Source organism: Aquila chrysaetos, chromosome 6 (genome assembly GCF_900496995.4).
Source record: "Aquila chrysaetos chrysaetos chromosome 6, bAquChr1.4, whole genome shotgun sequence".
Classification (NCBI taxonomy): Eukaryota; Metazoa; Chordata; class Aves; order Accipitriformes; family Accipitridae; genus Aquila; species Aquila chrysaetos.
Window position 1 is genome coordinate 4,181,498 of NC_044009.1, and position 281,315 is coordinate 4,462,812.

Below are 281,315 nucleotides of genomic sequence, written 5' to 3' on the forward strand. Positions count from 1 at the left end.
GCAGGTGAGGCAGAGCTAGCTCAAGGTGCTCAACAACTCCATCAGCATCAGAGGCCGTGCAAGAGATGGACCGCAAAGCCAAGGTGACGGCCAGCCGCCGTCCCCTTGTCCGTGCCAGTGCACCAAGGGACGGCTTTACACGCTGCCGGGCTTCCTTCTCATGCTTCAGCTCCACATTTCCAATGATCGCGCCGGCATCTTCTGACGTACTGAACTACCCTAGAAAGTAGAGTTCATGGGGAACTACTGAGGCCACAGGATTTCACAAGAGAATGGATGCGTGTCTTTTGTGTTTCAGAGTCACGAGACGAAAGACTTCCACCCTGACCCTGTGTGGGGCCTCGGACAAGGCTCTTATCCCCTCCGTGCCTTGATTTCTCCCCCTCTAGCGGAAAAATAAAACTGCTCCACTGATCTCTGGGCAATCCTAAACATCGCTGCCTCCCTGGTTTCTTCGTGTTACTGCTTCCCGATATATACAGCACTCTGTCAGAAAGGCTTTGGTCTGTTCTTTCCCTAACCGGGACACAAACCCAACAAAGCTTGAGGCAATTTTCCACCCAGCGACGCTCCTACGTGTTTTAATACAAGCAGAACAAGTCCACCCACCCCAGTGCAGGCACCCCTGACAGGTTGTGCCTGGGAGAAGTTTTCTTTCATTTTACAGGCTCCCAAAAAGGGTTGGAGAGCCCTGCCTAGTACAGTGTAACAAGACCACAACTCAGCAGTCCTTAAAATTAATGGGTCATTTCTACCAGCTCCTTTTTACAGTTTATGTAATTTTTTTGTTTGGGTGACCATTGTATAACTTTCTCTCTAACAGAGGACACCAGAGTACATAGACAGTGGGCCTAGGACACAAATAAGCTTTCTTGGCTCTGTATCGTTACTGGGTTATTCACTTCTGTGTACTTCAATGCTTTAACTGCTACTCCTGGGGGCTTGCGACTGCTGTCATTCAGCAATGACTAAGCCCAAAGAAGCCTCCAGCCAAGCTGCAGACAGGTTGTTATCCCAGGAAAACTTTTATAAAGCAAGATCACTCAGAGAAAAGTTTAAAAAGCTTGTGGAGGCAGGAGTGCTGGCGAGGGACGAGTTGGTAAAGTGACATTGGGTCCTGATGGCACCAGCCTGGCGTTATTGGAGGAGGCAATCTCTCACCTCTCGGCACCGTTGCCCATCCTGTCCGCTTGAGCAGTGCCGTACATCAGCACGCACAGCGCTGTACGCGTGCCTGCTCGGAGTCACTCCCTGGCTTCGGGGTTTATATGGCAACAAGAGGTGGGAGAAGGGGTTTTATTCCATTCCTTCGTTCAAATGTGGTGCACAAAGAGCACATGGCTGGGCAGAAGTGGGAACTGTCACCGTGTGTCCTGAGTATTAACCAGCTGGAGCACAGGACCATCCTTCCTCTGTGCTCCCTACCCAGTCCCTTCCTTGCCTGCAGCCCTGGGCATCACAGTCCAGGTGTTTAGGAGCAGAGAAGCCTCGGAGGGAAAGATACAAATGCTGGGAGGAAAAGCTTCAGTTCTCTGCAACCTCCTTCCACAATGTGGTTCTCCTCTGGGACTGGGTCAGAGCGGGACAAAGAGCAGAGGCAGTCGTGATTCATACACCCTCTGCTCTCTGCTCAAAGCAAACGAAGAGGCACCAACCTGCAATGCGGAAAGCGTGATCCTCCTGCCCAGTGCTCTTCCCGTTCTCAATTTCACACACATTCAGCTCTTTTAAAGGCAGCAGTCCCTGCATAAGAAGAACACACCATTATTTTGGGGGGCAGCCCGCAGGCAGGCTCTGCAATTAATGACCCTTTGCCGTAGGAGACTGGAAGTCAAGACTCGGCACCAGCAGGCTGCTGTGGCTCACAGTGCTAGACTTGAAAATGTTGCTCTGAGGCGAAACATTTGGGACGTCGATCCAGCACGCTTCCCAGAGGAAGCAGGTTCAGCAGTTCCCTGGGCACCGCGGGGCCAGTACTACAGCAATCCTCTGCCAAGCTCGCAAGAACTTTCTTTGTATTCCAAGTCTTTCAGCTTTAAGAGAAACCTCAGCAAAACAGTGCTGATTTAACACAGGAAAGCCAGAAGATGGAAATGACCATAAAGCAAAATTGAGCTGTCCAGTTTCTATACTCCAGTTCTTCAGAGTCCCACCATAACGAAGCACAGGAACAGATGACAAGTTTGTGCTCCCTGTCTTGGGCTTTCTGAACAAGGACTTGAAAAGATGCTAATTGCTGTAATGTCTAGGGACCAGTACTGGCACATTAATTCCTTTTTAATTTCTCTAGAATTAATAAACTAAGGAGCTGTTTATAAAGTAAATGGGAGATTTCGTAATATTGTTTGTATTCTGACATGTGTCTTTTCAGTTGAAGGCTGGCTTGCTGGATGACTCGAGAGATTGTATTGGCATATTGCATTAACCTCAAGTCACCTAGAAGACAATAAATCTTTTCTAAAAGGAACGAATTTTACAAACTTTTACAAAACAGCCATGCTCAGTTTTAGTTCCTCTCTCGTGCGGAGGGAGACCATATTCAGAGCTTCCCGTTTGTTCGGTTGTGATTTTTCGGCTGCATGTGCAAAAACAGCCTATTGTCTGTAATTCACCGGCATCATCAGGTTAAAAAGTTTGATGGTTTGCCGGGATAGCTCCCCAAGGCTTCCCTCAGTTTTTTCCTTCCACCCTCTCCCACGTGCCTCTTTCTCTGCCCTGCAGATGAAGAACTCCCCCTTGGTTCAGAAGCCAGGGCTGAGGCCAGTGGGATTTTGAGCAATAAGGCTGAGGCCAGTGGGATTTTGAGCAACAGGAGCTCTGACCCTTGCCGAGGCGCAGCTCTCTGTGCTTGGCACTCTACACAAAGATAAGTCCAGGTAGCCTAAACACCTCCCATCCCTAGTCCCGCCTGCCAGCCCTGCACAAGCCCCTATCCCACCTCTATGGGGTCCTTTTTCTCTGCCCACAGGCAAGGCCAAGGACCCAGGAGAAACTGAGGTTGTCTGGGTACAGTCCTTAGGAAGAAACGCTCTCTTCCCCCAGGAGCTTGGCATCCACGGGAAGCGACTTGCTGAGATTACCTAGAGGAGGCCAACGGCAGCCCCAGGAGCAGAGCCCCCTCCCTTGTCACATCCCATCTGCCCAGTGCCCCCAGCTTGGCCATACTGCCCAACTCCCCAGTGCTTGCCCCGGCGTGTCCGGCTGATGCCCTACCTGGTAGGTGAGTCCGTTGGAGCCCATAGACTGGAAGTACAGGTAAGACTGGAACAGCTCCAAGAAGCAGTCATTCACCTCCTGCAGAAAAGACACATTTGGGGGTTTATCTCAGGACGCCTTCCTCCTCCCAGCTTCACTCTGCATCTCAGACCGATCTGGGCACGGAGAAGCCAGCGGTCGCTTATCCAAGGGCCACCACCGCATCTCTGCTGGTGGATCTGGTGCCAGCCCAGCAGCTGAGCATGGAAGCACAGCCCAGGTCCCCACTGGGATGGGAGCCGGTGAGTGCCAGCCGGTACCCATGCCCCATGGGGCAGCAGAAGTCCCTGGGCCACGCAGCAGCCCAAGGAAGTCTCCGTGTGTCACATTTCTCAGAATTACACTTTACTTCCCAGTCCTACAGGGTCACTCCGCACCTGGGAAGAGAAACACCCGCAGTCAGGTGCCACAGCTTACCTGGCAGTGCTGGAACTTAAACTTGACCTTGGAGTAATAGATCATTTTGCCCAGATTCCTGACAACCGTTTTCCTTCGTCCCTTCTTGAACAGGCTGGGGAACCTCTGGTCGAAGTTTTCTTTCTGGTTTTCCTGGTTCTGAATATTCTGTACCAAGGATTCAGGAAAAACAAATCAGAGGCGGTGGAAGGTGGGGGCCTGATGTCTGGAAGAGATGTTCACAGAACATCTTCCCAGAACGGCTTCCTCAGAAAGGGCAGGTGCCTGGGCCAGGCTGTTTGTTGGTGGGTCTCCATGCCAGCGTGGAGCTGGGGTTCAATTGCTGCTGGGAGACTGTCCTCCCTAGGCAGGAGGAGATGCTGACCTAAAGGGAGGCTTTGTGGGTTGGGAAAGAGGGGGTGCAGAAGCACATCCTACATTTAGGGTCTCCCAACTCCACGGACCACCTCCTGCCATCCTAATCAAATTCACTGGAACAAGGACCGATCGAGACTAAGCAAACACAGCTTGCCTTCCACTGGGGTTAGTGGAAAGGTTTTCTTTGCTCTAGTACCACCTGGATTCCTCAGCTCTCCCATCTGCTCAGATCCCTCGGTTTCTCTAGGTGCAGTCTGTTGTTTCAGGTGCCCAGACAATTTTGAGGCAGAGTCCCACAGCCATAAAAGCACTGCAAGGCACCGAGTCGTGAAGCCGCTCATCGTCAGTGCAAAAAGCTGAGGGAAGCCAGCAAGCACTGCGGGAGAGCAAGGGCTGATGTGAGAGGGAGATAGCGCTCAGGGCTACGGGCTTCCCATATTTCCTGCATTTGGGTTATATGGAAATTCTTCCTTCTGTGCCGTGGCACAAACCCACATCCCTGTGGCACTCCACTGCTCGCAGCACAGGGCTGCTGCTGCGCTGTCTGGGTACTGCATAAATCCCAGGGGCGAAAAGCTCTCCCTGCAGTTTCTCTGGGAAGAATATTTTTATTTCTGGCGGTTGGTTGATTCCCCTGGGGAGGAGGGAAGGGCTGTATCTCAGCGAGGCCACAGACATCACCGATTCCCCTCAGGTCTACACCCCGCTTGCATATCTGAGCCTTAAATGTCAGCTTTGTTAGACACGTCACGGACTCCGGGTATTGATTCCCAAGCAAAAGAGAAAGGTAGGTGGGAGACGCAAGGTTTGCCCCGCTGCCCGGTCGCCAGGCTGTGAGCCCACCTCGCTGGGACCCCACTCCCAGCACTGGTGGCCGCATTTGCTGGGGACACTTCCAGCGAGGGCACGGCCACGCAGGGGCTGCGAGGCAGGGTATAGCGGTGGCACGTGGCTCCCCGGGGGGGGGCTCATAGGCTTCAGTCCAAACAGCATTTCCAGGAACGAGCAGGGATTGAGTGACAGCCTGTCAACCCGCAGGCAGGGGTTTCCAGCAGCCAGTTTTTCCCCCGCCGCCCAACCTGTCTGGCCCGCGTGTGCCCGCTGCCCGCGCGCCGTCGTGCCAAGGAGACAGCTGCGTAAACCCCGTGATAAATGAAGAGCCAGCAGAGCTAACCAGATCTGTTTTGCTGGGGCCTCCATGACTCACCCCTCCGGCATGAGATTAACCCTTCTCCTAACCCTGCCGGGGGACACCGGGCCGGGGGGGAGCTGGTGAACCAGTAACGGGAACCTAATGCCGTCGGGACCCTTTCACCTGCAAAGCCTGGGGTTCCTTCCAGGGCCTCACTGGATTTAGGTAACTCTTTTTAGGACATAAGTTAACCCCTTCTCTGCTCAAAGTCTCCCTCCTGCTTTTCCAGCCGGCTCCACGCAGTACCCGTGAGCGCACAGCCAGGTCCTCCCCTGGAGGTGGGAACCTGCTGCCTGCCAATTAATGGTCTCACTGAGAGGCAATTAAGCGTAGGAAAAGATTACATTTGTGCTACAAGCCGCTGTCAGAACAAAGAGCAACTGATCACCTGACAGCTGTGACAGCAATAACAAAACACCGCTCGGATAAGGGCAGCAACCAGCAACGGGGAGGGGGGAGAGGATAAAGTAATGAAATTACGGACAGAGCGATAAGCAGCGACGCCAGCTACCAGCTGCCCGGGCGATGCTGCTGCCTGGAACGTGGCAGCCAAATTCCCCAGTAATAAGTAAGGCCCCCAAGAAGCAAAAGCAACCTGGGAGCTGTGAATCCAGCAGCAGTTTTGGCAAAGAGCTCAGCCAACCTGCCAGCTTCCACAGGGATCCTCCCGGGATCAGGAGGGAAAGAGAGCGCTTCTGCTGCCACTGTTCACGTGGCAAGAAACACATTAAACGGAATACCTCCCTCTCCCAAACAAGCAACTAGCAGCCCCAGCTTGCAAGGGTTTGCAGCGAGACTGAGAAGAGAAGAAAGCTAGATTTAGCGGCTAAGTGTGGCGGCATCGCCAAGACCGTGGTCAAAAAGGGATCATGTCACTGAAATGACAGCAGGCGCCGTCCGCCCGTGCCACACCAGTCTTTCAAGTCCCGGCAGTCTTGTTACTCGTGGTCAGGTATTGTGGTTTCGCAGGAAGAATTGGGACTGTTCGGGTCTTTTATGTTGTTTTTTTTTACCAGGCAGGTCTCTCCTGGTTTTTTTCCTAGCAATTTTATGTCCTTCACTGCGGTGCCACTGTTAAACCCCAAACGAATACAACGTATGCGTATGTGCAAGGAGAACTGCCCTCACAGCTTTCCACAGGTTCCTGCCCACACCTGAGGAGAGCAGCAGCAGGGAGCTGGACATCACTAAATCCAACAGCTACCCCAAGTCCTGGGTAAAAGCAAGCACAGCCTGTTTGTGCTGCACCAGGGGCAGCAGTGACACCCACCTCCTACCTGCTGCTTTTCATTCCAATACTGTCCAAGACGGTTACAAAAACAATCCCCCTTTTTCCTGCCGTGGAGCTGAAGCCACAGCTGCCACCTCCAATTCGGTGGTTTTCTCCGCGAGGCCGCTTACGCTGGGTGGCACAGAGGTGGCATCGGAAACCATCCTGCCCTGGCCACAGGGGGAGCCTGGGGGACTGGGCATGAGCTCATCTGTTTTGCCCATCCGCAATTTCTGTGGTTTCTTTGTCCCCCACTTGGAGAAGTAGGCTAACTAGCGCTGGCTCAGGCTTTCTCACTCAGAAAAAAACCCCTTTGTAAGGTTGACGGTGCTTCCCATAAACTCCTGATCATCTGCTTAGGTACAACGGCAATTTCCCAGGATGCGGAGGACTAGCCTAAACGCAAGCTCTGGAAAAAACGGCCCCTGCTGAACCTCAGATGTCTCTGGGCTCAGACCCACGAGTGCATCCCTGCCCTCTCTGAGACAGGTTTATAGCCACCAGCATGGCCTGCATCTGGCCATCCCCCAAAAAGCGGCACTGGGAACCCCACAATGTCCTGTGAGAGTCGGGGACCAGAGCTGTCACAGCCTCCTCCACGAGCATCACTTATCTCCCTGGCCCACGCACCCCCCCCAAAACCGTGGGGATGCCTCAGGGTGCAGCCAAAATGAAAGGGAACTAGCATTTATCATTCCTCTGAAATCCTCCCCGGCCAGCTATTTACTCCCCTGGCTGGGTCGTACCGGTGGCAAGCCCTCTCCTCCGCCAGCCCCATCCTGACCAGCACTGTTTCCGTTAGCTCAGCCATCCCGCTGGGTTCGAGGCAGTGCAGATCATTGGAAACCTGGTTTCTCTCAGGATTTGGTGAAGCAGCGGGTCTCTGGCAGTGCAAGTGCCCTGACATGTTTTCTCGCTCTCTGTCTCGGATGCCTCATCCTACAGGTAGAGCAAGTTAATAATTAACCTGCCTCAGCCCCTGCAGACCCCAGTGACTCCCAGCTGAATCACTAACCCTGGCAGCAGGAAAAGCTCAGCCTTGCAAGGCTGGTGCCCTGGGGCTCCGAAAGCTGCTGTTTAATGATAAAAGAAACAAATGAGAAGCACCGCTCTTCTGGCACATCCTCCCCCCTCACTTTTGTTGAGGCTTCGCAGAAAGCCGTAACTGGGAAGTACTGGAAACGGGGCAGAAGGCTGGTGGGAGCAAAAGGCTCCGGCTTCGTGTGCCAGCCGCCCGTGGCAGGGTCCGGCGGGGGGCTGGTTTTCGGGGATGTCACTTGCCCCAGTCCCAAAGTGCCTGCCGTGGCCAGAGGTTTGGCAACCCCATCTCCTCCGAGATTGCATCGGACGAGTCCCATGCTGACGGCTCCTCTCCAATCTGGCCCCGCAGCAGCTGGTCACCTCCCGCTTTCGGAGGTGTTTCTTCTAAAAAGACGGGAGTGGGAAAGGGACTAAGCCAAGGCTTTCTCCAGGCCACACAAGAAGCTTGTGGCTGAGCAGGGCGTTTGAATCCCATCTGCCCCAAGCGAGGGTAACATCTAAAAGACTGCTCCACCCTCCTTCCTTCCCTGAAGAGATCCCACACTCTCTTGTGCTCCCGAATGAATAATCTCCCGGTGACCTTTGTTCTGTCGGCTTGCAGGATTCATTTTCCAGGATCCACTAACATGACAGCTCTCCCTGCTTCCCCAGGGGAATTATCCAGGATCCATGCGGGACCTGGTCCCGTCAAGTGCTGCCCAACCCTTCTGGATGCCAGCTGAGTCCCACAGGGAACCATGCCCGCGCCTCATGCCCATTACTCTCGCTCACAAATAACAGGCAGGTCCGTGAAACGTTCCCAGTTCTGCTGTGCTTCCCACCTGTACAGTTCAGGACGCATTCCCCACGAGAGAGGACGGCACTCGCCCATGGCCACCTCGCAAGCCAGGAGCAGGATCCCCGTCCTGCACCCTTCTCAGGCTCACATGAGGAAAAGCAAAGATCCTTTGGGTTGGAAAGGGCCAAACTGGGAGCAGCTGAATGGAAAGGGACTGCAGGGTGCCTGCTTGTGGGGAGCAGACATTTGAATCTCTGCAGCAACCCAAAGTACACGAGCAGGTCTGCTCAGAACTGGGTCCTGCAATACACCAAGCCCTTGACAAGCACCTCATCACCAGTGAAATACACCTAGCCAGCAGCTTGAAACTGAAGAGATGATGTCCCGCTGCTGCCCTTCTCTGAAATAACCTCTGTCTAGCTGTGAGTCTCTGCCTCGGTTTCCCCTTCCCCCCCCATATCCCCACAGCCTATTTGCCACGCAGCGGTGGAGACGTATGCACAGTACAGCCCAACCGGCCCTGAAACTCGGTCCACATCCCTGGCCCACCCAACGGGACCGAGCAAACCATACTGGGATTCATCGATTCACCTCTGCTTTCCCCGAGCAGTGCTGGGAAATGGGCCATATGGCCACAAGGCTGGTACATGCCTGGGACAGACATGCCCTTCCTGATTACCTTCCCAAGGCTTATTGCTAATACACTGCCTGCTCCGTCTCATTCCAGCGTGGGAATGAATCATCTTACCTTTGAATGCTCGCTCTAATTTTCCCTTCCTCCACAGGCTACCCAGAAACAAAAGAACCACGAGCAAAGGGGGGGGGGGGGGGGGGTGAGATATTCCCACCACGCTGCCTGCTTTGCTCTCAGCACGACCCTCCCACCCCGTCGCACGTTTTGGCTGATGGCAGGTGCCCTCAACACCTGCATGGGGACCCTGGAGCAGATGTGACCTCCATCTCCTCGAGACAGACCTGCTGCTACCCCCAGATCCAGCCCCATCGTCCCTCTTATGCACGGCGCTGTCCTTGGGGTGGGTGGGAAGAATCTCCGGGAGCGGTGGGGAGGGGGGTTGGATGTGTTTGTACTTGCCTTTCCTGGAATATACTGCAGGATTTTGTCTGTGGTCGTATCTCTCTCCTGCCCTCCTTCTATACCAAAAAAGCTGGGCAGTTTTTTCTTGCCATTTTGTCTACAGAGGGGAGAAAAAAACCAAAACACACATGCAAACACAGTTCTAGGCTGATGCATAGTGAATTCTGCCCAGAAATAAGGAAGCCAGAAAGCTAAGTAAGCAATTTGTCACGGGCTTTCTAATCATCCCAGCCCAGCAAAGGACTGATAAACCGCCTGGGAGAGTTGTAATGGGGTTTGTGCCGCACTTGTTGGCGTTTCTTTGCTTTTTTACATGTCTTTGCATAACCAAACAATCAGCTAGGCTCATCTGTGTCTCCAAATCAGCAGAGGGGCCAGATGTTCCACTGCAAAATACAAAGACCAAATCCAGTCCTGACAACTACTCCAAAGCCCCTGGAGTGGAGATGCATATGTACACATACACCAACATATATCCACGAACAGGTTTTATTTCTATCTCTGTGGTTTTCCTCCCTCTTTCCTTCCACTCCCAGCAAGGCCCCCGGCTTCTCCTTGCATGCACACCATTAACGAGCAGTTACCAATGCCGTTTAAGAAGCACTTTGCTGGGACCTCCCAGCAGTCGCTCTCTCTTTCAACCAGATTGCAGCGTTTAGTTCAGCAGAAACCGGGCTTATCTCCACGGAAAGCCATGAGCGTGGGAAGCCGGGATCAGTGGGGACAGGAGGTGCTCTGGGGCTTGGCTGCTCCACTGCCATGTCAGCTCTCCGGGGTCCAAATTCCCCAGCCGATCCCCTCTCTTTTACCCCACAGTAGCTCCACAGACTGCTACAGGTTTTCTCCCAATTTATAGCAGCACAGGAGACCGAGGGGACGGTTTCAGTGTCTCCTCTTGATTAGAAAACCCTCAGCCTCACGGAGTTTAGGGGTTTTGTCTCGAAGCCCAGAACGTACGCTGAACCCGACGGAGATGGGGCCGGCAGGTTCGTCAGGAATCATCCTGGTTCCCGACAGAGCTCCTTTCCAGCCCAGAGCGCTCAGGACGGGGAGGGCTCTGCTTCACGGGTGCTTAGGTACCAGCACTGTGACTGGGCTGATGGGAGCACGGCAGTGGGAAAGGCAGTGTGCGGGGAATTTTGCCCTGCACTCCCTGGTAGACTTTATTTTGGGACAGCCGTCCATCGTTGTGGTACCTGAACGCTGCCCTGGCCAGCCCAGCACCAAAGTTCCCAGAGGATTTCACAGACATTCGCTGTTGTGTTTTCCTTCAGGATTACAAGCGCAGGTCAAATTGTACGGGCAGAATGTCGGGATTTGGGGCTTTCTCTCTAAAGTAAGAGGAGCGTGAATGTTGTTTTTTCACGCCACAGCACCGCGGCTCTGGGTGTCGTGAATAAAAAAAAATCGCAAGTGAAAAAACAAGGAGTGTCAGGCACTCTGCACCTTGCCCTGCCTGTCTCAGAGAGGGGAGTTTTTAATTTGCAAAGTGAAATGAAATAAACGGCGTTTCTCCTGGGGGCAGTGCCGTTGGGATATTCCGCCGGCAGAGCCCTAGAATTCCTTCCCGGGCACTCGTGGCGAGCCGACCGCGTTTGGCACTGCCCGGCACCCTGCGAAACCACGCAAAAGCCCGATTCTGCCGAGCACGTAAATAACTCCCGGCTTTCCCGAGCGGGACTCAGCCGCTAGCCCAATTCTGCGTGGCGCGTCGCACGGGAGAAAAATCCGCGGGGAAGCCGGCACCGCTTGGAAAAGCGGTCCAAAGTAAAAGCGAGCGTACTTACTCTTTCTTCAGCGAAGGCTTCCTTCGGAAAGACCCTCCGAGCCTTCCAGGTGCCTGAGGAACGCAAGTTACGTTCCCCATACCGGCAGGGACTGGAAGGAAGCGGCGGGGAGGTTTGCGTCTCCGTGCGGGTGTGCGCGTCAGGCAGACGCTCCCCTTCCGCTGGCGGGGACTCGGGTGGGTGTGGGCTGTGGGAGGCTTTCGCCCGGGGTTCCCTGCTCCTGCCCTTCTCCTCCGCCCACGCTTCGGGAAAGTGGGGGGGGCTGGCAGCGCCGGCGCTGGGAGGAGCGAGCCAGGTAAGAGGCAAAAAGCCCCTGCCCACCCCCCACCAGACACACACACCCCCCCCCCCCGCCCCGAGACCCCCTCTCTCTCTGCCGCTTCTGGTGAGAAGCGTTTCGAAGCTTGGGGGGGTTCTCGAAGAACGTAAGCGGTGGCCTCCAGGTGGGTGAATCCAGTCCGGGACCTCATTTTCCCAGAATGAAACAGAATTCAGAACCGCCCCAGCTTAGACGGAGCGAGCGACCGCGGCACGCTAACATTTCTTACCGGCAAACAGGGCGAAGCTAGAGCCCTTAATAAATGTGTCTGGAGCGTTTTTCCGAAAGGAAATCGATCGCTGTTCGCTTCAGCCGGAAGAAAAAAGGGTGCAGAGGCATAATATCGGTGATTATTGTTTAAGCGGTCTCCGAGGTGTTCAAAAGGCTGCACTCAGAACAGTTGTATCAGTTAAAAAGAACCAGCCTGGATTAGAGGTGAAGTGAAACAAACAGTATAAAAATATAACAAATAAACAGGGGAAGGCTAGTGTATATTGAAATCTAGGAATTACAGAAAATTGATAAAGGAAGCAAAGAGCAAAAGGAAATGTGTATGACCAGCAAAACTAAAGGGATATTTATAGAAGAAATGCTTTAAAGGGAGACAAACCAAAGATTCACGGCCACGGTATGAGTCCCTTACTATGTGGAAATAGAACTAATAATAGTGAGTAGTTAATACAAAAGGTACACGCAGAATAAATATTTCTGTTCTATGGATTGAAAAGAAACCAGGCAGTATAGTCACAGGAAATGACAAACCCCTTTTCATTCCGTGGTACTGCAGGTGGCTGTTAAAAAGCAAACACAAAACTTAGAGGCTCTGGATCGGCAGGTCCAGAGAAATCAAATCCAAGAGTTTTACAGGACCCGAACAACAAAGGTCTTGGGTCGCTGCTATTCATTTGCAGTAAGTCTTGCAGGACCATGGAATTTGCAAAGACACTGCGTAAGTTAATGGGGATACCAATATTTCAATGGGTAAAGAAGACCATCCCGGTAATTATGGGTTTGTCAGTTGACACCGGTTCCTAGGAAAATGATGTGACAGCTGTTAGGGAGTTTGATTAACTTTGAGAATTAATGGAGGAGAATATAATTAATACAAATCAATGTGGGGTTATAGAAATTAGATCTCGTCAAAGCAATTTAATTGCTACCGCATTTGAAAAAAAAAACAGATTTAGTTAATATAAATAATAGTGCTGATCTAAGAAATTACTACGAAGCACATGATGTGACACATCTACGCAACTTTCTAGTAAGACTCTGAAACACTGCAAAGACTGCAAGATCCACAAATCTATTATAGACTGGCCAGCCAGGGAGAGTCAATAGCAACTGTGAACAGGGGACGGTTCTCTGGGGAAGAGCGTATCTGCCGGCTGCTCCAGGGAGCAGGTTTTGTCTCCAGACTGTTTCGAGTGACAGTCCAGCAGCTCCATCTTGCTACGGTAGCAGAGAGGCTACGGGGATGCAGCGAGGCTGGAAGCGTCTGCATGGGGAACAGGCCTGCGACAACCAGCTGGCAAGGAAATAACGAGAAGAGACACAGAGAAAGTGAAGCTGGACAAGTTCTACCTAGGAACAAGGCATACATTTTTAACAGGAAAGGTTATTTCTTACCGGAACAACTCCCAGAGGGCTGTGATGGCTTCTTCAACAAGGGATTTTTAAAACCAGGAGAGGATGCTTTCCTAGAAAACCTGTTTGAATCAAACTGGGATTTGCTATGTGAGGTCTTAGGGACATACTGGATGCGTTAGACTCTATTTGCATCTGCCTTGTCTTGGAACTGAAGTCTCCCTGCAGTAACAAAATCAACATATCCCCAAGGAGGTAATTGTACAGGCAGGCAACACTTGCCCAGAGAGAGCTGCTGATAATGGACATGCCACGAAATTTCTCCAAGGCCTCCACATATTTGGCCTTTAAAAACAGCCACTTTATCCCCCTCCCCTTTCCGTCATATAATCCATTAACCCTTCATGGCCGAGCAAAGCAACAGGACACCCCTCCAGAGGGCCCCTATCAGAAACACCATAATTGTTATGGCAGGGTGCTTCTGCAAGCTCTGTTCTCTCTGCACAGCTGCGAAACAGCTATCCAACAGCAAAGCCACGTCCCAGCACCTCCTGGCAGAGACCAAAAATTACAGCGAACAGCAACAACTGTGTTTTATTCAGGAAAAGCACGATTCCTCCTAAGATCCATGGCTAACATGGTCAGCACTGTGACCAGAAATGTGCCGTTCCTCCAACGGGTTTGTTCTAAATAAAAACTTACAGCTCAAAATAGTGGAACAACTGCCTCTGTTATTGCAGGTCCTGCAAACGTGCATCACCTGGCTCACTGGGACACCAGTGACACCGCCGTGGCTGGCAGGGCTGAGTGTGACCGGTGGCTGAGTACAGCTCCGTCTCTTTGCGTGCTCGCAGGGCAAACTGCTCTCCCGGACTCCCATTGCTCTGCTTCCAGGAGAGCCTGAACTGGGTGGGGAAGCAGGGTCCAGACTTTGGAAAGACTATTACAGCACGGTAGTTATTTATAGAAGCCCGAAAGAGAAGCAAGAGCCTAGAGAGCAGCAAGAAAGAGGACACGGCAAGGCTATACCCAAATCTGGGATGCCTACCGTACAGCATCGCGGCTTAACCGCAGGGCTTGTAGTACACACGCGTGGGAAAGTTCCCTTTCAGGCCCCATGGGATGCTGCCATGCAGCTTCTCCTTGCCCTTTTCACCCCCTGCACTCCCACCACCGTGAAATGGGCTTAGCATTTCCCCCACAGGCAGCGGTGACTGGCAGCAGCTAGTGAAGGCAGATCTGATCTGCTCCACAGCCTCCCCGCTGCCGAGCGGGGCCAAGCAGCTACGCCTGCCCCCAGGCAACACCTGCCCCCAGGCAAGATGCATGCGGCAGCTGGAGGTAAAGGAGGATGTTTCTCATCTGGTTTTCATTTCCACGGCAGGGGAAAGCTGTCAACAGCACTGGAGATTGGGAGTCCTAGGGAGACCGAACTAGAATTTCACGGCGGGGAGAGGTGTAAATCAGTCTGCCTCTAAAGCCCCTATGCCTTGGGCTGGGCTTTTCCCAGCGGTGTCCAATACCGTCAGCATCTTCGCGCTGCTCTTTCTTCTGGGGTAGGGTGAAGGCGCGTAGAGCAGCGGACAGCCCCAGCGCAGTACCCTCTCTGGGAATACGAAGCACCTTGTCCGCAGGGCAGCAACCTCCCCGGCCAGGCACCCAGCCGAGCACGGGGCCGGGACCTGGGCTAAGAGCTCACCTGTAGCATCTCAGTTCCTTCAAAGCTGGTTTTGGCTCCTCTGGCCTCCTCTACTAACGTCCACAACGGCAGAGCCAGTCCAAAGTGGCCTCCAGACGGGTACCTGTCCCCGCTCTGTGCAAATATCTCAAAGCCTGGAGCGGCTGCGGCCAGGCAGAGGAGATCTCATCAGCGGCTGCTCAGGCACAGATGCCCAGCAGCCTGCGCAGCAGCCTGCCGTGCGCATCCTCTGCCTGGGGCTCCTTCCCCTCCTCTGCGCAGGGCAATACGGAGAGCAGCTCCCCGTCCCCACAGGAGCGGGGCCAGCGAAGCGAAAAGGAAGGATGCAAGAGGCAGGATCCGGTATTCAAGAAAACGTCTTTATTGTACATGTTGGCTTCTATTGCTTGTATCCCCTCCCCAATCCCGTGTAGTGCAAAAAATTCAGAGAAACAGAGTTCCACATAAATAAGTCAGATAACTTACAGAGAAATCAAAGTGACGACGGTTTGACATGGAGTAGACCGGGTCTGCCTACCAGTAAGGCCAAGCGAACCTCTCCCCCCGTATCGGGGCGAGGGCTCCAGCCTAGCCTTGCTGTCTCACTGCAGACGGACACCGGGGTCCCTGGGCAAAACACATCAACACGCACAGCCTGGAGCCACCCGCTCGGGGATGCTCCTCCGCTGGGAAAAGCTCACATGGGAAAAATCACACGAATAACATTTTGGGTGAGACACCACTAACTAAAACTGGCAGAGAAGCCACACACAGTTGACAGTTCTCCTCCCCTCAGATAGGGTACTACGCACAGACAGACAGACACAGACGCGCATCCCCTCCGAGGCCTCCTCCTCAGCAAGGGATGTGCAGCACCAGAAGCGATTCCACCCTGGGATCTCCCAGGGCAGATGCTGACACCTCGTGTCCACACAGTGTGGGTCGGGGTGCTCCGGACCCCCGCAAGCTGCTGGGGAACTATTTTGCCCTTTCCTTCCTTCTTTCTCTTTTACAGGAAAGCAGTGAGCACCTGCATAGTTAGTACATCAGAGACACAAAAAGCCTCCCTCCTCCCCAGGTTTCTGCAGAACGGGCTCAGCGGTGATATTGCTCAGGACCCAGCCGGTGGGTGACAGGAGTCACGCTGCCCGTTTCCCTGATCCTCAAGAGGCAGGACAGCGCCGCACACCATTTGTAATGTAAATTGCTAGAGATTGCAACTGGGGCCAAGGGCACAGGGCACAAAAATTCTCCTCAGCCTGCTACGCTGCTCGCTCCCCCTCCGGTTTTGCCTGCCCGCAGCCCCCCCTTCAGACTACAGCAGCCACAGTTGGACCAGATGCTGAGCCACTGCCACCACGACTCGTTCCTTGTTTGAAATCAGCCCCGTTTCTCCTTTCAGCAGTTCTTCTCCGGCCCTCCTTGTCGTACAGTACTCCCTTCAGCTCCGCTGTCCTTTTCGCCGTTCCTCACACAGAGGCCTCGGCAGGACCTCGGCACGTTGGGCCAAGCAACGCCCAGCACCGGCACCTTTCACTCCTGACGTGGCCGTGGGGTTTTTAGGCTGATCTTCCCTCAAAGAGGGCCCTAGAGCCGGGGGGACCTTGAATGCGCTGGTCGGTACAACCAGCAGACGACTAAAATCCTGATGTCGCTTATAGGAATGGGATGGAAAGGATTGAGACCTCGCTCATGCATAGGCACACGCACACGCACGCAACAGAGCAGACTTCACCGATTTCGTCATTACTTCCAACAAAGCAGCTTCAGGTGACCTACTTAGGGCAGCCCTTCTGCCACGTTGACCAAGAGGCAACCTGCAGGAGCAGAGCCTGGACATTCGCAGGGTCCTCGGCAATACAGAGGAACGGGAGAGCTGCTGAGCTGTGACAGGCTGGGGCAGAGGCTTGGCAAGCGAGAGGGGAACGAAAAGCAGATTTAGAGTCTGTTCTAAAAGCCAAAAAGGCCGCCTCAGCCTGAGAAGCCCAGACTGTCCCTGGGGAGAGGCTGGGGGGAGAAGCAGCCCAGATTTTCAGAAGCTGCTGGTAATTTCAGGTGTCCAACGTTAGGCACTGTAAGTGGGCTTGTAAAACGTGCAGGCACCTGTCCAGGAGAAATCAGATCGCCGTAAAAATTGTCTTAAGCTGGGGAGTCCCTGCCTCATCTCAAAGTCTCCTTTCACCCCAAAGAAAAGAGAATAGAAGAAATCCCTAGCCACGTTGAAATTTAGGCCAATGAATACCACCACAAGTGAAATCCGAACTCTGTAAATGAGAAACGAGAAGGAACGGGGAAAAAAAGGATAAGGAATTAGTTCAAAACAAACAGTTAGACCGTATTTCCAATGCTACATTTGAACACTATTGAGGTACCAGTGGTTGAGTCATTCCTCTACAACGTGGAGAACACCTGATAATATGTCTCTGTTCAAGGCTCACACACACACCCTACAGCACACCCATTGAGAACACCACCCAAGAGGTTCCATGGCACAGGTGGGTCTAGGACAGGCCTGTGACTTACAGTACTAATTTATTCAACCTTTAGTTAATTAAAGTGGTTGCTTAATTGCCAGGGAGTTGCTAATTGCAAATGGTCCCTTCCACGCTGTTTTCGCTGTACGTACGGTATCTCACACATGCACACACACCCACACATCTATAGAGAACGTCTTCCAGGACACAGTCATCATCTCATCAACAAATGAGAAAAGTAATTGCATCCCTTCTGCTGCCTTAAAAGCAGATGGGATGGGGAATACCAGGATAGTGTAAAAAATAAAGGGATATGAAGTCATTAAAAATTAAAATATCAGCATTCAAATAAAAAAAAGGCAAAAAAATTAACACCCAAAAAGTAACACCAGGCAATCCTCCTCATTTAGAAGGCTGGACTGTTCTTGTTTAAGAACCGATACCTTTCCATAAACCCAGAATCTGCTTTGCAGAGAGGGGAACAGCAAACAGGCCCATCCGTTCCCAGCCAAACCGTGGACCAGGACCACGTGCAGAGAGCAGGCAGCCGCACAGTCACTTGAACCTGGGACGGCGATGGCATGGACGCAAACAAGGTCATTCAACCCATCTGCCTGGCTGGGGACTCCCCAGAGCAATGGTCAGCTGGGATTTTAGTGAATGAGGTGGGGCCAGCTGAGAATGGAAACACCGGAGGGTTCGGGATGCTGCGTCCAGTTGTGTCTCCAAACCTCACCTCCTCCAGGCCCCGTCCCTTAGCTGGGCTTCTTTTGTTTGTGTATTTTAAGGCATCAATTAGACACCATTGAGAACCATACAGCGGCCTCAGAGTCTTTAACAGTGCACAATAGGCTTGGTAAAGAGTTTGGCTACAGTGACATTCAGAGGAGCAGTTGCACATTCAGCCGCGTCCGTCCTTCGAGAGGAGTGCTGTCCACCTCTGCCACCCCACAGGACTCCTGAAAGCCTCCAAGGCTGGCTGTGCTCTTACGCGTGGCACCGGCTGGATCACGTGAATCCAAGAAGCAGCAATGGTTTTAGAGTTTCCCCTCCCCGAAGAAAATATACGCCCTTCGGGTGAGTGGTGAGATGAGTCTGAACGGAGCAGAGAGCACCCCCCTCTCCTCGCGCTCTAGAAGGAGGGTGCTCGCCCGGGAAGCACATTTCTAACTGCCGTGGTCGTGCCGATCCGATGTGTGCACCGAGAGCGGGGATAGCTCCGGGGGTTCACGGGAGCGCTGGGGCCGGAGGCGGCAGCCGGTACCTTCGCTCTCCTCCTACAGCGACCGGCTGCCCCGCGGGGTGGGCCACGCTGGCCTAGGGCTCCGCCAGGCACCCCTGTCCCCTTGAGGTAAGGCAGGTCCTGATTCTTTGTCAAAGGCTCGTCGAAGACACCGACAGCGTGGGCGAGGAGGGGGGCGGGAAGTTGAGGAGTTCCAGCACAGCCACCCCCACGCTGCTCCGGCGCGTGAACATGCACGAGGCTGCCACCCACTTGTTGGTACGGGGGTTGTACTTCTCGATGGAGTTGAGGCTGGAGCTCCCGTCGTTGCCACCCACCGCGTACAGCCACCCATCCATGGCTACCAGGTCGTGGGTGCTCCTGGAACGACCACGCAGAGACCACACGTGAGGCTCGAACACGGCGTATGCGGGGCGTAGGGGAGCTCAGTACCTCAGACGAACCGGCCGGAGCTCTGCCGTCCCACAAAAGGGGGTGCCCAGCCTCACAAATGCCCAGTGAAAACGAACTACTGGGGCTCAAACAGTCAGTGGCGGAGCGCAGCACATCTTCCCTTCACTCCGACACCTTCCTACCACTGAAGAAGTGCCACCTCTAAATAACAGTCCCTAGGAGACTAAAATCCTTGGACTTCCAAGCCTTAAATCCTCCCACAGCCCAGCAACATCTCCTGCGTGGCCTCAGCCAACTATATCACCTGGTTCTTTACGGCCACACAGACTGCTGAGAATAAATCCCTCTGCAGAAAGCGCCTGCTGCAGAACATCCCTGCTCTGCCCTCCTGGCACGCACGCACGCACCGGTCCCTCGCAGCGCAGCGGGGAGCGTGGGCTGCCTTTTGTGCAAGCCAACTGCAGCGTTAGCCAAGCCCCGGGGCACGGTCTGCATTTTACGGTTTGCCGTGCCAAGCAAGGCGAGGCTCTCGGTGAGGTGGGATCCCCATTTCTGACTGCAGCGGCTGAGGCTCCCCCGCAGCTCGGGAGCGCGGCAGGGGCAGAGCTCCTTACCTGCGGATGTTCATGGGTGCCACGCTCTCCCACGTGTTGGTTTTGGGGTTGTAGCGCTCGACAGAGTTAAGGCAGCTGGTCCCGTCATTGCCGCCAGCCACATAGAGCATCCCCTCCAGCACGGCCACTCCTGCACTGCTCCGACGGCTTAGCATATTGGCAATGGGCGTCCAGGTGTTGATCTGGGAAGAGGCAAAGTTTGTTCGCGAGACAGACGTACAAGGCATTTTCCACGTACCCCTGCCAAACCGGTCCTGTGATATTAGTCCTGTTCTAACCACGCGGCTCCTGACATAGCGGTCCTCCCCCAAAAAGACTTTTGGGGGCACCCCACTTCTTTCCTTTCAACTGTCCCGCAGGAAGAGCTGCAGGCCCCAGGAGAGACGTCTGCCGCCGGGCTCAGGAAAGCACAGCCGCAGCTGGCAGGAGTCCTGCCATCCCGGGGGCCTGAGCACAGAGATCTCTGTGCCAGGCCACCAGCCCCGTCACAGCTGAATCCCAGCCCAGTCATGGGGGTTGAGCTGTATCTATTTCGAATCTGTACGAGTCACGACTGTGGCTTTACAGCTCACGAAAAACCTCCAGGACCTTCTCTTTGATCTTTCTGCAGCGATCTAGCCTGCTCTAACAGAGCTGTGAGACCCCAGGGCCAACACATGTCGCCAGCCTGCCGCAATCCCCGCTAACCGCTCTGGTTATGCATGCGGCAAGGACCTCTGGAAGCTGGAAACAGCTCAGGGCACGTACAAGAACCGTTCTTCCTAGAGAACTTGAGCTGGCCTACAGGCAACGGGGATAGAGAGCGTTCTGGTGGTTGAAAATCGCAAAGAGATATCCCGGAGCCTGCATGGATGAGCTTTCGCTCATTTTGCTCTGGATTGCACCCCGGATACTCTGCCCCTGCAGAAGAGCTGGGGAGGGGGCCGATACCCGCTCCATCTCATAATCACGCATGGTGGCTTAAGTCTCCAGGGAGGCAGGGAGGTCTGTGCTGCACGGGCTCACGTGGGCACGCCTTCTGCTCCACTGCTGCTGCAATACTTTGCTAGGAAGCGGTCACATCTCAAGCTACGGCAGCGGTTTGCTAAGACACCACGCGTACCTGATCTCTCACCGTCTGCTAAGTTCTCTAGCAACTTGTGTAGCCCTCAGCTTTCTGCAGGGCCCTTTCAGGCACCCACAAAGAGGGGAGAAGGAAAAGGGTTATCAGGCGTGCTCTCTCTTGTATTTACCTGGGGCTCATACTTTTCTACTGTGGCTAAGTGGGATGAGCTGTCATATCCCCCAACGGCATAGAGGTTGCCTTCTGCAAAGACAGTCACACATGCACAGGAGTTAGCTAAAGAGCGTGGCCCCAGTCCCAGCACAGCCTCCCACAACTCTTGCACAGGGTGCCCATGTAGGTATCAGCTGAGCCACGGTGCCTCCTGCTCCCCAGGCAGCCAAGCTCCTCTCAGCCGGGCTCCCCCAGCTTCCCCTCCCCTTGCAGCACGGAGCATTGTGAAATATTCATCAGGCAATTTCTCTGCCGCGCTGCAAGCTTCCCAAAGAGCTCGTTCGCCTGCCGCTTCTTGACCTCCTCATTACGGGAGCTGCAAGCGCTCCCCGCCAGAGCAACGGGTTATTTTTAGCAGCGGAGGCTGGAGCGGGGGAATGCCAATAAAGGCTGTGGCAGAGAGAGTAGGAGCTGGTGATGGAGCGGGGGGGAACCTCTGAGTCAGCACGGAGAGCTGAAACCAGAGAACAGGGCAGGGGAAAGGCACCATAGGGACACCGGGACACGGCACGGCAGTTCCTGGGACGGTGGGGAGCAGGATGCTACCCCGGCATCCCCAGGGAGGTCCGGCACCTGCTAAGGGTGGAGAGTGGTACTTGCATTGACCCCATAGCTGCACTAAACAACCAAGCGGCCAGTTCTCACACTGCATCCTCCTTGAGGACAGAACTCGTTCAGTGGAGTCGGGAAACACCACAGCATTGCACCTGACGTTGTGACGCCCCTGGTAGAGGCAGTTTTGACCCTGCGCTACTGCTTGGATCATCAGTAAAAGGACTGCCCTGCTTTCATAATGAAGGAGTAATAAGGTTGTCTCTTCCCTTCTAGGGAGAGGTGATCATCCACAGCTAGCCCTCTTGCTCCAAAGTAGAAGGGGCACAAAGGAGCTGAGGAACAAAGTTGTGGGTCCCTTCAGGAGTTGCCTCCAGAATGTGATGAAACCCAATTACTAGCGAGACTTGAGGAGGAGAGGAGAGGCAGGGAGCATGTCAGGACATGGCAGAGGAATGGCTGGGCTACCCGGACTCACAGCTAGGGAATCTAGGAAGAAGGGGCAGGAACCAGAACAGAAGAACATCGAAAGGAAGCACCAGAAATGCAAGAGACAGTCTGCACAGAAGTCAGTCGGGTCCTCATGCCATCACCCACCTAGCGTTGCCACCCGGACGTAGCGTCTCCTGGTGCTCATGGCAGCGATGGATGTCCAGGTGCCTGTCAGAGGGTCGTACCGCTCTGCGCTGCAGCAGGCAGGGACACAGGAACATAAGGTGTGACACTGGCAAAGCCCAGGTCAAAGCTCTTTGACACAGGCCCTCAGGGGCAGCTCCCAAGGAAGCTTGGGAATAGACAGGGAAAATGGAGGGAAGAACTGACAAAGGCTGTGTTCTGTTGTGGCAGAGGGCTACAAAACGTATTTTCCCCTGAAGGAACTTTGCCTGGGCCAAAGACATAGCATGGAAGACATAGCTGGATTGCAAGACATCTACTCTGGGGCCAGTCCTCACGGGCTCCCCAGGCACCCAGCGCCAAGGACAGTGCATGCAAGAGCAGCGGAGGAGCCTGCAGCAAGGCAATCCCCTACCTGTTCAGGCACGAGGCCCCATCGTACCCCCCAGCAGCATAGAGAAGCCCATGAAGTGCTGCTACACCCAGGCAGCTCCTCCTGGTGCCCATGGACACCTCAGGTTGCCAGGAATTGGTGACGGGATCGTAGGACTCCACTGTGGCCAAATCAGAGGTCCCATCGTAGCTGTGAGGGAGAAAAAAAAAAAGAAAAAAAAAAAAGGAAAACGCGTAAGAGCTGGGAAGCCTGGACCGCGGGTGAGGCTGTGGGCTGGTCCTAGAACCAGATAGCCGCCGGCTCTGTCCAGAGGTTGCAGAAAGCATCCCCGCCAGCACCGTGCCCTCCTTACCCGCCCACGGCGTACAGCTTGTTCCCAATGGCAGCGACGCCCACTCTGGCCCTGCGAGTCGACATGGAGGCCACCATGTGCCACCGGTCCGTCCGCGTGTCGTAGGCCTCGCAGTCCCCGTGGATGGCGAACAGGCTCCCCCCACCTGCGCACGGGACGGCAAACAGAGCAAACGACAGCCCAACGGCCCCGCGAAGGGGTTTGCGCGTACGCCGGGCACGTGGCGGGAGCCTGCGAGAGACTGAAAGAGTTAGTGTCTCAAACGTTGTGGTGGGGCAAGTTCTGCTTAAAGACAAACCCTGCGCAGCAAGGAACCCAGGTGAAAAGCCCGTCAGCTCAGACATCAGCAACAGGAGGGGGACGGCGTGCTGGAGGGTGCGCAGCTCCGTGTTCTGATACAAAGATCAAACAACGGCCACGTCTGCAGGGAAGGAGAAGTTACTCCACAAATGACCCCCAAGCCCAAAGGCTCACAAACTGCTCATTAACCTGACGAGTTTGGGTGCCTGCCCGAAGGAGGGGCAAGGATGATAAAAGGACACAAACTGAAGCCCCAGTTGCGCAAACCCACCGGAACTAGACCCCTCGGCTGACTGAACCAACGGTGGACCCAGGACTGGTGAAACTCTTCTCTCTTCCTTTTTCTCTGTCTGTCTTCTTCTCTCTTTCCTTTTCCTTTTCCACAATCCCTACACCTCATCCGTTTCAAGGCATAAACCGTTGACCAAGTCTGGACTAAGAGTGGATCCAGCCGCCCCTAGACCCTTCTCTGAGGAGGAGTCTAGAAAGCAAGGGGGTCTGCTCTGAACCTCGTGACTCAACGGGAGGAATTTCCTTATTCCCTGAATTGATATATATGGTTACACGGTTTACAGAAGTAGTCCTATGCCAATTCCTGTTGTGAGAAACCCTGCCACCTACTACCACGCCTCCCCAGTTCAGTTTGCTTCTGTCATGAATAAGATCTTTAACTGATCGTTTGGTGTCGTTTCACCTTAATTTAGCCCGAGGGAATTTCGAATTAAACACGACTCCCTGGTCTGTCCAGTCTGGGTCGTGACAGAGCCTTACCCACAGCAAAGAGCACGGTGCTGGCCCCCTCGCAGCGCCGCGGCCTCGTCCTGCTGTTGCTGAGGACCCCTCTCTGCTCCGGCATGAGGTGGTACTTGAGGGCTTCGATCAGCAGGTCCTTGCACTCCGAATGATGCCGCACCAGCAGCTCCGTGTCCACGTTGCTCATGAGGAAGTCCCGGCTCAGCAGGGGCAGCCGCACGCACTTCATAAGCTGCGGGGAGAGGAGTCGCACCCCATCGGCACGGTGGGAAGGGTTCGTCCCAGTGTTGCCCCCACGTCTCCCCTACAAGCCCCGGGGACCCTGGCAAGGCTGACTCCACCTGGAGAAGTCACCCCGCTCACTTGGCAGAATAGGCAGCCAGTGACGAAGGGCATCAAAGCACACGCAGCAATTCAGCCTTAACGTCTCTGCCGAGCCAGGAGCCCTCAGCCTGGCCGTGACACGTCCCACAGCCACCCCAGATCCCCACCCTGCCCTCTGCCAGTACCCGCACCCTCTTCCAGCACTTGTGGTACAAGTAACAATCCTCGCTGTGGGGCTGCAGAGCCCGGGCACCACTCCCCTCCGTCCAGCGTGCCCCACGTTGCCTGCATTGCCCACAGGAGGGATGTTTGAGCGCACGCAGCCGGCAAAGGTGGAGACAGAACTTCTCTAGGGTCAAGCCCCGGGGTAGGCAGAAACCCAGGGGAAACCCTCAGACAGAGTCTTCCTCATCCTGCCCCGTCTCAGTCCCAGCCTTGGGGAGGACACCTGGGGATGCTTCCTCCCACTGCTCCCACCCGCTGCCTTGCCTGGAAGCATGCGAGTGGCGAGGTGACGGGACACCAGGGCTGCTGGAGGCGTCCCCGAGAGGGTGCCCACGCTGTGCCAAGCACTGGCAGCCCCGCGGGAAAGGGCTTAACCATGTCTTCTCCAGCCGCACCTTTGGCGGGCAGGAGGCTCGCAGACCCACGCAGATGCAGAGAGACAAAAGCAGGAGCTAAAAGGAGTCCCTGCTCGCATTTGCCTGAGCTTTTTGTTTGAGGATGCACGGGGAAGCTCAGGAAGGCTGCAGGCAGGGCTGACCTCTCCTGCTGCCCGCATCTTCCCCAGAGCTCTGCGTGCCCGAGCTGCCAGGGGTCAGACAGGGCATCCCCCTGAGATTTGTCACTAGTTTGGACTTCACGCTGGGAGCCTGAACCTTCTCAGCAACACCCTCATCTCTGCCTGGACTGGAAGCGGTATGGCAGAGATCTGCTGTCCCTGCCCTCTGGCCACCGTGCAGCTTCCTTCAGCTGTGTATCTACCCAGACCAGGCACTCGGAGCTGGTGGGTAGAACCAGGCCACCTTCCCCAGCAGACTCACCCTGGGAACATGCTGTCTTCTGCTGTCCACGTCATGTTTGACCCAGCTGAGCACAGCCCGGTACACCTCCTCCTCTGATGGCACATTGAGGCTGTCACTAGAAATGAGGTCCAGCACCTGCAGAGCGGGGTGGAAAGAGCAAGTGTTTGGTGGTGTGGTTTGGGAGGAAAGGACACATTCACACGCTCGCGTAACTGGCCCAGCAGAACAGCACTGCCAGAGGCAGAGCCGCTGCCTCCTATAGATGCTGGCAGTTGAGGAGTGTACAGCTAGTCTCTCTCACTGGATGCAGAAGGATCCAAAGAGCAACCGGGTCCCCCAAACCACGCAGGTGCAGCTGTGCCTCTCCTCTCCTTGCGGCACCGGTGTGGAGACAGCTCTGCCCTCCATCACCCTCCTTGGCTCATTTCCCCCCCTTCTGTGTCTGAAGCTGCTGCAATGCCTGACACTTCCAATCAGCATCAGTGAGACCAGGCAGAAGACTGCTTGCACTCGTCCCTTCAATATTGCACGGGATAGAGCCAGGTGCCCTGGCTTTTCCCAACACACTCATTTCACCTGCCAAGGACTATGGAGCTGGAGCAGGTGGAGATACGTACCCTCCCCTCGCTGCCATGCACCCCACTGCCCCGAGAACCGACAAAGGGAGGTGTCTGTATCCTGGTGAGAGACCATAAAGGTTCAGGTGATGCAGAGCAAGGACTGGGAATGCCTCCTGGCCAGGGCACAGGACAGCACCCTGCAGACAGTGATGAGCCAGGGGCCACACCAGCACCACATGAAAAGCAGCAGGAAACATCAGCTGAGCTCTGAATTAAACATCACAGCTACATGACCAGGGCAGCCAGAACTTATTCCTTGGCCTGTGCCCCCAGAGAGAGGGCAGTGTGCTCAGCGCTCATGTGGCAAGCACCAGCGACAGCAATTATCCTCTGTGCTACCCTCCCATCCCTATTTCACGTGGGATTAAGCTCACTGGCAGCACTCTTCCCACATATTATCACTCCATTGAACAGAGAAGACCAAAGCACAGAATCTGGGTACGTTCCCCTGCCAAACCCCATCCCCTCAGTGCAGGTTCCTTGGGCTTTTGACCCGCAGACTGTGCTTTCCAGGACAGAGCACGAAAAGCCTTGCCACGCACATACCTTCACACTCCTATCAGGACCTCACCTGTTTAAGAGGCAGCAACATGAACTCCTCCGTCTTGGACACCTCCACGAAGTGTTGGAGGACATACTTGTGCGCAGACTTGAGGAGGTCGCTGCAGGAGTGCGTGTCAGCAAAACCCCGGATCCCCAGGCAGTTGGATGGGTCGAGCTGGCTGAGTAGGAACTTGCAGCAAGCGTCCCGCACACCATTGAGCTGAAGCAGGCTGGCAGCAGGAAGAAGTGTCTGGCAGTGGAAAAGAATGGGGGAAAAGAGAGTTTCCAGGGCAAGGAAACCGTTTTCACCCTCGTCTCACTGCAAGTCAATAACAGAACAGGCTTACTGAACACCTTCAGGCACACAAGCGCGTAAGGGACAAAGCATTCTTTGTTTCCAACAGGACTAAGCTAAAGAACAGCCGAGAAGGACACCTGTAACTCCCCACAGGGCCAGAAAACGGCAGGAGAATGGCAGATGCTCAGGACTAGACCTGGCCATTGCGTAGTGCTTTGAGGAGCCATTCCCAGCCACAGCAGTCGCAAGACCGGGTGCAGGGGAGCAGACGTGACCACTGCTAGATGCAGGTGCCATCACAGAACAACAGCTGAAAGTGTTGAGCAGAAGAAGGAGAGAAGAGTCCCCAGGAGGCAAGTCTCGTACAGAACGGCTTTGTGGAGAAGAGAGGTTTGGGGGGAAGCTCCTACCTGCACATTCCCCTCGCCCACCACAATCTCAGCCGTGTAAGCGTATTGCACCAGCTGCTCCAGGGCCTGTGGGTCAATGTCGTGCAGCGTCACGTGGGTCTGGCGGCTCTCGCTCATCTCATCTGGGGCAACACAGATACTAGACGTGAACAAAGTCCCAAGGCAGGATTGTTTCCCCGCAGGAAGACTTGACCATGCATGGAACAAGCCACATCCACCTCCACAGCCCAGGAAGGTCTCCTGCCCACCTCTTTGCAAGGAGGAGCAGCAGTATATTCTAGGGAACGGGGTCCACGTCTGCAGGATGGGCATCAAGATACCTGTGCGGGGGGTTACGGGCAAAGGGCTTCACGGAAGGGAGTCAAATGAGGAATATTACTGCACTTGCTCACAGAGATGATATACAGGCACTGTATTTCCATAGGGTAGGGCAGTGAGAACAGGGAGCAGGACAGGAAGGGAAGGGGTTTGCAGAGAGGAGAGGGATTGAAGAGCTGGGAAACCCTGGCCACGGGGAAGAGAGGACACTACTTGCTTGTGAACATGGCGTGGAAGTACGGGCTGCACGACGCCAGCACCACCTTGTGGGCCTTGATCTCCTTGGTGCCCACATGGAGCACAATGTCGCAGAGCAGCCCACGCTGCCGCATGCGGTTCATGCACACGAAGGCGTCGTGATAGTGCCGCTTCGAGTTGTGAGAGATGCTGTGGCCGTCGCGGTTGAGGAGCTGCACACCCCCTTCCATGGCTGCAGGTGGTAGATGGTGGGCTTTCCCTTCTCACCGGCACTGACATGAGGGAAAACCAAAGCATTACCCAGGCAGGAATAGCTCTAGCCCCAGACAATTCCCATGGGCCCCAAGTATGCCCGCCACTGCGCAAAGACCCTGTGCAAGAACAGCTCCCATCTAGCCAGCCCCTGCCAGGGAAACACCATCCTGCTCATAAACCAGCGATGGGGAAGAGACAGTCCCTGGAGGAACACAAGTAGTACAAAGGGATGCTGAGACTCTTCTCTGTTCTGTGACACTCACTGCTTCCCAGCTGCGTTCATCTTTGGATCGATATCCTCCTTGCCTGCCTTCAGAAGGGTACTGCTCTACAACATATGCGCTCACACTGGTTTTCCCTGAAGTTGCACCATCTCCAAATCTGCCTAACGAGGTGCATTTCCATGCAATATCAGCAGAAGCATTGATCTTAGAAGTCTCACCAGGGCATGGCAGTCCTGCGTTGACCAAACACAGCTTAAATAGACCACTAGAGACAGCGAACGTGACAACCCTGATTAGCCTAAACAAAAAATAACCAGGGAATCCCACATCCTAAAAGGCGAGAGCGATGTTATGGACCACAGCTCTTCAAGTGGTGGCTGTTTCCTTCCAGCTTCCAGAAAATGCTACGAGATTTGTAATGAACGTACCCACCTTCAAAAGTTAAGCTCAGAGAGCTGCTGTCTTTCCTGTGCCCACACAATTCAGGAGGATAAGGCAGAGGGCAAAGGCAGTTGCAGCACAGAGCTCTACAGTCCCAGTACACAATCCTGCAGACCAGGCGTTCAACTCCTGCCATTTTATATTTCAGGCCTCTTTTCGGGCAGAGGCTGGCCATTCCCAGGTGGTCAGTTAGGGAAAAGGAAACATGTACTTTAATATCCTGATTTCCACTCCCCTCCAGTGTCCTCTACCCAGGCACGTCCAACCTCACCACAGCCTCAAGGCTGCACCAAACAGTCCTGCTCCAGCACCGCAGACTCCTGCTCTGCGCTAGCCTAGCAGGCAGTTTGGGCAAAGCAGAGCCCCTAGATCTCCCTGGAAGCAGCCCCAGCTGAGACACTGGCTGTCCTTCAAGAGGTAACTTTGAACTTCAGGTAGTTTGGGTTTGACAAGGCTGACAGGAGGGACAGACGGCAAAGACCAGAGATGCTGATCAGGCGGCTGGGACCCAATGCAGAACTCAGTCTGCACGCACACGTACACGCCACTGAGCGTGGAGTGGGACAGTCCTTCCACACAATCTGGGACAGCCCAGGCAGATAGCGGGAGCATAAACTTGATCGGCTCGTAGGAAACAAAAATTGCCTAATCAAGGACTAAGGGCATTTATTTGTGCAAAAACGTTTTCTCTTTCCATGCTGTCTGCATCTAGGCTGCTCACGGTGTTTCAGAAGGCGTTTGACTGTCTCCCTGCCAGCAGCACCCGAAGGAAAGGTGAGGGAGTGAAGAGAGAATGACTGAGCAGCAGGAGCAAGAAGGGGGAGGGAGCAGGAGAAAAAGGCAGCTTGAAGAAAAAAACAGCCCGTGTGCTGCACTCGTGCGCCTGCCCCCGCATCCCTGCGGCGAGAGAATCCCCTCAGCCTCTGTGCTCCTCACGACACCTACACGTCGCCAGCCGTGCTGAGCCTAAAAATAGAAACCCACCATGCTGTGCCTGCTCAGCCACGAATGCAGCCATCTATTCGTTTTTAAATAGCAATTGTATCACGTACTAGAGTCTGGGGGAGGAAAAAAGATGAATAAACATCTTCCCTGAGCAGGAGAGAAGCCTGTGATGCCCTCTTCTATTTGCATCATCCCTCGTGATATGAGATTCCTCATTTCACTGTCAGCGGGGAAAACTCACAGGCACACAACAAAGGCAAAGCCTGTTGTTGCTTTCCAGTAATGAGAGTAGGATGCCATTGTGCCCTTGATAGGAAAGAAAAGCCCCCTGAGTTAACCGGCCTTCTCCTCCCAACAGCCCTCAGCTGAGCTTTTCAGAAAGCTGCAACATCCCTGGGACACCCTCGATGTGTTAATTGACATGCGTGGACACTGCTGGATAAGAGGTGCCCACAGGAAGGCGGTTTGTAATTATTAGCATCTCTACCTGGGCTCAAGAGCTCCTTTCCCAGACCTAGTTTAGTGGCAGAGAGCAGACAATGTTTTCTCGCCTTTATTCCCCTCCCTCCTAGCTGCAAGCCTGAGGGTTTTCCTGATCTGCTTGAGCTGGTTTATCTTTTTAATACACTGCTAAGCATACTTCTCCCCATCAGTATTTAAGTCATGCCCCAGCTCTAATTGAGAGCACTCGCCTCGTCCCTCCTGGGCGCTGGTAGCAAGGGATAGGAGCTCCCGGCTCCGCAGCAGTGGGAGAACCCAGGGGGAACAACGCAGGACAGGACAGAAGAGCAGGGAAAAGATGGGACTGCTTCTCCTTGTGCTCTCGGAGACTTGTGAGGAAAGGTTTGCCGCCCCGGCCAGGCGGCAGGTAGCACGCAACTCGGCTCCAGCCATCAGGGGAGAGACACAGAGGGCACAACAGGCTGAAGGTCGCCGTAGCCGATGCATTGGCATCACAGTAATCAAACGCATTTCCAAAGAGGGTCGGAAGTGCTGGGCTCTCTTCCCAGCCCTGCCACTGAGTCATTGCACAACTCTGGGCTAGTACAAATGCGGAGTGACAAGGGTGACATTATCTTCCCTTGCAACGATTCCCACGGCCAAGAGGTAGAGACCAGCTATCGCTCACTCCCCTCGAGGGCTGGCACGCACCTCGCGGAGCTCTGAAGAGCTCAACTCAACCACCGCCGGTGCCTCCCTCGCCCACGCTGCTGTGCAGCACCCCGAGCTACACCATCGCTGTGTCGCTCGTTCTCTGACGTGACCGAGCAGGGAGCAGGGCCAGAGGGAGATGCCACAACCCAGCCGCTGCACTGCCACCGGGCTCCCGAGAGCATCCTCGCGCCAGGGGGACAGTCCGCAGCCGACGTGACCCGCAGGCAGCCTGAACCAACTCTGCTCGATGGTTTTTCACTACAGCCACGCTACGGCCTCAGCAATCCCTCCCCTGAAAAGCAGCTCACCCACCCGCCAGCCACCTTGGGAAAAAGTCACCCTCCTGAAGCGCAGGGAGCGCTGGCAGGGATCTGGCCTAAGGCTTGCGGTGGGTACAGCCCCTCCAGTCCCACTTCCCGGTGTCCCCTCCGCTCTGCAATTACCTGTTCCCGTCAGAGATCTTCTGCTTTAACCGATCAGAACATAATCAGTGGGGAAAAAGGGAAAGGACACCCCACTGCTGCTTGTGCTGCTCCCTGTACCTGAACTCTCAGCCTCACTGGCAGCACTAAATATTCCTTATTTCCTTGTAAAACTTCATTCCCAGGAAATGAAGGTCTATGAGCGCTGCTAAAATATAATTAATGAGGAACAGTGCCTGGACCACAAGAGACAGTAAAGCAGTGTCCAGAGCTCCAGCGGGGGGAAGTAAATACAAGCCCACTTTTGTGGAGCATGCAGCAGCATGAATGCACGTGTTACGCATCAGCTATAATGGATGCGGTGGCTGACTTGTAATAACTCTTAGGTTATGACAAAAAAAAGAAGGCGTTTGTTTGGCTCCTATGAGACAGAGCGTGGCCATGCATAACAGCTCTGTTAATTAATGCAAATGATCCCTGCCCAAAGGGAGGTCTGTTCTCTTTGCACAAAAAACCATATTTTGCCGAGAGTGAAAAGAAGCGTGCTGAGCAATAAACAGGGAACAGAGTATCCTCCAGGGAAAAGTTCAGAGCCTGCCCTTTCCCCAGGAAGGCCCTGGAGAATGGCTTTTTGTTGACAGCCTGGATGGAGATTTTGTGTCCGCCAGGCTAGCTAGGAGACCGCAAAGACACATCCTGTACAGCTGGTCAGACGTTGGGGACGAGTCTTTGCTGTGGATAAGGTGACATCCCCTACTCTTCAGCATGACATGCCCTAATGCCTGACACACAATCATGCTTAAATCCATCACTTCCACGTGTGCCCTATCCCTGTGTTGATATTCCAGTACCTCTTTTCTGGCAAATCAGTTACAAAGCCCCGCTTTGCGCGCAGCACTGCATCTCCCACAGAAGTGCTGCCGTTAGACCTTCAGGACAAGACGTTAAGTCCTGGCTGGCACTCACCTCTACCCCAGGGTGTCACGGCACAAACAGAGCAGAAGACAGCACAAACTAGGTCAATAAGACGGCACTATGTTGCCGGTTTCCCTTTCAGGGGAGTGGTTCCCCCTCTTCGTTGGTGTTGGGGGGGTCCATCTCCCAGCCATAAAGTCCTTTTTTTGCCTACTGTCCTCCACTGGCTCTGTCCCCAGGCAAGAAGGGGCTGCTAGCAGCGCTACTCAGTTGTGCTCAGCAGCTTCACGTCTCCATTCTGAGCAGCGGAGCCAAAGCAGTGCCCTCTACAACAGCACAGCAAGACTTATCTTGAGGCAATGCAACAGCACGGACCCCTGGGGAAGAAGGAGTCACAGGCATGAATCGTTGCTTCCAAGTGCATCTCCATCTCCCCTAGACCAGAAATCAGAATTCTTATTTTTAACCCCTCTGAGAGGAGTCACAGGCCGATTGCCAGTAAGCAGCCTCCTGCAATTCAGCATTCCCCCAAAGAACCGAAATGCACAATACAGCTCGGGGCAGCCTAAGGGGGCCCGGGCAAGCCCCTGCCCAGCTGCCGGGTTGTGCACACAAGCACAAGTAGCTCTTTTCCTCCTGGGAGCGGGGCTGGGAAGAAGATGTGCTCCTGTGTTCCTGCAGACTCTTCCTTCCCTTCAACACTCAAGGGACACAAACAGCTGAGCCGGCAGTAACAATAGCTGCTGTTGTGCCGTTGCAAAGTAAGATCGCTAATACAGCTCGTACCAGCATCCAGAGATGCAGCCGAGTACAGTGCAGGCCTGCAAATTTTCACCTGCCTTATTGCTTTGTGGAGGCTCTGTTAATTTGGCTGAGCTACCCCTTTTGTTGAATCCTGTCCATGGCTCTGAAGCCCAGGTCTAAAGAGAAGCTTTAAACTACCAGACAACTAGCAGTATTTTTGCATCAGTAATCCTCTCGCAGAAGGCATGTCTAAGACACCAGGGCTGTTTTCGCAAGCTACGGCAGATAGACACTACCCGCCCTTACGCCTCAAACTTGGATATCCCAAATTCTTGCTTCTTTCAGAGGGCCTGGCACTGCCCATTACAAAACATATTGCATTCCTACCTTTCCTGCTCCCTTCCCCACAATAAACACAATCAAAGAGGGCTGGAAATCATCCAGTTGTATATGCCCAGGACTCAGATGCAAAGCAGGCGCTAAATCGAGGCAATTGGCCCCACCAGGTCCTGTACCATTAGCGTCACTGATACAGGCAGAAAACTCTACCCCCTCAATACAATACTTTAGGGTTCAGTCCCTTCTCAGCCGCTGTAACACTTTACCTGCATCCAGAGAATTCAAACAGACACCGACAGTGTGCAGCGGCTCACATTCAGTCTTTTTAATATAAGGTTAATTGTGCGTTCAGCCCAGAAGAGCCAGCAATCGTGAGGAAGCAGAGGGACCTAATAGTTCAGGACCAGCGAGTGAACTAGATGCTCTGAACTGCGGGTCCAGTCATCGCTCCTGTGATGGCAGATTTACAGCTGCACCTATACAGAGGTCAGGACTGCAAATGTTGATGGAAATGTGACTTAAGGTGGCAAGGGGAGCTGTCATTCCTGGCACCAGCTCTGCCTTCAGAGGCGGCACGAGGGACGGTAGAATTAGGAAGCTGGCAGTTTCGGACAGCCAGATTGAGGACTCGGACACCTTGCACCCCTCTGTCAGCTCCTGGCGGACACGGCGGAGGACGCGAGCGAGCCAAGAACACGGGGTGAGCTGCAAGGAGAGGTTAGGAGCACGCGCCTCAGCCCCGAACGCTTCTCCCCACCTCCTCCCCTCTCTCTTCTGCTCCCGCTGCCAGCGGTACCCCGGACCACATGTCTGCCTTCTATTCCCCAAGCCCCCCTGCTACGGATGGGAGGGCGAGGCGCGCGCTGCTCCTGCCGATGGGTGGAATTAATCTGCTCTGAGCTAGCCTCAAGGCAGCACGGGGCACCGCAGACAGCGCTGAGTCTGCAGGACTGAGAATCCCCAGCTCTCAGTAGGGTTTGGGTTTTTTTAATGAATTAGGCATAACTGACACGCACTGAATCCTCCTGTCTAGACATCTGCAGAGAAGTGACAAGCTGCCAGAGAGGATGTGGAGCCTCGGCAAGGGGGTGGGGAGGACGGGGAAAAACTGCACACAGTTGCCAGCTCTACAGCACAGAGACAGCGCTGGCTTCAGGCAAGAAGGGCATTCAGCACATTGACCTAGCCGGTGTCTTTCAGCAGCTCAGTGGGTTGTAATCAATCGGCTCTGCTGCACACAGAAGGCTGGAGGTCTTTTCTAATTAAAGCCTCTCTCCCCATTACTCCTGGGGAGTTCTGTTTGGAAACTCAGCTCAAAGTTGCCCTCAGTCACCCCAGCTCACGCTCAGAAGTGCTTTAGCTGAGAGAGGAGGGAGCGAGAGGCAGATCCTCAATGCCCGCACCGGGACATTCCCGCATCTGAAAGAGATAAAGGGTATCCAGCCTGCTTAGTGCCTATCCGGGTACACAGTCTTCCCCCTCTCTCACGCACACTTCGCACAGGCAGCAACTCTTCCTGCAGACATCTTCAAATTCAGCTTTTGCCTTCAGTAATTTGCACACAGGGGATCACAGCAGCTCCAGGCAGGACTCCATGGTTGGGGGATTTAGAGGCATCTGTGCTAACATTTGGGTCACTTTAAGTAATTGGTTCTAAGGGTCAGGACCCAAATAGGTTTGGGACTGCCGAATTCCCAGGTTCGGGAGAAACAAAAAATGGAAACTAATTCATGCCTTGAGATGCTCAGCAAAATATGCAGGTCTCCAGCTGCACTGGGATTAGACAGCAGTTCCTACAGTCCAGCACAAAGGACACCAAAATCTAAGTGAAAGGAGCCCTTTGTCTCTGCCAAGGACTGGAAATGTGGGTCATGTCCTAATTCCCCCTTCCCAGTGTCCCCCAGCGGACACAGGAGCGGAGCTACCGTCACATCCAGTGCTATTTTATGGCACAAGCAGTGCCAAACCTCTACACGTAGGCATCAAGCAAGTCTGCTCTCCAGGCAGCAGAATGATAGTTAACAGCTTCAGCTGCACTACCCATCACTGTGGTATTCCTGATCTCCCTCTAGCCTCCTCCGTGACAGACATCGCTGTCCCCAACTCATTTTTCAGACAGGTAAACAGCAAGATGAGAGCGCTCAGGCCATTGGAGGCAGCCCGCATCAGAGGATCTCAATATTCCCGGCTCCTAGACTTGCCCAGGAGCTCCCTCCCCGCAACATCCTTGGCCAGCAGCTATTCAAAGAGGGATTGTGCCCTTTACCTGTCCGCTGTGCAAGGTGATGGTGTCTCGAGTAGGTGGCAGTGGGCCAGTTCAGAACGGGTCGTTATCGCTCAGCGACGCCCTGACGTCAGGCAAGAGCGACGAATCTGGTGAGATTCAGCATGAGCTTCTAAAGGGAAAGTTGACCCCACGACATGATGCAGCGTGGCCTAGCAGCTCCAGCAGCGGACTAGGAAAGAAGGAAAAAGCTCTCGGGTCTGCTGGCTGCAAACGGGCGAGCGGATCTTTTCCAGACGGATAAGCCAGGGAACAACGCTGCTGCCGATGCCCTGCGAAGCACCGCTCATGAGTGACTCTCCGAACCAGGAGGTCACCAGCGGAGGTCACCAGCTGCACCCTGGCCTCATCCCTTTCGCAGAGACTGCGTGGCCCACGCCACGTTTATGGACAGCTTACAAACCCTCCTACCGGCTTCAGTCGTAGCGTGGGTTGGCAATGTAGACGTCCCGGACCACGTAAGCAGATCTGCATTTCCTCTTCTGAACAAGCTCAGTGCTTCACGCTGTGGAGCAGTGGGAGCCTGTTTTCAAGCCAGAAAACAATTAAGAGAATTCCCTCACATCTTCTTGCAGGCAACAGCACAGGCCACGTACAAGAAAACTGAGCTATGAAGAGCATGTGACATAATGGCCTTGAGTTCGCTGGTATACTGGGGGCCTGCCAAGGCCAGCGGGTCCCAGACCCCGGGAATTTCAGCTGAAGGAGCTCCAATTCCTGTCCCCGAGGAGTCACACCCTTTAGAGAAGGCAGCGTGGTTTGCAGCCACTTCTAGCAGGCCAGGTGGAAGACTGGAAGACTCAAGACTACCAAGTCTACCAAGACCAGCTTGTCTAAGGGTTTGGAGGCAAGGCTCCAGCACCTGAGAAAATACAGAAGCCAGCACTGAGACTTCAGCATGCCTCTTTGAGTTTTCGAGCTGCTGAGCCTGAAATGCAGCAAAGCCAGACCAGAACCCAGAACAGTGTCCAGTCTTCAGAGCATGCCTGCCTTGATTTTCACGTGCCACTCCATCTACAGAGACCCAGAGTGATGCTGATGAGGGCAAGAGTGGACGGCCACCAGGCGGGCTGGCAGAGCAAAGAGGTTCCATTGCCACCCTCGCCAAGCTGACCTTAGCTGACAGAGAGTGTAAGGGACTATCCTAGCTACCCAAGATGCTAAGGAGTGACTCCATTTGGATCCTAGACTGTCACGTCAAGAGAGCAGGTGACTTACGCCTATTTACGCCTACGACTTAGATGCTATTTGCTGTGATTCATGAATCAGTCAGTTCTCAGGAAGGAAACTCAGATCTTTACACCCAAGATCCCTAAGAGTCTTACTCACTGCCACGCTGGATAAACTATTTCCAGCAGATGCTCATGGGTCAGGAGAGAAACCTGGGGTGCGGAGGGGAGAGATTCCACAGAGATGTTTGCTTGGCTGTAGTGATCGTAACCAAAAGGCTATCGTACATTGAAGCGTTAGCGAGCCACAAAACAGTGAACTTGTAACAAACCGGCACCTCCTGGTGCAAAACGCTAGCACGCAGACATCCCAAATCTGCTGCGGAGGTCTCATCCCTCCTCCCAACCTTAAATGCAGCTCGTGTCTCCGGAACACCCATACTGAAAAGGGGCAGTAGCTCTCCGAGGCTCATTTCAGCTGTGCCCCGTCCTAGGGACGAGAAGTTACCTGCATCAGCCTAGTGCACCTGGAGACCGTCAGGATCAAAAGCGCCCGAATATCCACATGTTGCTGAATCACTCCAGAACTAACCTCCCTCCTTGTGGTCTCCAGCAACGGAGAGCGCCCCAAGATAGCGCCCGTCGGACAGCGGCCATTGAAGTCAAAGGAGAGCAGGCTTCCTTTACAAAGAGGCCCCAATAAAAGCGAGGCCGCCGTTTCTGCAGTTTTCTAGCTTGGCACAAAAGCCTGGTCAGTCGGTGGTCGGGTACTGACGCACAGAGAGCAGGGCCAGCCACCTGACCGCTGCATTTCTTCCTCGCCGTAGAGAAGCCGAGGTCCCGGGGCCGGCATTCCTCGGAGAGGGAGGTATTTGCTCTGCCAGCAGAACCAAACCGGCTGCCAACCTAGGACCACCTCCACGAGCAGAGATGCTGTAGCTGGAGGAGAGCCCTCTGCCCTGACGGTCACTGCAGAGGCCGGAAAAAAGCTGCCTCCCGCTTCCCCCCGCAAGTTGCCAGAAAACCCGAGGCGACGTTTCTCCCCGTGCCCTTCAGCTCCCCCACGGCCAACGATACCAAATAAATAGCCCGTGCGCTTCCACCCAGGGTAAGCCCAACCGCAACCGGCAGAACCTCTCTGCAGCTCTTCCCCCGGCCCCAGCATCTCGCCGGGCTCTAAAGCTGCGGCTTTTTCCTTTACCGAAGCGATCGCTCCACGACTTGCCGGAGGACGGAGGGGAAAGGAGACCGCGTTTTAGCCGGCCTCAGCTACCGAGAGCCGCCGAGGTCCTACGGACAGCAAGCGGGCAGAGGCAGCCGTTCCGCAGCGGCTCCGGTTCGTCGTCTACCCCCCCTCCCCGCGCCAAAACTTGCTCTCCGGGGAGAGCAGGAGCAGCGGCCCCGGCGGTACTCACGGCTCCCGGTGCAGCGAGGCCCCAGCCCGTGGGATGCTGCGGGGTGCCCCGCTACACCCGCACCGCTACCGCCGGCCCCACGCTGCGGGGAGGCGGGGAAGGGGCGGGCAGGTGCGCGGCGGCGGCTGCGGCTCCTCCTCGGCACCGGGACCGGGACCGGGGCGGCCCCGCTGCTGCGGCTTCCTCCCTCACCCGGAATAACCCCACGGCGGAGCCGTGCGAGAGCTGCCCACGGAACGGCACGACTCGCCGCTACACGGCTCCTCCCCCCCGCACCCACTCCCCCCCCCCCGCAGTTAAATCCCGCCACGCACGTGTCACCGGGTTGCGGGGGAAGGGGAGCTCGCCCCGCCCCCGCCCCGCCGCTCCCTTACCGGGCGCGGGGGAGGGGGGGGGGGCGGGGACACGCGTGGCACCGGCCCCGCTGGAGCCCGGGGGAGGGGGCGTGGTCGGAGCTGGGTAGGGGCGGGGCGGAACGGGCCGGCCCCGCCCCGCCGGGCCGCGCGGCACGCTGGGAGCGGAAGCGGTCGGCCGCGGTAAGAGCGAGGCGGGCAGCATGGCAGCCGCCGGCAAGAGGTGAGCGGGCGGCGGCGGCGGCGGCGCTTTGCGGGACGGGGAGGGTGGGTGGACGGACCGGAGAGACCGCGGGTGGCGGTGGGGAGGCCCGCGGGGAGCCCTCGGCCCAGGTGCGGCTCGTCAGCCCCGCGCTGCCGGCCGCAAGGCTGCCGTGAGGGGGTAGGCCCGGCGCTGCCGGCCCGGCTCCCCGCTGAGCTTTCCCCCTCCCTCACTCCCTTCAGGAGCCTGGCGGAGATGAGCCTGGACGAGTTCCTTGCCGCCGGCTCCGAATCGGAGCCTGAGGACGGTTCGGAGGAGGAAGAAGAGGCCGCCCGGCCCGCCAAGGGGGCTGCGGGGCAGCGGCGGGAGAGCGGGAAGGCGAGGCAGCTGCTCCAGGCCCCACCGGCTGCGAGGTAAGGGCGGGCCGGTGGTCGTGCTCGGCCCGGCAGTCGCCTCTCGCCCGGTTTGGGCGAGGTTTGGCACATCTAAGCACGCGTTCAGTGGTTGGTTGGGTTTTTTTTATTTTGCCTGCTTTTATGAGTAACGGCGGGACTTTTCGTGGCAGCATCCATCATGGAATGAGTTAGTTCTGGGACCAGCTGGGCCAGAGGTGTCTAATAGGGCTGTGTTCAACACCCAAGTGTGGTTATGGGGTACAGGGCAGTCAGGTTTTCTGTCGTACCTATGGCAGTTCACTAACTGCAGCAGGAAAAAGCTTGTGTTATGCTTTTCATCTTTTACAGGGTATATTGGAGTCAAGCAAAGCTTGCTTTGTTTTTCCTCAGTTTGTGTGTGTTTACTTTTTGAGTATCTGCAGATAGAAAATGATGAAGTAGTTCTTAGGCACTGCTAATCATTACAAGCTAAAACAATTCTTTAGTACCAGATAAGATTTTACCAAGCTTTCATTATTGGATTTCCCCGGCAGTATAGCTTTCAGTAGTCTTTATAAAAGCTTGTGAGAGTAATTCTGAGAAATTAAGAAACAGATTTTTGTTTGGTTGGTTTGGTTTTGCAAGATGTTTTCATGACCTTTGGTCAGTATCCCAATACAACCTGCTAGCTTGCTATCAAGATTTCTTAATGCTGAATGAAAATAACCTTTTGCAAGTCCTCTAGAGCAGGTGTTAAATGGGACACAGAACTGTGGCCACAGCCCTGATAATCCCATCACCATTCAAATTAGCCCCAGCTGTGTGCTTCAGTGCCCAGAAGTTGCTTGCTTTTCTTAGAGCATCAGCAGAAGTTTGAGCAATGAATAAAGGCATGTTAATTCTTATCTACTAGGAAGAAGGGAAAGGCATCTGAACATAAAGATCAGCTCTCCCGGCTGAAGGACAAAGATCCTGAATTTTATAAGTTTTTGGAGGAAAATGATCGCACACTGCTGAACTTTGATGCTTCGGACAGTTCTGACGAGGAGGAGGAGGGGTTGCACATACCACCTGATACACTGGAGGTACTAGGCCCTATTTTGGAGTGCTGAAATTAATGATTTCAATTATTTACATGTTAAGTATTTGAGTTTTGGTGCAAGGCCTAAGTATATTTGGGCTTATAGTGGCCCAGATGGCTGGGGGGAGGGGCTTCCCCAAAGATCATCTGCAGGTGTACAGGCTTGTAATCCAGAAGTCAGCTGTGGACTTGAACTGAGCAGGAGGAGTTTGTTAAAGTTTGTGAAAACAGAGCCTCAGAGTGTATTTTCTCTGTGGTTTTGGTTTTGTCTCGACTTTCCTGATGAGAGTTTGTTTTGCCCCAAGTGATATGCTTTCTCCTTGGTGTTCTACATTATTGCACATTGTATTTATGTAGCAAAGCTGTATGGCTTAGGTAGCTTTTTTTGGAATTTGGAATACCTCTAATTTCATTACTGCTTTACACAAAGTGCTGATAACAGAACAGCATTAATGAAATTCACTGCTGCCTGCCTTCCTCTTCAGTAGCTACTCAGAAAAAGAGGTGGGGCCAGAAAAGAAGTGTATAAGCCTTTTCTCAGTCTTGGTACTGACTTCTTTAGGAAGCAAGTGATGAGGATGAAGAAGAAGAACATGAAACAGTCAAACGGAAGAGAGTTTCTTTCATCCCTGTGAGCTTGAAAATGGTTGAAGAATGGAAAAAAGCTGCAGAGGTGAGCAGGGAGTTGGAATACAAGACACTTGAATTTCTCATTTAAACATTCTTCCACATGTGTCGCTGCCTCTAAAAGACCAACTTTCAATTGTTTTTTTTTTCTTTCACAAAAATCTACAGAGAAAATGTATATCCTACATACAAGGTCATACTTCTAGAACTCTTGTTACTTCAGCATGACTTGTCTTTGCAATTTTTCTTGTGCTGCAAGATTAGAGTACTTGCATCCTGTCTGAGGGAGAAGCTGGAGAAATGTGTGGTTCAGAAGAGGTCAGAATGGTTAACTTTCGAATTTTCATCCTCTTGCTAAGTGTTGTGCTGTTGGCAGCTCCAAGAATTTTTTTTAGTCACATTTTGAGTAGCAATGAAATGGCTTGCTGCTTCTGACTAAGAGGGGGAGGGAAAGGTCGAATTGGATAGTTGCTTGCAGCTGACTGATTGCTTCTCAACCCCCAACCAATTAAAAGGCCTAGAAGCCCATTTTAGAGCAAGTGAAGGCCACTAGTGTTCGTTAACAGTGTCCTGATGTTTTTCCTTTGTGTTATAGGATGGAGCTATTTTTGCAATCCAACTTAGAATGAATTTCAATACTCCTGTCCTAGTAAAGTGCTTTGGGGTTTCAGAATGTTGCTTGCTTTTTCTCCTGAGCAATCCTTTTTCTTCTTTCCCCAGAGGGGGCTAACACCAAAACTTTTCCATGAAATCACTCAAGCCTTTAAAGCATCTGTAGCAACCACCAAAGGAGATAATGGTGGGACTGATCCCAGCAAGTTTCAAGTCACTGATGCTGCAGGTGAGTTGGTCACCGTACTACTTCTGTGAGAGAAGGGAAGTCATTTGGTAGGGAAGGTTTAGCTATTGGAAGAGAGTGGGGATAAGTGCCAGCAGGAGTTAACTTACCCTTTCATAGGGTTCATTTCACTTAAGTAGCTTATCTTCCTGGTGGCGAGTCTGTGCAGTGGTATCTCTTCTAGTGTCCCAATGTGTAAGTGTACCTCTCAGTCTGCATGCCTGGAGCAGCTGGGCTTGTAGACTGCCGAGGAAAGTACCAGCCTTCATTCACCAGACTTCTTAAAGTGAAGTTGAAGCTGGGTACTGTTTATATGCTTGTAGTGCACGGTTTTATGAACAACTTTTGCTGTGGCTTTTTGCTGTTCCCTCTTAGAAATAATCCTACAAGGCTATTTTAACCAAACAAGACTATTTCTTACCAAATAGCTTTCTATAACCTCACAACAGTTCAGCGTTCAGTTGCACTATCAAGTTCGCATTCCCCTAGACAGGACCTCTCAAAATACTGCATGTCTAGATCTCCTCCTCTACAGGATTATTGTGCCTGTGGAACAAATGAGATGCAACCTTTCTCTCCAGCCTTAGCCCCCTTCTGCATAAGCTCCAGGTTTTGCAGACAGTCCTGTTGTAGACTCGCAACAGCATGGCTGAGTGGGAAACGTCTTTGTTAGTGTCTCAAAGGATGTGACCTGCAGCCTGCCTACTTTTACCACTAAATTAGCATGTACTTTCTCACTGTGTTTTATCAGCTTGTTATTGTGTGCTATCTGGAGCTGGCACTGTGGGGTGGGACTACTTAAACCCACGTGTTCTCCTTAATCCTTTCTTGCCTGGCATAGGGATTTTTATCTCTCTTTCATTGCTTTTGGTAAAATCTCATTCTTTAATGGAAGACATTACATAGAATTCACATGTCCATTTCTGTGACTTTTTTTATTAAAAAGTGCCTTTAATTCTCATTATGGTTTGGGGGAGATTGATGGTAGTATAGACTCCTAGTCATAGGTCAGGCTGCTTTTGTGCTTGGTGCTGTTTACTCAGCAAAGAGATGGCCTCTGTGCCAGAAAGCTGTCAGTTGTAATCTTGCTGTTTAGATAAAAAATTCTAGAGTAAGACAAACTGATGTTTTCCGGAAGCTTGTGGAAACACAATAGTTCTGCTGTGGGAATTACTGGCTTCAGTTCCTTGGGGAGCTCTTTTCAAATTATCTGAGAAACGAGGAATATATGGAAAATCATTTACAAATTCTTTACTGACTTTTTTTAACCAGTGTTCAATGCCCTTGTGTCCTTCTGTGTCCGGGACCTCTTCCGCTGTCTGCAGAAGCTGCTGCTTCTGAAAACCCCGAAGAACAAACTAAAGTAAGTCTGAGGAGTTTTGAGAACTTTGGGTGAGAGAAACCTGGTTGGGGTTTTTCAGAACTGCAGCCTGGCTGTGAAGCTGGAAAAAGATGGCAGCTCTTCCCAAACACTAGCAAAGTTGCCTGATTATATTCACAGTTATCTTAGCCGGGTTCTTCCTTCCTTCCCCAGAAGTGTGTCCTCTGTAATATTAGTCTCCAGCCATTTGCAGAGGACATGTGGCTTCAACAGAAAGAGATCTGGAATTGCATATGCTTGCACTCAGGAGCACTGTTAAGGCATTTTGAGTTGGTTGTTACAGAAAGGGACCAAGCCTTCTGCCTATACATAGGCAGAGTATCGCAAGTATGCAACTAGTTAATCCAGGGCTTCAGGAGCTGTATTATGCCCTAGAGTCTGGTGGTCTGAGGGCTGGATCATCTGAGTTTGAGCTGTTCACTGTTAGAGCATAGATGGAATGGAAACAAGTATGCAACTGGGCAAAGAATGGTATGATTCATTTTTTTCCAAAATGGCAACATCGGTCCAGTACCTCTGTATCGCATTTGCCGATGCAATTTGATTTGACTAGAGAGGAGGAATGACAATTTTGAAGTCTCATCTGCTGCCTGGGAGCTGGGAATTCTCTGGCTATTGTGCGGGTTTGTGCTCAAAGAGTTTCAGAGTCAGTCTGGACCCATAATTGAACGGGTGTTAGCATAGCTTACCCAGGAGCAACTGGAAAAGGTGCTGGAAACTCAGTAAGCACCAGTCTGAACTCTTGCTGGATGAACCAATACCGTAGCTGGGGACTATGAGCCCAGTTTCATAAAACAAGCTGTGAAGTTCCCAGTATGTTTTGCAAGCTGGAGCAGCCTTACTTAGCCTCTGTGCCTGTTTCCTACTAGATGTTCACTAGATGTTTTTACCTCAGTCCTCTCTGGAGTTTCAACTCAACACAGCTTTATTACTTGCTTCATAGTCCGAGTCTTCTGGTTTTGCCATTGTTGGGTAGAGTCAGAATTGAGTGCCTTTCAGAAGTGCTCTCAGTTTCAGGGTAATTTTTGTGGCAGTTATTTTTAATTTCCCTGTCACAGATGAAGGGAGGGGTGAGCTAAACTCTAGATTCCTTGTTGGCAGTGGTGCCTAGTCTGAGAAGTAAATTCCATTTCTTTGTATAAATACCAGCCTCTTTCATCCCCAGGCCTGACTTGTACAGACTGTGTCTGAATTTTGGGATGGCCTGGGGGCACTGCTTCGAGTGCAGTGTCAAAAGTTTAGAAGAGTCTGAGCAAATGTCTCGCAAGTAGTTTGATCCCCAAAATAGACTTTCTTGCTACAAGCCAGCCTGCCCTGTTCTCAGGCAGTGGCTGCAGAATGCCTGACTAGAAGATAGCATCAGTGTGAGAGATTCAGGTCTCCACCAGGCTTTCTGGCTGTTACAGCTCCCTGTATCACACTTCCAGAGATCTGGGTACTCTGCTGGGAGGCTTTTTGAATTGAATTTTCTAATGCTGTGCTTCAGGCAGTTTTCACAGAGTAGAAGTGCTTCCTTTCACCTGTGACAAAATTGTTACTTCTCTTCTTGCTTTGCAAGCAGTTGTTCTTGCTCACTGGCAATATCGAGGAAGTGAACTCACTGTTCTTTGTGCTGCTGAAATCTAATTTATTTGGTGGGGTTTTTTTTAAAGCTAAACCCAACTCTTGCTCATTTCCAGAGTGGTCCTTCCTTCCACCAGCCCACTTTGGAGCAAGTTGCGACTGGACGTAAAAGTGTACCTCGGCTGTACCATACAAGTAAGAAATTTCAGCATGTTTGTGTTACTGGGGTTAGTTTGTGCATCGCTGGGCTTTTGTTCAGCATATTTTGGAATGAGGCAGATGGGCTTTTGCGTCTGTAAACACCACTGCTAAAAGGAGAGCCAAGCAGTCAGGAAGATAATTAACAAAGCAGGTAACAATGTAGCCTCAGGTGCTTTTCCCTTTGAAAAGACAGTTACTCCAGTTTGAGGGTGTCTTTCTGATCATCACAATGCTGAGAACTGGGTATTGGTTTCTATCCCTTCTCCTGTAGTGGAGAATAAGTAAGACTTACTGGCTGAGACTGTAGTGGGCAGAAGCAATCTCACTGAGTCTCGAAACCTTGCGCATCTGAGATTTGTGTGTTTGTCCAGTTACCTGCCTTGTTTTGGAAGTACTTGGTCTTACTAACAATTTGGAGGTCCATAGGATGGTTGTGTCAACATAGGTAGCCTGTAAAGAAGGACTTGATTAACATTCTGGCAGTCCTTTCTGTCTTAATTTGTCTGACAGATTAATATTTAGTGGCTTTAAAGTAGTTTGCAGTGCTGTACTCCTGCATTCTGCATCTTTAATTCAATTTTTGGCACTATGATCTCGCCTCTTCTTGTAGTAAATACTAAGATGATATGTTGATAACTTCACATAGGACATCTCCAGGTATGATTATGCTCCATCCCACTAGGATATCCCATTCATCCAAAGTTGCTGATGTCTGGTGTTTCAGAGACAATTCATGGGTTATTTCTGAAGGAAATTCCTGCCCCCAGTTAATTTCTTTTGAGAATGCTTCATCGTGCATCCACAAATTTGGAATATTAAAACCAAAACAACAACATTGAAATACTCATTCTTTAGAAGCTGAGGGAAGAAGATATGAGGAAAGAAAAAGAAAGTGCTGATGTCTCTTAGCTGTAAGCTGGCAGAATGACTTGGCAGAAAGAGCATTTTATCAGTAGAGCTTTTTTTCTCAAGTCGTGGTGCCTCTCGCCAGCAGCAGAAGATTGCAGTAGAAAAGGAAAAGCTGGCAATGCAGTCCCACTGAAGTGATCCCTGGTCCTGTGCTCAATTCTGAGTGCCCCAGTCCTAGGCTTCACTAGAGTGTTCTTCTGGCATAGTAGTTTCTGAACAATATCTTCTCCTTTCCTTTTGGTGTGTGAAGGACTTTGCAAAAGAGACCCTGCTCAGTCCAAAATCTTTGCAGTGCAAGGAGGAGTATGAGGAGGAAAGTTACAAGTAGGAAAAAATGCCTCTGCTTCCAGCAGCTGGGATTGCAGGCAAGAGGGGGCACTGCATCAGGCAGAACCTCTCTCAAATTGAAGTGACTTTGAGCTTACCGTTGTCTTCAGGTTAGAAACTGCAGACGTGTCTGGGTTTAGCTCCAGGTGAACTGAGCTGAACAACCTGGAAATACAAAGATATTGTTTCTTAATAGTTTTTTTTCTGACCTTTTCCTTGAGTTAGTTAACCTCTTGATACCAAATAGTATTCCAGCGTCCCATTAAAGAAATCCTAGTGAAATCCAGTAAGTTATCAGATAGCTCAGATGGTCTGTTTCCAAGCCTCGTGTAGACCGAGGGTGTCTTCATCGTGCTTTGACAATTTGTAGTGAGACGACAGAGGCATTGGTGTCATGCCATCTGTAATAGGTCTTAAACTGTGTATAGACTTAGCTTTTGCAATATACACAAATGAGGTTTTATGTGATGAACTCAAGTGCCATTAGCCATCCAAGTCCAGTAGCCTGAGCTCACCTTTGCCAGGATGATGTACTTTCAGGGGAGTCATTTAACCCACTGTGTGTCTGCTCCTTTCCTGATACAGCTTTTGGGGAGTTGTTTGAGCTTCTTCCTAGGGAAGGCTGGTCTTTCAGTCCTTTGGTAACAGAAATACTTGGAAACAGCAAAATACAGATGCTTAATGGCAAAGGCAGAGGTGATGAGGATGGTGCTAAATGGGATCATGTTTTGTTTTCCCTCCATAGCTCCTGTCTTGTTTAACAGAAGCCTCAGTTGGTGCAGCAGTCCTTCAGCATGTCAGTTCCATAGTGCCTTATTATTTGTCCTTTCCAAAGCAGTGCCGTGCACTTCTCAAGGTAAGGTGACATGCTATGATATGTCATTTGGATATGAGGTACTTTCTTTACCCCTTCAGATGAGCCTCTCATGGTATTTGGGCTGGATCTCATGACAGTTCAGTCTCTCGTACTCCTCTTCCCTTGCTTTTCTTTTGGTCCTGGAAAGGACTCCTGCTTCTCTTACAGGCCTTCTAGGTGCCATGAAGCGCTGTCACGCTGAGGTGAGTGGGCATGTGGCTCCGCGTGTAGCTACTGCTAATCCCCCTGCAAAGTGACACGGAGGTGTTCTGGGGAAGCTGTCTGCTTCCTCATCGCAGATGGAGTAATTGCTGCCTGTGTGCTGAGTCTGTGCGTACGCCTGTGATTAGTATTTCACTCTCGAGCTGGGGGTGGAATATTTTTGCAGAAACTTAGTCACAACCGCTGAGCGCTTAGGAACAACAAAGAAGGTGTGGAAGAGGGCAACAGGGTGACATTTAAATGAAAAGCTGCAACACAACACTTAAGTGAGGCTGGGAACCCTTTGATGATAAAGGTGACTGGTATACAGTGATCAGAGGCTGGTACTTCTCATATCTGAAGGTGTAGCAGTCTGCTCACTGCTACAGTAGGGATTTTTGAGTAGGCTTTTTCAGCCCTGTAGCTGGAATCTTTCTCATTTCCTGTAGAATTCATCAGTGCAGATAACTAGTTTTTGGAGGCATCAGTCATGATTGTGGTCCTACTGTACCAGATGCTTCCTGACAGGGCCAGCCATGTCCAAGTGAATCTATACTCTGAATAGGCAAATGCAGGCGGGCCTGGGAAGAACAGAATCTATTCATTTGCTTCTCAAGAAGTTGAGGGGAGAGACCAATATATGATTGCTTTATGCAATGCAGAGGTGTGTAAAACTCAGATTAATGAGTTTACATGTCAGTGGTGGGCTGTCTGTTAGCCCAGACCTCTACACAGACTAACCTACCCCTCTCCAGCTGGTGTAGGTATTTTTGTGATGCACTGGGTGCTGGTCATCATGTCTGTACTAGAGTGACTAAGGATACGTCTCAGCAGAAGTGCTGCCTTACACAGGGCCTGTCTCTGGCTCCAAACTCTGCTGCTGCTCTATCATTTGAATTAATACAGTGAATGTCCAGGGAACCGGAATTAAGTCAGAACTACCATGAGGAGATGTATCTCAGGAATTGCAACCTATTTGCCCAGAGGGAAAAAACATTGATAAATTCAGAAATCAAACCTGGGTGTCCCCTCTCCAGAGACAAATGCATCTTTAACAGCATTCTTTGAGAGACTACAATTTGGTGTTTGTGGCAAGAACTGGAGTGTAATTGCAGTGCACTTGTATTCTGCAGAATTCAGTGTAAGACAAAAATTACTTTTTTTGTTGGGCTGGAAGGTGTATCAACCAAATGTGTAATCCAGTGTGGTGTTGCTGTCTAGGGGATGGTGAGGAAGCTTTGCAAAGCCTAGGAGATTGTCGCATGCACAGGCTGGTGCCTGTGCTCAGAAGCTCAAATGTGTATTTAGGTACATGAATAAAAGTGCATGTATTTTTCAGAGATGCTAGTTTGGGACAGTTTCCTTTATTGATTGTGGAAATATCAACTTTGCCTTTTGTGTGGTCTCACAGGTAGAGTATGAGGTCAGAATGGCTGCCAGTGCTGTTATGACTGGTTCTGTGACAATATAGCCTGCAATCTTTATGTCATCCTCCTCGCTTGCTTTTTTGGTGTGAAGGAGGGAAGCTCAGGCCTGTCAGTAACCAAGAAGGGGCTCTTTGTCCCTTCACTTATTTGTATCTTCTTATTTTCTGTTCCAGCAAGCAATTAATTTGTGGAGCACAGGTGAGGAAACAGTGAGAGTACTGGCCTTCCTTGTGCTGAACAAGATCTGCCGCTACAAGAAAGAGGTGTACCTAAGTCCCTTGCTCAAGGTAAGGCTGATACTTGCTGTACTCTGCAGCTTTTCTTTCTCACATTGTATGCCAAGACCTTAGAGCATAAGCTGCAGCCTACTAGGTAGTGCAGGTGCTGGAGATGATGCTGGCTACCTGCAGAAAATTAAACAGGGAAGAAATTCCATGTTAGGTCAGAGTGATATCCTGCTTCCTACTACTGCCCTTCCTGCTGGAGGCACACAGGGTCTTAGCAGGGAATGCCTCTGGTACTCATCTGTCTACTGGATGAATACTCATCCTCCAAATTCTTGAGAGCTTTCCTCAAGTGCTGACACAGTACTGAGCGCTGCTGGGCTGCTCTTATCTTTCGGCTAACAGTTGAGGTTCTCAAGTGTAGTTTGCTTAGGTAGCAGTGTGACCAACCATAAGCATGTATGGCTCAAAGCCATCCTGCAGTTCTCTTCTTGCAGAGAAGCAACGGTAGGGGCATCTCCAAGCACTGTGCTAAACAGACTCTTTCCCATCTCCCCTGAAGAAGGAGCAGGCTGGATTATTATTTTTGCATATTCCTTTGAAGTGACTTATCTTATAAAAGGAATACTTCATCCCTGGTTTGGACATGCCTGGGTGGGGAATGTTAGTGAAAGAATATTTTTGTTCTGTTCTATGTGGTTGTATCTTGTCCTCTTTCCTGCACAGCAAATGTACATCGCATTTGTGAAGAATTCCAGATTCACCTCTCCCAATGTCCTGCCCATGATCAACTTCATGCAGCGCACGCTGACAGAGATGTATGCCCTGGACACACATACGTCTTACCAGCATGCCTTCATCTATATCCGTCAGCTTGCCATTCACTTGCGCAGTGCAATGACGATAAAGAAGAAGGTGGGTACCCATCAGTGTGGAAGGAGTGTACCCTCCTATGGGGAATGTGCGGAGAGGGGAAAATTACAGTAGTCGCTTCAGTCTTTTAGTAGCGTCTCTAAAGTGTCAGTATTTGTGTCTGACCCATTTCATAACGTGCTGAGGAATTTTTTGCCAGGGGCTACGAGCTTCAGAGATCACCTTGTAGTTGCCTGTGTTAGTTTAGAATTTCAGCAAGGAAGGAGAGAAAAGACAATTGCAGGGTGGGAGTCACTTTTCTCTCCGCAGCTTCCAAGAGATTGCAATGCACTTTCCATCTTTTGCCTTGGGCACCCTTTTTCCACTCTGTGAAGCAGCTGTTTGCAGCCTCTGTGGCAAAACCTCAAGGTAAAGAAGATTAGGAACCACCCTGGTGTGTGCATCTTTCCAGTGAAGCCCATACTATTTAAAGGACTTAATCGAACAAAGCAGCTCAGACCTTTTGGGAGCAGCCCTGATTGCAGCCACCTCCAGTCTGACCTCAGAAATCTGAGTCAGATTGCTAATCCTGGCTTTGCTCATGTTTAGCAAAACAGACCACTATAGATTAATTGTTCAGCTGCTCCTAAACATTGCAAGATTGGTGACCAGTTAAATCTCCTGGCTGTTCAGACATGGGAATGAATGAGTGGAGATAAATGAAGTCTGGGCTGCATATGCCCTAATTGGATTGCATTGGCTTCTTACACCTTCAGTTCTGGCCCAGACAAGAACTAAATCCACTTGATTTCACAGCTGGGGGAGGATTGTAAGAACTTTAAATGACAACAGCACAACCAAAATGTACAAATCCAAGCAGTAAGCCAATTTAAATTGAGCTGTGGGTGGTTGTGGAAGGTGATTACAAGAGCAGATTGCTTATCTGTTCTGTGCAAGAGAAGCTGGGAACAGAGCTTCTTGGTACATCTCGGTGACCTGGTGAGAGCAGGGAGAGCTCTACCATCTCCAGCTGCAGCTGAAGTCCCTACTGCAAAGTTTGGTCCAGTGGCTGCAATTGAGGGCTTCTGTCCTTGTTCCAGGACTTACACATCTTGCTTCATCCATGCAAAAGAGGAGGTGACCTAGGCCTTGAAAGTCTGTCTGAAACATAAGTTGGAGCTGAGGCACCTTGTTAAGCGCAATCTCCTAAGTTCTTGGTGCGATTCTGGGGAATACATGGACCTGCAGAACTCTTCGGAAAGGGTGTCCTTAAGGGACTCCTGCACTATTCCGGGCTTTTATTTAGTATGGCACTATGAGCTGCTTAAGCACGTGGCAGGGAGAGTGGAGGCTTGCCCAGACATTCTTGAAAACGATGTCTCTTGGACTGATGCAAGACTTGACCCACACCTACCCATACTACTCAGCCAGCCTCAAATGCTGGTTCAGTGTGTCACTGCACATCAGGCACGCTGCTGGCCTGTTGCATTGTTTTTGCTGGTAACCATAAAGACTGGCTGAGAAACAGAGCTGAAAGTTTGTTCTCAGCTCTGCTGCATGTCACTTTTACTCTGCAATTGACAAAAATGAAACTGTCCTGGGTAGTGGCTTTTCCAAAAGCAGGGAGGAGTGCTGGGTTGATCGTTTGGTCCTTGCTTTGACACTGAATGTTTGTAGGCACATCTTTAAAATGAGCACTGATACTACCTTTCAGAGTTAGTGGTGTGGTTAGGGGGTTTTGATTAATACAGCTGAGGGAAGGGAAGCCTCAAGTGGGAAGGACAAGCTGCTACATAACAACCAAATGAGTTTGAGTGCAGAGAGGGGAAATCCAGATGAATTCAAATTAATTTCTTCCTAGCTTGAATCTATAGTGTAGCTTTACACACCCTTTTTCCCCCCCTTTCTGGTCTGCAGAGGCCAGAAGGCAATTTACAAGGATATCAGAGAGGGGTACTCCTTTCCAGCCTTCCTACCTGTGGGAGACGAGGGGCTGTCCCAGGGACTGTGGGCAAATGGAACAGTTAAAGGCTTCCTAATGCTTGGCCACATCCCACAATCTGCTGTGAGCTGGATCATTAAATCATCCTTCTCAAATGAGCCATACTTGTGAAGAAAAGCTGTCTGTGTGTTGCTCATTATTTCTTTCAAGGCACTAACTAGTACCAAATCATAATGTTGCCAATGCAGCATCTTGAACTTGCTGGTGGTGGGTCAGCCACTAGCATCAAAGCAACAGCTAGAATATTAGTTATTCCCCTCTAAGCAGTACACAATGTCCTCTTAGAGAATGCTGGATAAAATGAGTCCTGTAGAGAAACCAGAATGAGCTCCTCTCAGATGCCACAATTTCAAGTTTGTGCTTGTGTTTTTCCCTTTTCTGCAGGAGAACTTCCAGTCTGTTTATAACTGGCAGTATATCCACTGCCTGTATTTCTGGTGTCGAGTTCTCAGCACAATCTATCCCAGTGAGGTCATGGAGCCGTTGATCTATCCTTTGACACAGGTCATCATTGGCTGTATAAAGTAAGTAGGATTTTTTTGTTTGTTTTTTCTAGCTATACTTCATCTTGCTTGATGTGGCCGAGCAGTTACTAAGGGGTGTTATTGTTATGTGATTTGGATTCAACCTTGCATTGTAAGGAATTGTCTGAGAGCTGCTTTTATTGAAGTATTCTAGCTGAAGATGTGAGCACCTATATGTTTAGGTGGTGAGAAAGTTGTGGTGTAGGTTATTTTCTCCTAGGCTAAATTCTCTGTATAAGAGAAGTTGCAGTCTGAATAGCCTGGACACATTATCCTCCCAGTTGTACAAAGTGGCAAGGAAAAATGTACTGACTTGCCTCAGGACCTAACAGTGCCAAAGTACAGAATCAAGTCCTCATCTCTAGCTCTGTAAATACAGTTAGAAGATGCAGGTTTTTGTGCATATTTGTTAGAATTTGAAGAACTAGGACACATTTATTGTTTTAGTATGCCTCTGCTGAGAATCTTTCTCTTTTCCCATCAGTTTATGTGTTCATATAGGAAATTTTGTCCTTTGAAACGGCTGTTAATAATGAGCATTGAGGGAATTTCTGAAGCTCTGGTGATCTCTGAAATCCTGTTAGCTCTGTTAACCAGATTCTCAGCTTTAAAACACCACCCGCCTGGTCTTGAAAAACTCCCAAGTGGTGATGAAGATAAGCAGATTTAAAGGATCGTTAAGGATATGCATACATCCTTCTTCCCATCCCCCATGCGCATAGGCTGCTTCCCACTGCTGTTGTAGAGCTTTAGTTGTCCTGTGGACTAATCTAGGCAGTTTTCTACCTGTCCAGGCAGATAAATCAGCTATCTGGGGCCAAGGAAAGGTGAATCGGGTGAGTCTCAGCAAGAGCAGCAAATACAATTTGTTAGCATCTGTGACGGACAGGGCTGCTTGGCATGAAGTACAGTTACTGTCTGACAAGGCTTTGAAGATTTGGAAACCCAACAGATGGGTTCTAGGGTAGGGAAAATAGATCCCACCCTGGCTTTCTTACTGAGTCAAGCCAATGTCTAGGATGTAAGAAGGGGGTACATAAGTTAGCAGATGTGGGATTGATGTGGCTCCACAGGCTTCAGTCTATACCCAGGATCCCTAGTGGCTCCCTCCTGGGTATAGTCAGCATATTCTCAGTGTTGGTGGCTGTGCTGGCCAAACTGAGCCCAGCAAGAGTCAGTCTCTATGCCACATCCCCTGGTGTAGATAACATCTGTAGCAACTGAGTGTTACGGAAGAACTCAGGTTGTTTCTGTTTGAGGTGAGAGGATAAAATAAAGTAGCCTGCAGGTCAAGGGTTTTTTTTGCTTCATGTACCATTTAACGCATTTCTGGCAGGCTGCTTAGTCTGCTGACAGCAGTCAGATACTTCCTTGTGGAGGTGGCATGAATGAGCTGGACCCCTCTCTTTGTTTCTCTGTGCTGCTCGGCTTTGAGAGGTGTGTGTATGCGATCAGATGTTGGGGCAGGATGCTGTGTGACATCTGGAATACCTTCTCACTTGCGTTCCTGCTGCAGTGTAGTGCTCTGGGGGTCCATCCGGAGGGTGGTAGTGCTGGGAGGTGGCTCTGCTTCCCCAGTGCCTTTTGTACCGGGAGGTGGCGCCTGGCTCCAGCGCAAGGGCAGTGAGCAGGGTGTCTGTATGTCTGTCTGTCTGTGGGACCTGATCGGTTCCTTGTGCCACCCTGGCCTTTTACGTGAGTGGAATGGGGAGAAACCGCCATCCATCACAGGCTTTTTGCTCTAGGCAGGGACCAGGGCAGAATTTGATAAGTGATTAAACAAGATAAATAGTAGAAGAGGGTTGCCTGCTAAAATCAAGATTAGCTCCCTCATTTTCTTGCTCCTTCTGTTTGCTTACCAGCATATAAAATGCATTGAAACTATTTTTAATAATACATATTTCAGAAATGGGCCCCATGTGTGTCTGGAAGTTGCCTGCACTCAAGATGTGGTCCAGGGAAGTTGGAGCACTGAGTGGAGAAGTACTGGAACTGATAATTTCTGCTATTTTTGTGGTGCTGGGAAGAGCCTCATTGCTGAGTTTGCTCATGGAATTGCCGTGTAATAATAAGTGATGCTGTTCTTGCAAACAGCTGAAAGGTTGCAGTTAGTTTGACCAATGGGGCAGTGTTGCAGGTATTGCAGAGATAGGAGAATGTGGAGGACGTGGTTTCCCCCTTCCTTTCACTGCCTTGTGCTTTTCTCTGCCTCTGTAATCCCCAAGTTCCTCCTTTTGATCTGTGTGCTTGCATTTGTTAGAGTTCATTGTCGGATTTTTTGTAGCAGAGTTGTTGCAGAAGCTCCTGTTCTATGTTATCCCTTTTCCCCTCATCCCATAAAGTGTTTTTTCTGACCATGTCTGCTTGGATTTCTACCTTACTCCCAGTCTAAACTATAAAAATGAAGTTCCTCCCTGGCTTACAGTTAAATGAGGATTTTTGGTGCCTGTTAAATTTTGGTTTCTGGCCTCTCAGCACATATAGGGGAGAAAGCAGGTACAGTCTCCTCCACAGAGAAGCAAGCACAGCCTTGATGTCCCTGAGCAAGTTCCCTTGGTGACCTGTCCTGGTGGGGCAGAGGCTGATGTTGAAAGAAGCTTTTGCTGTCCTCTCTAGCCAGAGAAAGATTGTGGTCACCCAGGAATATAACAGAAGGAGTTGTAGTGAGTAAAAATAAGCCTTGAGAAGCCTTTAGGCTGTTTTCTACACCACAGCCTGTGCCCTGGCTGCATGGGAGAAGTACAGCAGGCATTCCAAGAGATAGTGATGGTAAAACATTAGGGAACACTCTGCTGAGACGAAATGCGAGTCATTTTGAACCCCCCGGCTGTGGCCTGGAGTGACTAGGCAGGTGGACCTTCCTCAGCAGAGCTGGGACCCAGCTGTGTTTTGTATTCCCTGTGCATCCAGCCATCGGGAAGTTGAGCAGATTGTTGCATCGCCACGCACTCTAAAATTAATGGTCTTGGTTTACAGTAAATCTATACGCTTAACAGGTTTATTCCTTGATCAATTAATTCCTGAGAATGGCTTTCGTCATCTCCAGTGGTGCCAGATCATGGGTGCAAAGTAGATTTATTTCTATAATGGATCCAATGATAATTATTTCACTATCTGGAGGGGGAGTGGGGGGGAGATGCGGGTGATTTATGGTGCCTGGTCAAGCATGTTTTTTTGCTCTCCTGGATTGCTCAGCAAGCTCTTTGGGGAGGGGAGGGGTTCATTTATCAGACTTGAGCCTGTTGTCTGGGAACTGCATTTTTTTTGTGGTTGGTTTTTTTTTTTTTTTTTTAATCCTTGTAAATGCTGGAGGCATCCATGTCTTCACATACAGGTCATTCAGTGTGAGAGGTTTCTAGAATGGTACAGTAGTGAGGTCTAGTGTCTTTTAGGGATAGCTCTGCATTTTCCCCTCTGCTGCTGACTTACATGGTGCTGAGGGAGCTGGCCCTTCTCAGTCCCAACCTTACAAAGGGAGTTGGCTCTACTTCTTTCTTAATACCTGAGTGCGTAATGGTTTGAAGTGTGGGTCAAAGAAAGTCTGGCCTCTTCCCCTCCATGCTGATTACTGGCTGTTCAAATGTACATGTTGCCTCTCTGAAGGAGATGGGAATAGCTCAGGTGCTCCTCTGGACTGGAGAGGGCTGAACAGATTTGGTCACTCTCATTCCCACTCTCTCCTTTCTGATATGCTGGTCGTTGCTAGTCCAGCTCCTTCTGCCTCAGTGACATTCCACACTAAAAGCGTCACTGTTCAGGTGACAGCATGAACTCTGGATACACACAGGGTATGTAGCCTGAAATGGGAAACATCTTCCTCCATGTAGTCCCTCTGGTATGCTGGGGAAGCCCTTTTCTTGGTCAAACTTGCTGCTTTAGATGGGCATTTTACTGCTGGTTCCTGCTACTTTGCCTTGCGTACCTACCTGTGCTGGGAGCATGAGAGCTGAAAGTGTTGAACGTGACTAAACAGCATCAGCGATAAACTTCGTCTGCAAAGCTCTTGTCTTGTAGCACTTTCTCCCAGCAGAAGCTGGAAACCTAGTGCTTTGGTTGCAGGAATTTGTGTGTTAGTGTTACAGCTTTAACATGGCGAATTTTATTTCCAGCTGCGGGATAGCTTCAGCAGCTCAAACAGTTTGCTGTGCAACGCTAAAGCTGCCTTTCTTTTGTAGAGTAGGAAAGGCTCTCAAGTGTCACTGGAGGCTGCAGGTGCAGTTCCTGTATAAACTTGGCCTAATACCCTTTCTTCTTTTTTCCTTCCTAGGCTGGTACCAACAGCTCGTTTCTACCCTCTGCGTATGCACTGCATCCGTGCACTTACACTGTTGTCTGAGAACACCAGGACCTTCATCCCAGTGTTACCATTTATCCTGGAGGTTAGTTGGTTCCTGCTGACCTAGTATCTGCTGATGCCTACTACCTAATAAACACACTCGCTTACTGTACCTGCCAGCAGATCCCAAGATTGCCCTGTTTGCTTACTCCCTAAAATCCCAGGCAAACAGCATCAGACAGAATGTATTGTTTGGTTAGCAAATAGGATTAAACTTTTATTGGCCTGTGAGCAGAGAGTATCTGAGATCAGCTGGGTGCAAAAATACATTCCTAGGCGGTTTAACTAATGCAAGTGGAGTAGGCAAAGAGTTTGCCAAAGAAGAGATTCAGAGGCTCAACTGGTTGCAGTAACTCCTCGAGCTGTTGTTACTTGATCCTGCTGATGTGTTCATATCTTAGCAAAAGGAAGAGTTAGGATCTCCTAACTGCAGGCAAAGGGAAGTGGAATGAAAAAGCCCTTCAAGAATTAGAATTTATTTAGGGGAAAAAAACCTCTGCAAATGCGACCTGGCAAAATGCAGTATGTTTGGTGAAATACTGGTGCTAAGAGACCATCCAGCTTTCCCCCTTACCAGATGCCTAACATCTCTCCACATAGGTCTTTCTAGCTTTGCTGCTGTGAGAAGGTAGTACAGAAGTGGTGCAGCCAAATTTCACTGAAGAAGTGTGAGCGAGGCCGGGTGAGGAATGCAGAAGCCCCAGTAGGTTGGCATGAGGCTGGACACCAAAGAGGGGGAGGGAGAGCGACTTCTATAATAAATGACCTGAGTCAGCCAGGCTCATTCCTAATCAAGTTCTGTTGAAGCAAAGGCTTTTGTGGTTTCGTGTTGTTGTAAACGTCCTTTGCAAACCACATCCTCTGAGCCTGTGGAAGGCAGCGATGTTTATAAATCTCCTCCTGCTCTCCCGCCGCCTCCGCTGCTCCCTGGCCCTGGCCTGTGTGGCTTTGCCATTCGCCTGCTTCCTTCCTCTTGTTCATGCATATTTGAAATTCTGCCAACCAGATTTAGTGTTAGAGGCATCTCCACTCTGGGGTAGTGGAGCCTGGGGTGAGGATGGTTTCTCTGCTTTTTACTTTTTAGTGCTCTGAGAGATAAAGCATTTTTCCCCCCCTGTTTGCATTCTGGCTCCAACACCTCGGCTCTAATCTGTGTGTCGGGCCCCAGCCAGACGTTACCACACTGCATGCTGAGCTTCCTCCCAGCTTCCACAAGCCCCCAACCACATCCGATCCTGCTGTGTGTGTTTGTGAGGCACTACTCGACTTAGCTTGTCCAGGTGTTGGTGACAAGGGAGAGATGGGGGCAGGGTAAATGTGTGCATGTGTGTTGCTTGCATACTCTTTCACATTAACAATTGTTTTGCTTTAACTTCTAATAACCCAAGGTGACTGGCATGATGTTAAACTCCCAAATCTCCCTGCAGCTGTCAGCCTTTCCCTTCTTCCTGCCTATCTCCTGCAAGGGACCCCTCAAATATCTTGTGGAGTTCCCAAGAGCATTCAGGGCTATTCCCTTTGTACTTCCATCTCTTCCCAACTCGCTCCTCCTCTCTGTTACAGAGGTATCTGAACGCTCTTAAAACCCTTAGTGTGTCTCCATAAGCTGTCTTCAGGCAGGAGATGTATTCCAGCTATGTGGATGAGATGGTAGGAAGCTTTAACACACAGAGGGGAAGTGACCTGCCCGAAGTCCCAAGGTGGCTGTGGTGATGCTGGGAGGAGAATCTGCATTCTGATGCCCATCCTAGTGCTTTAACTGTGAGCCTGTTTCTACCAGCTCACATGTTCAGCAGTGACTTAGTCAATAGATATTAGTCCCATGCCACACCAAGTCATGAATCAAAATCCATTTTAAGCCCATTATCCAAACCATCATGAGATTTGAGGGATCTGATCAGTGAGTTTGGTACTAAGCAGGAGTCGACTTGAGGGTCATGACTGGGGTTGGGGGAGCGGAATGAAGCCTTCCCAGCATAAGGTATGCTCCATTTGATAGGAAGGAGAAAAGGCTGCTTTCTCTGTCACTGTTGCAACTGAATCCAAATGCAGTGAAAGAATGGCTGTGGAGCTTGTGACCCTATATTTTGTGCATTTTTTGGAGAGGGCTTTGCACAGCCTCAGAGTGTAGATTCTATGAAGCTTCTTGTGTGAGAAGTGACTGTGTAACTCTGTGTTTCTCTTCCCCCTTTCCATCAAGGAAACCCAACCCTTGCTACCTCTTGTCTCAGCCCTGTCGCTGCTGTGGTTTCAAGAGAATGCAGATTGAATGTTTGTGCAATTCCCATAGGCACAGGAATTCCCCAAGCCCCTGCCAATAGAAATGAGAGCTGGCTGCTTGATGCATCTTGACAAGGGCTGATGCTCCCCAGTGTGGGCATCCAGTGCTGTCTCCTCTCTGACTCTGCTCTCCAGGATGGAGCAAAAGCAGCAGCTTGCTAAAATTGCATCTTAGATGGGAGGAGGTACCTTAGAAGAGAGTGTAAAGCAGGCAGGCTTTTATTTTTGTATTGTTACTCCCCTTGAAGGGCCTGTGAGATCTCAGGCTTTTCTTTTTTTTTTTTTTTTTTTTATCACTTCAATTATTGTGTGACAGCCACTAGTTTCTGCAGCAGGAAAATTGGTGGCTCATCTGCTGCAAGGCAGGTGTGGATAAACAAGGTGGAAATCTCCCCACAGGCAGACTTTGCATGCCAATTTAAAATTGGCTTCTCCTGTGGAGGGATGGGAGAGGAGGTTAACCCTGACATGCTTAGGAAGGCATGAGTTTTTCACTTTGACACTTAAATGGCTTTGAGTCTTGTTTTGGATGTGCAGCTTGCTTTGGAGAAGGTCCCCAGGGGCTTGGAGTGCAACATATATGGGAGTGAGCAGTGGATTGTGTCGGAAGAAATCAGCTGATACGAAGATTGTAGTTGGAGAATTGATAATGCTGGACATTGTCATACATTTAAGCACAGATCTGAAATTAGTTTTCTAGAAGACATGGGCTCTTTGCCTCTTTTACACAGAGAGGAAAAGCTGGAACTTTAGACAGACTAAGCTGAACCACTGCACCACCTGAGGATGCATCCTTCCTTTTCCTCATTCTCCTCCTTCCACCGCTATATTGCAGCTCTTAAATTCTGGATCACAGCCCTGCAGGCACCAGGGGTTGTTTGAGTGAAATCATGCCTGACCAATCTAATAGACTTCTATGATGAGATGATTGGCTGAGTGGATGAGGGGAGAGCAGTGAGTGGATGTTGTTTATCTTTTCTTTATCAAGGTTTTGGATACCATTTCCCATAACTTCCTCACAGACAAGCTGATGAATTGCAGACTAGATAAGCAGACTGTGCGGTGTATTGACAACTGGCTGAACTTCCAGGCTCATGCTGTGATCAGTGGCATGAAATCTAGCTAGAGGATAGCCACTAGTGATGTGCCCCGGGGATCAATACTGGGGCTGATAGTGGTTATCATATTCATTAATGGTTTGCATGGTGGGGCAGAGTGGCACCATCAGCAAGCTTGCAGATGATATGAAGTTGGAAGGAGTTGTTGATACACCAGATAAGTGTCCTGCAATTCAGAGGGATCTTGACAGGTTGGAGAAATGGACAGGCAGACACCTCATGTAGCTCAACAGAGAGAAATGCAACATCCTGCACCTGGGGAAGAATAACCCCATAATAACAACATCCTGGGGGCTGACTGTCTGGAAAGCACTTTTGTGGAAAAGGACATAGACAACAAGTTGACCAAGAGGCAGCGATGTGCCCTTGCAGTAAAGAAGGACAATGGCATGCTGTGTTAGGCATAGCTTTGCCAGTGGTTTGACTGGGGTCTTGCCCCTGTGCTGAGCACTAGTGAGACCACAGCTGGAGTGCTGTGTCTAGTTCGGGACTCTCCAGGGCAAGAGAGGCATGGACATACTGGAGTGAGTCTAGTGAAGAGCCACAGAGATGAAGGGATTGGAGTAACTGTCATGTGAGAAGAGGCTGCAAGAGCTGCGACTTTTTAGCCTGAAGAAGAGAAGGCTCGGGGAGGATCTTCTTAATGTAAAATACCTGAAAGGAGGGTGCATAGAAGATGGAGCCAGGCCCTCTGAAGTGATGTCCAGTGACGGGATGCAGTGGACACAAACTGAAACGCAGGAGGGCTTGTCTGAACATCAGGAAACAGTTTTGTTTTGTTTTTTTTTACTGCGAGGCTCACTGAGCACTGGCACAGATTGCCCAGGAAGGTTGTGGAGTCTCCGTCCTTGGAGAGAATCAAAAACAATCTGGACATTGTCCTGGGTAGTTGGCTTTAGGTAGCCAGAGCAGGGCAGGTTGGACAAGATGATCTCCAGAGCTCTCTTCCAACCTCAACCATTCTGTGAATAAAGAGGTTGAAGCCAGATTTTTCTCAATGGTACTTGGTGACAAGACAAGAGGCAATATGCAGAAAATTAAATGCAGGAGGTCCCACTTAAGCATTTGGAGCTGGGGGAACCTCAACAATTTTCCATGGTGAGTCTAGAACAGGTTAACTAAATAAATAGTGGAGTGTCTGTCCTTGGAGATACTCAAAATCTGACTGGACATGGCCCTGAGAAACCTGTTCTAGTTGACCCTGCTAGATGACTTCCAGAGGTCCCGTCCAACCATAACTGTGAAACTGTGCTTCAAGCCAGCTTCTGCAGAAAGTTGGGCAGCTTGTCTGAACTTGACAATAATCAGACTCTGCTTGAGCGGCTTAACTAGGCTCTCCCAGCCCTTCCCTCGGTGGAGTGGGAGGGTGACTGAACAGACCTGAGGGAAAGCTGCAGGCAGGCCCAGCAAAGCACTGTGTCCCTGCGGAGAGCTGGCCTGGGGCTGCCAGCTTTGGGGTGATCAAAGCAGATGCCAGGAGGCTTTTGCTAGAGCCTGAGAGAAAGAAATGGGGGGGCAGATGGGGCGATACAGTGGGAGTGCTGTGGCCGCAGAGTTGGTTCTGTGGTTTGCACCCTGGCAGTGCAAACTATATCTGAGCACCCTTCCGACTAGCCACGTGGAAATTGTCTGTGAGCTTGAGATTGCCAGAAATCTTTCTCCTTCCTGCCTGCGTTGCCCTGTCCTTTCCTTTGTCTGCTAGTGGTTATCACTTAAGCCAAGTTGTTGGCTTTTGACATTTTCTGGCCCTCTAGTCCCTCATTATCGCCTTTCTACCCTGCCACAGGATTCCTAGACATCAGTCATTCTCTCCTTCAGTCTGGCTGTTAGCTGATCCATTCTGCAGTCTTGAGATGGGAACCACATTTTCCCCCCTTCCCACATGTCCTGACCAGCTCCCTAGCACCTCCTGGGAAAGTTTCGAAACCTCTGCTTGCATTTCCCCACTTGCCTAGCGGCATGTTAGGATCCCACAGAGCCTGACGCCTTGTGCTTTAATGTGTCTGACCTCAGGGATCAATACTACTGTTTTGGCCAAAGAAATAACCGTGCATAACGAGGTTTATAGCATCGATTCCCTAGGCTAGGGCTCTTTGTTTTCACAAGCCACCAAGCTTGTCCCTCCCTTCCAAATAACCTGGATTGACAAATAAAATGTAAAAAATCAATAGTCGTCTCCATGCTTTTCTGGCCTGGGGGCATCCATGTGACCTGAACACCCTCCCTTTCCTCCTCACCTCACCCTCTAGCAATCAGTATGCTGCATCCCCTTGTTGCTGGGCTGGTTGGGGTCTGATGATGAATGTGTTGCTGCTGCATAGAGGGAATAGAAATTATTTCCTGCTCAGGAGTGCAATTTAAAAGTGTTGGGGACAGGGAGAGGAACTGTAGGTTACTTTTGAGGTGCTCAAAAGTATGGGTGGGCAGGATATTCTCTTTATCTGTCTCCCTCAATGGTTGTCATCAGATATGCAAATGATTACCAGTTGTTGGCTGAGGGTTTTTTTTGGTTTTTGGGGTTTTTTTTTCCAATGAGATTTTATTGCTAATGAACACCTCCCTTGATTGCCACTTATCACCTGCTGGGGGTCTCTTGGAATCTGCCCCAGATCAAGTGGTTTTTGCAGTTCTTGCCATCTTTTTTCTGAGGTCTGCCCCTACCAGGCTGGGAGAAGGCATACTGCTATTGCTGTTCATTTTGGAAACCTTTTGCTCCTTCCTGTATCACAGCTTCAGACAAAGAGCACCGCAGCGCACAGGCTTATTGGGATAGTGTACCCTATTGCCTGATGTCTGCCCAGGGCAGTAGGGACCAGGGCAGATTTTGGCTTTAGCTGATTTCAGCTGAAGATAGCGTTCCTGTGTGCAAAATGTAGCCTTCCGAGGAAGTGAAGAATGGAAGTTCTCATTGATTCATGTTACCCTTCCCCCAGAGAAGTTGGGAAACTCCTCCCAAAAAGGAGAGAGTGGGGAAAAGGCTTTCATGGTTCTTTGTCTTGATTACAATTTATTTTTTTAGTTTTAAGGCAATAATGGCTCTTCTTAATTAAAACCAAACTTGAGATGCCACCCTGGAGAGCGAGTCTCACACACATATGTGAGCTTCCTCTCTGTTTTCTCCTTTCTACTATGTAAGCTTCATACCTTTTGTTTCAGAAATACTCCTCTCCCCAACCATTATCATTAAACAAGCTCTGGAAAAACACAAAAGCAAAGGTGCAGGTCTGTCTTTTGACGTTACATACTAGTCTACTGGGTATCCAGCTGTACAGAGCTTGTGTGTGCTCATCATTTTGATGAGCAGGGTGCATGGTCTCCTCTCAAACTCTGGGAGGGGGCCAGTTTTTCTCCATGTCCCTTGCTATAAAATGAAATGCATCCATAGGGAATAATATGCACTTATTCAAAGGCTGTTCAGTTAAAATTGGTACGAGGGATGCCAATGGGAAATGTGTTAGAATAGAAACCTTGCCTGGCAAGGGGTGTTTGTGAAAAGGACTTACTGGTCTCTCTGCTTCCTGGGACAATTATTTCAGTGACAGTAAGAGGGTAATGGGTTTGGTGTAAGCAACATCTAGTCTTGCTGTTGAAAAGCTTCTCACCTTAAGGTACAGCTCCAAAATACACTCAAGCTTTATAGTATGATCTTTCTGACTGTTAGAAGCATGGGTCTGAGGAACAAACCTCTAGTTTCTTGTGCTGTTGCTTGTGTTGGTTTCCTTGTACCCCACACTTCTGTGGCATCTTTCACACTCAGGTCTCTAAAGCTTCAAGTGTCGTTGGTGTTTGCTTCCTAACTGTCCCTCGGTAGGGTCTTTAAGAAAGCTGTGGGACAGTGTTCAGAACAGGCAAGCAGGAATCGGGATTTCTGGCTTGTCTTCTCAGCTCTGCCACCAACTGCATGATCTTAGTTGAGTCATTTGGTATCTGTTGTTTTGTGGTGTGATCATCTTTACGCTTGTTTTTTCTGTTGTAGGTTTTCCAACAAGTGGATTTCAACAAGAAGCCAGGACGTATGAGCGCTAAGCCTATAAACTTCGCAGTGATCTTGAAGCTTTCCAATGCTAACCTGCAGGAGAAGGCCTTCCGAGTAAGTGGAACCCCAGCGGCCAACAGTGCACAGTTTCTCTGTAAGCAACGGAGTTGCCCTAGCGATATGCTTTGTGTTCCTGTCCCGTAAGGCTGGAGACTCATTTCCCAATCTGGGTGCTGTAGGGTTTAGTTCCTATCTGATATCTCTGTTTCTGCTTCCCCTGCTCAGGACGGACTCATTGAACAGCTTTATGACCTGATGCTTGAGTATCTCCATTGCCAAGCCTACAGCATTGGATTCCCAGAGTTGGTTCTCCCAACTGTCATTCAGGTAAGGTGTAAGATGCTTCTTGGTCGTGCTATGAACGTGCACAGAGCGGGATAAAGTCATTTAAGCTAATGGTGAACTCAGGATGGTCCTCACAATGTGAGGGGAGAGCCGTTTACCTTTTCTTAATTATAGTTTTTCTTTGCATTTTGGGGAATTCCTGGGGAGGAACAGAGGCATCGCATCTAATTAGGAGGCTGAAGGTAGATGAAAGTGGCTGTGGAGTTAGCCGCTGTTTTGGGAGACAAAGTGGAACAGAGGGCTGCATAACTGCTGTAGAGATATGTTTTTGATTAGTGAATGCAGATGAGTTCTTGGCAATTCAGAGTTGTCCGAATTGCTGTATTGTCTCAGAGCAGTACCTGTGCTCTGTGAGCCTGTACTTTTCTTTTCCTTATGGCCTCCCTCACGTGCTCTCCACAAGATGGCAATCTTCCCTCCTTTCACAGTGTCTCCATCAACTGGGGCACTTTCTCCCCAGGTCCCTCCATACAAAACAGTACAATTCTTGTCTCCATCCCTCCTCCTTGCTGCACCTAATCGTAGTGCTGCAAAGTAGTCTCCTTTGCGTGTCCCCTGGCATTCCACGGTGCAGGGTGTTCTTCCTAGCCACTTCATGTTTACATACTTCGTTGTCCGCAACAAAACCGCCTACTAGTGCTGTGCATCTGGGTGTTTTGTGCATAATCCTTCCCTAATACCTTGCTTACTGGGTGGCTTCTGTTTTGAATGAGCAGTGACCTCTCTGCTTTGAACAGTAAGATTGCTCAGTGCAAACGTGTTGGAACTTGTTTCCTCCCTTCCTCCCAGTCCTCTCTATTTTTAACTCATGAGTGGCAGGTGTCATACGAGTTTGGCAGAGGGCTGCTGTCGTATCCTCCGTGGGGACGTGAACCTCTGCTTTGCTTTGGTGTCTGCCACGAGACCCTGTATCTGCATACCTTGTTGCTATGATGCCTCTGGTTGACGTGGGAGCAATGTCTCGGTTGGGACCCACAGGCTGCTTGGGAGGCAAATCTCCTTGTTTCTGTTGTATGTAATAGGCTGGCATCTGTCAGGCGCATGACTCTTGGCTGGGTCCCTGCAGCCTGGCACAGGCCATTGCCTAGCTGGCATTAGGCTGCTTTGGCTAATGTGAGCTGACAGGCAGTCTCTGTGCTAGGAGAGCAGCTCCTGTGCTTGCTCTCGCTTTGCGTGCCTCTCGCTTATCGGCAGCGAACAAAGCCCTTTCCTCTCAGCCAGCAGCTGTTGAGAGCATCGAAGCTGTCGGAGCCGATGTTCTAGCTGGAATGAAAAACGGCTGACGGCCCTCTGGCACCAAGCGCCCTGTGGCTTCCAAACACACCCTGGGACCAGCCTGTATTTCTGCAGAGAATTAATGCTATCGGATTCCTATTTGGCTGCCACTAACCACAGCCTCGTGGCGTCTGCTGGGCTGGGGTGCTGAGGTTAGCTTCCCAAAATCTCAGAGTCTTCGGGAAAGTGGGGGGGGGGGCTTTTCTCCTGGAACGGTTCCAGTTAACTGTAAAAATCCATCTGTCCTGATTCTTCCTCCCCGATGAGCTCACGCTTCTCTCAGTGCCGTGTCGTAGGGGCTGTGTTCCAGCTGGCGACGGTTGCGTTCCTCGTCTTCTGGTCAGAGGCTTTGGGAGAAGCTAGGCTGAACTGCCTTTAAACTGAACTTTAAAACCTCCCTGCCTGGAAGGCAGGAAGCACCCCGGCAGATCAAAGGAAAGGAGAGCCAGTAGGGGCGGGAGACAGTTCAAAGGCTTCTGCTCTGCCCAGCTGCTGGGATGACCCTATGGCGGTCACTGCCTCCACAGGCTGGTAAGGAGCTCAGAGTGCAGAGCCTGTGTGCCTGGATGCTTGGAAGAGACTGCCTCTTCCCTCCTCTAGAGCCCTGACAAGCATCACAGAGCAGAGGTGGGAGGTTAAAGGGAAGAACTGGGCAGACATCAATAAGGGGTAGGTACTGCTGGGTGGAGGCAAGAGATGGCATGATCTAGGCATGACTTGCAGCTAGACAGAAGGGCAGGAGGTGCCGGTTTGCCTTGCCAGCAGCCACTCCTCCTGCTGCTCGCTCTCTGTCCCGAGTTGAATATTCTCTCTGCTTTTTGTGAGTGGGGGATTGGGCTTGATTTGGGTTCCATGCAACACACACACACCCCCAGCTGCTTCAGATCATTTATAGTTCTCTGCGTCGTTTACAGTAAGAGGAGCTGGGTTTTTGCTGTGGTCTCTGCTGGTATAAACCATTGGTGTTTAAGGCTGGCAGTTTGACAGAATCAATCCCGCTAATCACAGAGCTGCTTAGCTAGGAACCAACGTGAGATGTTAATGACATACACACACACACACGCGTATGTTCTGATTGCTTTTATTCTGGAAAGATACGGTTGTTGTATTTGGCAGAGTGGAAAAAGGCATACACAGAGTCCCTTTCTCTCTCTCCTCTATCTTCTTTTACCTTCTTGGTTGTGTTCCCTGCCTCTTAACACAGGACTGAGATCTCATTACGTTTCGTTAATATCTGTGGCAGATAGTGGTGGGACTGTGAGGGATTGCAGCGGTAGGAGAGAGGAGGGGGAGAGAAGAAATGAAGCATACGGCTGTGAGAGCGAACACACAACACCAAACTGCACAGATAGAGCCCGAGATTTTGCAGGATTTCTGGTGACACTTCTGCAACGAAAGAAAAATGATAATGTATGTGGCAGCGGATGAAATGGATCTGGGGCTGCAGCTGTGGGGATCAAGTGAGATAAATCGAATGACAAATGCATCTCTCAGTGGAGATAAATATGCAGCACCTATAAAAAAATAAGTATTTTAGAAAGGGGGGGGGGGTGAGGGTAGGACAGGCTTCACCAGCAGAAGAATAGTTTTGCTGATGGTTTCTTTGTACTTGTTTGATGGGCTGTATGCTTTGTGGAAAGGGGGAAGGTGTTCATTTTAACTCCCATTTTTCTGAGTTGGATGTATGATGGCAGGTGGGCGTATGCTGGGCATAAAGGGACAAGAGAAGCCCCTGCTGCTAGGTAATGGGGGACATTCTCCATGTGTGTAGCAGACAGCAGATCCTGCAGCATTATACCCATCAGGAGAGCAGTGTCCTGACAGAGAGGGGCTAGGTGTGACTGTCACCTCTTGATTAACATTTAATACCTACCCATTTGGCATGTAAGATCAAGTCAATGTGTGGGCTTGACAGGAGGGAGACATCGTCTTCCTTCCCTTAGCTCTGTCTTTTGAGGCAGAACATTTGAAGCTGTAAGTAGAGAAGGCAGTACTGTATTTTCTGACTAGAAACACTTTATCTCTATCATGATAGCATCTGCAGGTCCCAGCTGAAGTGAAGATTCCATTGTGGTTAACCATTTTCTTTTGCCTTGTTGGATCTCTAAATCAAGTGTCTGTGTAGTGTGTGTGTGTGTGTGTGTGTGTGTGTGTATATGCCTCTAGCAAAGAGCTTGGCCTGCAGAATTTGGACAGCACTCCGGAGACTTGTCTTGGAGTTGGTGAAAACTGTTAGGAGACAGTGTTGTAAACTGGAATTCAAGCCATGAGTCAATCTGGGCACCCCCATCTCTCTGTCATCAAAAGTATCCACTGCTGCCTCAGCTTTTAGTCTGGAGGTGTCAGAACAGTGCAGTGGTGTTGGAGGGCGGTTTGTATTAGGAGGGGAAATCTTTTCTGGTGGGGAGAAAAGAGGTTTGCTTGAAAACAAGGCTACTGAGATAAAAAAAGAAAACAACACAAAAATGTGCTGTTTTCAGTGAAGTCTCATTGTCTGAGAGCAGTGAAATGTGCTTTGGGTGCAGAGAGAGGGCAGGAGCAGATTCTCTGTGAGTAGGATGGTCCTTGCCCTTTGCAGCAGTAGGGTTTGTGGTTTCCTGGCAGACTGGCTCTTGTCCTGAGGGTTACACATAAGGCCTTGGGTCTAAAAGAAAGAATTGCCTAGGCGCATGCTGCACAAGTCGTTCACAGAGATGGTTATTTTGTGAATTTTTGTGTGGTGGCTGTGTGGGTTTGTGCCCTTGAAAAATCAGTGGTGCCAGATGGAGTTGGGTTGGTACAGTCAGACACTAAGCAAACTTCACCCCATGTGACTCTGCAGATGGCCATCTGTCCTGACCCACAGCTCTGCTGCTGTAGCAGCACCAAATTTTCCCACCGAGCTATGCCAAAGACCCTTACTCTCAGTCCGCAGACACTTCCACCCCAATTTTAAGTCTCTTCTCAAACTCTGCCTTCAATCCCAGCCATCAGTCTCATCCACAGCCTCTTGTATTTGGTGTTCCCATTCCTGTATTGGCTGGTGTTCTACAGTCTTAACCCACAGACACCTTTCCCCATTCTAATCCTGGCTTCCCTGTGCTTTCCCCATCTAGTATCCATTGTTATTCCTGGTTTCCGTGCATCTGGTCCACAGTCCCTCTTAATACTTGGTGGAGCAGGAGACAGGGATATTGTAACTATAATGGCAGCTAGGAGCTGAGGCCCTAGAGAGCATAGAATTCTTTCCTGCTGGTTGCTTGAACTCCACTGACACATTTTTTTTCAGAAAGAAGTAGCGTTAGAGGGTGGAAAGAGCTGTTTTTGAGCAAGGCCCCTGCACTGGGTTGCGTACAAACATCTGGCCTGTCACTGCAACTCTTTGCATCCTCCCAGCCCGGAGTGGCAGGACCCCCAGGGCTGAATATGGATGATACATTGGAGTATGCTATGAATTGAAGGGAAAAGGCACCCCATGCTGTCTGTCACTGGGGGCGGGAAATGTTTTTTTGCTGATGGGATCTGTTTATGGAAACTATTACGTTGCTGTCATTCTTCCTCTCCTTTTCCTCCTCCCAGCTAAAATCTTTCCTGAAGGAATGCAAGATTGCCAACTACTGCAAGCCTATCCGGCAGCTCCTGGAGAAACTGCAGGAAAATTCTGCCTACATCGCCAGCAGGCGTCAGAAAGCCACCTTCGGCGTGGCCAGCAGGGAGTCTGTGGTGAGTCTGCTACTTCGATTTGGGCTTCCTGGAAAGACAGTCAGACTCTGGCTGCTGGGGTTGAGCGGGTGGCAGAGGGAGGAGGGACGACGAGATCATGGAAACAGGAGTGTGTGGGGTGGGGCAGATGTTCACAAACAACTGAACTCGGCAGGGCTCTGATGCTATAGCTGGCAAAACTCTGCAGCCAAGAGCCTCATGGAAAACAGTCCATAAATTACACCCTTCTATTATTTATAACACACACATACGCACAGAAGCGCCTTGCTTTGCTGGGGCATCTCCTTTTCTGAGAAGTTTCTTTGTTTTCATCAGCCTATTCTTGATAGTTCATGCCAGTTCATGCCTGAAGTGATAAGAGGGATTCTGCTGCCTCTGTAAGTGTGTTGTTTCCTCCTAGTCTGTCGAGACTACTCTCCAGCAGTGTAGAACCAGGGCATCGGCAGACTGCTATGTGGCAGTTCAGGATCCTGAGGCAAACCTTTCCCCATTTTCCTGGGCCCTTGTGGAGACAGAGCTATAGAATCAGGGCAGTTAGGAGCCGTAAGAACAGTAATCAGGCATCCTGGGCACTGCATTTTCTTCTCAAGAGAGGTGCTATTACATTCTTCTGTCTGCAGCCTAAGCATCCAGCCTGCTGAGAAAATGCTGAGCACAGTCGACACCTAGAAAAGTTGCAGTGACTCTTGGTGGCTCATAGCGCCTGTGGAGCAGTTGAGTTAAATGTCAGGATTCTACCTTAGTGATGAGATGAAGAGTAACTAAGGTGATGATAGAGACCCTGCCTCTTATCTTAGGAAGTGAACTGTAGCACAGCTAGAAAACGGTATATTAGAGGGCGTGTTAGCTAATAGTTGGCCATCTGGCGAACAGGCTGAGATGCTAACTTTTTCCTTGTTTCCCCTGCTCCAGGAGTCTGCCTGCTCTAAGCCAGGTCCTCCTAGGGATGGTGTAGCATATTGTCAGGACATTCCTTTCATTGTCCTTGCTTGAAGCTTTTTTTTCTTTTGCTTTGCTCCATCCTTCTTTGGAGACCCATTGACCTGACCTAAACTCTGAGGTGTTTGAAATCCAGGCCCTATGTAAATGAAGCCAAACGGAAGGAAGCCTTGTTAATTAAGCTTTGTTTGTTGTTAAGCTTTGGGTTGGACATTTTACATTTTATCTTTGCTTTTTATCTAGCACAGCAGCCTTTGCAAGCCTGATAACAGGTGAACTGTGTGTGTTCATGCATGCCTCTCTGTGAGAGGAAGTAGTGGGTCTGACTCTTCTTTGCCTGGCAGGAGAGAGGTGAAAATATCTCTGTCTGCAAGGCAATTGATGGGTCAGACTGGTCTCTCTGGCCACATGGTATCATTGGAAAGTCTGGAGTTCTTGCATCATTGAAAGCTCCACCTGTTGGCATGGAGCTGAGCACAGAGCAGAAGTTGCAGTGCAGACTAATTTGTCTTCAGACGCTAAGGGGTAGGGAGTGCAGGACTGAAATCCTGACATATCAATGCCAGGACGCAGCAGTGCTATTCTGGGATTAAGGGGTTGATGGACCTGGGTTTGAAGTGACTAAGTAGTCTTTGATTCTGTAAATGCCATTCTGGGTTGGACTGTTTTTGCTAAAGGAATTATACTTCCCGTCTGGAGTGAAGTGGTTAGGGTTTTGTTGTTTTGTACTTTTTGCGGGCAATGCTGTGACCACCCACCCACTCTGCAGAGGTAGAGATTTCGGCCTCTAGGGCTCTCCATGAAAGAGATGAGCTGGGGAAGGTCATTGGCTAAATAAAACAGGATTTCCAACAACTCTGCCACTGTCTGCTTTTCCCAGCAACTCTGGCTGTAGTCCCTTGTGTAAGAACTAAATGATTGTTTTAACATCTTGCTGCCTGTATGTCTCCTAGTTGACATTGGTGCACCTGCTTTCCCAGGGACATCTGGGTGGCTGAGTAGCATAAATCAGGCTGGATTGGCTCTGGAGGGGCAGCAACAGGCAGCCTGCCTTGAGTAAGGGAGGTTGGTTAAGGGAAGCAGGCACCGGTTTGCCAAGCCTGTTTGGAGACGGCTGTTCTGCCATTTAAAGGGTTAGAGCAACAGGGTAAAGTGCTGCTCGGGGAGGATGCTTGGACTGCCTGTGCAAGCTGTATTTTTGCACTGTGGTGTTGTCCTGTGAGAGAAGGGAGCCTTTCTCTTCCTTCAGTTAATGGGATATCAGTGCTCCTCAGAGCAGAGGAAACAGCCCACTCAGTACTTCTGTGGGGTGGAAGAACCCGTAGTGGCTTATCTTTTGTGCCCAGGTGGCCCTGTGTTTTCCCCCATGCCTTTGCAAGCAGATGGTGTAGATTCCCAAGAAGGGCCAAAGCTCCCACAGAGACTGGGCTTCCCAGAACGGTTTGGAGTGTCCCTCAAAGTCTGGGTTGAGTTTGCCAGGCTGTCTCCAAGGTATGTGGGGCATTGGCACTTCTCACGAGCAAACACTGCCAGAAAAGGGAAGGGAAGGAGGGGGGTGAGGGAAGGGGAGGTATTTGCATGTCCCCCTTGCCAGCAAGAGCAATTGAAAGCAAATGCTCTCTGGTTTTCACATGCATGCATTTGTGCCCGGTCCACTGTAGGGAGCAGAGCCCAAATTCTGAGCTAATTCTTCCATACAACATGCTGAAATGCAGCTTTCATGGGGGGAGTTGCAGAGTAGCGTGTGTGCTTTAGAAAGGTGGATTTTACCTAAGCGTCTATATTATATAATTTTAAAGAAGAAACAACCTGGGGATTGAACCTAGTGCTGCAGGGGGAGCACGATGGTGCAATGTTTAACTTAACATGGAGCGACTGTGGAGGGATCCCTCCTTGCATCCCAGGAACTGTGGTATGGAGGGATAGGCACACCAGATGTGTTTAGCCTGACTTCTTCCACATTATTTTAAGATTGAGAAGTTTTTTTTTTTTTGTAAGAAGCGGGTTAATATTTGAGAGTCAGTGCTTTTTTTGAGAGTACAATGCTAATAGGTTACTATAATAATTAAGGTCTTTGTGAGAGGAGCCAAAAAAGTGGAGCCTGCAGCTGAAGTTGAATCCAAATGCATAGTGTGCAGCTCTGATTTTAGGTTCGTCTGCACTAGTATGGGCCCTGGATTGGCAGGGGAAAATGCAAGGAAAGAAAAGGACCTGCAGTGTGTGCTGGGCTGCGTTACAGCTCTGTGGCTCCCAGGCAGACCTTTGCGCCAAGCTGGGGAACCTTCGTTTAAGAACAGTGCAGCCCAGCAGGCTGTCACGCTTAATGAAATGTGAAGTGAGGGAATGAGCTGATGGAAAGCATTGCCTCATTTCCATGGGGTTCCAGATCTTCTGCATTCATCCCCATCTCACATTTCAGATGGGAGGTTTTTCTGGAGGGTGGGTGATGATCTTTGTTACAGTTGTGCAGGTGCTGGCACTGTGGGCTTGATCCATGCTGGGTGTTGCCTGACAGCACAGTGATGCAAAAGCAGTAATAGAAGGAGAATTGCAAATGGTTAAAGGGTGTGATGGCATCCACTCTCTCAAAATTCCTCTTGAGGTGTTCTGACTGGAAGGATGGGAGTATTTTAATGGTCTTTTTTATCTCTGAATTCCAGCACAGTTTAAAACCAAAAGAGCTGTATCGGAACAAATAGACTTTTGCCCTCTGTAAGAAGAGTCTTTTTCAGAAGTTGTCTATACCAAGCAGCATCAACAAATTTCCTGATTACAGTTGGCAGCCTGATATGAGCCTGATCTATAAATGGGGTGACTTTGTACTCCTCGGGAATTACTCCTCTTGCCATAGTGGTGGGTCGGATCGACGGTAAAGCTGTGCTGTCTGCTGGCTGGCGTCTCCGCTCGCGAGTGCTGCTGGAGTCGGCGGTACATCAGCTGTGCTTTCAGTCAGCCTGCCGGGGAGGAGACCGGAGAGCAGACGCAGGCTCCAGCCATGCAGACCTGGAGCCGTGTTACAAACAGTCCCGTGGGGGTTGTGAGTCTGGGACCCGTGATTACCAGAAAGGGCCTGTTTGGCTTGATGCAGTATTGATAGCGCCTGTTACAGGATGCATAAATAGATTCTGCGCCATTAGAGTGCAGGTGACACAAGCTGGTCACCATTTAATTGCCAAAGTTCAGCTCCTGGTGCCAGCTGCAGAGACCACAGATCATCTCCACATCCCTCCCGGTGATGGGCCAAATCAAGAGCTGGCGTAGACTGATGTATTTCCCTTCACAGTATATACTGAGTACTTGCTTATTCGCGTAAGCTGGGAGCTCTGTGCCGCTATCCATTGCGGAGACCTGCTCTTTCTCTCTTGTTCAAGCACTGCTCTTTAAACAAACTTCTTCCTGTGCCTTGGCTCACAGGCTGCAGCCAACACCATGGCTCCCTAGTTTTGGGGCTCAGCTCCCCAGGAAGCAGTTGATTTGAGATCTGCTGAAGAATATTTGAGCTGCTGCTGTGTTTTCTGCTGTGAAGATGGTCTGGCCTTTTGTTCCCACCCTCAAACAGGAGCATTGTGAACTCACAGCTGCCCATACAGAGCTCTGGATTTGTTCTCACCCCTGGATTTGGGATACTCCTTTTGGATCTGTGTTGACCTTTGAGTGTATCTATGCTAACCTTTGTTCCTGTTGCTCGTTCCCTACCTCCTTTGCCTGTCTCACTTCCTACTTGTATGTCATGACTTTCTGCTCACATTAGATTGACTTTTTACTGTGGGGTAATGCAAAGCCTCTGGGCACTGTGGTAATCCAGTTAACAGGTACGGTTCTGTGTGGGTTTTAAGTTAAAGGGATGTTGGCAGGTTAAGGAGAATGTATTTTAATATGACATAACACCACCCCCCTTTCAGCACTAACATGCCAAACGATTGAAGTGTAAAAGAATTTTTAACCATCTAATTTGCTTCCCACCATTTACGGTGTTTGCGCCTCCTTATTCTCCCTGCTTGGACAGCGGAAACAGGCTCGGCACTTCTTCGTGCTCTGCTCTCTCAAGGTTGGGATGAGTCCAAACCCTCCAGGGGAATGTTTGTTTCAAAAATAAACGCTTGGCTGTAGAACAGGGGGAACAGGCAATCAGGCATCTTTGGTACTTAGGTCTTGTTCTTGTAAATGCTTGTGTGAGGTTTTTCTGAATTAAAAAGCAAGAACTGAGCAGATGATCAAATGCCTCTGTTGAAGGAGCAGGGGACAAATTTTGTCCTGATAGATTCTCTGATCTGTCCCTTTGATTCCTACCTTCAGGTTTCAGTTGAAGTAATTTCTTTTTCATTACAGTAGGCTGCATCATCTGACTTGACTTCTGTGTCAGTGTCTTCTCACTAGAGCTAGAGTAGAAGTGAATGTTCAAGGCCAAGATAGTAACAGTGGATCCCAGAAGGCATTGAGCTGATTTTAGGAGAGTCCATTGTGAATTCTCAGCAATTCTGAGAATCAGGCCTCTTCTGGGAGGGAGAAATAGGAATCTGGGAACCCACATTTTGGGCCACCACGCTGGGAAAACTTGGTGATCTTCCATAAGCTAAAGCATCTTATGCACCACCACATAGATGCTCCTTTATGAGAACTTTATGCTGTCCTTCAGCACCATTGGCATCCTGTGCTTTGGTATTGCATAAGTAAGCTGTTACATTGGCCAACCTGTCCGTTTCATCTTTTGCCTTTCTTTGATTTCCCTGCAGTGCCCAGGCATTGTTTTACCTAAGGAGAGTTGTCAGTCACACCACTTCTGACTCAGTAGTTGCTTAAATGGCTGTGCCTGAATTCACACTTAGTCCTGCTTGCATTCTTAGTCATGGTTGCCAGTTTCCTACCCAGAAGCTGGGAGAAGGTGGTTTGGGAAAGGGTCTTAACCTCTGCTCTTGACTCCCTGAGTTTGCCAAAGTTGTGTTGGACAACTGCTTTGAAAAACTTTCTTAAATTTGCACCCCCTCTCTCCACAGGAACAATGGGAGAAGCAGGTCAAAGAGGAAGGGACACCTCTGACCAAGTATTATACTCAGTGGAAGAAGCTAAGAGAGAAGGAGATACAACTGGAAATCAGCGGCAAAGAAAGAGTAAGAATGAAATGCCTAACTTGCTGGACAACATCTGTGCCATGGGAAGGCAAGAGAGCCATGTCCTGGCAGTAGGATGGTGGCTGGTCAAAAACAGCTTCACTGGTGTGAGCTGAAATAGGCTTCAGCTGAAATTGGCTTGAGCTGTGTGAGTGTGTGGGCTGGGCATTCTTGGACAGAGCATGAGTATGGCCGGACAGCAGCCTAGCTGGTGTCTTCAGCTCCCTATGGATTTGTCTTGCTGGGATCTCTGGGAGCAACATCTGTCCCCTCTGCCTGTAGCCTGTTCATTTGCCCAAGTTAATAGAGGATAGATGAGACAGGGTGAAGTAGCACTAGGGTAAATTTCCCTCTGTCCCTGTTTAGGCTCATGCCGTTCATGACCTATTGGTACAGCTGCCTTTGTAATTCAAGGCTAGGAAGCTGAAGACAATAGTGATCGAGCAGTTGTGTGTACTGGCAGGGGTAGGTTGGGTAACAGATTAGATTGTGTCTGAGCAACTGGGGCAACAGCCTTACTGTAGATGTTACTTTTGGAACAAGCATGTGATGTAGTTTTGAAGTTTAGACTGTATACACGGTGGCTGTTCTGTGTTCATCCCCACATTCATGGGCCTTCTCACATTACTTTGGGCAATTTACATAATTTCTTGCAAATTATGTTGCTTTCTTGATAGAAAAGCAGAGCAGGTTGAGCTCCTGTAGGCCTTTAGTTCTTTTTCTAGCTCTGTGGAATGTGACTGGATTACCATGCTAAAACCTAACTTTGCAAGAAAGTAGGGAGGGGAAGATGCCTCTCTTCTTAGCAAAGGGAATATCAGAGATGAGTTCTGTTTTGCATTTTCTTATTTCACCCATGTGGGGGTGGCTGGTTGTGAGGTGGGACTTGCTGTCTGGACAGAAGTGCTCAGATGGCCATTTCCCACATCTCCTGCCCAAGGGAAGGCTCCTTGGCCACTCCTCATGGCACTGCACTTCAGGATGCAGAAGGTGGGGGTGGGAGCTTGCTTACGTTAGGAGTCTAAAGGAAAGCTGTCTCGATGCTAATGCAATGAAAGTGGCTGAGCTAGGCTCTTGGCCAGGGAGCAGGAAATAGATATAATTGGTGTCTCCAGCGTATGGTGGGGAACAATTAAAATAATCGATGGGACATGAGGATGATTGGCTCTGAGACAAGTCACAGAGTGTGGTAGACGACCTGGGAGATCCTAGAAATGCTCAGTATTATATACCAGCCTGAGATAAGGACAGGAGGCTGAAATTCCCTGGGGCAGCCATGCAGAGGGAACAAAAAGCATGCTTGTTTTTGGTGCAAACCCAGCAGGAGAATGTGGCCTTTGCAGAAAGGAAATTGGGGGGCGGAACTAAGAAACAGCAAGAAGTGATGATGGCTGTGAGCGGGGCTAACCTCTTGCCCAAAACTGGCCCTGCTGGTGTGAGCTGACACTTTCCTGGTACTGAAGCAGCTATCACAGAGGGAGAGGAGATCAGCCCTCGGTGGAGACAAGCCCCGGTCTCATGTTAAAGGGAGGAGGGGAGCTGGAGCTCCTTGGGGTGGCCTCCCCTTGAGGGCGGATTGGTTTTGTATAGCAAGGCTCAAGAGGGTGACTTCTGAAACGAGGGGAAGTCTGAAGGGCAGCGACAGGGACTTGTTTTCTCTTGGAGAAAGTGGGCTGAACAGATAAACTGTAGAGAGAGACAAGACTTTGGACTTAGCTTTCTGAAAGGCCTGTGGCTGCCTGGCATCTTTGCTTGGTGAATGGGGCTGTTGTCTGTCTCGGTGGGGACTGCTAGCTTAATGATGCAGCATTGTGAGCCCCAGCAGGAGAGTGAACACCATGAGGCCCATTAGGGCTGGGAAAATCCATGTCCCATTAGCAGCAATTGGGGGGAAAAAAATAATAACAGAAAAAATCAGCCTGGCTCTCAGCTGCTGTGAGCTGCAGCTTGCCTTATATAACAATGCTGACCCCGTCTGCCCATTCCATTTGCTTTTCCCAATGGTTTTTAATGGGATGTAGACTAATCGGCTTCGCGAGACTCAGTAGATTGTAACCCTCTAGCTGGGGATTAAAAGACTGGCCCCCAAATTACCTAATTTACTGCTACTGTGTGATGAACACAGGCTGTATCTGTGAGCTGTGGCTCAATACAAGTCTCATTCCTTTGCTTTGTGATCACTCTGCACCTAGTAGGGTTTTCCGGTGCCTTTATTTTGAGGTGCCCATCTTGAAGGCACTCCTGTGGAGTCTCAGAAAGTTGGAGGTAGCACAACTCAGCATGATTCACCACCAGGTCCTCTTTAATATGCTCAGGTTGAGTTCAACCAGTACTGATGTCACCCAAAACTGTAGGCTGCCTTTGGAAATGGGAACTTTTCCTAGGCAGTATGAAAATAAAGAAGGCCCGGCTAACGGCCTCTGTTCCCTGCTGTACGTGCCCTCCACAGGACACTGGAGAAATTTTCCACAATGTTGAGATAAGTCTCTCTCTTCTGCTCCCTTGAATTAGAGAAGTTTGGAAAATTGGGGAAGACTGTTCCACATCATGTACATGAGACACTTTACTCGTACACAGCTCCATTTCCACTTTAAACCTACTAAGTGATGTGTTCCATGGAAACATCCCATGCTCAGGATGTGTGAGGAGGGAGAATAAGACCTTGGATGATTTTTGCATTTCATTTACTGCTGCTGAGGAGTAACAGTGACCAGGGTCATGGAGAACAGGACTAGCCAACAGGCAGTTGGGCAGTTGATGCAGCAGTTGTTTGCTGTCAAAACTGGGTTTCTGCTTCTGTTTGTGATGCTTTCAACCTCAACTATTTCCTGGTTAGGCAGTGCTGGACCCCTATTTAACTGCTGCTGTTGCTGAAGAGTGATAGCTACCAACGCTGCCAAACAGGGGCTCTGTAGGTAGCATGGCTCTTGGCACAGAAAGGGCCCAAAGGTGCTGCCTGTGACTGGGAGACTTCCAGAGTCGGCTCAGCCATAGGTGCTTCTCCCCAAGGCTGGGATGGCAGCATGACCTGGCTGAGGCAAGGAATGTATAAACTGAAAGGGATCAGATACGGGGACTGTGTCTGTGATCACACCTTAATGCTGGGTTAGAAGCATAGCTGCTGATGTATTTCAGCTTCTGAGACCTTTGTGGTTCATTTCTGGAGCCTCTCATTGAATCAGTATTTCTGGAGCATTTCCCTCTGCCCTCCCACCCTCCATAAAGTTGTATGCCAGAACAAATAAGAGGAGTGAAGCATGAGGCTGTCTTGTCCATGAGAACTGATAGGGGCTAAGGAAAATGTTTGCACCCTAGCAGCTCCCCTGCCCCACGATGGAGCTTGCTGGAACATAACCACTCTAGGAAAGAGGATGGTTACAGTATGTCATTAGGTCAGCTGAGGGCAGCCGTTTGGCAGTGGCTCCGGATTGCTGCTCTTGCTGCATTTTGCTTCCTAAGTCTCTTCTCTGGCATGCAACGACTGCTGTTTGGAAAGCCAGTTGCGTGCTGCCTTCTTCACGTGTCTTGCCAGCACAGAGACAGCCCAGCAGGTCTCTGCAGGGCCGGTGGAAGGAGAGGCATCTCATAGTGGAAGAGAGCAGGTGGGAACATGATTTAAAATTAGGACCTTGCAAATGGTGGTTGGTGATTTGCTGCCCTCTCCCCTCCTCTGGCCAGCTTCTGACTTTCCATCCTGGTGCCGCAGGTTATTGCTTGTAAGTGCTCAGCTCCCAGAATCAATATTGCCCAGCTGGGGACCATAACCGTGAAAGAGGCTGGGAGAAATTGCTGGAATTGGCTGCAGGAGCAAATGCGCATCTCTCTGTCTCTTGTCGTCTCTCCCCCCCATCCTCATTCACTCTTTCTTTCTCTCTGCTGAGAGCTGCCGTTCTATATAGAGTGTGCTTTGCTGCTGTTCCCGCTGGGGGAAGCTCACGGGAGGGTTGAAGTGGATGTGGTCAGAGAGGAGTGTGTTGAGGGGTGGTCTGATGGGTGGGAGAGAGCAAATGAGTTATTACTCGCAGGGCGAATGTTTCCAAGCAAGCTAATGTGTGCTAATGCATGAGTGCTTCCCAGGAGGTGTGCAGCCAGGCACGGGCAGCGGGCAGCTGATGTTCAGAGAGCACTTGGGATTTAATTTGCATTCTGATTATCTTTGCCCTGCTGGCCTGAGCCCTTGCAAGTAAATCCTCCCCCTAATCCCCCTCCGGAGAGGTGTAAAGAGCAGTGAGGTGGTGTCAATTGCAAGTACTTAATGGCATTGATATTGGCTGTCTGCAGCAGCAAGGCTCTTGGCCCATTGATCTCCATAAGGGCTAGCAACCGGGGAAGCCATGGTCTAGACAGACCTTAAGCATCTTCAGCACCTTGCCATTTAACTGTGCTGAAATCTGCAGCCAAAAAGACGGTGCCTTTGCTATAGCTGTCACGGCTTTTGGCGTTGGTGGAAAGCCGCTACTTCAGAGATGACCAGCACAGTCTGGCTTGATTGTGCTTGGCTGCCCAAGCTCACAGGGCCTGCGTGCCTTTCAGTCCAGAGATCTAGGGCAGCCAGCTTGTCGTGGATGTCTTGCGCTTTTATCCATGCTAAGGTACCAGCAGTAGATGGCCCATTAGCAAAAGTGGTTTATTAGGTAAAGATCAATAGAGCAGTGGTGCTTTGCATGTATCATTCACCTTTGTAACTGACTCACAAATCTCCCTGTTACTCCCCTAGTTGGCAGCAGGCAGACCCAACTGTTCTTGGCAGTGTGGTTTAAACATACTGGGCAAAGCCGAGTTCCTGTGTTTAAGCTCAGCATTATATGTTTAAAAGTACAAATTAAGGTTGTTCTTACTGTTGGTTTTGGTTTTTTCCAGCTTGAAGACTTGAACTTCCCAGAAATTAAGCGTAAGAAGCAAGATGAAAGAAAGGAGGAAGATAAGAAGGAATTCAAGGACCTCTTTGAGCTGGACAGTGACTCTGATGAGGAGGGTGTTGGATTTCCTATAAAAGGTATGGGGCTGGGCATACCTTCTCCTTGTCCAGAATTCTGTATGATGTGGGTCAATACGGCCCTGCCTGAAGGGGGATGCATGCTGGCCATGTTGGGTTCAAAAGATATACTGTTAGGGAGAGAGAGCACAGGATGATAATGTCTTTTTGGAGGCTTTTTAAAGTGACAGACAGAAGGTGGTTGGGAGGCTTTTATCTTTCTCTCCCTCTCCTACTTTGTCAATCCAGCTCATTTTAAAGCCTTAGTCCTGCATTAGTCTTTTTCTGTACATGACCCATACTCTCCTCCCCTTAGCACCTTTCTTTTGTCACAGACACTGACCTCAACGTGATAGCCCAGGAACCCAGGGGATGTTTGGCTGAACACAGACTCTGTTTTCAAAGGTTTCAAAGTAGCAGCCATGGTTCATATTGTAATTCCCAAAGAGTGAGTTCTCCTTCTTGTGCTTATAACCTGTGCAGGTTCTGGGCTGAAGTCTCATCTTAGAGAACATAAAAGTGTTTGCTGCCTTCTTGCACTGTGAGTGGAAGTGCAGAAATCCATGTTTTGTTTCTGCACCTATAAAAGAGGAATAAGAATGTTGTTCTACCTGACACCATGCTGGGTCTTTGCTGTATACGTCATTGCAAACAGTAGCTGTCATAGGGGCTGGCTACCAGAACAAGGATCTTTGATGGAAGGATGGTTATCCTCTCTTTGCATGCACTTCTGATTGATTTATTTATTTTATAGTCAGTGACATTGCAAGTATTCTTGACAAGCCAAGAAGGTCTAGAGCCTCTGGAGAAAATGGAGTGATGTCACTCTCTGGCTGTGACCACGAGAGGGCCACAGTAAATTGTGGAACCTGCCTGAGAAGTTCACCACATAGTTTGAGGAAAAACTTAGATGGTTTTTTTGTAATTTGGAATGTTTGGGATATCACAGGTTTTCTAAATGCATCGTCACTCATATAGTAGGGCAACTTGCAGGAATACAGTTTTCTTGTTTGGAGGTTTAATCTACAGATAAAGTCCTAGTCTGTTGTGCACGTTGTAAGACGTGAGGATAAATCTTTAGACTTACCGTAGAACCAATGAGCATTGTCTCTCTCACTGACATCTCTGACACGGGAGAAAGAAAAGGTTGGAAAACTCTTGTTTGATAGCTTGAGGTTGAAGTCAGTGGATTTTTTGTAGGTGACCCAGCAAAGAATGGGAGGAGAGCAAAAGTAAGCACATGACCCACCAAGGTACTGAAAGATCAGTGTGACATCCAAATGATTTGCTGAGATATATCCTTGAGATCTGGGGTTGTCCTGCCTGCTGTAAGAGTCTTGGAAGAATCGCAGTGGCTTCTAAAAAGGCAGTGATAACTGCAGTTCAGAAAGGTTGCTGGGACACAGGGGGACAGGGTGTCTTCCTGTGCCTCCCAGAAACTAACTTTGTGTACGCTTGGGAGGTTTCTTGGACTGATGGATTTCTGGGTGTACATTGGGATCCTAACGAGGCATGTCTGTGATGAACGTTACTGATGATACAGTACAAGGTCTATGGCAGCTGTCTGTCTGGCACCTAATGTACGCAGCTTCTACCTTGTTTCTGGTGCTTGCCTGCTCACTGTAGAAATCTGCTGATATAAAGGTTTGCAATCTACTTGTTAGGCATGGCTTTTACCCCCCTGCCTGCGCACGTGCTTGTGACATCTGTCCGTAAGGTTCTTTGGCAGCTTTAAAGGGCTGACATATATTGTGAAGAGAGTGCAAATAAGGACTAAGGTCCACGTGGTATCAAAGGGCTCTCCCTGCTCTGTTTGCGTGAGTCCCACAGCTGCGGTATCTAGTCTGCGGTATCTAGTCACTGAGCGTGCATCAGCACTGCAGTGTCAGTAATGGGTCTTGCCTTCCAACATTCCTGGGTCAGCTGCCTCTCCGTAGCCTTTGTTCTTAGTAGGGTGTTTTCTGGAGGGAGGGAGCAGACCCTGAAGGCAGCTTCCATCTCAAGGAGCAACTGTGCTCGGCCCCACCATGGATCCCGAGGTGCTGGGTGGAGACAGCGGAGCCCTGGGTCTGTACTGTAGCGTAGGGTGAAGTCCCCTCCAGGCAATGGTGTGACTCCACAGTGGGAAAGGGACAGGGAACAGGGAGGCTGGGAAAAGCGCCTGTGTCTTGGGAGATGCATACAATAAGCTCTTGTTCTTACTCTGTGTGGGGTGCGAGATGTTCCCAGCCATGCTCTGCATTCAGTAACTGTCAGGGCTGGCTGCAGATGGAAGTCGGAGAAGGCGGTGCTTCAATTTGCTGCAGTTCCCTGTCTTTGTGGCCATTGTTCTACCCGGTGGCCAGATGCAAGGGAATTTGGGAGGCCCGGCAGCTGCTGTGGCCTGTGTATTTGCTTCTTTACCTGTGAGGTTTGAAGGCATAGCAATCACCTCTCTTCAAATAAGGCAAAAGGAGAGTCTGGGACAATGGAAGAACTTTGGTTCATCTGGAATCAGCCTCAGACTACTTCCGAGAGAGACATGTTGAGCAGCTGATGGCAGAAATCTAGGTAGGAAGATAAGACTGCCCTGGATGGACCTTCTGGGAGAGGAAAACAAGAAATATAGCTGGAAAACAAGAAATACAGCTGAGAATGCCCAGTGATGCTGAACTCCTTGAAAAGTGACAAGGGGAGACCTGCTCCAAGACAGGGTGGTGCTATGAAAGTAACTGTGACACTGATGTGTTTTGGGGATCTGGGAAGCTCATCGGAGCAGATCGGCCCTTCTAACACAACACTACTTCCAGACACGGGTGGGAAGAGATGGGGCTGGTGGGCTCTGCCCTCCCTGCTCTGGGAATGGAAGCAGGGGCACGGTTTGGGAATGCCAAGGCTAATGTGGGAAAAGAATAGAAGGCTCACTGGAAAGGTTAACCATACCCGGAGATGTCCATGCTCGCTTCATTAGCAAGGCTTAGCAGTGGTACCCAAAACTCTGTTCAGAGTTCTTACTGGAAAGAGCCAGTGCCAGAGTCCTGGGGATATGTAAGTCTCTGCAAAGAAGGGGGAGGGAGGGAGGGGCTTCTGGAAAGGAAGGAATTCCCTGCCAGAAAAGTTCTAGCTAGGTAGTTGCAGTGGTCTGTCGCTGTAACTCATCCTTTTGGGCAACCCCACACTTTAAATCTGGGAGGACGGTTGCCCTGGTCTGGAAAACTCTCTTCCCCCTGATGATTACTACATAAAAGTCTAGATTTCAGAACCTGCTGCTAGTGCAGCATCATTGTGGCTTCCTGGTGGGACGGTGGGTATGGAGGCATAGTGAAAATGGCTCCCATCTCTCACCAACCACAGCATTTGGTTTGGTAGAATCTTTCCTGTGTTTACAGGACGCTCTTCTGTTTAGCAGTTGTTTAGGCCTGTCAGGTCCCAGACCAGATTCACAAGAGTGGAAAATTGCCCGCTAAAAGCCAGGAAATAATCAGTTTTCTGTTATTTAGCTGCTGTTCAAAGGCCCCCTCACCTTTTCTTTTGATTTAAATTAAATATTGTATTGGTGAAATGTTGATTTCAGTCTACGCTGTCCCTAATCTCTCTGGAAGAGGGTAGGCCTGGAGAGCGGCTATAGTTCTTGGGTTAACCATTGCTAGCCAAAACATCTTGCTGATTAACTAACTTCTACCTCAAAGACCTTTGTATTTTTCAGAGCAGAGCAGGCTTCTGAAGAGGTCTTTCCAATCCCAGGCAGGGAGTGAATGGCACGCTTTTCCCAAACTGAGGGGGTTGGGGAGATCTCTATTCTCACAGTTTGCCATTACTCATTCCGGGGCGGGGGGGGGACCAAGGGTAGATGAAGAAAACTGTCACTGCACGTGGGAGGAGGGTAATGTGCAGATCTTGTTGTCCTCCAGCAGCACTGGTGCAGTTGTGTGTTACCTTCCCTTCTGTTCTGAGCATCCCCCTTTTTTTGTCCACCCCCACCTCCACCATTGTCAGCTGTGCCGTAGCAGAGACAGGAGTAGCAGAGAGAGGAGATTCGCTGCGTCCAGCCCCAGGCACTGCTGCAGGAAATGAAATGGCCGCCAGCGGTTTGGTGTTTGCAGCTCGCGCAGCCCTTGGCCCCAGCGTGCTGCTCCCAGATGGGAACCACCCGCCCCTGCTTTCCTCCCACTGGGGAGCGGGACCAGCAGCAGCATCTGGCAGAGGTACCTCTTCCAGAATCCTCCCAGAACGGCATCCCTCTAGCAGGCAAGGAGGGGCCACTGGGGACTGCCCTGGAGTTGAATAAGAAGCATCCTAGATTTCCTGGAAAGCAGGAGAAACTGCGGCATGGGCTGGGGAGCACATTCAGATGGGTTACATTCCTGTGGGGAGAATCGGTGTGGGCATAACATTGTGGGAGTGGATTCTCGCAGGGCAGGTGCTCCTGGAGGTATCCTTGGAGTGATTCAGAGGTGAAAGTCAGCTACAGCCAGGTGTTACAGCCTTGGAATCTTTCTGCCCTTCAGCTCCAGAGCTGCACTATAATTGCATGTGTTGAGGAGAGGGATAACAGGCAGGTGCATAAAGATGCAGGTGCAAGCTAAACACCTCCAGTGATCTTGCAGTATATGGAGATGCTAGGGAAGAGGAAGAAGTATGTTTGGGGCAGGGGAGGTTACAGGGCGGTCAGCAGCTTAGAGATGTTCTGAACTGAGGATTGTGGAGAGACCGTTTTGTTTAATATCACTGATGAATCTGCTGGTTCCCTGATTGTGCCTGATCCTCACTGTTAACGTGGCTTCCACAGCATCCTCTGGTAACAGGGTAAGACATGCCACAACTTTAAGGTAGACATTATTTGAAAAAAGCATTTTTTTTTTTTTTTCTTTAAGCCTACTGCCCACTGAACTTACTGATTACCCTTTTGTGCTAGCTACAGCCATCAGCCTGCTTTAATGGACCATATGGGATCCAGGCATAAACCTATCTCTTAGGCCTGTCTTCTTCTGAATCCTAACCCCAGTTTTGTATTAGGCCAGAGATGAAAGGCTGATAGCAGGCCATCCGCTCCCCTTGGCCCAGGCCTTCTTCCTAGTTCTTCAGGTCCTGCAGGACCCAGCAGTAGCTAAGCTCTCTGATCCTTTGTTACCTTAACCTTAGCCTTAGCAGCCTCACAGCAGCCAAAACCACGATAAGTTATTTATCTTTGACAGCAGCAGCCTTTTCCCTAGCTCCATAAGCTTTGCAGGTCTTCAGTCTCTTCTTTCCTGAGTCCCAACCCTGACTTCAGCCTTTGCTGTAGGCCACAGGTCTCTGACAGAAAAAGCCTCGCACCCATCTGAATCTCCATTCTCACTTCGCAGGCCTTGCTGAATCCAACAATGAATGAATGAATTAATCTCTTCTGAATCCTAGCAAGACTAGCAATAACAAACGTTTCTGCATCTGGTGTCATGTTTATAGAAGTCTTGTTGGGTTTCTTTGTGGCTTGAGCCCCTGCTCTGTGAGTACTGGCACTTCAATTTATTTCAGTGGTTCCTGAAAGAACGGGCAGGGTGGTGGACAGTTCTTTGGAATTCGGTCAGTAAGTTCATCAGCACAAATCCATATCCGCTCCTTTCAGAACCTGGGAGTTAGGAGTGCTGGTTAGCTCCCTGTCAGTGCCTCTTGCGTTGCACTGGAAGACCTCAGCCGAGACGAGGTGGGGGTTTTGAGACAGGACTTCGAGTTCATGTGTCCAGGATCCCAGCACAGTGGTCCTTCTAACAAGGTGACACTGCCTGTTGGCTGGCTGTTTCTGGTTGCGTTGTTTGGGTCCTACACCTGGCTGTGGTGCAGCCACACCAGGGAATAAATTGCAAGCAGTGTATTGATGCATGCAGCAGATAGGGCTGCACAGGAAAAGGAAGGAAAGGGATGAATTTGCAATTGTTTTTTAATCCTGTGGATCTGACGGGAGATTCCCCCTACCTTGCGCAGGTGGAGCTGAAAGCTGCCTGCTCATTTCAGCAGGATTGCACACCCCGGCATCCTCCCCGAGGGGACGGGCGAGGTGGTGAACGCAAACAATTCCATCACATCAAGACAAGCTGCCCTCTGGAATGGAGAAGGCATTTGGCAGGCGGGAGAGACTCCCTTGCTTGAGTCTCTGCAAGGTCTGAAGAGGGGAGAGAAACAAGTTTGCACATTTCGGGTCCCCCTGACCAGGCAAGGGTGGAAAGAGCCAGGAGATGGGGAGGAAAAAGCGTGGATTTGATCAATCTGTGTGTCACTAGTGGGGGTGGGGAAGTTCATGTGTTCCTCTCATTTACCAGCTGACAGATCTCTGGGAGGAAAGGCGGCTGCTCCTGGAAATTATTAATGGCTTAGAAAGAGGTGCTGGACTGCCTCGTCATGAGGCAATTAAAGGCGAGAAGGGAGTGTGGCTGCAGCATCTCTCTGGGCCTGGCTGTAATGAGTGATCTGTCCACATTAGGTGTTGGTGTGCCTCTAATGAACTTGAACAGGTTTCTTCATTTATCCCTCACGTAATCATATTACATCAATTTAATGCCAGACTGGTGGGGGCCAGGTGGGTGGAAGGAGAGGTCAGACATTTTCATTTCCTAGCAGAATAATCATGGTCCTTCTTAGTGGCAAAATTCCTGCTGTGGGCTGTCAGCTTGAGGATCTAGAGGCAGAGTGAGGAGGAAGAGGGGAAAAGCACTGGTTAACCGGACCACCCTAAGCATTGTCTTCTGGAGTCTTGCTGATGCGCTCCTGCCTCAGGAGATGGAAGCTTGAGTTCTGCGTGAAGGCTGTATTGGGACCTCTGTGCGTGTGTACATCGGTGGAAGGGGAGGCAGGGGCTGCGCTTAGGGGAGGCGAGCAGGAGGCTGGAGAAGTTCAGTAAATTCCTCTTAGTGGCCTGCTGCCTGTGTCGTAGCGCGCAGGAATGACCCGAGGGCCCAGTAGCCGATTCCTGCCCACAGCTGGTTTCTCTGCATGCTCTCAGATGAGCTGGTAGCTGGATCCGTCGGTGCTTTTGCTCGGGCTGCTTGATGGATGAGAGCGTGCCCCTCGGTTGTTGCCTGAACTGCTCAGGTGCCCATCAATATGATGTGGTGCAGCGAATAGCACTGCAATCCATCTCCTGCGGAGCGGGTGCTCTCCGCATGGCTGCGGGCGCCCGAGAGAGCTCCGTCCATGAGATGTAGCTTCCGATCCCTTGGGGGGCAATTGCGCAGAGGCTGCATGCTGGCAGAGCTGACAGATGGGTGAAAGCAGAGCGAGCAGGGTGATGACGGGGAGCTGGGAATGCTAGCAGCCAGCTTATTAATGGCTCTGTATCCAGTTCAGTGAGTAACATAGGTCAGCTGCTGAGAAGGGAGGATGGGGCAAAAAATAGATGCCATGGTGGGGCCCAAGAATCACAATGTGAGAAAGACGTACGGCCGGTTTCCAAGCAGAGTCTGAAGTGTGAATAAATAGCTGCTTCAGCAGTTTTGTAAGCAAGAGCAGGCAACCTGCAGCACCGAGCTGGGCTTAGCTCAGGGGTGGTAGCAAGAAGCTGGTTCTTCTGCTCCCTCTGTACAGAATTTGTATTCTGTCATTTAAATGCCTGGTGACTCACACTGTCTGGAGGAGGGAGAGAGGGGAGAAGCAATCCTCCACTGAAGCGAACTCAACATGAATAAGAGAAGTCCCATTCCAGAGGCTCAGAGGCAGATGATTTTCCCACAGGGCAAGCACCCAGAGACTCTTAATACTTCCTCCCAGGCTCCCTTGGACCTGGCTAGCCATCTGCAGAGGGAATTTGCAGCAGTATCTGTTCCTAGACCTTTTTGTTGTGACTAACAGAGGGAATAAAGCCAAGAGAGGTTTACAAGGATGCCCTGAACCAGAGAATCTACCCGTTTTCAGTTGCATATAACCATGGGGGGGTGGAGGTGGGTATACACAGGCACCATTTCTGAGTGGAACCGCCCTTCTCTGGTCTCAGCTTTGTGACTTATTCCCTCTCCTTTCTCATGTCTGTTCAGTAGGCCCATTTCTTCTCATTGTAGTCTTCTGTCTGTCATCCTCTCCTAGCTTTCATGTCTCTCTGAGCAGGGCAGACAGGTTTATGACAGACGCTTGGGTGCTGCGCCGGTGGTGCTCCATAAGTACTAGGTAGCAGCAAATCCTGGGCTTTAGCAGTAAAGCCCTGCTATGGGCTTCTGAGGTGATTTCTCTGACTCTCTGTGTCCTGGCCTTCCTGGCCTCTAGCAGGTACCTCTGAAATGAAATGCATCTGTCTCTGGGCCTCTAGTGCAAGGGGACTTGGCTTTTGGAGAAAAATGGTAAATTTCCCCTTTAGTGTGTATATGACTGTACTCCTGAGGATGAACGAGGATGGCGGTACTTTGCCCTTTGCATATACTGCCTGCGTGTATGCTCGCGTGCTGCTCTTTACGTTTCCATTTACGTAGTAGAAATATTTGCAGGTAAAGCCAAAGCCAAGCAGGCATCAGATGACAGTTCAGAAGCAAGCAGCAAGGATTATGGCGAGGATGATGATGAAGAAGAAGGAAAGTATGAAATTGAGGAGGACGAGGAAGAACTGGAAGACGACAGTGACTCAGATGGTAAGTACTGCAGTTGGGCAAAGGGGAAGGGAATTATTGACGGCACTGGTAATCGAAGGCTCCTTTGCATTCTGGGGGCTCCCCTACAAAGGAACCGTCTCCTCTTTTCTTGCTGTGCTGCTGTTCTGAGCTGTAGGGTGTCAGGAGGGACTTCTACACACAGACACACACACACGCCCGGGACAGGGAGACCTGGCAGTTCTGAGTTTATACTGAGAAGAGAGCGAAAGGGTTAAGGTCTTTGCAGGCCTTGCTCTAACAAGCCACCAGTCCCTTTCATCTCTTTTCAGGGGCCTCCTGCAGAGAGGCTCAAACAAACTCTGGAAGTACAGCCCACCCCAACAGGGTACAGAAACCTTGCTTCAAGGCTCTCCACAGGTTACACATGCATGGGGGTTTCACTTTTCATCTGAGCAGTGCCTGGGGTATGTATGGATGGGGTGCTGCACAGGTGTAACCCTTTAGTTGCTGCTTCTCAACAGCTCCTCCCAGGATAGGACTGGTAGGAGATCTTGTCCAAGTCCTGCATTCCTCTGGGGTTTTTGCACTGAAACAGTGGTATTTGCCAGTACGTGTACGGACCCTGCTAGAACCACTGGATTCGCTCTGTGCTTGGTCCCGATCGCTTCTGCCGGTTAGTAGCTGCTGCCCAGAGAGTCGGTAAAAGCGGTGGGTAGCAGCGTGAGGGGCTACCAGTTCAGCGTGCTCCTAGCAGGCCAGAACAGCCGTCTAAATGGCTACCGAGAAACCTGCCAGCTCTGTCACCGGGGCTGTGCTAGATGCCAAGCCAGGCTTTGTTGCAGCTGAGGAGAGAGTTATCTTCCCCTTCCGTCCCTTGCACAGAGCCACAGCCAGCTAGAGAGCCTGCTCGGCACCCCAACAGTGCAGCTAACCGCGTTCGGCTCGGTCTTGCCTGCGTCTGCCAAGTCACTCTGCTAACTTAGCAGACGGAAGCTGGGCCTGCCAGGGGCTCTGGCAGCTGCGGTGTTCCTTTGCTGGTTTTTGTGTGCCACTTGCTTAGGCCTTTGTATTAGAGTGCCAAGCCTCTGCTCCTCAGCGTGCCATTGGGCGTGATGTGCGGTTGTGGGGAGCAGCCACAAAAGCTCCTGTGTGCAGGCTTTCTTTACTAGTTTGGGGAGCAGGGAGAGCAGGAAGGGGGAAAGAGTCCAAGTGAGAGCAAAATCTGACTGATTTAGCGTGGCAGATGGCTGTGGCTTGGCATGCACACCCAAACCTCGGCGCCGAGAATAGATGGGTATTTGATGCATGTTCTGACAATGCTGTAAAGGATAAAGAGGGAGTTTTTTCCCTCTCTGCCTACTGGAGTACTCAGACGAGCTGAAGGAAAAGCACCCTTCCTTGGTGTCTGGGGGAGCAGGAACTCTGATCCTCCCTTCCTTCACCCCTAATAATGGCAGCTTCCTTCGCTGTGGCCTGTAGAAGCACGGCATAGAGCCAGCAGAGACTTTTAGAGCTTGGGTACACTGGTGTAGTGGCAGTGACGTTCAGGCCTGGTACTCCTGGCCTATGGCACTTTTTCAGACATCAGGCAGGCAGATCCGCCCCTCCCAAGTCTTAAGCTCTGTGTGCTGAGCGCTCCTGTTGTGCTTTTTACCAAAACACATGCACGCAGCCTGGTCACGCAAGGGAACAGCGAGGAGCTCGTGTCCGCGACAGCTTCCACCGTGCAGCAGGCCGGAGCCTTAGGGGAGAACTCTGCACGTGCTCTCAGTGCCCTGGAGAGGCACTTCTGTGGTGCTCCGGTGTCACCAGCGCGGTTTTGAAAGACGTGAACTGCGGTGAGCACCCAGCGGTAGCTTTTTGTCCTTTTTGGCGAGTGGGCTGAACTGGCAGAGCCTGGCAGCAGATCCGGCGAGTGCCGAGGAGGGGGAGAGGAGGCCGCCCTCCGCAACCTGGTGTGCATAAGACCGGAGGTAGGAATTGTTGCTGAGCAGATGCTTTGCCTAAGGAAGATGGTCTGCAGGGCCCTCTTTGGAAGCAAGGTGTAGGAAGCTCAAGCCACACTTCTGGAATGAGAGGGAAGGGCACTGGGAATGGGGACATGTACAGTCCTGCACAGCCCCCAAAAACAGGTTCTCGCTTGTGCTCCCCACTGTTAAAATATCATTTCAAAAAGGAGGGAGCTTGGGGCTAGTTTTGCATTTGGGAGTCTTGCTGTTATCTGTGACAGCTCCTTTCTGTCAGCTCTTAATGCCCAGCCTGACACCTCTGGTGAGGAAGACTGACCTGAGCTGCAAGGGCTGAAGGTTGGAGGTGCCGCCTGTCTCGTGCCCCCCAGTTCTTTGTGTTTCTGCCTCAGGCACAGGTTGGTTAGGTCTCCTCTCCTATTGCCCCAAGTGCCTCAGAGCCGAGCACCCTGCAGTGCTCTCCTACTGCTATCTGGGAGCTGCAGTGGCGCCAACAAATTAATGAGTGTCTGGGATTAATTAGCAATGAGTTGCCTCAACTCGCCTCACTCTCATCTCCCAGTAAAGCAGGATTTACGCCTCTCACTCTTTCTACCCACAGAGGAAGGCAAGGAACCTGCTCGGGTTTCCCAAAGGTCACAGAAGCAGAGGAGCTGCACTCGTGGGATGTCACGATCTGACCTCGAACAGCTAGCTCAAGGAGAAGAGGACATTGTGGAGGACTTAGCTTTCTCTGATGAGGACTGAGCGCCCTCACAGCCACTCCCTCCAAGCTTATCCCTTACAGAGCTGCTGTGTACTGGATCACCCAACCTTCAGCACCTGTAGCTGGTTCTCAAAGAGGTGGTAAGAGCTGGGGAGCATGGAGGGTGGGAGGCCACCCCAGGTGCCACCAAGGACTTTCTCAGTGACACAGCAGAGATGCTACTTGGACTTTCAAGCTTTTTCTACCAGTTATGGTTTTGGTAATGGTAAAATTGCGGTCATGTCAAGGCCAGTAAAACGGCTCAGTATAGGTAATAAAAAGCCCTCATTAAAATCTGCTGCTTTAAATAGCATAGGGTTCAGTTTCGGCTCCTGCTGGAGCATAAGTCAGCTGACCAAGGGAAGGACAAGTTCTTTTGTTGAAGGGTCCTTCTGTCTGTTCAGCCAACCACCTGCGTCGCCCCATATTTTGCTCTGGGGCCCTCACCAAACCCTCCTTTTTGCCAAGAAGTTCTTAAGGACTGCATAGAGCGTTTCAGAGCTTTGTATTTTCACTGCAGATGGAAGCCTTTATCAGCAACATCAGAAGCAGCTCAGTCAGTTCAATCAAGCTGGCTGTAAGTATGCTAAAGAAAGAAGTTAACTTTAAGTAAGTGCCTTAGGATACAGAGTCGGGGGTGGAGATGGGCAGTTGTGCAGGCAGGAAGCAGTAAGAAGAGGCAAAACTAATCACATACATAGGAAACATTTTCATTTTGTGATGGCTGTTGGGTTTGCACGGGATACATTTGCTTAGCAAAAACAAGGGACAAGTCTGAACCTGTGCTTTGTAACAGACCTATTGTTATCCACAGTGACATAAAATCACCTCTTTCTAGGGCCAGTCCCAGCTGCTGATGCTGGTGGTGAACACCGTTTTGTTCTGAGAGTCCTGAAAACAGTACTGATGACTGCAGGCTGTCTTGGGCACTCAGCCTTTCTTTATTACCTCAAAGCCAACCACTGCATCACCTGGGCAGCTTCTAGATGCAGCTCATTATATGTCTTCCTGTAGGAGTGGTACTTGTGGGAGGACATTGTGTAGCTCAGGCTGGGTAAGGGCAATTTGTGATCTGCTGGGAAAATATAAACAGCTTATCTCTCGAGACCGCTGTTAGTTTGCAGGACTGGCAGCTAGGAAACATATTTCTTTCTTTAGGATCTTTGGAAAATAAACTGGAAATAGAGGGTATTTGCTGAGAGAGGTAGGAAAAGTTATGTATTCTTAGGGCGTATCTCACAACATCGCTCCTGAAAATTAACGTTGCCTTTTGAGAGCATTATTATTTGTTAATGCAGATTTCTGGAAAAGAAGACAGAGGGCCAGGACTAAATATGATCTTTATTCTTCCCTGCCGCCATTCAGTGAGGGCAGTAGCTGTCAGCGCTAGGGGTGGCCAAGCTAACTGCAGACATGGTCATCTTTGCCTTCTGCACTGCCTACGTGTCCCCTGCCAGGCATCCTTACTCCTGCACGCCACAAGAGGACCAGATGCTTTTTTAAAAACACATTTAAAAAGAACAATTTTTTCCTTTTTTTTTTTTTTTTTTTTAAGTTAAGTTCTGTTTTCCTGGAGTCAGAAGAACCACAGCTCAGAAACACTGCCTTATTGCAGATAAAAACCCAGATGTACTGTAGCCTGGTTAGTGGTCTCCCTCTCACCCACATGTGTAAATGATAACAACTCGGTGTATGTAAAGAGGTAATTATGGTCTTCCTGTCCTATGCCGAGTGCTGCTCCTTTCCTGCTTCCAGACATCATTACTGCACAGGTAATTACTGCTGTGGTACAGTGTTGCGGGGTGTTTGCTTCAATCAGAGTTTGTTATGTCTTTTTGGAGCTTAGCGGCAGGAATAGGGATAGAGAAGGTTTCTTTTTCCCAACTGCAGTTACAGTAATTACTAGACCTGCCCTTCCTAGACATGCAGCTAGATACCCTTTGTCCCATAAGGAGGAGGAAGTAACCTCAGAAATTAGTAATTTGGGTTTTATTAACAACATCATAATTATTGTCATTATCATTTATAGCCCACTGAGGGGGCTAGAGCACCTGCTGCTTCATTAGGGGTTCAGGAGCATTTGAGACTGAGGTTTCCTACAGCTGGTAAAGGCTGTGTCTTCAGGCAATTAATTACATATGGGAGCCTGGGATATGACTGCAAAGATGAGAATTGTAAGGCCCCAGCTATAAGAAAAAGGCTTTAACTTACTTACTTACCTTTTCTTCCAAAAGAGAAAGGAGTGTCTTGTTCTCCCTCCTCTAACTTAGCTGGGCAAGGTGCTGTCTGCCTTTTGGCAGCTGTGAACCAACCCTCAGATTGGCTTTTAGGCCAGAAATGGAGGACCTCCACTGCACCAAGAGTTATCACCACCACCAGCGGTAAGGCATACGGCCCCAGTGTACACACAAAGAAAGGAGACTTCTTGGGTAAAGCCGTCACTTGCAAGGAGCTCAGGAAGCTAGGTACCATTTGTAAATTAAGTGTTTTTCTTTTTTATTTAAATTGATTGCTGGAAAGCATTTTTATCGTGATGTGATGGATAATGACTTTTTTTTTTTTTTTTTTACAATATAAAGAAGCTAATGTACCACCAAGCTATTTTGTAAGAAAAACGGTAGCACGTGCAACGTTTAAACAAAAAAAAGGGGGGCAGGGGGAGAGAGAGAGAGAGAGAAAAGTACCACATGTGATTGTTGTTCACAACTGTACAAGTCACAGGAGGTCACCCCCAGGAGTTACCATCTCATTCACAGTAGTAAAAACTCTACCCATTGTTTCTAGCCTGAATCCCCCAGCATCCCTCCCCCTCCTCTGGGAACGCACAGGTATCTGTCTCGTGGTCCACAGCAGGCCAGAATGTGCAACTACATCCACCTCTGTAACAAGGCTTTAAGAAGAACCAAAAACAACCCTACGAACAAAAAAACCCACCCCAAATGTATAAGTGAGTCTGTTGTACACGTGAAGGAGGGAGGGGGCCACAATGGAGTGAGGCCTGTGACCCTTCATCCCACCAAAGCACACACTTTTTTCTTCTTCTCTTTAAAACAAAACACCTAATGGAAAAAAAAAAAAAACCACCTCTGCAGGGCTGGAGCACAGGCAGAGTCCATTGTGTGTGCTGAAAGGGACAACGTGCCAGGGAAGAGGGCAGCCTCTAGCCTGTAGGACAGCACTGAGCCGCCTGTGCCGTACCATCCACACTGAAGTAAACATGGACCGGAACTTGCCTTTTTTTTTTTTTCTTTTTTCTCTTTTTTTTTTTTTTTTTGTCTGTCTTTGGTATTGTTTTTAAAGTTGCTAGAGATGCATAGACACCTGAATGAGGAACTGAGTACAGTTTCCAGGGAGGAGGAGATATTTGGGAAGGTGGTTGGTTTCATTTTTGATGGGTTTTTTTGCTCAGGGGTGCTGAGTACCATTGGGAGGAGCAGTGCCCGGTCCCTGCTTGTAGTCACACCCAGAAGTTCCTGAAAGCCATGTTTCTTTGAAGGCAAAGAAAAGCGTTCGTTCCCTGTCCACGGCTCTCCATCTCAGACTGGTGAGCGAGAAGGGGTGTGAAAGGGAATGGGAATGCTGCTGCCATCCTCCAGAATCATTTTCTCTTCACTCGTGTTTTCTCAGTACATCTTTGGATAGTTTTCTTTCCTTCCCTTTTTACAGTTTTCAAAATTTCTGTGTGGGTTGTTGTTTTTTTTTTTTTTTTTTTAAACAAAAAGCAAAAAAATTAAAAACCTCCCTTCCTCACTCCTGTGTCTCACACTGCTGAGGGAGGCTCTCCTGGTCTCTCAAAAGCATTACCTTCAGTTTGTTCAACTGAATCTCAGTTCCAGAAGCAGTCAAGAGCTGTCCTGCAGTTAAGATGGAGGTTTCGTGGTGTCATTGATCCCAGCAATGATGGAGGGGTTTCCGTTTTCCTGCTTTGGTGAGACGCGGCTGGCGGAGGGCAGGCCGCTGCTGAAGGGGGAGGCCACGCTGCCTGTGGAGGATGGCCGGAGATCAGCTGGGGCCAGGTCCCGCTCCGGTGGCCGTAAACCGGGAGGTTGCAGCGGGAAAGCCATGGGGAAGCCTGCCATGTACAGAACTCTGCCCACTCTCTTGGCGACCTATTAAAAAAAAAAGGGGGGGGGGAGGAAATAAATGCAGGGTGGCAAAACGGCACTGAAGTACAGCTGCAGCTGCAAGGTCTACCCTAGATCACATCTTGCAGGCTAAAGATGTGCTGGGGCACGCAGTGCAGGCCCTTTTCCTGTGGCGTGTTTTGCGTGCATCTGCGTTCTTCGGCCAGAACGAGACTGAAGGCCTTGCGGAGGTGCAGGCTGAAAGGAAGCCCGCAACCCAAAGCTGAACCAAGTCCAGCCTCTGATCTGAAATAATCGGGTCTCACGGTGTCGTGAGGGGACTATGGAAACTTGCAGCCTGTGTACCTGGCTAGATAAAGCTGCATGGACAACTAGGATAGTGCTCTTCGTCTTTCACGGACCACAGCTCATCCTCTTCGTGAGCGAAACACAGTGGGGGTAAGCAGCAGTTCGTAGGTCATCTCCGCTACACGAGATGTTGGGAACACGCCTGCCTGTAGCTGCCTTCAGGTGAAGGTGTATCAGGTGAAGAGGGCTGATTGATTGATTCCTACCAATTCTGTTACTTCATTAACAGGCACCACCGGACAGACAATTTGATAGAACTTTTCTGCTCTCCTTTTGCTAAGCCAGCCCAGGGTACTGTACAGCAGGACAGTACACGATGTCCACTTCTGAAGAGCAGGAATTGCTCTTACAGGGGGGCTGGGACAACAGGGTGAGGGAGGAAAAAAAAAAATCTGGCTACAGGGTGGCTGCTGTTAACTGCACAGGAAACTATAAGCCTGCAGCCTCTCCCTTCTTCTGCAGTACTGAAGAAAACTCTCCTGAAGCAGTTCTCGCCTCCCAGCAAGGGCCAAAGGCCCCACAACTTTCCAGCACCTACACAGCTGTTTCACATTTAAGCTTAAACAAAAACACAAGCTTGTGTTCAAACCAGACAACTGCAGCATTATTCAGTTAGCAACATCAGGACTTTGCTCCCCACTTACTCCCCCCCCCCCCAACCATGCCTTATTATAGAACTTTAAACACTATTGATTAAATTGAAGCAGGGTTTTTCTAGTTTCAGCCCATATCTCACATTCCCCCCACCAAATCCGATCTAAGAATGTCTGTGAGCTATTTGGCTTTGTTTTTTAAGAAACGTAAGAGTTTTATTTCCTACTGAATTGACCCACAGGGAACAATTGCCCACAGAACCTTTTTATTAGACCCCTCATAAACAGTGAGGGCTGTAGGGAAAGTAGTAAAGTTGCTCTCATTGTTTTAACATAATGTAACAAATGTATGGCTTGTGGGTTAGGGAAACCATGCCAGAATAGTGACTATCTGTGCAACCCATGTATGTGCACATGCACATTACTGTCACAACTATTTGCATGACATAATCCCCTAGGGAATACAATAGAACAGCCTGTTCTTGACATGTGTCAGAAGCTATCTTCTGATCATTAAATGGAAAAAAAAAGAAGCTAGCAGAGATGTTCTTCTAGATTTTGAGTCCAACCAAGGGGAAGTGGAGGCAACTGCAATGGAAGTCACCATGACTGCCAGCTAGGGAAGGCAGGAGAAGAGCAAAGCAGTGTTAGGAAAGCAGACCTCTACAGGCAGAGACTTGGGAGCCAAGTCATAGAGGAGGGGAAGAAAAAAAAAAGAAAAAAAAAAAAAAAGGTATTTTGAGAAGAAGAAACATCACTATACGGGCACAACAGCAAACTAATCTGTTGAGGAGGAAATACAGTCCCCTAAAAGAGAGAACTTGACTAACTCAACAAAGGCAAATACCATGTCTACTTCCAGTGTATCAAAATACAAGTGAATAGCAAAAGGGGGGGGGGGGGGGTGCACTGTGGGAGGGGGTGGCACGGCCCATCAGCAAGACCAGTAAACTATGACTAGCAAGAGATAAAAATGTTACAGCAGTCTATTACTAGCACAGCAGAGAAGGGAAAGAGCTGGTCCATTAGTCACTGGGGAGGGAAGGTAATCAACAGATGATGCTGAGATGTGTTAAATGCATTTGTGCCTCAAGCCTCGCTAAAAAGGAGAATCGCCAAGAGCCATCCAGTTACAAGGAAAATGAGCAGCGCAAGGACTTGCATCCAGTCTAGAAAAAAAAGACAACTGGTTCCTGAGATGGCTTTACCCAGTTCTTTTGGTACTTTGGGATGACTATTTTCAGGTTCAACTGATTTGAAACCATCTACCTTGCCTCACCTGTTCACAGCTTTCCTTCTTTCCTGGCTGGTATTTGTGGGAACAGCCTGACATGTCTTTTCTAGCAGGAGCTGGTCCATTTTAGGAGTTTCCCACTGCATCCCTGTCTCTCCCTCCCACCACTTGTCCTCAACCATTTGTTTCTGCCCCTGGGCACCGAATACTGTCCGTGTTTTGTTCCTGAAGCAGTTATGCGACTGGCTCCAGATGAGGATATGGAGCATTTTGGAGGACAGATGAAGCTTTCTTGAAACCAGAATTACAAATAAATAAATGAACAATTACTGCTTAATAAATTATATTCAATAAACCAGGTCTCTTGACAGCCCTGTTCTGGCTAGGGACAACTTTAAAGCGTGCCACTTGCTACTACATAGGAAGTTTTCCTACCTGTGACCTTATCTTCAGTGCAGGTCCGAGTTTCAGCCCCATATTGTTCAGTAAGTGCTCTTCCGTCAGGAGGGGCAGGGTCTCACCATCAATAGCCTGCTCTCGGAATACCTGCAAGAAACCAGAACACAGGTCCAGGCTTCAAAATGCCAGCGACATATCTGATGTGCTCGTCTTGCCATTGCACAGAAGTGCACTGGTAGAAAAGGTAGACTCTTAAGAGTCTCAGTGGTGAAGCAGGCCCGTATTAATACACGAGAGGTATACACAGTCCTGTGTCCACAGCTAGGAGCCAACAAACAAAAGGAGACACACGTGGGAATGTGAATTGGGGCTGGTTGGGCCAGTTCAGATAAAGCAATACTTTTTTTTTTTTTTTTTTTTTTTAATGTTGGGATGGGGCATGGAAGTTTTTTTTTTCTCTGGGGAACATCCCCAGGTTTAGCAGCCAAAACAGCTGACCTAAGTGCGTGCAACATTATGAGTAAGCCCAGCTGATAGCATATGATAGCAGATTTGAGAAAGAAGAGTGACAAGCCCAGGGGCCCTATCCCAACTCCAAAAAGGGCAGAAGACATAGGAGAAAAGATAAGAATCTAAATTTTGGCAAATCCTAGGTCACTCACACTTGTGTGGATATTTGGAAAAAGTTGACCCAGTAGACTTCAAAAGTATTTGCAGTCTTCAGTGAGGCATATGCAATTGAAAAGGAGGAACTTGCTTGTTCATGCATTTCCTTCTCAAAGCTGCTAATTTCCAAAACAGTCTCCAGGCAAAATACATAAACAGATCTGTGGAGCACATTCTGCAGGTTAGATGGATTCATGTGCAACACTCCGTTTTGCACCTTTTTTTTTTTTTTTTTTTTTTTTTTTTTTTTTTTTTTTGTCTCCTCCTTTGTCTGTCGTATAGTACAACCATTCCTAGAACATGCGAGCAGCCTGGAGAATGCAGTCCATCGTGCTGTTTGGCAGTGACTCCTGCTACCCAGAACGCCAACTGGGATCAGGGAGGATGAGCCCTCCGCACCGGTCTGTTTTAGCACTAGGCCCTTTCTTTTTCCCCCCAACACTTCCAGCAACGTGGACTAACAGAAACACTGCAGTGCCGCTGTATTGACCGAGGCAGCCAAGCGGTACCACTAAACGTGGCATGATCCCACTGAGTCAACTGCACTGGCCTTTCACAGAGTCTCCATTAACAATACAGCAAGTCTCTTTCTTACCCCTCTCCTGGTTAGTTGAGTGAAGCAGAACCTGGTGATGTGCGTACACATAATCACAGAAATGACAGCAGGGCTAGTATAGTCTAATAAAATGGCAGTTTCATATGAACACATTCTAATAGACCCAGCCATGCAAAACTATACCATTTTAACACATTCTTAAGGACAGCAAAAAATACTTTGTTTTGCCTCTATCTATTTCAAATGACAGGGTCATGCAAGAGTTTTCCACCTAATACGTGTTGTGTCATAAAGGTTAAGGTCTGGATACGTGGTCTTATTGCTCCATTCTTCATCTGTAGAGCAGGGCTACACTTACACCAGCCTCCCCTGGGTGTTTATTCTGGATGTACAGGCTCAATTCTTCAAGAGTGAACTGCCATCATTTGGTAATTTAGCCAGCAGGTTCCCCTTGGTTCTGGGAGATGTCAGTCAGATGCCTGGTTTTTCTTACTAAACCACACCTCCACTCCGTAGCGGGTTTTTTTTCACAACCCAGCTCATATTGGATGCTCGCCCCAACAAACTGTCTGTGGGGCCTGATCCTGCTGCCTCTCCACGCAATGGTTTATACATAGCGTTATTATTATTACTAAACACAATGGCAAGGGAGGGGGTTTCAATTTACTCTTAATGGCTTCTTTTTCAGCAGCACACCGTAGCCCAGAGCCAACCCTTTGGAGAGTGGCAGTGGCTATTAGAGCCAAGGCAGCTGAGCTGTTGCAAGTGTTTTTTTACTGCTGGACTCCACCAGCAAAGCTGCTCATGACTGTAGCATGTGTTTCTGGTCTTTGACCTAGCAAAACTTACTATACCAATTTCTATTCCTTCCTCTGAAGCCAATGTGGCTGGGAGCCAAAAGCCTCCCTTCGCTCGGCACTAAAACCCTCCACAAAAAGTCTTAACTTGAGAAAAGCATCCCCCTTGGGTATCCCACCGGTCATGATCCACTGCAGGGACAAAGCTGAATATTGTCAAGGGCTGAAATCAGGCATGGCAACTTTTGTTTTTGCTGAAGTTTTCTTGTTTGTCTGAAACATGTTTCTAAATGCACAGCATACCACCAAACTCTTGCTGGGTTTTCCTGGCAGGAGAAGCCTGCAGACCAGTGCCAGACCTCCCCGGCAGCTGTGGTTTTGGAGAAGAGAACACAGACGGCTCTGCAGTTTAGAGCCACGGAGCTGGGTCGCCCTTGAACACTGGCATTTTCACATAGTAAAAAACCTGTTAAGCATATAACCATAGTGCATAAAAACGCATCATCCCTTAAGCCATGCACCCCCTACATAATGCAACATAGCAAGGCCGCGACAGGAGGCTGTTTACAGCGGCTCCCATTATCGTAAAACATTTTGTTTGCAATGCACTGAGAAGATTGCTGAACCTTTGTCTCGGCAAGCTATTGATTTCTTCCCCACTGGTATACCGGGAGCTGGCATGGAAGGTGTAAATGGATGATCCTTCTGCAAAGTGGTTGCGTTAAAGATTTCTGCACATTTCCTCCCGGCCTAATTCAGAAGCTTCCAGGCAACTCTGATCTTCATTCCCCAGCGTAGGAATGCAGACAAACTGCAATGCCATCACTGCAAGAGCACGCTGTTTGGGGTGGGGGGTACCAGAGAATGCGAGTAGCTGTATTATTTTAGTTTTAGAGCCTTTTGCTTGAGCTCTCTCCAACGCATACTGCTGCCCACACATGGATACTCCTGAACCCATCCCCCCATCCTCACTAAACCCAGCTCCTAAATTCCGCTCTACGCACGCAGACCTGCTGCTTCTCGCTCCCATAAACACCCATCCGTCCACCATCTTTTTTTAACCAGTGTCCTTTCCCTCCCTCTCTCCATAATCAGACACTGACCCTTCTTCTCTTCCACACACTCAGTCACCCTGCTCCTCTCCCAAGCGCAACCCAAACCTCTGTCATTTTTCTTGGGGAACGGTACACGTACCCCATCTCCGTAACAAGCATTCACTTTCCTAAATACCGCCTGTCGCATGCATGCACAGCTGTTTGCTCCAAAGAAGCACTGGTTTTCCAGGTGGTTTTAACAAAGCATGTTGTGATGGGATTATCACGGTTAGGGGACAACAAAGTACAGACTTGAGATCGAAAGCACATTATCCTGTTACCTGAGCAAGAAGGGGGAGGCGTGGGGCAATTCCAGGTTTCCACTTCCCCATCCCCTCTGGAGGGATGCAAAAGCACGCACCTCTCCCCGCGGCACACTGCCAAATCAGCATAACCTAAAGGGAATCACTTCCCGAGAGCCAGATACGCACGCTGCTCTCCTGACAGGCGGTCCCAGCAGAAGGAGGGGTGCTGAGCTTTACCTTTAGCTTTTTAACATGGCTGGGGGTGGGCATAAGTTCTGGGAGAGGACGCTTGCCTACCACAACTAACAGAGGGAGAGACAGCAAGGGCCAAAGAGGGGGGAGGCGGCAGATTTTTAGAAAGCGGATTTCAGCCAGCCTGGATGGCAAAGCGCAGCTTTGCGCTCCTTTGCTGTCAGTCAGGGCAGCTCCTCTCTTGAAGTGGCACGTCCGGAAAGTTCGACTCCTGCTCTCCTTCCTCCCCTTCAAGACCTGTTCTCAGCCTAGGATGTCTCTCTGCTGAAAGGCTGGATTGTCCTGAACTTTGGCCCTTTGCCTCTCTATCTCTGCTACTCTCAGTCCCTCCCTTCTAAGCACACTATATCCTCTTCACAAGGCCGTCCCAGACAGCTCAGGAATCTGTGCCTTCGCAGTTGGTGCATTCTCTCAATGGGGCATTTATAATGGACTCGAGCAGATGCAGAACCAAAAAACACAGGGTTGCTTTTTGTATTGCACCTCATGATCTCACACTGAGCAGGCTTTATGAAGCCCCCGTTACTGATGGACGTTTCAACTCTGCTGTAACGAGCTTGAAAATCACAGTCGCCATCACTCTACAGTGTAAACACAGAAGTTACTTTGACGCTTGTGCGGGCAGGGTGTCTCGCAACCCCACTCTGTCCCCTAAATACTCTGGGCGCAGCAAGAGAACGCAGCACCTTCTGCCAGGTTGGCTGGTACACCGAGCTGCCCACCCCCATCCCGGGGACTACCTGACAGCCCACCCCTCAGTGCAGCCGCTCCACACAAAGCCACCGCTGTGGTCAGCCCCGCGATAGAGCACAGGGCAGCTTCTAAAAGCATGAGCTGGACAGCGCGAGAGAAGCGACGCTAAGCCACTAATCACGATCAACCCTGCAACTCAGATGCTCGCTCCTAACCTCGCCCCTACTCCCATCCTCTCCCACTGTACTCTCCTTATTGCTCTCCATGTGCAAGCCCCATCGCACACCTTCTCGGCGTCTTCACTGGCACCAAGTAGCTACTTAACAATCCACTAGTAAAAAAAAAAAAAAAAAAAAAAACCAAACATATCAAAGAGCTTCAGGCCCTGCACGGCTCTGACATATACCTTCTAGGAGGGACAGTGCAAGTAAAATAGGCACAGAGGGGAGGGAGAGAGAGAATCGGGACCTGCAGGGAGGACGTTCCTCCCGTGATGATCTTGAGGCCGTTAAAAGAGATTTACCTGAGTGTACTCGGTGCAGCCAGACAAGTTGGACACAAAGCTGCATACGTCCTCCACCGTCCATTTGCTGATGTCTTCTAGCGCAGGGCTTTCCTCACCATCCAGAAACAGACCTCCCATGGTGCCTGGATTGTTTGGAGTTAGGGGGGGTAGGAAGGAGGGGAGGAGAAAGAAACATAAATCATTAAAATCCCACATGGACAACAACTAGACTGCAATCTGAATATTTTTCTCTAGCCACACATTCATCTTTAATGACCTGTCAATTAAAGCATTGGGCAGGGTCAATTCATAGGCCTCTTCCTCCTGGAGGTCCCCTGCTTAGAAAGGGGGGCAGGGGAAAGGAAAAATCCTGGCTAATGCATTTCATGTGTTTAATGTTCTTCAGCTGCGGGGAAGAAATGGGGGGAGGGGAGAGAAAAGAAAAAACCCTGAAGGAGTGTTTCTCCACACGCACCGCAAAGCGGAAAACTCTGACTGCCCTGTGGGTTTCTTTCCCCCAACCCTTCTCCTGGCTACGTGCTCCGAATGATAACAGGCCCCGGCACCTCTCCCTGGTGGCCCACTGCCTTGCCCGGAGTGTGAATCACTGGAGAACGAACGTCTTGCTCTTTCAAAGCCTTCGTTTTCAATCCACCCCAGCTCCCGAAATATCCATCGGATCCGTCTGCCCCAACGCAGCCGCTGCCTCAGAGTACACCGCCCTCCGCTCCGCCACCGCAGGAGCCGGGCATCTCTCCTGGCCGAGCATCTGACGGGTGACGGGATGACCCCTGCCAGCCCCCGCGACACTCTGAAGACAGCACAGCTCAGTTCAAGCCGATATGTCAATTCTCCGAAACGCAACAGCGGTTCAGGTCCCAGCCCTGTCAGCAGAGACGAAGGTGATGGGTTCCAAAAGGGTGGAAGAGAGCCCCCCTGCCGCCCTGCATCGCCAGTGCCTGACAGCACGGGACGTGCACGCGGGGAGAAAACCGGGCTGGAGCCGAGAGAGGAGCTGGAGGAGAGGCACAGAGAATAAGAAAAGGCGAGAGAAACACCAGCCAGGTAACTCTTACCTACTTGTAGCACGTAAAAGGGAAAAACACAGAAACAAGTAATGAAGAAACCTAGTTCCAGAAAACACCACTTCAGGGTGAGGGTGGGGGGGAAGGCATTATCAACCTGCGGAACTCACTGCTGCATGATATCATCTAGACCGAGAGATCAAGAGGACATTTACAGGCATGTGAGCATCCATGATTACGGTGGGTAGAGAAAGCATTTACGAGGGGTATAAACTGTTATGCTTCAGGGCACGAAGCAAGAAATTACCAGAAAAAAATACTTCTCCCGAGGGTCTATCACGACAAAACTATCTGTCCTGTAGGCTGAAGGTTTTTCCCCAGGCATTTGATCAGCACCATGGACGTAACCCCTTGCTGCGACTCCTTCGCTCCTGTCCGCAGCAGGTCGGATAGCACTTCTGCAACTACTGACAAGATAAAGCGGGATGCAAGAAAATCGTGGTGGGGAGCACAAGCCCGGAGAAGGAGGAGCGGCTGGTTCCCTGGGGGAACGCACCAGGTCAGAGGCAAGAGGCGCAGAAAGAGCAAACAGCAAAGCCGCACGCTGAGCCTCCACTAGCTAGTTGGCAAAGCCACCGGCACAGTCCAAGGTAACAGGAAAAGGACAGGATTTACAGAGGAAGTTATAATGCCAATAAGATGCTTTTAAAACAGCAGCAGTCTGCACAAGAAGCAGTCAGACGCTATGTAATCATTTCCACTACATTTCCGCTCCCAACTTCCCGCTTCCCTTCCCAGCCTCGCCCTCCGCACCGTTCCCGTAGCTGCACCACCACTTCCCCTCCCGCCGTGCCGCCTCCTCTCGGGGAAGGAGACAGCAACGTCTGCTTCAACCAAAACCGCAGCCCGCACCCGCCCGCGCAGCACCGGGTAGTCGACGCACGTCTCCTAGCGCGGCGATCGTCCGAGGACCGCCAGCCTCCGCTCCCAAACGCCCCGCAGCGAACGGGGATGAGTCCGCATCTCTCCTTACGCGCGCGGGCCAGTGCAAACGGACAGGCGCCAATCCCCGGTGCCAGAACGTCTTGGCTGGAGAGACGGGAGCCCTCCAAGGCCTGCTGCCTCTGCCGGCTCTACCTGTCCCTCTGGAGCGGGGACAGGACTGTCCCTCTCTCTCTCTCTTTCCCCGTGCCTCGGGGATTCTGGCACGTCTTTGAAGGCCTCCTCGCCAGCGCTTCTCACCAGCCCGGGACCCTCGGGGCGCTCGCTGTGGGCAACAACCGGACTTTTCACGCCTCCTGCACATCCGTAATCTCTACCACAGTCTTCTTGCAGGCACGGGGCCCTCTCCCCTCCAGCCTAAGTACCAGGCTTGCAACACGCTCCGCTTGCCGCTCCCCGGGACGGCTCTGCCTGGAAGTGCCGTGCCGAGCGTGGAGAGCTCGTTTCCCCCCGCCTCGCCAGCCCGTGCCCCGCTGGAGGCCAGGCAGCTCCTCACTCTCTTCACACCCCTTCTTTTTCCAGCTAGAAAAAGCTTCAAATACTTTTGTGCGTCTGATAGCAGCTGCAGAGAAAACGACCGGCTTTCCTGCGAGCTAGGCGCCTGTCAGCACAGGAGGTGGAGGCAGAGGCCGCTGCCAAAGAGCCAGCGAGCGCTTCCCTTCCCCTCACCACCGCCAGCTACCAGACAGACAGACAGATGGACACGAGCCCTCATTCTCATTCCTATTGCATTCCATTTTCCAGGAGACAAACTCACAGCTGCTTATGTTAAATTTCACAAAACACTCCAATGGCTGAGGGCTTCCCCCCCCCCTTTTTTTTTTTTTTTTTTTGCTATTTCGGGGGGGGGTTTTTCTTTCTCAGGGTGGGGGGTAATTCCCTTTCTCCACTTTGGAAGAGTGGCTGCAGCTTGGTAAATAGAGGAAGCGAAACTGAACTCAATTATTCCAGGCACAGTCAATGCTCGGGCGAGACACCTCCATCTGCAGCCAGAGCAAGCGTCTCTGAGGGGATCTGACTGTAACAGCCAACTGCTTTAAAATTAGGTACTTCCTTATTCCAAAAGCAAGCCAAGGATTGAATTGCAGCAACACAGCGCTTGGGAATGAATTCTCCAGTCACCAGCCAGCCAGACCCATCCTCAGGGTATAACCTCAGCCTGCACGGAGAGAGGCTGGTCAGTCCCCGCCAGTCACGCACACTTTGCCAGGTCCCCACCAGCGGAGGGGAGAGATTTAGCCCAGATGCTGCATTCCCACCTAGCAGGGACGAGGGGAAAGGCGTTAAGGCTTCCCTACGGTCCCTCTCCTGCACACGTGCTGGCAATCCTGGAACCGCACCGAACGCGAGATCATTTGCAGGGTTACCGACATCGCCAGCAGAGCTGGGCTAGCAACTGCTTCTCCTACAGAAGCCTCTCTCCTCTGTGGTTTTCTTTCCTTTGTCTCTTCGTGCCCCCAGAAGAAAGGAAGGGAGAGGTCAAGACGCACACAGATGCGCACAGTAAGCCTGCTGTGTCCAAGTCTGAGGGCAAGACAGGCCCGCTGTATGGGAACAAGAAATATTTTCCACGTACCCACACACAGAGAAATCTAATACGGCCAAAATATTTATCTCGGAGAGTTTGTTTTCCCTTCCCATTTATACCAGGGAAACAGGGACTGACTGGTGGAAATATTCTTGGGAGGGGGAAGGTAAATACCAATACTTCGGGTTCTGGCCTATTAGCAATTTCTGTGCCACAAAACTTAAAAGCTAGAGGGTGGAAACCTATTTCCACTGAAGTTAGAGGCAAAACACCCCGTTGCCTGCAGAAAAGCCCAAAATCTCACGGTGCCTGCAGAAGACCTCAGCCCTAGTAGCTCCAAAGACTCAGTCACCATTCTGTGTACTCAGCACCCCTGAAGTCAGGGTCGCGGAGCCTGGTGTTCAGGTGTGTCCCCCCTCGCCCTTTTGCTCCCACCTCAGCTCTGTCACCGGTCTGAAGTCACCAGACGCAGGACTAACCCCAGGACGGACTTCTGCAGGACGACACTGGTCCCTCTGGCCTCGGCGCGTATCTAATTTGCAACTAGCACAGGACCGGCCCTCAGCACACTGCGTCCAGTGACTGGCCCTTTCTAATTTTACAGTCCCTGGAGCAGAAGGGCTCCTGTCCTTCCTCCCATCGCTCCTCAGGAAGATACCGCACCGTCTGCTCCGTCTCTGTGCATGGCTGCACCCACTCACCACTGCTCTGGCAGTTTAGGGAATGATAACAAATAGGTGCCAAGTGGCTAGAAGGGACGCACCTTCTATTATAATAATGACATGTCACTGGATCCTGCTGGACTGCGAGGATGCATAAAGGGCAGCATCTATTCCCTGCCAGGCCTCCTCTGTCTTGCTCTATGATAAATGATGGTCCGAGAGACTGGTAATGGATTACAGAGCATTTCACCAGATGGGGCCCAGCGTGTAGAGACTGAAAAGAATCCATCGTCCCAGGCCAGCGTCTTGTAGACAGGTGTCCACGTAAAAGCCCTCACCACCCATGCCGCAATCCATTTATAATTTCCCTCCCTCCTCCTGATATCCAGCTGCTTCAGAAGAGAAGCCAAAGGCTGAACAGGTCAGGGAGAGCAACCCCTCTGGCCATCCCAGTAAGGGAAACCTCTGCTGCAAATCCAGCAGCCAGGCTGCAATGGGGCTCTCTCTGCTGCACGGAGACACGCGAGTTTTTGCTCCTGACACCGCAGGAGACAATTCAGGTGCCAACTGGCAGACCAGTGCACAAAGCAAACCCACTTGGAAGTCAGCCCACCTATGGGTTTAATCAGTTTTGCTCCCACTCTCCAACCCCTCTCCCATTTCTCCCTGTCCATGCCCCCCCGCCTTCCCGCGCACCGGAGAGGGCTCGGGTCACGGAGCGGCACTGGAAGGCTTGCGTTAATTGCTCTCCAGACTACAGATCGATAGAAGGATTTTAGCCTCCTGCACACTCCATCCTTCACCTTTTCCAAAGGACGGGGCTGGAGGAGGGCGGTGGGAGGAGGAGGGGAGCAAGGCTGCTGAAACCTTGACGAGATGAGGTCATCGAGCAGCCGCCAGAACCCCAGAAGGCAGCTCAGGGAATCGACCCAGCTCTGGCTGCCTCATCGATATTCTTCCCAGTAGGGACAGAAAACAGCTCTCTGCCTCCAAAGGAGGAGCCTCTCCCCTTGCTGGAAGACCAGAGGAATGGCCTGAAACTCAGTGGTCATTTTCAGCCAGCCACTTCTCTCCTCTCCTCCCTCTGGCTCTTCCTTTCAGCCTGCCACGTTACCTGCCTTGTTTAGGTGGTTACTTTACAATAGCAGCCTCCAGTGTACAGCACAACGTCGTGACCAGCCAGGCCAGAAGAGCAGTCCTTGTGCAAAAAAGGATTACAGAAATTATCTGGCACCGGGGGAGAGGTGGGTGCAGTTCCGTCTGCCTGTCTTCAGGTGGTTTGCGTTCCCCGAGGGCCAAAGTAACACATTTTTCATTGACACACGTTACCCCAGCACACCCCACGATCCCCGCAGCATTTGGATCAATATAGCCCTCAATATTTCAGTTGCTGAACTCCCAGCTCCCCTATCGACCTGCTGTGCTGCATCGAACAAGATGCCCCATCTTCCCAAGGCTGTTTCAGGTGAGAGCTTTCGCTATGCAGTTGTACAGTGCCTAGCACAACCGGGTCGGTGCTGCTGTCCCACAAACGGGCAATATGAACAGCCGCGACAACGTGTGAAGCTAGCCGAAAGCAAAAGAGCCCTCAGGAAAAGACCTACAGCCCTGGAACAGGCTCCACAAATCAGAAGTGCCTGAAAACCGGGCAGTGAAACACAGCCCTGATCTTTGCCGAGGCCTCAAGACACGATCGTGATATAAATTTGAAGTGATAATAATAAATGGCCTATTACAGTAACTCGCACATTGCTGGGGGAGGGAGGAAACCCATCTACAATCCAGGCCTCCCTGCAGAGCCTCACACAAGCGAAGAGCACCACAGAGCCGTGCGTTTCCCTTTTTAATGGCCAGGAGAAAAAGGCTCCTGCAAGGAAGCCTCAGCAGCCCAAGGCAGCAGGAATATTTATCATGTTGGCCACCTGCCTGTCATAGAAAAATCGCTTCCTCCTTCCTGGTTGGAAGGCAGCTCTAATGAGTGATGGGCAGCCGCGTTCACAACCGCAGCAGCTCTTTGCATAGAAAACAGGCAGCCTCGGCGACCCACATGCCATGCCCCCCCTTTCTCCCTCCGCCGTGTGGCAGGAGGTCCTACCTCCTGCTAATTGCTCAGCCAAGTAATTAGCTGAGGCAGGTTTTGGCTCTTGGCTAGGCTAGCGGGGCTGCTGCCCTGCTCTGCCCACAGGAGACCCCCGGGCAGAGCAGCTACCAGGGTTTGAAACCCCACTTTGTACCCCCTGTACTTGCTGCTCCCTTCTGGCTCCAGCTGTACCTGCCTTTGCTGCCCAAGGGACTGCGCCGCTGGGGACCACAGAGCTGGCAATGACTTCCCTGCCTGCCTGTCCCATCCAACAGGCACCAATCCAGCTATACCAGTGCCTGTGAGACTGAGAAATACACTACAGGCAGAGGAAAGAGCACATCTACCTCTGCCCTGGAAAAGGAGCACAGCAGCGGTAACTGACACCTCCAAGGGCACGGGGCAGCCAAGACGTGTAAGTCACTGCTGGAGAACTCTTTGACACCCCATCCCAAAGGTGTTGTCTCACATGCTACTCTGGAAATGTCCCAGATCTGACACTCAGCAGGGAGGAAAATGCTGCAGCCTTAATCCTTCTTTTCCCTCGCCTCAAACCATGGCAATGCACAGCGGGAGAACCAAGCACGTGGGAACCAGCCAGCCACCCTCCAAGCCCTGCACATCCCCAGCGCGCCTCTCCCTGCAGAACAGCCCCAGCCTCGCTACCAGCCTGCAGCCTCTGCCCACGCAGGACAGATCCAAGTCACCCTGGGAAGCTCTCCTTCCACTCCTTTGTCCTGCTGTATCCAACCGGTCCCCGCTCCCTGGAAATCTCATGAACGCAGCCCAACAGCCTTCACAGCCTTTCAGGCTACCCTTCCAGATACAATACATCTGGCCCTTTATTTTGTACGGCAGCACCTTGCAGCCATTCATCATTTTTGTTGCCTCTCCCTGAAGCCCCCTCTAGTTTACTGGCATCTGTCCTGAAACATGGCTTCCAAAGAAGGCCCAAGCAATTGCAAGATCCCTTAGTCCACCATACTGCGATCTCCCTTCTCCCGTGCCTGGGACTCACTTTGTCCCTGCTGGCCCTCTTTATGACCCTTAACTTCCTTCATTGCAAATGGAGTCCTTTATACTAATTAAAAGACGACGCTCGGTTCCCTACAGAGAAAAAAGAACCACAACCACACTACAGAACAGGAGGGGGGAAGAGTCCCGCTCTCAGCACACTGCAAAACATGTCACTGCTCCAGCCCGTAACTCAGCGACGGGCCCTCGCGCACTCACCTGCATGGAAGTACGGGCTCATCGTGTAAGGGAATCCGAAGGGCAGCGGCTGAGGTGGTGGGATGGAGGCTGGCGGGAGATATTTCACCTCATTTTTGTTGATGCCTGGGCCAAGCAAATGGCTGGGGGACTCGGCGCTCGAAGAGCTGCAGGGGGCATTTTGACTGGCAGCCGCTTCACCCAGCTCCTTGGCCCCTTCACAGACTTTGCCTGTCTCTTTGCACTCCTTAAGCTCAGCCGCCGAGCTGCTGCTCTCAGCCTTCAGGCTCTCCGGCTTCTCGTCGCTCACATCCGCGTCGCTCTCAGAGTCCTTCATCTCCTCGTCGTTACAGTCTGGTGCCCCATCCCGCGCCCGGGGCTCTGCCACCTCCTTGGCCTCGCTCAGCCCCTGCGGCTCAGCGCGGTGGTGTGCCGATTTTCGGCTGCCCCGCCGGGGCTGCTCCTTGGGCGGCGTGGCGCTGCTGGGGACGCTGGGGTTGAGGGACAGCAGGGGAGTGTTGTTGTGTCGCAGCACCAGCATGGCGTTCCTCCGGGAGAGCTCTTCCCGCAGCGGGTGGCCCTCGGGGATGTCGTGCACGTTACGCAGGGCCGGGTGGTCTGGGGGCAAGCCGGGATGCAGGCTCAGGGGGTCACCAGCCAGTAGCCTTTGCCTGTGGAGGTTCTCCAGCTCTTTCTGGCGGATGATCTCAGCCGACATCTCCAACCTAAATCGGGAGAGGCAGAGAGGGAGCGTCGGTGGTGGGGAGGAGGGAACTGTGAGCAACTTGCTAACCCCCAGCCGTTGCGGAACCAGAGCTTGCAGGATCAAGGTGTCGCCTCCACACCCCCACGCTGTTTCCGTCGGTCTCACTTGGACACCGCTCCTTTGCCTGCGCGCAACTCATCCGACACGGCACCCCGCATTACTCTGCCTGCTGCCAGGAAAGGGAAGGAAAAATCCAACCCGAGCCCAGGCAGGCTAGCCCTCTACACTCTTTACCTTGCCAGGTTTTGCTTTCGTAGCATCTCTTGCTGCCGCGCAAACATCTCTGCTTGTGCCGGCTGTAGGAACCCGTAACCTGGGGACAGGGAGAACAATACTGTGGGGTTATTAATCTCAGCATTGACTCTTTGCTAACTCAGGGCCAGCTCCCCAGAGGGCTAACGGAGCAGGAAAGGGCAGCTGAGAGCTGCCTTTCTGTTCTAGAGCCCATCTATTCCCTCGCTCCCAAGGCAGTGCAGTCTGCCGCTGAAACATGGGACCAGGGAGGCTGGCGGGGATTAACAGAGAGAGCAGCCAAGGCAACCTGCTCCTATCACTGCAAAACAAAGGTGAAGTCAGCACAACAGTACCAGGGAAACACAGAAAACGTGTCTGGGCTGTTTGGCTAAAGGACAGTTTGTCACTCGACCCGCTTCTCCCGGCTGACGTTAAGCACCTCTTAAGCACTCACCTGGTGTCTGGCACAGAGCCGAAGGCACCCCGAGAAAAGGAGGTCTCAAGTGGGGCCCCAGAGCAATATGGGGCGCATTCTGGGGTGAAAGCAGAGGCGGTGGGTGGGATATCTCCCTGCAGAAATCAGAAAATAAATACATGTTGAAAACCTAGAGGCTCCATCCACAGCGCCCAGAGGGCCCTGGCTCAGGAATAACATCCTTTCTGCAGATGACCTGCATTCTGTACCAGAGGCTGCTCTGAGATAGAAAGATGCCTGTTCACCCATACGTGAAACTTTTAAAAGGAGAGAGAAAAGACAAGAAGCAGAACCAGAAGAGGAAAAAAGCAGCCAGGACTCCATAGGTCCCTCATACTTCCCACCTTGATATGTTTGCTTCCACGGCCTTTCAGCTGGATTTTGGCTGCCCAGGGCTAGCAAAGGCAAGGCTGAAGGTGCTGCATCTGCCGGTCCCGTTAGCAAGCTTGGGTTTCTATCTCAACTACCTTACAACTGAAAAAGCATTCTATATTTTGGGAACTGGACAGTGGGTCTGGGAAGATCTGAAGGCATCACTGGCATGCCTTGCAAAAAAATCACTGTCCTAGCTGGGACAAGGGGATATCTTTAATTCTGGAGAGAAGAGCTGTAAGTCAGGCAGAGAAAAAACACAGAGAGAGGAGAGATGAGGAGCGGGATGTGAGCAGGAAGCGCCATGGAGTCGGTGGAAAGGAGTACTACTGGAGAAGGGGTGGGTGATGCTGGCCAGAACGGGTAGAGCACATGTAAGGTGGCAAGTAAGCTGGAAGAGGCAGCTTTGAGGGGTGGGGAAGAGGAAAACGCCTGGAAGCAAGGTAGGTAGCACTTGCTTGCTCGCAGGGAGGGGGCGGGGGGGAAAATGGCAGGAAGGGAATAAGAGCCAAGGTCTCTTCCATTAGTCAAATCTGCCCTGGGAGCCTGCAAGCAAATCTCTGCTTTCCGGCTGCACGTCTCTTAATTCCTTTTGATGGCCACTTACAACATTATTACCTTCACCAGGGCATCTAGAGGCAAAGCCAAGTGCTGTGCCGTTTATTTTCATTTTACAATATCTCCCTATAAAATCGGCTTCAGGAGAGACTGGAGGGCAAGAGAAAGGGAGCAAGAAGGTGCGTGTGACTTTGCAACAAACAGACCATACGCACAACCACGCTCCCCCTTTCAGTGGGGGGGATGATGTGCAAGCGTGGGATAACGTGAGAATCCCAGCCATCCATGTCCCCATCCCACACGGTTGGGGATGGATTGCCACCACGGCTCATGAAAAGCCAGACAAAGACTCTTTGGGGATGAGGTGGGCAAGGAGAGGATTCCTGTCCTTCCCCTAGATCTTCCCGGTGTAGTTTTATCCTCATTCTGCGCAACAGCCACCACAAAACACTGCCACACGCTGATCCACAGCGCAGAACGGGCCGAGACTCCCCTCCGAAATTCCTCCTTCTCCCTACCCCTTGTCCACCTGCCTGTCTCTGCCTCCACCCTTCCCGTCTGCCTCTACTCCCCTTCTCCCCTTCCCCTGGCTGCCTCCGTCTCTCCTTCCCTCCTCCTTCCTCCCCTAGCTCTCCTCTAAACTAATTGCACAGCTCGCTGTGTCTGGAGGAGAGCCACAGATCGATCCGTCGCTGTTGAAATGTTAATGCTAATCGTATAACCGCTCCGCCAGCACCTCGCACTTCAGTGGCAGCTCCAATTAATCTCAGGTAACGCAGCGCGTGACCTTCGGCTCAGAGCTGGGGCAGCAGCCAAGCGATGCTTATGTAATTACACCATGAAGTGTGTAATCACCTGCCCTAATCCCCGAGGCCTCACAATTAGCCGAGGCCTCGGTCGCTGGGCTGCCAAGTGCTTTGCCACCCCGGACAGCCTGCAGATGAATAACGGACAATTAAAGCGGCATGACGGGGGCTAGGAGGTGTCCGTTCGATCGTAATTAGCTGTAATCATGGGGAGACGAGCCTGGCAGACGTGCTGTTCGTTTTATAAGAAGCAATTTAGGAAATCAAGTCGCTTTTAACCATTCCATGGCCAGGCAAGCAGTGGCCGTGCCCTCCCTGCCTTTTATAGAGGCAGAAAAGGGGATCCTGTAGGAGAGAGAACAATGCAGAGAAGCCCCAGGTGCAGGCTGCACACAGAGAGTTCAGAAGGAAACGCTAAAAACAAAGAGAGCTTCTTGATTTTAGCCAAGAAGAGATAATCTGTGCCCAGGAAGCATACCGTTTGATGGGGATCAGGACCTGCCACTGGAAAATAAAAGGTTCTCTCTTTGGTGGCAGCCCAATGTTAATCAGAGGCTATTTTTATGCTTTAATGTTGCACTCCAGCGGCTAACTTTGATCCCTAAGGAATTCACATCTGCTCGAGACCCTGCAGTTCATTCCCTCTGTCCTCTCATCGGCTCCGTGTAGCTCTCCTGCCTTTTGGGGCCAGGGATCAGCTCGTACTTTGGACTGGCCAGCGAGCGGTGTCCTGGCTGAGGAAGGGAGGATGGCGGGACAAAGCAATCGCTGTGGGACGTGATCACGCCGCCACGCAGACGGCTGAGCACAGCAGCCTGCAGCGGCTCAGAAGGAGCTGGAAGTAGTTGCAAGAGGGGCCGCAAGAAACGCATCAGGAGCAACTTCGAACGTGAGAGGTCAGTCGCTGCTTATGTTACACGCACGACGCATGCTGGGGATGAGTCCAAAGGTTTAGAAAAATCAGGGAGACACATTTACACTTGCTGTCATCATGCCTGCCTGACACAGCAGACCACACGGAGACCCCGGAGTTGTTCTCTCAGCAACGCTGGAGCTCTCCACCAACCACGCGCGTAGGGCAAAGCTGCTGGGTGAGGCCAGATAAACAAGACCAGCCAAAGGTCCCGCGACCGGCCCTGTTACACCCAAGGAGTACGTAGCCTGAAGTCAGAGAGGAGGCTGCATGCGGCCAAACAAGAAGGAGTCATTGCACCTCTCCTGCCACCCCCCCAAGGGCTCAGCATCAGTCCGAAGCAGAAGATAACTTCAAAGGAAAGCAGGTATGCTCATAAATATTCAGGGGACGAGGGACTCTTCTCCCTGCAGGTAGACTGATGCTCCCTAGCTCATGCTGCAGAGCCCCCGAGGAGCAGTGCTTCACACTGCCTGCCTTACCACAAAGGGCAGATGCTTTCCGCCGTCCCACAAGCCCAGCCTCCTGGCAGTCCAGGCGGGGAACCTGTTGGAGCCTGCCACTGCTCCCTTCCAGCCCATCTGCCTGATCCTTGGCACGGAAACCTGGCACACGAGGGAGGGAGTACGACCAGGTCGTGTCCTGGCACAGAGCTGGGAAGCCCTCCCAGGCTGCCTGGTACAGATACAGCCAATTACTTCCAAGCAAGCTTGGAAATGAACTGGCAACCCCGGAGTAAAAAGTCCCAGAGACCCTAACAAAGACTACCGTGCTTTTAGGCAGACGTGCACCAAAACACAAATCCTTGCATCCTTTCTCAGGTACATACCAGCCTTCAAGCCCCCATTAATTTCCTGCCTCCTTTTCTTCCATCTCCAGGTAAGGGCTGAATTACAGTCCCATACTCTGAGAATGTGAATTTAGCCCTTGGCAATTACATCTGATAAGCCTCGTCCTTACCTTGCAGAGAGCAATTCTGTGTTACTGCATATTCCTCCCCTCACCCCCCTTTTTTTTTTTCCCTAATATGCCAGCTGGAGGCTTGTGAGCAGGGTATTAGGGGATTTGCACTGCATGCTGCTAAATTTGATATGTCCTTTAACAGGAGACAAATGGTTCACAAGGCTTAAAAAGTATCGACTTTTCTTTAACAATAAGCACTAATGGCCTTCAAATAATCAATATTTAAAGTCATTATGGGGTTACACATTATACTGTTAAAACCAAGCCTTTCACTTTAACCCCATCATATCCTCCCAAGCCCAGAGCAGCGCTCCCCCCTGACTCACTCCAAGCTTAAAAGGAAGGCTCGGAGCACAGGCTGTGACTGGAGATGTGAGAGGGTCAGGAAATGCAGATTGAAACCGGCAAGGCATGGAAATAAATTTAGAACGGATGGAAGAGGGGGGGTGAAAAAAAGAATGCATGAAAGCTCTGCTTTCTTCTGCTTTGCATTTGATAGGAAGAGACACTTTAAACCTGAGGTAATAGGCAAGCAGCACACAGCTCCTTGCTGGTTCGCCATCCGCAGACACCGTCTGTGCCAGGAAGGGAAAATAAATAAAATGAAAGGGCTTTCTAAAAATGGTGTTTGGGATTTCCAGGCAGAAAGAGACATGTTGCTGCCCTAGAAGGGCAGCGCCAGTACAAGGCCTGGACACAGAGGGGGTCTGGTTTATGCTGCCAGGGGAAATCACTCCCTCAAAATCCAAACTGGTGCTAAAATCAAATTAGTTAAATCAGGTCAAGCTCTTTGGCCTTTGCTCTGCATAACATTCAGCCAGCTGGGATCTGGTGAGGAATCCTCCCAGTGCAACTATCAGAGGAAGAGGGATACAGCATTCAGAGCAGAGAGGGCGATGCGAGGCTGGGGTAGGTAAGAGTACGAGACAGAACGTGCCCAAGGTGCACAGGAGTGAAAAGGAAAGCCTCTGCGACGCAGGGGGGAGGAATTAGGTGGTGAAAGAAAAAACAGTAGCAACAGCAGATGGGAAGAACGCAATCCAAAAATCCTTGCTGGGTATTTCAGGCACATCTTTGCACAGAGAAAGGCCTCTGGCTGATGCACAATGTTTGTCAGCTTTCTGCAACAGAAGGGCAACGAGTGCATCTTTGAGACTCCGCGGCTCCCGCTCCCAGAACACTCTAGCCAAAGGGCTCGGCTTCCCAGGACCCCAGCAGATCAGGATGCTGATGACACCTCACACAGGCAGTATTTCTTGCTCCTTGGCATTCCTCCTGCCTTCACCCCATAATTGCCTGCGGTCCTAGAAAATGAATTGTGTCCCTAATGCTTCTTATAGACAGTACCAGAGATGGCCAAATGCTATTACCAAAGTACCTGCCTCAACACTTGCCCTTTCTCTGACTATAATCTGCCTTCTCCCCCTCCTGTGAGAGAGGGGCAGGTTCTCCCACACAGACGCCCTGCCATATACCGCACGCATGTGAACAAGCTCTTAGCAACTCGTAACACAGAACTGGTGCATCCTATTTAGCCAACAAGCTTCACCAGACTGATCACACCGTTAAGCAGCGTGTCCAGCCTCGTCTGAGCACCCGTGCAATGCCTTCCGTTTGCAGGGTATAAAAGTTTTTCCTTAAAGTGGGGGGGAATGCAAGCATTCCCTAGGCTTCACACACACTAGCCTGCTCTGTGAGAAGCAGCCTGCTCGGTTCAGGAGTACTATCAGGAGCGAGTTCTGCAGCATGTACCAGGAGATGAGCACCTTGGGTAAGAACATGCCAGGCTAAACGAACGACCCCAGCAAAACCAAGTACACTGCCAACAAATTTTGGAGACAAGATCCAAGGAGTAGGATCCAAGCGACTCTGCATCTCTGCAGGGCACAGCCACCTGCCGCTTTTGCAGGAGACACAGCAGTTTGGAGATGGGAAGTACTCCAGGCTGGAGTAGTTACAATGACACCTTCTAGTTGTACCCTTTCCTCTTCCAAGTCTTTTTATAACACTGAACTCAAGCATCTTTCCAAACAAACCACCAGGTCCTGGCGCTCTATAATCCAAGTCTGAATCAATCTAGAGAAGGATCTAGGAAACCAAAACCATGAAACCAAATGGATTCTCAAGCCTGCAGCCTACGTCTACTTTTGGCAAGACATACCACTTTTACTAACTCTTTTCAACAGATGAGGAAGCTGGAGCAAAGAGGTGAAGGGACCACTGCTCCGCTAAAAGGACCTTGGAACCTGGTCCAAGAAAATCCATATTCAGGGTGTCTGTGTGCACACATGTGTGTATTATCCCCTTCAGAGCCAGTACCCACCTGCCTGCCTTGTGGTTAGTATCATTAAACATACCAGCCTGTTTCTGACCAGCAAAGATGTATGCTAACTAGTTGACAAATGTCTGAACATACCTATCTTCCCAAGTGTTCCCTAGCTCAGACTCATCACCCACCTCTTCACGCCTGAGAACTGGAAAACTGTATATATAACTCCCACTAGCAGGCAAAGGTCTCTGCATTCCTGTCTTTGCAAAAACAGCAGCACTGCCCTGATAAATAAAACTGGGTCACCAGTATGGGTTTTTCCCCCTTGCTTTGCCAGGCTTAATGGCTGAAGTCTGGGGTGGCTAATTATTCTTGCCCACAAAGCTGCTGCACTTGAGAGCTGACCTGATCCCCACAGATCTCCCGACAGGAAGCTGAAATGGAATTTTAACACCATGCCAAACAGTTCACATCCCCCTGCATCATGCATTATTACTTCTGCTCCTGGGAAAGGAGATGCCGTAAATCTACCTACAGTTTGCCCATGTACGTGAGCCAGCTTTCTCCATTGCCTTCTCCTCTGTCAGTGCCTACCTGAACCTTTTAAAATTTCTATACCTTTATTATGAAGGTGCACAGAGGCTGCTTTGATTTACCCTGTTGACAAAGACCGTGGCAGCCAAGTACAAAACCCAAGGCTAACAGCAACAGGGAGAACGGAAGGGAGAAATTAACCCATACAGTGCTTTACTGCTTTACAATACATGGCCACCGCTTCTCCTGGCATACCTAAAAATGTCTGCGGTGCTTTGGCAAAACAGCAAGAAACAGTTTGCACGTGACAGCTCCAACCAGGCCATTTCTGAGTGGGAGCAGAGTGATACATGCTGACCTTTAGTGACACTCAGGTGGCTGCAGACCTCTAAGGAGAAAATAACGATCGTGTGAACTAATGTCAAGCAGACTTACCAAGCCATGACTATGGGGCATAGTTGTAGCTTCCCTTTTCCCAGCAGGACTCCCCAGCTCTGCTAACCGAGGATTATCACACCTGAGAGCCTGGCCAAGGAGGCAGGCCACACAGGGCCATATCACACCCTCCTTGGGGGAGCAGATAGCTGCAGAAAAACCAGGCAGTCTGGTCTACCATGCCTTGGCACGGTGGAAGAAGGAAGCACGGGACGTGCCCAGCCAGGCCCACCATGGTGATGTTTCACGTGGTCTGTCTCAAAGCTCCTTGGAGAACTAGCACGCCCAGACATTTAGAGCAGGTCCTGTACGTACGGTCTGACACGGGAGCCGTGCGGGAAAACCAAACCGGAGCCGATAACGTGCTATGAGCCACGTTTGAGTCTGCAAACTCTTGGACAGAAACAAGGCTCCAGAGTACATAGCACAGAGAAAAAGACAGCTTCTTTGTTTCGTTCCCACCAACACAACCACAGGCTGGTCCTGCTTATAGGCAAATAACTAGACCTTTACAAGCAGGTGCAAATATCCTTGCTCCACGCAACATGCCACATTATACTGCTCTTTGAACCGAGGTGCTCAAAGGCCTTCTCAAACGTGAAGTGCAACCTGATTTCAAAATGAGAACCACTGTCACTGTGCAGCAGGGGAAACTGAGACACAGAGCGACTCCTGCAAACTCAATCCAAGGTCCCACAGGTATTTCTCTCAACATCAAAGGCAGGTTGTGCCCCTATGTGTTCCTTTCCCCCACCTCACCTCACCAGGATTTCCCTCTCACTGATGCCAATGCAACTCTTGGCAGGGCTACTTGGAGAACTGAATTGAGATGAGAAGTAGTGGTCTTCTCCAACCGTTAACTCCTGGCCTTCAGTCTCTGTCCCCTGACCTAGCAAGTAACCTCTCTCTCCCTCCCATAACTGGGGAGGAACACTGGCCCTAACTCCAGTCCTCTCCTTAAACTGCCAGATAACACCCTCTTCCCAAACGATTTAACACTTCTTGGCCTAGCCCAGCTCCAGTAGGTAGAACACCTGCCTGGCAGTGGCAAGTACCTCTGGATTTGATACATATCTAATTCATTTTCAATTTGCCCCTCCTACGTGCAGCACCTCCCCATAAGCAACCTCCACCCTTCCGTACGTGCCTTTTCAGCCAGGCCTCCGGCTGGCCTGGCACTTCTCCAGGCCACACATAGCTGGAAAAATTTTCCTGATGACTGGATGCACTGAAACTCGTCTATCTCTGCATTCCTCACAGGTCTGCCTACAATCCACATGGACTGGGCTGGATTTTATTACGTGGGTTAGCCAAAGTACACCCTGTAGGAGAAAGGTTTACCAGGTCTGCCCAGCCCCTACATATTGCAAACCCACTGGTCAGAAAGAAGGGAAAACAGACAGGATCTCCAAGACTATAAATGGGGGGGGGTGACTTTGAACTCAACACATACATATGCATGCTCTAGAACTAATATTGCAGCCTGCTGCCTGTCCCCACCCCAAGATGAAAGCCAAGAAAGTCTAGATACTAGACCCTTTCACGGTTTGAGCCGTGATACCCAAAGCCTTTGCATCCCCCTGGCTGCCAGGCCCTCTCCCGCCTCTGCTATCCTTGTCAAAAACGCACGCAGCTTTAATTTAATTTCCTTCTGAAGTTCTTGATTGCAGAGGGAATGGCTTATGGCACAGAGCAAGATAAATGAGCTAGAATTTCCTGGCGTGGGGGAGGGAAATCAGCTTTCCAGCACTCCTATCAGTGATAAAAGGCAAGCCATACCTCCTTCTTCCTTAAAAATGTCTTCTCTTTCTAGTCCATCCCCGAGCATTCATTCTCTCTGATTACCTAGGGATGCCGTAAAACGCAAACTCGACCGTCTTAACTTGCTCTGTGCCAAAGAACAGCTTAGAGTCTAGCATCTGCTCTGGAGATCCGAGGCAGGATTGGGATGGCTCCCACCAGCCAGCCAGTCTCCAACCTGGATGCGAACGTGCACAAGCACGAATCACCCCCGCTTTGCGTACGGACACCCCAGCGTGCGGCAGGCGCGCACGCAGAACCACGCTTTTGCACCTGCACGGCGCCCCAAGGGAGACGTTAACGCGTTACCGGGGCAAATCAAATCTGCCCGCCCCCGTGAGCATCGCTACCCTCGCCCAGGCGCACCCCCCTGCCCCGGACCCTTACGGCACCCAAGCACACACCTTTCCAGACCGCTTCTGAGGGTGCCCACCGGTCCGAGAGCCCCCCCCCCCCGCTCCCCGGCTGGAGCAAACCCCGCCCCGGGGCGTGGGTGAAGACACAGCCGGCCCTTCCCCGTCCCCGGCGGAGCCGCCCCCCCCCCCGCGGTACCTCTCGGGGAAGTGGGTGTCCCTGTGCTGGGGGAGGCCCTGCTTCCTCCGCTGGCTGGAAGAGTTGCTGGCCGAGGGGATGTGCGCTTCCATCGCGCCGGGGTTGCGCGCCGCTGCCGCCGCCGCCACCTCTTGCCGCGCCCGGAGGAGATCTGGGGAAGAGGGAAGGGATGAGCTGCCGCCCGGTACGGGCCCCGACTCCAACCCCCCCCCCCCCCCACGCACACACACACCCCCAGCCCCGCCACCCAGGACCCGGGGACGGACGGAGGCACCCACCGCCCGCCCACCCTCCCTCCGCCGCGGGGGTTGCTCCGGGCTCCCCGCCCGCAGCCGCGCACCGCCGCAGCCGCCGGGCGGCACGGCTGCTCCGGGGCCGCTCCCGGCTCCCCGCGGGCGACAGGGCTGCTGCCGTCCCGTCCCGTCCCGTCCCTCCCCGCAGCCCCTCGGGCGACAGCCTGCTCATTTGCTCGTCGTTCCCGTCCTTTCCCCCCCCCCCCCCGCCATCCCCCGTCTCCGCGGTGCGGGCAAGCTGTCAAGCTCCGGGGAGGCGGGGGAAGGCGGCGGGCCCTGCGGTTCCCCTGCCCCGGGCTGCCCCGGGTACTCACACGGCAGAGCGGGCTCTTAGCGGGATCCGCCTCCGCCGCCAAGGGAGTTTGGCAGCGGAGGAAATTGTGCAACTACGGGAGGGGGTGGATTGCTGTTTAATTGCCTTCCTGTTGGAGGGAGGGAGGGAAGGAGGGAGGGAAAAAGGGAGGGAAGGATGGATGGGGGGGGGGGGGGGGGAAGACAAAAAGGAGAGGGAGGCTTTCCCGAGCCACCCGCCTGCCCCCCTCCTCTCCCTGGGCGAGTAGCCCCGGGCCGCGGCTCGCCCGCACACCGGGGGCGGCACCTCCCGGTCCCCCGGGAGAGCGGCGGCGGCCCCGGCACCTGCCCCGGCCCCGCCGTGCCCAGCGGGGAGGGGAGCTGACCCGACCTGCTACCGAGAAGCCAGCCCCGGCCCTAGCACCGGCCGGGAGCAGCCGGCCCCGGCCCGCGGCCATCCGCAGGGCCCCCCCCCCCCCCCCCCAAACCCCGGGGGCCGCAGGGTTGGCCGCGGGCAGCGCTCTGGTTTGGGTGTCCCTCCTGCCAAACCACAGCCCAGCATCTTCCGCTGTCAAGCCTGCTCCGCCCCAGCATCTCCCGCTGCTGCCGAAAGCAGGGGATGGGGGGCCGTTTCCCCGGGTGGCTCCTACCCCCTCGGCCTCCCCCCCCCCCCAACTCACCTGGCCGGGGAGCACCCATCTCTGCTACCAGGTACAGCCTAGCAGCGGGGCCGCAGCACCGCGGAGCGCCAAGGGCTGTTTTCCTAAGCGTGGTGCCCCCCCCCAGCCGGCCACCAGGAGCCCCCCAACCTGGGCAAGGGGTGACAGCTGGCCCTGGCAGGTCCGTACCCACCTAGCGCAGCTCTGCTGCAGGGAAGTAAAGGGCTGGGCCACGGAGCAGATGAGGATGGGGTACAGAATGGGGCCCCTTCCAGCCTGAGGGACGACACTTTCATCAGACCATCGGCTGCAGGTCGGAAAGAAATGCACCCCTCGTTAAACCTGCACTGCCGCATTAGCGTTGCGGAACCCTCTACCTATTACACAGGCGGATTGTGCAATGACAGGTTGTACACAGGTATAGTCTTTCCAGGGTGGGTGTCAGTGTAGACAAGCTGCCCGCGCAAGTGCCGTGCGATGGACAACAGATACGCCACAAGCACACGTTAACGGGGATCACAGCGTACTCCAAGGAAGAGCAGGCGATGCAAGTACAGCTGGCTTGCTATTGCGCTGGCCTTCTCAGGGAACAATGCAGCTGGACAGACCTATGAGAAGGTCTAGTGATACCCATACCAGCTGCACTGACAGAGGCTACTCTCTCACAGTTAAGCATCAGGAGTCCCTTAGTTCCTACACCTATTTGAAAACACCCTATACGCAACTTGCTTATATCCCACAACAAAACCTCTGCTGCCATTCACACGATACATAGGAAACACGCACACACACAGATGCACACTTAAGAGGAAACCTCCTTCCTACACTCACTGTGTACCACTCTGCAAAAAGAAACCAAAACACAGCTGGGGAGAGGAGGAGAGGAAGATTTATCTTAATGAACACACCCCGGTCAGGATCAACTCTCATATTGAGATTTCAATCCGCTCCACATCCAGCAGCATATTAGTCCTCCCCCCACAACTGATCATAAAGCTAGGTTAATATAAGAGTGTTGCATGACCCTGGTAACCATACGCTTTCCATCTCCTTGCCTTCCTTTATACCACCATGCTGGTTTCCTTTGGTTCTGGAAATCCCAGCCATCCATATTCCTATTAGCCCCAAGACATGCCCAGCCCAGCTTGAGCTTCACCAATCGCTTCATCAAATAATTTGATGATGGTCGGGGCTGAAGCCCCATGGTGGGACTGCAAGTGGGAGTGGAAACGCTAATACAGCTGCTATTTTTGCTGGCAGTAAGGAGGACGTTGGTACCTGAACATTTCTAGCTGCATTCACGCGCACACAATCCCCATCCCCACGCCCCCAGCTGCGGGGACAAACATTAAAATGACGTACAATTTTGAAGTGCAAAAGTACGTACAAAATAGCGAAACAACAAACCCCATCAGATCGCACGTAAAAAGCCTAGAGAATTCTGCGAGCCAGGCACCGTGCACCTTCAATGTTTATAAATTAATTATCTGAAAAACCCAGGTCACTCCTTATTGCCACAGTGCCTGTAATTTAGAAGTCTGGCACGCAGCCAATTCCAGAAGCCGCATTGATCCTGAATGACCGCAACAACCCCCCACACGCACACCCTCTCCTCTCCTCTTTCTCTCCCCTCCTTCCCTCCCCTGCGCCCCTACCCCCTCACACAGGCCCCCCCCCCGAGGATCTGTTATTTACAATCCTGCACTCTGACAGTTGGGAAATCAGATTGATTGACAGTGGGACGCTGGCGGATGGAGGTTCCAGGCACGCAGACAGACTGAATTCAGAATGTGGGATGAATGCCACTGGGAGAATGGGGGCGGAGGAGGGGGGTTGAAAAGCAATTAAAAAAAAAAGATTTCTAAATTATTAACATTTTTTAAATTATTAATGTTATTGGTGCCTCCATGTGAGCCCGCAGATAAACTGCGCTTTGTACTGGCACTAATAATTTATAGCCCAACCAGAGCCCTGTGGTGTGGAGACAATCCAAAATACACGAAGTTTTGTCTTGTCAATGTTACACCAGAGAGTCTGTGCAGACTCCTTTTCTCCCCCTGCCCACCCCAAAACCTCAGTGTGACCCCTCACCTAACAAATGCTGATGAGACAATTTAATCATAATCATAAAAAATACGTCAGGCTTTTAATGTAATGAGCTACTTTGCTCATTACATGGGGGGAGAAGGGGGCGATACCAGCTGTTCTGCAGCACACGCTCTGCCTGGATGTACATGTTCCGCATGTCCAGCAGCCATCCGGTGCCCGGGTTAAGTGGTCTATCACGACCGTCTGCTACAATACCGGTACACGTAACACGTTTTTGTGCCGAGTCCATGCTCTGTTGTATTCAACACGGTCTACGCAGACCTGCATGTCATGGTCGAATATTCAGCATTTGCGTGACTGCGTGCGTTACCCTTCTGTGCACGATACACGTTATATGCTGTCCTTTCGCGTACCATGCCTGTGTTCACTGCATGTACGTGTGGAAACTCCAGCCCTACGGTGCGTGGCTTTGACCTGTACCTATGTACCATGCTCGCAGGAGCTCTGCATCTCTGTAAACGTCTGGGACAGCTGAACACCACACCCAGAAGCGTGTGCCCTATTCACGACGGTGTGCCTCAGCACAGGTTTACGCCACGGCTTTGCTGATAAGCAAATCCTTACTCCGCAGCGAAAGGAATCGCCTTCTTGCCCCCAGAGAAGCCAATCAAATCAAACAGAGTGGAAAAGAAGACAGCCTCTTCATTAACCTAACAAGGAGCCCTGGGGATTCACACTCTAGACTGGAGATTCTGCTCCAGCTCTTGCTGGATGCTTCGCCGATGTTGCTCGCGCTCCTCCCCTGGATCACCCAGGCAGGTACGTGTCAGCACCCCACGCCTTGGGTAGAAAGCGGCAGAGGGGCTACGGATTCCTGCGTAACACTGCTTTTCAGTGAGGCTTCAACCCTCCGCTTCCAAGACTGGAACGGCATCACCTCTTCCATCTCCCTGCCTTTGCCCCATCCAGACAGCGGAGTTACTTCCCTCGCTCCCGCATCAGAGGAGCCGGGTACAATGCCCGGCTTCACTCCGGACCAAGCCGAGCCAGCGCCAGCAGGCTTTGCTTGCCTGAGGGAAGGTGAAGTGGGCTGAGGGGCCTTTAGCCTGCGGAGGGATGCTTGTGGCTCCCGCGCTCTGCCAAGCGGTTCCCAGGGCAGAACCTGTAACTGCCTAGTGCCCCCTTTAGGCACAGCGCAGGGTGCTGCAGCCGAGCTGGATACAGCCAGCTTCGTCCACAACCGAGGCAAAACCTAACAAAACCTAACGGCAATCCTTCAATTCACACAGGCCCCATTAGATCCTGGTGCTGCAGGACCCTTACCCGCTCAGGAGACCACTCCAGCCCCAGGACAAGGCAGCAGCAGTGGACAACGGTATCTCTTAATGAGGAAGCTGCTTCAGGACCAGGTTTTAGATTTTCCCCTCCTTGCATTAACATAACTGTACAAGCGCCAGCCTCCCTTTAAAGAGCAGAATGGCAGCATCTTCCCCTGAACGTGGATATCGGTGCAGAAATACTTCTGTGCTGCTAAAGCCTAGAAACAGCAGACAGACAGGTACAGAGGCACAATCTGCAGTGCACACAACAGGCCTTAAATAAAGAAGGACCCGGGGTGGCGGCTCAGCTATCCCTAGTGCCCAGCTCAACCTCAGAAGACCACATCATCCTGGGAAGGTCTGGGGACAATTTTTTAGTGCTGGAAGCTACAGGGTCCTTAAGGCAATGCTCTGAGGAAGCCCTCACCAAGTGAGCATGCACTGGGTATGGAAGAAGTTCTCTCCCTTTCAGCAACCCTTTCCCTCGCTTTTCCACAGCATATCTGGTTTCGGCTAAGTGAAGGACCAGATCAATCCTTAGTGATGTAAACATAATTGCTTTCAATACATGACACCATGGATGAACCTGTTCCACTGACTTCAGCATTTGCCTGCTAAGCTGTCTTCATTGCAACTTAGCTTCATCTGCATATTTTAATTGTCCGTAAAATCATAAGACATTTAATTCTCATTAAGGTGAAAGGTCTTTAACACCAATTTATGCTATGTCTGTGTGTAGCAACTATTGCAGAAACTTTCTAAACCTAGCACTATCAATGCTTAAGTAAATCCTGCAACAACGTCTTGCTGTTTCAGATCCCATCACTAAATGGCAGGAGCATCTGGCACTGCCTACATCTCACAACCCCCCTGCATTATGCCAGCACTCGCTTCCCTTGCTCCACACTATGACCCGAGACACATACCACAGATTCTGAATTTTCAGATTGACATGAGCTCTTGAAACAAAGGAAGGAAAGGACCCCCCCCCCCACCGCCATTGCAAAACACACAGTAGTGATGTTGCAGCTAATCTATTCCGGTAAACAAATGCGTAGCCCCCACAGATAGCTACAGAAGGTATTAGCATTTATAAACGGCTGAGGGTAGATGCCCCCACAGAGATGGTGGGAGAAACGGTCTGTAGGATACTCTTTAGCACCACCTGTATCCCTTGCACGATGAACAGGCAACATTGCAGCCCATAAATCCTCCTCAAGTGCACACGGGGGTTAGGGACATATTACGAGACTTTTACCAAATGGCAAAGCGAGTCCCTTCTCCTGTTTGTAAGAGCCTGTACCTCCATGGCTGGGCACTGCCATGCTGTTGGCCAGCTGGTAGAGACGTTGTTGCTGCTGCTCTTCAAACGTGCCGTGTTCATTCAGTGCTGACATCATGCGTCTATAGTGCTCCTCTGGGGTCATCTGAGTCACCGAGTCCTCAAGCAGAGGCGTGTGGGAGTTTTCTGAAGAGCAGAAAGATTTGGTCTTTTTTCCAGAAAGAAAGACAGTGCAAAATCACATAAGTATAGGGAGAGTGCAAAAGAAAGAGAAAGGGAGGTAGAGGGATATTACCACAATTTTGCACAACTCTCTAGTATACCCACTGAACTTGATGTACCAAGCTGCCAAATGCAGCCGCCCTTCTGCTCCAAGATGTACCATTATATCTGGTCAAGACGCACCTACAACCTGCTAAACCTCCAAACACGGGCACACTTATATACAGGAAAGTCTACAGCTCCAATTGCCACAGCACCCAAAAAACTCATTAACAACTTTTTGTTTTTTTCCCCCCTAAAGCAACAAGCGTTGCATTATAATAACACAAAATTACCAACGAGCTCTCTACCCCAAGGTAGCAAAGAGGACAGGCAGGATGAAAAGAGTTCACCGAGTTCTCACCCTTTCATCTTAGGGGACGCGAGTTCTTTTTTTCAACTAATACCTGATCCGACACGCACCTCTTTCCCCCGCCTTTCTGAACACCCACAAGGACACAAAACACGAGAGATGTTCAAGCGCCCAGCGTAGGTGATGCTGACAACCGCACGACAGACAATGATGACAGTCCACCTGCCCAGCTCTTGGAGGGAAGTCACAAAAGCAGGTTGTTTCAGATCTGTACATATGGCTAAGCACCCCGAGGCCATTAAAATTACGCCCAACGTGCCTACCTCTCCATCTTCCCAGAACGACTGCACAGCCCAAGAGGGAGACGCTTTGAGGAAGGCCCTGCCTGCTCCCTGGGCAGTAGGGAACCCAGTCTAACAATCAGGGAGATAAAACCACAGAGGCTTTGTGTTTACTGTAAGCACAACTCGAGAGAGTAATTAACTTCTCTGCCTTGGCGGTGGCTGCTCTAACACTATTTTATCTCGGATCTTCCCCACAGGCAAAACCTTTTCATTACTCGGAGAGGAACTCCCAGTAACAATCTAAACAGGGAGAAGGGAAGGGAGGGAGCGGGAAGGGCTCCCCCCATGCTGCAGTCACAAGACCACCGCTGCGTTCAGTGAATGACAAGACCACCCTACCGTGTGCCCCAGATTCGTGCTCCTTCATCCACCTCATTTTGCAGAGTCCCTCAGGGCTCGTGGCAGGTGACTCTGCTGCCAGACTGGCTCCAAATTCGAGGTGGTGGCTCTGAGCACAGGCCGCTTACTTTACACCAGCATCAGCACTGTGACAAATACGCCGGCACCGGACATCTTGCTGGGAAAAGAGCTGTGCATCTCTCTCGGGTGAGAAAAGGCCCCCAAGACAACTGTCAGAAAAGACAGCCTGTGGCAAGCAAATACAGTCCAAGAGACAAGAGGCCCTGTAAAACGTGGCCCTGCCACAGTAGCTTAGGGACTGGTTCACTTCTGCCTTGGCCAGAATAAGAGGCCACTAGCGGCAAGTGCTGCCTGCCACTAAACTCGTTACACAACCAAGCATACAGGGGCTCAGATTTTGGAGATTTTGGTGGCACGTCGTAATGAAGCCACCTCCTCCCCAAAACGTAGGAAGGGCTAATGATAATAATAAAGCCTGAGCTGCACAAAGTTTCAATAAAAAAGGGTTGCATCACCGGCTCCCGAGGCAGTCTTCCTCTGCAAAGGGGAAATGACTTGAGGTCAGCCGTCCAGCTCGGCAAGGATTCTCAATCAGCATAGCAATTTGTGGCCATATCTGCAACCACTGATCTCTACCCCAGTGACATGTATCTGCATCTCCGGGACCACAGGCTTCCTGTGTAAATCACAGGTTCATGGCCTGCTTCAAGCTAGCTAGTACCAGGAGCTGGGTCCCCACCCTGTACTGCGTGCATCTCACTTAGAAACCAGACCTGAAAGAGGGAGGCTGCACAAGATGACAACCATGCCATGCCTGCTCCCTCCCACTCCCTGCCGCAGGTAGCCAAGCCCGCAAGACGCCAGTGGAAGGAGCAGGGGGCTGGGGGACAGAATTCCCTTCCACGTCCCCTTCCCGACGAGTCGCTCCGCAGGCCAGCTTCTCACATCCTCCTCCGCTCTCTTGCCGCTCCTGCCACCTCCCCCAGGAACGCAGAAGTGCACCAACTGTTTCAGTTCCCTTCTGATGCTCTTAACCAAAGGTCTAAGGAGCAAAGCCGCATGCCACAGACCCGATTTAGAAAAACACCGATTTTTTTTTTTTTTTTTTTCCCCCACAGCTGTGTCATTAGAGAAGGAAGGGGGGGGAATAGGGGAGGGGATTTAATAACACTTAATTACCATAAACTCTATCCGATCAGCCGCAGAGCAGATTTCAGGTGCAAGGAGGGGAGGGAGAATGGGGGTGGCAAGGGGAAGCTAAGAGGAAGGAGGAGTCCAGGGAAAGGCTGGATTTCCACACTTAAAACTTGGAAGATTTCACATGACTCAGCCAGCGATAATTCCAGCTTTGCTGAAGCTTTGCTGTCTGCTTTTGTCATTACCAGGGGGTAATGCAGGAGACTGATCTCGCCAAATCTCTTCCAGCCGCCAGGTGTGAAATGGACCCTGGCACGGTCACTGGGAAGGCACAGCCGAGGCGAGCATCTGTTGGGCCTTCATGCTCTCCGGTACGCCTCCCTGTTTGCCAAGCCAAGGGGAGCCCGTCTCTCCCACCCTACGCCAACACTGCAGGGTCCCGATGGTAGGAGCCACAGGGAATCCAGGCTGTCGGAAGATGCAGGTTTTCTGTCCAGCCTGAAGGATGCGTCATTGCTGCACAACCTTTCCACCCAGCTTTTATAAGGCTTGTCCTCCCCAAGCAATCCCAGACAAGACAGGAGCACCCAGCCTGGCCGTCTTCTCTCCTTTGCTACAACAAACCCACGACAGGCCGAGGCTCCCTTTACTGAACCACAGTAAAAGCTGAAGGAGCCTGTTGCAAAAGCATCTCACCCCAGGTTCAAAGCCGGGTCTTAGTAGCTTTAGGGTCTTTGCTGCCTGAGCCGTCGCTTGCCAGGGCAGAGAGGATCCGTGCCCACTCCTACCATATTCAGCAGTACGGGTTTGGGGGGCAGAGAAGTTATTAGCAAGAATGGGGCCAAATATTGTTTCTTCATTTGGCCTAACTGGACCGCTGCCAAACCAATCAACATATGGATATTTCCCCCCCACGAAGAGGAACAAATTGACAAAGGCTAGATCTGAATTGCTTAGCTGTAGTCCAGCTCCGGTTCTGGTCTACTTCGTTAACCAAAGATGCAGTAGGATTTTGTTTTGTTTTAAATGACCTACAATAGCAAAGAAAAAAGAATGGCAGAAGGAGCAGGGTATGAGCTCATCAGCCCGCCCCAGGGGGTGAGTGCAATATTGTTCCCTACGTGTGTTTTCCAGCACTTGGTCCAGTCTAGTTTCAAATCTTCCCAAATGATGAGGCTTCTACCAGATTTATTTTTCAGCAGTTCAAACAGGAACCAAAATACTCTTACTGATTTTCTCTTTTTGCAACCATTCAGTTTTATTTCATATCTCAAGGTATCGGAGAAGCAGATCTCCAGACACGCCGTTGCCGCAGGAGCGAGGGTTTTACTTGGGGAATTGTCTCCCGGGGAGAAAGCTTCCTCCGTGACCTGCCAGCACAACCCTCGCTCCAAGCCTCTGATATGCTCGCATTTCCATATTAGACGCGAGAACGTTCTGCTCTGTTTGACAGCAGTGCTGGCGCGGCCCTGTTTCCACTGAGATAGGGCTCTCTTTTGATCTCCGGTGTGAACACTGCGAGCATTGGGGAGGGGGGAAGGGAAGGTTACTGCTTCCCCGCTGGAAGGGTTTCCAGCCCTACAGGTGTTTTTTCACTCAGTCAGAGAGAAGGAGTGATTTACTTGGCTGCCTCTGTTCTCCTTGCCTTGTCAGGCACGGCCACAGCAGCACGAGATGTGCCGCGGGCACGGGGTCACTTCTCCTCTTCAAAAGCCTGGTTCAGAGACAATGCAGCTGTGCCCTGAGCAAGAGCTGCATGCAGGGCCAGCGTGCAACGGAGAGGGGGACGGTGCCCACCTTGAGCTGTGCACCACCACCACAGGAGAGCGCAAAAGGCGGGGGACCAGCACCCGCACAAGGCACACCGCTGGGCCGGAGAAAAAGGAAGGGTGCGTCCCGGGGAGACGCCGCAGACCTGGCTCCTACCCGAGGACAGCGTGGGGCTGCACAGGCTACAAAACTCCGATTGGTCCTTGTTTTCCTTCCAACTCCTAAATCACAAACTGCACGCACAGCATCTGGGTCCCAGCCAAGCTTGGGGCTCTAGCACAATCTCACACTTTACAGCACTACTCTACAGCAGCAGTTCCCAAATTCCAGGTAACTAGCCACTAGGGTCCACTGTGCTTGAAAATGGCTTGTCACACAATGCAGATCCTTCTGTTTCCAACCAGTTCCTTAGTACAGAAGCTGGGAACACAGGGATCATTTCTCTCCCAGCCCTCCGTGGTACCCACGCCACCGGAGCGCTGCCTGACCGCCAGCAGGATGGGAAGTCTCCTGGGAGTTCTCAGCTGCAAGGTGCTCTCACTGTTTGTGGCTTAAGACACAGAAACACTGGCTATAGCCCCTACTTTGACCCCCTTTTCATAGATAAAGGCCCCAAAAGCACCAAAGTCTCTGCCCCTATTCAGCCCCTCGCTATTCTGATGGTAAGCACAGCCTAGGCTTAAAACGCTTGCCACCATGTTGGAGAGAACAGGGGTTCCCCAATGATCTAATATAATAAATATCAGGTAACATGGGAGATTAGTAAAAGGCCCAGCTCAGAATTTCCATTCTGTCGCACACTCTTTTAAAGGGCAGGGAAGGCTTTCTGAGAAAAAAGTGGGAGTGGAAAATGAAAGTTTGCTTTTATTCAGGGCTTCCTAGGAAGCCCTCTCTTAACGAGCTGGGGGAATTCCCGAGTCATTCAGAGTTAAGGAGCAGTATTTAGACCCCGAGCGCGTACTGCAAAGCCAAGGGCTGCTTATCTGCCTCACGCTGCACTCAACCCACTCAACTAAACAAAAATGGTGGGAAGGCCAGAGGAAAGAAACAGAACAGGATCGTTTGACCCTGCTGCTCCCATGGCAAAAACATCAATTTGTGCAAGTTCAGCCACTTTATTAGGGTGAATCCAAATGCAATAGTTTGGTTACAGATGGCTTGATTAAAGTTTAGCCCATTCTCAGCCAGGCCACATAGGTTGCTGCTACCTGGATTCAGTTCCTAAGCATGCACCGTCTTGGAATTACAAAGGATAAAGACTCAGCAGAAACAGCAAAGATGACAGTAGGCGTATCAAGTGTGTTACAGGAGTCTCATGCCCCTATATAACAAACGCATTTCAGAATCTATAGAAGCATCCTGCTGGAACTTACCTGCGCACATCTACTAGAAGCATTTCAAGGATAACAGGAATAGGGCAGATGAAAAAAAAATCAAAGAAAACAGGTAAAGAGTAGCAGTATATAGGGTTCCTCTTTATACCTTTCAGAAAAGCCCAGTAAAAAGCTAAAGCACTTCGACTTGTATTAAAGAGTTAACAGGCAGGAGAGGGTTACACGAAAGAAAAGATTTAGTATGTTCTTGGGTAGTGTTAGCAATATTATATATTAAGCGACACTAGCATTCAACATCCTCTCAGTATGCTGCCTTTCAGATCATAATTTGGGGACAAGGAGTCAAGAAGAGACAATATACAGGAACATTACGTGAAATTAGGATGCAGTACAGGTCCCTACAATATATCTTTATATAGCATAATATAAGGTATGTAGTTTAAGAAGGCTTCAGGACAAACTGCTGCAAAAAGTCCCCTTTTGAGATTCCCTGAATTGGTTATTGAGAATATACACCTTGGAGAGTCTCAGCTGCTGGACTCCAAACCCATGAAACAGGACCTAGCTTCAGACAGCTAGTCTGCTTTTATTTTTTTATTTTTTTTTAGTGGCCAAAGACTGCAGTTAGGCACAGTGATCAAGATGGGTATTACTGACAGCTAATTAGTTTGAACTTAACAACAAAGCCTTTAAGTGAACGGCCTGCAAAACCTCATTTAAGCAACCTTGAGACAAACTCATTAACTGCAGGCTCCATTACCCATTCCACTTTGCCAGTCATAAAGAAAGTTTAAAAATCATGTTTATAGGAAAGAACCTTAAGACAAATCAGGAGATGAAAAAAAAAAAATCCCTATAAAGAGAAACCTTCTGCAGATTCCATCTCTATAGGAACAGTGCCATAAATGCATAAGAAAGAACTAGGCAGCCCTCTTCTCCCTGCTAGGCTCCTTTTTTTTCCCTTTAAAGGAACAGATGCCAGCATGATAAGCCTGTGTGTATCTTTTATATTAAACATGTAATCAAGACATTCTGCCTGAAAAGTAGAAACACCCCTAAAATCCACCTCAAAAGCTGCAGCTTGCCTTTTTTAATCATAAAGCAATTATTCTAATTAAGAGGCAATCCCCTTCTCACACTGCAAGCTTCCCTCCGATTAGATAAAGAAAGCACGGTGCACTGGTAGCCTCCTTCATGCACCCTCAGTGCCGGATACTTAACAGCTCCCACACCACAGCCTCTTGCAACCCTCCCTTCCCTCCCTCCTTAATTTCAATTAAGTTCCACTCTTAAGAAAGGAGAAGAAAGGGGAAGGGGATGGGGGAGGGAGAAGCAGCACTTACCCTTTGGGGACTCACTTCTGGCTTTCTTGCTTTCTAAAGGACACTCACTGCTGCTGTTGGGAGAACATACTCTTCTCTTGCCTAAAATTTCATCTAGAAGAGAGATGAGAAACCTGAGTATCAGATAAGGTTGTACTTTCCTCTTTGCAGAAGCAACCAGAGAGACTTTGGTATTTTGCTTCTCTCTCACACACACACAGACACACACACGCACACATATATTACAAGCAGAGGAAAAAAAATGAAAGTAAGAAAAATCATCATCTTGAGAGCCTTGATCTGCTTTCCTAATCACGCAGTCCAAAAGCACATAATGACTATTCACACACTGATCAATGCAACGTTTTAAAGCTATAAATTCTGAATCCAGTTGATTTCCTTACTGAGTTTCATCATTTGTTCTGTTGCCTTTTGTCCCCCTGGTGTTTCCACTCCTTTCATGCCCTGATGCAAAGCAACTGGGGGAGAGAAAAGGGGAGGAAAAAAACAACACACACACAAAAAAAAAGCACAACAGATCTCTGAATCTTCCTACCACAGTATCTCTCTCTCTCTCTCTCTCAATCTCTCTCTTCCCCCCCCCCTCCCCCCCCCCCTCCTCCTTCAAAACCTCAAGGTCCTTAGCAATCTTCCCCCTCTAGATTGTACGGAAACACTCAAGCCTTTTGCATTACTGCAGCCCTACAAACCAACACAAAATATCTAATATACAATTACAGCGTCCCCGAACAGATTTAAAATCAATATCCTCCCATAATAATGCTGGGGAAACTGAAAGCATGATGTTGCATATGGGCAGGAAGGAAGAGACTGTTTGTCACTGCAAGCATCAAATTCTCATCTATCAAGGGCTTGTTAAAGATGCAGCATCTTAAAAGAAAAAAAAAAAAAATCTCACAAACAAGCACCATATTTGAGTGAGTATACGTTGCATCTGCCTGTGAATCAACATGCATGCAAAGCTTCTGCAATTTGCCCAAAGTGTGTTGGTTAAGAAAGGTTACAAAGCCCCTTGGTGCTATTTATAAGAACAACAAAATTATTTATGTTCCAGGGGACATTTTAAGCCAAGCGACTGTCCCTCATACTCAGAATCACTCCACGTTACTTTGAATTCAGCTAAGCGAGCCCAGGTTCCTGCCTTGGCATTGTATTTATCAAGAGATCCAGAGCACAGATCTGTGGCTGCCACAGGCTGAGCAGTGCCGAGAGCAGACAGTTAACGTGCCGAGGGCAGAGCCTGCCAGGCAATGCCTTTATCCAAAGAGCAATTCTGGAACTCTGCAAAGTTACAAGTGGCATTTCAAGGTTTTAAAGAGCACAAGCTGCCTCCGATCTTATCTTGCCATGACCCTGTCACCCAGGCTGTTAACAAAACTGGCACTCGGAGACAACTGCAGAGGCTTGCAACCATCCATAACCAAAAGCAAAGTAAATACAATGAAACAGTGGCAATTGGAAAGCAGATGGGAAAGGATAGAGTCAGCCAGTGACGGCAGTGCTTCAGTTTTCTCAGCACTTGATATCCCAGGTGTTGAATCAGCCCTTCAATATAATTTGAATTTTATCAATCCTCCTGCCTCAGTTTACCCTTTAAGTAACTTCTCCAAAACCACAGACAGTATTAGCTTGCCAAGCCACCATTGAAGCTAGGAAGTACCTGGCCACACAGCACAAATAGAGTCACAAGCTCCCTCCCCACGGAACGCTTCATTCTTCATGTTGATTTTCCTGGAAATGTTAGTCTGATGCTGCAAACCCTCAGCGCTGGAGGCCAAGATCATATATCCTCCTCAGAAGTGTTCTCATCCGGGATTTGTGGCTTTGAAACAACAAAAGTCCCGTCGCTCTGCTCTCCCCTCCCAGCCTGGACAGGAGGCAGCAAAACCCAACAGGGCTTGTTCTTATGTACTTCAGGCAGAAGAGACTCCATGGAAGAACTGGTGACAGAAGCACCAGTTACATGCGACAGCAGTTAGAATATGAGCAGTAAAGATTCCTTCATTTCACAACTCTGCCAAGGCACCTCATTACCCTCCCATCACTCTTTCTCTCTTGCTATTCCACTCCCACCCCCGTGCGCCCATCTGCCAGCAGACATTCGCTCTGACTAGCGCCATGCCCTGCTATTCCCAGACACGTCAGCAGGACAGGTTGCAAGTCCCATCTCCCTCCCAACCAGCTGCACTTGTGCAGGGGAAGACCGAGATCGTGCAGTAACTCTGAAGCAGCACCAAATCCACCAGACCCAGGCCCCACCGGTCTCCAAAACTGCCCACCCACTTCTCGGCACACACGCAAGCGAGCTGGCAGCTGCGTGAACAGTCGGGCGTAACAGTCTGCCGTCGGCGGCATGCCACAGGGAAAGGTCCCGGATATCTTGCAGTCGAGATTTGAACTTGGCCCTCCAGAGAGATCCCACATGAATGTATTAATCTCTAGGATGATCTGCAGCATTTTCCTTCCAGCATCTCAGGTTCACGTTGTACCAAAGCACCAAATCCCACACACTGAGTTTGTATTTAGGTTGCCCCCCAGCAGTTTTTATGGCAGTCAGTTAGATCACAGAATGAAAATTTTCCTCTTTTTTTTTTTTTTTTTTTTTTTTTTTTTTTTTTTTTTCCCCTCCTTCTTCATTTAAGGCAAAGTCCTGGGATGTGTCAGAGACTGCCTCGGTCCCCAGAAGTATGGGAACTAAATCAACAAAGATATACAGTTAGCAAGGAAAAAGGAATAATTATCATCAGTAGCCAGTATGGAGGCACAAAGATCTAACAATCTGCCCCAAATTTACTGAGTCAGCAGCAGAGCACAAGACTGAACCGCAACCTTTCGAATTCCAGCCCAGTGTTATAAGAAGTCATACCCCTCTCTTAGCTTGCTTAGCTGCAAAGCAGGGAAGAGGCAGGTCACGTTTTCATTAGTTAGTTAGTAAACTCACAGATTCTGGGGTACAACCTAAACAACAATGTATTTGTATTACAACACCAATTCTCTCCTCTCTACAACTTCAACCATACACACAGCTTTGTCATACCACTTACACCTGCTAAACATGCGCCCTTTTACAGGACCCTATACTCTAAAGTCATCCCTTTATGTCCCCATGCCATTCATCCAAACATTCTTTGCACTCGCACACACAGAGCCAGGACAGTGGTTGAAGGCAACGGGATGGGAGCATCCACAGTCCATCTCCCCCTGACTGCAGCAGCAGCAGCAAAACCAAATATGTTTTGCAAATGAGTTGGCAGTGTAGCTTCTGGATGTCTTACCACCCTCACAAAGACACGTTGTGCATTTAAACTACATTGCTACTGATTGACCAAAAAGCCAAATGATAGCTGTTTGCTCAGCCCATGCACCTGCAGAAGACAACACTCCACCTTAGACAGAGGATGGGCAGGGATGGTTGTGGGGGGCTTTTTTTTTTTCTTGGTTTTTTTTTTTTGTTCCCCAAATCCCTGTTTTTGCCTCCTCTTTCCTGCCGTCTACAAAGCATTTCAGTTGAAAGCAGCCAAATCAGGGCAGTTTTTTAATATTAAAGCTGAAAATGAAAGACATTATCAGTAGAACCTTAATGTTCTGAAGATAGGCCAGGCAATAATACAAGTCAGGAGTGCTAGAGGAAGCCCCAAGCATACTGATCACTTAGTGCCAGCAGCGCAACACAGCCCTGACCACACAACCCCCACCCCCCCAGGTCTCCCATCCAGGTCCCCAGATCCTGCATTACATTCAAGGCTCCTGCTAGTCTGACAAGGCAGCGCAGAAAGTGATCCAGAGAGGTTTTTGGAAACAAAGTCAAATATTTTCCCCAAAGATCTAGAAATCAAAGTGGTTTTTTCTCCCCCTTTCATGGGAGGACGAAGTCCAGCACTCACCTGCCGCATTTCTACAGTGAAACATGAATAGACAGGCCAGGAAAGTAGGTCAGCTGGAGGAGGACAGCACTTCTGCCTCCATACAGAAGTATCACCCGATGACTTTGCAACCATAAAGAGAAAGGATGTGGGTGCGATACCATAAAACAAGCTTGTGTAGAAGCCTGGGCAATGGCTCACAGCCCTCTTTGGACCTGAGACACACTGATTAGAGGCCATGGGTGTAAATGTCACCTGGAAGTAACAGTGCTTTGCACCCCTGCACTGCCTCTAATCCTCACCCTCCCAGCACCCAGCAGAGCTGGGTGACTTAACAGTCATGTTCACCAACATGTCTAACAATCCCAAGCCTCATTATCAGCTTTGAAGAGAGGACTTGAGAGCCTAAGTCAGCTGGAAAGATTAGAAAAACCTATCTCTAGGCTTCCCCAAAGAGGGAGGGACTTTACCTCCACTCTTTACAAGGGAATCTGCAGCAGAGAAGTTGCACCAAGGACACACGCGCATCAACGGCGCGGTGAGAACCGAGCCCGTGTCCCAGTGACTAAGCACAGGGTTTGACCTGGAGAAGGGAAATGAACAATCATGAGGTAGTCACAAAATTTTTGCCCTCCCAGTGTTGTTAAATGGGTGGACTAGAGAGAGACTCCCAATTATGGCTGAGGACCGCACCAAGTTTTTCTGCGCCGTGTTATGCTACAGAACAAGGGGAAGAGATCAAGACCTATCTCACGCTCCCTATCCATATCATTGGGTTTGCTCTGAAAGCTTCTTGGACCCAGAAGTCCTGAGTAAACAAAGAACTGAGCCAACTTACATGGGAAATCACCCAGGCTCAGATAGCCAACATCTAACGAGAAGAGAGTCTTTTTTCACCTCCTTTCACATTATTTTAAGAGGAGGAAAACAGGAGGAAAACATGCTCCCTTGCTCTTAACTCCGCCATCAAACTTAAACCCTGGAGATGACAATTCCCACTGACCAGTCTGAAATGTCTTGGCAGCATCTCAGTTTATTCAGCTCTCCCCTTTCCTTTGGCACAAACAGGCTACCACCAGAGGAGCTGCTCTGCTCAAACAACTCTGGTGCTCCAGCCCTGCTGCTCAGTCTGTTCCTGTGCCGAATGTGACAGGTTTGCAGGGACCCTGGAGACTTACTTCCCCAGCGATGGGCTTGTGCCTTTGTAAGAAGCTGCACCAGCTTGCCGAGTCCCAGCAGGCCCAGAGCTGCTCTCAACAAAGGCTGGCGGACGAGGGGCCACGCAGTAGGCTGCACGCAGCAGCGTGGAATCTGGCTGCACATCGGCCCCATCCCTTGCCAGCAGGAATCAATGGAACAAAGGGAGAGTGAAGCACAAGGTCATGGGAATAACGGGCCATAATTTCACTGAGGGCAACAAGAATGGAAAAAAAAAATTATTGGGGAAGCTGGGGGAAGGGAAGCAGTGGGTTTCTGGGACTTGGGATCCTAGAACAATACAAGTGCATGCCAGCTCTTGGGGCAGAGTTAGTTCTAGCAAGGAAGGGGGAAATATTGCTGGATCTCCGCAAAGGGGATGTTGAACCAGCTGCAAAATAAAAGCGGCATCCTACTCCCAGCAGGTCAACTTAATGGCTTTAGGGACATGTCAGGCACCAGGCTTCAAACCTCAGCTATTGCACTGGGTTATCTCGTTGTTGCTTTATGTCTCCACATCTATATCTATTTGTTGATTGTCATTTAGATTCAGACCGCAAGCTCTCCAGGGCAGGAAGCATCCTCTCGCTAGCTGCTGCACCAATCTTAGCAGTACAAATAGTACAAGCAGCAGAGCAAGCTGGACACTCCAGGCTCAGGACCGTCCCTAGCGTAGAAGAAGGTATCTCCAAACGTTCCCTAAGCACCACGCTTCAAGTTCCCTGTAACAAGAGGCTCTTGGAAACAGGAAGAAAAACAGGTAACAAAGAGGAGGGAGGAATGGGACAGCCTAATAGTCTCTTACTACAAAGCAAGGAGGATGCGCTATCAAGTAACCAAAGGCTTTTCTCTTTCCCGCTCACTTTGAGAGACTTAACTTTGGCAGACTGGTCGTGCAGTCACTCCTCTCAATAGCAGAGAAGGACTCCAATAGGCAAGAGTCCGTGACCATCACCCACTGATCTCAATGGATTGCACAGAAAGGAGCACCCCAAAGGTAGGCCTAGTGTCACTAACTCCTTCCTAAATGTGAGTTAACCGCAGCATATGTGAAAGCTGCGGGAGCACGCAACAAGACAGTAGTTGAGTAGAAGGATTCCCAATGCGTAACATATCAACCATCCTTTCCTAGGCACGAGGAGCAGCCTGCATCGCCTTTCTCAGCTCTTACCACCAGGCCATCTGCCTTTCCTCCTACCATGCAAACAGTATCCTGCTACTTCCCACCTCCTTGTGCTCGCTCGATTTGCCTAGATGGAGCTAAGCACCTAAAAGGACTGTCCAGTATTTCAGTTCCCAAGGAGTGAAACACAGGGAGGTGCAGGTCATGCTGGAGCCATCCTCCTGCCTGTAATGAGGCTGTTTACCAGAGAAGGTGCACCAGCATCCCCTTGTCTCCCATGTTCTTACAAAATTCATTTTTACAGCATGCACCAAGCCATAGAAAGGTGGTAAATATTCATAGTATGAAAAACACTCATGGCGAGGATATACTGCACTTAAGAGAGAGATCTGAATTAATTTTATACGCTGCAGAGAGGCTTTTTAGCAATTGCAAACTTGTGAATCCCCACTCTCTTCCAGAAAGGATTTAAAGAATGAGGCTGGGAGGGTAGCCTGGAAGACCAGGCCTTTTGGAGACTCACTTTCTAGCTCTAGAAAGGAGCACGTTCTAGTAGGTAAGACAGGAGAAGGGGGAAGCTTGTTAAATCAGAAGACTTAAGCACAGTTCCAATAAGGACCAGGTTTTCCTTGAGGGACCACAAACCTCTCGGGCAAAGGTCGTTTGGCCTCAATTTATCTATCTGTGATAAAAAGCTATAAAAACTGGCATTATTCTTCTGACACAGATACCTCCGGCAGTCCTGGGGAATGCCGCCCAACATCCCACCATGCCAAAAGGCGAGTAAGGCAACGTGGCAGGGACAGCACTCGCATTTCCCTGTGGGCTCCTAGGTGCCGAATCTTCCGTGCGTGGTCTGTGCCAGCAACCTGGTATTCCCTCCAACACCCAGGACAGCTACTCCACCTCCTCTGGCTGCTCCTTCTACAAGCCTCCCAGCTTTTCTGTAGAAAAGTGAACGCTGAAGATAGTGATTTCCAACAGAGCTGCTGGTGGTGCTGTACCCTTAGCACCATTTAAATGTCCGATTGCACTCATTCAGCCCCTGAAAAAAACAGCGCTCCTCCAGTCCGTGACAGCTTTGACAGCCAGACTCCTTAATTCCTTTTTCTTATTCCCTTAATCTGTCATCTTTATCAGGCTGGGGAAGTGCCAGGCAGCATGCAGGAGCCCCGGCCCCGATCAATCTCCACATTACAGCTGACAGAATGGTGCTAATAACTTATTGATCTAATGTTTGCCAAGCCCCACTGGGGCTGAAAGGCTGCCATTGATTGGCTCGAGGGAAGGAGCCTCTCGGCTGAGAGCAGAGCGGAAAGCCTTCAAATTGTCTTCTTCCCGAGGAGTTGGGCGATGGAGGGAGGGTGGGGAAGGGAGAACAGGGAGGAGGACAAGGGAACTAAAGAGAGGAAGAGAAATGAAAAGGAAGAAGGGTGCACGTGTGAGATGGGGATTAAGAATAGGAAAGGAAGGGGGGGAAAAAAAAGGGTTTGAGAACCAAAGAAATGCAAGGAGGAGGGAAAAGAGCAGTAAAGGGGAGAGGAGCAAAGGGAATAAAAGGGATTGGGAACAAAAAGACTGTGCAGAACTGAAAAATTAATGAAATAGGCAGTTGACCCTCTTCTTGCTCGCAGCAAATCGTTAATAAAATCTTTCCGACCCGCAGCCCTTCATCTTAGGACAGCTCCTCCCAGGTCTGTTCATATCTGACGTAAAGCGTGCAGCACTGCTGACTCCCCCGGCCAGGTCTGAAACCACAAGCTTGCATCTGGGGAGAAGGCATCATCAGGACAGATTCCAGTTTAATTTACGAGTCTGTTCCCCACAGTGATATACATGCAACTTAAACCTTGAGAATCCCCACCCATCTCCTTGATTTGCACTGAAGAGGCTAATAGCCGTACAAAGTCATCAGACATGCTTAGCAGAGGGAAAGGAGTTGAGGGTCTTTACTGTGCCCGTGGGGAAACCTGGGCTTACCTCTATATGCAGAGACAGCAGGAGGTAAAAAACCCAAACCAACACATGACCTTTCACAAATTGTAGTAATGGTTATCGTCGTCTTTCCCATTTACCCTAGCTCAGCGCAGGGCAGGCCAGTTTTGCCGAAGGATACACGTGTTGGAGCAGTGCTGTAAGGCAGGGACTGAGCTGGCAGGGCTTCAAGAAAAGGCAGTCATGGTCACACACCAGCCTGGCAGGTTTGCCTGCCCTGGGGCTCTAAATGCACAGTGCTCATGGCGGTGAGGTCTGTTTTCCTAGTGGACTTCTCTCAAGGCTATCAATCCAAAAGGCTGGCTCAGTATTTTCACGCGTCTCCTCCAACACATCTCCCCCCCACACACAGCCCTGCACCCCTTTCTCTTCAGCAGGACTTCTCCCTCACTTTCACCAGAGACCTCACGAAGCTGCGAGCCATAGAGCACCCTGCTGATAGCTTGAAAGAAACGAGGAACGGAGCAGCAGCTCAGTGCCTGCTACCTGGGCATCTAATCACAACACAAGCTTTCCAGACACACAGCTACGGGGAGTTTGTGGGGGGATAGCGTCACCCCTGCTGTGCAGCAAGAGCAGAAGGCTAGGCTTTGCAAGAGTAAACCCACAGCATCCAAACCTGATGACAGAGAGATACACACACCCACTGGAGCAGGAACAGCGTCAAAACCCCGGCTCTGAAGCATCAGCTTGACTTGTGGCAGGGTCAGGAGCAGCGACTCACTGCCTCCTCTCCCTGCGCTTCCACCCAGCAGCAAACAAGAGTGGACAAGTCAGGTGCCACATTACAATCTGTACTGGATTTCTATATATAACATCAGTGAGATGTCACTGCACCAGTGATTTGTTTTCAGGTCTTTACTAGCTGCCTGTAAGGCACCTGGGAAAGGAGGTGGAAGCAGGGGGCGGGGAAGAGGTTATTTTTGGAAGCAGGATAATCTTGCTCCTCCTAGAGCTGCAAGGAAAGGAAGAAAGAGTCAGTGTTTATTTCAGTTTCGAAGCTGCAACGTGTACTGGCCATGAGTTTGGTGGCCGATCCAACTGCCAGAGAGTGACGGACTCATTGTCCTGACTATGGCCAGCCTGCCCTGTTCACGCCAGGCACAGAGGAGGCCAAGCTACTGAAGCTGCCATGGTGAGCCCTGTCCAGCTGTGGCACTCCTTTCCTAAAAGCGAGGGAGATACACTTTGAAACACACCACTGACCTTCCCAAAGGTGTTTGTAGAGTGATACTACAAGAACCCTCCTGCCAGAAGCAGGCTTCAAATCGCTGCCAAGAGCAGGGTTTACTGAACTCCCAAGAACAGGGCACTAAACTGCCTTGGCTCCTTCTCCTCCTGCAGTGACAAAGCCAAGAATAAAACCTTAACACTCCCACCAGCAAAATCCCATGCACTAACCTACGTCGCAAGTGCAGTTGCAGGGCGCAGCAAAAGGAAATGCTTCCATGTTGGGCTTTCCCATTTTTCCTTCACCTCCCAAGACTTCTGTTTGTATTACAAAAGGATGCTGGTTACCTCCCACCCCTGCAAGGCTTCAGAAGAAATAAAAACTAACTTAAATAGAGCACGAAGAAAGGACAGTCCTCCAGATCCAAGCCAAGAGGATGAATGGCATTGACAGAGCCTAGACACTCATGTTGCCTAGGTAAACAACTGTCCTTCGTGGTAAAACAAGTAAACAAAGGTGGCTGGGCTCACAACTCCTAGATACCCATTTGGTGCTGATTTTCTGCTCAATTTAAGGCAGCAGTTCAATAAAGCCTTCTGCTTTTTTTTGTTGTTGTTTGGCTTTGTTAAATGAAAACATGTCTGCATCCCAGCTCATTATCACACGCTCAGAAAACAACCGTTCACTGTAATTCTGTCTCTAACCATTAGCTATAACATCCCTGATCCCAATTCTTTTTTACCCCCAATGTTAACTCCTCCTTAGCAGATGAAAGCTCTAGGTCTCAGTGCAAAGCCAAATGAAGTGATTGGGAAGCCCTCCATGGCAGGCACACATTGTTCAGGGACAGGCCCAAAGACAGCGGGACAACTAGTTTGGTCAGCTACAGATCCATGCGTGTGAGCTACAAGCACTGCCTTGTCAATAAAAATTCCAAGACCAATTCTTAAACGTGAATCTGTTTACACTTCACTCCTGAAATTTCTCCTTCTCCCCTGCTTAGTCAACAGAGCATCAAGTGGAAAGACAAGACAGGAGCATTAATACAGAGGAACAAATAACCTCGCAGAGAGAAAAGAGAGATCTCTCTTTTGTGGTGTTTTTGAGACATGTAGACGAACACTGCTTTTCCAGGACTGCAAAAGCACCAAGCATACATGGCCTCCAATGCAGCAGGACTCCTAAAGTGGGACTGCTCAAGGGACACAGATGTCACGTTCTCCCTATCATGTGGGATTTCCATAGAATCATTGCAGGCTAAGATGCAACTATACTGGTCACTGAGGACACCACTGCCCTGAGGCCAAGGCTCTCAGGGTTTGCCATCTCCATCACGTGGACCAACAACCCCTAGAAAAAGCCCAGGCTCTCTGGGAGCTCTGCAACATTGGAAAGCTGGCCTTCTGCTGCTTCCCTCACCACAGCCAAAGAAGCGTCTAATCGCTGGGGAAGAGGTCTTTAACCCATGCACAGTCCCAAGTATTATACGCAGAACCATAGCAAATTGCTTGCTGTTTGGAGTGAGATCTGATATTCTGCCATGTCTCCATTAAGTGCCCTCTCTCAGATAATATTCAGACATCAAGCCAACTCCTTCTAATCACGAGGGGCAGACGGAAAAGAGGGAAGATCTACCCACCTTCCTCTAGCATCAGTGAGCCTGATTCCTCCACTTCTATCCATGCAAATAGTCCTACTGCAACTGGAAAGTCATGAAATCTGGCACTGCAGAACAGAGGGTATTTGAGGAGAGAAAGGAGAAATTAACAGGATTTTGGCAGGAGAGAAATTATTTAAAGCCTTGGGACCAGGATTCTATCGCAAAATGCTCATTCAAATCCTAAAGCAGCGTGCAAAGCACACAGACACAAGGGAGAAGGCACCCGTACTTTCTCTATGAGCCATGGAGCCCTGCAAGGCCTCCTCCGTCCTCCCCCACCCCACGCACGCCCTGGCAGTCCGCATTAGCCAAACTGGATAGAGGGGATTGGACTTGTTTACAGACACACCGCTAGCTGCTTAAAGGGGCTCTAAATCCGTGTTTGATGTGCAAACCGTCAGCTTTGCTACTGTGCCTTTGTCAAGCAGCCCTGGCTCTGCTCATCCTTGTGTGTGTGTCTCTCTCTCAATTAAGATTAAAAGCGCCTTGTGCCATCATCCGCTCTCAAGGTAAGCCCCTCTGTAGTGCCAGTGCTGTACCCCGTCTGCTGCCTCGCCTTTATCTGATCCATTTGGAAACGACTTTTATATTCTCATTAGGCTCATCGCCTGCCCTCCCCTCCCACATGCACGCTCCCCCTGAGGCATTTGAGCATACTTGCTCTACCTTTGCAGATGTTGTTAAGCCTCTTACTGAATCTCACCAATGCAGGCTGCCTCTCTGTTCCTAAGGAAGTACAGACCCCATTATACGCACTTTTCCTTTCTTCCTCCATTTGGCATATTATACCCCCATCGTGACCGCAATTTAATTAGCGCCAAGGAAAGCATTCTCCAGCATCTCCCACTGTGGAACACCACCAGAAGAGAAGGACACAGCAGAAAATCAAGTCTGCAGTGTCAAGAGAGAAGACACCATTCACGTTTCCTAGGTAAACTGGCCTGGGAGCTCTGGGCGTCACCAAAGCTTATTTTTCCAGGTAGGCTCTACGTACGTTCCCCTCAACTGCAGTCCTGCAGACTGTCAGCGCTTCGGTGAAGCAGCTCACCTCTCTTCTCTGCAAAGGGAGTATCTCTCTGGCCAAGAGCCAACGTTACCTCTCAACAGCTGGATTAGCTAGCCCCAGGTTTAAAAATAAATAAATAAATAAAAAATTTTTTAAAAGTCCAACACTGGCCAGAGAAGTAGGAGGAGATTAAACCTAGCAGCTGGATATTAGCCCAGCATAGACATAACCTAGACTTCAAGAGAGGAGCTAGATATAATTTTGATCAACAAAGAGCAACAGAGATGGCAGAGAGGCAAGCGCCCTTCCTTTACACTACATTCGTTGATCCTCCACAAGAATTTACTGCTCTTTCAGTCTGTGTTGGAAACATTGAACACTTGCACACTTGGAAATTTGCACTACCACTTGGTGAACAGACGTCTATCCAGGGACTATGGAAACCAGTGCTCTCTATTTTGCAAGCACAAGCACCTCCACTCCCAGTCACAGAGAGGCAGAGAAAGCAGAAGTTTACTATTCTTAAAATGCCTGAGGACATGATACTGTCAACAGTCAACCCAGATGAGAAGGAAGGAAGAATAGTGCGAGAGGGTGCAGATGGGTAAAATCCTAAACCAGTGAGATAGATTTCCTCGGCCAATTAAGAATTCAGAGTTACAAACAGGGCAGCTCTTCCCGAAACCCAGGACCCCCTGGGACCTCAGGAAATCCAAGTGCCTCAGTGGTAATTGTAATAAATCTGTGGTGCCGCAGAGCAGGCCTAACACACGCAAGTTTGCTCCATGATTAAGAGATCTCTCTAATACCTTAAGGTCCCCAGTGGGCCCAGAGCAGTGAGATACAGCTAACATGCATCAAACACATAAGAATATCTCAATCATTACCACAGCTGACGGTGGCTCCGAAGCCAATCGATAGGGCAATTAGATTTTATCAGTACACGCCTCTCGGCCACCTACTTCTGCTGTTGTCGCAAAAGCCTCAGTTACCCCTGCCCGTTCTGGGTCTCCAGATGTCTTACTGAGAAGCACCGGCTGGAGCAGATTTTTGCTTTTCTTGTAGATTTTTGCCACTGGTATTCTTTATTTCCTTTAAAGGTCCAGTATCAGGGGACACTTCAAACACGAGTTAAGCTGTCAGCTATTTTTATCTAGATGTCTTGCTTCAGCACACACACTAGCAGGGGGGAACACCACCCCCACCCCCAAATCTCTCATATGCTGAATCTCTAGAAGTAGGCTATAATCCACATCTATTCCATATTGTCACAGTGGAGCAGCAACACAGAGGTCTAGTAGAGAAGTTAGGGAGGACAAAGCAGGAAACTGAGCTCTCTTGTTCAGTCATCATTTGCTTTATGATCTCAGGCAAATTTGCCTTTCTGTGTTTCAGCTGACTCATGCACCTCTACAATGTACTCGGAAAACCGGTGGAAGGCATTATGCATTTTGTCCAACATTTCTGATGAAACTTTACTTGCTGGCAACATTACTACCTCCCTTTCCCCTTTATCACTGTAGGCTAGCAATAAGAGTCTTTCCATTTTTTATGATAAGTGTATTTTCAAAGCACCGTAGCTCTCAGATTTGCTAGCCCCATTTTCTGTAGATGCTCAACTTACCAACACGTCACAATGACTACACTGGTCTTAATCACACCTAAGTGACGCAACAGATAGCATAGCCATTTGGTTTTGCTGACCCCAGACTCTTCCTAGCTCTTTGGGCCTCACAAGCTCCAAAATACAGTGACTTTTTTTGTCCCAGCTACCCCAAGCCCTAAGACTGCACCTCCTCTAGGCCCACTGTTCCAAATGGCTAGCGCCCACCACTGTGGGTTATTACACCCACTGAGGTGGGTTATTAAATCCTTTTCTAGTCAGGGCCAAACCCTACCCGAGGCTTTCAGGAGCCGGTTATTTTCTAAGTCTTTCAGCTTCTGCTCTCCCAAACTAAGCTCTTCAGTATCTCTGTTCCCAAATATAACCATCACCATTGACATAAAGTGACCTGTTTTCACTTAAAAATCACCCATAACCCTTCCAAGGATATTAATATCAGTGCTGCTCTTCCAACGAAAGACCGTGTATGTTCCAGCAATACATCAGTCTCTTCAGCCCCTTGTGACCTGAACATCAGTCCAGCTCTAGCTTGAACCCTGACTCTAGTCTCACCTATCTCCCAGAACTCATAAAAGCCCCAGAACTAACTATACACCATTATTTTCCATTAGTTTCTACGTTTCAAAGGCCACTGAAGATCCAGTAATACTTCTACTAATTTTCCAGTCCGTGCTGTTCGAAACTATAGCACTGCCTCTAATCCTGGTTTTAACTATAAATCAAGGAACTCCCTCACAGAATTAATCATAAACCAACCAACCCTGCCAACTTCAACCCTCTTCTTAACCCCCTGGGCCCTGCAATAAGCAAATCTCTTCCATTTGTGCTACCCTTGTTCTCAATCTTCTGCTTAGCCTCAGCCATAGCCAAGAAGCCACATACATTTCTGAATCCTGTTTTAGCAGTATGCACTCACTCCTCACATGTAGAATTTGCAGTTTGAGCTGCAGAGCAGCCTCCAGAGTGTTCAGCCTCTACTGGCTGGACCTGTATGCCTAACTTCAAACCATAAATGCTAAACCAGCAACAGAAAACATTTTAACAGCAGATTCCAACTTACTTTGAGAGCGCCGCAGCTTACAGTCATGAGCGATGCGGGAGTTTTTAAACATATCAGCATTAACATAATTTATTCAGCACTGTCCATCTCCAAATGCCTTTCTGAGTGTGAGATTGTCATAACCCAAATACACAGTATTGCTCTCAAAGGCATACAACGCAAACAGCAGACAACTGGGGACATATTTCTTTTTCCCTTATTGTTCTAAGTGGTTTAAACAACCTTTCAGACTAACCCAACACTAACTCTCTTAAAATTATATATGTAGCAATTAGTTATACCATACTTCCCTCACACCCCTGCCAGTAAAAACAAACAGAACCAAGACATAAACCCAATAATCGGCATCAGCTACAAATCCCAGCACATTGTGTTTCTGTTCCCTTGACTTGCATGTCCCTGAGGTGGTGACACAGGTACCAGTTCAGCACATGCTCTGAAGTCATAGCTTGCAGGTTCTGCATAGACTTTGGCAAATGAGTCTTCCCTTAATCAAACAAACATGTAGAGCGAGCTGGCCTCAGACAGCGGGGAAAAATCAGAGTTAAATTGTCCCTGTGGAGATGTGACAATGGCCCCTCTCCTTTAGATACCTAATCTCCCCGCCATCCCCCCACGTACTCTTTTGCTGGTCAACTCTTGTTAGACACACCAAATCTATCATGTCCTGAAAAGCTCTGTCACTTGCTTGGTGACCTCTGGTGTGAATGAGCCACCTCCTTTTTCGTTGCGTAGACTTTCATTGAGGTCCTAGCCAAGCACTGCTGTCCTCACTGCTACAACATGTGTGCAGTGCCTACAATTTATATTTCGTAGTGTTTCTTACAGTTAAGAAGCTAACCAGAGAACCTCAAACATAAAATCTAACAAATAAGAATGAGGACTTCTACATCTAATCTTTTCTGCTGCTTAACGCTGATGGGAATGAAAAGCAGCCTCTACATTTCTGGAATGCTACGGATCTCAAAGAATTTCAGCAACACTGACCAAGCCCAGCAGTTTCTCTGTAAAGCAAACAACATTCGAACCCATTTTAACGTACAGGGTCAGTTGAGACATATAGACTCAAGCAAGGTCGTACAGAAAAACACCTCTCTGGCCAGTTTGGCTCTTCGAGCTGTGCAGGAAAAGGGGCTGTGGAGATCGGTTAATGAAGAGAATATGGAGATTCAGCTGTGAAAGCAAAGACTGGGAGCTGCCCAAGGCTGCTTCACAGACATACCACAGATCCCCCAGTTCAGCACAATACATATATGGGACTGAACACTCTACTGCAAAAGTAGTCACACCAGTACAAATTTCACTGCAGGCAGGAGGAACCTTTCTGGAAAGGGGTCAAGCCTCATGCAAAAGGCAGACCAGGTCCCTGTCACGTTACTGAATATTCTCCAAAGACATTCCCAAAGTGTATTAGATGTGATGTTCCCTTCAGATCCGGGGTTAAGTTACGTAGTCAACAGAATGACTTACAAGAAAATATGAACAAAGCCACAAACATACAGATTTTCAGGAAAGGCCTACATTAACATACACAGAGAGATCCAATTCTGATTTGGAAGGACAGGGATCACTCAGTATAAAAACTAGCATAGCTCCCAGTTTTTCCTCAACCTTTATTTATAATCAGAAGTAAATTGTAGATTCTGCAAACAACAAGCAGATCTCTAGGTTATTACCAGTGCCTCGCTTGCTGACTGATGCATATCTACCACCAAAGCATCCTTGCCCATAGCTCCCTTACTGACATCCAGAGAGGCATGGTGCGGGATCCAAGAGGAGCATTTCTGGTTTCACCATGTTAAGTTGAAACCAGGTGAACTTCCCCCCAAAACCCAGATTGTACTACAAAACCAAACAATCATGCTCACAAAGGAGTTGGCAGGCGCAGAGGCAGCACGGGGAACCTCTGATTAATGAAATTACAAATCAAACCATGCTCTCTGCAAGGCCTTTCTGCTTCACTTGACAGTAACCCTGGGGACATTTCACTTCTTTGCTAGCGCAAGCTCCTTTGCCAGTAGTTTAACACAGACTGCTAGATTTGAGAATAACACAGGGCTGAGATCTCAAAAGGACTTTAACATCTCCATGAAATCTTTTCCATGTTAATCTTTAGCCAGAATATTAAAAGCTTTCATATAGCTCACTCCAAAGTGTAACACAAACAGCCACAGAAAGAACAGCTGCTGAAAAAAAGGAACAAATGAGGGAGTGAAAGAGAGAGGAGGGAAGTCAACAAACCCAAACCAGCAGGACCTGCTGCAGCTGCTTACCTGCTGCTCCTAAGCCAACGTCAATGCTGTTTCTCTTGAATTCACAGCGGCTCTGGGTCTCTGGCATAACGAGCTGACGGCTCTGATGCAGGTTGGAGATGATAGTGGAAAGGTCGTTATCACGGCTGCAACAGAGCAGAAAAGCACCAAGTTAAGGAAATCCTATTTGCCACCACATAATTGATTTTTGTGTGTATGAGTGTGTGTGTGTGTGCGCACGCAAGATTCTTTTGTTTGCCCCTGACATAGCTGTATTTCAAGAAAGGTTCTCCCCCTCCTACCCATCAGGTTCCTAGGTAACCTCCTCTAGTTTGGGGGAGTGGAGACTAAGTGCAAAGCACTTCCCAAACAGCACTCTCATTTCCCATAAAGGACTCTGCAGCTGCCAGCGCTCCCGATTTCAGTTTTGCCAGATATAACTTGCGTGGGCCAGAACTTACATCTCAGATGGAAAAACTGAAAGTGTAGGAATTGGCAGATCTATTCCAGAATTAATAGGAAACTTGAACTGAAATAACTGATAGTTTTCTATCAGTTGCCACCCTTCTATTCTTAAAAAAAGTAAGTTTTTCCATCCCATCATTGTTGGAACACAAGACTACTTTATTTACTTGAATAATAGTTTTTCTTTTTAGAGAGAAACCCACCACAAATCCGGACATTGGCATTACTCAGAGCTGAGGGCACAGATTTATTTACAAAACTAATTTTCAACTCTTCACTCTAGCAGATCCTGAAACAATGCTCTCTTCCTTCTGGGAAAAGAGAATGCATTAGAGCAGTTCAGCATTATTTTGCCTGTTATCCCTGCACCGGATTGCTGCTAAATAGGCTAGTTTAGTCTTTTTTTCTCCCCGCCTTCTACGGAGAGGGAGAACGCAAAAAGACGTTCACTGTAGCAGATACTGCAGTTCAGCTGGCAAGTGCTTTTGCTTGCAAAGCGCTATCCACTTACAAAATATTTCTGAATAAATGATATACAAACACTGAAGAGGAAGAACAAGCTAAAAAGTATACATGATACTAAATGGAAATGCTGGAATGTCTCCCTTTTGTTTGTTTGCAGTATATGTTAAATCCCTCATCCTTCTAGCACAAGGTGCTTGCCCCAGGCTAAATGTGGCTATTTTTCTTCCTCCCCTCTTTCTAAATGGAAGATGACAGCCAGAAGAACCAGAGACACTTACAAAAAATTATACATCTTAGAAATATTGCCCTCCCTCCCACATCCACAGCTCCCTCCCAACCTCTACTCACATGACAAGTGCACCCACTCTGTGCTGCTGTGACACACAGCACATGACCACCAACTCACTGGTGCAGAGGAGAGTGTCCTCACCTGGGACCAGCAGGACAACACGGAGGGTGCATTATCTGCGGAATTACCTAGCAAGGATCTTCCTTTAAATATCCCCCTCTTATCCCCCCTTACGTCCTCCCCACCTGCTGCACCCCCACCTACAGGCTATCAGCACTAGCAACAGGAGCAGATCTGCTCAAATGCTCCAGAGAGCCCATCCCTAGTGCAGAAGCAGGGGCTAATCTGTCGTCTAGCTCTCTGCTAATCAGATAAGTTTATGACAGAAAGTCTTTAGACAGAGGTACTTTCAGCGGGTGTCTGGCTCCAGATTTTCGCAAGATGTAGCAGACAAAAACAGACTCTCATTTCAGCAGCCGCTGTCGAGTTCCCTGCTGCTCCCCCCGCACGCTCCCCCCATCCCCAATCTCAGCAATGAGATAGGATGCTCGGATCTCAAAGCCTTTGAGCACCCATTGCATCTTCCTCCGCTAAACCAGTTCAGATTCCTCCTTATGCAAGCAGAAGGCTAATTACTTAAGTAAGCCCACAGGTGAGTGGGAAGCCCATTTCTCCTGTGCCAAGCAGTTTTGGGTCTTATCCTCTTTTAGCTGCCACCTTTAAGATGCATTATGCAAATATTTTGGTGTCTTAAGTCATTTATGGGATTAATGTGAAGTGATTATCAGTTCTTTTTAATCATGCCAATCAATAACTGGATGTCAGGGACAGAGGACAAATGCAGATAAACGCTGCCATCAGCACAATGCTCAGGAAAGGGCGGAGGAGATGAGCCAGAAGTGCAGAGGGAGAAAGGCAGGGAGTAGGAAGAGAAAAATGGGATAATTACATCTTTGCATTTGCAGAGTGTCTTGCATCCCAATCGAGCCCAAAGCACCTCTGATATGTAAACACGTTAAGAGAGCTACGAGAAGGAATTGTTTTATCCACCACCAAAATGCAACTGCCTCTCCTTCTGGAGAAGAGCACAGCAACTCCTTAACATGACTTGATTCTCCAAAACACAGAGTGCAGAACACTGCGATATAGCCACTGAAAACTAAAACCAGGAGATCGACATGAAAGGAAACATTACCACACTAGAAGGGATTTTTTTTTTTTTCTTCCCCAACAATCTTGTGTTTTTAGGAGATTTTTCCATGGCCTTAAAATTAAAATCATCATGGTATGCAATGGTGCGTTAGCAAGTCATAACTCCACACATGAGCAGATACCACAGGACTGACAGGTACACTCTACAGGCTTTGAATTCAACTCAGTCTACTCACACAATTAGGCAGGATCCCAGGAAAACATGACTTTGCTAGAATACCTTTGCAGAAGGCAAACCGAACACAGAGGTGACACTGGGAGGAAAGGGAAGAAAGACTAGAGAGATAAGGCAAACAGGCTGAGACAGCTTTTAACACATCAAACTGTCCCCAAGAGTTGTTCCTTTTGTCTTAGAGCATGGGAGGTTTGAAGCAGAGACTGCCTTTCTGTTCTGCCTTGTTCTACGCCTGGCACAACGGGAGGTAGCTTACAGCTAGGGCTCGGTGTTAGTACGAGAAAAGAGAGTGAATGGTAACCAGAGCTTCTTACGAAAAACTGAGATATCTTTCTGCATAGGTGAAGACATTAAGCATTTTTTTTTAAATACTGTAGGCCAAGCTGGTGCCAGCAAACACAGCTCCACACAGCTGCAGACTCCTGTAATTATGCGGACCCTCTAGTAAGGGATATACTTGCGTAAGGCTCTGCTTAGACCACAGAGGACTTTCTACGACCATGTTGGATCAACAGAATAAAACACCAGTTTTAGTTCTGCAGCTGACAACTCTGCCAAATTCACCTTACCCGTGACCGCATGAGGTGCTAAACAAACCTAATTTTTACAAGAGACCCTCCTGAACCTCCACAGAGCAAAGTCCCACTAACTGCTTTCATCCCGATGCCATTTTAATAAAGGTAGTGAAAGTCTAACTTTTAAGCGAGTCTCAGTTCCTCAGGTACTCCACCAGTCTACTCAGTGCTTCAGCCAGGAAGAAGGGCTCTGCCCAGCTACCAGCCGTTTTCAGAAATTACCTGCTTTTGCACACTCACTACTTAGGACTGCAGCACTGCAACTGCACTCCCAACCCTGAAATCACATTTTCTTCTGCTGGGTGGCCCAGCAGGAGCACAAAAGACAGCAGAATACCACAGGCTTTGAGAGATCTGCTTGGTCCATATACCGAGGAGTTGCAAAACACGAGTTACAACTCCAGCCTAGCCAAACTCCTTCACAACTCAGTCCTGCCCAGGCCCTCCCCTAGCCCCCAGCCCTAAGGGGAACACCAGCCCTACAACACAAAGCAGGCAAACACCTACCTCAACCCTGCGTCATCCATTTGCCATAAAAATCCTAGCACATTTCTCCACAGAAAAGAGCTACCCGAAAAAACTCAACAAACCACTTACCTCCTTCTGAAGGCAAATGGCGCGCTGCACAGCGTTCTCCCCTCAGCAGAGCGGCCCAGTTGCCCAGCAAATGGCGGCAGCTCTGTGGAACGGGGAGCACCTGTGCTGGTTTAGTGCCTACATCTGTGCTGGTTTAGTGCCCACACCTGGGCTGGGTTAGTGCCCACACCTGGGCTGGGCAGTCCCGGCACTGCCAGGCGGCAATGCTGGCCCTCCGCCCTGTGTTTCAATTCCCTTTGACTAACTGGTCCCCCATTCCTCAGTCTCATCCCTCATTCTTCGCCCCTGTCGGCTCCGGACTTTTGTGCCCACGTTCTGTAAAAAAAGGCCCAGCCCAGCACCTACCAAAGCCCACCTCGCAGGCACGGCTGGGCGGCCGGCTCTCGATGCACGGAGCTGAGCAGTGCAAAGGGCAGCCTGAACAAGTGGCACAGCGCAGAAACAAGACCCCCTCTCTCAGCCCAGGTTACAGGGTATACTCTGTGTGTTCAACTTCTTCACAATACAGGACAGTGTTTTCAAAAGACAGCAAGTCTTTTGGGGAAGAGGCTATTTGTTCCTCCGGGTTTACACACCACCTAACTCGCTTGCAGTAATCCTGTCATATACAGAACAGGCAACAAATTCACGGGCTCAGGGCTCCAGCAGGCAGAGCCGATGCAGGATTAAAGATCCCTCCCTCGGAGGGAATACAACTGGGAAAAGAATATCCAGCTTGCAGGACCTCAGGTCAAGATCCCAAACGCGCACTTTGGGGATACCAACATACATGTAGTAATGCCTAAAACTCGGCTGCTTGGTCTGGCACAGCGACTAATGCAGCTGAAGGCAGGGATGTAGGCTCACTGGAAGGGAAACTGAAATGGCTGTGACGGCATTCCTTCTGCAAAATTCCTCATCAGCAAAAGCACAGTTCTTGCCTGACCTCGGTGGGAAGGAGCCCACACTAAGGGGATGGTCCTTCCCACGTAGAGGATTCCCCCATCTGCGTGCTGAAGCCAATAATTCCACCCAGGTGCTCACTTGCAGCCCCAGCAGGGCAGAGTCACACTCTGCTTTTCCTTTGTCTTGTCTCCGAGCCGCTGCTGGGTGCCTGTTAATGCAGGCGCTCCCCCATACATGCACTGACACATGCACACACAATCAGATTAAAGGTCTGATCCCTTTCAGTAGCATAATATTATATTTTAAAAACCGGATTAGAGAAGGGGGCTTGAGCAAGATACAGATCTCCTGAAAGGTCAAGGAGGAGACAAATAGCCTTCTGTAGGGCTGCAGGTTGCCATGGCAACATCCAGTTTGCATGGGGTTTGGTAATTAATGGTTTGGGGACCCGCAGTAATACAGGTATGTTTCCAAGCAGCAGGGGAACATGTTCTGAGGCATGACTGTCTGGGCACTTCCATCTCATAGCAGCAAGTTTTGCTCTTGCAGTAAAACGAAGGGTAGAAAGCTGAGTACTTACTGTCAGGGATTCCAGAGGGCACGTGGCCGCTTGGCCACATCCAGATTTGCTTTCAGACTGGGAAGTGACTCAATGTTAACTGACAGTCTCATAAGACCTTTCTTCTGATACCTGGCTCAGGATGATCGAAGCTCCGATCACAAGATGTGGTTTTTTGGTATTTCTGCTATTTTGGCGGGCAAAGTTTTACGAGAGAACTTACAGCACTACAAGAGTTTTGAGTCTGAACTTTAAATCCAATACACATTTAACCTCCAACCAGAACGCTAAAATTCGCCCTGTCCTCTATCTGAACAGCGAATCTAAACATGTCTAGTAAAGATAAATTCCTGTTGTTGCTTTCAATTACAGCTGATGTGCTGTTGCTCGTTGCTGTTGATGGATTCATTTGAATCCATCGTCCCGTTTTTGCGACATCATACTTAGCAGCTGTGGAGAGGAATAAAATGTTAAAAAAAGATGAGAATCTTGTGTGGCAAAGAAGCGTGTGATGACTGCTGACAAAGAAGTGAGATCCCATCTTCACAAAGATGTTCCTCCTCCTAAGAAATAAAGGAAAGGTAGCAGCTACCTAACAGCACTGTAGACGTCCCTCAAGGCCAACTCTGTAGCTTTGAGAACAGCTGCAAGTGGCACAGACCTTGTAATGAACCTGGCCTCAAAAGGAACACACTTTAACAAGGAGTAAAGCTGGCAGTGGTGATGTGTAAGTGCCTGTTTATTACTGTGCTCCACGTAGCATAGGAGAAGTAACCATCCTACCAAACATGCCATATATCTATCCTGCCTTTTCCTTGCCCGTTTATCCACCGAAAAGAATGTCCTAGGCTTTTGCAAGCTGCTTTCCATCCAACAGAATTCCCATTCTGCCACTAGGCTCTGTCTTGCTGCCAAAAGCAACAGTTGGAGAAGTGGCTGGATATTATTATGGCTTGGGCAATTTTCAAATCCTAATGAAGAGAGGGCACAGGAGCAACAGATCCATTTACCAGGAATGCAGGAAAGCTGTGATAAGGGTTGTGCCTAAGCCACAGGCAACCGAGCAGCTCACTAGTGCGCCACAACTCAGGCCATGCATGCTGCAAGCAGCAACCACAACGCTTTAAAGGCCATGTCCAAATGGCTCCTTTACCTGGATGTAATATGAAATGAAAGCTGCTCTCTAACAAAATGCCCACCTGACCTTGCAGGGTATTTCTGAAAACACTGTACACTTGACCTGTTACACTGGCAACAAAAGAAAACTGCAGGGGAGCACAGCATAGGAGGCATATGCTGCAGGTTCCATGCTCGGTCTGGGAAACAACAAAAAAAGTCCTTCTCATCCTAAAACCTCATACCCAAACCCAATGAACATTGGTGCAGGACTCCAGGAGTACAGTCAGGACAACACAGATAACTGTGCAGCTCAGATAGACATCAGAGCTGAGTCTTAAATTCCCTGTCACATCCCAATGCTCTGATATAAGGAGCCTGCTCTGCAAAGCAGCAATGAGACATACTAATAACTAATGGCTGCAAAAATTACCACTGGAGGAAAAAAAAAACATTGCTAATGTTCTCTACGAATGCTTTGATTGCTGCACTGTCTATGTTTAATGGAACTAACTGGTCCTCTGTCTCCCCCAAAGCTGGTTGTTCGGATGAGACTTTCTGTAATGGCACTATAATGGTCCACCAGTGGTCATTTGATAGCCGCGTTGCTTACAGGAAAAGGCACTCAAGGGGAGAGACAGCCACATCAACAACTGGGGAAAACATCACCCAGACAGAAGGTGTCTGTTTGGGACGAGATGCCACAGGAATGCATTGACTCATCTGTGGAGTCCACAGAGAAGCACCTGCAGGACAACAGCTAAACCGGCAGTACTATCATCTCCGGCACACGTTGCATGAGCAATGTCATCTAGTCTAGCTAATGAGCCACAACCTGTGCTCAAGGAAGAAGAAGTCTATCACAGGGACTGCCACTGAACCGTCAGATTTGCTAACTGCGGCCATCCCTGGGGACGTATAAATGAATTAGGAGCAAGCCCTTTTAGGGAGGCTGTGGTAACCAGACACGCAGCAATCCTGTATGACTGACTTCTGGGAACAATAATCTTTTTTTGAGCAACATCTGCACCATAAGCCTCCGACTGGCAGTGTTTGAAGCCAGCAGCTATTGCTCCAAGATCCCTTCTGGTCCTGTCTTGTCCGCTGGTCCTCCTGCTGACCAGCATTTGGACCCTCACCCCAGTCACCTCTCCTCAATCCCAAATGCCCCAGCAAACTAGTCCCTTACATCTGCTGAAAGCCATCTTCCCAGCCCGGTTCTGGAGCCAGCCCTGCCAGCACATTCAGCGTGCAGTGACTTACAGAGAGGAGTAGACAAATGGGGCAGACACCTCAGTCTCTTGGCCCCTTCGGCTTTTGGCCCCTTGCGTGAGGGTAAGCAGAGAGGTGCTGCCGACTGCCTGGGCTGCCCAGCCCCTGGAGGGCACCTGAACGGAGACACACCACCCTCGAGATCCTCGGGAGGTGGCAGCTTCCAGTGATTGTTAACCCAAGCCGGATTCAGACTGGGAGCAATGCCTTTTAAATGTGTTTCATTTACAGACATTAGCAGCAACTGCATCTTTAACAAGGAGAAGGATGAGGAGACTAATGGATGGAGACAATTAACCAAAATATAAATCAGTGTCAGAGTCTCTGCATCTAGCAGAGGCAGCCAGGCGCCCGCAGGGTCTGGTGATTTTCGCAACACGCTGCTCAAAGTGACTGCAAAGAGTGATTGCAAAGAGGGGGAGGGAGAGCGGATGGAGAAAATTTGGTCAAAATTTAAATAATTTTCAGTAGCGGCTGCCTCCCTGTTGGCTGCAGACCTCTCCAAAATAAGGAGGCAATAGTAACAGCAACCTCAGTACAAATGCCATGCCCCATCCTCCTCACAGGGTGAGCCAGAATGAGCCCCCTGTGCCTCTTAGAGATTGTCCATCCTGCTGGCAGACAGGGTTTGCTCTGCCCTTGCTCTGAGCTGCAAGATCACATACAGTAACCTTTCAGTGCTTGGTATCAGGCATAAAAAAGTGCAGGTCACTCTGCAGAGGAGGTATTTCACCTGCGGCGCAGCACCACTCTGCAGTACCCGAAGAAGGCTGCTCCAGTGGTTAGGATATTTAGCACAAGTTCGAAACTCAAGCTGTCATTTTTCTGCTCCAGTTTCCTGCCCAGACTTTGCTGGCATGTCAGTTAACCACTTTGTGCTGCTGTTCTCCACAAACATGGGGATGCACAGGGGCACTGTGTGAGTGGGAGGCATTAGACACCAAGAGGCAATCTGGTACTTCAGCAATAAGAGTTCCAGATATATCTGAGATAAAAAAGAGGGAGTGATATTCTCAGTAGACACAAAATTGCATAGATCTAGAAACTGCAAGACAGTTAACTGAGGAAATGGTGAATGAATTCAGCACCGGACCAGGCCGGGTAAGTCTCTTCCTAATACTTGATCAAATCAAAGGCAAACTGGGAAAACCTGGTCAAAAATGCATGACTGTCTTTGAAGGGATGCAAAGTAGGAGATTGATGCCAGGTTTGGAAGAGAAGAGAGACTCAGAAAAGTAGCATGGGAGGAAATAAAACTGAAAAATATTTCTTTTTAAATATGTTTCACTGGCTCTCCATCCCCTTAACGATCACACAGTAAGTGCAGGGATTATATTAAATTTTACTGATCAATACAGTTGCCATAAAACTGTCCCGACCCTCTGCCCCTCCCTACAATAAAGAAAAAAAAAATCCAATATGCAAAAGGAGGAATGTCAGGGCTTGCAGGGGAAAAGACGCAAGGACATCGATTAAGCCAGGGGAAGTGGAAATCGGCGCAGGTGTGCGCCCATGCATCCTCCACACAAACCCTCCTGTGTCACTCTGAGGAACACACGTGGGGTTTCTTCTCCCTCCTCATTCTCAGCCTGACTGGACGCAAGTCCAGTTCAAGAGTATATTTCAATGGTACTCCTGGCTCAGGTAACAGATTCACAGACTCTGCTTACTCTGCAGTGACCTTCTTCTACATACCATATGCACCCACTCTAGCCAGGCCAAGTCCCTTGCCTGACCAGGTTGATACGCCAGCAATGACAGAGGCTTTGCGGCTCCAAGGAGATGACAATACTGCCAGAACCTGCAGAAACACAAGGGATTTTTCTTCTTCTCTGCTGACCTCCTCCCCCCTCTCCTCACCATCTCCCCAAAAGACAAGTTTGTGGTGTAAGGATCAGACCAGTGTCACAGCCAGACTGTTGTCAGAGTCATTTAGCAACAAGCAGACAGTGTGAGTGTGTCGCTCAGGGCTACCCAAACTGGAGCATACGCCCAGGGACAGGACAAGCATGTAAATCAGTCAGTGACTGTATGAAGGGAATAATGAGCTTTTTATGGAAGCCATTAAAAGGAAAACCCAGATTGGTCTATAAATACTGTTGCATCATTACAGCTCTGAGAAACAACCTTATGTAACAGCACAACTATGTAATGTCAGGACTGGTGTAAAATACCCACTCAAAGGCTCTCATATTTTTTAGTTAGCTTTTTTTAAAACTCAAAACAAAATTAATAACCAATTTCCGAAGAAAAATATGCACTCCGGCCCAGCCCTTGAAAAAAATCCACCTTCTGTCTCCCTACTATGCGCAGGTAAATCTGGGGCTCGTTAAAAGGACCTAGACAGACAGACATGACCTGGGGATTGCTGGCCATTGTGCTGCCCAAAGAGAAATACCTGACCGCAGCTCCCACATAAAATGCCACCAATATCACTACTTTTCCCTTAACCTGCACTGTCCAGCCTCTGCGGGCCATTTAATCACAGATTCATTGATTTTAAGCCCCAGAAGGGACAGTTATATCTACCTCGTCTGACCTCCTGCACAGAACCTGTCAGAAAATCACCCTATCGTACTCCCAGTTAATAGTGGCAGCTCAAAGTGAAAAAAATGTGTGACCTGTGCCTCTGCCCACCAGGAAGCAAGCAGAGACCCTCCATCTCAGAACCCCGACCACACTGATTCGAGTGCTCTGGGGGTAAAATAATCTGTTTATTCCCAAGAGGTGATGAATCCTCTCCGCTTCTTCCTTACTAGTATGTAAACCTTCCTACGCAGATGGAAAAAAACCACGTTTCACACGATGACCACTCTGACTCCCTGCCACACACGCAGCACCAAATCAGTGCAGGATTAACCATCTTCCAGTCTGGCAGAGCTGAGAGTCGTCTTGGGATAAGAAATTCTGCAAAAATAACTTTCTCCTCAGCGTGTCTTGGTTTGCCCTGGCATGGCCTTTGAGTACCAGAGGTCCTTGAGCAGACAGGCAAGGTCACTGCCTCTGACACTCCCAGGCAGTAAAACTAGGGTCACTGAGTCAGCAGAAACAGGGAAGGGATGCGGATCAGGGAAAGCTCGCAGCTCAGACCTATCAAGGGCTCTTCCCCTCCTCCCTCACTCCTGCTTATCACCTTGCACACAGCTCAAAACATCCACCACCATCTCCCTAATCACACAGCACACAGCCAATACCTTTCCTCTCAGGTCGACAGTGGACAGAATAGCCAGAGCAGGATAAGACCTAAAGCTGGGCACAGGAGGATTTGGGTCAAGGATTTGAAGGCTCTGATCAGGTGACTAATAAAGAAGTGGATGGGGGGGGGGGGGGGGGGGGGGGGGGCGTGCAAGGGGGAGCAGCAGAGTTTCTTTCACTGTTAAACAATAGGCAGCATGACCCGCTGACAGGCTGTGTCACTTTTCCATCAGAGATAGGCAGATAAGCCCCAGGCAAAGAAGCTGGATGCAAGCCAGCATATGTATGTGCATCTCTGAGGAGCGGAGGGGCTGCCTCCTTCCTCCAGACCTCTCTGTGCCTTACTGCCTCTCCTCATCCCACTTCTCACACTCCAGGACCTCTCTGGCATAAGCTGGGAAGCCTCAGCTCCTCTGACCTGCCACTTCATGAATTGCAATGTGGCAAACTGCTGGGAGGCAAGCTACCTTGTGATGCATTTTCTGGTTCCCTCTCCTTATTTCCCGAGCTCATCTCCAACTTCTCGACTTGCTGCAAAAACCCAGACCCCGCATCTACCTGGCCAATGACGTTTGTAGCCAGCAACGTGTTCAACAGCACTTTCACATGCTCAACCAAGTGCAAACTGGCCCTGTTATTCAGGAATCCAGCTTGGGGCCCGCTGAAGCTAATGGAAAGCCTCCCACCTACCTCCACTGCCACAGGAGGAAGCTGTACCCCGTGAGAATTTTGCAATCTAGACAGAAGGCAAGCATGATTTTCAGCAGGCAAAGCTCAGGGCACAGTTGCCTCTCATTCCTTGGCCTTCTTGGTTATATTTTTATTGCTCAGTCTTTAGGTTGCTTTTTAAAACTTCATCATTGATTAAAAAAAACTCTCAGTCACTCTCTGTCCTTCTTAGATATCAGTCCTGATAGACCTTGACAGACAACAATTTACCAGCACCCCACTTCTGCCTCTGGGTATTTCCACCTTCTAATAAGATGTCACCCATCAGACAGAGGCAAAAAGGGAATGGAAGGGGAAAGGCGAGGGAAGGGAAAATAAGAAAGAGGGAAGGGTAAACAAGTTTTACCAACTGAGGGGAGCTGAGAGGCCTGAAAATCCCAACCCCAACCATAAGCAGTACAGCCCTAATTCTCCCTGCAGACTTATCTTGAAAAAGAAAAAAAAATCATCCTGCAATGTCCCAAGCAAAATGCTCATAAAATTTCATTAATGCTCATGACAGTTCATAAAAATGATCAGTAGAGCTGGCAACTCCAAAATTAGGTGGAAATAAGTATAAAGATGTTTTTATTGTAATCCTGCTTTGTCATTCGGTTCCCTGCAAGCACGTAAATAAAAATAAGATGGAACTATACCACACTGATGCTGGACTGGAGATGGGGAAGAGATAAAGCACCGAGATGAAGCGCAAACCCAGTCTATCATTATTGGCACCTTATTCTGATAGTTGGTTTTGACATGCACCCATCCGCTTAAGGTACCACAAAAGCATTTAGCAACGGGCATGCCCATGCTAGACATTTTAGCCTCAGATTTCCCCTCCTGCCTGCAGTAATGCAGATAGGGCTTCTGAGTTTGAAAAACTATCAGACGGGCCTAATGCATCTTGAATCCTGCATTTCCACCACAGTTGTAATCTTGGAGCCAAAAAGCTTACTGTGCAGCAGGATAAAGGAGCACAGTGACTTCTGGGAAAAGGAGAAGGGCACAAAGCATTAGAAATAATGAAAGCCTGAATCCAAACAAGGTAGGGAAAGCCCTAAACACAGTCAGTCACTTTACTACTCCTCCATCACCAGCAGGATACACCAGCCTTCCAGATGAGACACCTCACCCAGAGTTGTACGAAGTATAGGCATTACAAAAACATGGTGTAAGCACTGTGCAAGACCGTCATTGGCAAGGTGCAGCTCTTGGGAAGCACCATCCCCCTATGATGCTTGCATTGCTGTTCATTGCAGTCTCCTGCTCTTTCTGCCAGCCTTACTGCCCCCGGCTCTCTTCTGAGGCAGGAAACATGAAGACCTTGTGCTGTTTTTCTCTCATAAGGACATGGAACCCAGTACTCCAAGCTGGCAAGAAGCCTGAAGGTTAGTTACAGACTTGAAGGTTAGTTACAGACTCTTTTTTTCCACCTGCCATTTTTTCTTAGTGCAGATATGCATCCAAGTACGCACATGACTAGTCCCTTGAAAACATCTTTGACTTCTACCTTCTACGCACACACTTGCTGGGCAGCAACCCAACACAAATTCACCAGAGTTCAGAAGGATTTTCCACAATGGTCCATCTTCATCGGCTCATCTGCCACAACCACTACAAGCGTCTGTACTTTTTTCCTCTGAACATCCATCAAGCCCATGCGATTGATCACTCCCTCCCCGAGCACAGGCTGCAGCTCACCCTGGCCACTAATAAAAAAAGTTTCACTAAGAGAATAATGAAGGCAACCATGGCAAGCAGAAATGCCACTGGAGGGTGGGGTGTCACATACTTGTCACACTCCCTTATTGTGAGTCAAGTGCGTTTCATGAATACCTAAAACTGCTTCCATTCTGCTCTTCCCCTGCCTCCTCGCTATAGAGACCTTGTGAATCAACCTCCAGGACTCCCTGCTTCACGGACTCCTGCAGCTCACATTGGATCCCTCCTTCATCCTAGAGCTTCAGCGTCTCTTTGTTTTCCTTTCCATCGTTTCCCAGGAGCTTAGTGTGTTCTTATGCAGATTTATAAACCCTTCTTTCAGTTCCCCATTTTCTCATTAACACCAACTTAATCATCCCTGCTTACCCCAAATTTCCCCAAGTTCCTAGGTCTCCCATGCTGGATCTCCAAACTGGTCCCTTAAAAAATACTTCTCAAACTCCGTTACTTGTCAGAATCCAAGTCACACCCAGCCTCACGCTCTAAGCCAAGCAGCTGCTCCTGCTGCATGCGTGCAAGTGCAGGGAAGGGCCAAACAATTCCTCTGCCTGCAGCACCAGGCAGCCTGGAGGTCCTGATTTTTCTCCTGACAGGTTTTCTGGCATGTCTGACTTGCACCAAAATCAATGGGCCTGTCCTGCTGACATGTAGAGTGTTCCCTGAAGTTTTGGACTTGTCTAGATGCTGCGTTCCAATGTTCCTCAGTAACAGACAAATAGAAATGTTTTGCTCAGCCAATAAAAAGAATGTGTCGCTGACACGCAGCTGGTGTGCCTAATGGATATAAGGTCTCTCTGAATATCCCAAATTCTCCTCATTTTCTCAATTCATTAAGCTGCCTGCTTTGAACTGATGAAATATTAAAATACTCAGATGAGCGATTTTAAATGGGTGATAGGGTATAAGTTTAGACAATGAACAGTGGGAACTGATGATCTACAGGAATCATTCACATAGCCAACTTACATTTGAATCCTTTCAATTTCACAGTAGGGTGTGAAGGGAGAGGTCAGAAAACCTTCTATTCCAGAAACATGCCCTTGAAGTTTTGATCCAACGTACAATCTAAAGGCAGAAGGATATGATTCTCTTTTCGATTGCTGCATGCAGCTGAAATATATCAAGAATGCTTCCCCAAAGCTGTAACCAAGCTTATGTATATCTCAACAATATACCAAGGCCTTAAGATGCCTTCACATGCTCGGTTTATCCAGAATCCTTTCAGCTGCCCTACAAAAGTTCCATTATACCCCCCCACCCATCATAGATATACTAGACATGATAACACACTGGGGATACATATGAAGAACATTAATCTTGTATAAACATTCTCTCTCTCTTGTAGGTATCTAACAGCTTTTCTCACCTACCTTATTTGAAATATAATTGTATTCTTCTATCTTTAAAATGAAAGCTAAAACTAGTTTATCAGCTACCTACTCACCTTTACCATTCCTCTGAATCTCTGCTAGTACATAAATGGTCTCCTTTCCCTAACCCGTCCCTATAGCCAAATGAAGCTTCCTGGGAATGAATACAAAAGCAAAAAGTACTGCTACTGAAATAACAATAAAATAATTATTTCTGATTAAATAATAGTTTTCAGCAAACCAATAGGTACCAATTTTCTCCTCCCTGTTCATCCGTTCTTCCCTACAAGTATGTTCGTTCCAGAATCTGCACAAACAAGGCCACAGATAAGGCCTTGTCTGGCCTTATCCCTACGGGAAAGGGAGAAGCAAAAGCTACTCAGGTAACCCTGCTCTACATGACTCCATGAAAATCCCAAGTCTAATTCACCCACTCACATGGGCCTTGGGGAACGTCCTGCCAGCAGCCTCTGTGGAGTTCAGGAACACGCGCAACTTCTAGAACTAAATTTCATCGGTGCCTTCCAGCAAGATGATGTCAAGAACAACTTTGTTTCCTGCCAGTACCAGTCTTTTGGGGGGTTTAGATCCAACAAATAAAAGGAAACCATATACTCTATAGCATAGAGCCAGAAGTCTGTCCTGTTGCCATTTGAAGTCCCCAAAAAGCATCTGATGGAACATCAGGCCCATACGTAGCAGCTCCACCCATTTTATCTCAATATCCACACTTTCAAACTTCACATGGATGCTTTGTGGGTGATCGCGCACAAGCAAAGCAAAGGTTGCTCATATTTTTTTCTACAGAACTGGAAGCTTAGCTCCTTGGCTGAACCTTCCGAAATGCTCTTCATTCTGACTCAGAACATTCTTGTTAATGTCTACCAACTATGTGGATTTGGTGTGGATTTACTTTACTTTTCTTCTTTAAGTTCAACAAAAGAATACATCCATTTACTTGTTGGGCAACTATTGTCTAAAATCAAACAGGTATGTCACTGTTTGATGAACAAACTGAGTTCACCCATCTGGAAAGTCTTTTCTTTCCAACATATTGTCTCCACATAGCCATGCCTTGACTGCCAACAACAGTGGCATTAGCCAAGAGCTTCCTTGTATTTACTGGCTTTGCCTTCAGGAAGCACGTCCTGGTTCACAGCTTTAACACTTAGAAAGGTGAGAGCTCTTTGTATAGTCCACCAAGATAAGGATTAAAACGTTTCCTTATGCAGTCTATGTCCCAAAGCCACAGCAGAAATAATCTGGAAGGGCCGAATTCAGCCTCATGTTAAGTAAGGGTCCTCCCCATACCAATCCAGAAGTCATGGTTAATATATTCTGTGGTATTTCACTGGGATCTTTCTAAGCTTTCTAAAGCATACAGTCAAGAGTCAGCTTCACCGTTGTCCTCCAAAGTCATCACAAGTTACGGAAACAAGCTCTGTAAGTCTACATACAGTTGGTATCTCATCAGCCTTCTCTGCCCTGACTTAAATCAGATGGGCAAAATCTGACTCATTCTGTTTAGTTCAGCTTACTATCAGCTTTTTCGACTGGGGCTACTGCTTCAGCCCTGCTGTCCGTTGGTGTCGAGGCAGGAATCAGTGACTGACATGGAAGGGTGAAGGCAGGTCCCCATTTGAAGGCACTCTTGTCCCTCTGCCACTGTCTGATTTTTCTGCTGTAACTTAAAGGCGCTTATCTGACAAATACCAGCTCTTTTAGCAGCAGATGCTAAAGACTGCAGGGTATTAAGGGGTCACATCTAGCTTCCAGCTGCTAAAAACTTCTTGTGACCTTTTAGTACCTACTTCAAGTCTCCTAGATTAAAAGGCAAATCTTACTAGGAAAAATAAATAAATAAATAAATAAATAAATAGACAGCCCAGAAGCCATCCTATATCAATCCTTAAAGGGCAGAGCAGCAGAATCCTCTGGCACTTCACAACGTTACTTGCATCACACAGCAATACTTTCTGCTGAGTCAGGATCAGCCTTGACACGTTCAGAACTATCTACTTTTCAATTCTCCTCTCCTGCTTTCCTCTTCTCTCCCTGTGTACCTTTCCAAAGGAATGAGCTAAATCAGTGAATTTCCCTTCAGTTCGCTTCTCCTGTCCCATTTCCCATGTATTTTTCATCTGCTTCTTCCAGTTGGCCTGATTCGTTTAATGTCCTCTTCCTTATTGACTAACCTGTTCCATTCCTCCTTAAATACAGTTTTCTAAAAAGCGTGCAGCTGTACCACCTAGACCAAACATGTACATGTAAGGATCCAGTTTAAGCACTGCTGCTTAAACTGAGCTCTGGCTGAGTTAAGGGTTTCTGCCAGGGTTAAATCAATGTGGAAAGGCCCACTAAGTATGTTATCGTCAGATTTAAACATACACGTACACATGCACACGGATACACAGGCTCTTGGCCAAATGTCTGTCTGTCTAAAATACATTCTAATATGGTTCGTGCCCATCCAGAAAGGCTGGTTACACACCACTGTAATCTTTGTTTAAATGGTGGTTGTTAAATGCATTTTATTTGCTCTGAGAAAATGATGCCTTTGTTTCTCTTCCCTCCTCTTATGCAGCCTTCATGTGGCATATACCTGGATAAAATTATCCCCTGGCAGGCCCAGTAAGCTTGGAGTGTCTCCTCAAGTGGGTTTTTGTTCATATGGCAGTGAAGAGACTCTCTTGCATGCTCCTGCCTCCCTCCTTTGTCGCTGTTTTATGCCTGCACCCGCGCAGGACTTCGAAGACAGAAATGCTGCCTCGGATATTCTTTCAGAGTTTGCTTACCATGCAGCCAAAAGCTAAAACATGCGGCTGAACATCGAGATGCCTAGCTCAATTCTCTGCTATGCTCCTTGTCTTTGTATGCAGCTTTAACCAAATTACACACCATCTTCCTTCCTACCAGTCAAGCCGTCTTTAACAAGGGCAACAGTAAACAACTCAACTTCCTTGGAAACAGGGATGGCTTAATTGCACTGACAGTGTCTTGAAATTCGAAGGTGGGCAAAATGTTTATTCCACCCTGAGCTGCATCACTGCATGGTATTAACATGCACAGCCTCTTATCTATTTCTCACTCACCTCCCTGCAGTTCCCTCAAGACATCAAGTGGCAACAAATAGAAGGAAAATCCTTTTCCTCCCTGGAACTCCTTTTTATTCCACAATTTATTTTCATGAGATGCCTCAACCTCAGAAAGGTAATCCTGCCTGTGGTGCTGAGCAACTGTGACCCACACTGAAATCAGTGGGAGCAGAGTCTAGGCATCTTGTGGCCGAGACCAGGCTTTAACCTTGTGTTTACTATTCCAAAATTTGACAGGCTTGTCTTGAAATAAAAGGAGAAGTGCATCACTTACTGAACAACTTCAACACATTTCAGCTAATTATTCCAGGAACAATATGTCCATGCAAGGGAATTCTACCTTAAAAAGGCAATTTTAAAGGAAGACTAGCTGTAAACAAAACCTCAAACCTGTATTAACTTCAAAGCTTACAAGGGAAGGGAGCAAAGCACCTGGCAAGACAAGGAGAGATCCTAATCTCCCCTTTCAGGACAATTGCCCTATCTCGAGCTTTTGGTTCTCTGCATATACAATGATTTGTACCCAATTAAATGTCTTTTTATCCAGGGCAATGCAGACAGCAGTTCTAAGGTAGCTAAATCCAGTGAATCCAGGTACCCTCTGACAACTTGGAAAGGAAGATCAAAGACAAACTTATGACAAAGAGGCAGGTAAATTAAGATGGCAGTTCTCAGACCTGCTTGATTTAAAGTAGCATGGTGACTGTGTGCATTCAGGCAGGTGTGGTGCATCGTAACGATTTCCTGGCATGGGTTTGGGATGACCTGTGTAGCTCCCATGTGCCAAATTATGCAGGTCACTGAGAAGAAAGGTCAGCTAAACCTTTCTGCCACCCCATGAGGTATTTTAGATCTGCCAGATCTTTTACAGAACCGTGTGGCAATTTTGGTCACTTAAATACATACAACCTTTATCTGTACCGACACATAACCACACAAATTACTTTCTTTGCCACACAGCATAACACGCGTTGGTTTCTTCTGAACTAGCTGGATGGGCACAACTTTTGATAGTTGGACTAACCATTTAATCTGCAAAAGCAAAACTTCTGTTCCCAAGAGGAACCACCATGTTTCTGCCAGGAGAGAGCTAAACCGAAGGGAACAAACAGTTAAGCTGAGGAAGCCCAAGAAGTGTACTTGTTGACATAAAAATCAGACCATTATTTTATTCTATGCATTGCAAGTTCAGAATTTATTTTTTTTTTTAAGACAGGGATTCTAATTGCCAAAGGGGTCTGCACCCTTAGTTGCCATTGTGCAGAATCGTTGTTCACATGGCTATTAATTAAGGCTTGTGTCAGCACTTCCATTACAAACTTCTGCCTTTTAGGAGTTTATAACTGAGCCATAAAACTCTGCTCTAGGCTGAAATTTATCATGAAAGGGTCTGCCTGGAAGGAATCCATTCTTTTGTATTTTAGAGTCCCAAAACCTTACAGTGACAAACCAGGGATTTTATTCTAAAGGCTGCCACACAAAAAACTTCAGCTGTTTTTTATAGGAGTGCTGGGTGAGATGTGCCTTCTAGACTGGCTTCCAGAAGCTTACTGATCAGGGTGGGGTTTTGTATTCTTAACATTGTAAATTTTAGGAATTATGGGGGTTTATGCTTCACGGCCAAAGTCTGTGCTTACTTAAATACCAATGAATACCTCTGCCCTCACTTGTTCCCTAACGGAGTATGAATCAGTACAGATTTCCCACCCTTCACTTCCCGCTGCCTCATGGGGGTGCCAAGACTTAATTCATACTCCAGTACTCAATTAAATTTAGATGGACTTGTCTCTCCAGGTGGACGGTTTAGGCTATAACCTTCACACACCAACGTTGCCAACAGAACAGTCCAAATTGTCCTCAGGTTGGGGGAGAGAGGCAGTGGGTATGTGTGAATGGGTTAAAATGACAGAGACTATTTGTCCTTCACTTCTCCGCTGCCCACTTTCACTCTTTTGCCACATTTTTGGGGGAGAGCACACAGAACAGGGGCAGAACTTGTTAGCACTGCATTTGAAGGGCATGTGATGGAGATGGAAGTAATTTCTAATACTCTCTGCTCCTGTCACTGATGCTTACATTTGCGAAACATTCTGAGGCTTGCAGATATAACAGAAATGCCCACATCAGCTGCAATATTCACAGGTCTAGACAATCTGATCTCTACAGAGTATGAATAATTTCTTAAATGCTTGTGAGGTGTCTAGCATGCAGTGGGCACTTCCACAAGTAATAGTAGTAGTAGTAGTAGTGGTGGTGGTGGTAGCAATAATACTATTTTCCTACTGTTTTTAAATCTCCAACTGAACAAGAAGTTTACGCAAAGCATCAGAAACTACTTTTAGCAAAACAAAAAAGTTATTAGTGGACTGCAAAGCAAGCAGATCCAATGGACCAGATCCTGATTTCTACAGTATCCACATATGTATGAAACACATACAGAACCAAATTCTGGACTGTTCTGTACCCTATCTACCTCCTTCTGTTCTACGTTCTCCAAGAAGTTTCACAGCTACACAGATTAATTTTTCTTGTTCTAGAAAACAAGCGGTACCTGCCAGGCTCAACTATTTCACTCTGATGTGGCAATTCAGTATAAAAGAGAAATTTCAAAATTCCAGTTTTCTTTTTCTAGTGCAGAGGCAAATTTCTGCAGCTATATTTTTAAAGGATTAGAAAAGTTTATGACTACTAGCAACACATAAAGAAAATGCACTATGCTCATGGTATCAGCTGACCCAGAGGTCACAAAGAAATATTCATGTTTGTAACTGGGTATCTTCAATTTATGAATTTCCACCTTCTTAGCGTATCTGTTACTACAGGAAACCAGACTTTAAAAGCAATATATCAGACTGGTTCGGCAATCCTTCTCTTCTCACAATTCAGACTTCTATGTCACTTCTTTTATTTATGCTTTGTAAAACACTTGTCATTTTTTTAATGTCAACTTTTTCCCAAGCTGACTTGTAAATACTCTCACATTGCACTTTTGCAGCCGTAGCTCAACCCGTTCGTACTTCACATTGCAAAATGCAGAGTCCTATTGGCTCCAATAGTTCATACTTCGACACTGCAGTCGGACTCCTACATGCCTAAGTTTTTGCAGGACCAGGGTGTCTCAGCGGTATCGTATTATCTAAAGCATCTGTCATCCAGTGATTCTTGTCATTTGCAGTCACAGGCCCACCTTATAAGGTAGCACTTCTTTAAGTTGTCTCAGCACAACACTGCAACTCCTGAGCAATCCAGGAGCATCAGTCAGTTTGGCCTTCAATTAGTCTTTTGTGCAAAGGATCACTTTTGCAAATGAGATGCAGACTCCCATGTCTCTCATGTCAGGAAATAGACCTGGGCCACCCCAACCTTCCATTCTTCCAAAAAGGCACCAGAGTAAACATACCAAAACCAATAATGGGCTTTCTTTACAAGTCTAATCCATTCTCTCTTCCAACATAAAAGAGACTGTTTCCCCCCACAGACAACTTTCCCCAAAATAAAAACAAAAGGAAGGATATGTGGTAAGGGGAGAAAGAGGAACAAAGGAGGAAGAAAAAAACCCACAGCACTGACAGTTAGAAATGTTCATTTACATCTAACAGCATCCATACGCCAGTAACATATCATAAACTCTTAGCCTACCATACAAAGAGGGTGCCCCAAAATGGTACCTGCAAGAGGTCTCTCGGAAGGAGATGTTTAAATCCCAGTGGGTGTGTATCCTGTTAACAAACAAACAGAGAGGTCAATGGCACATGCTGAACGCTGCATCTCTTGCCACTTAAAAGATCTGCTGCATCATGACAACCCACCCGTGGTCCTCTCAAACTCCCTCTCCCTAGCTTTCAACCACAACGACCGCCACCTTCTGAGCTGTGGGGTGCTGTGACAAGCCACACTGCACGCACATGGCAGTCCTGAGCGTCCACAGCAGGACTTACTGCTGTAAATAAGAGCCCTGCAGGTGAGCTGTACAGCGGTGAGAGAACGTCTCCTTGCTGCATGCAGTCTCCCTAATAGGTGTAGGGACTGCAGGATGTTATCTCAAGTAATGGGTCATGTTCAGAGGAAGCAGAAAGAGCTAAGCATTGACATTTTATGAAGAAAACCCAAATATGTCTGTACTGTATTCCCTCCTCCACACCCGCCCCAAGCTGTAAATAAATTATTAGCAATTTCCCACCTCGGAAATTAATTCACATATTCTGTCACTCTGCCTGCTGACAAGCAGGAATAGTGGATTCTAGATTAACAATAACCTAAATTAAGACAGAGCAGCCAACGGGGTTGGTTTTTCGTTGCCTTTTTTTTTCCCCTAGCTACTAGACAGCATCTACACCAACCCAGAGGGCTAAGGCAGATGCTTGACCTTCTGTGGTCTGGTGTCTCCACTCGATACCAGGGAGCACTGATCTCCCCCGCCACCCAGAGGAGGTCTGTGACCACCACTGTTTCTCCACGTCAACATGATTGATGAGAACCCCAGCCATTTGAGACCAAACTGGCAAGCAAGCCTGTATCCTTGCACAAACCCACTCCCACGTCTCTCAGCATCTGCCAGTGAACATGCTGGTTCCTGGCTGTGCTTATCAATCAGCTCCTGCAGATAGAGGTTCCCAAAAGCATTAAACAGAAGTGGCTGCAACTATCACAAGCAGCAGAGGCCAAAGGCACTTTTGTGCATTTTGTGTATCCCTACAGCACTCCTGCCTGTGTCCTCCACTAGAAAAAGCAACAGTGTGCCGCCGAAGACCATCTGACTGCAGAAGAAGCCTAATCTAAAACCTGCTGAAGTAAAAGAGAGCCTTTCTTCCAATTTGAATGTGCTTTGAATTGGGCCAGAAAACACTTAAGCATGACCAGTGAAGTCAATGGGACTTAACTCAGGTTTGAGTGTCTGTTTAAGTGCTTTCCTGAATGGATGTCCCTGCTTCAGCCTAGTTCAGAAATCAACTGAAAACAACTCTTAGCACGGAAATAATTTCACATCCAAGACATGACGCTGCTGCAAGTTTTACTAATGTGATAGCATACCTTTTGTGCTCTTCCTGCAAGTCTGGCTCAGAAAGGGAGTCTGGTTGCTCTCTGAGTAGTTCTTTTAGGGGCGAGTAGTTCTTTTAGGGGATGGTTAGATTTTAGTAGATATTAACTTCCACCAATAAAGCTATGCTCAGAATTGTACTTAGTAGTTCTTCCACATATACCTAGTTTTTCCTATTCTTCTTCTTCCTCATATGTAACAGTTTAGAAAACCTATCCCAGCTTTCCATCTTCCTGACATTTTATTTGCAAATAGAAATGGAATAGGCACTTCCCAGTTACTGAGCTTATAGCAATAACAGTTGTTCTTCAAAGTGAAAATTCAGACACTGTTTGAAAACTTTCTGGAAAGGACAGGCCAAACCGGGGCATCGAGTAAAATTTCCATGAACCGAAGTTTGGTCAAACTCTCGGACACATTTGGACTTTCCAGGTAAGCTGATCTGAATCCAAAGTTCAAAGCAAATTCAAGCCAGCCAAAGCCCTTATGGCCCTAACAGGCCCAGATGGGTCTGGCCTGCTCACAAGAGAGTGGAATTGGTGAAGGGTGTTAAGACTGATTTCGCACTACTCCCTAGAATACTAGATTTCCTACATACACAAAACCTTCATAAACCCCTTTAATTGCAGCTCAGCACCTTACACTGTGCAAATCAGACCCTGGCAGCTGCACAGTGGAAGTAGGGAGAGCTCCAAACACTGCACAGTAATGAACTCTGTGGGACCAGCTGGAAATCAAACTGCAAGTCTGAAAAAGAACCTTGTTCTTCTCCTGTTTCTCTGTCCATAAAACGTTCTTCAGTGCCCTCAAAAAAACCGAAAGGGTTTGGCCCTGAGCTATATGTAGATTAAATGCCACGTTTGTCTGATTAAAAACGCCACGATCCCTTTCCTAATGAAAAAATTTCAATTCAGAAAACCTGTGTTTAAGGTAACGTGCCCTATTGGGCCTCTGAAGGCAACGTGCATTTCCTCCAAGCAGTGTTCAGAGCCTAACAGGGGGCCATAGTCCGCTTTGGACTACATATGTGCTCCCATTACACCCCCGTGTGTGCGCCATACGGCTCTCACAGAGCCTGTGTAGCTGGCACACAAAGATGCGCAGCAACAGAGCATCCCATTCTGCCATACCACCAACCATTCTGTCTCACCCTAAAATTCAGCTAACTACGTGCCTCTCCTTTCCATAGATGCTCAGCTCTGGAGCTCACAACACGTAGTAAACATCCATCTATTGTAACACCACCTGGCAGGTAAAAAGTGTTTTTCACACTGGACTCTCAAAGCAGGGCTGCAACGTTCCTTTTACCCATGCGGCTAATATATCTCATTTAAAAGCTCCCATCCACACCTGGAACTGTCATCTCTTCCAGCTCTCCGACTCAGATCCTGGGACTGCACAACCTGTACCATAACGGGAAGGTCCACATCCCACCCAAATGCCAAGGAAGCAGGTAGGCAGGTACCTCCCAGCCGTGGCACTGCCAAAGGGGGCACAAGGCCGGAGGGTGAAATGATCTGTTCGGGCAGCAAAGGGAACTGACATCAGAGCAGGAGCTTGCCTGGGCTCCCGGCTCTCTACTTGGGGTTCAGTCTCTAAGGTAAACTCTCAGCCTTCCATAAAATGTAACTTATGGTCCGTCACAGCTACTGCCATGGGCAGACTGCAGATAGGGATCCTGAGTGTCAGGCGAAGGCATGTCTCATAATGAGACTTAGCACAGCTAAACTTCAAAGTGTAAGAACACCTCATCAGAGAGTTATAAGTAAGGGGGAGGGAAAACCTCATACCAAAGGAATAGCTCAGATCCACATAGAGGCAGAAACATCTATCTGCCGAGATGGATAATTAAACACCCATATTTAGACAAATGAATAGGTGAGAATGAAATTAAGTTCTAATTATCTTTTTTTGCGGGGGAGGGGGGGGGATAGGGAGCAGAACCAAGCACTCATTCCACATCTCTATGCCGTTACCACCTATTAGATTTCTGAGGCTAATATACGTCTTGCTTTAACAGGTTATTCATCCAATTGAAATCAAATTACTAATAATTTGCAAACTATCAGCTACACAAGCCTGTCCTTGGGTTGTACAAAGAGTGGTGAGCAGCAGCCAGTCTTTTACAAATTAATAACAGAAAAGGAGGGGGAAAAAATAAAAACCATAGCCAGGCAAGCAAAGGTACCACAGCTGCTACTGTCTCTCCCACCTCCTCACCCACCCAAGGTCTCAGACACAGTGTGATCAGTTAGAAAGTGTTCAGTAAAAATGACCAGATGGGGCCCACAGCAGCAGAAAGAGACAGGCTCCCTGCACGGCTTCGGAAGAGGGGAGAGCAGTCTGAGGGGTATGGAAGCTGGGGGAATTAACAAACTGCTGCATCAGGCACTTCAGCAAGGAGGGACGAGAATGTCAGGGTTTGGTTTGTGCAAAGAATAAAATTGCTTATATATGTATGTGAACCAAAAAAAAACCCAACAGGAAGGACTGAGGCTATTCAAGGCATCTCTGGAGCCTGTACTGGAATGAGAATCCAGCCCAGAAAAGAAAGTGACAGAGCTGGCAAAATAATGGAGAGCAGCTGGGATAGCTTTTAATTTTTAAGTTGTTTCTTTCCTTCCCTGTCATTTCTTTTTTACCCTAGTGGTCCCTGCAAGCTTTCAACACCAGAGTGGCAACCATGGAAGAGGCCAAGAGAGTGAGTCAGTCATCCCCCTAACGTCTTGTCACTCCAGGGACAGTAACAACCTCGTTCTGCAGCTGAGCTTCCGCACCGTGGCCAACTTGCTTTCTGCTGCTCCCTTTGGCTCGCTCCACTGTCCCAGGTGCACGCTGCAGTAACCAATACACATGCCATGTAAGTGTGGAGGTACTGGGCAGCATCCAGCTACAGGAGCAGGTCATTACTGCCAGAAGGAGAACCCGTCACAGCCCCATCTCTTACCCACAACTGTCCCTTTCTACTCCCATTTAATTATAAGACCAACACTTCCTTTGGATGGAGTTTGTCTGTACCTTTCAATTTTCTAGCACAGGCAAGGCCACAGAGAAGAGAAAAATATTGACAAGGTTTCCCCACATCCTCTGGTTTAGAAGACTGCACTGAAGGGACGGTGTTGGTGAAAGGGTGAATTAAGGACTTCCATTCAACTGGCACAGCCCAACACCACCATGGTCACTGGGAATTCAGTGTGCCCTGGGTCAGGCCCTAGGTACCACCACCTTGCATGGAAACACAGAGCACTTCGGCACACAGTGAGGCCTATGCAACACAAATCACAATTCTGCGGGTAAGCAGTTTGGGAAGGTGTATTTGCAGGTGCCATTATTAAGCAGGCTGCTTGGTTGGATGGTCAGAGCTAGCTCCTCTCTCCTCCCTGCTCTTCGCACGTATCACCGTCTCAGCTTCCACAGTCTCCCTATATCCATGTCACGCTATTTTCAGGCAGTCAACGTTAAGCAGCTTGTGCAGGCAATGAAAAGGGGTAGGCTCCTCCAGGAAACCTCATACATGATGGCTGGAAGAATGGCCTGAAGATTACAGCAAGACTGAGACTTGGACTTGGGGCATCTGGGTTATTCTCCACCATGGAACTGATACAAGGAGATACAGAGAGCAGCCAAGAGTACTTATGGGTCAAAATTTCACTTGCTTTCATTCTCAAAATCCACCTTTCTTTCTGGTCTCGTATGTCCTTCCTGGGCAAGAAGGGATTTCTTGCTGTTTATTAAATTTTATCCTGCAGCATCCCTGAGAAGTAAGTAGCCATTTTCTCCCTCTCTCCCTCTCCCTCTCTCCCTCTCTCCCCCCCCTTAAATATATGTCCTCATTAGGTCAATGACAAGCTTCCTGGCATTCTGGACCAAGTCCAGCCTTTGCTTCCCAGAGGGATCTTTAATATATTTATTGAATACAGTGACTGTTATTAAGTGGTGCATGGTTCAGAGAAAAAGGGGGAAGGAGGGAGGAAAGAGAAAGGAGAAGAGAAAATAAAGGGTTGCAGAGGAAGGAAGAAGGGACTGACAGAAAATAACCAGTGCGAAAGAAAAGTGTCATAAAGCAGCAAAATATTTCTCCAGCCACAAGAGGGGCCCTGCCTCCCTCCTTCTCTTGAGTCGTGGCAATTAGAAGAAGGGCTGTCGAATCTAATCTAAGAGCCTGATTCACGGTTGGAGCCCAGAGCACTGCTCTGTCATGTGTCTAGTCCCTCTTCAGTTGTATGCTGCCTGGAAGAGCCTTGTCAGCTTAGCCCAGACCCCAGACATGCTCTGGCTTCGGCAGCAGGTAAAAAAAGCAGTGTTGTGTGGCATATCCTGCCATGAAACCGAGCTCCAGCGGGAAGGAGGATGTCACGCAGCTCTCGTCCCAGGGCAGCACCAGGGTGGACTGTTTGGGAGCACTGCAGGGAGAGGCCAAGCAAAAGAAGGAAGGCAAAGGCAGCGTTGTGTACATTTCACATCAGCTGAGAAGGCACTGGGGCCTCATGGCTCTGAATTACAAGCAGGTGCATGTGACAAATAAAATGGGGGGTGCTTGGGTTTGATCTTCAATCAATTAGGGAGTCAAAGAACAGCAGCCTTATGGGATGTAAGAAATAGCTTTCCACTTAGAAAGGCAGGCAGTGGAAAGGCTGACAGCCACTAGCCATTAAGGCTTAGTGGAGGTCAGTAATTTTGCTATTAGAAAATGGACGCTGAGTGAGGAGAATGCTGTAAAGCTGGTCTGCGAGGTGAGGGATGCTGGGGGACAGGGGTGAGCAACTTGCCCCTGTCTGGACTCTATCCATGTTCGTGTGTGAATAGAGGCAAGGAGACAGTGTTCCACCATTCCTCGAGTAAGCACCTTCATTTCAAATGCTCTCCTCTGGTTTGAAATAACGCTAATCCCACGCCAGGTGCTAGACACCGGGGTCATACTGCTGACACAGCCAGAGAAGATTCGGGGGTGTGGGGGGGAGTGACATAATAAAAGGAGGAAGGACTTAAGGGCAGTATGAGGTTCTCCAGAAATCTGCTTCTCATTGCACAGACACCCTATTACAGGACAACTTTTGTTATTTCTCCTCAAAATGGCTTTTATTTCAGAGTAATATTTGGCAAGGAACCCCGCCTGTTGTGTGCTCTCGTTGTACAATCTGCTCCTACTTTTTGTCCCAATCCTCTTTTTTTAATAAAAGAATTTCAAAGCCATTTTCGCCACAGACGTCCATTTGCGTGTACATGTTTACTGATATCCCGTAAGGGCTCCTTCAGAGACAGGTCAGGTCAAAAACCTTCACCATTTTAAACAGGTGCTTAAGCATCACTGCCTTTTATTATGAGCCATGCCATCACATTTTGCTGAGGACTTAGACAAAGCTGTGCGTGAGCAGTTCCTAACCTACTCTGTTAAATCTCACATGCTATCATTACATTTCTCCTCTTTCCCTCCCCTCCCCTACTAATGAAAAAGGCCAGTCTTTAAAACAGAAATTAAATTTATGCACTCACAAGACAATGCTGGGCTTAAATCCAACAGCATGTGAGGATCTTACTGTTAAAGCTGAACCTTACTCTCTGGCTACACTGGCTTTCCTCTGTTTGGAGATTCTTGGGATAACATAATGGAGATCCTTAAAGGCAGTTTGAACCTCAGTGTGAGAAAGCTGACAGGCTGTTCCTGAGGTAACGCATTTATCAATGTCGGTTGGAATCTCCCAATGAGTATAAGGAAGTTAGTGCTCCCCAAACGATTGCAGAGCAATGGAATGTGTAGTCTCAAACTTCCTCTGCATTGCTTATTTTGTGTCTAGGATAAACCAGAGAGCGGTAACAAAAAAGCAGACTGGCAGAACTCTTAGTTTAGCTTTCTGGAGAGAGGCAGCTTAGTTAACAGTCTGCGAGAAAGGAAAAAGCCTTCATGAAGCCAAAGTTTCTAAGTGAAGTCTGCTCTACATAGCTCTTGTACGAGTTCAGCTATGCCAGTATTAGTATGACTAAAATAACCATACAGGTGACATAGGTCATTGGTATAGAAATGCCCTATACGGATACCATTCTTCTCCCCCAACAGCAAAAACTATTTTCATAGCCAGACAAGCGTTCTCACCAGGAGTCAGTACAACTTACCCGAACCATAGTAATAAGGGCAATGCAACCGTTGCATGTAGGCAATGTTGCGAAAGAGGAAGATTTTCAGGGCCCCACAACCTGATCAAAAGAAGAAGGATTTTCCTCTGCAATGCTGTCCCACTAATCTTCAGAGCTGAGTGCTTATAGTCTGGGTATCAAGCTACGGTACCAAGCTCAGCAGATGCCTCTGGTTATATGAGACAAGATTTTAAGCCCTCTGTCTTCCAGACAGGAGGCATAACACAAAGGCTACTTAGCTCACCCTGCAAAGCCTGCTAAAGAGTACTCAAGGGGTCTCACTACGAGATGAAAACATTCACCTTTAAGACTGGGTCACCTGGATTTCAAAGTAGATGAGCCAAGCTCACTTCAGCATGAAGCTTGGTTTCCTTAACTTTATTACAGACGTGCAAGACAGCAAAGTGACACAGTTTTGCAAGGACTTGGTTGTGGACTAAGATGGCGAGCACTGAAATGCACTAACTTCAGTGGTAATTACAGGTCTCTGCTCCTTTCTAGGACTGCAAGAACATCATGAGGCAGGTTTTCTCTGCCTCAGACCTCCTCTGAAGGCCATCACCATGGGCAACTGGCTAAGATCACAGAGGAAATCACTGTCAAAGGCTGGGGTGAGGGACTACCCAAGAAACTAAGCTTCCGACTCCTATGCTAATCCCTAGAGTCTTTCCTTCACCAATACCCGGAACTCGAAGTAGCAGAAAGCATTCCCTTGTGCCACCAATGGAAGGAAACAGTCAATATAAAGGAAATTGGGAATAGGAGAAACAAGAAAAGGCAACAACGTCCAAAGCAATAATGCAAGCGTTTATAATGCTAAGTGCATGCAGGCGTCCATGAGGGCCATCCAGGGGTACAAGAGGAAAACACAGGTTTGCTCAGGCCCTGACCTTGTTTTCCTACTATCACAGTTTAACCTATTTCTTCCTCTCAGTGGGAGACAATAAAACCGCAGCCCAATCCATCACCAATCGGGGAGGATACAACAGGTGAATTAAAAACAGAAAGCAGATGGGGCACTGTCTCTGCCGGGCCCCAGCTGTCGTGTCTGCGAGCTGTCTAGCCTTTATGATGCTGCTGCTGTCTCTGGAGCCAGCCCCATCACACCTTCCACCCTGGTCCCTGGGCTGCTAATGACACTGGGAACAGAGCCAGAGCCAGCAGGGCTCTGCGAGAGTGGGGTCAGGTTGCGTTCCATTCGTTGCTCTTGAGCAGGTGGAAATGGCCAGTCCTCCCTCTCTTTGGGACAGGAGGGCTGGGGGACCCATTTGCAAGGGACAAAATGCTTGGAAATGCTGAGGGCTTTGAGCAATAGGTGTTCCCTGCCTGGGCACCAAGCACTGAATTACGTGCTCTTTTTTTTCCTGTTATTACTGCACTCATCAAGAGTGCTGCCTGGCCCCTGTTTGCCCCAGCTATTTTAGCTTTTCCCCCACAGGGTGTATCAGAGCTCCCAGGAAAATGAAAAGGAGAACAACTGTACAAAAGCAATGAGAGCCTAACCTACCTGGTAAGAATCGTGCACTCCTCTAAGGAATCAAGACAAAGCTTAAAGAAGAGACCTTCTGACAAACTGATTGAAAAGCACTGAAGAGCACAGAAATGGTAAGCTGGGGGACCACCGGCTAATAACTATTAAGTATTTTTTCTTCATTTCCTAATAAACAAGGCAAAGCAATTACAGTAATTAAAGATTTAAGATAAGAGCACTTTATATTTGGGGGCCCAGCATATCAATTATATAGTTATCATGTTGTTCTCCCTCCTAATGAGACAATCTAGCACTATAATTTTGCAGAATTAAAAGCACAATTAAAGGGGGCAGGAGAAGAAGGGCAGTTTACCAAAACTGATTAGGAGGGTTCCCTCTCCTCTGTGGCTCCTGTGCACATGCACAGTGCAGATGCATTCCCCAAACACCTTTTTATTTCCAAGCGATAACCCTCGAACATGGCTGTTGGACAGCTGCAATGATAAACCCAGACTTTAATTACAGGCGGGTTTTATGAGAAGAGCTGGTTACTGTTTTGTCTCCCTACTTTCAAGCTCTCAGTTGCTGAATGTACCAGCATCTGTTGGAAGGCAAGGGGGGAAATAGCTTATCTACTCAGGAGCAAGAAACACATAAAACATAAGAAAAGCAATTACATGCCTTCGGTTTCCACTCCTCTGTTTTTATAGGGCTTGTCTTAGAATCTGAGTGATTTTATGCATCAGAGGAAGATGACAATCAAGATGAGTTGCAATGATATGCATGGGAAGCTGAAACACAGGGCCTTCAGGTATTTATTTTCCTGTAGTTACAGGTCTTCTAAACATCATATTTTCTCAGAGGGACAAGAGAACCCAGAATTTTGCGGCTGAATATTATGGGCACTGAGACCATACATGAGAGCTCAAGTGACAGTTACCAGAATGTAACTCAAGACAATCCCTTCTTCTCTTCCTTTAACCCTGCATGATTCCAGGATGAATGTATATGGTACTGAGAAAGACATGATCAAAACATGTAAGCACTGAGGTAAACCCCAGCATCTGAGTGACTCTTTGCCTACTGTAACTCCATTACTTCTACTTTTAGACTACAGAGGCATTCATGATCGGTGAGACATGGCTATGCTCTTTGACACTCGTAATCAAGAACATTTAACAACAACCATTGCTGCTACCTCCTTCCCAAACTTTGCTCCACAACACTAAATTATCCAGTTTATATTACATCAGGATGTGGGGACAATTGAAAGCAAAAGGCAGGACTTTGGACCCATACACCTCTTTTGTATTTTCAGACAGCTATGTAAAGGGCCCACAGATAACTTTCTGGTCATGAAATTTGTTGGCCTCACCAGGCACAAAGATACAGAATGCTGGACAGAGGGTGAAATAGAATTTACAGTCTGCAAATCCAGATGCCTTTAGTGCAAACACAAGGCCCATGGTACAAGGCCCCACAGAGCCCTACTCGCCCCGAACAGGAGTGAGTAAGTAGAAAAGAGGACCCAGCTACTCTTTCTGGGCTATAATGCGACATTTGCACTTTAATTTCAGGCTCTGGAGATTACTCCATTGGGCAACCTGGGCAGTATTGGCCCACAAAAGCTGGTCACCTGCTGCCCAGTTTTCTCTGTCTTTGCTCTTGCAATGCAGCACTCCCTAGCAGGAAAGTACCTTCTTTTCATGATACTGATATGGAGATCCTCCTCCTGCTTTACTTCAGGGTGTTGACCATTGCTCTTATCACTCTCTTCGCTGTCGTCACTATGCGAGAAAATTGAGGTCAGCTCTTTCTTCGGGATCCTGGTTGGAGGTAAGGGGATCGTCCTCTTCTCTGCCAGGCGACCACGGTTCTGGCACAGCATGGAATTAGTTGGAATGGGAAAGGGAAGGAGGAAAAGAGAAGAAAAACAAGAATTTGATTAGGCAACCCAGAACCAAGCAGCTCCTCTCAAATGGCTGCCCCGCGAAGGCAATGCTGTTAGTCATCGCAGGTTTCACACTGGTATGTTGGGTGGGCAAAGGCTATGTTCGCTTTGCAAAATACTTTTCAGAAGAGGTTTATCTATAGCTAGTTCTTCCAGTTCTAACATTCAAGTCATGCGCTTCCAGTCTCTCCCCACCTCTTCACTCCCAGCTTGCGTCTCATCCACGCCAACAGGAAAAGAAGATGGCAGCAGAATTAGGCACCAATCTCCCTCTCCGGAGTATTCCCTACCAAATGTTGCACATTAACATAGCAGAATAGCTTAAATTAAACTTTTGCCAGTAGCCCAGGGAAGATGTGATCCAGACAATCCAGAACACTTTTTACTGCAAAGGGAAAACTGCCTATGCCAGCCAGCAGCAGGTTTGTCTCTCACACCAGTGAACAGTCCACATCAATTTCAACTTGAATTACTGAGGCTACTCTTCACTGTTCATTTGCATGTTCAGATGAATCTAGCAGGTCTTGCCTTGTGCAGACTTTCCCTAGGTGGTCCTGGCAGTGTAGTTCCCTCAACAATTCACTCCTGACAAGACACAAATAAACAGGAGGAAAATTCCCAGGAGGCAAAAGCTGCTTTTTCACTGCATGTGTATTTGTGTACAGAACCTAGCACAACATGACCCTGGTCCCAACCTCCTGTCTTCCGCAAGTAATGCGAATGCATTACAGATTACTCTGTCCCTGCACCCTTTGTGCCTGATCCACAAGAAGATATGAGCCTAGTGCAGCCTAAGCTAGAGTGTGTTGGGTTTTTAGCTCTCACTGTGATAGAACATGTTTCTAGCACTTGGAGTGTCTAGCTCGATCTGTGATTGACCAAGACCGAGAGCCATAATACGAGCACATACAGTGGAAGACGTACATTGGAAACCCAGGGAGACTGTAATGTCATTGCCCCACAGAATTTAAAACTTTAGCAAACAAAATCATGAAACTGGGAAGGGAACCACAGCGAGGGGAAGTGAAGCACAGTTTCATGCACATTCTTTGTACAGGTATGTAGGCATACTTCCTTCAATAGGACAAGTCATAGAAAAGAAACATGTTTTTAGCAAGGACTGGAACAAAAGGAAGAAAGGTGTGCGAAACAGGTCAAATAAGTGCAGAGCAACATTTAACTAATGACAGTTTCTCTGAAACATCCACTCCAACTTTCCAAATAAACCTGGCAAAATGAAAACGTCCTGGGAAAGCCACTCAGGCTCTCTGCAGGGGAGAACGGAGGAAGACTAAGTGATAGAAGAGCCCATGTTTTTTTAATTAAACAAATTAAGAACTTTCCACAAATACAAAACAAAAACTTCTTGTTTACCTCTGTCAATAAATTCCAGTTGTGGTCATTAAGGGGAGACCTAATCGTTGCGATAATTAGCTAAATCCATCTGGAAGGCATCACCCCAAGGAGGCACATTAGCTTTCCCATTCTGATGCACGTCCCAGCCAAGAACACAGCTGTCTGCGAACAGCAGACACCCAGGGGAGAGAAGAGCAGTGGGCCAAACTGGCTTAAAAATTGGAAAACGCGTGTATACAAGGAAAAAGACACGCACTTTCGTATTGAGAGAGACATGAAGAAGAAAAACACACCTGTGGACAGCAACAAGGCGAATGCTCCTACATCTCTGAGTATCCCAAGTACAAAACTTGGATCAAGCTGCAACAGGCTTTGTAGTGAGTCCAAATGCCCAGACTCACACACAGGAGAATATCCTAACTGCAAATATTGCTGGGGACTCTCAAGAGACTGACCTGCACAAGGTGAATCGCTATGGTGCGAGGGGCCAACTGCATCTGTGCGACAAACAGCAAACGCTTTCCCTCACCCCTGTGGGCTCCCCTGCGCAGTAGTAGAGATCCACTCATGTGGCCCTTTGCAAAGAAGTTTCTCACTGCCTGTTCCCCGGAGGAACATGCAATATAAATTGCGCATCTCCTACCCCTAAATACTTTTCGCATACTAGGTGCGTTTCCATCCCTGTCCCCTTTCCTGCTCCAGTGCGTACAGAGAATGCGCGCAGAGCTTACCCTCCATCTAAAGCCATCTTTGTGACTTTAGCTTGCACAGTGTCAAAAGGACAGTAGGGAGAAGAGGAGAGAAAGGGAAAAGTGAGGGGAAGGAAAGGAAAAGCAAGGAGGGCACTATTTGCACCAGACTTCTGTCATGCCGAAAAGCTAGGACTCGATATCAGCATGAGCTTTATCATGCCAAAGCTTTATATATATATTTTTCTGAAGTTGCAATTTATCACAACAATGAAAGGGGGAGGGCGGGTGTGCAAATTTCCGCTTCAGAATAATTGCAATTCACTCTCTGCTGTGACTTCACAGACTAAAGAGAACGGCACTGATCAGATACTAAAAATCATTTTATGGCCATTATGGTACCTTTGAGCAGTTACCAGGTCTCAGTGACCGCCCAGGGACTCATCAGCCCTAACAAGAGTGAGAGTGCAACAAAAAGGGAGGCACTAAACCTAGAGAAACAGCCCACCAGACCAGGAACACAGGTTCCCCCTTTCCCCTGCTCCTCAGAATGCTTATACTTTGCCTCTCTGTAAACTGTATCCTTACACCTAAAGCTGCTGCGTATATATACACCTATATATACACACACACATGTATACGCCTATATATGTAATATACAAATATGTATATACATACCTATATAGATAGATATCACCTAACACACAGAGAGCTTCTTCCCTTAAAAGACAAGCAAATGGACATGAATGGAAAAGAGAACCTGCATCTGCAGCAATCTCTGGTCACAGATGACCTGTACTGCTTTTGTTCTGACCAGACAGGGACAACATCGGAACCAGGGCCACAGTGGTTCCAGTGCCCTTGTAAACACCTGCATTCCAGCACTAGCAATGCATTTTTTAAAGTTGTGCTTACTTTGTACTTTGCATTTTTGCCATTAGGTTTGGGGCATTTTATTTATTTATTTGTTTGTTTATTTATTTATTTATTACATTTCTCCATTCCCAGAAAATTAAAATAGACTGAGCCAATCAATTTTGCCTTCTCCGTTCATCTGTAGTCAGTTTTGAATCAATTGCACTTTCTTAATCTGTTTAGAGGCATTCACCAGTAGATATACATTACTTTTAAATTAAGCACACGGGTAGCCAGAAGCCTGGTCCAGACCCTGCTACAATCAATTGTCTTTCCATTGACTTGAAAGGGCACTGGTCCAAGCTGCAAATAAAACCCACTCATTTGTGAGAAGCGCTCCATCCAAGGAGTCATTCCTATGACTCTGGCTTTTGCTAAAGTCCTTTGCCAGTTGTACAGACAGCTTACAGGACAGGCATGTACCTACGGAGCTGAGCAGTATATTGAGATAACCTACAGTTACTCAGATTCAGGGTTATCAACTACCACTTGGCACGCAGTGGCAGATAGTAAAGTATGCACTTAGCAGAGCAGTGTTATGTGCAAGAATATACCCGGAGACTACAGTGGCACTGCTATATACGGGGAGGTACATTAGGATTTATAGATATTTGATGTAAGCCTCATAATCTCACATTAAAAAAGCTTGTATTTGTGTGACAGTGTCGTTACAGAGTGATCTCATACATTAATGGGATGCTGATGTTGAACCATGAACCCTATAAGAAGGTTTGAATATTTTAAAAAGAAAACTGCCTCCCAATTTGTTGATACTCATTGGGATGTCTGATGCTTGGGAAAACAACCCCATCAATAGCCACCTACTGCCAGACAGCCGGGCATCCGGGGACTCTAGCTCCCCTCCGTTAAATAACTCCATTTTTACACACATGAAGAAAAGGGGGAAGGTGTGTTTTGCCAGCTGGCTTGCTTAATCTAGTAGGACAGTTTTGACCAATGGGTCAGAAGGAGCATTTTCTATAGCTACAGAGCCAACAGCTGTTAGTACAGGTGCAGTACCCCCAGCAAAAAGACGAACTATACGTAGCGGTAAATACGTCTTATAGCTCAGTCCAGCAAAGCCAGGTTGCCTGCCTGGCAGGTGCCTGGCCCAGGGAGCACAGACAGAAGGTGGTATAAGGAACAGATTATACCCCTGAGAGCAGGGGGAACATAGGATCCCCACTGAGGACCTGTTCTCAGCACGTACATCTGTAGGTGAAATACAGCCAGCCAGCCAAAACGCTGCTGCAGAGTTATTGCACCGGTGCTCTCCCCGACCATCCAACAAATCCTCCAACAACCTCTTCGGTGCCTGAGAGGAGTCAAAGACGTTTGCTTTCAGGACAAACACTGACTCAGCTCAGAGGAAACCTCTTCAGAGCTTGCACCTTCCCTTCGTAACAAGCATCTCCCTCACCCTTTGGATGGGGGAGAGGGGTGGAGAACAGAGTATCACTTATCCTCTCTTTAATTAGTGTAACTAGAAAGTAAAACCTTTCTGCAATTCTCCAAAGCTTTTGCAAGGGTGAGTGTTGAGGGCACTGCAGAACTGCCTCACGTATTAGGACTCCCCTCCCTTTATACATTGTTAAAGATTAATTTTGTGGGTTATGATTCCAGCTAACGAAACACAGCTGGAGTTTGAGTCAATAACCCTCTATTCCCCAGACACATTCAGCTACCCACCCAGCCGTTCCTGCGTCAGTCCAGCCCTCGGTCACTCACCACTTCACCCTCCTAGGGTCTTTTGACACCATTAATTGCTTTCATTGCCTCTCAAAGTATTGTCTGGGTGGGGGGTTGCTTTGTTTTTAAAAATCACAGACAGGCATATTTCCTTTCCCCGGGAAAAATCAGATGGGTACCAACAGACTATTTAAAGTTACCGATTACCCAAGCCTAGAGATGCAACTACAAGTAAAAAAAACCCAACAACTTGGGAACAGCGGTAGGTTACCTGAGCGGAGAAGCCTGGAAGCCCGATCATTCTGTCATGAAAGCAAAGGACCATCAGAAAGATGGAAAAGAAAATAGTGGTGATATTTCTTCCCTTCCAGAGAGCAGGGGAAAATTCCGCTCTGTGTGGCTAAGCAAGGTCAGTAGAGTTACAAAATAAAATCTTTCTCCCCCCCCCACCCATCCAACCCCCTCATAGCTCTCCCCTGGAGCCGCGTTCCCTCAGCCAAGAATACCAAAAACCGAACTGTTGCATAAGAGCCCTGGGAGAGCTTGCAGATGGAATGACCGGCGGAGAGCACAGGACTTGGGGGAGAGACAGGAAGGGAGGGTTAGGAAAGGTTTCCTGCCCTGGGAGCTACTGCAACAAGGTCAAAACAGCTGAACGCCCTGGTGTGACATTCAAAGTCAGCCAGAAAAGGAAAGATTCCTCACAGAGAGAGTCCCTGGTGAGCATTTAATTGATCCCAGCAATGGAAAGGCTTCTGCTATGAGCTGCAAGGCAAAAAGCTCCATGGAAAAAAAAATGCACATGAAAGCAAAACTTTTGCCAGTCCACATGAACTGCCAGGCAAACTGTGGACATCTGATCCCATTGGGAATTGACCCAAGAAGATGAGCAGGTGCAGTCCCTACAGACACCGCTTCTTCAGCATCCAAATCAGTACCAGAAAAAAAGCACAGAACTGCAAAGAGTTTGCACACTGATAAAAATATCAAAGCTGTTTGCAAGATGATTCACGTGCCTGTGATTCAACTCTCAAAAACAATTTCTATTGGATAAAAAAAAAAAAAAACAAACCCTGCAGAAGCAACAGCACATGCATTCTTTCTGTATATGTAGATCTGGGAAATACAGGGAGCGGACAGGGAGTGCTGGGGGGAGGTAAAGAGGGGAGGTTTGTGCGCTGCCAATGCTGGGAGCTGAAGAATGCTAAATCTTTTCCATATGTGAAGGAAATCCTCAAGTCCAGACAGCATTTTCTCTCTCTTTTTATTGATAATAAAGATAGGGAAAAGGAAAGGGGGAGGTTCTGAGAGCCTGGAATATTTTTCTTTTACTTTTTCAAATAATAAACCTAGTCAAATGGCTTTAATTAGTGAAATCGTACAGCAACCGAGCCCACGCATCCCCCTGTAGGATAACTGACAGAGTTTGCATTTACCTTCAGCTGTGATTAGTGTAAACACCTAAGAAAGGGTCAGTTGCCTTCCAAGATAATCCTCCACTCTCCCCTGGGCCTTCATTAGGCGTTCCAGGCCAACGTGCTACCAGGCCGACTGTTTCGGTAGCAAATCCGGTATGGGTGCAGTTCTGCTGCCCTGCGCTTACCAGCTTCTCCGTCAAAACTGAGGTCACAGACAGAAGCAGCTGTCCAGCCTCTCATCTTACCTCCTGCTCCAGCGTTCAGTAATGAACAAATGAATAAAACAACAGTCGGCAGCCTTCCGCTGCATCTATTTTTCTGCCTCCCTGACAGCTGCAGTCCAGCCCTTTAACCTGACCACTAATAGGTTTATTATTTATCATCTCTTTCCAGTGACACCAATGTTACGCTGGAAGTTGTTCCAGCGCAGGAGCGATGGCCCAAAGTACAGAGGGAGCAGAAAGGAACAGACAGCAATGGTCAGGCAAAAAATTGACGCAGTACAGACCACGAAGACTCTTCCAGGTTTGGGGGACTGTGTCACACTCTTCATCAGAGTCTCATCAAAGTGGTTTACAAGTTCTGGCAATGACTAGAGGCAAGCTGAGGAGGCAACTCGGCATAGCCAGACAGGTCTAAGAGCTGTAGTCAGGAGGACAACAGATTCTGGGAATAACTGTACCCCAGCAGGCTCTCTCGGTCTACGCTTGACGATTCCTCATTAACAGTTTTGAGTTGTCATCAACTGCTTTATACAGAAGCTATCGATTCCAGTACAGACAGTCCAGGCCCATTTTTAGGGTATTTTATCTTTTGAGAAAGAGAGAGAGGGAAAGTATATCAAAGAAGAAAATTACTCTTAACCACAATTTCCCTGGGTGATCCTAGGCAACTCACTTGACCCCATTGCGCTCAGCCTTCCTGCTATAAAAAGCCATTAGTTACATTTTCTCTCCCTTGTACCTGTTTCTCTACACGTTGTATATTGTAAGCTCTTTGGAGCAGAGAATGACATGTTGAGTCTGAGGCTATGCATAGAATCAGGGCTGTAGGTACCACTATAATTGGAGAAAATATGTATGTTTTAAACCAAAAGAAAGTTACACAGAAGGGAAGCTGCAGCTCTTCCCACCAATATTAACAACATTTTTTTCTGAAGCCCTAAAGAGACAGATGAACAAGATCCGTGAACAGAAAGGAACATTTCCCATTTATTACCTCTGAGTGAGTTATAAAGCCTAAAGGATAATTTGTTAATAGAGCGAGAGCTATGCTCTTCTGGAAAAGCCAACTGGAATTTCCAGTCTTTGAAGGAAGGTAACTCTAAAATAGGAAACCTATCAGTCCTTTGGAGCTACCTGTTTTCAAAAACTCTGGAAGAAGGCTGCAAAGTGGCCTAGTCTTTGTTTTCTATGTCTGTTCCACATCAAATAACTTTGTCCATTTCAGTCTGAGGTTGCAAAGAAGGAAGCAGAGATGTGAAGCCACGTCCTCAGGCAATGTAAGTCAGTATTAATGGAGTAAAAGTCAACTTACACCAGCTGAGGATGTGGTACACTGATGCTATCTCCTAAATAAAAGCAAAACTTACATATTTTTCTCTTTTTTCTTTCCTTTCCTGCTCCTCCTCTCTGGTGAAGAGACAAGGAGCAAAAGGGCACGGATGCTTTCAGACATTTTCCCTTCTTTTCGCGCACCTCACTGCTGTACCTTTTGAGTAACAGAAAGACAAGAGAACAAAATAACTGTCCATCATTGCCCCCAGGTATTAATGTTTCACTCCAAAGTTTCATTACATCAGGTCCAAGAGAACACAGCCTTTCCCAGTGAGTCTGAAATATTTCATCAAGCGGAATTTGACTGGGGTTTATACTTTTATTCTGCTCTGGAGACACACACTTAAAGCATTTCTCTGAGATCCTTGAGATTTCTAAGAGTGGCTTAAAGCCTGCTCAGCCAAAAGGAGACAGACCCAGGCTTTGTTCAACTCCTACAAGAATGAGGACCAGCCACTGCAGGTTTCCATTGGGTAGAGTGCAATTTCTGCCTCAAGTTCTGTTTTGAGATTTTTTTTTCTTTTTTCATAAGTCTTCACTGTCATAAAGAGCAACTTTCACAGAGATCAAACAGAAACGTTAAGCAGTTCCTCCCAAAATGCATGTTGTTGCTGTAATAGAAACCAAAACAGGCTTCATCTGAACAGTTTGGTGTGTTTTACAAAGTTCAATAATTACTATCTTCACTTAATGGATAGACAGACCTGGATTTGTTGAGAGTCAGTTCCTCCTTTTCTTCAGTTGTCCGTATGGAAGAAGATTTTGCTGCTGCTGTAGTTATTGAGAGCTACAGCTGGTTCTTTTGGAAAAATCAGGTCCAACACCATCCTAAAAGCTGGGCTTCCAAAATATTGAAGTGCCCCATGATCACTGATGACTTTGAAAATGCAAGCTCCTAGGGGCATCAGTGGAACTCGCAGACTGTCAGTCCCTAACCCCAGCCATAGTTTCCTCAAACACCCTGGTGTTAGACTGACCCAAGAAATGCCTCCTGTCCATCCCCACAGCTGGACCACTCTTGTCATGGGCAGAACGAGACGGAAACTAACCAGAGGGCAATTTTTCTCAGCTGTAAAAAAATTGATTTCCCAGCAGTTTCCCTCAAAACTGAAGCAACCAAACCGACGAGAGCAGAGAAACAGCAGCTGCTCCACACAGCGGAGGCTGAGTAACCAGAGCTCTGCATTACATCCTAGTATTCCCCAGGGAGGCTGGTGCCAAAAATCAGCCACATTTGCCTCCATGGTAGGACCACCCAGCAGCGCAGCACCAGCCTCCCTGCATGGTAGACATGCCTCTTCAAGAACCTTCAGCTCAAATCTTCAGTTAACACCTGCACAGAGATCATTCAGGCTGGTAAAGATATAAAAAGATCCACATACTGTAGTGTTTCAAGGCTGATCCCAGCACTGAAGAGTAGATCTGAAAAATCTGAGGAGAGAGCTGCCACTCACTGAGTGAGCAACAGCCAGGTCTGCCCACAAAGCTTCCTCGGAATGACTCAACCCTCTCGACAGCCAAGCAAACTTTGAAAATCCAAAGCAAACAAGAAAATTACAAATATTAATTAAGGCATTGCTTCCACTTTTGCAAAAAAAAAAAAAAAAAAAAAAAAAAGCCTGGTGTTTAAGTACCCGTCATACTCTTAAACTATCAATACCAAAGCAAAACAGAGAAAGGTGCAGTTCATTCACAGATGTGGCATGACTGGCAGCGTTCGCCTGAACAGCATGTATTCTGCAGTGCCACTCAAGGCTTTGAAAGGACCCTTTTTCACAAATCAAAAGCTCTGACACCTGCTGCATGCACAAGAGTGAAGCCATAGCCTCCCTGGAGCCCCTTCCCTATCACAGAGAGCCAAAAGCAAGTGAAATCTGAGCCAATAAGCCTGTCATCTGCTACACCGATACTGCCATTATGCAATACTTTTCATTTGGAAAGCACAACGTGTTTTATAAGCTTTTGTTATTTAAGGGCTTTTGACACATTTGGGAGGCCGGTGAGGAGCAGTAGGTCCATTTCACAGAGGTGCAAAGTGTGAAGAAGATATGTAAGCCGATGAACTAAGTCACACAGAGAGGCCGCTGCAGAGCCAAAGGGACAATATATTCACATCCAGTGTGGAAAAGCAGCTCTGTGGACCCTTTTCAACTATCACAGGAACTGGACTACAATATCGTAGCAATGCCTTCTAGTGCTATGGTCATAAATGCATCTTTCAAGTAAAAAACAGCGGAAGATGTCCCTCTCCCTCCCTCCCAATCTCATTGCCTTTGTATGTGCACAGACACACAGCCTCCACCTAAGGAAGCACAAGGATCTGGTTCAAATAATTGGAAGAGACTGACTGACAAATTGATCCTTAGCTTTTTTAACTTGACCAGTGTCAACATGCACCTGTGACAAAGAGCTGTCCAGGCACAGAGTACCCGTCACTAGACTTTGATGACATTGTTCAGAAACAATCACTTCTGCACTAAGGCTGCAAATGGCATTTACCACTGACGTGAGACTCACAGAACCTCCTTAAAGTCCTTTTGGGGCGATTATCTGATTTTACTCCACACACATAGCCTGCACAATGGAAACGACTTGCCCAAGATTCGCTGGCTAGATGACAAAATGAGGGAGAACCGAGAAGGGTTGTGTGTCTGTCACTACTCTGCTCCTGCTGCTTCCAGCCATACCACGGGGCTCCACTTCTCAGTTCGTCAACCCCTTCAAGAGAACACCTTCCTTGCTATCACGCACTGTATGGTGGCACTGTTACCTCTTTCCACCACCTTCTGCGAGATAAAAACAAGAAAAAGACCATTTCCCCTTCTCCTTTCACTAGTACCTTTCCTTCCACTGGCTGCACAGCTAAAGGTACCCTTTTCTGTAGTTTTATTAATTTTCTTAAGCCTCGTCTCCCTCCCACATCCCTCCCACCCCCAAACCACCACAGACTACCTATGAAAACCGCTGCTTCCATTTCCACTTCATGATTTGCCTGCCACACCTGGGGGATTTCCCAGCAAATTGTATTACTTTATTTGGTCAATTGGCCTACAAATTGATTTTCCTGTACAAATAATGAACATTTATGGTTATTTTCCCCATAGACTGCTTTATTTTCCATGTAACAAAGACTGATTTCCTGCAGTTTTTGAGACCCGAGCATATGATCTGCAGTTACTGTGACCCCTGGTTGATGGATGGCAAGGACTCAAAGCACAACAGGAGGGTTTGGGGTTTTTTTTCCCCTTATGCTCTAACAGTACTACAGGCAGAGATGACAGCTGGAAGCAAACACTGGTACCAAAGCAAGCAATTCTACAGCATGTTTACTATGGGAATAAATTGTATTGTTTTAAAAGAGATTCAGTCCTGGGCCACAAGGCCAAGCAAAAGCAGATGAAGTCATCAGGGGGACAGAGGGCAGAGCAGAGCGTCCCGGGCAGGAATGGCAGGAGGCTGTGAGCCACCACAGGTGCCTTCTCTGTCCACCGGCACACTCAGGCGCCCAAAGCATTTGAAATGGCAGCCCCTGCTCATTGCAACCTTTGGGGACACGCTGCAAGGACTTTCTTTAACCTTAATTACGTTATTGCGGAGGGAAAGGGAGGAGGAGTCAGGGAAGAAGGCTTTCTAGAAAACCAACTGGGAGCGAGGCGGCCTGGCATGATTTGTGGGCAGAGACTAGAAGTGTTGTTCTGCACTCGTCTCCCCAGAGATGCAGAGACAGAGCAATAGCTCCACAATACATTTCATTTCCGCTAATGAGAAAACGACTTTTGAGACAGAGCCTCAAGCAAGTTTTGAAGGTCACTCCCGCAGGTGTGGAAATGAATTGGACTAGATCAGGGTCCAAACGTAAGTTATTCTACTTAGACCACAATGGATTATTTGTGTGCATGGGGGGTTAATAGCCTCAGGGCTGTGATGTGTGTGTATGTTTAATTTAATAGATCTTGACGGCTGAGGCTGCTAGGGACAAAGGCCTCTCAGCCTTAGCACTGTGGAGAAGGAAAGATAGGGAGGTTTCTTAGGTGAATCTGAGAGCGAGGGTGGACACAGAAGAGAAAGTCAATTATCTGGAATAAGTCCCGACCGCCTGCAATTCCCCATCCCCAGTCCTCTAGGGGTGGGTTTGGCCCATGAAGTCTGACTTCAAATCCAATAAAAAATTAACTGATTTTGAACAACTACTAGACATGCCTCCTTAGAGTTTTAATACGTGCTCTTCAGCTGCAGCACAGAGTGGAATTAATGAAAGGAAAGCGACTCTGAGAGTATCAGGCATGAGGCTAAAAGCATGCCAAATTCCTGCTTAGCTTCTCTGACTCAGGGGAATCCCTCCCTTGTTCTTGGCACTGCTAAGGATTGACATGCCCTCAGTCCATCAAAACGCTGCGTGGCTGAGAGCACCAGAAAGAGGTATGTCATGACTGAGGATGACACTCATCCCTAACATAAGCTGGTCAGGGCAAGGATGCGTCTCCCACAGCCTACTGGTATAGTGTGCAGATGTTTCACTCCCTGGTGCACTTTTATGGACTTCACAGTAACTGCTATATGGCAGTCACCGGAACACATTTGAACGTCCGCCTCAACAGGGAAGTCAGCGCTACAAGATCAAGTTGCTGTCATACCCCACTCCCGCTCAGAAACCAGATTACATGTGCTGATTAACTGTGCCAGGAGAGAGGGAACCTAATCCAGAGACAGTACAGCGAACTTCCTAGCTCCGGTGCTTCGTATAAAAAAATGGGGTGTCAGACAGATGACTTGCTGTGGGCGTCGCAACACCTCTGACAAGGACAACAAAAAGGAACCAATTATCAGCTTCACAAGGTGCAGTCCCTGGAATCACAATGTGAAACCCATTCTTCTCACTCAACAGACACGATGCGCAAACATTGAAGTCCAACTCTGGCGTATCAGTAACAGCACTTCGCAATTGTCCATAGCCTTTCACTTCAAGGCCTGGAGTTTTTGCAAAAAGGCCACGCGGTTCTTGCTATGAAGTACTTTTGTATCATCTTCTGGGCAAGTGAGACCAAGGGAAAGTATGGTGGGACAACTTGCTCATCGTCACACAGTAAAATGGTGGAGGATCCAAGACTGGAACAGAACGGTCCCGTCTCCAAATCTGGTGTTCCCACCACTCAGTAACCAGTGCACCCCTGAAAAAGAAACCTAGCTGAGATCTACCTGTGAGTAACTGAAGGAAGATCTGATACTGCTGCTTGCAGTCTGTAAAGAACTGTGTGTAACACGCTACGCCGGTATCTTTATAGCTTGAGCTGCTGAGCTCAAGCAGTCTGTAAGATTGCCTCAACGATGTGTTCTGCAAGCACTGGAGGTAGTGCTCATCATTCGCTGTGACTGTGCAGCACCTAGAACCACATGTTCCACTTAGACTGTGTATACTAACAAAACCAAAGGATAAACCAAAACTCCTCACAGAAATACGCAACTAGTTGGCTCAGCACATTAGGAGCAACACGAGATCATACTGCATGATTTACAATACATCTGTACATGTAAATATAACACTGGGAAATAAACGACCAACAAATACAGTGGCTTTCCAATGAGTACTGAATGGAAGTAGAGAGTGTTGGGAGTTGTCTGTTTTGAAGATAAACACAAAGAGAATATAAAAAACCCCCAAAACCCAAGAGAGGTAAATAATTCATCAAAAGAATAAAAAAGAAGAAGCTGGAAGGAAAAAAAAAAAAAAAAAGAAATACCAAAGGGAAGAGTTTTCTGAGCAGGTGGAAAAAACTTCATCTCTCACGGGAGTGAAAAGCAGAACCAAAATTAATTGGAATAAAGCTGGGGGAAGGTGGGGGGGGAGGCGGGGCATGTTTTCATGTTTTTAAAGGTGAAACATTTTGTCTGGAAACTGCTATCTCCCTTCTTAGGCTTTTAAGCACTTCCCTGAGGGGGGGAAACAAAGTCTGCCGCTAAGCTGCTGACAGAGACAGCGTGGTCTTACGTGGCTTCCAGCAACACTTCAACCATGGACAGAGACTTCAAGACAGTCGCACGAAGAAACAAACCTGCTCACACATGCAACACTTATTCTGAAGTAAGTCTAATAGTTTCTTTCACGCAAAGCCACCAAATCATCAAGCAATCTAATGTACATAAAGCCGTGTTAACATAACTTGCCCACAACTATTTGTAAGTCTTGGAGGTTTTCTTCAGTTTTTTAAACAAAGAACTTGCTCCAGAAAAGGGTCTATATTTGGAAGCTTGCTGATGGCAACTTTTGCAATTGACGTTCACTGCTTTAAAACACTGCACATCTGTAAAAACCTAAAATAAAAACCACACAGTTTTTAGTGCATACACTTTTGCTTTCTCTTGCATGAGTGTATCACCCCAGGCTGTGGCTCCTTCCCATCACGTGAATGATGCTGAGCTGTGCTTGGAAAGTACCTGGATGGGATACTACTGTACCTGTACTCGGCCTTCTGAAGGAGGGGAAATTTGTGACTCAATAGGTGGCACTCTTCCTTCTTGAATAAATCTACTTGGGTATACTTTGCCGTCAGAGGTGCTGGAGAGCAAATTTAAGGTCCCAACTTATTATTTACTTGGTGATTTTCTGGGCCTGTTAAAACAAAAATCCCAGCCAAATACAAGCTTTACCAATTACACTCTGCCAATCCTAATTCCCCCCCTGCAGTTCCAAGAAGACACAGACTTCTCTGCGGTCGCATGATCCTCTTGTGCACTGTTAAGCAGCTCTGTTTTACCCGGCAAGCATCTGCATTTGAGCAGTCCGTGAAAGTGAAAGTGAAATCCCACCCTAGGCACGTTTCCATCTCATCTTCCTCCTCCAGAAATCACCAGTTCCAATTAACAGCTTTGGTCTTTCCTGCAGACACCCAGGCATACACTTTCAAAGCGTTGCAAGAAATGGTGCATACGCCTCCTCATAAGGAAGCCGGGCTGCTATGGAGAAAACCTGCTTGAGGACTCCTGTCTGCAGTTCAAGGGTAAGTCTTTCCACAGGAGTTTCTCCTCTCATTAGCCAAATTGAGAAGAAAGACATTATGTTTTGTGCCCCAGAGCGACAGAGGGCTTGTTTTCTAAACCTCTTTAGAGGCCCTCCATAGGGAATTAGTCACGGAGGTGAGTAATATCTATGATTTGAGAAAGCCTAGGAGAGTGAGTAGTCACTTGACAGGTTAACAGGAGCATGGAGCAGCTGCTATATTTAGGTGCCATTAGCACGCGCATGTCTTCACACATTTCTACAGGCACACCTGTGTTCCAGTATGTCCAGAAGGCATGGGAAGGGAGCAGTTAAAAGCTGTACCTTCCCCACATTTCCCAGGAAGGGGGGTAAGAAATGAGGGGATTCTCTTCTCCCTGTCTTACCCCCACCCAAGTTTAGAGCCATTTAAATCCTGCAAGCAGACCTGACTTTTGCTCTTCGTGATCACCACCTCCAGAGGCAGACAGGGTCAATTCCATTCTAGTCGGAAGAACAAGACAAAGATACAGAACATATCTCACTCCAGGTCTTCTGCCTGTGTGGACCTTGCCCCAGAGAGCAGCTTAGGTAATGCAAAAAACTGGAAAGTTCAGCCACTGGTTTTCAATTGCTTCCGATTTGCTGAATCTTAAAATATTTTCAGTGAAGGACTGGACCCACCCTTGCAGACTGAACTTACATTTCCTGCAAACAGGCTTGCTTTCCCTGATTATTTCCCAGAGACTTCTGGAGCCCATGCACCAGCGAGGATCAACAGACCAAAGGATGAGAAACAGTGAACTAGCCTGTGACAGTGACTCTCCGAAGCTGAGCTCCGAAGAGAGTGCTAAGCAACAGCTGGGGCAGTGGCTAACCTGCAGATCTGAAACATACCTCTGCTGACGTACTGCTCCTGTGTTCTCACCACCTTAACAGATCAGGAAGGACATAGCGAGGTCAGGGACCTTGGGACGTCATTGCATGCCAGCTTCATAGCGCTGCAGTGGTACCGAATATGTCCCGCAATGGCATGACACAGCGCACAATGACATTAGCTGGCCCTGCTGCGCTTACTACAGAAGGCAGAGCTGTGTCAAGCATTCATTCGTGCCCCCCTCCTCTCTCCCCTCAGTGCCCCTCTCTCACCAATTCCTAAAGCCAACTGGAAACCATCTCCCCTGCACCCTACAAGGTCCCTGTGCTTTCAGCTGTGTAAAAAGAGAAGCAAACCAAGCGGCAGCCACCACCCCCAGCTGCCTGGCTGCCTTGCCTGGGGGCCTTACATCTCCCCTCAAGCAGCCCCAGGATTCAGCCAGCCTTAGATGAGTCACCTTGCCCGTCTGGGTCTCTCCCAGGGTAGAGTGTGGGGGTGGAAGGGTTGGGGCTCATCGCAGGAATTTCCGCACAACCCTTTCCTAACCGCACCCCACTACAAGCAGCCAGCGAAGAAGGAGATAGCAAACCGCAACACTCACCAAGGAAAGGGAGAGAAACGAGAGGGGCAGAGATGAAGGGAAGAGAAAATGAGCAGGGATACAGGGCCCGGCTGCGGTCTATCTACTGTGCTGGGACGGTACTGGTACGGGGATCCCTAATGCAAACACAGCTCAGCAACAGTCTTGCCAGGGTAAGCCCCTACATAAGGAGGGGAATGCAGTCTCTTTCAGATGGATTTAAACTATTTCTTTGGACTTCCCTCACTCCGGCTCAAAACAAAAGCAGAATACAAATGTCAAAGTACAGCACAACATCCCTTGAACTCCACAATGTAGTCTCCGCACAGGCAAAACCAAACCAAAACCAAAACCCAGCACAAACACGAATTCTGATGGATACATGGCGAAACAGCCAAAATAAGAGTTAATAAAGTCAGGGCCAAAATCTTACACCCATTGGTTCTGGAGACGCAAGATCAGGTCTGAGAGACAGCTCCTGAGAACTAAACGCCCTATTAAAATAAATAGGTATCAGATGGACAAATCCCTCCAGACATTTCAAAAGGCTCAAATGAATCTCCCTCTGCGCTGTGTTCAGGCAGGTGAGCCATTCCCAAACAGAAAAAGGTAAGAGTAAAGCAATACCAGGCACTCCAATAGGCAGAGGTCTGGGTTTGTTTAGATACTGCGTGCCAGCTGGAACTCTAGAAAAATCCCCTCTGAAATCACATTTAAAGTTGGAGGGCAAAAAGAAAGGCAAGGAGTAGTATTTAAAAATACAAGTTAAATGAGTAATAATCATGGATTCTTTAGCAAAGACTGCAAAGGTGGAATTTAGGTGGAAAGAAATTCTGACCCCCTGGGAGGCCACTCATTGTTCACTGATTCCTGCAGCCTCCCGAGATGTTATTTACTGAGCCCAGGAGGTCAGCTGGAAGAAGGATAAAGGGAAGGAGATTAGAAGAGCTCCACCTCCCCTGGAGGAGGGATACCGCACAAGAGTGCCTTATTTTCAGGCAGATCTGTTGTGCTGGCATCACTGTTGCTGCCTTTCTGACCTTGGAACAACTAGACAAGCAGTGAGTATGCTTTTTAAATCAGGAACATGCAGCATGAGCTCCTGTGCTGTTGCCTCTCACCTGTTATCTCCTCCTCAGAGTCACCATCTAATTTTTATTCGATCACCTGTCAATCTGCAGTCAGAGCACAGCTTACTTTTTCTTGAAAATAAAGTTATATGCTGTCTTCTCTGCAAGGAAGCAAAGCACAAGAAGACCAAAAAGTTTGCTAACTGCTCTGTCCTGTCCAATGGGCTGCTGTTCTTTCATTTGCAGGGAAAATAGCGTACAGGTGGCTGGGAAACATGACAAGGAGGTAAAAGGCAGCTCTCCTGTTTGATACACATCCTTGGATTCTCCAGGACCTGCACTAAACTCTGTGTCTTCTGGCTCATCTCCAGCTGATCTCGTCCAGTCAAACACAGAATGCTCTCTAATTCTGGCTGAAACTCAAATGCCTCGTTACTTTTCCGAAGATGTCTCCCAGTATTCTGTAAATTGTATCCCACCTCTCTCGCCCACTAGCTCATCTACTGGTTTCTTTCTTCAGTGTTGCCAGACGTGGGCTTTTTTCAGCCCCTTTTACACAGGTACACACCCTCCTTATCACTGTAGTTACCGACATACAGAGAGAGAGAGAGAGAGATTGAGCGCATTTAAGTATCTTTATCACTGCAGCACATACTCCTGTCTAGATCATTATTATGTGTTCTTTGGCTGCAACAACAGCTAGGAGTCCCCAAACAGAACTCCATGGTGCTAGGTGCTGTAGGAACAGAACAAAGGACCAAACCTGACCCCAAGATCTCTGCTGTTTAAATAAAGACAACACTTGTAAAAATATTTGACAGCTGCTTAACCTTGTATTTCCCTGGCATTCTCCCTTCTTGCTAATTTTATTGCAAATGCAACAGTGGATATTTCATACAGTGAAACAATTTCTTCTGAAGCGTGTTTGCAACTGCTTTGTTATTTCCTGCCGGATTTTAGCCAGCGTTTCTGGTACCACAAAGAGATACATATGTATTTTTTAAACTAATTACTCAGAACAGCCATGTCACCTCATGCAACAGAAAGGGGCTACACTTGACCTTTAGTCGACAGGAAGGGAGCTCACGCTGCACTTTGCAGCAGCAGCTCTCTGCAGCCTATTAAGAGGTAATTCAGCAGTAACAAGGGAAAGAGAATTCTCTCAAATACATTTCAGGCTGCTTTGGTCAAGAGTGCTTCATCCAAGTTGGGTAAATGCTCTCACTGTGCCTTTTGGCCTCCACCTGTAAGAACTTGAGGTTTTGCATATGCAAAACTTTGAAAAGGGCTGCAAACTCCTATGGGGTACGTGGGCCAGATGTGCCAAAAAATAATAACCAATGTGATGTTGTTTCTGTAATTCTACTGATCACTATGGTCTGGGGGGCAGGGGGGATGGGCTGGGTAGAGAGGGCAGGAGAAATCAGGAGCCAACATATTCTTTGTACCAAGCTATCCCTGCCTCAAAAGTCTGCGGCAGTCTTAACAATCCTTCGCTGACAGTAAGGCTGAAACTGGGGAAAGCTGAGACATGCTAATGCACATTCTCTTCCAAACCTTGCGGGTATCCCGCTGGGAGTTAACGCAGCATTAACTCCCACACCCTCCCCTTCATGGCTTTTAGTACGCAGCAAGAAGGAAAGGTCTCTTTAGGGCTGCCTGTAAGAAGTGCCACTACAGCAGCTCACAAAGAGGGAGAGAGCTCTGTAAGCAAAGGTGTTGGGCCGTATCAGTTCCTGAACCTCCGCCTCGTTTCCTCCAGGTCTAGATGTTTTGCCTAGGCTGCCTGACCCCTCACCTTTTCCCCTCCTTCGTTTTCCCAGACAAACTTGGGTACAATTCTCTGCGCTCTGTTAACCCAGGAAGGCTTCACTTAGAGCCATCATACGGTTTCAGCTGAGGCTCTTGAGGTTTTTTTCTCACCCAGTTTTCCATCTGGAATGACTAGCACACAGGGTGGGTATGCCATTTATTTGCCCAAGGTCACGGAGCCAGTTAGGACTAGGTCCCCCCCCGCCACGCAACCAAGGTCCATTGCTCTCGCTACTAGGTCAAAGAGTTTCACTAGCCACAGCTCCTTCCTCAATCCACCAGTGACTTTTTTAGTGGCATCTTGCGACACGCTCAAATCACCGCTCCACAAAGGGTCTTATCCTGCGGCCCTGGCAACCACATCAGCGTGTAAAGCCAAATCCTACTGAAATCTCTAGAATCAGTGCCAAAAAATGGCTGAGAGTGAGAACAAGCTGTCCAGAGTACCTCATCCCTCAGACGGTCTGCACTGCACTCCCTTTTGTGTCTAGGCATAAACCTGGTTTGCAAAATCTCCAGGATAGGGGCTGTGTAACTCAGTGATGCTGTTTGTAGAGCACCTAGGACAGCAAGACTGCAATCCACGTTAAGGATTCTCAAAGCTCTCCTCCTATAACATGAACTTGCAGTTCATGTACCTGCAAGCACATTATCGTAAGGCTCAGCTCCCCGTCCTCCCCATGTTTTATCCTGGAATTAGATTGAACAGGTTTATGGTGCTGGAAGAGACCTGGTTAGGAAAAGGACGGAGTGATGAGTTCAAGAGAGAGGGATAATCTAGATGGGCCAGAAAGGCAGTTTTGAATTTCTGACTGTATTTTTAATTAATTGCATGGCACTTAAGAGCCGATGACAGGTGTTCTATAAATCTAAAATAATTAAATAAAATAAGCATAAGCTAAATAACAGTTTTGTATGTGCCATGCATATTTAAATATTCAAATCATGAGTGTGATATTAATAAAATATATCAAAGTTCACATTGATATAAACCAGATTTATTGTACTATATATAGTACAGCTGGACCTTATAGCATCACAGAGGTGGCAAAAGCAATAAAAAACTAATCTGTTTGTAGGCAAGCAGCCATATTCATGTTTGATGGGTTCACATGGACGGCCACAAAATACTGAAAGCCTAGCTTTATTTCCTCATTTTCAAAGAACTGTAATGAGCAACCATTGCTGGCTTTCTGCATATGACATCTACAGATCCTTCTCTCCACACCTGATATGACTGGTGTGTAACACACTGCACATGTGCGCTTTGCATTTTGATGACTAACTCTTCTGGGGCAGCCTCCACCCCAGCACAGCACACTCCAGCCCACTTCCCACACATTCACTGATAAACCATTTAAGCGTTCAGCCAGCCCTAAGCTGCTCTGATTCATGCCAGAGAACAAAAATGCTCTCAACTACCATGAAAGAGCTATATAAAAGAAAGTATCTCCCTTCGCCACCTTCTCCTTCCCATTGAGCTCTGCACCGAGTGCCGCTCAGGTAAATCCCATGGATGTGATTTCATTCCAAATAAACCAGTTGTTCCAATTATGCAAATTCCAAACTCCAGGAGAGATGAGGGCGTCAGTGAAAGAAGAAAAGCGGAAGCCACTTACGTCTACCTCAGTATCTACAGCCAAAGCCAGTCTGGTGACACTGTCAGGAGCCTCAGGGACTGCGAAACAGGGGCTGAACTCCATTTCCAGCTCTTTTCCTGGATGATTACAAGGGGTCATTTCCTCTCCCCGTGCCCCACTTCTCCCTCATCTCTTCCATTTTTAAAACAGGGGTTTTCATATTGAGGGAAAATAATGCAGCAGCTAATACTGGTCACTTCCTTTTTTTGGCAGTAATAATGCAGCCCTCCTTCAAAAGCACAGCCTAGCTAACGTTATATTACAAAAGCAGCCAAAAAAGCCCCAAGAAACACACACATAAATGCCAGCATGTTTCAGAGTACTCTGTGGAGCAGACTGACTGATGTCACACATCTTTTTCAGCTCTAATTACCAGGATTCTCTGATCAAGGTAGAATTATTTGCTGATCAAGGATACTATTGATTCTAACTCGTTGCCCTACTGGGATCAGTCTGAATGACACAGTAGACCCCAACAGATTAAATACTGTCAGAACATTCCAGGGAAGCTCTGAGGAAAGATTCTCTTCCTGTTACTGCCTTAGCATATGTCAAGTTTCACAGCTCGTAGGATATCAAGATGTTTCATGCCAGCCAAGGCTAACAGCACAGCATCTTAGTGCAAGCCAATGTTGGGGATGGTTCTCTGTACAGATGAATACAAGCCTTGTGAAGAGGGAGGTGGACGACGGGGTTATTTCCTGATTCTAGTAAGCGGTGAAGTTGAGACTCCCAGATACGCCACATCTCCACCTCTTCTCTTGCACATATAACCCTATACCGACACCTTTCCAAGATCATTTAAAGCAAACGTCGAAGGAAGGCGGATTTGATTGTTTAAGGAGTTGCAAGCTTTGACAGAACGCACCGTGATCACTTCTTTAGAGAATTCAAATATCACCTTGCTTCGTAATCTGGTGGCCAGACAGGAAGACTTGACTGGAAGATCAGGAGAAAACAAAAGCAGCCAGACAAGGAGCGTAAGCTAGAATAGCATCTAGGTGGGGAAAAAAGGCTTGGCTTTCACGAGAAAGCCACAGAGGTTGTTTTTTTGAAGCCCAACGCATCTATTCATTACCCGAACCCACAAGCTGTAAACACTCAGTCTGGCAAGCAGCGTATACCACATTGAGAAGATGAAGAGAAAGCATCGTTCTCTTCACAGAAGCCTAATGCACCACCAGCTGATCCACATGCCAGGTTTCCGATTAAACCAACACTGAACAACAGGAGGTAAAAAGGCAGAAATCCCACTGGAGACATAAAGCACATACTAAGGAGTAACAGACTTTAAGACAGTTGGACACTTCATCAGCGTAATATGCGGTAAAGGGCCTTTGTAGTGGTGAAGGCCCGTCCTTCCCCACCCATTATAAAGATCTTAATCTTAAATAATTGCACGTGTAATTTTAATAATTCCTTCATTCATTGGAGAACTCCAAACTGGTTTGTAAACACTGGCTTATTAAGGACAGGAGGTAATAATGGTTTAAGTCCATTATTAGATGGGAATGGTAGAACTGTCAGAAACGCTAAAAAAGTAAGAATGTTCAGTAAGTATTTCGTTTCTGCACTGGGAGAAAAAGCTAGCTCTAACATGGTATGAAAATGAAATACTTTTCATTCCAGCAGTGAATTAGGAGGTTTCCAAACAGAAACTTCTAAAGTTATACAGTTTTAAACCAGCAGATTTAGATAACTTGCTCTCAGAGAGTTTCCCAGAGCTCTTTAGACACTTTACTCAGATTTTTAATGAGCCTCAGAACAATGAGGAAATACAAGGTAAATGGTAAAACATAGCACTGTGCTTGTATTTCAAAAAGCCTAAGCATAAGCAGAATAATCCAAGTAGTTTTATAACACCCAGGAGAAATAATGAAATAGAGGAAACTGGACAAGTAATAATAAATTAAAGGAGGGTGATATAATTTATGCAAATTAAAGCTTGTTAATGGAAAAGATGTTAAACTAATACATCTTTTTTGCTGAGACAATAGTGCCAGTGTAATGTGCTTAGATTTCTGCAAGTTATTTGATCGTACACCACACAACTTTTTGAATGAGAAATTAGAGCATTACAAGTCAACGTGGCACAAATTACATTGATTAAAAGGTGATTAAAAGACCTCAGAGTATAAGCATGTAACCAATTCTCCCTAACATTCTTATCGATGACCTGGAAGAAAACAAAGAGTCATCACTGATGGTTAAGACGGAGAATGCGCGAGTTAATGGCAAGTAAGGAAATCCCAGGGTCATGGACACGAAATAGCGTGGGCTAGCCAGTGAAGTTGGCATTTTAAAAGCAGGGAATATTAACCCAGGAAAAAGTGACTCTGAAAAGGGTACAAGTGTCAGGGTGAGAATCAGGTGAAGGGGTTTATCATGGGCAATGCCCTAGCCATATCAATAACGTGGACATACAAAGCTGTTAGGAGACCAAGTGGCAGGAATGTGACACTGAACAAATTCAAATTAGCAATATCATCATCATTTCCTAAAAAGTCAGAGTAGTTACCCACTGAAACAATTTACTAGCATCAATGCAGGACAGGACCAGGACATTTAATCAAGATTGGATGCTTTCCTTAAAAAGAAAAGTACAAAGATAAGCCACCATAAACAGGAACTAGTTTGGGGAAGTTCTTTTGCTTATTATAGTGCAAGAACTTAAGTCTTGATGGTAACAGTGGTCTCTTGCCCTTTTAACCCATAAATCTAAATATTTCCATTTCCATGTGCAACACCAGAGGTGCTCTCCCCAGCCTGTATATGGGGAAGCTGAATCACGAAAAGGTTAGTGCCTACGTTTCCAAAGGCCGTGCAAGGGTACAAAACGCTGCACAGATTCTTGATGTGAAAGGGGATAAAAGGCACGTGGGCCCTGAGAAAGTATGTTTCTGGGTAAGCCAAGTTAAACAACCCAAATAAGAAGCTGCATTTGAAAACAAAGGTTGGAGAAAGCAATGTGGGTTACCCTCAGCAGGGAAAAGGGCAGAGGCCCACACACCTGACCGCCAGCCCACAGCATTCACTACTCTACTCCACAAGTGAACAGAGCCAGTATATGCAGGACGATTATCATCAAGTGCAGCTTCACAGAATTACTTTTACCGAACTTATTTCTGAGAAATCCATCACAGCAAGGTGAGACTTGAAAAAACCAGATCCACATTGCTGATGCAAACAGGTGCAGATCCACAGACTTCCAGCCCGGAATTACCAGCTCATTAATTTCAAGCCAAAAATGTTTTAAGGAATCACATTGTTAATTTGGGGATTAAAAAAAACCAGACAAAATGTACTACATTTTTATTTGGAATTAAAGGCATCCTCATAAGGAGCACGCAGGCTGCCCTTCTCATTCTGGATGGGCTGCTGCCTGACTACTTTGAGACCACATACTGTCCCCTATGCCTGCAAAAACATCAGCTGTGGTGTTTGGAGCTGCACCTGAAAGACAGCACCGCCACCAAAAAAATAAATAAATCAGCCCTCTGCTCTGAAAGAGCCAATTTAGCCTGATAACAAGCAAAACTGCTTGAGGGCCAGAACACACCAAATTTTCCATGCTCTGCTAGGTGTCCTCTGATGCACACTAAATTTTGATGCAAGCCATGCCAGTCTAAAGATGAAAAAGAAGTCAACAGAGTTAAACTGATGTAAATCTAGACTGATTGTGATCAAAGTCCAATCCTGCATTCACACTGCCGTGCTTATTTCAACCCACATTTACTTTAGATCAGAAGATGATATTATCAAGCCTATTGCAGCTAAGCAGGAACATGCCAGGCATGGATGAGGTCCCAACAGTTTTAGGCATTGAACACACAAGGAACAAAAAACTACCCAGCCGTTCACAATATACAACTGATTTTCTGTCTTTTTTTTTTTTTCAACTGACCCTAAAACACTGTGATACTTAAGACTGATGGCGCACAATTTTTAAGTAACACTACTATTGTAAACTCTAGTTCACTGAACCATTACTGAAGAATCTTGTAGTGCCTTCCTTTGTAAGTGTACTTTACGGTTAAGTGGGTGAATCACAAGGGGGAAATAAAAGAGGAATTGATATCATAGTCCCCTCTGGGGAAAAAAAAAAAAAAAAAAGGTATGTTTGTGTGGTTCACCCCATGTCACAGAAAAAGAGATCTCAAGAATCACAGCTGTGACGAATGGTGGGAAAAGTTATTGATCTAAAAGAATTCATTTTTACTATAAGGGCTGGTACTTTTACTTATTTCATAAAGGTCTGGCATCAAATCACTGTGAATTTCAGGATTATCTAATTCTATCTAATCTCATTCAATCACTGATGCTCCAGACTGTAGCAGAAAGGAATGCTTGCCCTTTCCCGTCTTCAGGGGCTATCTCCGGTTACCCTAGCAACACAGCAAAAGCAGCTTCAACAGAGCTGAGTACCACCTATCACATTCATCTCCAGATAAAAAGAAAGGATGGGGTTACAAGGGAGTTTTTGCAATTTGATGGGTAGAGATAGGCAGAACAGCAGCTACCATTGGAGTGGAATCTAGTCATAACTCTGAATTAGCAAGGCCCCAGAGACTTGGTGATAAATACAAGCTCCTAGGGGTAAGACACTCATAGACAGCAAACTAGTCTGGTAAAGCGGTCTGCTTACTCTCAAAAGGAAAAAGAAAAAGTTTTATACTAAGAAGCTGTGGTGATTAAGAGGCCAAAGTTAACTGAAGCTGTTTAAAATCCCAGAGCTGCTTTTTAAATTATCTGGAACAATCATACCTCCCAGCACTAAACTGGGAATCAACTACAAGCAAACACACAACTTTGTTGCAGTGTCTTCATTATTTCAGAAGACGTAACTTCTAGACCAAAAGGCTTCTATTACCAAAAGGTCTCAAGTTTTCCTGCTGCTTAATTCTCTGGAAACCATTCAGAAAAGTTCTACCTCCCTAATTGATTAGCACAATGCAAGAAATAATGGGTACCGCCCATCATCTTACATCTTAAGACAGAAGATGCTGTTACTTTCAGAAATGTTGATTAAACCTTACTACGAAGTCTTTTTTTTTTTTCCATTTTACAATGTGATAAAACAAAAGGCCACATCAAGGCACAGGTTTTTTTATATGAGTGAGCATCAGTGCAGAACTCGCTCACAGGCAACTGCCTTCAATTTGCACTGAGGCACAACAAGGCCTCTTGCTCCACGGCACTGCCCCTACATCACTTCCAAAGAGCTGAGCTCTGGATGTGTGCTGCTAAACAGAGCGACTTTAGCCAAATACACAGGACATCTCTACCAGCAAAAGCTGCTGCAGCAGCACACATGCAGATGAAGAACACCTTTCTCTGGCAAGCACCCCACTGAAAAAAGCGAGGCTGTTTGTATGAGCCCCTAATCTAATGTCACAGTACGGCAGCCGTGGGGACAACCGCCTTCGCTGACGTCTGTACGCATTACACCAAGGTGAGACTCCCTCCAACGACCTGCCTTGTTGGTGAACGCTGGCGCTTTCGAGCTGAAGATGTGAAAGATTAAAAAAGCCTACTTGGCATACCGATTGAAGCTATCTTGACGTCTTAAAATGAGGGATTTGATGTGCAGGATTTCTTTTGTACAGGTCATCAAAGAACTGGGCAAATTTGGGCTTGACGGTATTCCCAGATTCTGTGGCTTTGTATGCGTGTGCAAAATAAAGTGCAATCAGTAAAAGCTAAAAGTCCCACATTGACTAGAGGTAAAACAAATGAGCGAGAACCTTTCTTTCCGTGCTTGGGAATTCCCTCCATCCATCCCTCCTCGTCCTCAGACATGTTACAAGAAAATCCTATATCAGATTATATTTATGACCCAGGGGAATGTGTAATTTCCTCTCTGTTCTCCCTGGTTTTGTTAAAATAACAGAGCCAAAAATAAAAAAAAAAGGAAATGCATAGCTCCAACAGTGGAGGTGGTACATACAGGAGATTTACCTTCACACAAGAGCAGTATGAGAATAAAGCAGAGGTGCTAAAGATGTTCTCGTTTTCTTTACGAAACTGCACATGATCCCTGCAACAGTAAATAACTCTTCAGGAGATGTCTTTCATTGCCCTCAATTGGAAAACACAACCTGGGGACACAGAGCCCTATAATGAGTTTTTCACTGACATCTACCAGAAGTGAGGAACGTGGGCATCTCTAAACAGAAAAAAGCCCTGAAATGGTGAGAATGGTGATTCTTCAGCTGTTGAGTAAGAGAAGATGATGCATTTCAATATAAGAAGGAAGAAAGGAGAGAAGAGGACATAGATGCCAAACAAGAATCTGCTGTGTACCAAGACGTTTTCTAGATAAAGGAAATAGACTGTGCATAAGAGAAACAGAGTAAGACAATGCAGAAGGGGAAAAAAAAAAACCAAAAAACAAACCCAAACAAAAGACCACAAAAACAAACAAACAAACAAACAAAGATAGAAAAAGGAAAAAAAATATAGACAAAACAAAGTGATTTTGCAAGCATAAAATTGTGACCGAGCGTTTCTTCATTAAAAACAGAGTGGATCTCTTTTCCAAAGTCTAGAGCCAGCAGGAAACTGCTTCTCTGTTCTCCCTGTCCCATAACTAAACCAGAACAAGCGATCTGAAGAGTGCATCATCTCTGCAAACTTGAACTAGTTGATAGTTTTAAACCTCAGGAAAAGAAAAACGACAAAGTTTATGAGAGAGTTAATTCTGATCCTTTAGTCACCTCTGCCATTTAGATCCCACGTTCACCAAAGGCATTTGCCACCAGGCTCCAAATTAGCACTGATCCCTTTGAATAAGGCCAGCAAGTTTGGACATAGACCACTGCAAATTAAAACCAGGTGTCCGTGCCCTGAAGCAGTAGAGACAGCCTTAAGCAGTTTAATGACATCTCTAAATAATTTTGACAGCAAAATTACTTATCCTATGTCACCTTTACACTGCCCTTGACACACCGCTAACAAGATGATGTTGCTTTCCCTGCTTCTATATATTTATTTATCTATCTTTCTTCCCATGCTTAACTTTCTTTTCCTCAGACCAGTAGATTTTCTAGACCTGATGGAGTACAGTACAATTCACCAGGCAAGCAGTGCTAGCTGCAAAGCCCATCCTGCATCTGCTGACTTAGCGTGTAAAACTTACTCCCACAGGGGCTGAGGGCTCGGAAGCTGCCTCTTCCCACAACTGAGCCCACCAGAGAACACAACGCCACAGTGCCAGAAATGACACTGTCTTGGCTCTTCCAGGGAATCGACACCACGCAAAAGTCTGCGGGACAAGGAAAGCCCCTCTGCAGCCTTTTTGGAATCCCAGCAGGAGGAAATACGCTCACTCCAAGCAGAATCCCTCATACGTGCCAACCTCGGCATAAATATTCCTTCACCCTCTTTCAGGGAGGGTTAGCTTGGCCCGTTATTCACAAACACCTCACAAACACTAAACTGAACTCGCAGATGGATCTTCCTCTGTCCTTCCATCATGCAAGACCTTTTGCATTCAGTTTCTCATCATTGCTCACTGGAACAGCAGAGATCTTCACTACAGCTCTTGCACTACAGCAAACCTCCCCCATTTGGAACTCCTTAAAACCCACTGTAAGATAAAATTATTTTCCTAAGCCATAGCTGCTTATACATCTCTGCTGTTCACTCACAAGACTGCAATCCAATTAATATTTTCCTTTCCAGAGGGTATGTAATAATCCACAAAATTAAATCCTTCAGTATTGTGCTGGCACTCTCAGTGCCATTGATCTGGATTTGTTCTGCCTCTGTGTAAAATAATAGTAATTTTATTGGTGCAACACCCATCTTCCAAATCTCTGACAGTGGACATCACCAGGCAATTGCAGTGTGCCCTGTTCATGAGCTGAGTTTGAGGACCATTAGGAATAACTTCCAATGCAGAATACATTCAGGAGCACCTCTCATACCCACACTGATTCCCATTTCAAGCTGACAGTTTTCCCCTCTGAAGTGCTGTATGATCCCACAGCCATTGATTTTAGGGACCCTTCTGTTGAGAGAAGGAGACAGACATGTTCCCACTGCCCTCAGATTAGAAACCCTTGCAAGCGGACGCTGTGGGCTCAAACTCTGCACCTCTCCCCAGTACTGGATGGGGTGCCCGAGTCTCTTGCCCCATTTAAGAGCACAACATAGCTTATCTTCAGTTTCTCTATAAAGGTGGTGTCCGACAGATTTTGAATAAACTTTTGTTAAGCATTGAACTTTAACTCACAAGTTTGCAGTGCAACACACACACTCTAAAAATCACCTGAGTGAAGTCCACTAAAAAATAAAACCGAGCAAAAAACCCACAAAGAAACAAAAAAACCCAATCAACTCAGAAAACTCCAACAAATGCTAACCTAAACTAAAATGTGCTGGATTAAAAGCAACAATCCAAATCAGCATGAAACCACAAATAAAAATCAACAGACTGTGCCAAAGACCTTGGGGGGATAAAAAGGTTTATAAGTCTGCTTTACAGAGGGGCTTTTTCCACATTCATAAGGCAGTCCCCAGAGACACGAAGGCAAAGTTATGAAAACAGTCCCCTTCACATAAACCCCAAGATTCTCTAGCTCCAATCCTTAAGTCCACAGCAGCTCAGAAAGGAACCTAAATCTAATCTATTCAGTTAGAAGTAAAATTTCAGACTTAATCCTGCCTCTACAGGCAGCCAACTCAATTTTCCAGCAGGCAAAGTCCTCTTCTCATAGGAAAGTGCTCTTAGAAGACTCATGTCCCGCGTGGGAGACTCCCCGTTTTGGGCCAGCCTCTGAATTTGGATCCCACAACACAGGGATCTACTCAGTAGCCCAGGGATCTCCCTTTCCCCCACCCCGTGCAGCTCTGACTCCTGGCTTTCCAGGCAAACTTCAGAGCAGCCCGGTGGCCAGGAGGGCATCACTGGGGAAGGGCAATGAATGCAGCTGCAGCCAGAACCCAATAGCGCAAGTCACACAAAGCCACAATTTGGGGGAGATGCAGAGCTGCCTTCCACCCCTGCACCTCTGAAACAGGGAGACAGGAGAATGCTCAGAAATCTTAGGGCTAAATAACAGAGACTCCGCTGGTTACTGGCATTCTGTTTTCTAAGTAAGCAGATAGTTACTTTTTCCGTCCTTGACAAGGTCTTGGACTAATGCCTTAACCTCAGGGGCATCAAAAGAAAACAACAGCGATGACGATGAAAAGCAAAAAGAAGCAAATAAAAAGAATCACATATAAATCAAATCAGGAGCAAAACACAGCCCCGGTAAGCAAATGAATTACTATTGTCATTGACCAAGTTATGCACAATTACCACGTGTCTTGACGTGCGACGAAGGAAATGGGGTAAAAACCAAAAAATTCTAACATGCTTTTTTGTTTGTTTTGTTTGAATACGGCCATATCATGATAGCTTTTTGAAAGCTTGCCTTTCCTTCTTTACCTGTGACGCAAATGTCATGCTCCAACATGGGCTACCTTTCAAACAGACACCTGGTCCAAGAAAAGATGGGAAAAGAGGATGAGGAGCAGCCAATGTCCAGTCCTAACACACTTTCAGAGGCAGCCTGACTAGTATGAAAAACACAGTACGGGTCACGCTCTGTCTGATAAGGGAAACAATCAAAGCGTATCTATCGTAAGAAATGCCTTTCCTCCGTTATACTGGATATGTGATGCTGGACTTTGCAAACCAAAGATACTTTGGTTTAGCAATAAAGATTTTAGTGCTGTTCTCAAGACCATTAGGTTTCCCCCTCCCGCTGGCTAAAAAGACCACTGCCGGTGAGCACACTTTCAAGACCAGCCCCGGCTGCGGGTTTGAAAGTGGAGATGGAGAGAGTGTGTGAGTGGTATTTGGAGCACAGAGGGAAGTTTGACGGGGACAGAGGGAACCCTGTAGTGAATGGGCTTCACCAGAATAGACCGGAATCCGTCCAGGGCTCCAAACGAGATGAACTGTGCCTGCCCAGAACTGACAAGTACGAACATGGGGGAAGACCCCTGTTCGCATCTGACAACTTACTTGGTGACCGCTTGGCATCCTGTGCCTCCAAAAAATGGAAGGGACTGAGACCTGTGGCATTTCTCCCCTCCAGCTGTGAAAAACCTCGGGTGCAAAGGCTAGCGTACAAAGACAATGGGACAGGAAAATCGGAGGCAGTGTCACTCTCCAGAAGAGCATCAGGTGGGGTGAGCACCCAGTGCCCCATTCCCCACCTCCGCAGAGCTGGGGAGACCAGCAGCCAGCACCCCACCATGCAGGCACCCCTTCCCCGCCAAACCCTGTCCCATACTGACCGCCCCCCCCGCCCTGCGAAGGACGACTCTGCCCTTCCAGCCCCCCAAAGCGGCACAGAGGATGCCCTCCCCAGCCCCGGAGGGAGCCTCCTGCCCCCCCCCCCCCCGCCATTCCCGGGGGTCCTCCCTGCATCTCCCCCCCCCCCCCCAGCTCGGCGCGACCCTGCGGCCCAGAGGGGGCCCTCCCGCATCCCCCCTGCCTTCCCCCCGGCCGGCAGCGGCTCCCCGCTCCGCTCCCCGCCGGCCCCGCCGCTGATTGATGGATGCCGGCGCGGGGGCGGCCGCGGCCGCTGCCCGGGGGAGGAGGCGCCAGGGCGGCCGGCGCGACGCGGCTGCTTCCCCCCCCCCCCCCCTCCTCCTCCTCCGCCTCGCAGGAAACCGGCGGTCGGTTGGCGGAGCTGGCCCCGGCGCCGGCCGCTGTCTGCAGCTGCAGCAAACGAGCTGCGACGGGGCGGCGGGGGGCGGCGGAGCCGGGCTCGGCGGGAGCCGGGCGCCGCTCTCCCCGGCCGCCGCGGGGGCGCCCCCGGCACCGCCGGCACCGCGGCCGGGGCGGGGGAGGCGCGGCGCCAGCCCCGGGGTGGAGGGGGCCCGGGGGCCGCTGCCCGGCTGTTTCGGTGCTCGCCGAGGTGGGGGGGGGGGGGGGGAATTGGGGGCGTCCCGCCCGCCGGGTTCGGTTTTATTGCGGGGACCCGGAGCAGCTGGTAACGAGTCAGGCACGGGGAGGGGGTTACGGGGGGGGGGTGGTTCGTGCGAGGCTCCGCTCTGGTTCCTCAGACGTGTTTTCCAACCCGGCTCTGTGGCACGATGCAATTTCCTTTCCAGATCAACCCCTCCTCTCCCCAGCCCCCGAAGAGACCCAGACTGGGCCTCAGAACAGTCGCTGCTGTTGATTAAAGACCCTGACATTACCAGGCTGACTGGACGAGGCTGGCAGGGCTCGAGAAATTGGATGTAACCTTTCCCGAAGGAAGAGCCGGGCCGGGTCCTTGGAGCGCTTCCTTCTCCGCCTGCAGTTAGCAGATGGGGGGAGATGCAGATGCCTGCAAGCAGCTGGCTTGCCCCGTTACAAAGGCAATGCTTGAGTTTTTCTGGCCTGTGCCCGCTGTCCAAGGACTGATTTCGGATCAGTAGAACCAGCTGCTGACAGGATCAGCTCCCCGTCTCCATACCCCCCCATGTGATAACGCACTAGCAGAAGGACCCAGGCATTGCAAGTCTCTGCTTACCTACACTATAAAATATAAAGCAGTCTACATTGGAGGAGAAACAGCCCTCTGATCTCAGTGGTGCTTAAACCGGTGACCACTAAATGGGGAAAGATAAACTGTGCCCGATTTTTAATCCTCCTTCTTGTGTAGCTGTTTTTTGAATGTGTAGTGCATGTAGCTATGACAAGGCACTACTGAAAGATTTCGGGTTCAAAACGTGGAGTTGTCGTTTGGTCAGGTCTATGTTGTAATTACAGCACAGAAAATGCAGCAAGCACCGAGAAACAGAGTTCTGATAAAAGCTCTCATTGGGGTTTGTCCTTGCTGTGCAAATCCTGACATCAAAACCCCCGCTAACGAATTTATACAGCTGGGGAAGCGGTAGGAGGCAAGTCCAGATGGATTTATTTCTCTTTTCCCAAAACTATATCAACCTCTCTTTTCCTCTGTCTGAACTCCTCAAATTCAGTCCTATTTTAAAAGACACTCATTTCATGCAAAGCTGCCTTCCCAACTGTAAATGCATAGTATCCCCGTGCAAGTATTAAAAACGTTGCTGCTAGGAAAGTGCAATGTGTCATTTTGGCTACCACCTAATGCAACTTGGTACCTAGAAAGTGACCAGTAGACAGCGTCATCTGGCCAAACACTTCTCAACACCACCAGCAACCATGGCATATCCCTTTGGTCTGCAGATCACTGCTTGTTGGCCTCTGATCCACACGATTGGTAGCTAAAGCATGTGCAAAAATCAAAACTGGAGAAAGCTTATTACACTGCGTTGCACTTTGCCCCGTAAACTCAGAGGAACTACAAGAGTCCCCCAGAAAAGCCAGGTTTCAGTCTATCTGGTTTGCTGGGTTTAAAATACCACGGCAATGCTGCAATATAACTATTAACTTGTAAGCTCGATGGGCAGTTATTGCTTTGCTATGGACCGCTGCTACACAAAACAGACGCAAGAGACTCGCATCACAGAGATGGTATCTTCACATTCATTTATGGAACTGTTGATTATTGCTCTAAGCCCCTTCCCGTGTGAATGTGTATATTTGTATACATAAGCACGCATGCACATACATACTAAGCAGAAATAATTTAAATTCACCATTCTGCCTGTCGTGCAGAATCATAAAGATACTGCACGTGAAAAGAGATTGTCCATTTGATCTCAAAGAAACAATAAAAGAAAAAATGGTTGATTTCAGTGGATTAAAGTACATAAATTTCCAGCTGCATCTGTTTCCGCAGTGCTACTGACAATGTTTTAAGTCATGGTGTTTTTCTGAGACCAAGACCTGCTTTAGTTCCACAAACCAACAGCTTTGCCGTCCCGTTTAGATGTTATTGTATTTTATGGTTCTTTTTACACATGATGAACTGTTTTTCATGCCTTAGTTTACTACGATTTCAGCATTTATTTCAGATTCAGATTTATTTATAGCACCAACATCTTCTTCATGAAAATGTTGATGTTGTATAGAGATTTTGAAAGTCTCGGGATAAAGGCAGACAGCAGAAAACACAAGGAACTTCAAAGTTGGGAAGAAAAGACCTATAAAAGCCGTAACTGTGACCTATGATGTGAATGTTGTAGAAGTTGTAGGCATTTAAGATGAGCTTGTTCCTCCTTCAGTTTATCTAACAAAAATTCACTAATGGTTTGTAAACTGTGGCCGTTCCGACTCTAACACGTGGGTGCGATTATAATTCCCCTTTGCTTTATTTAGCCCTTTTACACCTCTGCACAATACGCAAAAATGGAGGGATGAGAATAGGGAAGAGGCTGCCGAATGGTTTGCGTATAGACAGCTCCCCCTGAAAACCATACAATCACGCTGTGTGTTGCATCCTTTCGGTCAAACACTGCTCTTCCCATCTGCTCTGTTTGTAAACTCCTCTTCTGCTAGCCTTTAACTAGACTGCAGGTACACTCGCAGTGCAAGCAGTGCTCTGGCAAAGACTCAATGACTGACAGTTCCTAGCCCTCAGAGATCACGGTTTCATGATCACGGAAGCAAAGGGATTTTTTTTTAAGGGAAGGAGGCGGAGGAGAGGGGAGATGTCTTAACTAAAGCACATAGTTTAACAATAATCTTACCACTGGAGACGAAATTCGACACCCAGGGCAATCACAGATTGGAGGATGTACCTGTAAGATTCCTTTGGACATAAGAGTCTTCAAACTTTTCCCTGGATGCAGAGGAGAAGAAAAAGAAGAAAAAGGATCAGCACCTTTATAAAAGGAAAGTATTGGGGGGTGGGGGGGGGGGAGAAGCACGCGTCTCCTTCCATAGAAACACCCCTCCCCTTGCCTGCCTACCCCCCCCCCCCCCCCCCCCCCCGCCTGCCCCTTCATCGAACTTTCTCCCCTGCAGATAACCGTGGAAAGGAGCGCCGGCGCAACCCTCCTTAGCCCCTGCCTAACCTCGGTACCAACGCTCCCGCAGCCTGGAGAGAGCCGAGGCAGGAGGCGCACCCGGAGCCCGGGCGCAGCGGCCGGCCCGCGCAACCTGCGCGTCCCCGCGCGGGGCTCCGCGCTGCCCACGCCACCCGGCGCCTCCAGCCCCACGCCGGGGGACGGCCGTGCGAACGGGGCAGCCCACTCGGCGCCTCCCCCCCCCTGCTCCTCCGTCCATTTCACCTCGGTCCTCCTGACTCACCCCAGAGGAATTGAGATTTCCCGAAGGCAGCCGGGAGCCCAGTAATAAAAGAAACAGAAGAGATGAGTGGAGTAACGACAATTAGCGCGGCCCCCGAAGTTAGTCCCCTTTTCTCTGGCGATCAATAAACAAGGCGAGGTGTCAGTCACCTCCTAATAGCTCCTCAGACCCCTGGGCTGACACCTCCAGCTCTCGGCTAATTACGTGTCGCATCGGCTCTCCTCTCCCGCGGGAACCCCCCCTCCCCTCCCCGCTCTCCCCCCCCCCCCCCGGCCCCCGCTCCTCCGGCCCGCAGGGCCAAGCCGGGGCCCCGCTCTCCACCTGCCGCCTGCACCAGCAGCTCCGCCGCGCCAGCCCCGGTGCCGGGACTGCGGCGCTGGCTCGGGCTGCACCGCAGGCGGGAGGGGAGGGGAGGGAGGCAGGGCAGGCTCCCGTCAGCAGCCGCCAGCGCCGCGGAGGTCCCGCGCCACCCAGCTGCGAGGGGAACACCCCCCCCCCCCTTCCTCCTCCTCCTCCTCCTCCTCCTCCTCCTCCCCGTCCGCCCCGCCCGCCACCCCGCCGGTGCCTGTCCTCACCCGGCGCGACGGGGCTGCGCGCTGCCGCTCCCCGCGGCGCCGAGGCTCTGCCCGCCGCCGCCGCCGCCGCCGGCAGGCACGGGCGGCTCCGCGCCCCGCCGCCACCGCGGCCGGCCGCGCCGCCCCCCCCCCCCCCCCGCGGAGAAAGAAGAGCCGCTGGGCGCGGAGTGGCGCCGGCCCCCACGCGCGGGCGCTAACCCCGCACCCCGCAATTTGCCCGCTGTTCAAAGCTCTGCCCGCGCGAAATGAAACTTCTCTCCAGAAGAGAGGAGCCCCCCCCCCCCCCCCCCGCCGCCTCACCTCCCACCCCTTATTTCCCCCCCCCACCTCCCCAAGCAACTGTTCCCAAATCGCTCGGAAAACTTCGCCGTTCTCCGGAGAGCCCGGTACCGGGGCGCTCGGCGAGGGGAGCCGGCAGAGAGGGACCGGGGGTGCGCGGGGGAGAGGGGGGGGGGGCACGGCCACAGGAGATCAGGTCCTGAGCTCTCCCCCGTGCGAACGCTAATAGGCGGTAAGCCTCCCCCCCCCCCCCCCCCCGGGATCCTGCTCCCAAAGCATGGGGGGCGAGAGGGAGGATGCTAAGGCAGAGCAGAGCAGCGTGGGGACCCCGGCACAAGCCGAGTGGAGAGCAGCGCCTTTACCTTTGTGCCTGATGCTGCGCTTCCAGTCCTTGGCCGTCTCCCTGCCGCTGACAAACTGGAACTCGTTGGGGGTGAGCCACTCTCCCCGGTACCGGATAGAGGGTCCTTTGCTCCCCTGGCACAACTTATTGATGTAGAGCAGCGCCTTGTTCTCCCCGCACTCCACCTCGATGCAAGGCTCTCCGTTGTCAAAGAAGGGCTGGAAATCCGGGATGGAGGAAAACCTCTCCAGCATCAGGTCCTCGGGGAGGTGGTGGGGGTGGTGGGGGTGGTGGGGGTGGGGGTGGTGGGTCTCGTGGAAGCCCAGGTACGCGCGGTGGGCAAAGATCTGGTCGTAAGCCGGCGGGTGCGGGGTTACCACCGGAATGGCAGCGGCGGCCAGAGGGGCGAGATAGTCAGGTAAGGTTTCCATGGGCTGGTTAAAAGCTGCCAGGGCCATCTCTTCCCTGTCAAGTCGCTCCTTCTTGATAGCAGGCATGGTGCTGCTGCGCTCCCCGTGCGCCCTCGTCTCTCCAAAGCACAGTGGCTCTAACGTCTCCGGTTCAACTTGCCCCCGCTCTGGCTGGAGTTTGGATGAAATGCGCCAGCAGCAGCAGCAGCAGCAACACAAGCACCTTTGGCGCTCGGGTGCCGGAGGTGGCTGGTATCCCCCGGAGCAGCCCGCTAACAAATCTCCTGGGCTGGCTCCCCAGCAGAGCTGTCTGGGATCCCTCTCCCACGGAGAGGCTAATGTACCGTAGACCCGGGAGCTGCTGTGTGGCTCGCAGATCTGCCCCTCCGGACTAATACCTGACATCTCGGAGAGGTCTCTGCTGCCGTAGACATTATTTTGGTTTTAAAAAAAAAAAAAAAAAAAAAAAAAAAGCAAAGCTTATTGATTCCCCTAGATCGACCCACCTTCTCACCAGGCTGGAGGGTTCCCCGCCGCCCACCCAGCCCCCTTTCACCCTCCCCCCCCCCTTCCTTCCTTTAACCTGACACCTGGTTTATTTATTTATATGCAATAATTAAAATTAAACGCTGCGCCCCCGCCGCCACTCCGCGCTCCCCTCCCCTCCGCCGCCGGCGCCCGCCGGGCGCGGGGAGGACGAAGCCCCCGGCCGGTGCCGGCTCTGCCTGCTCTGCCCGCGGGGCTGCCAGACACCCGGGCGGAGAAGTTTCCCGGGGGCCGCCCACCTTCACCTGCAAAGTGCAGACTCGCCCCGCTCCCACCGGAGGCTTTATGATCACTGCGAGTTGGTATTTAATTTCCACTCCTGCACAAAATTTTAAAAAACAGGGTATTACATTACATATAGCTATGTGTGTATATATATATATACACACGCACGCACGCACAGAGACACACAGACATACACATTTATATCCCCGCGAGCTCCTGCCACCGCAGGGCTTGCGCTCCCTAACGCCACTGCCCCCAGACCCTAAATGCCTCGCTGTGTTGGGCTACTGGGCCGGGCTCCCCCCCCCCCCGAGCCGGGCCAGACATATATTGATCTGTGCTCACAAGTCACAGTATAGTTCAGAGACTCTGACCAAACAAGATTTCCCTCCGCCGCCGCCGCTTCTCCAACTTGGCCCATTTAAACGGCAGCAGAGGCGCTTGCAAGCGCCGCGCCGGCGGCGGCGGGCAGAGGGGGTGAGCGACGGACGGCGGGGCCAGCGCCGCGGCCGCGCCAGGAGCCGCCAGCCCGGCGGGGCGGCCCGGGGGCTCCCCGCCAGCCCCGGGGCACCCCGCCAGCCCCGGGGGCACGGGCACCCTGCCGGGTGGGTGCAGGTCCCTCTGGATTCCCGTGGGCACTGCCGTGCGGGAATAGGCGCAGCTTGCTCTCCTTGGCAGACTCCTGTTGTGACCAGCTACACCTTGAGAAGGCGGGCTAGAGCCTTCTCTTTTCCCGTGTAGTGATGTAGAGAGACTTGAGAGACACGGTATAAATTTGTTTTCCATTACGAGCTGTGGCAGGCATGGCACGAGGTCCACGTGAAACCGCCCCGAGAGGACAACACGGCCCAAAATTAAGTTGCGGGGTGGTTACAGAGATTTGTCACATCAACAAGATGGAGTTCCCTACCTTTGGATGCTAAGTAGGATCGACTGTGCAGGAAGAATCCTACCTAGAAGGGAAATAAAAATGAATTATCCCCTTAAACACAGTACAAGAAATACGCCCCACAAGTCTTACAAGGTGGCAGGACAGCAAGAGATCTGTATGAATTCTGTCTTAGAATTCCCAGACCAACAACAAAAAGTTCTTAGCTTTGTGCCAAGGCGTGCCTCTGATTACTTGCTTTCTTAGAGGGGGAGGTGGCGGCAAGTTGGACTTGCCTTCCAGACAGCGAGAAACGGATTTGCTGTTGTGATAACCAGCCATTGACAGAGTTAGCAGGGTAGTTTCTGAGCAATGATAGCCCCTGCCGCTTCAGCACCATCTCTCAGATGATCTCAGAGCATTCACAGACAAGGAGAAAGAACACCACCTCCTAGCACCTTCCTGAGGAAGCTTTTAGCTTCATTTTACTGGTGAAGAAACTGAAGTGTAAAGAGGCTGAGATCGAGAACATGAGCGCTGCACTCACGCTGGGGTTATGCAGCTACTCGGTCCCACTAGGAGTGAAGACAGGCTAATAGAGGTGACGAGTTCACCTTTGTGGACCAAGTGATTTGCCTGAGATCTTACAGGTGTTATTTTCTACCTCCCTTCGCTCTCAGCTGGTAGGTACCCCTCTCTACAAAAAGTCCACTAATGGACCACTTGTGCGACAAGCTATTGCTTCATACCAGTAAAGGCAAAGGAAACTGCGTCTATGGGGCTCAGCAAATCTGGGAAGGGAATCTAAGCCCCAAACCTCAGTTTCCTCTTGACACTACTGGACCATGATCCTTGTTTCTTGCCTGTTTATTCTCAAGAAATGCAAGCTCTGGGAGCCATCCCTGCTTTTTGCTCTAATGAAGGAGGCAGATATACATACCCATCAAACCCTCTCATTTAGGCTTTCAGGCTTAGGCTCTTATTCTTAATGCTTCTGATTGCTCAAGATGACAGGGGAAAAAATCACTTTCTATTATCACCTAATGAACCAAGGAAAATGCTTGGAAGAGGCTCTGGGAGACACAGGCATTCTCTGTGAAAGCGTATAAGAGGATTCTGGATGGAGGTCAGGTGAGAAGGCCATACAGTGAGAAGAACTGCTCGCTCTTGCGCTCCCAGGAAACCTTCATGCCTGGCGTGCCTAGAACTGCACTGAGCTCTCTGCAAAGGCTTGAGGACTACTTCAGACTTCCTTTGACTCCATCTTCTTTGTAACTTGGCTTCATGGGACTGATTGCTTTTCACTTTTTCCAGGGGAGCAGGTATTTTTTTCTCAGAGCCGCCTTTCTTTTTTACAGCCATAAGGGTTACTATTCTTCTTTCACCTCCGTTCCTCATGGCAACTTCACCTCCAAGTGTAGAGAGAGCTTGGCCACAGCCTTCTCCAAAGCCAAGTCTCCATGCTTCCTCCAGGAGGGGTCACAGGAGAGCAGAACAAGAATGGCCTTCATCCTCCAGGAACAAATCCTGTGGGACTTCATTCTAGACTTCACAGATACCTGGTTTTGATGCACACTCAAATCTCCTAACAGCACCGTGCATTACCATCCAGTCTGCCCCTATTAAACAGCTGTAATGAAACCTTTCCTAACCCAGAGAACTTTTATTTACCTCTTATTTTAAAGGAAAAGGTGACTTGTCATGGGGTTTTCCCACTGCAGGTCAGCTCAGTTGCTTTTTACCTCTAAAGAAACTGGGCTCAAATCTGGACCTAGTCATAAGTGAAGTGAATATGCTGAGTCTTCATTCTAGAAGGGCAGCATCTACTTGGCTGTGTTCCATTCCTGGAAAAAACAGGCACTCGATGCCAGTCATGACATAGGTGCGCTGGCCAAGCTGTGTAGAGGTCCAGCACCGGAACGAGTAAGGCCGCATGATGGTGGCTCAAATATGAGGTGCGTGGCTTGGACCGGGCAGGGTTTCTCACACACACGTAAGGTGTTCTGGCAGAACTCAGTGAAGTTTGGGGGGATTCAAGAGGCACAGATTCAGGCTGATCCTCTCAGTCTCTTACAAGCACTGAAAGTTACTAACAAGTCCTCTCTACCCCTCCCCGCTGTAATAAAGAACAAGAGCTCTGTCTGGATGTCTGAGTGCAACAGCAGGAGTCTGAAGTTGTTCAGATCCAGTCTCTTAACAGTAGAGCTTTCAGGATTAGTGTAAACAGATTCACCACTGGAGAGCAGATCAGAGAGATCTAAGCAAATCCATGCACACGTGGTTAGAGAGAAAAACAGGTACGCTTTGCAAATTCCACACTGAGGAATTGGAAGGTGTTTTCAAGTCTGGGGGCACGAATCACCATGTCTTTTTGTTGTGTGTTTCCACGGCACCTAGCAAAGCGAAAGCATGATTCTCAATTTGCTCACAGAGACACTACCACAGTAAACATAGTAAATAGTCATCATTTTCCAACATTTAGTTCTCCACCTCTGGAATACATCATGTTGGATTGAAACAAAACCTGGATCCTTTATTTCTCTCAGGTCAAATGTGTCAACAATTGCAAAGAGCTAGCTGTGCTGAAAAGTATTTTTGCAAGAAGAGATAGTGCTTCAAGCACAGGTCTGAAAGTTAAGAGAGAAGGATTTGCCTCCTTACTCTATCACCAGTTTCATGGACAAATTACTTATCCTGGCTATGCCTCCATTATTCTACCCATAAAAGGAGGGGAAACTTCCTAAATGTAATTTGTTATTTACATGTGTGACAGTAAACCTCTGAGTTTCTAACTGAGATCAAAGGTTCTTTGTGCTAAGTGTTTTAAAAACTCATCGCAGATGCAGGCCCTGCCCCTTTACAGGAAAGACAGGTTGAGGCTGGGAGGAGAGAGACGCCCAGGTACATGTAAAATGACCAGCCTGAGTTCAGAAACTAATCCACAGCTTCTGTCTTTGCAGCATTCCAGCACAGATGCCACACATGCCATCTCTGGCACCTTTATGCCTCTGCCTAAACTAAGCTAAACGAACAGATAGAACGTTCTGTCAGCACAGCTGCATCTACAGCACAGGTCTTGCTGACCTTGTCATAGCAGCTCTGTTGGTCACGCTGTTTCCCCCGAAGAAGTTGGGGTGCTTAGCCTTTTAAGACTGCAGTTAACAGCTCCTCTCTCCACTTCCCTATCTATCTTTCCACAGAATTACCCTGACACTACCACACTGGTGATGGAAAGCAACAACTCTGTCCCTGCCAAATCGCCGAGCCTACCAAAAGACAGGGAAGAAGACCAAAGAGCCACAATACCACCTCCCGAGCCCGCCAGATTCATGCCTTCCCCAGTCTCTTTCACAGTCTCAGAGGACATCAAGGCTGTCTAACAGCCAGGATTCACTGCTTTTTGTCTTTTATTCCTTGCCAGGTGTAGCCCAGCTTTATGCTCACTGCATGTAAACAGCCAGCCATGCTGCCAGAGTCATGCTCAGCGGGATCAGTATTGGAGGTAATAGTAGCCTCAGGCCAGACTGCTTCATTATGAGAGATATTTTGACAGCCCAGCAGCAAGAGCAACAGCAGGGAGGGCACAGGTGGGTATTCAGGGGAGGAGGGTTGGGAAGGAGGACACTGGAAAGGGCTTTGCCTCTGAAAAAATGCGCTCTCAGGAACTGCTGAGCTGTACCCTTTTTAATCCCACTGATACAGAACACTGCCTTTTACACCAATTTATTGGAGTGAAAAAGGAGCACCATGGAACTCATAGTTTTTTCCTGTCTTTCTTGAAAGTAGTGTCCTGGTAGTATGAGCTTACACAACAAACCAGAGCCGTAAATTGCACCTATCCCTATCCAATGCAGGCGTTTTGTCTGCTTCCAAGAGAACAGCCTGGGACAGTCGATGGTCGTTTTAAGAAACTCTCTTCTCATCAAACTATTTTCACAAAATACCTCTTTCAAATCACCTTCCCTACAAGTGCCCTGTATAGCTATGTGACCAGTCTAAGTAGATCAGTACTCAAAAACTAGAGGAATTAAATCTCTGCTGGGGAGAAGCGAAGCAAGTTTTATCTGGGAGGCAAGGACTCTCATTCTAAACTAGCTGCTCTGTTCTTCTAAATAAAGAATAACTTCCCATGCAGGGAACACATTTTCTGTTCCTTCTCTGACCTGGTATAGTGATTAGGCTATGCTGTAAACAGTCACCTGGCCTATAACTCAGCGACCTTCGTATGCTGCTACACATACTGCACAGCAAGAATCACCCTGCAACCGCACTGGGAGGCTGGCTGTGCACCGAGTGACCATTTTCCTTTGTGATGTGCCGTCACAGGATATGGCACTGGAAAACCTATCAAATGATAGAAGGACTGATTCATCTCTCTTCCTTACTGGTTGAAGTTCAGGTACGTTGTGGTAACTTAGATCAGAATAAGCCCTGAGATCTCTACAACAAGATGTTTAAATTAAAAGGGCACGATCCTATTTCCATTAAAACCAATGGCAAATTTTTACTGACTTCAGTGTTCCAGTCCCCCATAATATAGCAAGAGATTGCCCTTCTCTGCAAAGGTTTTGGAAAACAACAAGTTTAGCTACAGTCAAGTGATGCCTCCGTGATGTAAATAAAGCACTTACAGAAATCACCAGTGGAATAAGGCCTTAAGTATCAAAGCTGCTGTTACGGTAACCATTCTCTCTGACCCCTTTACTTCCAAGGCAAGAGCTGCCGCCTTTGCAGTTCCAGTCGTTGGACAGCTTCCCTGTGCTTCTCTCTGCATAAACTATACTTCTTTGTGCATATTGCAATTAAAAATGCATCTTTCTCCCTTGTCTAGTCCTCTCTCCTCAGAGGTTATTTATTGCTAACTCCTAAAGGTTGTGAAAGACTTGAGATACCAGAGTTGTAATGCAGAAGAAAGCCTCCACCAGATTCTCTCTTTTTCCTAAAGCCTTTGTTTGTGCTACTCTGCCTTGCTCCACTGCTAAGAAAAACTCACTGTATCAAAGGATGGTGAAGTGATGGTCACGTCGTATTAACCTAAAGCTTGGCTGTGTCCCAACACTTGTATATCACACTTTGCTGCTCCACTTCCCTAACTTCCTAACAAAGATACACTGAAAAACTGACTATCCAAGAATCTGGGTATGGCTGGAATCTATGGCTGGGTTAAAGCAATAAAAAACTGGTGACCATTGAAAAGAAGATAACATTAGGTGTGCCATCCCAACATCAAACAGTGCCATAAACAAATAAGCCATGGGTCTCTCCCTTAATTCACAAGTGTATACAAACAGGTGTGTACAAACAGAACACTTTTTTTAGGTTAGGCAGATGAACCTTGTTAGCTAATCCTTTGGAAGTAACGTGTCCAAAGAGTCTAGTGTAATCAAGGTGTGACTGCTTTTAATTCATGCTAGAAAGATCAAATTAAAGACTAGGTAGAACCTGCCTTGACCAATTTAGGAGGTGCTGAAGTACACACTACCTGAGCTGGCTTACAGTTTTCAAACACATTAATTAGAGCTAACATGTTCTAAAGTCTTTAAATCATTGGGCATCTCTGCAGACAGGTTTTGTATTCTTCTAATTTTCCTCCTTTCTAGAAATTGATGTAGTGTAGTCAATGCCCTAGTAATGATGGGATTAGCATACATCACCTCTCCACTAACATAACCGCACCCCACGAGACAGCTGTGCAAATTCCACTAGGAATGTTTCTGAACAATTATTGTTACAGCAATGTGAAACTTGATGTATAGATAGGCCCTAGTCAGGGCTATGTCTATACTGTAGTTTCAGATATGACTGCAGCAAGTGTCCATCTGCCATAGCTAAATGTTACTAAATTAAGACTGGTACTCTGAGAAGACATCACATAGGAGCTCCATCAACATGGACCTATGTTTCTGTAGGGAATTCTCACTGAAGTTTGTGCTGCTGTGCTTTCTCTGCAATTGTTTCATGGACTATCTAGGTCAACGCCAGTACAGGTCGGCAGTCATAACTTCAGCGTCACTGTGACCAGAACTCTTACATGGTCTCTTCTACATGTACATTGTATTTGAAGAAAACATACCCAAAGACATACCTACAAACGGTCACAGGCATAACCAGAGTCTCCAGTGGACTCACGGAGACAAGCGCAACAGAAACAACTTTGTACTCACTCCTCACTCACTACTCACTTGCGCCTCCATCATTATGAATAAATGCTGGGTCAGGACCACATGAAGGCTTGTCTTGTTTGGGTTTGTTTTTCTTTTCTTTTAAACCTTACATTCCTAGAAAAAGAGGCTCATTCAAGTAAACTTGTTGCCATGACTACGCTGTGCTTTAATCAAACAAAAAATGAGATAAGACACAAGAAAAGAATAACAAAAATAAAACAAAGGGAATTTCAAAAAATATGTAAACAAGCATTTATACATTTTAATCATCTCATGGTAATTTGAGTTCCTTGGAAGAAGAGCAACTTTCCTGCTCCTTCCCTTGCATTGCTTCATAGCAAATGCAGCGTGCTTGTGGACAAGAGAAGCTGCCTGCTGCAACTAGTTAGCACCAAGTTTTATTTGTTTGTCAGACTTCCAAACTTGAACTTTTCTACATGTGGAGTCAGGCATTCCAACTTCTATTTCTGCCTATTTTGCTTCACTATGTGACTGCAGCAATTCACCTAGTGACTCCAAACTTAGGTTCGTCACTCATAAAACAGAGAGAAAACAGCTCTGTAAAGCACGGTTGGGAAGCACAACTCTTCAGCTGTTCACACTCCCCATTCATTTCTTTCTCATACTATAGATTTCTATAGCTCTGTTTTTCTGAAGTTCAATAACTCAATCACTGAGCAAAACCAAGTAATTGTGAGCCATAACACACCACAAGTGGCAAATGCAGAAATATCAGAGCAAGCAGTTTACACATAATTTTGATGCCTGATGCCTGAAATTGTTCATCTAAACTCTTTGGCAAATACTTACAAATAACTGTTTTGTTCCCAGCAGGAGAAAAGGATTTTGTCTGTCATACATCTTCCTTGCCTTAGCCAAAAGTGATCTGCATCTGGACGTGGCACAAACAATTTTCACTCACTCTTCACACTCAAAAGGCAGGCATGCAATAGATACATTGTCAGTACACACTTGAAAAACTACTCTGTACACTGTCACAAAGTTTAAAGTTTTGCACCAAAAGGAAAGGATAAAAAGGCATTTTCAACATTGTGCTGTTCGCAAAAGTTATTCCTTTGATCTGTTGTCTGTAGCACAGAGTTAGCCATAGCTGCAGATAAAATGATGGGAAGAGCTACAGTCCTGTAGCAATTGACACACACAGCAGTAGTGACAGCCTGGCACCAAGGGTCATCCATTGTTAGACACAGACACACGGAGATGCACGGGCATGTACACTCAGAAAATAGATTCTGGGTAAACAAGAGAGCTAATTTTTCTTTGTGTTGTGCCCTGAGAAAGACAGGAAGAGCTAAAATATCAAACCTGAGGTTCTGTGCGTATCAACTGGTAAGAGACATGCTGCTGAAATATTAGTTTGGCTTTATGGGAGCAGTCATCAGAATTTCAGTCGCTAACATTTCAGCCATATGGTAACTTGCATCTCATCCTCAGCAGACTAACAGATGTGCCAACAGCTGAAGGGGCAAAAAGCTGGGTTCCAACACACATTTCATTTTTCACTACCCGGGAAAGACTTAGGAGGAAGTTGGGGCCAATTACTGACGATGAGTAGTGGAGGAAAGAGATCTTTTTAAGTTCCTGTATACCCTTTTAAGTACATCAAGCGTGCAGACATTTCTTACATGTGCTTTGCACCCAGAAGCAATGCTGGCATTAGCCATAAACTACTGCATATAGGTTAAGGCTGCACTGACCCTAAAATAAAAAAGCCTAATCCATTGTAAATATCCAGAAGACACTCAAGTCTATTACCGCCTAACTGCTTGTTACTTTCCTTCAGTTTTTAAGGAGTCTGTCTCTGTGGTATGGTCTCTAATCACAATTACAGCAAAACACTGATTAGCATGCACATGGGAACATCATAGGAAACAAATATAAAATTGTCTTGACAAAGTAACTGAAAGCATTTATAGGGATGGTATTGCTTCTAATTAGCCTTAATTTCCAAAGAATTATTACTTGCTCAAAAAAAAATCTTTATGGATCCATAAATTATTGAGTGCAAGATTCTCCCCCTCTCTCCTACTAATACCTGAGAGAGTAGACCTAGCATAACTCAGCAGGGAATTTGCTGTATTTGACTGCAAGAATGCTCATTGTTCCAATATATTTGGTATTTTTGTTATAACTACAAAGATTGTATCAGTTCTCATTGAGTGAACATGGAAATGAAGTCCCAGTTGGGATTAACCTTCAGACTACCACAAGCACGTTGTGCTTCTTAGAAGTAATCTGTGTGTTTGTACACATGTGCACATAAACACACACACACACACACTGGCCATATGCACCTATGCAATTTTATACCTCATTCTAATTAGGTTTGTAGTTTGCTTCTTGAAATACAGTAATGCGAACTAAGCCATTCATTTCTCTCTTTATAAAACGAATGTGACCCTATTAGCATCAACCTTGAGAAGTCCAGGACACGGTGCAAACCCAGGTAAATGGACTTGCTTAGGGATGTTACATCCACATTATTCTGGGCTGAGCCTCCCATTCCTTCTCCTCCCTTCCTCTCTCATTCCTCCCTTAGTGTCCTGGTCCCCATAGCTACTGCTCATAGTTTGCATATGCCCCTACCATTTGCTTCCATCCTCACAGAAGAAATACCCCATGTTGTTGCTCTCAGAACATGTGGTGTGGTACAACAGGAGGAAGCTCTAGATGCCAGAAGTCATCAGGCCAACTCCGGAACAGCAACTTGGAGTCCTTTCTGAGACAGTTGACATCTGTCCAGATCCTTAATTCTACTGAGAGAAAAAGGGTTTTAAACTATTCCTTCATCACTACCAATACTGTATAATATAAATGTGACTCTCTGAGAAATTTCAAATCCCACGGCATCTCATTCTTCACTTTTTTTTTTTTTTTTTTTTTTTTTAAAAAGAAGTATGAAATGCCACCAGGCCCAACATCCTCTGAGAACAGACTGAAACCTACTGAATCATCAACACCAAGGGGGTTCCTTTGGAGGAGGTCTCACCAAGTACAGGCCCAGGCCCAGTCCTGCTTACCGTGGTGGCAGGAAAACAAGCAAGCAAGCGCACAGCTCAAACTAAGATACAGTTCGGTGCATGCCCCACACCTTTTTGCAAATATTTTAGACCTTTTCAGCAGTGTGGTTTTATTTTCACTGTGAGTTGATGGTAGCCACTGCTGCATGAAAGCTCCAAAATGGCTTCAGCAGCCAGAAAGCCTGTATCAAAGCAAAGCAGGGAGAGAGATCTGAATGTCCTACTTGAAACAGCTTGTGCTCCAGTGCCCAGACATGAAGATTCCCATCACCTAAGAAAACAAGAGGTTCCCCCAAAAAAACATAAAACCAGCCCTGAATCTCAGCTCCAAAAGCAACAGACAACCTACCCTTCATTATGGAGATTAGCACAGTAATGCGTCTGCTTAACTTTCAGTCATCCGTATTTGAAATTCCTCAATATTTGCTTTCTGTCATATTCTTTGCAGAGCAGAGCTCATGCCCAAGAAGTCAAAGAGTATGGTACACATAGCGCATTCACAGACTCTGCAGTGTAAACCAGTTTTAGATTCCACCACTTGCCTCCTGAGCCATAATTCACGAGTGTTTGGCTCAGGGTTGAGGGTTGCCCATCTCCGTTCCCTGGGGATATCAGCACTACCGGAGACGTCAGCTTCGGTACCCCTTGCTGAGGATTCTCCTGTGCATTTTAACCTTTATCTCAGGAGGCAAACACAACATTCTACAGAGGACAAAGACACTCTCTCTCCCCTCTGTGCTCTTGTTCTACCTCATGAGTACGTAGGGATGATGGGTCCTGGCCTCCTCCCTATCAGCAGTCCTGGAGGGGGACACAGCTCCACGCAGCACTCATGATCAACAGCCAAGTAAGATCGACAAGAGCATGCATGCCTGGGTGAATGCAGCTTTTTCTTCCATCTGGAGCTATAAGCCTTCACAGTAAGTGTGTGACTGGCTGTTTTAATTCATACGGAGATCCTCAAGAGGTTGTTACAGGGAGTAGCTGGCACAGCCCATCTATCTATGTCACTATGGGATCTAGGCACTGTTTCGGATTATTTTATATATATATATATATATATATATACATAATCTCATTTCAGATTATAGCTGATTATGGAAAACATTTCCTTAGAAAACTGCTGGCCCTTTAGTAACAGTAATGCCCTCTTTTGTGACATTCCCCGGGACTGTTATGAGAGCAGGGTTTGTCTGCACTAAGAAATTTACCATTAAAATTATAGAGCCATTTCATACAGCATAACTCCCACTTGGGAAGCTTTTCTGAGAGAGGTACTTTTCTGATCTTATTTGTATTACTCAACTGGGGAAAGGCATTATTATTTGGAATAATAATAGAGATCATACTGTTATACCTACAGTACTTTAACTACACTGATACTTTTGTAACTTTTTCCCAAGCAAACAGACCTTCTTTCTCAGTCCCTATCATTCTCCGTTCTGCCAGTACTGTGCCACAGGAGAAATTCTTCTGGAAATACTAAAGAAACCTGCAGTGCAATAAGAGTCTGTAATCAGGGCTTCTGTGAGACCAGGTGTTTCAGGAGTAGATTTGTCACCTCATGGAATAGACAGGAAAAATCCTCCCCAGCTGATTTCTGCTAGTACCTTCGTCTGTGGCCCATTAATGAGCAACTTATTGCAAAAATTTACATTTTTACATTTCAAGATGTTTTGCTTAGGTTGGATGTACTGTTCATGAAAAGATCTAGCTGCCAGAATCAGGCTTTCAATATGCGTATTTGCAATGACAAATTCAAAATTCCCTTTCCATTGATGTTCTTGGAGCTGTCTTCAGACTTGCTGCTGCAGTAGCTACCACTAAATGCCACTAAATCAGTAAATCCATTTATTGGAATAGCCATACAGGACTGCAGCAATGAGACACAAACTTAATCCAATTCAAACCTCTTCTAAGCAGGAGGAAATAAACATTCAGCTCTGTTCTCCATGAAACTTGAGTAAAAAAGGGTGGAACCTTAAGGATGTATATGGTAAAGAAAAGGCCCTTCAGAAGACAATACAAATAAAGCCTAGCGATAACTTAAGAGGGACAAGAAGGTGGTGTCCCAAGCACTCCTTCAGCAAAGCACTGAAAATATCTTTGGGATTGTCCAAGGCCCTTGATTCAAGATACATTTTTCCATCAGCTCCCTAAAATGCTCAGCAGTAACATCTGGAACCCCCATCCAATTATAAGATGAAATGCAGGAGGATCAAAGAGAGAGTTTCCCAGCTCTCATGAGAACAAGCTGGAGCGTGGGATAATTAGCAGCTTCTGACTGCTGCTAACCACCTCTCACTCGTTAGCATTTTTCCCTGGCCTTCCCACCTGCATGTGCAGTCCCCTTTGCCTCCGGAGTACCAAGTTCCCCCTCCACATGTGTCTCTTTTAACCTGTCTGTAACAATAGCTGCCCTGACACATCCTAGAAGTTTATAGCGGTCTCTTTTGTCATCTCCCCATTTACCAGAGGCAGAGCCTTTTGGGACTTATTTTCACTGCTTGGGAGTGGGGGTCAGGGCGGGGGGGGGGGGGGAACAAGGGTTCAGGAGCTCTGGGGATCCTGGTGCATCTGCAGACAAGCAGACAACACCAGGAGAGAAATACAGCTAAACAACAACAAAACAATACTTACTTTGCTTCTCGTATTCCCCTGTGTCCAAGGAGTTCTGATCAGGATGAGAGAGGTGTAATTCACCGTGAGAGAGAAACATTTGCTCGCTAGTTCCCGCTTTTTTTTTGAACTGGCTAATACATTGCAAGCAGCACAGAAGTTTCAAGTCTGTAAGGCACCTTAACTAGAGCGAGGAGTCGAGCTGTCAGGAGCAAGACTGAATTGTGAGTTGCTTGCCCTTGCAAAAGAAATGCAGGTTGCATGTCTGTCAGATGCGGGGACCCTACTGTTGCATCACTGGATTGGGTTTAAGCGCCTGTTCTTTCCACGAAGAACAGCAGTCGGCAATTCTCCTCTATCCACGGGACAGACCAGTACGGAAGGTATAGAAGGGAAAGCTTAGGCTGGAATCCCCATCACAAACAGAAGCAAGACGGTTTTCCCCATATGCCGTGGCAATTCTCCACAGACGGGGACATTTCCTTCTGACAAGTCAACCAGCAAATCAGGCCTTTCCCCGATGCTATGGTGTTCCTGTCCCATCACTTAGAGCAGGCTCATGTCACAATCCCAGAGACGAAATCCATGGAGGGACCCTAGTCACACTGTCTACTGACAAGGGAAACAAACTGATTGGGCACACAAGGAATCTGCATGCAAAGAAACAAACAAGCTGAAATAAGGGTGAAATGTTAAAGAAGATCTGGAAAGCACTAGGAGATCCTTAGATTAAAGGTATCCTAGGAACATAACTCAGCCAGTAACAGCAGATAAGGTCAGCCTAGGGATCACGTTCAATTTTATCTTAAAAATCCAACTTTACGTACAGTGACTGAAAGAAAATATAATAAAAGTAAATCACGTAACAGCGTTGTCACATGGATTTTGAGTAATTCTGCAGCAGAAACAGTATACTGTGGGGTTGCCAGAATTACACAGCTCTGTCCCTATTCTCCAGTCCAGGCTGTCTACTACTTGAGCTTATACAGACAAGCACACGCACCAGAGCTCTTCAAAGGCTATCCCAGGCAAACCTATTGTCTCACTCCTATCGTTTGACCTGCAGGTATGACTGAGTGCTGAGGTGAGCTGCAGCCCCATCCTTTTGCAATCCGTCTTCGAGAGCAGCTCTGCCTACCTACAGAGCCCAATAGGTCACAGTGCTCATTAAGCGTAAGCTCTCTCCGACCGCCATGTGAAGGCATGGGCTGTAGTCACCAAGAAGTCTGCAAGCCGAATTTTCCCCCTTGCTTGACAGAGACTTCCGAGCTCGTGAATAAGGAGGGGATGAGCTTGTTTAGGGTATCGGGAGTTTCGGCTAACTGATCGACAACAGCGGAGGCTGGGCTGCTCTGTTGTAACGGTGTCTCTAGCTCCACCAAATCCAATCACGATTAGAAATACATTAAGATGCCTTTTCCTCTAACTCGGCTCCAGACTGCTTTTTACCAACCAGCCTTCTTCCAGCCCTCAGAAAAACCTTTTCCCTGCTGCCTCTCCCTCACCAAGCAGCAGATGCTCCCGGAGACCCCAGCCCCGGCTGCGCCGGAGGGGCGAGAGCCACGGAGAGAAAGGAGCGCCGGTAACGAGAGGGGCGAGGGGGACGAGGGCACAGCCGGGCCGCAGGGTCGGGCGCGGTGCGGTGCGGCTGGGCGAGACGAGGAGCGCTCCCGGCCGGCCGGCCCGTCGCTGCTCGGGAACCCCCCCGGCGGGTCCCCCGCCGCCGCCGCGGGTTGCTGGCAGCAGCCCCGGAGCCGCAGCGCTGCCGCCGGGGAGAGAGGTAATAAATAACCCGGGGAGCGAGGCGCGGAGCCCGGCGGGCGGCGCAGACTCTGACCTGACAAATACCCACTGGAAAATCATCACCTCCCGCCCCCGGGAGCCTGGAGCCAGCCCCAACCCGGCCCCAGACGAGGACGGCGGGGGGGGGGGGGGGGGATGGCTGCGCAAACACTGGGGCGCGCAGGAGCCAGCCGGCCCCGCCGCCCGCCCCGTCGAGCCGCGCCGCGCCGCGCCGCCGGGGGTGGCGGCAGCGGGGGCGGGCGGCGGGGCCGCGGGGCCGGGCGGGGCCGGCTGCGGAGGGCAGAGACTGGGGGGGGGGGGGGGAGCCGAGCGGCCCCCGCCACCACGCACACACACACACACATATATATACACACGCACACGCACCCCGGGGGCCGCGGCAGCGAGTGGTGCCGAGCGGGAGCCGTCCCGCACGGCGGGGAGGCCTTTTTTCTGCACCCGCCCTTGGGAAGGGGTTTCCCAGTGAGCGTGGCTCCCGGTCTTGCGGGGCCAGGCTGTCCCACTGGTGTTTGCCCGGCCCTAGAGCCTCCTCTCACCTGCTCCGTGAGAAGACAGCACCCAATTTCCCAGGGGTAGCGAGGAGGAAAAGGGCGGGGGGGGGGGGGGATAGATGCTTTATTTTCTGCTCTATGCAATAAAGTGTGATTATAAAGAATATAACAGGGAGCACAGCTTGAATTCCAATTGGTGGAGAGCCTGTTGTTAACCATCAGGGAACTATTTATTCTCTAGCCTTACTGATGCTCCTTGGTCAATAATGATAAAGGGGGGGGGGAAGGAGAAGAACTTGAAGCCATTATAAAGAAGCAATCACATTACAGAGAAGCGGCAGCAACAGCCCCCTCAGAATCTACGATTCCCTTAGGTCATGTCTGGTGTGCTCAGACCACTGGCCACTGTCAGTATTTACCCTGCATCATTAACCCACCAAACAGTTTTTTTCTTGCCAGAAATGACTGATTTCTCAAGCCTGATGGCAATCATCATTCGGGAGACAGAGCAGTGCTCCCCTGCTGCTGAACTATCTCCAATGATATTTAATAAATAAATAAAATAGCTGGATGGTTGACCAGCTCCTCAGGAAAAGGGAAGAAAATGCATCTATTTATTGTGATTAAATACTCGCTACTCCCTAATTCTGGCACTTATTCGTACATGCAGAGATGTGGCATACACGTATGCTTGCCCTAAGCCCTGATGAACTCACAAACCATTATTATTCATTGTTTGCACTGCTGTTACGTCTCAGAACCGGGACTGTATTGTGTGAGGTGCTGTACAGACAAAGGACAAAAGGCGGTCCCTGTCCCAAACAGCTAGCTGATGCACTCCAAGACTCTGCTCTCTTTTGCATTACTGAATTCCACATGAGTTTTGCCAATGTTTCAAATAGGATCAGAGTCACACCAGGCCAGCTTTAGAAACTTCTGGCATCCAAACTGGATGCCAGATCAAAAAACCCAAACGCAGCACAGAAACCTTAGCTCAGAGTTTGTTTCCTTTGCTCAGCCACAGGGGAGTTGGTTGTATTTGAAGGTTTTGGTTAACTCCTCCTTTACTCCTCACTGGCATCATTCCATCACAGGGGCTCCACAAGCCACACAGGGCTGTACACAGATCTGAATACCCAGCAACGATTATTTATGTCATGTTACGATGCACAACCCATGCAAAAAAGTGAGCTTCCATGTCGTGAAACAGCACTTCACACCACTCGCTGCTGTATTCCCAACCCCAAAATGGTTCTCAGAAGTTTTCCTGACTCTGCCTTAGACCTATTTCCCCAAATGAGATTATCCCTCGCTGCCTGCATCACAATCATCTAAATCATGGCCAGTAAAGAAGTGGGAGGGTGGGGCACCGTTGTTTTTATCGTTGTCATGGGTTTCCCATAACACAAAAAATCTGACCCTCCTTGCCATGAACAACATCAGCTCTGGGAAATCCAGGTCTTCTGACAGCTTTGCCACTTGCCACGTGCATTCAGGGAAAAGTCCTAGAAGCACAGTAATGAGTGACGGGCGAGAGAGCAGGAGGCCACGGGGAATGCAGCTGTGGCAGAGGATGGGCTTTCTGGGGGGCACAGCCTGCACGCTAGATCACAGAGCGGACAGAGTACAATGGAGAAAGCAAACGTGGGGTGTACAAGGAGAATCACGGTCACCTCAAAGGAAACAGCAACATTTTCTTAAGGAAAGGTCATGGCTTCCTTATTCCTATGGTCTTGCACCTCCCCTCTTTTTTCTCTGTTACCTGCTGCAGCCATGACTGGCATTTGCAAAGGACTGGCCCAGCTTTAAATTTTAATGTGGATGAAGCAGTAAGGCCTTGGCCATAAAAAATTGAATTTTATACGTTTCAAAAACACACATATTTTTCTCAGTGAAGACAAAAGGTCTGAGGGAGTGGAACGCGCATGTCCTTGGGCTCTCCAGATACTTAGTTCTGAAAGACTCATTCTGAGACAGCTCCAGTCTCCTTTCCATTTCTTTGAAGATTCTGCCTTCAGCCTGCAGAGCAGGTTCCTTCTTTCAGTTTTCTGGTTTGGGGAGCTAAGTTATTCTGTTACCAAAGAGAGGAGAAAATTTCCAGGGTTCCAGAGACGTGGCACTTCACTTCTTTACATCTTTCAACAAAGCAACACAACTGACAAAACAGGGCATCTTTTTGCTCAAAAACAAGTGACAGGCTAAGGTTCCTTCAGGTGAACACTGAAACATTATTGGCAACTTAGAAAGCATTATTCACTTGATCATTGTTATTTACACAAATGTACCCAAATGTAATGCTGCCTCTTGCGATGTTTTGAGCTGTGGAAATGTCCCTAAACTGTGACTAATTTTAAGAGTAACTCTGAGTGAAGCTGTTGTTGTAAAGCAGTTCAGGAAAGTTCTTCCCCAACCAGAACAAGGATCAGCCTGCTTTAAGGGCAGTCATTAAATTAATCTCCTTTAATAGGCAAGATGAAAATCAAGATCTAGAAGAATAAGCAGGAGAAGGGAGGGACATTTGTTTCTTGCTGCCAGCAACAAGCAACCCCTGTTGACACTGCTGGCAGTTATTCACACTCGGCAGCAAAGGAACTGGGGACCATAACCCTGGATAAAAGCTTGACTTGTAGACTTGGTACAACTAAAACCAAATTCTTTTGCGGAAGCCAAGAAATGAGGTTCATTATAGCTTAGAAGAAGCATTGAGTCGCTGCTCAGGGAGAAAGCCATGTTTCTTCCCCTGTACAGGAATGCCTGTCTTTTTGCTATGTGATGCCTTCTGTAAGCTCTTTTGGGGGCAGGGGTATAAATCATAATAAAGCCATGGCATGGCATATAAATCATAATAAAGAATAATGATATGTAATAAGGATGAATAATATTAAGAGGAGAACTGTGTGTGAGAGAGAGCGAGAGCCTGCACACATACATACGCACAACTGTACAAATACAGATAGAAAAGGTGGTTGTTACTGTTTTTCAAAGTGAACATTTCTTTTTCTCAGTGGATATTTTGCTGTCAACACATTGACCCCAGCCTCCTTTCACCACTTTCTTTCCTACTTTCCCTGTCCTGCTGCACATGGAAGGCCAGTGAATAAACATGTGCAGGTATTATACTGCTCAGAGGGTCATGAACTGACATTACAGTGGGAGTTTAAAAACACCCAGCTCCCACAGGTCCTGTGTCTGTCTGTATAGAAAGCTTTCCCTCTGCTTTGGGTTGCGTTATGTCACCTGAACAATTCAAGAAGCAGGTATTACGCTGACCACAACACACGACTGTCCCTTTCCACTGATGCTTCCAAACAACAGGATAACTCTCTGTCTACACGCCACACCACTACTACAGAGAACATGCCTTGAAGAGCGACAGAGATCCTAACCTGCTGGAGGGCTGCTTGGCTGTTTAGGGAAGATATGGTTCCCTGAAGGCTAGAAGAAACTGCAGGAGATTTTCTGTTACTTCACCCTTTCTGAGCCATTGTAATAAAGGGAACTCAAAAAGCTGCCACCTGGATAGCTCTAAATATCCAACCTCATGCTGCTGAGGAAAGAGAACTGGAGAAGAGAAGCACGAATGGCGAGAAAAAAGACCTCAAAGAACACGTAGCAGTTGTAGCAAGAAAATAGAAAGGAAAAAATCCTCAATGTCCAGCAGGATGCCTCATTCTTCATGTAAAACCAATGCATTTACACATAAAAGAGACAGAAAGACAGGTCCACGGCTGTCTGCTAGGGTAGAAGCAAGGAAACAAGGATGAATAGGTAAAGACACAAAGAGAGAGGTAATGGGAGGTGGGAGAGTTTAGATGTAGGTAGGAGTCGGCTTTTCTGACCTGTCTAAAGCACCTGGCAGACTGTTGGAGCCATTCAGAAAGTCACGAGACCAACAGACAGTAGCATTTTAACTAGTTTTAATACCATGTAGAGTTTTGATATACTTCCCAAATCCCAGGATTTATTAAGCATGGCTCTGCTGCTTCCACTTCTGAAGCTGAAAGTGTTAAAGGAAGAGGTTCCTGGTTTTATCTCCTTTGTTTTGCAGTACCTTTTTAATCTGAAACTGAATTTAGGAGAGGCTGTGCTGATGGTTCTACCACCTGGCATAACGCATTTAGGAGGGGTTTTTTTCTCACCGTTTTTTCATGCTGGCTGCACAAAAGTAACAAAGCAAGCTGTCCTCTCAGACAAGGGGAATCCTTTGCCCCCACACCCTGCCCAGCCTCTGGCACTCCCAAGAACCATTGGTAACCTCTGTGCATTGCTGTGTCATTTTTTAACTGCATTTAAAACCAAAGGTGGGTAGAACTGGTTTGGTGAAAGTCTGTAAAAGTCTGTAATTACAACAGTATGAATGAGCCTTGTAAAAAGTGGGAGAAACCTGACACAAAGGAGAAGCTGGGAAGCCAGGCCCCCCACTACAGGAAATCCAAACACAACACTATAACCCGTAGGCATCCGCTAACACGCCCTGAGAAGCAGATAAAAACAGCACCACGAGAGGTTCTCCACCTGGAAAACATCCCTGCATGCTTATCTGCAACTGCAAACTCAGGCTCAGGAGTTGGGCGAGAGTAATCACAATTTTAATATGAATTTAGTGTAGGTGAGAAGGCCTAGACTGGTCAGGCTAGAGAACCTTGGGCCTCTTCTGAATTCTCAAAGTTAGGGGAGCAAAATGGCAAACTTACCCCTACCACTGTCCAGCCTTCAGGGTGCCACCACTCAGGTGTACAGCTCAGCTGTAAGGGAACAGGGAAGCTTGCTACCTATCACACAAGTCTTCACCTCTCTAATGAGGCAGGTGATAGAGGTGTAAGTTCTAATTTCAAATTCTGCTAACTGCAGAACTGGATTAGTGATCCAGTTTTACTCTATACAGATGTGTTTGTCAATTTGCAGAGAAGGAGGGAAATAAATATATGTTTGAGATCTTCAGGGCTAGATGCTAAGATCAGACTAAGAAGTAAATGTCCTCGTGCTTAAACAGCACAGCAATCTAACTTCCTTTCCGTGTCCTTCTCCCTTACAAGCAGATTTGGACTTCTCAGCTCCTTGCAGATTAGCCTAAAGTTTTTCTGTGTTTGGGTCAACTGATTCTCCACAAGAGCTTGACTAGAAAACCCAGGGATAACTAGATTGCTAGCATATCTGATTAGCCAAAGGAAACAGGGTGGATGGGTTGGTATAACTTTACAGAGCTGACTAAATTTAGGCTACTGGTCAAGATACATCCAAAATTTACTGGCTGAGTTAGCCAGTTCCATTTCAGGTATGATGAAACAGACTTCCCAGTCACTGAATATTAGCAACAGAAACAGTACAAGGGAAAGATTGCTTAGCCAGTTAAATGTGTATTTAAAATGCTGATAGCCCACACTGCAATCCAAGAAAAAAATGTATTTATCATTGTTATTAAAAATAATAGAAATAAAGCCAGTTTTAATAGCACACAGGGTTTGATGCATTTCCCAAATACAAGGATTTATTAGTTTAAAGCCTGTGTATTTATTTGTTTCTTCCTCCCCAGTCCTGCCCCCCCTTCCAACCATCTTGAATTTTTAATGCACACTGTTTCTAATGTCAGCCGTTTTTCTTGTAAAGGTTTTTTGACATAACTTTATATTGCTACATCCTTTTGTTGTTGCCATTCCCCATCCTTGTTAGAGACTCCACTCCCCTAATGAAGCTCGTCTCCTGCCAGGATAATAAAAGAAAATAGATACAGAGCTGAAGTGAGCCAGTGAGAGGTGTGTGCATGTGTGTGCGTCTGATTAGAAATAAGGGTGACACAAAATAAGTGCAATAACAGCCTGTTCTCCAGGGACTCCCAAGGCTGTCCCCAAGATCTGCAGCTTCTATATATGGCGCTGTGTGTGTGTGCACGTGCGTGCATATGGATGTATACACACACCGTTTGTACAGATCTATACGCACATAGTTTGTATGGATCTAATTTTATATACACACACTGACAGCGTGGAAGGACATGTTCAGAAGATGTGTACTGCAGGTGCTAGAAGTAGGGGACGCTCTGCCAAATTAAAAAAAAACTGGACTCAAAGTAGTCCAGTGACTTCCTAGTAGCTAAATTTTGGGTGTATCCTTTTAGTGTTTCACAGTAACAAGTTGGTGATTAAGTCTGTTCAGTATCTGTTGTCTCTCCTTTCTTCCCCCCCCCCCCCCCATCTTCATGGCTGTCTAATAAATGAGAAGGCACCTTACTCCTGTTGCCATTCAAAAGAACAAACAGAACTATTTTCACAGCCCAGGAAATGACAAAGATCTCTGCTATCCTGCGTGTAACACCCCCTGCTCCTTCCCAGCACTGAACTTCCAGAAGCACAGATCTGTTAGTGGCATGTACACATTGGCATCTTTTGAGCAGTAACAGCCCCTGCAAAAAACGTACTGTAGCCTGGAAAAGAGCCTCATCAACTCTTTAATGCCTTCCAGCCTTAGGAACAGCCTCTTGTGCTCTTTTGGGGCAGTTCATGGTCTCTCTATAAGCTATGAAAAAAATCACCGAACTCTACAATCCTTCTTTCTCTTCTGTCCATTGAGAATAAGAAACTTAATGTTTCTGTAACTTTTCTCAGACTTCTAACTACCTCTATAGGTCCTTGATAACTAAGTGTCACAATTTCAATGTGATGGAGGTGGTCAGTGATTACACTTGTATTACAGTCTGATAAAGAAGAGAGAACTTCTTAAATAAGGTTCCTGGGGACACAGAACAAGGAATTGGCAGTCAGGGAAAGACCTGAGTTGTTGTGACACCCAGGTCCTCCTCTTTCTGATATACAACAACTTCTGCTCAATGTTAATGCATGCTAAAGGCTATGCAAGACCTCTGTGGCTAATGTCACATATCAGAAGAAACCTCCTAACTACTCTGAGAAGCTCAGTCACTATGGGTCAGTGTTAATTAGCCCAGACCTGTAACATTTCTAAAAAAAGAAAAGAAATTTTAAAAAGGCAATGAAACCCAAAGCCCCTTAAAAAAAAGATCAACTCCCATTTCAATTTATCCTGCCTGGTGCAGAATGCCAGCAATATTATTCTTCTGTTTCCACAACGGTGCTTCAAACAGATGCTTTTCAGTGTTGAAGGCGCGGAATGTGTATACTCTGCCTGCTGCAGTTAAGATGCAGGGAGCCAACTGTCTCCCCAAAGGTACTGGGAATGAGGCTTGCATGTTTCAGCTGAAAACTCCAGTTTTCTAGCCCAACAATTGCTGGGATGCAGCCATACTGTTAGCACAGGGAAACAACTAGGTCTGGTACTTCAGAAATAACAGAACTAACAAAAACAGCAAAGCAGTTTCAGCACACGGGATGCTGCCTCTCCTTTCAGAAATGGTTTAGACACTTTGCAACACAAGTCTTATTTAGACTGTCTGTAACAACAGTGATGATGGGGGCTGGCTGTTGGTCCCCCTCCTTCCCATAAAAGACAGCACACAGTGAAGAGCAGTAATTGGTGAACCACAGTTCCTCTATAGGAAATGCCTCTTCAAAAGTTGTTTGCTATTAGTCAGAAATTTTGGAAAGGGTCCAGCAATGCACGTATATGTACCCTGAGCCCCAGCACACTTACAGGTTACTAGTCCTCTTGGATGCTTCAGAAAACCACATACCTATTAGATACATGTGCAACAATACTATCCTGGGGGCTAGTTTATTGCATACTCCAACAGACACAAAGAGGACTTGGTCTCTAGTTGAAATAATAACGAGTAGAAGAATCTGTTTTGACAGAAACTGTTGTTTCCAGTGGGATATCCAGCTTTGAAGCACATTAGACACATTAACATGAGGAGAACCTCTACATATTTGTGGCTTTCAGCATCCAAAATATTTACAGCTATCTACAGCTCTACTCAGTTGTCCGTAGCAGTGCCACATACTTTAGAACTCAAGGAAGCTCTGTCTACTTCTTCCTATCAGACCAATTCTAAAATTAAAAAACCAGAGCCATTATGTCTAGGTTTGGTTTACACACTAACTCTACACTGAAAAGCTTAATTGAAATTTCAGGTGGAAATTAATCTAGTCACCTCTTGTTCCCTAATGGATTTTGATCTACTTCTCCACACTGTGACAATTTCTGGCATAGTAAGTGATGTCTGTTTTAAAGAAGGCCATAATTATGAAGTCTACAGGGAACTGTAGGTCAAGACAGAGATGCAATGACATAGCTCTTACTAGACCAGAAAAACAGGAATGACTAGGACTACTGACATGCAGCAGGAACAAGGACAGATCAGTAAGGAAAATACTTGCAGCATGCAAGATCTGGCTCTATTTTGCCATTTTCAAGTTGTATTCTCATAGCTATGCAAAACATCTGACTAATTTTTATCACTAGAACACGATTTACTGTCCTCCTTCCAAAATTCTGTCTGGAAATCCCAGAAGCAGTCTCAAAACAGGAACGCAATACCTGCAAACCGATCGGGTAATCTAACTAGCAATTTTTATCATCAGGATCCAGAAAAGCAGACTGGAGTAGAAGCAAAGGGCAGCTGAATTTAGGCATGCTTTTAAGGAAAAATAAAAATATTTGCATGTCTCTGCATATGTGTGAGCAAGTATTACAACCAAATGGGTCACAGTGATCAAGGCCCAATATTGACACACAGCCTAGAGATAACCAAGCACTGGGAATGATGGAGTGCTGTTATTTCTGTAAAAGAACAGGTCACAGTTCTATGAAGTGCGACCAGTTTTGACAGAGCAATCGGCAAGATCAATAGACTGCTTTATGAAATGGGGAATCCAAGTTCCAGGATGGATGTGGCTCCTGGAGTAGAAGCATCCCATAGAGGTAAGCTCTTGTCTGATTTTCTCCTTAATTTGCTAATGCCAGATAGGCAACACAAGTTGTCCCTCATACACAGTGTGACACTGCAACTCAAAACATCTCTTTTCAGTCCCAAACTCTGTGCCAGCACCTCGTTCCTGCTCTGTAGTATCTGGAGTGCTATTTTGAATCCTAACCCTCCATCACGCAACCCAGAAGCTACCAAACCATGGTGGGATATAGGAAGGGTGGTCTGTGGCACCCACAAACGAGACCAAGATCATAAGACCAGCACATTCTTTTTCTCTCATCATCTAAGGCAGTGATGCAATTTCTCCCTGAATCACAGTTCCCCATGCCACTCTCCTGGTACTTTCATGCATTTGAGACAGACAGAAAGTCTTCTAGCTTAAAGAATGGAGCCTGGTGAGTGACCAAAAAAAGCTGCTGCCTGACCAGATTATGCCTGTCTCCATGCAATGCCATCTCCTCACAGGCATACACAACATGCACTCACGCAGAATTGTGCCAAAGTAAACAGGAGCAGTCACAAGTCACAAGTGGACAGCAGGGGTGTTCTTGGTGCTCTGGGGCAGCAATGAGGAGATCAGACAAGAGGGCATTGAGATGATGGATGTAGACATGAAAGAACACGTGTGCATGGGAGATTGAGGGCTCTTTTGTCCACAGAAGAATGGTGAAGATATTAGGAGAGTCAGAGAGAGGTTTGGTATGTAAGTGGTTCATTTTGGACCATCGAAATCCCCTCCACTGCCATGTCATCAACTTTCAAAGAGCTGTGATTTCTTCTGTAGCATATCTATCTTCCCTGCAATTCAACTGTGTGCCTCTGCTGGATCCTGACATGCTCCCCACTAGCTGAATTACTGGTACACACTGCAGCCCAGAGGAGTCACAATTCCCAGATTATACCAGCTCACAAGAGACCATGATCCAGAAGGTCCCAGGTACAGCCATGCTTAAAAACTTCCTGGGGGAGCTGTCACACTGAAGAATGGCAGAAACACAAATAGCAGAAGTAAGGGTTTTTATGGTTGCTGATAACCTCTCAAACAAGACAAAGTTCACCAAATTGTTGAACCTATTGACAACCAGGACAAAAATTACTTGGATGCTGTGACATTCCTGAAAGCTAAAATGTTACATTGCCTTGGCAGTGGTTACAATCTACAATCCAAGCCAATCTATCCATCTACTTTGCTTCTGGCATCATCTGCATTACCCTGTCAAACTTGGAAGCTAAATACATAGGCATGATTCAGTGCCCCCCCACGGGGTTTGTGTGTGGCCTCCAGAGCAGGTGAGGTTGTGAGGCATCATTGGTTTACCCCTTTCTTTCTCACAGACACAGTCCTGAACTCAAACTAAGCGGTAAAGCCACAGACAGTGCCCTCTGGATACTGTGGATCTCACTCTGGGATCACGATGACCAATGCAGAACAAGTGTCATATTGTACCCCTGCAACCCCCAGTTAAGAGCACCATTCCACAGGGGCCATTATTAAGTGCTTTTGTGGAGCTGTGAGCCAATGCATGGGAGTCTAACAAGCTTTACAAAAGTGCCTGAACACTCCAGATTTCTTCCTGAAGAAGAGGAAGCCACTTTGGTGCTGAATAATCCAGGTGCTTCCTGAATGCTTTAACAGGCCTAATGGAGAAGCAGGAATGGGAGGCTTATCTAACTGACATTAGTTACACAGACCCAGCACTGTGGCCAGTGTGCCTCAACCAGAAAGGAACATAAAACCCCTGCCATAGATAGGTGGGTAGCCTGCAAATTAATGTCTGGTGCATACTCCTTTTTTTGCACCTTACCATCCAAAACCAGGGGCAACTGTTCTCAAAGATGGCAGGACTCTAGATCTGCATTCTTCTGAATAATGGAAATATTCAAACGTTAGTACAGACTCAGCTCATCAATCTTCTTCCTCTGCTGACTTTGAACAGGAACCTTAAAGACATATACCATAAACTTTGGAGAATGGGAGACCTCAAGAGGATATGAAAATTTTAAGTGGAACCTATCTTGTGTCTAAAGCACATACCTCCTCTTTGTAACAGAACTGCACGTTTGCTATCTTTCTGGACAGCATCTAACATACAATCAACTAATGGTGATAGTAAATCACAGCAACAATTGCCCTTTGTGTTTAACACATAGCAAGGTGCATATGTGAGTGTGCTCTTGAAAAGCTTTTTTGACATAAAAGCAAAAGATCTACTGAGACCTCTTCCAAATCAAAACCAGTATGTCTGTCCCTAGGCAAGTTTTGATCAAGGAGAAGAAAGAGAGTCATGAAAACCACAATGACATTAAGACAAAACTATTGGTTTCACACAAACAGACTCCTGGGTGGCAGTATGAAGCCAAGAAAAGAAAGAATGGGTCTTTCATGGATAGATGGATCACAGAAGGGAATATGCTACACAACTAGCAGTTCTGAAGGGAAGATGATATTTTTCCCCTTGGCTGTCCTGAATAGACAATGGGACCAGCAGTGTTACGATCTAAGAAAGACAATGGACACAACAGACAGAGGCATGGCGGCACTGTCTGCCGAGCAATTATTTCAATGGAGAGAATCCACACAAATATTTTTTTGTTGGAGGGGGCAATTTGTTGTTGTTGTTTATTTTAATTTAATTCCATCAGGAGGGCAAAAACCAGCCCTGCTGAAAATACCCCGTTCACAGAGATGCTAAAGGACACCCAGCAGGTTCACAGTCGCTGCTTAACACATCCCAGCCATCTACAATTTTAATGCTTAGGAGGTGCAGGCTGTGCTGTATTAATATGCAAAGTGTGCCTGCCTTCCCAATTAAATGGAAAATGCTATGATTAAAGGCAGTCAGAAGATATTAGATGGATAGTGCTGAACTATGGGCTTTATTTCCTACACATAGAAGCCCCACAGGAGTGCTGATGGAGTACATGCCGGGGAGATTACCAAAGGCAGAACAGAGCTGGGAAAGGAAAAATGCTTGAATACGTAGAAAGGGAAAGAAAACGAGGAAGCTGTTTACAGGAGGATTGAATTAACACAGTACCTCATCCTGGTCTCTCAGACATGGGCCCTCTGGGCCACACATATCTGGAGGGAAACCAAGCACCGCTGCTCACAGAAGCCAAATTCTGGCACATCATTTTGAGGGAAGAAGGCCTCAGAAGATGAGTGAATCACAGCATAAGGCCCAGAGAGCTTCACAATTCATAGCTGCACAACCCTGAGGCAAAGCTCAGAGGGGACAGGCCTTTCCTATGCCCCCTCTTCCTTGTTAGCATCAGCACGTTCTCCTCTACCACCTATCTGGGATGGGAGAAGAAAACACAGCAGAGAAGTACAGCGTGCTTTACAATTAAACCCACAACGATGAGAAGATAAAACAGGAAACATTAATAACTGATCGTAGAGTTCCCTTTGCCTTGCTGTGAAGGGCTCGCTCTAAATCACCCACGTAGCTTTAACCCTCCTGGCTCTGCTCTGCATCTCAGCCCCAGGCCATGGAGCCAGTTCCCCCCACTCACTCTTCCTTCCTGTCTCTGAACACTGCTGCAGCCTGTCACCGACGCACTCTGTGCCCGTGTTTCATGACTTGCATTTAATTAAAAGAGATGGCAAAGTCAGGTATATTTATGGGGACTTCTAATCCTCACACTTACATTTTCAGTTGCTATGGGTTTCCTTCCAGAGTTCGCTCTTTCTCCCCCACCCCCACCATGTAACATGCACCAGAATAAAGTCTAATAAATTCTGCTACGTAATTGGCTGTATATTTTAGGGGTCCATCTATCCCAGTGCTGTGAAAACAGAGGCCTTCAAAAAATTACTGTAAGGACAGAAAACCCTGGGGGAGGGAGTCCGAAGTGCTTTATTTCCTCAAATGACTGCTGCTAAATTGTTACGGGTACGAGGCTGGAGTGCCGAGTGGAACAAAGCCAGAGCCAGTGGCAGCTGCGATGTCACAGGACAGCACTTGAGGGAAAGCAGTTGCCAGAAGTTGCACCTTTGTCCAAAACCAGAGCTTGCTGTCCTGCTTTGCCTGTCTGAGAGCAAGAGAACCACCACAGGGGCTAACCAGAGGGCACTGCCCGCCTGCCCAGTGTGCAGTTCCAGTGAGATACAGATGCGTGATGTATATTAATGCAATAACTTCAGGTTCTACTGCTTCCAACACTCCAAAGACACTGAAAAGCCTATGATACTCTTTAAATGAGCCTCTGCTACCACAGACTCTCCTAGAAAGGTTGGGAAAAGGTCTCCACGTTTTGAGGAATACAGAACTTTAGCTGCTCTTTGACTTTAGGGGGGGATTCCTTTTAGCAGCAACGTGCCCCAGATGAAGCCACACAGAGGAAAGGATGCACATTACTTCTAGACTGTCAGCTTAGCTCCAACACAGGTTGGCAGAGCCACGTGTAATGATGGTGCATGTTACTGACTTACCCTATTAACCGCAGAGCTGGTCGTAACAGGTAGGATGCAAAGTACATCGGAGTTAGCCGTGTTTGAGGAAGCCTGCACTGCTGTCTGTTAGAACCCTTTTGGAGATAAAGAGAAAATATTGTTTCAGCGTACCGCAAGAGTATGAAATAATTTTTTTTTTTTTGGTCATGTGCATTATCTAATGGACTAACGCATACAAGTGAGGAGTGTTAAAAAGGTGACATTTATGTAAATGAAAGCACTAATGATACATGAACATTGTGTGCTGTATTTGAGGAGGCAGCTCCACTCAAAGTATTTGAAATACTGCTAGCAGCTCCAGATCATCACAGGAGTCTCTTCTACAATGACCTGTAAAGAGGAAATGTGCCTACACAAAAAATTATCATCTGACCTGTTCTACCAGCATTTAGGATGACACACCTCTACTGACGACAATAGGAATTGTCCATAGGCAATGACAGCACTCACAGATGGGCCTGCCGCACCACGCTTAACATGTTCAGCACTTAGCAGGATTTACTGGTTGTAATCTTTCTTCACACAAGGAAACCCTTCCGTACAAGTACCCGCACCTGACATCAGCATAGCAAAGTCTCCCCACATATCCAAATTCCCACCACAGAAATGTCAAATGCCCCATTCACCGCTGAAGCCAAATAAAACACTGCAAAACAAGAGGGAGGGAGAAATTAGATTTCCCCTGGGTTGTTCATGTAAGTAAAAGAAGAAAAAGACATAAGAAAAGAGGAAGGAATTCTAGGAAATTGGCACATATGTGCCCACTCTGAAAACACACAGAATTAAGGCCAACACTGTATGTCTGAATGCCACTGCACAAACTCTTCCATTTTTCTGTCATTTCTCCACGATGTTAGCAGAAGCTAACACCCCTTAATTAATAATTTTCCACATTCTAAGTTTATGTCCAATGTTAATGTTACTTAAACGCCACCTTATTTTTTTTCTTCTCTCTCCTGTGAATTTCATGCTGGGTTTCTTATTTCCCTCAATTTTTTAAAGAATAGTTTATTAAGAAAAGCTGACTGTACCTCCACTCTGTCTGCTGGAACTGCACTGACAAATAAAAAACCCACCTCACAGGAGACAGTTTTATTCTGTTGATCGGAAGTCTGCCAGCCCAATTTATGATTGGACATAAGATCTCCAAATCTGAATTTATGGGTTGTAGTATAACGACAGGTCAATGAGATTAAAAGTATGTTCATGAGAGAGCTGTAAGGCAATTTGAGTTTCATGGTTCTGTGGTGATTGGGCATTCAGTCTAAGAAAACCTGCGTTAATAAAACACTTGCAGTCCCCAGGAACAATCTGCACATTATTCATTATTGCAGCCTGGCTGCGGTCGCCTTTACCAACACCCCCTCACCATAAAAAAAGAGAGAGAGAGAGGGAAAGCAACTCTCCCCCTCCTCCCTATTCAGATGAAGCCATCAGGGAGATAGTGCCATTGATAACGAATGGGCTGAATTAACAATAGAAACACTTTTCTTCCTTATCATACGGTTCACATAATCAAAATGGGGAGGGGGAATGGGAGGGGAGAAGAAAAGTCTGAACCTCACATATGGGTCTCCCCCACCAACTGAAAAATATATGGACTAAACATAGACCAGCAGCTTCTAATCACATACAGAGTAACTCCCCTGCCTTCAAGGAACCCTGTTTATTGAAGAAACACCACCCTACAAACCTTAAACACAGGGCTTAAATGAGTCTTAGCCAGGTCACACAGGCTTGCATAGGTCATCCGAATCAGAGCAAACCCACGTAAATTGTAGACATGGGCCTCGCAGCTGCATTTGGATCTAGGGCCAACAAGCCTCACTGTTCAGAATACAGGCTTGGGCTTCAAAACAGGCTGGTTTGGCCCACAGGTTGGATGCGGCAAGTCCTGCAAACTTTAGGTTCAAATTCAAGTATCTCCCAGGGTTGCAACCCAGACCAAGATTTAGGTTCAGTATGTTACCATGATAACCTTCAAGTGAAGCTCAGATCTTGATCCAAAGTTACCTGTGGGCTTGAAGTTGTTTGCTTCTACCACTCTAGTTCACCCTGTGTCTCCCTGCAAATAACTACTAGTTCAAGCCCAAATTAAATTCCTCATATTGCTATGGCATCGCACCCAAACTCCTGCCTATTCCTACCTAACACAGGAACACTGTCATCCTTCAGATTACACAAAGCACCACGTAAACAGAAGGGAACCTGCAGCAAATCCAGAAGTCATCATCTTTCCTCTTTAAGATGTTTCATTCTTCATCAATGCTTCTTTTCATCATCATAATAAAGATTTTAATTCATGAAAGATCACAGGGTGTAATCATTTGGTGGTGGGGAAAATGTTGCGTGCTTTGTTTCCATGTGGACTCTGTTTAAATAAACCAAACTCCTCATGCTCCTTTCCCCATGCAAGTACAAGGCTGAAATTCACCTTGGCCAGATTCAAGAAGGACTGAGAATCCACAATTCTAGTATACTTCAGGAATTGCTGTAGGTGCCCAGCACTTCTGAATATTAAGCACAAATGCTGAAAAACTAGAGCAGAAACATATGGAATGCAACACCAGCAGTCCTGAGGACAAAGGAAGGATGTGAAGAAAGGAGCCTGAAAAGGGATAGGGCCAAGAAGAGATGATGGGGAACTGTTATTTTTCTGTACATTTTCATAAATAAAGGTTAATTACGCTGCTGTTTGACTATTCCAATCACTATGCAATGGAGTCCCAAATCAAAGATCCCTGTGTACCTACAGAGCTGTTACTGCTGAAGGCGCCAGAAAACGTTTGTTGAGTAAAGCCATCTCTGATAGGCAATGCGATACCAGGACGTTCCTGTTTCATCGTTGTTTAATCTGTTCTGTTGTCAGGCAGGGCATTGGGCCGGTAAAAGTTCCCACTGCCTCAGCTTCAGGGGTGGACTGGCTTCAGAATTTATACAAATAAAAGAAGAAACGAAAAGCGCCGGCAGCACCAATCTGATTACAGAGTCATTTATTTTCTGGTCGTTAATAATTTGTGCAATAAAAGATTGCGTGCCTTTCTGAGTTAGTAGGAGTTATTGGCACAAATTTCCCTCCACGCTGGTGTGAGTCTGTGCTTGGAACATAAATTATTAGTTTCTTATCGCACTCCTCCTCATTTTTCATGCTGCCACAGCTAGATCGCCAGAAGCCAACCCCTCAGTCTCGGTCTTATTTTATGTTGCATGAGAAAGGCAGCAAAGATGGCTATTCCATCTTTAATTACACAAACTCACTTTAGCATTGCCTCTCCCCCAATCTTCCTCCCCACCTGAATACTGGCAGGTGTGTGCGCTGTATTGTGTCTGTGTGTATGCCACTGTCTGTGGAGATACGCAGGTACTCTGCCATTTGCCAGCTACATTTCTAATGAAAGCAGTGTTCTTTGACAACACTCAGAGTGAGGAAATGACAGGCTTCCACCATCCTGCCAGCTTCTATCGGGTATCTGTTTGGAATACTAGCAAGAAAGTTGCATGCGTGCATCTCAGTGTGAAGATAAAAGGAGACTGGAATTCATGCCATCCTTGAAAGAGTGGGAGGGAAGTACTGCCACAGAATCGGGTCGTATACAAGACGGCTATATCTCTAGTTGCAGGTTAAGTTTAAGTCTTGGATGTAGCTAAGGAAATGCTCGGGCCTTCTCTTCCTATAGCATTACGCAGCTGAATGATAAGAACGCCTCAATGCTCCTCTGTAAAATGGATGCTTTAATCACATTTCCAAAGTATTTGAAGTTCAGTAGGGGAAATACACTAAGGATTAAAACTCATTTAAAAGCTATCAAAACATCCTTCTTGTTTCTCTGACACACAGAGCTGAAATGCTCTTTAGTGATGCTGATAGTTTTGTTAAATACAGCAGTTCACATATAAACCACACCAAAATTCTTGGACTTTTCCATATGTCAGCCTCATGGTCTTCTCCATTCAACATGTCTCTTTCAATTGTGTCCCAGGAACATTTGCACCAACATCTGCTTAACTTCAAAAGAAGTACTGACAGATTCAGACGACAGAGCGTGTCTGGCATCTGCAAACGTACTTGCCAAGGGCTGTGCAAACCATAAGCTTCTACAGATAAGTGAAGTCAGGAGATACACAAGTAGCTTTGCCTCCTCTTCACTGAAAGACAACTACCCACCGATTGAGAGCACTTTTCTATGCAGCACCCATTCACAGCAGTCTTTGGATCCACGTTCTCTTGGTCTTTCCTCACACGCTCCACCGGCAACTCTAGTCACTCCTCTGGTCACAGCCAAAGCCCACTGCTCTCCCTCCCAGGTTCTTGAAATGCTGAATACCTGCTGCATAAACCAGGTTGTGGGAGGCCAAGAACGACTGTGCACACTGGAGGTGTTTTATTACAAAGGGTATACGTGCAACAAGCTCCAGTGGAGCCACAGGTTGGAGATCACGGGGCGTTTTATTCAGCTTTACAGAACGCTTTCTCCTGCCACTATGGCTAAGCACAAGCAGCCCTACTGAGGTCTGATGTTGTCTATCAATAACAGAATGATGTTTAGGGCACCCCTGTGTACGTATGTTACAAGGAACACATGTTCCTCCATTCCAAGAGGATTTATAACAGGGGTCTTGGGCAGGCATAGCACACACGTAAGGGTGTATCGTCAGTTCAAGAATGATTGATGGCTCGGTGCTGGGCATGTCTCTAGTGATTATACTGCATTGGTGAGTCACTGATCATTTCAAAATGATGCTTATGTCTACAGGGTAACATCCAACACATCCATGGTTCACGCTATGTTCCAAATGTCCACCCTGAATTCTTATGACCTGCTGAAGGAGCATCACCAGGGCTCTGTTTCACTGGGTTAATTTCTGTCAGAATCAAAGAGCAGCCTTTCCCCCCACAGTACAGCTAAAAAACCTCACTAGCTATCAGCATGTAATAGAGCTGCAGAGAAGCACACCGTCCTCATCAATTGTAGCAGGATGCCCACCCCACGGTAGTTTAGGAAGCCCATGTGCTGCAGAACATCCCCCAGGCTGCTATCAAAGTGAAGTATTGCTCACACACAAAACCCCAGCCCACTTACTGCTGTCTCACTGAGTACCTATGTTAGAAAACGCCCTGCTCAGCCCCACCCAGGAAAAGAGTGAGTCTATATTGAAAATGTTAACACAGGAGGGACTATAGCTGCAGTCACATTACAGCTGTAATACCCATATTTAAAACAATAAATGAATGTAAACAAAGTATTTGCACGATCACTTAGCAGATCTGTCCTTGAAAATATTCAAAGACAGGAACACCAGCATCACAGAACTCCTTCAGAACAAAGATTTATAGATCACAGTAGCAACCTCTCCGGTCTATCACAAAATTACGCTAACGGACAGAAAAGAGAATCTTTACATTAGCAAAAGCAATCATTTTGCACTGTGTATGTGCTCCTGGTTACTGGACACAAATCCTGGGCTTTTGCCTAATTCTCTCACTACCAGATTCACATATCCCACGCTGTTTGCCCTCACAGCTGATTTTTTCCTAGCTCGCTCCCAGTTTGGACTCTCCAGTTTAAAGCTGCAGACTAGGCTAGGAAAAAAACATCTAGTTCCTTTTGAAATCAAGGATTGAGATCATGATACTGGAAAAAAAAGAGTGAGCAGAAGGTTACTTGGCTGCAGAAAGACCCAGAAGTAAGGATGAAATTGAGCCACCAGGTTCAAATCCAGATCAACTGAGAGGGTACCTGAAATCAGGGCTTCTGATTCATTGCATTTAGAAGGAAGGCCGACTGTCCCTTCAGGACCTAGGGACCGAAACTCCTGGGAAATTTATTTTAAGTCCTTGGGAGAGGCAAATTTCTATCCTTGGAGAGAAAAATACTGCAAAAAAACCACTTAATGGACATCTTCTAAGGCTTTCGCCAGGCCCCCTGATTGTCTTACAACATTTGGTGCATTAGAGGACAGTTCCCGAGTGCTCCAGCAAGCACATCTTCACTCTTGCTGTGATCAAACAGTTTTAAGATATTTATCACTCCTTCTTCTACTTCCCAAGAGAGCTCCCTTTATCACAACGTATACCAAATTTGTTTTGCTGCCATCAACACCTGCCAAGGCCATGCTTCTGTAAAATAAGTTGGCAGCATGCCACAGGCAGGACTTGTCAAAATACCGTCTCCATGCTGCCTCTTGGAGGACCCACACCTGGTGACATTTCCACGCCCTCCCCAAATCCTTAGTCACATCCCTCACTGAGACAGCTGGCCAAATACCAGCTCTCATGCAAAAGATGAAACTGAGCTGCAGAAGAGTTTAAAATTTCTGGTGAAGCAATGACAAGACGTTGAGGGGAGGTTACAGTGGAATTTGTCCAGCAAAGTTTCTGTGGGTTTAAAAGCAGCAGACAGATACCTCAAGAAACTACTTGACAGCCAACATGGAACTGGACTTCAGCATCCACTTAAAGGTTAAAAGCAGGCTGACAATTCTTCAGCTGAGTAGTCTGGTTGCAAACCATTTTCAAACAAGTCCCTGGAAATCCGGTCTGTATCATTTGCTTAAACCTTGCCAGCTTAATCTGAATAATAACAGAGAAATGGTCCCTACAAGGCTAAATGCTGTCAGTGTAGGACCAGCCAGGAAGATAAATTAAGCAGCACGTGTGGCCTTTAAAAGAAACAGTGCATTTCCTATTTTCACATCTGGAAATCTCAACACTGTAGTAGCAACACTGGCAGGAGTTCCTCAGTCACTCTCTTCCCAAGAGAAACTTCAGCACTTCAAGCAAATGTCCTTCTCCAGATCCCTTTCTCTTCTTTTTTTCCTATAGCCAGCATGCGGTTCATTTAATTCATGATGCTTCTTTGCACAGCAATAGCAACCATCGTCTGAAGTTCATGAAACACTTGGCAAACAGTCCTTTCTCAGTTTTCTGGTAGTACTGTGGGGAGCCAGGGAAGCACCAACCACGGGCAAGTATTAGTATGATTTCTGATGTGCATGGCAGTAATGTAAAAAAAACCCCGTGCTTTAGGAGCAGTGCCCCAAAGTACCAAGAACCTCATAAAAACATTTTGCTATTCAATATTCTTGAATATTTGAATATGTAGTTGAATTTCCAAATCCATTTCTTAAATCTATTCTGCTTTTGTTTTTACTTCACCATGTTCAACCTGATGGATATTTGCTGCCTTATGATTTTGTGCACAAAGATTCAGAGAAATCAACTTATTACTCTCACCTTGTCTGTGGAAAAATGAAGGCACAGGGCAAGCATTTGGCATTTCAGAATCAAGAGAGAGGAACAGGAGACAACTCTGTTTCCTTAACACAGGCAGCTCCACATAACCAGACTGTTCTAAAATGGACCGTCCATGTTACTTACTACCTACTAAGCATAAAATAATTCAGTTCTCTTCCTTATAAATAATGATACTTGACTTTAGTATTTCTAGAAGGGGGACCCGATTCCTCCCATTTCTCCCACCCTTCCCAGTCTGAGCTTTGCACATATCTCCTGAAAAATCTGCCACTGTGCACGCACAAGCTGTATTGCACTTAATGAGGCACTTCAGGTTCAATGAGGTCCTTCATCTTTTCAGTTCTAGCTCTGTGCTTCTCCCTTCCAGGCATCTAAGTTGGCTCCTGCACAATCTTCATTATGGTATTTCTTTTTCCTTAAGTTATAGCTCTATGGTTCCTTTGCCTCCTGCCTGAGGCAAGAGGCTAAGGGGTTAGAACTCCCTGGTTCTGTTTCCAGATCTGTCACTGAGCCATTGTGATCTTGACAACAAGCCAGGAAGGTGGCATTTTTCGAACTTGAGTGCCTAAATTTAGGCACCTGACACAACCTTATTTACTGAGATGATAAGCATCCATAGCTCTTATTAAAAAAGAGCAATAATTATGACAGTATCCAGTGTCTCATACTTCTGACTCCCATCCCACTTTCACATTTCATTAATCCCAAATCAGCATCTCCCCTTACTTTAATAGCCAAAGATAACGCAAGCATTATCTTCAAAGCCAGTATAACCTATACTCCTAGTTCTTCTGGAAGCTACACTCTACTGTCAAAAAAACCTTCACACGTATGCCTAAAAGGTTAAACCAGAACCATAGATACGACTTTCTGATATCGAGCAATGCATTGACCCACCTTCCCTAATCCTTTCACCATACACCACCACAGTAGGAAACAGAAGCTTCCTCCTTGAGATCCACAGTACTTTTAACATTCTCAGCACTCTAACCAGAAAGAATAATATACATGGTTGGACTGTGGACTATTGCATGTATATATAAAAATTTACACAGCTCAGTTTTTAACTGATCTCACAATAGGTCCATAAAGCATGAAAACTGAACCTTCCAACCAAGTACTTTACATGCACACCCTTCCTACAGACCTCTAAACCCCCCATAAAAGGCTCTGTCTTAATCTGTATGGTAACTGTACACCTTTTTTTTTTTTTTTTTAAGAAGTACCAAAAAAATAAGTGCTATAGATGCTTAACATTTCAAGGTGTCTATTCGGTACTGTGTGTGAATCGACAGGGAGACAGAACAATACGTTATTATACTGCACATGTATGGTTCTACATCAGATGGACTTTGTGAGTAATCTGATTATCTCTTCTATGAAATCAAAATAGCTAGGGAGAGAGAGAGGTTTTACCCTAATCCTCGCGCCATCTCTGGGAATGGTTCGTCGTGCAGAAGCACTTAACAATGGGAATGGGAATTAGGGGAGGGGTTTCCTCTTTTCCGCTGGTTATCCCCTCCATTAGCAGAAATCGGGGTTCCCAGCCAGGCAGCACCGCCGGCAGCTCCAGCCGGGCGCGGAGCCGTGTGGCGGGCAGCCTCGGCACCGGAGTCACCCGCGGCAGCATCCAGGAGCCAGCCAGCCCCGTCCAGCGGGATTGAGGGTGTGGGGGGAGAAAAACGGGAGGAAAGAAAAAGCAGAGCGGGACCTTCGGCTGGGCTGGGCTCCGCCAGCGCTGCCCTGGGGCCGGCCCGGCCTGGCGCCGCCCGGCCCCCCCCCCCCCCCCCGCCCCGGCTCCCCGGGGCGCCGCCGCCGCCGCGGTCGGAGCCGAGACGGCGATGAGCCGCCGACACGTTTCAATTAGCGCGGCGGCCTCGGCCGCTGCCTCCCCCGGGGCGCTGCGGGGCACGGCACGGCACGGCACGGCACGGCACGGCACGGCACGGCACGCCCGCCCGCCGCCTACGCGCTCCCCGGGCGGCCGGGGCCAGGCAGCCAGCGGCGCGGCCGGCGCTCGGTGGGGAGCGGCGGGCGGGCGGGCGGGGGGGGGGGGGGGGGCTTAAAAGGGCGATAGCCTGGAAACACACGGGTTTGAGAAAACGGCTGCGCCCCGCGGGAGCCCCAGAGTCTCGCGGAACGGAACCACGCGAGGCGGCATCGCGGGTGGGTGCTGCGGGAAGCCGAGCAGAGGCGTGCAAAAGCCCCGGCTGGAGCTGCTGAACATCCCCCCCCCCGGGTGAAAGGGTACTCAAGGCCTGAGGAGCGTGGCAAGGGCACACGGAGACTACTAGCAGGAGAGCAACGCGCACCGAGCGCGCGTGCGTGGCACGGATGTACTGCTACAACACCCGTGGGCAGCCTCACAAAAGAGCAGAAATACAACGTGGAAGCTGCGCGTGCCAATACGGTCAACGCCGGCACGCCAAACACGTTCACAGAGAACACGGCACTGGACTTTCGACTTCTGTACGTGCAACCACAAAGCACCAACCTACAGGAATTCTCAGGGCAACAACGAGAGAGGACAGCATCACACGTGGCGGCCTCATCTTCATGAGCCATCAAGATGCGTTGCAGGCGCACAGTGCAGGGTATATACGATGATCAAACTGTGCCAGCACAGAACAGCGCACCATTAGTAGCATTTTGCACATCAATATTGGTGCTTTTCTGAATATTTTAGCAATGAACAGCTTCCATCCTGAGATTTTCACATTTCTGTTTTGACCGTTCAACGCACAGATACAGGTGTTACGTAGGAAAGGTCTTCTAAATTATCAAGTGCCACACTCCAGCTGAATAGGAAAGAGTCTCCAAGCACTGGTGTTGTAGCAAAGGATGAAGTCACGATCAGAGCCCCATCCCTTCAAGCCACATCTGCCAGATTCTCCACACCCAGCAAGACCCTTCAAGGAGACAGCCTTTGGCACTAAGCATATAGTTTCAAGATTCAGTTTTCCCCCTATTTATCCTACAAAAGGATGTGCTGCTCGGCTGTAAGTTACATCCATTCATCCCAGTCCTCACTGCCACCCACCAGAAGCTTTGCAACAACAGATGCAATGCAACAACACAAGTCTCAAACTCCTGGTGCCCTCTGCCCACGTCTCTCTTCTTTCAGCATGAGGGACCATCTTTAAGAGAGGTGGGTCTCCATTATACAAGAGACAAAACTGGGGCAAGCATCTTATCCTCTTGTTCCCTCACACAGAGATGCATTTGTTGCCTGGGAAAGTAAGGAAGATGGTGGAATTTGTTTCCCCCTGTGCATGTTCCTTTTTCCCTCTGTCAGCATTTTCCTTAATCAGAAGATCTGATGCAATCCCACAAAAGCCAGCTAGTTTAAAAACTCCATTAGGACTAGGAGTGTGTTTTAATCACCACCTTGTCTGACCTGACAGGTTTCAAAGATGTCCTTCTGGCTTCATTTTCAAACAGTTAAAAAATATTTCCTATATAAGAGGAAGGGCTTTTTGTATTTCAACAACACAGCTAAAAATCTCATTTATCATCATGGTCCCACTTTCAATTTTGCCTTCCTGGAAATCATTTTGGGATGGGAAAGACAGATTGTATCTCAAGCCATGACATTTCAGTAAAATGCCACCACTTCTCATCACAAAATTATGGTGTTTTGCCCCGTATCATCAAGTCATATATTGAGGAGAAGATTTTTTTTCTCTGGAGTTTGCATTGCAGAAAAAATTAAGCACAGCAATCTACAAAATACCTGACTAGACTCAGCCTAACACCGATCCAAAAATGGGACAAAACTTACCACGGTTATCAAAGTCCCCTTCTACTTGATATTACAAGGATTGGGGAAAGAAGTAGTATGTCACAAGCAACATTCAGCTCTAGCATAAAGGGATATGACACCTCTAAAAGTGGAGTTGTGTCCACTTAGCTACAGGAAGGCATTTGATCTCATTGTTATGCAATACATAGGAACCAGATGGTGTGGAAGGAGCTGTTACGCCTGAAATATTTAACCTCAACTCTAAATGTACATCCTGACTTTGAACTGTTCCAAGTCACTACTTCAGGAAAGGCTTTCTTCAGAATGAAGCTAATTTTCAAAATCAGATACTTTTTGAGGATAAAACTGAGGTATTTGACATCTGAATTTCAGAGCTGCAGAGCCTTTCCACAGGTTCCAATTGACTTCTACTGGAGTTACAAAGGTGTCTGGAGAAAGACTTGCAGGCTATACTTGTTTCCATGCCAACAACCAAAAAAAAGGGTTATTTCAGATACAGAGTAGCTAATTTTCAAATGTAAAAACTATCTTCCATTTAAATTATGTTCGCTTCTCCTAAGCAGCTAAGGGGGGGGGGCTAATCCATACCATGGAATAAATACCTGCAATATTTTATTATTAAAATTTAAGCTGTTTTGGAATTACGGAAACATGAGAAAGGGGCTTTTTGTTTATGCCTGTAGACCTGAGGCAGGCAAACTTTCCAGTAGAATCTGAGGTAATTTTACCTGAGCGCATCCCAGTGTAAGAACCTGTCGGCCAGGGACATTATGCCAGCCCTGCCAAGACAGGTGAATAAAAAATGGCAATGAGATAAGCATGGAGGATTTTAGTCATACTACTGTACAAGCAGAAGCCAGGAGGGTGCAAGAGTCCTGACAATGCAGATCTCGTTCTGGCAAAACTCTCATTGACTTCAGTGAAAACTTTGCCTAAGGAGGGGTGGCAAATTTCACACCTCATAATGAAATTCACCTGCTCAGTACAAAGGGCCACATGCATCACATTGGAGCAGAGAGTCCTCTCTGCACTGACAGCACGCTGTTAGCATCTTCCTGGGGCAAGAAGCTGAGGAAGACTGGAAAATAGTGCTACATCAAATGGGTAGGTAGTCTGCTCCTCAGTCCATCCTGCAACTTAGCAAGGGGTGGCCCTAACACAACAGCGAAGTATTCCCCAAAACTCAGGTCTCTGCTATGTACCAAGTGCACTCACTGCACATTCACCCCAGGAACCCAGCCTCCTTCCTTGCCAGTGCTTGCTGTGCTGGCTCAGAAACACTGAAAACCAGAAGGTGGCAGCTAGGTTAGTCTCTTAATTGAGGTATGGCCTTCAAAAGTTTTTTTTTAGCATACCAATAGTGTATTTGCGAGAGAGAGGAGAGAAGAATTTGCTTTTATCAGAACAGTTCTATCAGCACAATCCTGAAAAGGATGCAGCTATACCATCATGATATGTGCTTTATCTTAGCATAGCTTAGAGAAGTTATATGGCTTCAGTTGCATTGGTATAGTCAGTGGAGTAAAACCCTTAAGTACACAGGGTTCATTTCTGATCTAAAATGGAAATGAATTGTCTTAAAGGCGTTTTTGTGAGCCCTCGGCAGACATGATTTTAACTAACATGTAGGTCATAGGTACAAAGAACATAGTACTGCAGAAATCTGTTTGAGCCTTTCCATCATTTGTTCTTTGTTTCAGGCAAGAAAATCCTGAGAAACTGACTAATTTTTTTTAATTCCAGAAAAATGCTGGGATGCAACTCTCACTGGAATAAAAAATGGCAGAGCTCAGAGCCCTCATGAGCAATTGCTCACCAAGAAACTCTGCCAGGAATTATAACTTGGGGGTGTGGTGGGGTGGAGGGGAGAGTGTGGAGCAGAAGAGGTCCAAAATGATGTGAGGAAATAATCTCTCTTTAAAAAGCAAGATGGGAAGAAAAGAGTTGCTCCCTAGATGAGTTTTGAATGCCAAGTTTCAGCAATTTTCAATGCCACATTATAAACCCTTGAAAAACGAGATTTAAGGCTTCTTATCAATTAGACGCACTACCCTTTGTGCTCATAATTTTTACAGAATTGCAAATGCTTCTCACTCTCTTCTCCTAGAGTCAGGGAGGAAAAAACCCAGAGGAAAAAGCTAAGTTCCTTTCAGGGACGAGCTGTTCATTCTTGAGGCAGAAAGCCTGGAGGGCTCTGTGCAGACCCTCACAAAGTGACAGTGGTGGCCCCACAAATTTGTTCCTAGGGTTAGCGCTCTAACTGACCCTTCCCCATTCATCATACCAGTTCAGTCACTCATCATGAATGACACAGCATGACACCACATGAATTATCCCTGACCTTCAGGAGCAGTGGCTCCTCCAGATCAGGTTGGGGTCATGAGGAGGGCAGGAGGGAGAAGTTGGTCTATTAGACCTGAGGATTAGCAGAATGCTTCAGCCTCCAGAGCAAAAAGGTGACGTGTTCATGGCAGGAACCTGTCCTCATGGCCAAAGTAACAGTCCTATAATCTCAGCCATCAAGCCCAGGAGAGCCGTGTGAGGTAATGGTGTCTCCAGGATCGTGAGAAGCCCGTGTGAACTGCTTTGGGTGAGCCAACTATGGACACAGCAAAAATGCCTGTGCCCTGATCCAGGTTGATTGCACCACAGAAGCCACAACCAGGACGGGTGACTTGGGAACTGGGCAATCCCGGCGTCTACTGCAAATTGGCTTGCCACAATGCCAAGGAGCTAACAGATTGTTGGCATTTCTATTAGAAGCACAAATTATTGAGTGTTTATCATTCGTCTGAAAGTTGGGCTTTGCTTCTTGTAGAAAGGTGGAAGATTTGCCCCTAGACCACATCACTGCTCCAAGGAGTTCGGCATTCATCCTGCCTCCTGCAGCAGACAGTGCTTGATACTGCAAAGGAAGGTAAAGTCAGGACTCATCCAGGTTTGGGCCCCATCCGGACATTCCTACATTCAAAATGTAGATGCTTTTTCTGTGTGTTGAATAACCAGATCTTGCCTATACAATATTACAAATACAATGTAAATGTCCTTAGATACTTCCTGCCATAGAGAATGACTTAACACACTTTAGTTTAAGGCATCTTTCACATACAAAAACTGCATGATAAAATATGCACAAATAAATCTACTCATTTCAGATGCTCCTTATCTCATTCAATGCCCAAAATTTTCAGCATAGGAATGTTTAATATTAAAAGTAAATGAAGCATACCACTGAATTCATTAATACCTCAAGTCTAGCAAACACTTGTTGTTTACAAACAACTCCACCCAGATGAGTCTACAAATCTCGGTTCAGCTAATCCTTCAGTAAAGTTACCCATAATGCAGTACTGTTAGCAGGATCAGGGCCTAATAATTTAATCCAGCGAAGAATTACTAACTACTGATGCTAGTGAATACAATGGGGCCATTCATGTACAGAAGTGTTAGGTGGATTGAGATTTAGAAATAAAACTGGGAGAGTGATTTTTCTGTAATACCAATTAAAATTTAACAAGGAATCTAATAAGTTCTTGATGCAGACAAGCAACAAATGAAAAGGGTTGCAGTCCTTTAGCATAGTGAACTAATCACATATTTCATCTGCTCAACATTCATTCTTGGAAAATCCAAATTTAAAAGTTAATGCTGCCATTTTTATGTCGTCTTAGTGCGTCGGGGTATCTAATGTCCACCAAACCACCACCTCTTGCCAAGTTATTCTTTCATATTTATCTAAGACCATGGCATCAATAAGAACTGAAATGACACTGCTCTCATGTCATTATCTATAGGGAGATACCCTTGTCACCAAGACTAGTTACAAGCCCCAGAAAATTCCCTCCAGGAAAATCTAACATGGCAGTTTTTACCCAGTATTGACCCAGAATATTTACTAAAGCAGTGTTTAAGGAAAGGCATGTTATTCTGCATGGGGCACTAGGGAGGTCTACATCTTCTGCTTCCCCCAAATCAAACAAACCACAGAGCTAGCAGTGAAGTTCCAAATATTTCCATCATTCAGCTGCAGCCTGAGAGGATATAAACACTCCCCAGGATTTTAATTCCTACTCTACCTTCATGCAGGCAGAAAATGGAAATGAAGGAACTGGTCTATCATTTTGGCAGGTGATTCAGCTTTCTTTGCTGCATGCTGGCAATTAGTTTGCATTATTACAACTGTAGGAAAAGGTACAGTTGCAAGTCTCTGCTTATGTGGGGCGGGTAGGGAAGCTAAAGAAGGACTCAACACTAGCAGTTGCTCCCCAAGGCACTGTGCCTGGGGCTAGACTCCATTCTAGTCTGGACTAGATTCCCACAGCACCATACAGTGTGTAAAAGGAGTTACAGAGATGGTGCCTCCTCCCTGCCCCCTGCACAGAGGCAGCAGAAGAAAGTTCCTTGCATCCATCTTCTTCCCTGTGCACCTGTACAGGGTTAAGCATATTCTAACCCACTGTCTCACAATGTATTATGCTAGGGCATGACCTTACAGCTAGGGTACCATCGTGCAGCTGCTGTCCTAGGACAACGTCTACATACTGATTCCCTGCAGAAGGCGGCAGGCTAGAAAAGGGAAAAAAACCCCAACCTCAAACTCCCCCCCCCCCCCCCCCCCCCCCCGCAACAAACCCTTACAGGAAAGAGATGAGCATGTAGATTCCTCACCAGTAATTCCATTAGAGATTATTAAATCTACTACCCCTAAATAAGGTCACTGGCTTTTTTTTTTTTTCAGTCTATCCCTCCTTTGCCTGTTTCCTCCAGGCAGGCACCAGCACCACAGCTCTTTATACATTATCTGAATCTATTTTCTTTTCAGCAAAGCAGATTCTTAAAAGAAAACAAATTCCCAACTTTCTGTTCTGTTGGCTGTAAGCATCAGAGCATGAACCGATCATACAGGAATCAGGAAGAAACCTTGTATTCCTTGTATATAGTAATAAACATTCAACTAGGTGCAGAATATGACAGGAGAGATTGTGAATTGGGGTTACTACTGCAAACAGGAGACAGGTTTTGTTAGATTAAATCTGTAATCCTTTAGCATAAGAGAAGTCTCTGTCCTTTTCCTGATAGTGACATTGCCCATCATCTGGCAGCCACGCACCAAATGAAATAACACACACTGACTGAGGCATTCCCAAATGAATTTGGTCTCCCACTCTCCTTCACTCTCTCTCTCTCTCCAGTTTACCACTGTTAGTTTTGCATTTTCTGCACCGTTACATGCAACAGTGGTGCTTACACAGAGAGAAATCCCCTCTCAGTTAAATGGGATTTTGTGTGTGAGTACTTGCTCATGGCATGCTGCTGTTGTGTTACCACCCTCTTCCTCAGGTTCTGCTGTGGGAGAACAGCTTTGGGTGGGTGAATGTGGACACCACGCTCTGAAAATAAACCAGTCAGTATGAGCTCTATTCTACTTCATGCCACAGCCAAGAGCTATCCACTACAACATCACGAACAGGTAATTCTGAGAACTGTTAGTTTCAGCTTTACCATCTGCCCCTCTGACAGCCAAACTTCAATTCATGAGGAGATTAAGAGTTATCCCATATGTTGAGGGATATCAGATCAATTTTAGGTGTGATTTTAAGCAACTGAAAAAGGTTTCCCATTTTGAACCAGACTTTTTTCAGTTTAATTTATATCAGTGTTTCAAATGAAACTGAAAAAGGAAGTTGGCACACATGCACTTTCCAAATGGACTTTGTCTAATCCGTTTAATCACTGACCCAGTCATAAAGCCACAACAGTAGAACATGTGCACAACTCAGCTGTTTCAGTGTAAAATCCAGTGGTTTAGCATAAACTATCAGTGAAAACCAGTGCCCCTCTGCTGTTTGACATAAAATGACAGCTTATCAGATTCCCAAATCAAGATTTCTTCTCCTTCCATAATTACTCTTCGTAGTGGTTAGACACCCTTTCTCCTACAAAGTCACATAGTAGGAATTAATATAAAAAATCAAAAGTCACATCAGCTAAAAATCCTGTGGCAAGATCTCAGCCTACAGCAAGAACAGCTAACCATTCATGGACCCATGTGCTCCAGGATCAACCCTTCATACTCTTTTGGGCCTACAGATAATAGGAACTTGAACCAGTATCCCAGACATTGTTTCTCTTTTCCCTTGTTGCTGTCCTACCCTCCTTTATACCAATGATTAAGAGTACCCAGAAAGCTGACCTGATAGTCTGTAAGAAAAAGTCCCCCATTATCCTGGGCATGCTTTTTGCTCCTTTTAATTGTATGTATTCAAAGGTATTTATAAAAAAATAGGCAGTGTGCTATAAGGAACATTATCTCTTCTGCAGGCTCCTTTCTAGATACCTGGCTGTGGATATTCAATCTGTGAATCCTTTAGTCCTTAGGACACAATGGGGGACAAAAGAAGTTGCTAAATTATATGGCATCTATCTGATATAGACACTTCAACCACTTTCTGCCACACCAAGCTGATTGCTCTTTCCAACATTACAGAGAAAAAGAGAGAGTACAAGGAGTAGAGAGAAAACAAAGACCACTGTCACATCTCCAACTTTACTCCAGAAAGGTAATCAGCTGAGCAAAAGTCCTCCTCCTCCAAGGAAACATGGTAACTGAATTTTATCTTCTTCCCCTCCCCTCAGGATGGATGGTCTTAATTGTTCATGCCAAAAGAGCAAGTAAGAAAATCTTTAAATCAGTTAAAGGGGATGGTGAGTGACAGCAGGCCAGACACATTACCTGTCTCTAGTCTCCGAGAACTCTACTGTAGCTGGGATCTGTTCATTCGTCTGGGATAGACTGTTCTTATGACCCACAATCAAACTCTCCCATTTGTTGGCTATTCAGATTACTTCCCAACACTTTTGCAAAAGTTCCATAAAGTTTACAGTTCAAGCCTGATCTTTAATTTGGGATACGCTTGATTTTATTGTCCTCTAATGCTTCTCCCATGCTTCCTTCCTCAGTGCTGTGTTTTCTGCAGGATGAATGCTCCAACACAGATTTGGCAGGGAAAAAAAAAAAAAAAAAATCAAATGGGTTCTATCTCTCCAGCTATGCTTTTTTTGAACAGCAGAAAGATATATCTTGTAGTTACCTAAGATGATGTGTTCAGTGTTATAATGGGTTTTTTTCCTCAGCTGCTATATTATGCTCAAAGAAAAACAATAGATGCTCTGTCTTTTTAACATTACAATAGGTATCAAAGGGATGCCCTGGGAAGGTAGGTGACCTGCAGAATGATTTCTCTATTAGAATTTAGTCCACACAGTGAAAAGATTGAGTAGCTCTGTCCTATGGATATATCAAAAATAGCAGACCTGCTTCCAGGCACTGCTGAGGTTGCCATGATGCAACCTGCTTCTTCCATGCTTGAAGATAGTCTTGAAGATATCTTGTAATGCCACGGCAGCGCTTTTGTGGGACTTCACAATATGAGGTGGCTTACTAAATTTGGAGAGAAAGCAAGTATAAAATTTATGACCTTTAAATGCATACCACATGCTGTCAGGAAGAAGGCTTTGACTCAGAATAGCCACCATGTCTACTCCCAGCTAGACATGAGAAACAGAAAGTGTCATGGAAATACGAGCTGCATGATGGTAAAAGAATCACTTGCTAACAGGTCTATCAAGAGTAATGCCAATCTTGCCTACTTTTGTTCACACCATCCTCCTCACAAGAAGGAATACAAGTTGAACATTCCCATACCTGGCACAAAAGAAAGGAGAGTGGAGCTGGGTATCCATAACTGGGGTTAAATGCCAAACTCATCAAGGACATAGCAAGGATACACCATCCCCATCACGCTTATAAAGAAGAAGAGAGGCAATGCAGGAAGAGAGGAAGGGGACAGGGAAGCAAATAAATAAGGACAATGCACAATTTATGAAGACAAGAAGGTAGTAAGTGCTACTCACCCAGAGTGTAAATTGGTATTGATGTCACAACACAGCCCAGCCAAAAAATAATGATGATGATAATTTAGGGCTTGCACTATATCTCACTCAAGCCACAGTCCTATCCAACAGCAACTCTCATCCTGCTGCTTTCTTCCCCTTCTCTATTCATTGGTGTCCTCCTAAATCAAATACACTCGATGTTGATTTGATTATATTTCCTTATTTTATTTATCATCCATCGCTCACTTTTCTACTCTCCTCACAAGTTCTCAGTGGGCATCTCAGTCATTTTCTGGTACCTGGCAGTACTCAGAGGAACAAGCCTGTCTTTAGGCCACAGGAATTAGAATCCTTATGCTGGTAAGGATTCATGCATCCTTCCCAGCCCTCATCTGTCATCCTTTAATCTCGCCTGTTTTATGCTCCAGATCCTGGCTACCCAGTTCTGACTTCCCAGGTTTATAGCCCTGACTTACTTCCCTCCTGTAACATTTTACTGCCTGGTTATCGGCCCTTAGGGGCCTCATTTACACAAGTGCTGTTTTCGCTATAGTTAAGACTAATTCACTGGGTTACAGTTTGCTCTTACATCCTACAGTCTGTTCAGTTCCATGTCTCCTCTCTCCTGCAGGGAGGCAAAGGATTTTCTAATGGACAGGAGATTTTTTTTTTATTTTTTTTTTTAAATTATGGGTATTAATCCCCTTTTGGGTGTTTCAAAGCCTGAACTAAATTCTCCTCCTCTGTATAGCATGATTCTGCCTGTTTCTCTTTGATGCACATGTGCCCTCTGGGCCCTTCATAACGTCTGTGGGACCTCAAGAAGGAGACTTCATCTGGGATCTGCTCTCATCATCGAATCTAATGTTCTAGGGGAATGGCAGACCACAGTCCTGAGAAAGCCTTGGGAGCCAGATATGTCCCTTGTTCGCACCTCCGGTCCAGCTGACAGTATCCTGTTCCTAGAATGTATGTGTGTGTTTTCTTTTTTTTTTTTTTTTTTTTTTTTAATTTATTTTCATTTTCTCATTAGGGAAGGAAATACTTTCCTTGTCATTTATGTTAATTTCTTCCCTAAAGCTTTCTATGGTTACTCTATGACCATTAGACTTCTACCTTTCTAATAGACACACACGTACAGATACAGGTAAGCATAGACACACAGATAATATATATTGGTGTAGGTATATGGCTCATTTCAATAAATCTCCCTAAACAAGGCTCATTTTCCAGGGCTGCTTGCTTTCACAGCTCCAACTCCAGCTGGGTCTGCGATTTATTTTGTTTATGGACCGGTTTTCATATAAAAGCACAGCACAATCAATGCCCTTCTCTACACTGACTAAGCCAAAACCACAGAAATCACCTACAGAAAGACAGAGGACACAGTCAAAGGCCACGTGGTCAACCTATGCATGGCCCCCGGGGCTGTATCTAATGTGCCTAAAATGGAGCAGACAGGTGGTACTATGGAGAACAGGTAAGTGTGATCCATGGAAGCTATACAATGTGACCTGTTTGGGGTTGCATGCCCAACAAAACTTAATTCAACTGCCTAAGCAACTGAAAGAGAAACTCTAAATTTGAGTCACATTAGAACCTCCCACATGCCAGGATCAAGAGTCCATTGAATTCTGTTTCAGCAAACTATTCAGCATCAGCTTAATTCCAAATAGCACCATAACAATGTCAATTACATGAAAAATGAAACATGAATTTGTAAATAATACTGTCTTTTGCTGTTCTCTGTTACTTTTACAGGATCAAAAGCTTATTGCCAACATTTATTAGATTTCCCAAAGTACTGCAAGAGATAAATAGATATTATCCCTACTTTTTTGATAGCTGAACTGTGGCACAAAGAAATTAAATGACTTGCCTAAGGTCACACAATGAACAGTTTAGGAACTGGATCACTGGACCCATTCTTTCCTTCTAATTTCTGTGTTTCTAAATGGCAAACCCTCCAGGGGTTTGGCACACACTTGCAAATGATTTTCCAAAACTACCAATATTGGCATAACTCCATTCCTATAGAAGCCAGTATGCTGTGAACAGAATTAGACCAGCTTATTATCGTAAATGGCAACAAAGCTAAAGCAGTGCCAGCTGCAGTGCAAAACCTCACCCAAATGCAGAATCAATAAATCTCCAGAGGAAGTTACAATAGTAAAAAAACCCCACAGCATCAACAAAAAAAAGCAAAACTAAAACCAGAAATGAAAACACAATCACAAGAATTTAAGGGTCATAGAGGAGCAAGAGTTCAGTGTGTTATGGTATGGTTCTAATCTGTGATACGGGCTTCTGGCTACTCTGGGATTGCACATAAATAATAATATCCCACACGTGCAATTTTTTTTTTTTTTCTTAAATTGGCCTCTTTAGCAACAATGACCACAACCAGATCCTCATCCCACACACCTTTCTTTTCTTTGAAACCCACATGCATCATACACTCAGATAAAAAAAATATCCCTTTTTAATAAACGGGGATGTACCTAAAGTGCTACCTTGCAGCAGGCACATATGTACTCTGTTCACGTGAGCCTCAAGAAGTGTGTGATTGTGTTCAGTTTTTGTTCTTCATGGTCCTTCCTCTTTCTCCAAGTGCCCAGCATCCCCTCTTCCACCCTCAGAGATGTGCTGTGTGCTGCAAGGTTTTCACTTGATGGCTGATGGAGTTCCCCCACATGGAGGTGGGAGGAAGGAAAAAAATCACAGCTCTGTTGCTGCACATGTCTGCTTCCTGGCCTGGCATGACAAGCCCAGCACCATTGCCAGGAATGCTCTTTGAGAGATAAGGGTGTCAGTGCTGCAGGATCCCCCTCAGACCCAGCTGCCAGCTGGTACAGGCAGTAAAGAAACAACGCATTATAAATTCCTGCAAACCTCACTTGTTTCAAGCCACAGAAATCATGTCTAATGTATTTAGCAGTTAAAATGAAGGAATCCGAAACGTGACGCATATTTCTATTCCGTGGGCAAAACTACAGATCCAGACTCCTTCATCAAAACCCTGTCAGGTGGTCTAGCAGCAACTACCTGTGGGATCTGGAGATTGAGACCCCAGCTCCAAAGTAGGCTCACCCTGCATAATACTGGTTTCAGGAAGAACCATGTCCTGCCATCCAACGCACCATTGGCAAGGGGCTGATGCAGACATATATATCACATGTCGATGGAACCCTGGAAGGGCTATGTCCTCAGTCAGCACCCAAACCTGAATGTTTCCACAGATGACCATTGAAAAAGTGTAATATACTCCACCATTCCTATATGTACTAAATACTACATCGCTCATTGGACACCACTGTAGAGACTCGGATTGGTAAAACTGACTATTCCTCCCTCAGTGAGCTCAGCTCGCTGACTCCAACAGACCTATTTATATGAACAATAATTACTTTTCTGAATAAGGGATTAAATCTGCAGCTATTAGGCTCCAACGTAAAAGCCCAAATGACAGACACTAATCTCTCCAGGGTATAAAAGTAGTTTTTAGATAGTACATTAACTGGCTGCGTAGTTTTATCCAGAGAGTCCCCACTCCATAATCAGAATGCGTATGCCCTGTATACTACCAGATCCCAAACCAACATATGTAGTGCATGCATTAGCAGCAGTTTACCATTGTGCTTCTCTGTGCAAATTCCACCGTTGGCAGCATTCCCTAACTCCTTCCAATTCATGTGGAGCAGAAGGGGGGACTGCAGTAGATTCCCGAATGTGCATGCAGTGCTTGCTTTGTAGTAGACACGTGATACGCTTAATTTTCTAAAATGTATATTCAGACATAGGGGAGAGCTGGGTCAAGTTTTAAGGTGGCTAGTAACTGTCTCCAGCATGAAGACTCCAGGGAGGTCTGGAAACAAGTGTTCTAAGGACAGCATATACATTGGAGATGACATCCTAGGTAGTTTTCAGGGCTACAGATATAGATGTGTGGACTTGGAGGTGGTGAAAAAGCACTTTCTGCAAGCTTAGTAATCTCTTACGTCACCCCACTCGTTTGGAGGGAAAAGGACCCAACATTCCAGCATTCCCATTTCCAAAGAGAGTCTGAATCCCAAGTGAGAAAGAAGTGTTGCACACCTCACTTCTGTTGATGATCCCATCGAGCATCAGCAATGTAGAGGAGCTTTGCTTTGCAAGTTTCTTGTGCTCCAGGCAGGAGTTTTCACTCACTGTGTTCAGTGAACGTAGAATAATAAAGGGAAAACTTAAATAAAAAGTTTCACCTCAGAGGCAGGTGCTGAATGGGAAAACGGGCAAAGGTCCTCCCACATTTCCAATATAATCTCACTTCCAGCTAGGGCAACAAGGCCTCAACTGGAATGTCCAGGCAAAATGAATGCTAAAGCACTCCTTCCTCTGCTATATGTTAGAGGAGAGGATGACGGGTGGCTGAAAGTGCAAAGGGTTGCAAAACACAGAGACCTTAGTTGGAAAACTGAAAGCAGCAAGTGAAAATGGAAAGTAGAAGGAGAACTGAATTCTGGGTCAGCATTGTTGGACTAATTCTTCTAGCCACCATTATGTGACTGCCCTAATAAACCACTTGAATAACAGGCTGGGGACAAGGAAGAAGGTGAAACACCTTCAATGTTTGTGTATAAACTTGATTTTGCATGTGCATGTGCTTATTGAACAAAAACCCAGTTCAGTCTTGAGTCCCAGACAGTGCCCCTGCTTCCCTTCTCCTCAGCAAACCTGGTAAAAAAAAAAAAAAAAAAAAAGAACTGGCTAAATAATAGGGTGTCCATAGTTCCTTGGGTTCCCTTGACTTCTGTTCCCTCATCCTGTAAGAGGGATTGTGTTGAGAAGGCTTAACTGGATCTCAGAAGCTCAGCTATCTCCAGAGCAAGTCCTTGGGACAGAAGAGCCTGAACCTCCCACACCATACACCATTGGTGGCTTGGAGTTGCAGGGCTTACAGTTTTGGTGGTAATATTCAAGGTCTGTTTTGCAAACTGGTAAGTGGTAACAATCTCATGGACTTCCAACAGTTGTTGCTATTCCTCCAGTTTCTAGGTAGATGATGATGGGTGGAATGAAAGCAGCAGGAGCACCACGCAGGAGGAGGTGAAAGGAAGGAAAGGAGAATCAAGAGGAGCCATTCCTTCTCAGAAACTCTTCTTTGACCCTCTCTGTATCAGCAGAATTCCCTCACCTCTCTACTAACGTACTGTAATATGTCAGCAGGCTGAAACGAAGGCTGCATTTTCCCATGAAACATAGACCCAGGGCAGGAGACTGCATGGGTGAGAATTTAGGGCAGATCTACTCCCAGACTCATCCATCCTAGCACCTCATGTTCCCCCACTACTGTTATAATCAGAAATAAAATTATAAAAAACAGCTTTTCCTTCATCACAGGCTGACAAATGCTCATCCAAAGGTCCTTGAAATTGGTATAAAGACTCCTACTGACTACAGTAAGATGAAGGCCACTCCAGCCTTTCTTCCAGAGGATCTAAAAACTAGCAGCCATGCCCTAATCTGAAATGTTCTCTGATCGTTCCATTCGCTAGTAACTAACGAACCTGACACCAAAATTTTGCCATTTTCCCCAACAAATCTGAGTAGTATTTATTCATCTTGTACATACTCCAAGGGGTGAAATGCTATTTTGTTCTGGATACATTCTGTGTGACTCAATTTCTAAAGCACTAAATTGTAAGCCATAAACCCATGTCATTATTTACTTTCTTAAAGATAACACGGAGCCAGCTTCTCCCTGCGCCTCTCTCCATCTTGCTGCCTTTTGGAGGCATTCTTTGCGACTGCTGCATGGCTCAGTAATTCCCAAGTCAGTGCATATATGGAAAATCTCTGTCAAACAACGGCCCAGGAGAGGGAAGGAGGAAAGCTCCATTCACCACCAGACTTGGTTCTCTCATGGCTCCCCCCTTCCCCATACCCAGATGCCTCTGTGCCCATCTTCCCTGCCTCCTTGTTTTGTGTACAGAACAGCAGAAGTGGTCACGCTCCACACCCATTTGGGGGAAAGGAAAGGGGGAGCAGCGTGTGGCAGAAAGAGTGGGGAGGGGGTCACAGGGGAACAGAATGAACTTGTTCTCAGAGAAGCATGGCGTCCAGACTGGCGGGTTTCTTTTATCCTGTTTCAGTTCAGTAAAAGCCTCAATTAACTCCACATTAATTATTAAATCAGAACAATGCGTCTTTGGGTTCCAACAGCTAAATTCTGTTACTGCTGTTTCTTTGGGGAGCTTGACTAGTTTTACAACTTAGGACATAAATATCTTTCTTCAAGGAGTTCCTGGGCTGTTGTTTTTATTTTCCTCTCTGTGGGAGCATTTTTAATCGCAGTATCTCATGCATGCATGGAGGGAAGCATTTCTGGGCCTGTTGCACCCCGAAAACTTTTTACATCTAACACGTAGAGCTCTTCCAGGCTCCAGCAGGTGCTAGCAACACAGCCATGAGATTTCACCCCCCCAGGAAAGCTGTCAAATTAAGGCTCTCCAGGAAGCTGCAAGCATTTGCACAGCCCCTCTAAAAGAGGCTGCTTCCTTGTAAAATGGAGTGCTGGGTTTCCAGGTACACATTATTCTTTAATTCCACAGCTGCTTCCCACCCTTTGCCTCCATAGATGACCCTAGGAATTCTACCAAATAAGGCCAGTATAGAAATATTTGCCTTTTACTTACTCCATTGTTGCCAGACACACACACTTACAGGATGTTCTTCCGTTCTTAGTTATTCACTGATGTATCTGTCTCACTGAGCAAAGCCAACCATCCCCATACATACCCTGCTCATACCATCATTATCCCTTTTCTTGGCACAGGTTAGGAGGACCGAAGATAGCTGCTCTCCATGCATTTGACCAGTACGCCAAGGACCCCCACAGGGAGAGAAGAGAAGGAGATACAAGTTCCAAATGAGGCCACTCAAAGCTCCTCTCCTGCCCTTCAACTTTGCACAACACCATGCAGCACTACCTCAGTACAATGCTAGAAACCTCTAGGCACCTCTCTTAGCTCAGGCCTCTTAAAAATGTTTTTGCCCTCCCAGCCCCAACCTCTCTTACTTCCTCAGTATATTTTCAAACTCTTGGTCTTGTAGGTTGAGTTTGATCATACGTCCTGCTTTCTTGCCCCAGATTATTTTGGAGACAAATGGCTTTCCTAAAGTCTCCTGGAGAGTCTCTGCCTTCCACCCATGAAGTTCTAGGACTTCCTGAGGAATGAACAGCTCTAGCCCTGTAAAATGCTTTCATTTCTTATGTCAATGTAACGACTTTGGGAAAAAGCCAACCTGATAGAATTGAATGCAAAGGCTTTACAGCTACAAAACGGGTGCAGCAAGGGCTGGCAGAACATCTGCACATTGTCTGAACTGGAGGGAACAGACTCCATGGGTCAGAGGGCCTTCATTTCCCAAACAGGGAAGTCTCCAGCTTCATGGATAAAGAGAGAAACCCATTCCTCTCCTCCCATCCTTTTCTTCCTCTGCCAAGTCTCTCCCTCTCTTTCCTGTGTTGCGAGCTTTTGCTGCTCTGCTCACTGTGCGCAGAATGAATGAAAGTGATTAGAAGCCCCTGGGGCCCTATTCACAGCTGGAAAGAGGAGAAACAACTCCACAGGCTTCTCTGTCAGTTGTATGGGCCCCTAGTCTCTCAAGCACCTTGTCCCAGACAGAGAGGAGCGGCAGGAGAGAAGAGAGGGAGGTCACCAGCGACACACTACAACACAGGTCAGAGAGCAGGAAATACAGCAGAAGGGAAAAGAAGGGACAGGAGATACATGAAGGGAGAGAGATGAAGCAGGGAAAAGAGGGTCTCAGCTGACACCAACTTTCTCATTTACACTGCCCTTCCTCTTTGGCCCAGAGGAAGAGAGATTAAGGGTATTCTCTACTCTTGCTCCTCCCAGACAGCATGAAATCATTGGGCGGAAGGTAATGGTTCCAAATCTGCATTGAGCTGAGTTGGGACACTATATGCAATAAATTGATAAGTAGGGAAGGGAAAAAATGGCGTCCTATGTGTACCACCATGGGGAGAGCTTTGGTGCTAGGCACAGAATGAAACTCCTCACTATAATAACAGAAAACTGGGGGACCGTGTGCATTAAAAAAAAAACAAACCACACAACAAAAACAACAAGTATAGAAAAATAGACATAAGTAGATAACCAAATTCAACAGGCAACTGAGCAGGCAGCTAGTCAGTCAGCCACCTTTTCTGTCTCCCTTCACTGCTTGGATTTCTGTTTCTGCTCAGACTGGAGAAGCTGGCAAAACTTCATGCTTGACCTGCAATACCACTGACAACATGTGATTTGTTTTGCCTCTGTTGGAAAAGACTGCAATATTTGCTGTAGCAAACTTACTGTCTGTCAGCCCACATGTCCTTCAGTGATGCCACTGACCACAGCTCTCCAGTTCTTTTGGCAGAAATGACGAGGGGAATGGAAAACCTACAGCAAATACATTTGTATTAGAGAAGCTGCTTCCACGTGTCTTTTTAAAAAAACAGAATGGTCTAGAAGGGGACCAGCAGTAAATATTTTCTTCTATCTTGCAAATGTTTCAAGATACTCTACACATTGTTGCCTGCATGCATGACTGTGTGTGAGCTGGGCATTTGCCATCAGTGCATATTATGCTCAGAACATTTCTGATCTTGCAAATTTCAGGTGTAAGGCTATCCTGTGAGGCTGCTCCCTGGGTGCTGAGAACACGACCCTCTTGCTCAGAAGAAAAAAATCTCTACAGCCAGATCTAAGTTTCTAGGAGTACCTGTCTCAAAGATACGCCTGGAAGACACTACCCAGGGCTCTGGGTCGCACAAAAAAGAAAGGCAGACAAGAAGGCACACTGTGGGAAGGATGTCTGGCGACTGTGTGAACTGTGTGGCACAACCACCCACAAAAATGAGGCACTGGACAGTGCTGCAAGAAGCATGAATTCAATCCCTTTATGCTATGCACTCCCCTGTGCATCCCTTTGGCCAGTTTCACATTATCTGACAGAAATCAAACTGTTCATCCCTGTGCTGCAGTTCTACATGTGCAAAATCCACCTTTCAAAGAGTTTTTAAGAACTTGGGTGAAAGCTGCTATTACGCCTTACAGTTAATTACATAATCATTATTATTTATTATTGTGGGAGTTTCTAGAGAAGTTGTATGAAAGCAGAACAGCAAGCTTGACTTTATGTACTCACATCTCAGTCTAATTCAATATTCTTTATCAGACATACCTTTGCTGTAAAGTTCCTCAGGGTAAGGGCTCGTTTGTTCTGCAGGAAGTTTGCAACACTTCAAAATGCTATGAAAACAATTAATAAAATTATCATTATCAATCACGATAAATACCAGCAAAGCCGCCTGCCTATGGATAGCAAAATCTGTGTATTATTGCCAATTTGGAAGGGATTATCAGTGGCAAGTGGAAAAGTCTCTCTAAAACGTTTAACTATGGCTTATTTTAATGCCCACCTCCATTTGCATTTATGGAAGACATATTTATGGAATAGAATTCTGAAATTTACACACTTAAATAACGTAGGCAAATAGAAGAAAAATTAAGGGCAAGGACAAAGCAGCAGCCTGTTGAGGCTTGTCTGCTTGAGAGAAATCCACATGTTCACCCTGGAAAGTGGAAAATGTCCAATACGGAGCCCCATGATACTCCTGCTTACACTAGATTTATGTCAATGGAAATCCTCTGACACCAGCTGAATTGCTCTTCCACACCAGCATGACAGCAGAATCAGGGCCAGGTTCTCTGCAGGGGAAAAGAAAAAAGAAACAATCTGAACAGTTTTCATTTGTATCTGTGCCTCACACTCTGCCCCATTTAAAGCAAGGCAGCATAGAACTATTTCTCCCTTCCGCTAGCAGGGTCTAATAAGAGCAGTAAGAACTGTTGACAGCTACATCCTTCATCTGAGCATCTCACAGCACAGACATTTCTCAATCAAACATCACACTATTCATTCCTGTAAGACATATATGGATGTCTGTCGCCACTCTACAGGTGCACAGAGGCCCATGGGGAGTTGGTAGACAAGCTGGGAATACAGTCAAGAAACCCTAATTTCACAGACCCTTGGCAGAACTTGCAGGTGACTCTTGTTTTTACGCCAGATAATCCACTGTTTGCTAAGAAAAGAAGAGATATGCTTTGCTGCCAAGTGTGAAAATCAGTGCGCAGCCATAGGATCAAGGCGTAAACCCACTGTCCCTAAGGCCAGTCAGGTTGGTCATTTTGATTCATGGATTTACAGAGAGAATCCCATAACCTTATTTTAGCAGCACCCAAGCACAAAAGGGAGGAACCTCCCGCAGACTGGAGACAACAGGGAAACTCGCACAGTGGGCCTGATCCAGAACTGCCTGATGACAAAGGAACCACTTCACGAATCCCTGTACGTTTCTACAGGCTTCACCCCCCAGAGAATGCCAGCAAGATGCTAGTGGAACCCACCAGAAATGGACCTGTGGAAGCAAGTAAAAGGTCCTGCCATCTTATCCTGGTCCAGGAATCCCCTTCCACATGATTAATTATTTGTACTGTTAAGCAAACATGAGTGCTTTTAGTGCAGACTGAAGAAGGGCTGCTCCTAATCAAAAGCAGCCAGCTTGTTTATTTCTATTGTTTTCCCCATTGTCTATTTTGGTGTTTATAAAAACCAAAGTTGGGAGCTGTGTGGCTGTGGCCTCCTCACAGCAGCTGGCTTGCTTGTAAAGCCTCCACATCAGCCAGAAAGACATACCAGATATTTCGTTCATAGAGCATTCCCAGTGGAAGAAAATACCCCTTGGTGGCAAGGCCAGGCCAACGTCTTTGTGCCTGCAGTGCACAGAAGTGGTTCCCCAAGTTGCCTCCAAACAGGCCAGCACAACAGGGATGGCTGTGACGGAAGAGCCCACAGATACTCAAGCAGGCAGACCTGATTATCTAGAAATGTGCAGTAAGAGGCATTGACCGTCACTCCAGCCGAGAGCTGGGAACAGTGGCTGCACTTCACCTTGGATTCTGCCTGTACCCTCCTTGACAGCTCCCATTCATAACCCTACAGGTCCTTTTCTTCGGATCCTCCCACCCTATAGGAAAAGGATGGTAAACCAAAGTCTGCCTGTGAGGCTCCTGTCCCACTGTCCCATGCTGACATGTCCATGGGACAGGAAGAATATCTATGTAGTGTACCTAACTTAGTATAAGAATTGCAGTCGCTGGGCTTTATCTGAGTGTGCAGCAGTCACGCATGTACTGTGATACCCCGCACGGGCTTCCAATTTCCAGTTCCCTGCTACCTGAGAAAAGGTAGATGCCTTGAAAATAACCACCAGTTTGTTATACCAAGAGCTAACCTGATTTCCACTGTTCACTTTGATAATTCTGAGCCTGTTAAATTGAGTGGCCATTTAGCAATTCTGATCACCAAGTTCACTGTGTTGGAGAAGTTTCATAGGCTGAGGTTGGTTTCCTTCTGTTGTCTTTTCTTTAATAATAAAAAAATTACACACAGACCCAAACCCCTTTCAAGCCACAGCAAGAATAACAGACTCCCCCAGCAAAACACTGGCCAAGAAGCACAGCACCTCTTAATATGTACATACATCAAACTGATAACTCCTGAAGAAATAAATATAACCTAGAAGAGGAAAATGAACTCACTTCTTCAAACACATCAGTAATATAAGCCACGGGCTCAGCAGAAGAAAGAACAAACTCAACACAAGCTAGGAAAAAGGGGGAAAGAGGCAGAAACGTTACCTTTGCAAGGGATCACGTAACACCAATTACTGATAAGGCATTAGGAAAGGGGTATAACAGCCATGGAGCAGACCATAGCAAAATACCACTGTGCAGGCTGATAGAAATGCATTTTCTGCTCACTGTTAGCAGCAGGGACATCCACCCCCCCATATGTTTTCCCTCCCCAAAGCAGCGTTAGTTCTTCCTTTATTTTGGAGAAGCTGCTCTGAGCCCTGCTTCCTTCTGCCCACTCCCCCGCTACATGCCCTGTCCTCCCTATTGATTTCCATGTCCTGTAGAGCAGTTCCTGTTCCTATAGCAGCTCTGGCTGGAGGACTGCAGAGCAGACTCCCTCACCTCAGCTCCACAGGAAGAAGGGATAACATGCAGCTTTACAAAAAGCAGCCCATCTTAAAACTGGGCCCCTGTTTGTGAGAGAGCAGTTCTCAACAGGTCCCCTCTCGCTTGGAACCACACTTTTCTGTTTAGACCCCAAGAGGATATGCTTAGCCACACTCTTAACTCCAAATGTCATAGTTAGCTCCCTTTTCTCACTAGCCCCATGCATTAGCTGGGGGTAGTTGTCCAATTCTACCGTACTTATAAAGAGCAGAAATATAAACCTTTAATGGACACTGCAATAAGAGGGGGCAAAGCACCACCATACCACTGTATTAAGAGTACTGAGCTATGTAAACAGGCCCAAGAGAGATCTCTGCATGCTCCCAAATATAAACTTTCCTGTGCTAAGGGACTGCAGAGCCAGACAGGTTAGAGGGGAGAGCTATTAAAACCATCTGAACTTCAGCAATACTGGGCAGCTTGTACATTTTTTCATTTCTTATAGCTGCTTACAGTCCCAACTTTTTCTTAATATTCTTTTTTTGGCACAGGACTGATTACATGCCTAATGCCTGAAGAAAAGTGGGAATACTGAAGGATTAGGAATACCTAAATTTATGGCAGGATTAGCTGGAGTTTTATCCTGCTTGACACAGAGTACTAACATGAACAATCAAGTAGGACATTCCAGCCCCATTATCTCCTACTCCTGCTGTAAAGAATGCAGAAATAAAGGATTGCACACACACACAAAAATTTATGACATTCATTTGAGATATCCCAGTCTGTTATGAGAAATCAGCATGTTTGTTGAATAATTCCAAAATAATTCAAAAATATTTTATAAAAGAATTAAATAAATAAAAAGCCTAATTCTTCTCTTGCTTACATGAGTTTTACATAAAACAACATTAATGAAAAGAGAACCAAACCCAAAGAAAATATTTGGTTAGATCTCATTCCACTGCCAATGAAATTTACCACTGAGCTTAATGGAGTAGGACCAACAGCAGAAATACCTACATCTTCCATACAGCCATATCACTCAAGGCTCTGCTCAGATGTTGATGAAATTAGCATTTCTGTGACCAGAATGAATGATTCAGGTGCTAATCTAGTGCAGATTTCCTTGGGTGACCTTGGGCATGTTTCAGTTCCCTTTCTCTGAAGCAGGGATAACAGCCCCAATGCCTTGGATGGCTCTTGGGGAGACATATTCACAAGTTTGCCATGGACTGGGATTGAGTTAGTGATGGATCCAGACAAGAACAACGGACAGATCCTGTAGAAGGGAGAAATACAACACAGAAGCATTATGAGCCAATTTTCGTATGGGAACTCTAGGTTCTCCGCACTGCAGAAAGCCAGCCAGCCAGCCCGCCCTCCGCACACACTCTCTCTCTCTCTAAGGATTTTCTTTTAGACTGAGAATTAGATTTTTTGAGTCTTTGCTCCTACACCGGGCTCGACATTTTAAACATATAGATCAAGCGACCCAGAATAGTAGAGCTCAGGGGTAACAACAGCGATTATTTTTCAGTAGGAAACGCTCGCTTAAACCTTGTGGAACTACATTACAGAAACGCTGCAGAACAAGCCGTCGTCTGCCGCTCCCCGCTCCCTCTCTCCCCTGTAGGCCCATACCCCTGCCTCTCCGTTGGGGCGGGGTTATTTATCCCAGGACAACAGCCCTCTTCCCCCAGGCGTGAGCCGCTCACAGAGAGCGTCTCTCCCGACGCCGCTGCTCTCCGCTCCCTGGCGCTGATCCCCTCCCTCCCTCCCCGCGCTGCTTGGGCGGGTTTGGGGACGAGGGGACGAGGAGACGAGGGACGGGGGAGGGGAGGGGAGGGGAGGGCGGGGGGGTCCCCTCCGCGACCTCGCCCGAGCGGGGAGAGCCGCGGTGGCCGCCAGCCGAGGGCACGGCCGCGGCGGGCGCGCCGCCAGCCGCCGGGCCGTTCCCCGCCTCCCCTCGCCGCTCCCCCGGCCCCACGCCGGCAGCCCGCGGGGCGGCGGCGGCCCCAGACGGCGCGGCGCGGCCGGGGGGCGGAGGCCGGGGCGGTGGCGGTGGTGGTGGGGGGGGGGGGTGGCGGCGGCTTCCTGGAAGCGGCGGGTGTCGGGTGGCAGCCGCCGGCCAGGCGCGCTGCGGGCCGCGGGCAGCGCCGGGGCGCGCCGCCGAGCCCCGGGGCAGGCGG

At 48.2% G+C, this 281,315-nt stretch overlaps 5 protein-coding genes across 25 annotated transcripts in view; 1 reads left to right on the forward strand and 4 right to left on the reverse strand.

Moving 5' to 3' along the window:
- Nucleotides 1-11,432, reverse strand: part of PLEKHN1 (pleckstrin homology domain containing N1) — a 26,122-nt gene extending 14,690 nt beyond the window's left edge. For both annotated transcript variants that reach the window (XM_030019028.1, XM_030019029.2), the window contains exons 1-5: nt 11,194-11,432; nt 9,404-9,503; nt 3,673-3,819; nt 3,214-3,294; nt 1,656-1,743 (exon numbers count right to left, since the gene is read on the reverse strand). In XM_030019028.1, coding sequence (XP_029874888.1) covers nt 1,656-1,743; nt 3,214-3,294; nt 3,673-3,819; nt 9,404-9,503; nt 11,194-11,273 — 496 coding nt within the window. In that variant the 5' untranslated portion in view covers nt 11,274-11,432. The remainder of the gene's footprint in view (nt 1-1,655; nt 1,744-3,213; nt 3,295-3,672; nt 3,820-9,403; nt 9,504-11,193) is intronic.
- Nucleotides 11,433-15,133: 3,701 nt separating this feature from the next.
- Nucleotides 15,134-38,133, reverse strand: KLHL17 (kelch like family member 17). 9 transcript variants are annotated; one of them, XM_030018596.1, is made up of 13 exons: nt 37,785-38,133; nt 35,183-35,723; nt 27,496-27,748; nt 26,961-27,082; nt 26,281-26,502; nt 25,108-25,224; nt 23,759-23,972; nt 22,688-22,832; nt 22,357-22,524; nt 21,924-22,012; nt 20,731-20,804; nt 19,499-19,680; nt 15,134-18,851 (listed from the first exon to the last, which is right to left on the reverse strand). In XM_030018596.1, the coding sequence occupies exons 3-13, from the start codon at nt 27,704-27,706 to the stop codon at nt 18,623-18,625; spliced, it is 1,773 nt and encodes a 590-aa protein (XP_029874456.1). In that variant the 5' UTR covers nt 27,707-27,748; nt 35,183-35,723; nt 37,785-38,133; the 3' UTR covers nt 15,134-18,622. The 9 variants fall into 9 exon arrangements, with proteins under 9 accessions (XP_029874456.1, XP_029874450.1, XP_029874453.1 ...); XM_030018590.1 differs by having other exon boundaries at nt 35,183-37,246; XM_030018593.2 differs by lacking the exon at nt 37,785-38,133 and adding an exon at nt 36,962-37,722 and having other exon boundaries at nt 35,183-36,062.
- A 117-nt stretch (nt 38,134-38,250) lies between these two features.
- Nucleotides 38,251-94,781, forward strand: NOC2L (NOC2 like nucleolar associated transcriptional repressor). 5 transcript variants are annotated; one of them, XR_003923996.2, is made up of 20 exons: nt 38,251-38,360; nt 38,582-38,752; nt 39,627-39,798; nt 40,357-40,467; nt 41,142-41,262; nt 42,532-42,622; nt 44,320-44,398; nt 46,386-46,496; nt 48,298-48,411; nt 49,075-49,263; nt 51,587-51,726; nt 55,994-56,105; nt 63,437-63,550; nt 63,722-63,823; nt 68,675-68,818; nt 74,752-74,865; nt 79,726-79,861; nt 88,267-88,407; nt 90,937-91,657; nt 91,919-94,781. XR_003923996.2 is itself a non-coding variant. In XM_030018587.2 (19 exons), exons 1-19 carry the CDS (start codon nt 38,341-38,343, stop codon nt 91,080-91,082), a joined length of 2,328 nt encoding a protein of 775 aa, XP_029874447.1. In that variant the 5' UTR covers nt 38,251-38,340; the 3' UTR covers nt 91,083-94,781. The 5 variants fall into 5 exon arrangements, 1 of the variants encoding a protein (XP_029874447.1); XR_003923997.2 differs by having other exon boundaries at nt 92,641-94,781; XR_005932750.1 differs by having other exon boundaries at nt 90,937-91,181.
- Nucleotides 94,752-219,490, reverse strand: SAMD11 (sterile alpha motif domain containing 11). 8 transcript variants are annotated; one of them, XM_030018579.2, is made up of 15 exons: nt 218,690-219,490; nt 216,912-217,003; nt 182,481-182,659; nt 171,811-171,861; nt 164,644-164,742; nt 150,461-150,585; nt 133,489-133,581; nt 126,648-126,812; nt 120,734-120,884; nt 111,511-111,626; nt 111,057-111,135; nt 110,078-110,781; nt 102,566-102,690; nt 97,776-97,886; nt 94,752-95,189 (listed from the first exon to the last, which is right to left on the reverse strand). In XM_030018579.2, exons 1-15 carry the CDS (start codon nt 219,483-219,485, stop codon nt 94,941-94,943), a joined length of 3,135 nt encoding a protein of 1,044 aa, XP_029874439.2. In that variant the 5' UTR covers nt 219,486-219,490; the 3' UTR covers nt 94,752-94,940. The 8 variants fall into 8 exon arrangements, with proteins under 8 accessions (XP_029874439.2, XP_029874440.2, XP_029874445.1 ...); XM_030018580.2 differs by having other exon boundaries at nt 216,963-217,003; nt 218,690-219,489; XM_030018585.2 differs by lacking the exon at nt 218,690-219,490 and adding an exon at nt 217,795-217,927 and having other exon boundaries at nt 216,912-216,996.
- Nucleotides 219,491-219,679: 189 nt separating this feature from the next.
- Nucleotides 219,680-220,726, reverse strand: LOC121233394. The gene is made up of 2 exons (XM_041124464.1): nt 220,226-220,726; nt 219,680-219,945 (listed from the first exon to the last, which is right to left on the reverse strand). The coding sequence occupies exons 1-2, from the start codon at nt 220,635-220,637 to the stop codon at nt 219,680-219,682; spliced, it is 678 nt and encodes a 225-aa protein (XP_040980398.1). The 5' UTR covers nt 220,638-220,726.
- Nucleotides 220,727-281,315: the final 60,589 nt, after the last annotated feature.

Bases quoted from the DNA above. Each gene is read 5' to 3' on its own strand.
- KLHL17 (XM_030018597.1), bottom strand. From the start codon at position 27,706: ATGGAAGGGGGTGTGCAGCTCCTCAACCGCGACGGCCACAGCATCTCT. The intron at 27,083-27,495 runs GCAAGTAGTGTC...GTGTTGCCCCAG, and splicing joins CTTCCACGCCATGTTCACAA to ATGAGATGAGCGAGAGCCGC. The intron at 22,525-22,687 runs GTAAGGAGGGCA...TCTCCCTCACAG, and splicing joins AAGCTGTACGCCGTGGGCGG to CTACGATGGGACCTCTGATT.
- NOC2L (XM_030018587.2), top strand. From the start codon at position 38,341: ATGGCAGCCGCCGGCAAGAG. The intron at 42,623-44,319 runs GTAAGTCTGAGG...GCTCATTTCCAG, and splicing joins ACCCCGAAGAACAAACTAAA to AGTGGTCCTTCCTTCCACCA. The intron at 48,412-49,074 runs GTAAGGCTGATA...TTTCCTGCACAG, and splicing joins ACCTAAGTCCCTTGCTCAAG to CAAATGTACATCGCATTTGT.
- SAMD11 (XM_030018579.2), bottom strand. From the start codon at position 219,485: ATGTCAGGTATTAGTCCGGAGGGGCAGATCTGCGAGCCACACAGCAGC. The intron at 133,582-150,460 runs GTAAGCAGCTGC...TCTCTCTTCTAG, and splicing joins CGTTGGCTTAGGAGCAGCAG to ATGAAATTTTAGGCAAGAGA. The intron at 110,782-111,056 runs GTAAAGAGTGTA...CTCCCGATTTAG, and splicing joins CGAAAGCAAAACCTGGCAAG to GTTGGAGATGTCGGCTGAGA.
- LOC121233394 (XM_041124464.1), bottom strand. From the start codon at position 220,637: ATGGAAAACAAATTTATACCGTGTCTCTCAAGTCTCTCTACATCACTA. The intron at 219,946-220,225 runs GTCAGAGTCTCT...AATTTTGTGCAG, and splicing joins GCGGAGGGAAATCTTGTTTG to GAGTGGAAATTAAATACCAA.